Source organism: Typopeltis vanoorti, chromosome 24 (genome assembly GCF_054136105.1).
Source record: "Typopeltis vanoorti isolate ZY-2024b chromosome 24, IOZ_Tvanoo_1.0, whole genome shotgun sequence".
In the NCBI taxonomy this organism is placed as follows: Eukaryota; Metazoa; Arthropoda; class Arachnida; order Uropygi; family Thelyphonidae; genus Typopeltis; species Typopeltis vanoorti.
In genome coordinates this window covers 58582769-58807433 of record NC_143572.1, presented here as the reverse complement: position 1 = coordinate 58807433, position 224665 = coordinate 58582769, and the positions used below count along the sequence as shown (strand labels likewise).

General features: G+C 36.6%; 2 protein-coding genes across 2 annotated transcripts; one reads left to right on the top strand and one right to left on the bottom strand.

Moving 5' to 3' along the window:
- Positions 1-36026: 36026 nt before the first annotated feature.
- Positions 36027-50225, bottom strand: LOC150093261 (cathepsin L-like peptidase). Its single transcript, XM_090413900.1, has 9 exons — positions 49816-50225; positions 49572-49672; positions 43637-43789; positions 42895-43044; positions 41703-41826; positions 41440-41549; positions 37871-38022; positions 36408-36524; positions 36027-36138 (listed from the first exon to the last, which is right to left on the bottom strand). The coding sequence occupies exons 2-9, from the start codon at positions 49662-49664 to the stop codon at positions 36039-36041; spliced, it is 999 nt and encodes a 332-aa protein (XP_090270026.1). The 5' UTR covers positions 49665-49672; positions 49816-50225; the 3' UTR covers positions 36027-36038.
- An 11413-nt stretch (positions 50226-61638) lies between these two features.
- On the top strand, positions 61639-224210 carry LOC150093260 (glypican-6-like). The gene is made up of 9 exons (XM_090413449.1): positions 61639-62116; positions 165739-165897; positions 168684-168886; positions 169017-169205; positions 184714-184879; positions 185609-185739; positions 186041-186309; positions 207790-207962; positions 221671-224210. The coding sequence occupies exons 1-9, from the start codon at positions 61936-61938 to the stop codon at positions 221895-221897; spliced, it is 1698 nt and encodes a 565-aa protein (XP_090269575.1). The 5' UTR covers positions 61639-61935; the 3' UTR covers positions 221898-224210.
- The last annotated feature ends 455 nt before the right edge of the window (positions 224211-224665 follow it).

Below are 224665 nucleotides of genomic sequence, written 5' to 3'. Positions count from 1 at the left end.
TATAAATGAAAAATCTCCATCTACAGGAAACCAACCTATCGCAATCAAAGTTTGTGTGTGCGTACGTGTGAGAGTCATCTTTTAATCAAACAGAAATATTTTATCGGATATACAAAAATTCCAAGTCATTCCACATAAACTATTGACAAATGTCCTACTGTACCAAGCACGTAGCTACATATCTGAATTCTGTTAAATACATTTCTTGAAATTTGCAAACACCTTCCGTTCATAAGGTGTAATTAGATTTTTTTAGGGTTCGTAACTGGACTCGAACCAACTCTAGGTCTTTCTTAACCAAATTCTGTATTATTCTTCTAATGGTTCTTTATTAGTAGCACACTATGCCTGCCGAAGGTCTGTCTACTTCAGCATCATGTCTTTCAAATATTACAATATCAAGGCCACTCATAAAATATAAATATATATATTTTTTAATGTCATATGTTATCGTGCAAAACTTTACTGTATTGTCGATTTTGTTCTTGATAGCGTAATCAATTACGAACTATATTGGACTGCTAACAATGTAAAATATACAGCTTACTTCTGCCACCTGGTGGACAGAAGGAATAACTAAACCATTTTCAATTGTTGTTGTTCTTTCCCCCCCCCCGTCCAAATAATGACGATTTGAAAATACAATTTAATATTTGAATTACTTAAAATTAATGTAATATACTAATGCAAGCCAAACAAATAGCAAATTGAACAACGTAAGAAAAACAAGTTCTCCTGGAAAAAAAAATACATTTCAAGAAAAACACTTGAGATCAAGTCTGGATTTTATTTTTAACTCGATAAGCTTCCTTCGAAATTACAACCAATCAGCAGGCTTTAAGAATGTAATTATTTATGTAAAATCGCTACTTGGTCTGTAAGGGAAGAGAAAGAAGAAATTTGCATAAGTACAAAGACGAGAGGACTGAGTGAGAATTAAGTCAATATTAAATCAGCTCAGTTGCGTCTTGAACGGTTAGTTTTTCGTGTTTTAATTATTTTAATTTGAAATCAAACATCTCATTCTTTTTTAAATATAGTTTTTAGTTCATAAAAAAGGGTGGTTGTTAACCAGGCTTGCCTTTTTTTTTTTTTTTTCCGATTAGGAACTGATCTACCCAGATCAGGGTTAAAATCGAATAGCTTCAGGAAGTTTTCATTCCTGCAACAAAGATGACAACATGATACACAACATTTAATCCCCCCCCCCCCGTCGGGTGCTAATAAGTACGGGCGCCATCGCCTTTAAATGGGCAAAGGTGAAAGGTTGTCTCACATTCAATTTGTTTGGGATTAACCACCCACCTGGGGCCAATTGTGCTTACCAATGTTACCCAAAGCACAAATATGGAAAGTATAAAAACAGGTCAAGGGGTTCCCGGGAAACGTAATTACTTCCCCTAAAATTTCCCTGAACTTCTAAAATCCTGGTTAATTTAATATTTTTGCTATTGGTTTAATATAACTTCTCCCAAATGAAAGTTTCGTGCATTCTCGTCTAAATTGTTATTTATTACACATATATTATAAATGTGTTATTTATTAAGGAGATAAATGGCAGCGTTCTCTCACCAAAAAAAAAAAAAAAAAAAAAAAGCCACAGAAAAGGGAAAAGAATTTGCTTTCGTCCGCACTATTGTGAGGTTGTTCAATTGTGGTTCTATAAGTCACCACTCCAGCTCTGTGGCGCTGCTTGTACTCTACTCTTCGATTCTCTACATTTTTATGATATATACGATAGTATTGTATGTTGGTTTTAATATTAATACCATTATTACAGATTATATTTGAAGATATTTACAAATATTTTATTTCGTATTTTAGACATTAATATGGACTAGACCATGAGGTAGCAAAAGCACTCTCTCCCCCCTTATGCTTTTGAAATCACTAATAGCCATGAGCTCAGCTGTTAGTGATTAATAGAGATGCCTCTGATCATTTTTAACGCTAGTTATGACTGAAAATGCTCCCTCTAGTCCCGCTGGAAATAAAAGACGTTTCAGGATTTATTTTTAGTTTTATTTTTATACTTCCTGAAATGATTAACCAGCATACCGAATGATAAACCACTGATAAAAAATGCAGCGACAGCAGCTGCAGATAACAACACATAGGGATTAGGTACGGTAGAAATTCGAACTCAAGGAAATGAGAATGCAGAAAGAAAAAAAAATCATCGATTTGTTATGACAAAATATTAGTTTATGGGGACAAATATTACGATGTCAACAAGAAACAAAATAGTTAACGATCCTTTTATAAAACATAAATAAATAGCGTATTATTAAAGCAGTACGAAACATAACAGAATAAACTCTTCATAGACGATTTCTTTTTAAAAATATTTGCTAATCCCATCCAAACACGTACGGATAGGAGACAAGCTTACAAATAGTTGTCTAATGGCATTGTTGCGAAAAGTGACGTCACATGTGACGTCATTTGTGTTACAAATACATTATTTGTAACGTATTTATTTATTTTTCCTTGGTTACTTCTGGAAGTATGCAATTAATTTTCCATTGAATGAATAGCAGTAACCATAATTGCTGTTTTAAATTTGTTTTCATCGCCGTTAAAGGTTCTTATTCCCATCATTACGTTAGTTAGCCTTAGGCGTCGATTGTTCGTTGAAGAGTGAAATAGTGCAGTCAGCAGGTGATAATAACTAAAGTGGAACGAAAATAGTTGCACACATATAACCTGATTAGTTTCCAATCATAATTTGATACAAATAGGCTGCTACATTCCGAATTGTAAGTTTACTACAAAAAAACGAGCTAAGATAGGTTTTACAGCAAAGAGAAGAAAAAATACAAATTCAACTATTATTATAATTTACCTTACTCTTTCTTCTCTTTGCTGATTGGGATGTGCAAGGGCGACTTTTTTGGACTATTCTTGGCACAATTTCTTCAGACTTCAACTGAATTTACTGAAGGCAGTCGCTGCTTTTATACATTATTTCTCAAGGCTAAAGGAACACTTCTGTCACCTTCCCTTCAACTTAATGTCTAGTTTTCTCTCTCCAGGAGATCTTTTATTTCATCTTCGTCTGAACATCGTTCGAGTCTGCAATTATTCTAATTTACAAGCACCCATCACTCCAGGGGATCCTTTTCCTCCATTTGTGGCAGATTAAGTTTTACGCGAGAAACTTAATTGTATTAAGTTGATTTGTTATAAATCCTTGAATAATTATCAATAAATAATGGAATAAGCGTGTGTTAGGTAAGAATAGCATTTGTGATAAAAAGTTATTCTTGTAATCCGGGTCGTAACTAACTCACTGATCAACAGCAAGTGATTCAAGGCAAGCTGCGACATTCATATTAACTAATGCAAGCATCTAATGTTTAAGTGACAATGATTGACGATGCAGCTTGAAAACACGTGTGTTAATAATTACAGACGCGATGTGTGTCTGCAATCGCCATATTTCCAAGAAAAATGAAGTTCGTACAAATATGAAGCTATTGGCGACAACGTCGATGTTAAAAAAAAATCGTATTTTTTAAGATTTCTCTACACACTCACACACACCTAGGACAAGGTGAAAACACTTTCCAAGCCTTAAATCTTTTTTAAGATTTTACTATTTTTTTTTTACTTCCGTAATTCTTGAGTGCATTTCAATATTTTAGAAACACTTGCGTCGATTCATTATTAGCTACTTAACTTGGACGTCATTGCCTGAGTATATGCAGGCGTCCGAAAAAAATGCATTGGGGTGATGGGAATAACTTTGCTATCAAGAAAAATATTTAAAAAAGCAATAATGGAATATAACGCTTGTAATATTTTATTTTATTTTTTCTTTCTGGTATTTTCTAGAACAGAAAACCTCGCATAAGACGGGATTAATTAATTAATCCATGAATAAAATAAATCAATTACTTAAATTTTTATCCAATGTCTAAACATTTGATTGAGCAGACTTCGGAGCTTCGTTCATATCAGGATCAGCATCAAACAAAATTTCCTTAGCATACTCAATGTGATTGAAAACTAGCTCAAGTTCTTTGGCAGTTGGCTTCTTAGTCGTAACATTCTCTTCTTGTTAGCACTCCTTATCTTCTTCTTCTTCATATGCACGCTGTTCTTCTAGTTGAAGGAGATTATTCTCGTTTAAATATTTTGAATGGGAATCGAGCGAGTTTCTCACATCTTCATTATCCACTTCACTAAATCGAAGTTCTTTTCCAACAGCGCTGATTTCTTCAATAACGTTAGATTTTGCACACGATAAACTAACATAGGCTTGAGTTTAAAATCGCTTTCTGCATTGCCTCCTAATAAAAGCGTAAGACGATCTTTAGATACTTTGTATCCCGGTTGAGATGATTCAGTTTTAGCTAGGAAAGTTATTGTTGGCATACGCTTCCAAAAGAGACCAATTTCGTCGAAGTTCAATATTTGCCGATCGTCATAATCACCCTCCTGAATTATCCTTTGGAATTCTTCAGGAAACTTGGCCTAGAATCTTTATCAGCACTAGCAGATTCCCCAGTAATATTCAAGTTTTGCAGTTCAGCTCGATTTTTAAAACGGTCAAACCATCCTAAACTCGCAGTAAAGCTGTCACATTCCTCTTGAGATTTGGTCTCCTTCAACGAGGTAAAAATATTGAGAGCTTTTGACTGAATATTCCCTGTACTAAGAGGTATTCTTTTTTGGGTTACAGTCCTCAATTCAGAGTGACAAAAGACGCTACATCTTGATCATTAAATGGCTTGTATTTCGGGTGATCTGCATGTTTAAAGAAGCAGTAGCAACTTTTCCTTGTTCTCTGCATTATTTGCCCTTATTTATTAAGAGCAAAGAACTGGGATACTCGCTGTATCCCAGGTCTCGCACAGTCCTTGTATTGCTAGCACCATTTTCATGTCTCTTAATGACTGCCAGCTTTTCCTCTAACGTAATAATTTTTCTTCTCTTTTTATTACTGCCGCTTTCTTTATCAGTCTTTCTCTTTTCCATTTCAGGGGTTGAATATAATAAAGCCTTATAAGTATCTAAAGTATAATAAAGCCTTATAGGTATCACTCTAACTTAAAGCAAAATGAAGGAAAAGTATTGCCACTGCCCACTGGCTGCTATATTCATAAGTGCCGCTGCAGATTGGCGACAAAAATTTTCGCGTAACGTAAAAAAAATCATGTTAATTCATTAATCATCCTCTTAAATCAGGAAATGGTATCATTTGACTAAATCGCGCTCACTGAAATTATCGCGCATATCGAATTCGGGTTAAGCGAGGTTTCCTGTAAAACTAAAGTATAAATATCGTAAATACTATGTTGACACATTCTATTCATGTTTATGTCCCTTCCGATGCGCTGTGGTGGTCAACTCGCGGTACTCACAGCAACTGCAGTATTTGAGTAATCTTTCTTTCTTTCTTTCTCTCTCTCTGTAGCTCTTTCTTTTGGGCTCCCACCTATGAAATCTTGTAAACCTCTAGTACATAGTATGTGCTTGTTTGGGATAAGTATTTTTTCTATTTCTTTTTCTATTTTTTTATTCTTTGTTTTACTTCGGAAATCCCGTCTAGGATCAACCATGGAACTTTTTCAAGCCAATTCAGGCTTCAAATAAATGGGATGTTCCCCCACAAAAGCCTTCATAAGTACTTACCTTAGTTGGATAACAGCTTCGAGTGAATCAGATCAGAAACCCATTCGTTATCCATCTTCGAACATTGCCAAATAACCTTTCCGATTCAGAGCAAACGAAAAAGCAAAACTACTTTATTACAGTAGAACCACATCTTCATATTAAATGTTCAAGTATTGAACCCGATATCTCTGTAGTAGCGTCTAGTCACAAACACTTCAATTCTTCGTATTATATAATAATTTCCTTTGTATTAAAATTAAAGTCCCCCCTCAATAACGTATATTAAAATTTACACATTATTACAAAAAAAAAAAAAAATACAACCGATTGTCTGAAGATAAGAGTGTTTCATGGACGGCCCATTCTCGCTAAAACGAAGAGTAGTTCCTAGAATTGCCACGTCTTCTCATGTCGCTGCCGTCAATTGTTTATATTATCATACACAACCTTAGCATGAAACCTTCATACAATTTAATAATAATCCCGTGTAGAAAATTTCCTCAGACCCAGGTGTTTCTAATAAACACCTGGGTCTGATAAAGATTCTCCGTTATATCAACGCAGGACAAATAAAAAAAAAAAAAAATCGTAATCGAGTTTGATTACTTCGGGATTAATGTATCTTAAAATCGCATCTTGTATAAAGCTAGCGTGACATGACACCATTAATTTTCAGGTCATTAACGCCTTTCATAAATTTGTATGAAATTTTCACCAAATTAAATGAAGCAGATAAATTTACGAGCTCATTTTAGAAATAATTTCACTTCATCAAATTAACGAATGATTACTGCCCAAAAATTATTTGCCAAAAAAAACATGGAATAAATTTATGCATTTATTTTTAAAATAGAACAATTACTTTCATTAAGACTGGAGCTAAACAGCCACCTCTGTAAACAGAAATCGATCGAGTGTTCAATCAACTTACAAAAGAGCACATACGTTTATATTATAAAAAGTTATCTCTTCGAACTGCTAAAACCTAGATAACGTTTATACCCCTCAAGAGATGGCGCTAATAACACAACCTGTTCTGACTTTGTCGGGGAGGGGGAACAACTATAAACCTTTTTATTAGCTTATTACCATATTCATTTGTGCGTAATCTACATAATTGTTGACTGCGCACGTGAGTGAAATCAACAGTCATTTTGAAATTCGTGTAATCAACAATTAATTTAACTTAGCTGTTAACACTTCGAATAAAAATAAAAATAAAAAACTCCATGATAATAAATATAATTGTTATAAATGAAAAACAAGTTGAAATGTGTTGATTCTCAAATAGAAATAGCCAAGTTTGTATTTTTCACATAATAGCGATGTTAATTGCCAGAATGTGGAAATTGCTAAACAATTTTGTGTTTTTATTTTTATAAGTCGACGAAAAGAAATTAGGACAGTAATAACAACAGTGCGCTTCATACATTTTTAGGATATTTTACAGATAGATAGAGAGAGATAAAATTGAAGCAATTAATTTTTAATAAAATGCACAATAATAATAATAATAGTAATAATAATAATAATAATAATAATAATAATAATAATAATAATAATAATAATAATCAAAAAATGTACAAAACTCTTCGGAGAACGTGTCTTTTAAGTAACACATTTTTTTTTTTTTTTGTAATAATGTGTAAATTTTAATACACGTTATTGAGGGGGGGACTTTAATTTTAATACAAAGGAAATTATTATATAATACGAAGAATTGAAGTGTTTGTGACTAGACGCTACTACAGAGATATCGGGTTCAATACTTGAACATTTAATATGAAAATGTGGTTCTACTTTCATAAAGTAGTTTTGCTTTTTCGTTTGCTCTGAATCGGAAAGGTTATTTGGCAATGTTCGAAGATGGATAACGAATGGGTTTCTGATCTGATTCACTCGAAGCTGTTATCCAACTAAGGTAAGTACTTATGAAGGCTTTTGTGGGGAACATCCCATTTATTTGAAGCCTGATTTGGCTTGAAAAAGTTCCATGGTTGATCCTAGACGGGATTTCCGAAGTAAAACAAAGAATAAAAAAATAGAAAAAGAAATAGAAAAAATACTTAGCCCAAACAAGCACATACTATGTGCTAGAGGTTTACAAGATTTCATAGGTGGGAGCCCAAAAGAAACAGCGACAGAGAGAGAGAGAGAGAAAGAAAGAAAGAAAGAAAGATTACTCAAATACTGCAGTTGCTGTGAGTACCGCGAGTTGTCCACCACAGCGCATCGGAAGGGACATAAACATGAATAGAATGTGTCAACATAGTATTTACGATATTTATACTTTAGTTTTACAGGAAACCTCGCTTAACGCGAATTCGATATGCGCGATAATTTCAGTGAGCGCGATTTAGTCAAATGATACCATTTCCTGATTTAAGAGGATGATTAATGAATCAACATGATTTTTTTACGTTACGCGAAAATTTTTGTCGCCAATCTGCAGCGGCACTTATGAATATAGCAGCCAGTAGGCAGTGGCAATACTTTTCCTTCATTTTGCTTTAAGTTAGAGTGATAATACCTATAAGGCTTTATTATACTTTAGATACTTATAAGGCATTATTATAATCAACCCCTGAAATGGAAAAGAGAAAGACTGATAAAGAACGCGGCAGTAATAAAAAGAGAAGAAAAGTTATTACGTTAGAGGAAAAGCTGGCAGTCATTAAGAGACATGAAAATGGTGCTAGCAATACAAGGACTGTGCGAGACCTGGGATACAGCGAGTATCCCAGTTCTTTGCTCTTAATAAATAAGAGCAAATAATTCAGAAAACAAGGAAAAGTTGCTACAGCTTCTTTAAGCATGCAGATCACCCGAAATACAAGCCATTTAATGATCAAGATCATGTAGCGTCTTTTGTCACTCTGAATTGAGGACTGTAACCCAAAAAAGAATACCTCTTAGTACAGGGAATATTCAGTCAAAAGCTCTCAATATTTTTACCTCGTTGAAGGAGACCAAATCTCAAGAGGAATGTGACAGCTTTACTGCGAGTTTAGGATGGTTTGACCGTTTTAAAAATCGAGCTGAACTGCAAAACTTGAATATTACTGGGGAATCTGTTAGTGCTGATAAAGATTCTAGACCAAGTTTCCTGAAGAATTGCAAAGGATAATTCAGGAGGGTGATTATGACGATCGGCAAATATTGAACTTCGACGAAATTGGTCTCTTTTGGAAGCGTATGCCAACAATAACTTTCCTAGCTAAAACTGAATCATCTCAACCGGGATACAAAGTATCTAAAGATCGTCTTACGCTTTTATTAGGAGGCAATTGGGGGGGGGGGGGGTGGGGGGGGGGGGGGGTGGGGGGGGGGGGGGGTGGGGGGGGGGGGGGGTGGGGGGGGGGGGGGGTGGGGGGGGGGGGGGGTGGGGGGGGGGGGGGGTGGGGGGGGGGGGGGGTGGGGGGGGGGGGGGGTGGGGGGGGGGGGGGGTGGGGGGGGGGGGGGGTGGGGGGGGGGGGGGGTGGGGGGGGGGGGGGGTGGGGGGGGGGGGGGGTGGGGGGGGGGGGGGGTGGGGGGGGGGGGGGGTGGGGGGGGGGGGGGGTGGGGGGGGGGGGGGGTGGGGGGGGGGGGGGGTGGGGGGGGGGGGGGGTGGGGGGGGGGGGGGGTGGGGGGGGGGGGGGGTGGGGGGGGGGGGGGGTGGGGGGGGGGGGGGGTGGGGGGGGGGGGGGGTGGGGGGGGGGGGGGGTGGGGGGGGGGGGGGGTGGGGGGGGGGGGGGGTGGGGGGGGGGGGGGGTGGGGGGGGGGGGGGGTGGGGGGGGGGGGGGGTGGGGGAAAGTTGAAATCTGAATGGTATCCCCTTAGGTGCAATGAGCGCTTCTAAAGAAAGACGGTGGGAGGACGGAATAAAAAGAAGGTGGAACTCAAATGGCATAGAAAAGCTCAAGATGAGACTGAATGGAAAACATTCGAGTTCTTCGTCCAGCAATGGATAAAAATGACTGTGAAAGAACAGGAATATCAGCAAATCAACTGCACGAGTACGCTCAAATAAATACAATTTAAGATTAGTATGCCTTGCCACTCATCTATCAGTCGTTTTAATTGCACATAAACTTGGCGATGATCCAAGACAAGAACCAGCGGTCTACCGATTCGTGCAACGTTAGAAGGTGTCTTCTGTCTTCATAGAGCGGATGAAAAGGTATAAGACATAGATATAGCAATTAAGTCAGTTGATATCAATTAATTTACAGCATTTCAATAGCAAATGGAAATTTTAGAATTTTACTTCCAAAAATTCCCCAATTATGTCTAAATGTTTGAATTTATATTTTTGCAAAATTTATTGGTAATTACGAGAAGTATTTAATGATGACAATATTTCTGTATGTTCAGAGAAGGAATTTATACCCAAGCGGATATGTATCATGCAGTTCTCATTATTGGCTTTGGTAAAGAGAAAGAAAAAGAATACTGGCTCGTGAAGAACAGGTAAATGATCTAATAATAATATTAGATCATTTAATATTAAAATAATATAACATAATTATGTATAATGTAATCACTAAATAAATTAAGCCTCTCTGGAAATACTGTGATTCAACTTATTGATGAGTCTTTGCGAATAGATATCAGAAGTGTGAATTTACTGCTGTAGGCTGGTTAGATAGTGTACAAAATGTCAAATACTCCTGATAATAAAATTCCCTGTTGCTAAATGTCAGTCAACCTCACTTTTGCTGCCTTACGATCGTTTTTAAGAAATGTGCAAACTACTTATGAAATTTGTGTAATGTAGAAAATTCATTGATTTTCGATCTCTTCTCCAGGAGAAAGAAGATTCAGTTGATAAACCTTGGTAAGCTTGATACTTGAATGGAGTGGTTACTCCGTGAATACTCTATTTTTTCCACAACAAAACAGGGTTCCTACTTGTGTTCTTATGTACTTTTACACAGCAGCACATAAATGCTGCTGTATAAAGGTACATAAGAACGCAATCAGAAAGAAATATCATGTATGATAGCTATGTCACTGGCCTATCCCTTCGTAATATTAGTAAAATCCGCAAATACATTATCCAGAATCAACTGTGTAGAATATAATCTATATTTCAGTTCAGTGAAATGAGAAAATGTCATCTTAGTCAATAAACCCAAAGGAAGGTTGCGATGGAATTCTGGTAATTCTTCCATAGGCCCATTCCGAAATATGGAAATGCTCAATGGGGATCTCGGCTAAATGCAACACTTTAACAATCATGTGATGTAAGATGAGGAAGCTGTGGTTCTTCTTCTTGGTACTCTACGAGTAGGTTATATACTTACAAGATTGTTTGAAAATTTTTAAAAAGAAGTTCATTGTCTTAAGTCATCGAATTCCGTGACCCAATTCATATCAAGGCTAAACTTTAGTTCTTCATTGTGGTGAAACTCTTTTCACCGGCTTTGAGTAATTTAGACAACTGGTGAATTAGATTTACTGCTTACATATTTAGATTAAAAATATATCAAATTGGTTGAAAAAGAATAAGCAGAAAAATTAAATAATGGTAGAATAACCCAACAGATTATTTTACATACTTCTCCTGATTTAAACATAATGCAGGAATTTTTATATAAAGGATTGTTATTTTAATTTTTTTATTGTTCTGTTATTTTGCAGCATAACAATTAAACTATAGATTATGCTTTGACGCGTTTGTATATCCAATGCACATAATGGAATCCCAAATTGATTTTTTTCGAAAATAATTTGCATACAAATGTATCCCAAATTAATGTTCTCATTTATAGTATACTAAATATACTCGAATTACTAAGGCCTGTGGAATTGGTATTTACATCCATGGAAGAAAGACTGTTCCAAGATCCATTTCATTAACTGACTAGAGGAACTTTTTTAAAGCCTTCTTTGACCAATTCTTCAGTTAATCGATCTCTGACCTGGCAAGAGTTTTTGACTCTCCCAAACTCGTGTTTTTCATGTTGTAAACTGCCGAAATTTGACTGTAGAACTCACAGTTGTTCTGACAAATATATAACGTACTAGGATTAGTGACCATAAGATGGCGGCAGTTGTCTTCCCCCATTCTCCTCTCTGGGAGCCAATTAAAATCGCTGATAGTCTTCTCCCAGATATTCTCTGTTGACACAGAATATATGTGACAAAGGTAGAGCCTAGCTATTCACTTCAAAAAGTTAATTAAGGCTAAATGGCCATGCCTATTCCTGCTGGGAGATAAAAGGCGATAGTCGATTTATTTCTTTAATTTATATAGTCTGGAATAATTCAATAATAAAAAGTGAAACTAAAATGTTTTGAAATATGGTTTTAAAGTTTCTATCCTTAAAGTTCAGCAACATCAACATTTTTTAGTTTGCTTTTGTTAGTTTTTCATTGTAATTTTTCTGAGGTATTTGCCTTGCTTCTTGTAATAGCTCTAATGCTGGATCAGAAGAGAGATCTTTATGATAAATTCTAGTATCTAATATCGAAATGATTTTTGACTTTTTTTTTCGCAAATCTGATTAGCCAATATCGGGAAAAGCACATACGTTTTTAATCTGCAGTATAAGAAAATTATGTAATATGGTGGGATTATCACGTCTCAGCCACGTATAACATTTCAAGCTTATGGAAGTGTAATAAAGTTCGTATGTATATACTCTAAATTGAAATATCTTATTGCGAATTCTATAAAGACAGAGATTACTTAGATAAGAACGAAAGACACGATACACGAAAAATACTTCAGAAATTAGGCACGGGTACTTAACAATCACATGCGCTATCACTAGATGTCAAAGCATATCGTTGTTTTACAATTTCATTGCTCAAAATAAATAAATAAATCTGCTCTGCCTTTTATTCCCTGAAGTAAGTATGAAAGGTCGTTTTAACCGTATCTAACCCAAGACTTGCACTAATTTTAAATGGCATCCGGTAAAGTGAATATGGCAGCCAAGAGCCATCATCTCGTTCTCCCTAACCCTAATGCAATATACTATTGTCTGAAAGAGTTTAGGTGCTATGGTCGATTTTCTTTAGTTTCAGCTGACTAATAGTTTCCAATAATATTTTATGTTTTTATTTTCGTAATTTTATTTATATCTATATTTCATTTGACACACAAGAATAAATTATAATTCTTCATGAATTGCATTGACAGCTTTTAATCACATGTTATTCATATTGAAAATACTGAAAAAAATAAAATGCAAGGACACTGAATGTAAGCTAATAATTTAATAGCTCAAATTAATTATTTACAGCCGGGGTTTCGATAGTTTAAGCTAGCATTATCAAAGGCAATTTAACACTACACAATCAGCGAAGACAAACTAAAATGATCTAGATAACAAGGATAGCCATGTGTGTAGTGGGTGATAGTTGCGTTCTTCGCTGTGATTCCTGTTGGTAATGCTGATGGATAGATACGGACGTGTGCCAAAATCTGTAAAATCATACTGTCCATTCTGTTTCAGATAACTGAGGTTTTGTAGAACATAATATAAGTTTTAAAAGCACTATAGAATATCTTCCATTACAGTAGCACGATAGCTTGGTAGAGATGTGTCATTCCTTTTTACAAATGTTCCAATCGACGACTCACTAATTCTCCTATCCAAAATTTATTTCTCTTACATTTACCCACTCTTTAAACACTGTTTGAAATCAGGGTATTTTATCTGGATCAACTAGCTCTTTAAACAAATTGAAGGAGTAGCAACAGGCTCCCCATTTTACTCCTCCATTACAAATTTAAACATGGAAAATTTTGAATCTGTGGTACTTAATTCTTCCCCTTCAAGCTCAAAGTATAGTTATGGTATTCAGATGATTTCATTTGGCGGCAAGATTCTCAGGCTCTAACTTTGTACATTTTCTCAATAATATTCATACTTGTATTAGAGTCACTGCGGATGAAGAAAACGGAGCTCTTGCCTTCCTCAATACTTTAGTTACAAGTTAATCTAAGCCCCCCCCCCCCCCCCACAGGCAGATACCTAACTATCACTTCACACCATTATCCTGCCCAGAAACTTGGAATTTTCAAAATCTTGGCCTATACATCCGAGCGAACTTCATCCTCAGGACAAGCGCTGCACCTGAAACAGCAGGCTCTACTCACATCGTTCCAGTAAAATGGATACAACAAAACACCCCTGATCAAACTCGTTAAAAAGAGCATCAAATCACCACCCATTCCCAAACCAGACTACACATGCACCAGTATCTTTGCCCGGCACAACAATAAACTGGGTTCCCTCGTGAAACGACAGACAATCAAAACTGTATACAAACCTTTAAACAAAATATTTACCTGCCTAAGACAAATCAAGGATTAGATCCTCTCTCTCCTTCCCAGGAGAAAGACCACTTTGTAAGATGGAAGAAATCCACGCTAATTTACAAATCCCGGTTTAAATCGGACAGACTGTTCCTGGAAGCGGCACAGGTTCTACAAAACTCGGTGAACTGCAACAGAATGGACGGGATGGTTTTAAACAGCTTTGGTGCACTGGTCTATCTGTCCATGAGTGTTGCCCTCCATGCATGTGACTGTCCTTGTTATCCAGGTGTAGTGTTAAGTTGTCTCTGATAATGCTAGCTGAAGCTGGCGAAACGTCGGCTGAAAATTCATTAATTTGAGCTATTAAATTATTTCCTTATATTCAGCATCCTCGTAGTTTGTTTCAGAAACTTCGACATGAATAACAACAATAGCTACGGAAATTGAAACATGGAATTTAAATCAACTGATTTGATCTTTTTTTTTGCAGCTGGGGAGACGAATGGGGTGAATGTGGATATGTCAGGATCGCCAGAAACAAGAACAATCAATGTGAGATTGCATCAGATGCTTATTGTGTTGCCGCTATAAAAATAGAAACTGCAAATAAAAGATGAAGTTATGAATTATTTTTGTTTGTCGTCTCATTTGTTTGGCATCAACAACAGACATCACCACGAAGAGCGTCCCTGTAACCCTCCACGCACGTGACTGTCCACGCTATCCAGGTCATTTTAGTTCGTAACAGTACTTTGCTTATTGGAGACCTGAAGTGACTTGAATTTTAAAATACTTTTTCCAGCTAGAGTAGCATCGAACCGAGTGGAAGAAATGCTTTTAAACACTTCGTATCTCCTTAACAAAAATGTGAATATGTTATCATACCATTTAAAGTTTTATGTTATTATTCATTATAAAATACATTATTAATAAAAAAAATATTAATAAAAATAAAAGTTTATTAGTATTATTATCACGAGAATAATTACTCTTACTCTGCAGTCGTGCCAATATCTACTTTAGACACATAAGCTCGATTTTATGAGTAGTGCATTGGACGTAGAGATCAGGCAAGTTATTTTTGACCAGAAAACAATTTATTCATCACTAAGAAACAAATACACAAATTAATTTGACGTAAATCTAATACGCACTATCTAACAACAAAGTTAGATATGCAATCATTTTATATATACCATTTCTTGTTATGTTGTTGACCTTGATATTGTCATGAGTCAGAACTCCATGTGACCTCGTAACTTCACGCTGACCCATGAACGGAAACTGGACACCGAATCGACTCGAACTCCAAGAAAAAGATTAACGATTAACATTTCTTGCTCTAAGGGTGAAGCAAAGCGCTTTTCATGTTCCCCGCTATCTGGTATGGAAACAGTGAGTGGAAATGTTTGTGAGCTAATTGCTCGCCCTGAGCGGGCTTGGAGGTTAAATAATAGAGGCGGGGGGATTAGTATGGCTTTGGGTCTTTTGTATTTGAAACAATCTATGGCATCGTAATTCGTAGCTAGTTGAACTAGTTCATTGGGGTGTGCCGATGCTTTTTTCAAGAACTTTGTTGCTGTAGTTTGCAGATAAGTGTATATGTAGGGGACATCTGTGTCTCGATGGAGCTGCACAGTTCTAATGAACCGTGGGGCGGTTAGGATCATACGAAGGCATTTATTCTGTACTCGTTGCAATTTGGGAATGTTAGTATCAGCGGTATGACTCCAGGCTGGAGAAGCATAAGTGAGTATAGGGCGGATCATCAGTTTGTAGATAAGCATTTTGATTCTGGGGTTTAGTTTACTGGTCCTGTTGATCAGGGGATAGATTTGAGCAATGGCTTTTGATGCCTTTGCACAGAGAGCCTTGATATGAGAATTGAAAGTTAGCCTTTTGTCTAGTATTACGCCAAGGTATTTGAGTTCTGTTTTCCAGGGGATTTTTGTGTTGAAAAGGAGGTCGAACTTCTGACAGCGGTGGCATTGTCCTGATGATGCCCTTTTTCTTAAGGGCTCTGGGCTAATCTTGACGCCACAGACTAGGCCTGGTGAATTTCTACCAAGACCAGTGGCATTCGAGTTTTATCAGCTCTGACCATTCTGCTAACTTTAACAGGTGGCAAGTCTTGGGAGCTGAGATCTTCGGCTATTTCTTCCGTGGATGTGTCCTCGGAAATACCTCTAAGTACCACCTTCAGGTTTTGCTCCGAGCTCAGGGAGAAAGTATGGTATTTTACACCTTTTGAGTTCATTTCATTCGTTAGCCTTCTGTAGTCCATTACCGTGGTCGGGTGGATTTTGATGCCATCATCTGTGTTTTTGGCCATTTTGTAGGATATCTGTTGTTCCGACATGGTGGTCCTAATAATTGCCCACCTGTGCTTTTCACGAAGAATAATGGGTGGCATCTTCTCTTTGGTAGAGGCAGTGGAGTCTGAATCGCGACCGTCTTCTTCCATTTCGTTATGCTTGGGTGGGTCTGTGGTTGTTCTGCGCTTCTTTCGCGTGCGGACCTCTTCGAATTCCGAGGAAGTAAAGTTCGTCGGGTGCAACTGCTTCTCCATATTAGCGGTGTCATCATCTGTGACGACTGTGGGGGGAAACGTATCATAAAGTTTTATTTTCCCTGGCCAGTTGGTGCTGAGTACTTCACCTAGTCTGAGGAATTCGCGATAGACTTGCTCGAATATCGTCTCATCTATTTCATTTTCCATGTCTATATGTATATACTCCAAGAAAAAGGCCCCAGGAAACTATTTATATGGTTCTGATGACCTTTGTTTTTCTTACGTCATAGTCCCCTGGTTACCTTGATGTTCTGCACCTGTCACCCTCGTCGATCGGTCCATTTAGTTGGGAACCCCCTTGTAATGTCGACCTTCGTGTTTGCAGTAGTCTCAAGTCATGACTTAATCTGTCTGGAATTTTTGTTAACTAGAGGTTTATTTGGATACAATTTACCTTATATATAATTTCCTTTTTTCTTACACAAAACGTTTGATATTAGAATATTCAATAATTCAAAGAAAAAACATTATTTCCATTTCAATTGCACCAAGTTTTTCTATTAATTCACAAGTATTTTAGTGAGACTTATCATACTTGTAAAATCTGCATAAAAGGTATTTTATTACAAAAACTCCTTTTATTCAAGTTTTACAAGTTTCCTCTTCCAAAAAATTTTTTTTTCCTAAAAAAATTTTGACTTCATTCCTGCAGATTTTCTGGAGAGATTTTACCTACAACCTATTCTACTTGCTTCAATTAGATCCCTGTATCTTCCCTTTGATTATGATTCTCGATCTTCCCTGTTGTGCATGACTCCACTGCCTTCTGCTCCATGGTTTTCTTTCATTTCTATGAGGAGTGTGCCCAAACTTTGATTCATAATTATTATTCCTGTTGGAGAGTCTCTTGTTACTAAAACAATTACGGGCTAAGTATCCAATCTTGTTACAATTAAAACATCTAGGAGGCTCCCTTCTGTCTCCTTGCTCATTATTTCTCTCTGATTGAGGTAGAGACACTTCGGGTTTCCGTTCTGTCACAACTTTTGTATTACAGCATCAAGACTGTCCAACATTGGCTGTTGAAGTCTTTCAAATTCTTGTCTAATTAATTCATTAGTCCTCTCTGTTCGAGGGACAGTTGATTCTGAGGACCTCACGGTTACTGCCGCCAGCTGGTTCAGAACAGCATAAGATGGTCCATTACGGGCTGTTGAACTTCTTGTTTGACCACTGATCGTACTTCTTCCGTGTTAGTTAGCCTTACTTCCCTTGTGATGTTGGTCGTATTGTCAGTTATCCGATTGACGTTGACTGATCTTTCTCCCTCACTATCCTTTTGATCTTTAGTCTTCCTCTTAGATGAGCTTCTGTTTCACGGCGATGAAACATTCCTCAAGATTTGTGATTATTTTCTGATAAGTGGTCTCCTTCAACTCTTGCTTCACCCCTAACCTGAACTGCTGAAACACTGCCCAGTCGAAGTGAGGTTTATCCTCATGAGAGACGCTCAGACTGTTGGCAATGGTCAATAATCTATTGTAGTACTCAGTCATGTAATTTCTATATGTTAGGGACTAAACTTCTTACTTTAGAGAACTGAGAAATTAATATCTCTTTAAACTTGGAGTAGTCCAAAGTATCTTTCAAAATTGGGGAAGAATACAGAAAGTTTTTTGTTTTTCTGAAAAGCTTACTTCTTAACAAGATGAGAAGTTGAAAATCTGTCCATCTACCCACTTTCCTTAATTCCTCGACGAAGCTAAAAAAAATCTGTTTCCTCTGGAAAAACTTGCTGAGGATTTATAGTCCTGAAGAATTCAACGTCATCCATTCCTGTACTAGATGGCTGCTTCATACCCTTGTACATTAATTCACAAAATTTCAAAAATCTCAGAAAAAAAATCCCCCCCCTTTTTTTTTTTCTCTAATTGCCTGATTCTAATTCAAAACTTGCTCACTTTAATTCACTATATTGATCAATTAACTGTGTGAATTAAATCCTATCAACTGCGCCATTGTTAAAATCTCTAGTTTTATTGTTATAACTAATTCTACTTTAAATTAATTCTTGTTCGGTTGTGCCTTTGTCAAAATCTACGTTTTCTCGCTTGAAACTTAACTTTTACTATACTTCTGACTTCTCGTCAGTTACGATACCTCTATCTTGTGGCCGCAGGCAGTAAGGATCACGTGTGCAAGACGTCAAGAACAGAGCAAGTGCCTCGGGCTGGAGACAATCTCTTTGTCTGATTTACTGGTGTTTATTCTAATTTAAATTTTGGAAAATTTGTTTGTTAGTCAGCTGCGCCACCAAAATTCTAGGATAAGATGAGTATCTCTCTCCGAAGACTAGAACACCCAGTAGGACACACAGCTATTGATGTTGATCACAAGGGAAAATGTATTGCACTTTTGAGTTCATAATAAAAAAAATAAATCCTTAAAAAGATGCTAGTTTGTCGTAAAGAGGAATTATTTTGATTAAAATATCCTGATTAAACAGTCAAATTTACAAGCAACAATTAATCAAATTTCTTAAAGATGTAAAATTCTTGGATGATCAACTTTGACATTCGAGATTGATCGTGAAGCTTGTGTGTGACTTCTCAAACCAATATATTTGAGATTAGTTTTTATTTCAGGAATCATACTTCTTCTGTACGTTTTCAAACTGATAAATAAGGACATTCCTGATGAAGTAAGAAATTAGTGGAGTATATAATTTATATTTTAAAGTAATATTGTGATACCAGAGTATAAATTATGTTTGAAAAATACGAATTTCGTTTATATTTTCCCAAGAGAGAGATATACAATATTAATTGGAATTTAATTCAATGCCGCAAGCCAATCTTCATGAAGTAAATAATAAGATAGATTGAACATTATTACTATCGCTTTTCAAGATACCTATAAATTTCGTACCCTTTTGTACGAGAATTGATATACATATATGTGTAAAAACGTCATCCATAGGTCATTTGTGATGTCATCATACATAGCGATTCCACAGAAATTTCCTGGTGAATAATTATATCTAAATTATGCATTTAGCGCCATCTGTTTTCAATTATTGTCAACTTAATTTTATTATTAAATTCAAGTATTAGTAATTTATTTCTGTCATTACGTTAAACTATTTATTAATTTATTTATATTATTATGTTCCATCTACACAAAGTAATTGGTAATGTATTATTAAATGTTTTTAATTTTAATCGATATTGTTAAGAATTTATGCACTACATTTTTTATTTAATAAAATCGTAAATAGAATTTACTGTTTTACAAGTCAAAAGTCATCATCATCATCATGCGTAGCAATGATATAGGCCTAGTATGGCCTGTTCCGGTCTTAGAAGTGATCGTTGAATCTTTTAAGAGGACGTCCTGGTTTTCTTTTTCCTAATGGCTTGTAATTTAAGGCTTGTTTTGCTTATTTTTCTATTTTCATTCTTTGAACGTGTTCCATCCATTTATGTTTATATTTTTTAATTTTTTCTATTACTGGTTCTTGGTTTAATTCTTTAATAATTTCTTCATTTCTTTTGTGATCCAATAGGGTATACTTTGCAGTTTTTCTCATAAACTTCATTTCTGCTGTTGTTAATCTTGGTTTGTCTTTTTGTTTTATTGTCCAGTATTAATAAATTAATTTTTATTATTAAATTCAAGTTCATTCATAAAAACAAAATGCAGTTGAGGAGTGCTTCAACCAATCCCAAAAGTTCTTAAAGCGGATTAAAGTGACAATATTGTTTTATAGTATTGTCAGAAATTGCTTGCGAGTAGAATAAGATAGAACGAATGAATGCCATTACAGAGACAGGATGGATTTCGTCTGAGGGTTTGTCCTTAAATAACAAAGGGAACAAGAAATAGATTATTCTGAAAATTCTGAATAACACCATTCTAAAAAAATTGAAATCATGGTCTATTTATCGTACTGCTAAGGAAGGTAATTTGGATACTCCAAAAATGTTCATATACTGAATTTTAATAGCTATGTTGCAAATTTAAAGAAGGCCCCGAAAGGACACGGTGTCCAACACGATAGAATGAAAATGAACTTATAAACCAGCTGTGGTCAAAATACATAAAACACCTAAATATTACAGAATTGGGTTATGACAGACGTTATGATAACACAAATAAACAATGAAGACGTCATCTATGACGTCACAACACAATTTGCTTTATCTGTTTAACAATTTATGAAACTGGAATTTCATGCTGAATTAGCAGAGAATGTATAAAATTTTTCAGTCATCATACTGCTCAATAAACAAGAGTGATTTATTAGTATATTGACAGCATGCACGAAAATATGCATACAATTAATATTGGAATGATTAAAAATATTATTTTAATGCAACCATCCAAATCTTCAGAATGTAATCACGATATAAATGATGAAAATCAAAAATTAAAATCAATGCCTTTTTAACATTTTCATCCATGAATTCATTACAGAAACATCGTTCTAAACAAAAATCAATGGAAGACCATTTCTATGTAAATATGACATTGGACAAGGCATTGTGGATGAGTGCTGCCATCTAACGAGCAAAAGACAAAACAAGTTCTTTAGGTATAATATGGTGCAATACAAATAGTAGATGCGTAACGAATCTGTTGCTTTTCTTTTCTTTGGTTTTTCAGTATTTTCAAAAATTTTAATTTTTTCTGGGATTTTGCATGTTTTCTTCATATTCTTCAGAGATAAGGCCTATCTTTCGCCATTGGTGTTTTGTTATCTTTTTTTCTATTTATTGTGTCTGTTATGATTTCATTTAGTTGCTTGTTGAGTTTTTGCAGTATATCTGGGCCTGAATCTTTTCCATAAATTCTCTCACATCCATGTGAGTGGATGTGTGTCCAGATGGAGTACATCCACTGCGCTACAAGGACACATGCTAATCAATTCATTAGCTCCTGTTGTCAGAATTGATTAAACAGAATTGGGTAACATTTTACATTTTAAAAATTGTTTAATGAATATCTTAATAGTGGATATCCCCACAAATAACATTTGCTGTGGAAAAACACCAGAAAAAAATTAATTGTAACGATACTTTATTTTCCGTGTTTATTATTCATTCATTTTTCATCGATATCAAACTGTAAAGTGACAAACTATGTCTATTACCAAGCAGAAGTTATGAGCATGCGCATTACTCGTAAAACGTTCAACAGTATAACTGGCGAAATATTATAGGACATTAAAAGTCAGCATAATTTCCGTTATAATTACGAAGAAGATTGTTCTTTTTAACTAACAATCAGGAACTATCCATATCTACCATTCCTGCTCCTTCTAATGGAAAATAGGTGAGGGAAAGTTCTGTTACGTGAATAAAATGACACAAAATACTACAGCAGAATGCAATTTAATTTGCTAGAATTTGTTAGATTGTTCCTAATTATATTAAATAAATGTATACACAAAGATATCTTCAGTTCTAAACTCGGTATTTTTAATATTTACTTACTTTTTTTTGTAGCGGGTGTGTAAAAATTTGAAACTTGATGACAATAATAACATACAAAAAACAAATTTAATATGCAATATATTTTTTACATTTATTGTTCAACAAAGTTATTTTTAATTTATACACCGAAATTATTCTTGTATAAGTTACTCCTAAATAAAAAGTTTAATATAATCAACAAATTTGAATTGGGATTCGCATTTTCATTAAACTCTCGGAGGAGGGGATGTAGGTACTCAGTGAATTCGGAGATGCAATTTGATTGATTGATTGATATATAGAGGTAAGGCTTTGATTTAGTTGCAAATTAGGAATTGTAGTGATTTCTGAAAAAGAAAATACGTCATTGGATTTTAACGGTAGCTATCGCAGAAAGCGAACTTGTGGAAAACTTTTCCTGTTGCATGCGATACAAGGAGTGCATTTTGATTAAGATTCACTCAGCGAAAAGTAAGTTTTTGCTATTAATTCTCAGTTTTAGTAATTGACCAACCCCTGATCAAAACCTACTAGACGTAATTATGACTGACATACACACCGACGCCCTGATAGAAACACTAGACAAAGGTCTGGCTCTAAGCCTACTCAAAAAATTACTAAAAAAATTTGAAGTGGAATGGCCAGGCTATTTGAACCTGTACTCCACAACGAGGGATGATGATGAGGAAAGCGAGGATTCTGCTAATACAGAGGAAAAATTGGATTTGGTGGTTTCCAATCCCCACCCCCTGGATCAAGGAGAGTCCCACCCGCGGAAAAACGCAAAACACAGTCGACAGAACCACACACAGATGAAGGTATGGAGGAAGATGGACACAACTCTGACCCTCCTGCCTCCACTAAAGAGAAATTGCCTCCAATTATCTTAAGAGAAAAGAATAGGTGGACAGAACTACGGGCCACTATGACTAGTCTACAGATAGCATACACTACAGCAAAGAACTTAGACGATGGCATCAAAATCCAACCCGCCACTATAATGGACTACCGCAGATTCACAAAGGAGCTAGACAATAAAGGTATACAATACCACACCTTCACCCTCGACTCTGAGAGGAGCCTGAAGGAGACATAGCCGCCGATCTCTGCTTCGAAGACCTGCCACCCATCAAGGTCAGCAGAATGACCAGAGCAGACAAAAGTCCAATGCCACTCGTCTTAGTAGAGATCCGCCAGGCATATAAAAACATATATGCCCTAACTTCAATTTGTGGGCTAAAAATCAGCCCAGACCACTAAAAAAAGAGGACCTCCTCAGGACAGTGCCACAGGTGCCAAAAGTATGGTCATGTCCAGAGATTATGTAAAGCAGAATACAAGTGCTTAAAATTCGGGGAGAGCCACCACACATATACCTGCACCAAGCCAAAATCCACCCCGGCTAAATGTGCAAACTGCGGGGGCCCGCATCCAGCAAACTACAAAGGATGTATACAACACCCAAAAAATAAACTATCTGCTCCCTCTACTAATCTACAAAAACCAGCAGCAGTAACTCTAACTCCTCAACCCACCAGAGGTCGACAAAACACGATACAAAACCAACTGCCGCAACCAGAAGCCCCGATCGAAGCAAACCTCAAACGGCAGACGAAGTCCTATGCAGATGTAGTCCGCTCAACAAAGGCCACTCTGCAGCCATACAACCTAAATTTAGCAGCCGTCATCACAAACTCCCTTGCAAATATGCTGCAAGACTTCAGCAAATCTAACCCCACATCAGCCTCCAGAAAATTATTTCTACAAGAAACCCAATCCATCCTAGCAGCTCTCATAAATGCATAAAAATAAAAGCACTCCAGTTTCCATACAGATCATCGCTTGGAACGCAAACGGACTTAGAAACAAGATTCTGGAACTCCAAGAATTTGCAGTGAGATACAACCCTGACATAATCCTAATAAACGAATCCCACTTAATATCAGCAGACAACCCCAAAGTTAGAGGATACCTCCTCGACAGAATAAATTACAGAGGAGGTGGCACTGCCATTTTCATAAAAAACCACATCGATCACCACTCTGTAACCAGCCCCTCAACCAGAAATCTAGAACTCACAGGAACAGTAGTACCCACTACCTCAGCTGGGAAGCTAACACTTTATGCAGCTTATAACCCTCCATCAAAGAATCTACTACATTCAGATCTAGATGCCGTCCTGGGCAATAAAGATCAAGTTATCATTGCCGGTGACCTAAACGCGAAACACCCGGCATGGAACAGTAAAACCACAAACAGAAACGGCTGCATACTCTTCAGCTACTCCAGTTCAAATTATGCAGTGGTGGCAGGCCCTGCAGAACCAACACATCATAGTACGTATGACACAGCCGACGTACTCGACATTGCTATATTACAAAATATTAAGCTTCAGTACAGCCTTGACTCTTTAAACGAGCAGACATCTTATCACAATCCAATCCTGCTCCAGCTGGGAAAGAAAGAATAACTGCTGCCTCCTCCCCATTCCTTCATCTCATGGAAAAAACTAATAGAAGTACTATCGGAACACATTGGACCTGTCCCTCACATCAAATCCATAAAAGAGATTGAACGTGCTGACAGAAGCCTGACCCAGCGGATCAACACATCCATAAAGTTTGTCACCTCTACCAAAGCCAATCTTAAGCCAAACCGACTACCCGAAGACATCATGGATCTAATTAGGGACACAAACAAAGCAAGGAAAAGGTACCACAACACCCGTGCACCTCATGACAAAAGATAGATCCTCAACAAACTGAACAATGAAGTTAGAGAAGCACTTAAAGCTCACAGGAACGAAACATGGGAAGCCAAACTAGCGTCTGTATCAACCGGCCATCACTCCATCTGGAACATATTAAGAAGTCTCAGAAACAAAAACAAATCTCTTCCCCCACTCGAGTCAGACATTGCACTAGTACACACAGACGCAGAAAAAGCTGAAGAGATAGCAAAGAAACTAGAAAAACAGTGTAGCTCTACATACGACAACTTGGACATCAAGCATGTCTATAAAATCCACCTCCATGTCAGACATGCACTGAAAGTCATCGATACCTGCAACAACATACCTCCAATTTTTATTCTAAAAGAAGCTAAAGAATAAAAAAGCCCCTTGCCCGGATGGCATATCAAATAGAATAATTAAACTGCTTCCCTGAAGAGCTGTCGTGCATCTCAGAACCATAATCAACGCCATGTTCCGATTTAACTATTTCCCCAGCTATTGGAAAGTCGCAGATGTGGTCCCAGTGCATAAACCAGGTAAAGATCCACACCTGCCTGAAAGCTATCGATCCATCAGTCTAATCTCAAACTTAGGCAAAATTGGCGAAAAAATCATCCTCTCTAAACTCCAAGCCTCAGTAAATGAGTTAAATATCCTTCCTAAGGAACAATATGGCTTTAGACAACATCACAGTACTACTCAACAAATACATAGGATAATTGAGTATATCACCACCGGATACAATTGGCACCAGCACACTAGAGCAGTCTTCCTTGATATAGCGAAAGCTTTTGATAAGATATGGCACTTGGGATTATTACACAAACTCATTTCAGCAGGCATACCATCAAGAATTGTCCACCTAATTAAATCTTACCTCCAGGACAGACACATACAAGTCAAAATAAATGGTACAATCTCAAGTCAGCGACGGATCTCTGCGGGAGTTCCCCAAGGTTTCCTACTGTCACCGATCTTGTTCTCGATATATATGGCGGACATCCCACACAACCCAATGTCATCCATCTTAGCACTTTATGCAGATGACACACCAATACTTGCCAGATCTCTACGACCACATCTCGTCACTAAAAAACTGCAAGAAAACCTTCTAAAACTAGAACAATGGTTCTCCAAATGGAGATTACAAGTGAATCCCCAAAAGAGTATAGCGATACTTTTCACCAGAAGATTGGCAACTCCCAAGGGGGACCTTTATCTATTTTCAACACCAAAATCTTTAAATTAATTTGTGCTAATTTTCATTGACATATCCCATTCTGATCACGAAAAATTTATAATATTATTATAAGTACTTTTAAGACATACTACACTTATTCCGTTCTTTATTTAAATCTCCCCTTTTTAAATAAGCAGTCCTATTGGCCTCTCTATAGTTTAACCACGTGTAGGTTACTTAGTGTTTAGTGCTTTGTCCTTGTGTGGGACGTGACCATCATTCTAAGACAGTCCACCCGATAAGCATTGTCAAATTTATATTATAACTGCGCCAGCCAATACCGAGGATAGATAGGACTCTTACCCAGGATGGCTCGCTCAGAATGATACACAATAATTAAACTATAATAAAATTTTATCTCAGTTCACTAATTTCTTACATGCAGTCATGGCCTGCTTTGTTTAATGATACACGTGGGTTCTTCCCGCTATGTTCGTCAATATTTTTATGAGCGGCTGTTTGAATTCATATACTAATAACAGATCAGGCAGGTACTAAGAAACACGTTTAATAAATAGAGAAATCATACAAGTAAGCATTATTACTAATTAATCTGAATTATTCTCAAGTAACATCCTTGGTTCAATACTAATATACAAAACATATAAATAAACTTGCTTAGACCACCATCATAAGTAACTTAACATTGTCACCTTACCACCTATCACACTTTCTACATTCATGTGGTCAGTAGTTATATCATTTTACACATTACTATTAATTCATGCAGAATAACATGGCCTTGTTAGGCAGACAATTCTCACACAAATGGGCCTGTGCCAAGTTGTAGACAGTTCTTAAAGGTCCATAAAATTAGTCCACTTCACAAATGTTCTTAGGGAAACACACTCTTTCTTAACTGGAAATCACAATACAAAAGTCTACTTTACCATCTCTGTATTGAGACTATGTCTCAGTGGGAGCCAGGCCCAAGCTGAGATACCAGGCAGAAGCATTAGCAGGTCACCTCTACCTATAGGATTTGCCAAATGGTGTGCCACCCTTTTTTAATAAATTACTCTGGATTTAGACTTTCAACATCTTTCTCTAAATCCAGAGTAATTTATTAAAAAAGGGTGGCACACCATTTGGCAACTCCTAAGCATTAGCAGGTCATCTCCCATAGAGATGACCTGCTAATGCTTCTGCCTGGTATCTCAACTTGGACCTGGCTCCCAATGAAGAGACCTCAATAAAGGTCGAAACTAGTCTGTGTTGTGCCGCTTCCCTTAATGTATAACAGACATATCCGCAAGGAGATGTGTTTTGCATTATAGGAGATACTCTTTCAGGGGACCCTGAACCCCTAGAGAGCGCGTCCCATGGGTGGCGGATAGGGGAGCCCACCATGTGTGTGTGTGTACATGCGCGTGCGTGTGTGTGTATATATATATATGGTGGGGTGGTCCGAATATACTGAATACGGACTCGTGGACCAACAGGGCCATAAGGGGCAATCATCTTGATTGTAAGGGAAGCGGCACTCCCATGGACCCCTAGCTGGATCTATCCTCTCCTTCTTCTACTTTGAGGAAGACCCACTTACTCTAATCTTTCCTATAAGGCCTTATCAGCCAACTCTTCTTACTTTATGACCCTTGTGCTATTAGAGTATTCGAGAGCCATGGGGTCTTTTCATTTCTGGCCTTACAACTATGTCCTCTCTATAAACCTTACTATATTTCTTCTATAATCTACCCTTTCCCCTTCAATATACCCTATTCCTCCTATGGGTTTAAATTCGGAAGAAGGCGAGTTCAGAAGCCTTAAGGTAGAAGCCCTACCACTGAACTATTCCATCGTCAGGCTAGTCCCCTAACATGGAGAACATAACCATACTTGTAAGCTGACAGAAAAAGATAATCGTATTGAATCTATGGGAAACGACCCTGGAATGGAAAAGGGAAAACGAAAATGGAAACGACAAAATATAATACACATAGCAAACTGGAATGTAAGAGGAATAGCATATAAAGAAATAGAATTAGACCAGTTATTAAATGAAAGAAATATTAAAATAGCAGTAATCACTGAAACAAAAAAAGAAATTAAAAGGAACTATGAGAACTGAAAATTTTAATGTGATATACAGTGGAGTCGACAGAGACCAAAGAGCACAAGCAGGAGTCATGATTTGGATTCATAACTGCCTTTCAAAACAGTTAAAACATTATAAATTATGGAATGAAAGAATAATAGAAGCTAGAATAAAAATAGATAGAGGCTATTTAACAATAATTGGTTTATATGCCCCAAAGAAGGAAGAGAACAGGATAATATTGATTTTTATAATCAGCTACAAAACATATATAATAAAATAAATAAAAATGATTACATAATTTTAGCAGGAGACTTAAATGCAAGAATTGGAAACACGAAAATTAATAATAATATAGGAATACATGAAGAACACACTCTAAACAGAAATGGTAAAAAATTGATTGACTTTGTAGTTTATAATAACCTAAAAATAATGAATTCCTTCTATAAACATAAAGACATACATAAATATACTTGGGCAGCAAGAGGATGGAAATCAATATTAGATTACTTCATATTAAATGAAAAGACATCAAAATTTTCATTAGATGTTAGAGTTCACAGAGGATATGAAATAAGCAGTGACCACTTCCTTGTTAAAATAAAATTAAGATTACCACCTAAATGGCTACAAGTAACAAGAACAGAAAGAAAAATTTAAACATTTGTTTATAAAACTAGACTATTGAATGACACAAATGTACAATGGCTATATGAACAAAGAATTGACCAGTATCTAGATAAAATAAAACAAAATGAAGAAATAGAAATAGAATGGTTTAATATAAAAACGATACTAAATGCGGCAGCAAATGAAAGCTTAGGAAAGACCAAAAAATTCAATAAAAGAAAAAAACTGAAGATCTGGGATGATACAATCAAAGAAATAATCAAAAAGAAAAAAGAAGCCTATCACAAATGGTTAAGCAGTAAAAGATTAGAAGATGAAATAGAATATAAAAGAATAAGAGCCATAGCTAAAAGAGAAGTCAGAAAAAGACATAGAGAATCATGGAATAAATTTGTTTCTAATTTAGAACATGATTTATATAAAATAAGACCCAATGTATAAGATTTTGAAACACCTAAATGCAGATACCAAAGAAAATATAAAATTAAACACTGAATTAAAATTAGAAGAATTTCTAAATTACTACACAGAACTGTGGACAGACAAATATTTTAAAAAAGACAACTGGCAAACAATTAACGAAAATGAAAAGGAAATAACTGAAGAAATTAGAAATCAGCCTGAAAGAAACAAGAAATGGAAAATCACCTGGAGAAGATAAGCTAGGTTCAGAACTATATAAATACGCAGGAACAAGATTCAAAGGAAGACTCTTATTATTTTTAAATAAAATTTACTCAACTGGTATCCCCCCAATAGAATGGAAAAAAGCAATTGTGATTCCTATCTTTAAGAAAGGTAATAGAGATGACCCTAAAAACTCTAGAGGTATCAGTATACTAAATTCATGTTACAAAATATACAGCAGAATCTTAAATAACAAACTAATGAAATATTCCGAAAACTTTATTCTAGAGGTACAAAATGGATTTAGTAAAGGATGATCATGTATAGACCCAGCCTTCTGCCTAAAATTAATAATAGAGTAAAGAAGAGAATATAATTTAGAAACACATATTGCATTTATTGACTTTGAAATAGCATTTGACAAAGTTAAAAGAAACATATTATTTAACATATTAAAAGAAAGACAAATACCAAATAATATCCTAAAAGCTGTCACAAGTATATATGAAAATAATCAAATACAAATAAGATTAAATCATGAGCTATCATATACAAGAGAGATAAACCAAGGGGTCCGACAGGGATGTCCCCTCTCAGCAACACTTTTTAATATCTACTTAAATGAAATAATAATAAAATGGAGTAAAAATTTACATCAAGAAATTAAACTTTCACCTACAGTTAACTTAAACACTTTCCTCTTTGCAGACGACCAAATAATAATTACAAATTCTGAAGATAACTTGCAGAAAGCTATTTTAAATCTAAATGAGATATCCAAAGATTATGGTATGATAATATCAACGGAAAAATCAAAAACTATGGCCTTTAAAGGACAAGATCCAGCAAGAACTAAAACAGTATTAGATAACAAGATCTTAGAACAGGAGAATTTATTTAACTACCTAGGATGTATGATCACTTATGAAAATGAAAAAGATAAACATAAAAATTGCAAAATATTTAAAAATAACAGGCGTAATTAACTCTATATTTAAACCAAACCTAGTTCAAAAACAAACCAGGCTAAAAGTATACAATACATTAGCCCTACCGGTCTTAATGTATGGAAGCGAAATCTGGACAATAAAACAAAAAGACAAACAAAGATTAACAACAGCAGAAATGAAGTTTATGAGAAAAACTGCAAAGTATACCCTATTTGATCACAAAAGAAACGAAGATATTATGAAAGAATTAAACCAAGAACCAGTAATAGAAAAAATTAAAAAATATAAACATAGATGGATGGAACACGTTCAAAGAATGAAAACAGAAAGATTACCAAAACAAGCCTTAAAGTACAAGCCATTAGGAAAAAGAAAACCAGGACGTCCTCTTAAACGATTCAACGATGACTTCTAAGGCCGGAACAGGCCATACTAGGCCTAAATCCTTGATACGTATGATGATGATGATGACTAAAATTATTATACTTTAACCAAGTTAAAAAAAAATCAACTTTCAACATCTTTCTCTAAATCCAGAGTAATTTATTAAAAAAGGGTGGCACACCATTTGGCATCTCCTATAGGTAGAGATGACCTGCTAATGCTTCTGCCTGGTATCTCAACTTGGACCTGGCTCCCACTGAAGAGACCTCAATAAAGTCGAAACTAGTCTGGGTAGTGGCCCTCCCCTTAATGCATAACACTATACATATCCGCAAGGAGATATGTTTTGCATTATAGGAGATACTGAGACAGGAGTGTTGGTAACTTGCTCCACCTTTGCAACGAGTTGGCCTGGTGTTGTACCACCTTACCCCAGTCCTGAAGATACTTTCAGGCGCAAACTTTGTTTGCTCACACTTGGAAAAAGGATTAAACTAAATTTATTATACTCTAACCAAGTGAAAAATAAACTTTCATGAAATGGGGTACTTCATAATACATGAAATGGGGTTCTTAAACAGATTTTACAACCTTAATTAATTTCTTTATCTGACCCACATGCATTACCGGTTAAGGTCTTACAAATTTTCTTTCATTTTTATACAATTTCTTGCTCTTAATTTAGATTTATATACATAAATTTACCTTTCTAATCTATAGCCAACATGCCACATTCTCTGCCTATGTTTAAATAAAGTTGTGTCCTGAATATTTCAGGTTAAATGTTTATTCAGGACACAACACTATTTAATCCTGTTAAGTTTTTTTTAGTGCATTTTTTTAACTTTTTGCGACTTTTCTTTTAATGAGTGAAACTCAAACGACCATTTTAGAAGCACTTGGTGGATCGACATCTAATGCTAGTCAATGAGGCCTCTTTCTCTCCTCTATCACTATTTCACTCTATCTTTTTATCTTCCTCTCTCTCTCTCTCCTGAGTCTCAGCGCCTCCTTTATCTAAAAAGGCCAATGATGAGAGACTTGAACTCACACAATATATATACAGGGTGTCCCAAAATTCACGCAAGAAGTAATTTTGATAGAAAACGCAGGTTTTTAATTAAAAATTGTAATTTCTTATTGATTCATAAAGTATACAGTATAGGGTTATGCATGGAATAGCATATCGGGTAAATGGCCTCCACGGCTTTGCTGGCACATACGTACTCTTTTGTCGCAATTTTCCATGACCGTTTTGCATAAATGAGGCTGAATTTCGTTGATACAGCTCAATTTCCTCCTTCAAGGCGTGGGTGGTTGTGGGCTTGTTGGCATAAACCTTGTACTTCAAAAAACCCCAAAGGAAAAAAGTCCAATGGCGTTAAGTCACATGATCTGGGCGGCCAATTCTGATCACCAAAACGGGAAATTACATGACCAGGAAATGACTCATGCAGTAATTGAATTGTTTCTCGGGCTGTATGGCATGTGGCACCATCTAGTTAAAACTACATGTCGTCCACATCCATATCTTGCAATTTAGGCACAAAAAACTGTATTATCATGTCGCGATAGCGAGCACCATTAACTGTTATTGCCTTACCAGCCGCATTTTCGAAGAAGAAGAATGGACCGATGATGCCTCCAGCCCAAAATCCGTACCAAACAGTTACACGTTGTGGATGCATTTGTTTCTCAACAATCACTCGTGGATTTTCTGAACCCCAAATGCGACAATTTTGTCGATTAACGAAGCCATCAAGATGAAAATGCGCCTCATCGCTGAAGATGATTTTGTTCGAAAAATATGCATCCACTTGTTATTGTTCCCTAATCCATTCAACGAACTCTCTTCGCTGTGTGTGGTCAGTAGGCTTCAGTTCTCGAGTCAATTGAACTTTGTAAGCATAAAGATGCAAATCTTTCGTGAGAATACGCTGTAGAGAGCTTCTCGAAATGCCCAATCCAAGACCACGGTGCCGAATTGATGTTCCTGGACTCTCAGCAACACTCTCACGAACTGCTTCGGTGTTTTCTGTTGAACGACTTGTCGAAGGACGGCCAGAGTGTATAAGATCACTAATTGATCCAATTTCCTTTAATTTTTTAATTAATCTTTTCACAGTTGATGAAGTTAAATCACTATTCCGACCATATTTTGTACGAAAATTGCGAACTGTAGCTGCCAAACCTTCATTATTTTTAAAATATTGCTCAACAATGAATATGCGTTGTTCTTTCGTGTAGCGCTCCCTTTTTAATAACCCTGAACTGTCAGCTGTCACGCTGTCTTTTTTTCCTCGTTGGCAACACTTTACCTCACAAATGGCACTAAATTTAAATCTTGCGTGAATTTTGGGACACCCTTTATACATATATAATTTGTGAAATACGATGTAATATTATTTAAGAAATAAATTTTTAAGCATTTACAAATTTTCTTTGTTTTATTTGCGAAAACCACTGCAATATTATTATTTTTGTTGTTTTTTTCATATGAGTGCTGGATTCCTTTCCCCCATCACCCATATTTTATATTCTGTAACCAATATGTAGGAGGAGGGGAAGCTACGGGACATAATGTCCCATAGCAATACTTCTTTGTTTTAACTTCCCTCAGTTTTTCATTGCTTCACACGCTGAATATATAATAAATTCTATGTTCGTCATAACAAACAAGCTGTTTTCTTTCGCCTAGAAATATTTGCTTTAACTGCATACTAAATAATGGTTCGCCTACTTATCTGGTACACTGTTAATTGAACTATTGGTTGGTGTTGTTTTTTTTTTTTCATATAAATAAAACAAAACGTCCATATCCAAAGTAGAATGCACCATCAGTTTATAAATCTATCTTTCCTCAATTTTATCCGTGTGTAGTAAACTCCTTGCCCAATGTAACCAAAAAAAAAAACCTGTTAAATTCAGCTTTTTTTGGTTACTTTGGTTCTACTGGTCATTTCACCTATCCAGCGTAATCCCACAGATGAAATTAAACGCAGAAGCAGATCCTTTACAACATTAGACCTCACTTATAGTCCTTATAAGGACTGGCTTAAAGGGGCGACGCAAGAATGCTTTTCATCTTCCCCGTTATCTGTACAATATAGTGTAGAGATAAGGTGTTATTGAGCTATTAAAGCTCTGATCATGGCAGGAGGGTAACAGCAATAGCCGAGCCTCAGAACTTCATTGGCTGCAGCATTGCCATCGATTAGCCTCCCCATGTCTTATCTTAGACCTCACTTGACAATTGACATTTATTCTTTAAGGGTGAAGCAAAATGCTTTTCATATTCCCCGCTATCTGTCGTGGTTACAGGGAGGGTAAAATTTACGAGCAGTTTTCTCGCCCTGAATGGGCATGGAGATTATGTTTCGGTATAGGAGGCTAATATAGTTTTTGGTCTTCTATATTTAAATATGTCCGTTGGCTCGTATGCTGCAGCTTGTTGAACCAAATCGTTGGGATGTGTGGACGTCTTTAGAAAAAATTTGGAAGCTAAGGATTGTAGATAAGAGAGAATATAGGGAATATTTGTGTCTCTGTGGAGTTGACTGTTTCTAACATACCACGGGGCGTTCAAAATCATTCTCAAGCACTTGTTCTGCACTCGCTGTATCTTAATAATGTTAGCATTAGAGGTGTGGCTCCAGGCTGGAGAGGCATAGGTGATTATAGGACGAATCGTCATCTGGTATAGCTGCAATTTGATTCTGTTGCTGAGTTTGCTATTTCTATTAATTAGCGGGTAGATCTGAGCTATGGCTTTAGATGCTTTTGCACATGCAGACTTGATATGTTGGTTGAAAGATAGCTTTTTGTCGAGAATCACACCCAGGTAATTTGTTTCTTTCTGCCAGGGAATTTTAGTATTGAATAGTAACACCTCTCCTGCAGGAGACATTGGCCTTTTTGAGAAGAGAACCGCTGAGCTTTTCAGGGGGTTGACTTCCAATCTCCACTTGGAGAACCAACCCTCCAGCTTTAGAAGATTTTCTTGAAGCTTTCTGGTAACGAAGTGGGGTCTGAGAGATCTGGTTAGTATTGCCGTATCGTCCGCATACAGTGCTAAAATGGAAGTCATCGGATTGTGTGGGATGTCTGACATGTATACAGAAAACAGCAATGGAGCCAGTAGAGATCCCTGCGGCACCCCAGCAAAGATATGGCGCTGGGACGATGTAGAACCGTTAATTTTAACTTGCATTGATCTATTCTGAAGATATGAACGGATTAGATGAACCATTTTTAGTGAGATACCGGCTGAGATAAGTTTGTGCAGGAGTCCAAAATGCCAGATTTTGTCAAATGCTTTAGATAGGTCTAGGAATACCGCTCCTGTGCACTGGCGCCAGTTGTAGCTGGTGGTGATATATTCCACAATTCTGCGGATTTGCTGGGTAGTACTATGGTGTTGTCGAAATCCAAACTGTTCTTTAGGGAGGATGTTTAGGTCATTTACTGAGGTTTGGAGTCGTGAGAGGATGACCTTCTCTGCAACCTTACCCAGATTGGAGATGAGACTGATTGGATTAGACCTCACTTATAGTCCTTATAAGGACTGGCTTAAAGGGGCGAAGCAAGAATGCTTTTCATATTCCCCGTTATCTGTAGAGGACAGTGTAGGAATAAAGTGTTATTGAGCAATTAAAGCTCTGATCATGGCAGGAGGGTAACAACAATAGCCGATCCTCAGTTAGATCTTCATTGATTACAGCATTGCCATCCATTACCCTCCAAGGGTATTGGATTGAATGAATCAATCACCGACTATGTAAGTAAAGGTGAAATCTCAAAAATACGCACGATCTCTAGGCCACTCCATAGTGGGCGAAAGACCGTCCTAATCTCAGCGTTGGTTCCACTCAGTGACGGGCTCCCCGACCACTGAGCAGAACCACTCAAATTCCGAGGAAAATAATTCATAATTCACCGACAAAGCCCCTCAGCGGGCCGTGCCGGAGAACACATTCCCCGGAGACTCGAAGTGCTCCCTTAAGGCAATAACCTTAAGAGAGCGAACTCAAAAACTCATCGCCCAAGGGGGTAACAGCAACAGCCGAACCTCAGTTAAACTTCATTGGTACAGCATTGCATTGTTGCCATCCGTTACCCCCAAGGGCATTAATGAACCAATCGACCGCATCTCACGGTCGATTTGATTCATTCATTTCCTAGACCTCACTTTTCTTTCAATTATGTATTATATAACAATTTACTTTTAAATTAAAAAAGGTGTCTTGAAAAACACATTTTAATTTTATAAAATAAAGACATATTTTAAAAAGTATTATTAAAGTTTATAGAACTTTTAAAATTCACTTTTATTATAAAAGAATCTTTCTATTTTACCTTTCTGTGTATTAAACACAGTTCCGATATCCACATAATTATTACATAAATAGTTATGAATTGGCTGTTTGAGAAAAAGAAAATCCACTTACATTAATGCGAATATTTTTTTAATAATGACATTTTTCATACAGAAATGATGACATTGTTTGCACAAGATGGCAGAGCTTACAAGAGTACCGAATAACTTGAAGATCCCCCCCCCCCTAAATTGTTTACATTGTAGGATAGGTGGCAGACGTTGCAATACCACAATTATTGTTTTTATTTCTGGCCATCTTTACATATCCTTTTTCACCCCAGGACTCGCCCCAGCTAGAAAGATATAAAAACAGAAATAAAAAGAAATTAATTCAGACTTATTTACTGTAATAAGTTTCAATGAATGCACGTATTTACTTATTTACAATATTCTTCAGATTTCAATATTGATTTATGTTGCCCAACTGAAATCATATTTGTGCACAGTGGAATGCACGTTCTTACGATTCTGTTCAAATTATTTGCATAACATGTTTTAATATCGTAGTCGAAGCTTTCGCTTCTTTAATATCTAAATATAGAAATATACTTAAAATTATTACCTATTCTTTACCAGCCAGTAGTCCTCGCCATTTTCTGAACCATAACCCACGACAAGAACTCCATGGTTAAGGCTTTCGGGATTGTTGCTACAGTTACTTTGATACAAAATTCCATTTCTGTATATAAAAAAAAAATATGATTTAGTTATTAAATCATATTTTAAATAATAAATAATAAATTTAAATTATAAATAATTTTATAATTTAAATTTATTTAAATTATAAAATTATAAAAAATTAAATTTAAAATTTAAAATTTAATTTTTAAATTAAATTTTAAATAATAAATTAAATTTAAATAATAAATTTAATTAATAGCGCGTGCTAGGCCTTTTAAATAATAATTAAATAGCGCGTGCTAGGTGGCGAATATGTCTTTTTTTTTTAAATAATAAATAAATAGATGACAGTTTCGTATGCTAGGTGGCGTATGTGTTCTCAAAGTTATAAACCAGGGCTCGCAAACTGGCGGCCTGCGAACTTAATGATTTCTTTTCTAAAAATCAATGTGTTCTAACATCCTGCGTGGATTAAAACAGAAATAATTCAAACTTCTAAATGTTTTATGACAACTTTAAACAAAAATAAAACTTATTACTACAATTCTTTGTACCATGTTTCTATCATCAAATGTTGGCGACACTGAGTGGAAGTTACTTGTCACGCAGCCATTTTAAGCCACGTGATACAATGTCAATAAGTTACAGGTTACCATTGTAATATGATAGTGTGTTAATAAAAAGTTACCTCAATAACTTATATTTTTTTAGCCTATAACAATGTATGAATTTAAAGTTAAAAAAAGAAAATTAGATCAGAAGGCAGAACTTTTCAAGAAAAATGGGAGAAGGCATATTTCTTTGTGGAAGTAAAAAATATTCCAACATGTTTGATATGTAGACAAAGTGTCGCCGTGGTGAAAGAATATAACCTTAAACGCCATTATGAAACAAATCATAAATACCGTGATAAATATACAGAAAAGATGCGTGATGACAAACTTAAAGATTTAAGAAATGAACTTAAGCTTCAATAGAGGACATTTTCGAATGTTATCACAAGTGATGCTGCTGTTAAATATAGTTACGTCATAAGCGAAAAAATTGCTCGGGCTTCGAAACCTTTTACTGGTGGAGAATTTATTAAAAATTGTATTTTAGGTGCAGTCGCAATCATATGTCCGGAAAAAAAGAAAGCCTTTTAAATGGTTATTCATTTAAAATATAAATGATGGTGTAACTGTTTACGTAAGTCGTAAAGGCCCGGCAACTAAAGGGCCTTTGTTAGAACCTTTCTATTTTTATTTTTTGGTTCAGAGAATAATATTGAATACGGCCCGCGTCTGATATACACCTAATTGACTGGCCCTTTGCTGCGTTTGAGTTTGAGATCCCCCTGTTATAAACAATGCGGAAAATAGCTTCGGCGTTGATATGAAAGCAAAAGTATACCATTTTTCTTACTTGTATTGCTGAAAGGATTCCTGGCTAGCGTCAATCGCCACCGAGATTGGCCCCACAGTGGCTACTGCTTTCTGCAAGGCAATCTCGTCACCTTCCGGAAGGGAACAGTAACCGGTACAATTGGCCCCAATATTCTGAACGGTAAAGGCGCACTTTCCAACCTGAATAATAAAAAAAATAAATAAAAAATAAGAATAATGCATAATTATAAATTATACGATTCATCTATCGATCATGTTATTGTCTTTCAATATCCTTGACGTCTGGTATCACACGTTTGGACTGAAAAACTCTCCCTAAGAATTATATTTCGTGCTGTCCAGAGAAGGGTTATAAACTTGAACTCAAACTCCATCCAATCGGTTACTCATAAACGCTCATGAGTACTTTCAAAGCCACTTTTCCTCCGAATGGCCAACACCAGTTCCCCACCATCCAGCAGACAAGTGCGGTAGTATCATATTATGGGATGTTGTTGGCAAACATTAGGGTAGGGTTCTCCTGGTGCGTGTTGGCCAATGTACGATAAGTGTGGTATATTGGCAGCTTGGTAAACCCTACCTAGTCTTCTAGGTTGCACATACTTTCAGAGATTTACGATGTAAGGAATTGGTTGGATCAACACATAGTGGATTTCGGCCTTATTGAAAGGTATGTAAATGTACATGGTCTAAACTCATCAGTGGGATGATGAGTTTAGACCATGCTGTAAGACGTGCAGATGCTGAGTCCTAAATCTCAGACCTTGCAGTCATCGTAGCGGCATATCTACACTAGTATCAATAGATATCCAGTAGAACTAATGTCAATGTAAGCACAGGCCATTATTAGTACGTTGGCGTAAGGCAAATTTTTCTTTCATGAAATGCGCAGATGTAAAACTTACAAATATAGTAAAGGAAATTGCTGATGTTTACAACGACATCAATATAATGTCAAAAAAGTATAGCATTTCTTATCTATTTTAATTATGATATTTTTCATCTACATTTGTATTATTTCAAAGTGTATAAAATAGTGCAGTGATATTTACAACTGTTGCTCAAGTTCCCCCTATATAAAAATGTATTTTATATTACAAATTGATATCTGTGTATTATTTAGCCGAATTAAAAAAATGGATTTATTTATAAACTCAAAGTAGTGAAAAAAGAATAAATACATTATTAGAAAATACAGAGAAATTTTATCCAACTTCACACTCCTAGATGGCAGCACTTAAAAAGTTGAAATATTCCTTTGAAATGACTACTTACAACAACAACATTATTGTTGTAATAAGTAATCATTATGCTCGCACTTTGTGAACTATTGAATTAGCTCTGTTCTTGCCTTGGGTCTTTTATGTTTGTGATAGTCATGCTCACTATAACTGGAAGCTTGTCTGATTAGTGGGAAAATGACTACTTCCTTATAACACAAATCTTATATAAAATTTCGAACTAAAAGTCTAAAAGGTGTACTGTATAATTTAAAAATATTACTAAAGGTCTTTTGAATAAAAACAATAACTCTAAAATCAAAATTATAATATAAGTTACGTAATTATTTCATAAACAAATAAAATAAATTTACGATAATAAATCATATTAAAGACATTTTTAAGCATTTGAATGGAATTTTTTTTCGACATCTAAAAACTACAATCTATAATCACAAATGATCTAAGAATTTAAAAAAAAAAATACTTTTTTGAAAAAAAAATTAAATATTCATTATCGAAAAGAGAGGGAAAGAGTAAAATCGGTGAGAAATAAACCTTGCAGTTGAAAGAAGAAATTAAAGAAAATCCACTGGGGCGCAATGTTGTTATGACATTAAAACTACTACTCAACAAAAAAACAGGATTTAGTGTATTCCGATTTCAATTTGCCAATATTTGTGACTGCTCTTCATGGAAGGTTCAGGGAAATGCCATAAAAGGAAAAAGAGAGAGTTAAAAAAAAAAATCTGACCAGTTCTTGTGCAGTGTTCTCGGAAGAAGCTACTGGAATAGGCGCGAACAACCCTTTCTCATTCAACAATATGGAAGATACCGGGACCTACATCTTTCCCTCCTGTGCAGATTACAGAACAAGGCACCAAATGATAAGCTGCAATCATGAGCTTTGTAAACACACGATGAGTCGATTAACATTAACATTAACATTAACATTTCTGGCTAGATGGGTGAAGCAAAATTGCTTTTCATATTCCCCTTTGTCTTGTAATGGTAGGACTTTAAATGGAATGTTTGTGAGCTTTATGCTCGCCCATTGAGGGCAGTGAAGTTAGTTGTGTTCAGCTGAACTTAAGATAGACTTTGGTCTTTTATATTTGTTGATTTCTTCTTCATTATATTCCGAGGCTTCCTTGATTAAAGGGTTTGGGTGGTTACTTGTCTTGGTAAAGAACTTCTCAGCTAGATTTTTGAGAAGGGAAGAGATATAAGGGATATTAACTTCTCTATGGATCTGGGTGTTTCTTATGTACCAGGGGGCATCCAGAATCATCCTCAGGCTCTTATTCTCTAATCTCTGAATTACGATGAGTCGATGTGCAGGACGCAGGACTATAACACCCTTCTATTTAAAATAAGTTTTGGTGTTGAAGCAATATTTTACTTTAGTGGGGTGAACACACCATAATAATGATAATAATAATAATAGTAATAATAATAATAAATTAAGGGGATAAAAATCCCTTATTATTTCCCAGCCAGTATGCGAAACTCTGAGATCGAAAACTACGATCTAAGAGTTTCATGCCGAAGACCTATCGGCGAATCCAAGCGTAAGTGAACACCTGGTAGTACAACACCAAGGCAACTCGAAGCAAAGGTGGAGCAAGCTCCCTCACTATCTTTGATATTTTCTCATAATGTAAAACAGAACTCCTAGGACATGCAATACTGCTTTACATTATCAGGAGAGGTAACTACCCTTTTTATCTTAGTTATAATAATAATAATAATTTTGAATGAAGGACAATCGTTTATTCTAGACTGTAAGGTGATAAAAATCAGCCAACAACTATCATCCAATTATTCATCTTTCACTTCTTTGAAAAATCATAGAGGATCATCATCATCCATCTTCTTAACCTCCTAGAAGACCACCAGCTAATTAATGATCACCGATATGGATTCTTCCATTCTCGCTAGATCACCAATCTCCTAGCAATGATTCCTCTTTGAATCAGATCCATAGTTTGGAGAAACTCACGTCATCGCTTTCAACATTTTTAGGAAATTTGGAAATTTATAGTCTTTGACCAGTTAAAATATCTGAAAATATGGCTTCATTATTTGTAGATTCTTCTACATCAAGGTATGATTTCTGACATATTCCTGAAAAATCATTTCATCAAATTTTAAATACATTCCTTATACTATTTCAATCGAAATAACGCAAGTGTTATTTTTCAGTTCTGTGAATCTACACAGCCGACATCTGGTGTGGGTTATTAATATCTTAAAGCTATTTTAGGATTAATATCATTACTAGAGTATACACGATATAGTAAGTGAAAGTTATAGTTAAAAGCAACTTTGGTTACGTCATATTAAATGATGTAAAAACAGTAATCACAATACTTTCCTTGGCAGTATAGGGATATGATTTTTCAGTGTCAATGCCCCCGTTTTTTTTAACATAATTATAAGCCGCCTCCATTAAACCTCCATCACATCCATGGTTACCTGAATGGAAGAAAAAAACGGGTTTAGTCTTTCAATAAAGATTGGAAGGGCTTTCAAAAGACTTTACGTCTTAAGATTAATTAAAAATCAGATAATTTGAAACTTTCTCAAGCAATGCATAATAATTAGCAGTTAAAATTAAAATCATTTTACCTTCGCTAGCAGAACAATCCACCAAATTCTGTTCGCTAAGGGATACCAGATTTCCACTTTTCTGTTTATGTTGACCTTCTAGCGCTCCCACAGCAGAAAATGCCCAGCAGGATCCACATGCTCCCTAAATGAAGAATTACAAAAAGAAAACTGCACAGAACTGGATAGTTTATGAATTACACTGAAGAATAATGAATTTTTTACTTGAATAAAACAGATAGATTGAAATTTTTACTAACCCAGCATTTTATTTCACATTTCAAGGCCTTTTATGAACATTTAATAATATACAAATGAAAGATGTGCTTTAGGCGTAGTTCGTAATTTTTTCCCCAGGTGGAGCCACTGCGTCGAGTGTTACAGCATTGCAAGCTTGGAATCTCTCCCGTCCACATTCGAGGTAGAGAAAAACGTGATAACTAGTGATGAAAACTCATTGATAAATGTAATTTAGTATCGCATCTTGGAGTTTAATTGCGTACTATTGGTCCTCTACAAGGAACACACACACAATGATACCATATATGGAATGCCAAAATAACTCATACAATCACGCCACCTGGAAATGTAAAAATGTAGGCAAAGCATTTTCCATTTACTTTGACATCGAATTTCGAAATCCACTAAAACTTGCAAGCCCGCTTACGAGTAGTTTGTGTAACACAGTATAATTTTTAGCATTTCATGGGCATGTATTACTCCAGTTACTTAATATCGAAACACACACACACACACACACACACACACACACACACACACACACACACACACACACACACACACACACACACACACACACACACACACACACACACACACACACACACACACACACACACACACAACAGACTTCATTAACTGTGTGTGTGTGTGTGTTCTCTGGCAGATTTTTTGTTTGGCGGTAGGAATGAAACTTACAGTGGTATACAAAAAATTTCTGGTTAACCTGAATAAATATTATTTTGTGACTTATCATATCAATGATTCAAATTAATTCTTTGATTTGATAGAAATAAAATCTCTAGTGGATTTGCTAATTTACATTTTCTAATTATACCAGAATAAATCAAAAAGCAAAGTCGATTTATTTTTGTACAAACTCTTTATTTTTAACGTTGTCTAATTTCATGTTATCTTTCATTAACAATTTATTTTTACCCCACGAAATGAAATAAGAAATCACCGAGCTTACCTGGTTCTTAACAGGTGTGACCAAGCCTTTAGACCTCCAATCTACCTTAGCTGGAACTTCAAGATCGGAGGGAGCTGGACACAAAATCGGTTTAGAATATAATTTTGACTTTTTTCGAAACCCATTACGTTTGATGAACTCTTCATGGCTCTAATTCACAAAAAAGTCATAAATTTTAATAGTCAGTTATTTCTAATTACTTAAAGATAACAGATTAAATTTGAGATTAAGTGCATTAAAATGTAAGTGTTTTCCCCTTTCTTAAAAACCAGCGAAGTCTATTCAGTTAATTTCAGGTATTTTACATTTCAAACAATCTTTTTTTTTTTTTTTGACTTAATGCGTTTTTTGTAATCCTTTGAGAGAGCAAAAAGTTTCAATTGTTGTTGGCATTGAACAAACCACTGTTACTATGGGAACAGCGTCATTAACTGGTGTAATTATTTCTGTTTCTCAGATCGTGAGTTGTCATGACAACCGTCATTGTTTAAATCGTAGGAAATTGAAAGCTCTGTTTTTCCATTTAAGGCAGCATCCATCCGATCTGGCGGCTTTTTTTTTTTTTTTTTGAGACAACACAGTGCATTGTGTGATAAAGTGCAAAGTTGGAGTCGATTGTCGATTCAAAGAATCATGTATTTCTGATTTTTGAATTCAGATGTTGTGTGCGTGGGTGAGCGTGCTTAAAAAAAGCAAATTATTTGTACCCAAAACTAAAATAATCTTATCGGAATGCACTTACCAAATCAGTAAATTCATTTATTCCCAGCCTATAGGAGTGGATTTTCTTATCAGCCTCATCATTATGACGATTTATCTTTAAGACGTTTTGCTCCCAAATCAGCCGTCTAGCATGCTCTTCTCCATCATCTTTGTATTTCTTATTAAAATTTCTCTGGAAAATAAAAATTATATATATATATATATATATATATATATATATATATATATATATAATATATATATATATATTAATATATATATATTAATTAGTTTTACAGACAAAGGACTCTTTGCTATGAAAAACACAAACGGAGAATTCCCTTCAACTTTTTTACAAACTGTGGCCACGGCAGTATCCCCCCCCGCCAACACCAATGCTATCGGCTTCCTAGTCACCTAGCAGAATATCATTTACGGCTGAGGGAAGGGAGTTGAAAAGTTCTGATAAACAACTAGAACAAAAGCGATATTATAGGAACTCTTCTTATATATCCTAAAACAGTGTTTCTCAAACTTCAGATATCCGCGGACCCCTTCTTAAGTTTTCATTATTATTACCAAGTACCCCTTAATTAATTAATTAAAAAATAAATTAATTAATTAAAACGAATAAATTCATTAAAATGAATAAATTAATTTAAAATATTAAAAAATTAAATATCTATTTTATTTGAATTTATATGTTCATGTAAACAAAAACTATGATTTATTTTTAATAGAACAAACTTTATAAAGATACTATAAAGCTTTACTTACTTCAAATAATTTATCATCAATGAGAGGAGTGAAATTGCTTATGGTGAGATAAAATTTCAGCAAAATTTGGCTCTATAGTTGTTAATTTCAATCTCAGATGCGGTTCAACATCTATAATGCGATTCCTCTTCTTCGCCTTAATATCTACAAGGGCCGAAAATCCAACTTCGCACAGATATCAACTTGGAAATAGAAAAATGAACCTTAGAGCTTTATCTGTTAATTCAGGAAATTCATTCTGTATTTGTAGCCAAAATGATGATAACGTATTCTCACTGTATTTATTTTTTAAGAAACCATCAGAAGCTAGTTCTAAAAGCTGTTCATCTTCTATTGACGATAGACCCTTTGGCATAAATTTGTTTTTATTGAAAGGGTATCTTATCCACTCAATATTAATGTCCAATTCAGGGAAGTACTTTTCTAGATTCATTTGTAAGCTTTTTTAATGCTGCATGATGTAATTTTCACATCATCATCAATTTGTTCATTTGAACTTGCGAGCAATTCATGAAGCGATGGAAACGTGTCAAATTATCCATTACCTTTATCCATTACGTCAAATTCTCCATTCTCCATTATGTCTTTTGCCATAACTTCATTTTTGCCAACGTGGCGTTCACTTTATCTTGGACATGAAATATAGAAATTTCCTTGCCTTGTAAAGATAAATTAAGGCTATTTAATACAGTAAATATATCTGCCAGGTATGCTAATTGACTGAGCCATTTCCAATTATGTAAATGCTTTTTCAATTCAAACTTTTCATCAAGAAAAACTCGTTTATTTGAACTTCATTCCGAAGTTCAAATAAACGAGTAAGGACTTTTCCACGAGAAAGCCAACGAACATCGGTATGGAAAAGAAGTTGCGTATAGTTGCTTCCCATTTCTTTGCACAGTTGAGAAAAGTCTGGCGTTTAGAGGACGGACTTTAATATAATTTATGATTTTTACAGCTTCATCAAGAACTTTTCATAGGTCTGTAGACATCATGTGTAGCCAAAGCCTCCCTGTGTATGCAGCAGTGTGTCGACTTTGCATTTGGTGCAACAGATTGAATCCTTCAAACAAGCTCTTTTTTAGATCCGACCATGGATTTCGCTCCGTCCGTGCTTATTCCAACACAACTTTTCCAATCAAGCTTGTTTTGATGCATAAAGGTATTTATACTGTTGAATATTTCTTCTCCTGTTGTATGTTCTGGCAAGGGTTGGCAATATAAAAGGTCGTCATGAATTTTTTGATTTTTTTCGTACCTAACGAACACTAGAAGATTTGCAAAATTTGTAATGTCGGTGGATTCATCTACCTGCAACGCATAATAACGACTCTTACGTATATCGGATAACAATGTTTGTTTTATATTTTCAGCCATTTCAGTGATTCTTCGATGAACGGTACTATTTGAAAGATAAATCCTATCAAAAGATCTTTTTGCATTATCTCCGATCATAATTTCCGCTATTATTTTTGCTGCAGGCTTGACCAAAGTTTCACAAATTGTTCCACTGCACCAGTTTTTGCTGTTAATAGTGACACACGATATGAGCTTCTAAAGCCTTCATGTTTTCACCTCCTGACACGATCGACATCACTTTTTGAGATCGTTTTAAATGTTTTAGTTTATTTTGAAAAAATTCGACAGGTTTGTCCTTGCTTTCATTATGTTTCGATTCAAAATGGCGATTTAAATTACATGGTTTCATGCTTTCATTTTTAAAAGTTTCACCGCAAATTACACATAATGGAATAGGTTCCTCTTCATTTCCCGTCCATGAAAATCCACATTTCAAGTAATTTGTATCGTACTTACGAAGTTTTCTCATCTTCTTCCTAGTTGGTTCTTTAGAAATGTCAGACGACACACACTTATCAATTTCACTTGATCCAGATACGATATCAACATTTTCTTGTTGCTGACAGCTACTTGTATCTACTGTGTTCCTCTCTTTTGCGCATTTTAAAAATCTAGTCTTTAACCAGTGATCCATACTTAAGAATTTGAAAGCTAAAAAAAATTACCGTATTGAACGATAAGTAGAGATAAAGCCAGTAGAGATAAAGCAGCTATGAAGACGTTCATATGATTGGTGCGGTATTAACAAAAGATCGCGCTACTAATTGACAAAAGCAAGCCGACAGTTCAGTTGAAATGCTAATTTTCTTCAACCGAATTCCTTATATAATATCTGAAACACATTCACTATATATTTCTTAGTTTTAACACCTTCACTCAAACAAAACCATATGTTTCCGGTGCACCATATGGTTTTGATTGTCTACTACACAGCATTTTATGTGGGAGGGGTTATGCGATTCATTAATTGCACTGTTTGTTGAGAAACATATTACACAGCCTGCAGATGTCTCTGTACCTTATTCAGTGATAAAATAGGAACGTTTTACGATCTCAAACTTAAATTTTATTTCATGCGTTAATGATATAGCCGAAAATTGCAACGGACCCCCCCTGAAGACCTTTCGCGGACCCCTGGGGTCCACATACCACACTTTGAGAAACACTGTCCTAAAAGAAAAAGAACAAATTATTACAACTCAATGAAAAATGGGGGATAAAGGGTTTTAAGAAATATTCTTTCTTGTGGTTGTATCGGTTGCTTTAATATGAATTTTGTTTTCTAGTTGTTTATCAGAACTTTTCAGTCCACTCTCGTAGGTATACAAACTTGCATGGGTGAGATCTGTTTACCTCTATTTAATATAAAATAATAGCTAAACAATATGGCGTTCCTTCATTAACTTGTTTTGTTTGTTTGTTCTTAGAGAAGAAATTAAATCATGCGTGCTTTGTGCAATTCTTTTTCTAAAGATAAAGAATTAAGTCAGTGATCTGAGAGAACTCACTTAACATGTACGTTTGGCAACATCATTATGATATACAAGAATGCTGTGATGTCATTGGCTATTACAACGACTGAATCAAGCACCATTTATGCTTATGTTCTGCGCAGAGATTATTTATTATTATCTGTAAAACTTAATTATATATTTTTGGGAAAGATTTTGTCCCTTTGCTATTAAAAGTAGCCAGATAGAAGTGCTTATCAGATTACTTAGTATTTGCATTTGTTTTTATACAGTATATACACTTTTATATAATAATAGTATAAAAGATATTAGATGTTCTCATAGACGGATTTCGCCAAGGTGGGTTAGAGTGAGGAGGTGAAAAATCCTGGGAGGGTAATAGATGGCAATGCTGTAGCCAATGAAGTTCTAACTGAGGCTCGGCTATTGCTGTTACCCTCCTGCCATGATCAGAGCTTTAATAGCTCAATAACACCTTATTCCTGCACTGTCCTCTACAGATAACGGGAAAGATGAAAAGAATTCTTGCTTCTCCCCTTTAAGCCAGTTCTTATAAGGACTATGAGGGCGGTGATTAAGAAAAACCCAAGTTAATCGACCTTGGAGGGTAATGGATGGGAATGCTGTAGCCAATGAAGTTTTAACTGAGGCTTGGCTACTGCTGTTACCCTCCTGCCATGATCAGAGCTTTAATAGCTCAATAACACCTTATCCCTACACTGTCCTCTACAGATAACGGAGAAGATGAAAAGTATTATTGCTTCGTCCCTTTAAGCCAGTTCTTATAAGGACTTTATTTGCATTGGTGCTATTCTTAATCCAAGCATGTCGTAAGAGGCGACTAAATGGACGCAGAGTTTCGCGTTTTGCTCTCTCCGGTTTCTTTCGGAATTTCGCTCCCGGTGAGGGGAAGGGGCCTTAGATTTCGGGAGGTTTGCCTGTTAGTGCATATTGAGTCTTCTCCGGGAGAGTGTTCTCAGGCACAGCCTGCTGAGGAGCCTTGTCGGTGGCTGCCTTTCCCTGGAATATGAGCGGTTCTGCTCGGTGGCGGGGGAGCCCGTCACTGCGTGGAGCCAACGCTGAGTTGGACGGTCTTTCGGTTACTATGCAGTGGTCAAGGGATCGTCCTAACTAATTTTTTTAGTTGGCTTTACTTAATTATCGCCAATGTAGCTCATGCATGTCGTACGAGGCGACTAAAATGGGTACCCAGGAAGGGTAATGGATGGCAATGCTGCATCCACTAAAGTTTTAACTGAGGTTCAGCTATTGCTGTTACTCTCCTGCCATGACCAGAGCTTATAGCTCAATAACACCTTATCCATTTTTTTCTACAGATAACTGGGAAGATGAAAAGCATTCTTGCTTCAATCATCTCGTCAAAACAAACAAAAAAAAGACTTTAAAGTAAAAGCTCCAGGTCCAAATGGCATCACCTAGGAAAAGTCACAGAAAAAGTCATCCTCTCAAGATCACAAGATACAACAGACAAACTAGGAATCTTACCAAATGAACAATTCGGCTTCCGACGAGAGAACACCACAGCTTAGTAAATCCACCGATTAGTAGAAAACATCACAAGAGGATATACGGTAATTGGAATCTGCACACCGGCGCTGTATTCCTATACGTCGCTAAGGTCTTTGATAAGATTTGGCACCAAGGTCTTCTCCCCTCCCCCTCTTCCAACATTAAATCCTGAGTGCGCTATTGGATGATACTAATATACTCTAACAATAACATATAAGCAATCAGGCTTTCGTGGGTTGAGATTTACTTAAAGAACTGGATAAGAAGATATTTTAATTGATTTGAACAATGTAATAAGTCTTTGAATTAAAGTTCCTTTAGTTTGTTATTGTTTTGTTTTAAACCTCCCCGTTTCCTCTTACGATCATTGACAGTAATTTCAGGAAATGTAAAGGGATCACAGAGTAAAGTGGAAGAATCAGATGACGTGAAGAGTAAGCTTCTGTTGTCTAATTTTAATCATGAGTGCGTAAGATCTTACACCTTTATTTTTCAGCGTTTCTTTCCCTTTTTTTCATGTCCATGGTCCACTTTTAATTTCGATTATTTCATTAAAAAAAATTAAACGTGTGTGTTTTGATTTTTAAACATTTTAAATATTTTTAATTTGCATTTTTCTCCCCGTTTCCGTATCATTTTCAAACATGCCAATCTCGCCTTGTAATATTTTACGGCTATCGTTATAGCAAATTACCCCTTACATCGAAATTAATATCTCTTCAAGCACAATAAGTTCACGAACATGGGATGTGAATGTGATACGACATTACGAACTCTAATATTTATAGTTCATTTTAACGCTTTAAAGTTTTAACAACTGATATAACTTGTTTTTACCTTGAATTCTTCCCATTGTTTGTCCAAATCGGGATCGAATTGTTGTGACAGTGAATGTAAAACGAGCATTGCTATCACAATCACTTGCAACATTTTGATACCTAAATAAAGACAGAAATAAAATAGTCAAGTCTGTGTGTGAACAAACACACAATTTCTTGAGAAACTAAAAAGACATTTATATGGATGATATAAACAATCTTAGTAGTTAAATAATGTAAATCAAAATCATCAGTCTACTTACCTTTGAGACTGCTGTAACGGTTCGAATCAGATTAGTGTAATTCCACAAATAGTTCTACTATTTATACACTCGTGATACATCGGAAAGCAAGAAAATATGCTCTAATATAAGAGAGATAGATAAATACCGCAAATAGCACCTGTTTCAAGTCCGATAATACGACTCAATTATCTTTATTGCCTTTCATCCGTCTCCATTTCCACTGCTGATTTTAGGTCTAAAAAAATAGGCAACTTTAAACAGAACATCAAAACTGTTACCGGAAAACCCAGCAAAACAAAAAACACGTGAATTAGATGAATAATTTTCACATATATATTGTTGCCTGGTATTCAACAGTTGCTATGGTGTTTCCATAGTAACGTAGCGCCACGTTTTTTTATCTGTTTCAAAATCGTTTCTATAACAACTGCAATTTCAGTCTCGCGGTTAAAATAATTTTTATTTCCAGCTGCTCGTGATAATCTCTTTCATTTCCTTTAGTTTAACAGCAATGGATAACAGCTTCCATTTTGTGAAGTTCACAGATGCGTTTGGTCTGTTTAGCTCGTTTCTGTTTGCTGTACTATTTCAAAAGGCAAATAGAGTAAGTCCTTTCATGTCAAGTATAATTTACTGTTGATAGCGGTCTATTAATTACAGCAATGAACATTATATCCTGTACGCCTTTCCTCCATTTATGATAAACATCTTTTCATAGCTTAATTACCACTTTAGAGATACGTGAAATTGATTCTTTAATGTTTTACGACCACTTCCGCCCGCTACCCGGGATAGAAAGTCTCCCCGCTACCTTTCGAAATGGTTGAGGGATAAAACCCCTCCCTCCCCTGTTCTAAATCACGCTCCTCATACGCCTACAGAATATCTTTAAGAGAAAAATAAGATGAAATATCTGCGCATAGTTCTTGATAATTTTAGCATCTGCGAGCTTTCCCAGTATCATTTGGGCATCACGAAAAAAAAAAAAAAAAAAGCTCACCTATTCACTACTTTCATTCTCAAATTGTGCTGTCACTAGAAAAATGAGATATAATTATTTTTTTATTGATTTTTTTTTTCTTAAGGATATGAGCAAAGAGAGTCGCGTTTCTAAATTCTTCCGCTAGATGGCGTGGAAAACCATGCTTTTACACCAATGTAGTATTTATACTTACATAAATATTGTATTTCCTGTTCTTAGACTAAAAAATAAATCTTTTATAGGAATATATTTTGAAATAATGTGATCGATATCAATGTTCATAAAAAATCCTATAGGTGGCGCAACACAGCATTCATCCATATTTTATTATTTACTTCTAATTTAAATCATACATACACACATATATTCTTTATACACTTGGGCTTTTTTCTGTACATAGAGAAGTGATATAGCAATTTATTCCGATGGATGTTGGAGCAATCTGCCTACAATATATGTCGTAAACAACATATATTGTGTTTTTGGACTGGTGGATGGTGCCGTTGTCATCTTAAGAATCGAGGTGAAAGCAAAGCACGCACACATGAGAAATAAAAAAGAGACAGAGAAATTTGCCGTCATAGACTGTGCCCTGGTCAGATAGGAATCGCAAATATGTTCACTATATCAGAGGTTTATTTCACAGAAAGCACAGCGTACAGGTATTTCAAATAAATGTCAACTTTCACGTTTATCTACCATTGGTATTAGAATGCTTTCAACATTTCTCGGACTATAAAATACAGAGAAAACAAAGGAAGTGCTTACAAACACAGAGTTTGAGATATGTCGAGTTCTTCTTTTGCTTAGCAGAAATGGAAAAGGGAAAGAGACCAATGATGTGTACAAATAAGAGTGATGTAAAAAGAACAAGAATAATAAATATATTAGAAGTATATCTATAAATGAAACATCTCCATCTACAGGAAACCAACCTATCGAAATCAAAATCTGTGTGTGTGTGTGTGTGAGAGAGAGAGAGAGAGAGAGAGAGAGAGAGAGTCATATTTTAATCAAACAGAAATATTTTATAGGATATACGAAAATTTGTTCTTGATATCGTAATCAATTACGAACTATATTGGACTGCTAACAATGGAAACATATACAGCCTACTTCTGCCACCTGGTGGACAGAAGAAATAACTAAGCCATTTTCAATTGTTGTTGTTCCCCCCCCCCGTCCAAATAATGACGATTTTGGAAATACAATTTAATATTTGAATTACTTAAAATTAATGTAATATACTAATGCAAGCCAAACAAATAGCAAATTGAACAACGTAAGAAAAACAATTGGATAAATGAAACCAAATTATCCACTCAAAAAAACTAAGAAATTGAAACAACTTCTCATTCATTTAGATCAGGTGGTTACACGAGAAGTGCGGATTAACTGAGAAGTACTGCATTCCAAATTACCAGCTTATAAAGCAGAGAAGGTATAAAAAAAAATACATTTCAAGAAAAATACTTGATATCAAGTCTGGATTTTATTTTTAACTCGATAAGCTTCCTTCGAAATTACAACCAATCAGCAGGCTTTAAGAATGTAATTATTTATGTAAAATCGCTACTTGGTCTGTAAGGGAAGAGAAAGAAGAAATTTGCATAAATACAAAGACGAGAGGACTGAGTGAGAATGAAGTCAATATTAAATCAGCTCAGTTGCGTCTTGAACGGTTAGTTTTTCTTGTTTTAATTATTTTAATTTCTGGCATATATTATTGATATGTAATGGCTCTGTTGAAATCAAACATCGCATTCTTTTTAAATATAGTTTTTAGTTCCTAAAAAAAGGTGATTGTTAACCAGGCTTGCCTGTTTTTTTTTTTTTTTTTTTTTTTATGTGACAGTTCTTTCTACACGTGGGGAGTCATTAGCCTGCGATTGGGACCTGATCTAGCCAGATCAGGGTTAAAATCGAATAGCCTCGGGAAGTTTTCATTCCTGCCAAAAAGATGACAACATGATACACAACATTTAACCCCCCCGGCGGGTGCTAATAAGTTCGGGCGCCATCGCTTTAAATGGGCAAAGGTGAAAGGATGTCTCGTATTCAATTTGTTTGGGATTAACAATCCACCTGGGGCCAATGTAGTTACTTCCCCTAAAATTTCCCTGAACCTCTAAAATCTCTGTTACTTTAATATTTTTGCTAAATATATGAAAAGCCACTACCAAATAAATGGTAGTGTTCTCTCAAAAAAAAAAAAAAAAAGCCACAGAAAAGGGAAAAGAATTGACGCTATCTACTATTGTGCAGTTGTTCTTTGTTCAATTGTGGTTCTGTAAATCACCACTCTAGCTCTGTGGCGCTACTTGTACTGTACTCTTCGATTCGCTACGCTTTTATGATATATACGATAGTTCTGTATGTTGGTTTCACTATTAAGACCATCATTACAGATTATATTGGCCTGGTTGGCCAAGTTTTTAGCATATCCGCTCTCCAGCCAAAAGGATGCGATTTCGAATCCCTCCGTGGGCATGATTATAATATATGTGTAATGGATGTTTGTGATTGTCTGTGAAAATACTAGTGGTGGTGGTCGGAAGTAGATGATGTTGGTGTAGATGGTTCGTTGTAGTTGGATTGAGTGGTGGAGACAGAGAGTTGTGGAGCAGGTACCCTCCCTCGATGAGTCTTTGGATTTCCTGGAGGTGTCATGTAATAATAATAATATTTGAAGATATTTACAAATAATTTATTTCGTATTTTAAACATTAAAAGGGACTAGACCATGAGGTAGCAAAAGCTGTCTGCTATACTCTCTTCCCCCTTATTCTTATGAAATCGCTGATAGCCATGAGCTCAGCTGTTAGCGATCAATAGAGATGCCACTGATCATCTTTAACGATAGTTATGACTGAAAATGCTCCATCTAGTCCCGCTGGAAATATACGTTTCAGGATTTTTTTTTTTTTTTAGTTTAATTTTTATATCTCCCTGAAATGATAAACCAGCATACCAAATGATAAACCACTGCGTAGGAAAAAATTATACCGTTATTAACAGCATAAACACCATATGGATAATACATATGCAATAACAAATGCAGCGATAGCAGCTGCAGATAACAACACATAGGGATTAAGTACGGGAGAAATACGAACTCAAGGAAATGAGAATGCAGAAAGAAAAAAAATCATCGATTTGTTATGACAAAATATTAGTTTATGGGGACAAATATTACGTTCTCCACAAGAAGCAAAACAGTTAACGATCCTTTTATAAAACATAAATAAATAGCGTATTATTAAAGCAGTACGAAACATAACAGAATAAACTCTTCATAGACGATTTCTTTTTAAAAATATTTGCTAATCCCATCCAAACACGTACGGATAGGAGACAAGCTTACAAAAAGTTGTCTAACGGCATTGTTGTGATAAGTGACGTCATTTGTGTTACAAATGCATTATTTGTAACGTAGTTATTTATTTTTGCTTGGTTCCTTCTCGAAGTATGCAATTAGCGTACACACACACACACACACACACACACATTTCAAGATTCATAGTAGTATCTCTTATGTAAAAAGTACTGAGAAAGAAAAAAACTCGGCTGTAGTTCTGAACGGCTACTTGGCTAACATTATTGTTTTAATTACTGAAAAAATTATTCAGTGGAAAGAAAAAATACAAATTTAACTACTATTATAATTTACCTTACTTAAGTTAAGGGATATTACATCCCATATTGTTTCTTAGCCGAATAAGAAACTCAAAGAGTTTCATGCCGAATATAGAAACTATATAAAGTTCGGCGATTCCAAGCGTAAGCAAATACCTGGATACTGCAGCACCTGACCCTTGGAGGTAGTGTAAGCTGAGGCAACTCGTGTCTCAGGTGGAGCAAGCTCCGATCACTATTCTTGATATTTACCCATAATGTGAACTTAGCTCCTAAGAGCTGTATTACTGTTCTACATTATGAGAGAAGGTCACTACCCAGACTGGTTTCAACCTTATGTATAGGTGAAGCGGGCTCTAAAAATAAGACGATCCCGAAAGATCGCCCAACTCAGCGTTGTTCCACTCGATGACAGGCTCACCCCGTCACCGAGAACTTCTCTGCATTCTCTACCCAGTGATAGGCTCACCTCACCACCAAGTAGAGCCATAATCTCAGCGGTAGCCCCACTCAGAGAGAGGCAAAACCCTACCTCCAAGTGGAGCCTCTCAAGGCCAGATCCGCCCCGCACCGGTTTCCACCCACATTGCGGTCTCATCAGTGAGTAGGTAGACCTAGTTAATAATACCAAGTTTGTAGCGAACAGAACTTACTTCTCTTCTATGAGAATTGCCAAGAAGGTATTCTAATAAATTACTAATTATATGAAGAGCCAAAGGCTTCAATTCGGCGACATAGGGGTGTAAGTTCTGTTCGCTACAAACTTGGTATTAACCAGGTCTACCTACTCACTGATGAGACCTCAATAAAGGTTGAAACCGGTCTGGGTAGTGACCTTCTCTCATAATGTAGAACAGTAATACAGCTCCTAGGAGCTAAGTTCACATCAAGAATAGTGATCGGAGCTTGCTCCACCTTTGATATGAGTTGCCTCAGTTTGGACTACCAAATGGGTCAGGTGCTGCACTGTCCCGGTATTTGCTTACGCTTGGAATCGCCGAACTTTATATAGTTTCTATATTCGGCATGAAACTCTTTGAGTTTCTTTTTCGGCTAAGAAACAATATGGGATGTAATAACCCTTAACTTAAATAAGCTATATGTAGCCGAATTGAAGCCTTTGGCTCTTCATATAATTAGTAATTTACCTTTCTCTTTCTTCTCTTTGCTGATTGGGCGGCTTTTCTGGACTATTCTTGACACAGTTTCTTCAGACTTCAACTGAATTTACTGATGGCAGTCGCTGCTTTTATATTTTATTTCTCAAGGTTAAACGAACACTTCTGTCAACTTCCCTTCAACTTAATGTCTAGTTTTCTCTCTCCAGGAGATCTTTTTTATTTCATCTTCGTCTGAACATCGTTCGACTCTGCAATTATTCTAATTTACAAGCACCCATCACTCCAGGGGATCCTTTTCCTCCATTTGTGGCAGATGCGCGTGCAGTTTTACGCGAGAAACTATTGTATTTCCATATTTGAAAGTTATAAATCATTGAATAATTATCCCAAAAGAATGGAATAAGTGTGTGTTAGGTAAGAATAGCATTTGTGATAAAAAGTTATTCTTGTCATCTGGGTCGTAACTAACTCACTGATCAACAGCAAGTGATTCAAGGCAAGCTGCAACATTCACATTAACTAATGCAAGCATCTAATGTTTAAGTGACAATGATTGACGATGCAGCTTGAAAACACGTGTGTTAATAATTGCAGACACGATGTGTGTGTGTCTGTAATCGCCATATTTCCAAGAAAAATGAAGTCCGTGCAAATATCAAGCTATTGGCGACAACGTCGATGCAAAAAAAAATTCGTATTTTTTAAGATTTCTCTACACACTCACACACACCTAGGGCAGGGAAAAATAACTTTCCAAGCCTCAACTCTTTTTTAGGATTGGACTATTATTTTTCCTTCCCTAATTTTTGAGTGCATTTCAGTATTTTAGAAACACTTGCGTCGATTCATTATTAGCCACTTATCTTGGACTTCATTGCTTGAGTATATGCGTCCGAAAAAAATGCATTCGGATGGGGTGGGGGGGGGAATGACTTTGTTATCAAGAAAAATATTTTAAAAAGTAATAATGGAATATAACACTTGTAATATTTTATGGTTTTTTTTTTTATTTGCATCCCACGAATGTAACACAGATAGATAAAGATACACATATCTTATCGATACATGTTTTTTTTTTTTTTTTTTTCTGGTATTGCTTGTACGGGAACACCTCGCTTTAGACGCGATTAATTAATTAATCCATCAATTAATGCGTGCTAAGCGAATAAAATAAACAATAGGAATAATCATAATTCATCCATCAGTTAGCGTAAATTTGGAAAAAAAAATTAAAAGTATAAGCTATATTAGATGATAAAATAATCACAGTGAATAAAATAAATCAATTGCTTAAATTTTTATCCAATGTCTAAACATTTGATTGAGCAGACTTCGGAGCTTCGTTCATATCAGGATCAGCATCAAACAAAATTTCCTTAGCATACTCAATGTGATTGAAAACTAGCTCAAGTTCTTTTGCAGTTGGCTTCTTAGTCGTACCATTCTCTTCTTGTTAGCACTCCTTATCTTCTTCTTCTTCATATGCACGCTGTTCTTCTAGTTGAAGGAGATTATTCTCGTTTAAATGTTTTGAATGGGAATCGAGCGAGTTTCTCACATCTTCATTATCCACTTCACTAAATCCAAATTCTTTTCCAATTGTGCTGATTCCTTCAATAATCTTAGATCTTGAATTTTGCGCACCATAAACTAATAGGCTTGACTAATTATAAGAAGAGCCAAAGGCTTCATATTCGGCGACATAAACTTATTTATTTAAGTGTTAAGGGATATTACATCCCATATTGTTTCTTAGCCGAATAAGAAACTCAAAGAGTTTCATGCCAAATATAGAAACTACATAAATTTCGGCGATTCCAAGCGTAAGCAAATACCTGGATACTGCAGCACCTGACCCATTTGGTAGTGCAAACTGAGGCAACTCATAATAAGGGTGGTGCAAGCTCCGATCACTATTCTTGGTATTTACCCATAATGTGAAATTAGCTCCTAGGAGCTGTAGAGAGAAGTTCACTACCCAGACCGGTTTCAACCTTTATTGAGGTCTCATCAGTGAGTAGGTAGACCTAGTTAATACCAAGTTTGTAGCGAACAGAACTCACATCCCTTCTATGAGAATTGTCAAGAAGGTGTCCTAATAAATTACTAATTATATGAAGGGCCAAAGGCTTGAATTCGGAGCCGATTAAGAAACTCAAAGAGTTTCATGCCGAATATAGAAACTATATAACCGAATTGAATCCTCTGGCTCTTCATATAATTAGTAATTTATTAGGACACCTTCTTGGCAATACTCATAGAAGGTGTCCTAATAAATAGAAGAATACTTCCCATTGGATATCTACTGAGATATCCAATGGGAAGGTTCCCACTGGAGTTCGCCCATTAATTATTAGCCGTCTTCTTACAGCAAAATAAACCAAATCCTTCCCAGCCTCTAACTAATTGGAAATGTTGGTGTCACCTTAATCATGAGCATCCAATGTCTGCATAATAAAATAAAGAAAACAAAACGTTCTTTTGGGTCCCATAAATTGTCTTTACAGTGCTGGAATGCAAATTACAAACCTGGGGATTTATTCTGGCAATTAATGATCGGTTAGATGCCAAGGGAATTCAACAGGAGCAGAAAGTTCTTCAACTAAATCCACTTACCTCACGTTATTCATCCAGGCCTCATTTCCTTCTTGTTTCACTGTAATTGGATAACAATTCGTATTTGAAAAATCTACCGCAATATCTTTCTATCTTTATTTTTTATTAAGATTTTCTGCGCACTTCTAAATCAATTATTAGCATTACCTTGTCTCCTTTGCTAGCACCAAATCATTTTCTAATAATTCGTTAGCTATTTCCGGTTTGAAAATGCTGCATCCTCAAGATCTATGCGATGTTATATTCGACGAACGGCTCCGACTATACTCACGTGCCTAAACGTTATGACCGCTTATCTACCTTAGCAGTGCCTTGGGTCTTTTTTGGTGGACAGAACCGCTTGAATCCAGCCACGGAAGGTGTCGTGAACTATTCTGAACCAATAAGACAAAATAACTTCAAATCAGGGGCCAATTTAAGGCATTTGCGTCGACCGACATTCCCGCAAATATTCAAATTGGATTCAAATCAGGTGGATAGATGAAGTACAAGGAAGGCTTGGATATGCTCTTCATTGGCGCACCCTGGTGCCTTCCTCCCCCCCCCCCCAAAAAAAAGAAAAAAAAACCACTAGAGAATTTTCCAAAAATCTTTACCTAATTAAAATTTATTATTTTTTTATTTACGTTGTGTCGTGTCTTCTATTTCTATACTACTAATGAATTAGCAGGCACATAAGGTGGGAATACCCTGTTGCTTTCGGGAATCAAGGTCTCTGTGAACGCATGGCGAACGAGGTATTGCTCTAGCGGACCGAGCGCTACTTCGTTTGCTGAAGCCGGGCCAGAGGAGCTCATGGGTCTCATATATTGGCGATCACTGCAGATGCTCAGTCATAGGTCGTATGCAATGCGTACTGTCTATTCTCGAATCGTGTACTCAACTCGGGCCCCCCAAAGATTAAATCTTGAGTGTTTCCCCCACTAGATTAAACCCTGAGTGCGCCACTGATGCTCTTCAACCCATACTCGCACATGCGAGCTTGTGATTAGGGAGGGTGTCTTGCTGGAAGAGTCCACATCCATCGAGCAACATTGTTACCATGCAGGACAATATCTGGTTCGAAACAATTTCCCAGATAAGAATTAGCTGTCAAGGTGTATTCATTGGAGCTAAGAGGATTAATGTGTGAGAACAATCCCCTAGTCCAGTAGTTTAGCTAGAGCTTTTGCCGCCCGAGGCAATCCTTGAGTTTGTCGCCCTCTCAATACACACCGAAAATACTACAACAAGTCAAATATAGGCAAATAAATTAAAACACTATGTTCATTTTTGAAGTAAAACTTTAATTTCAACGTTCTAAAATGTTATTTTTCTTCCTTTTCTGTTAGCAAAATCGTCGATGATATTGGCGAAGTCTATATCATAGTAATGTAGGTAATTCTTACTATCGAAGTTTGAACTGACCCACAAACATTTCTCTTACAATATCAAAAAGAAGTATATTTATTGTGTTTTTATATTTCTAGTTGAATACATGCAATTCAAATTTATATTTTATATAATTAAATAAAATTACATTTAACTAAGAATATTTAAAATAGTAATTTTAAAATCGTTCTTTTTTTTTCGGAAACAACGAATAATATTAAAGGAATATCATACAGGAGAAAAAGGCTCTATTTTGTGTGCTCCCTATACAGATTAGTTGTTCGTGAGCATCTAGTGATATGTGCTGTCTCCGGTGTTGCATTATCAATACGCATTCCTACTGCGAAACACGGTAGCGATTCAACTGTTATCCATGACAATTGAGCAACTTGGCAATTGTTACTCCGGTTGCTAGGATACCCGCATTGTTGCTGTTGCTCTGTGATTTACCGCGCCTCCCGGAGCACGTATACCTTTAGCGGCATGAATAATGGACTCTAAAATTAGTGTTCCAAAGCAATTTTTCTATCTTCGCTCTCTGTATATATATCTTTCTCTCTCTCTCTCACTCTACTAGTCGTTCTTGAAGCTCGTAAATGGTGTTTCTTTTTTTTTTTTTTTTAAATCTTCATACTCCGTTACGATCCAGACAAAGGAAATAATTACCTTGTACAGAAAGATTTACAAAGAAAGAAAGCGGAAAGTGTGTTTCAGGCGAACGTTTCTTGAAATAAAGAGGATTCCACATTTAAACAATACGCGTGGAAAATGTAACCTAACAAGCGTTTAAGCGTCTACTTTTACTGACCCCTATGATAAATTATGTAGACAATTAAAAGAAAAATAAATGAAATGAAAATAATTTCTTTCGAAAAAGAAAAGAAAACGCACTTTAAACTACTTAAAATTTAGTTGTTGTTGTTTTTTTCAAATTGGTTTCGTCAAAATAAATTTAAATGTGAATCCAACTTATTATCCTGATTATCTCATATTTAATTACTAATTTATGCAATATTTGTTTGTCTTGGTTTGATCACGTGACACGCATATACAGTATTTGGAAACTTGTTAATTTCGCACACAAAATCAGTGATTCTCACCATGAATTATGTCATCTATTGCACGCTAGATGGCGCCATACATGTTCTCTAACAGAAGTAATATATAAAATAATTCTTAAAAATGGGAAGTTTTTGATAATAACTTAAACATAAATCCTGTATGATTTTTAAATACGTACTAAAAATTCTATAATGTTGTAAACAGAATAGACATTTTAATAAATATAATTTATTTAAAATGTTAAGGATATTAAATAAATTATAATTAGATGGCAGCAGAATTTAGTGAATCAAATTAAATAATAATAATAATAATAATAATTTAGCTGATATAAAATAAATAAAATTTAACTTAAAAATAGTAAAAGTAAATAATATATAAAAAATTTCAATTCGTTTTTGAATGTTATTTTTTAATCTCCTCTGCTGACATCTATACAAACTTTTAAAGAGAATTGTCAAGTTGGCTGCCATGCAGATAATTTTTTTTGTTATTAATTTTTTTAGTTACACCTTACTCTAAAATCGTTTTATTATTCGAAGAAAATGATATCTTATAAATCAACTGGTTTTATTAGGAATCACATCCATTATTAAGACGTAATAGATGTCGCGCTAGTTGTAGCTAATCGTATGAATCTATTTCTAAGATTATATTTCATAATTTCAAAAATTTGTGTACAATAAAAAAAATATCTGTTACTTGTTTACCTTCCAAAATAATAAACGGAATAATAGTCCGTTTATTATTTTTCCGGAACCATAAACATGAACTTAATCTCTTAAAACATTAATATTCGTATATAATCTATGGCTGTATTTAATTTCATAATAATATTATTAATAGGAAATTTACAATAACATATTTAAGCATCTTTTGTTGGCTCAGTAAAATTTGTCAAATTTTATAACCATTATTTCCCTTTGCGTTTCGTGATTGGCGCCACATGCGCCAATGGCAGCAAATAACGACGTCTTACGTCTTGGCCGCGTTTTAAGCTGTGTTGCCAGCTGAATGTTTTCTACGTTGATTCAGTTGTGCCGTAGCGTAGGATATGTGGTAGAGTAGTGTGTGCGTGCGAGTGTTGAGCCTGACTTGCTCGAGCTCTTTGAGAATATGTGTTGTGAGAACAAGTCACTGTATATCGTAAAAAGATAGCACGACGATCTATCTGTTGCTTCTTAGGAAGTGCATAATATTCATAGAAGAAATAATGCCAACATAGAAATCGGCTTTTACGATTTATTCAAGTGAAATTAGGCTTAGGGTAGCTACTTAGAGTGGCCATGCGTGTGTGATTCATTGTGCTTTGTGTGAAAAGCTGAGGTTGTTTGCTGTCATTGAAGAATTATGGCTAAGTACTTTTACGAAATGTTTTTAGAAGGTCTAAGACCTCGTCTGTTTGTGCTAATGCTTGTTATAAAAATAGTAGAATGTACGAATAATTTAAGTGACTTGCCTTGTTCTAGCGTTAAATACGCGTATTCTGCTAAAGGATTCGATGATGATGTTCCGTCGGAAGCAATACCTGGTGAGCAAAAACTTTTTTTTATACTCTTACCTGCTTGAATGGGCTTTTAGGATGAAGTGAGTTGAGATTATGATAATAATAGGAGTTTCATTTTTTTTTATTGGTGGTTGTATTATGTGTTTCTTTTAAACTTTTTTTTTTTTTTTCAATTGTGTTTTCGAAAAAATTCAGAAAAATAATTCTGTTTTTCCCAAATGTTCCATGTTGGTTTTTGAGGAATTACAATTTTTTAAAGTTATGATGTAAGCAGATTTTTTTAGTTTAGATTTTACTGACAAAAATAAACATGCCACAGTTATGTGAAACATCAAATATTTTTGCCCTGAAGTCTTTAAATAGCTGATTATTTTTCAGAGAAGTACTGATACCATTCTGTCGTATATTGGTTGAGATAGATGTTTTTTTTTTTTTTTTTTTAATCTACTGCTGAAATAAAATAATCCCTGTTATTCTATATAAAATAATTTATAGAGAACCGTTTTCTTACCCTTAGCTATTTCGGGATGGGGACACAATTTTTAAAGATATTTCTCTTATATAAATATTTTATGTGATTTACCAAAAACGGATATTTACGCCAAGTAACTAAGTGCATTAATTAACAGAAGGTAAAATATTTGCTGCCATTTTCTCAGTATATGTATTAAAGCAGTTTAATGGCTATAAAGGTATGTAATGCTGAATATAATCCGGAAGTAAAATAAAACAATCAAAGACAAAAACAGGCCTGGGACACGAGTCTCTTCTTGAATTATCCCCGATTATCGGGACTAATGGTCACCTTAAAATAGAAGCATTTGCGCTAATTTTATACTATTCTTTGTCAAATTGTTAATTGACTCAATTTTGAATAAAAATTAACATTTAATGTTAGTTGCTGAACTTATTTTATGCTCTGTTTTTATCCATTCTATGATAAATCAGAACTTACATTTACAATCAGAATTTACATTACATGGAAAAAGCCTTTGTTAGGGAGCGTTGTAATTTATTGAAGTCAAAAAAACAAGTTTCAACTTTGAAAGGCTTCTCATCCCGACCTTTTTGCATTAGTAGCATTTCATGCCTTTTGTACAATTTCATCTATTAGAATATAATAACCTATGTTTTTAACGGAAACGTTTTAGCAGCATCTTCAGAATTTGATTCTTGGCATTAGCCGGTGATTGGTTTGCTCACCGCCACCAGTTTTGTTACCGAGGCAGGTTTGTTTATTTTTGTGTGAATGTCGCCATGAAAGATTGTAAATCTGTCGTACATTTAGTACCATGAACGGGCTGATATGGTTTGGATATTCTAGCAACAGACACTTCAGATTAAACATGGTACTTAATTTTCAGATAATCGAAAAGACAGTGGTGTGTCACACCGGACGACGAAAATCATATAACAGTCCTATATAAACCAAATAGTACTTAACAGTACAAGAATAAAATTGTATTAAGACAGTAGGGGAAATATGGTGATATGCTTTGAGTAATGATCAGAGGTTATTTCTTTTCATTATGAAGAATTCTAACATTGTATTCTTTCTGGTAGAATAAGACCACGTTGAGTCTCGTTTCCATGGAAGGTTATTGATTGACAGTGTCATAATTTACTTAAACAGTAGTCCTTTTAGTAGGAACAACTGAAATTGTCGAATCGTAACAGTAAAAACTTAATCAAGCGAAATTCGTAACTGTGCTGTAATTTTTAATTGAGCAAAATTAGAATCAGTGACTCATATGTATCCCCACAATGAAAACCGTTGTTTTCAATTTGACAAATCGTGATCAAACGTTCAAAAGATATATATATATATATATATATATATATATATATATATATATATAATGAATTATTTGTTATCTGAACAGATTGAGGAATGTGAAACAGAGAATTTTGTGGATAGAGGAGCTGAATGTGATTGAGATGTAATTTTCTGAGAGGAATTTACTAAACTGATACTGAGATTATTCGCAGACTGGAATGAAAGAACACAAGGTCATTGCTGGATAGTGCATAAAGGTGCGGTGAACCAGTATTATTATTATTCTTCTTATTTTTTTTTTTTTGCCTTGGAGGGTAATGGTGAGTGGAATGTGTTGTGAGAGGGTGTGGTGCATGGAGAGAATAAATAAATTTAAGGTGCAGTATGATAGCTGTTCTGGCTGACTGAAGGTATTGGTCACAATGCAGTGAGATTTTTGATTCAGCAGAGGAATAAAAGATTAAATTGGTTGATTCTTTATCTCATTCGAAACAGAGCGTTAAATGTTTAAATAAAAAATCTCATCCATGTGCACATGTTCAGTTATAAATAGTGTCATTACCTTAGTGAAATGTTACCACAATATCAATTTTTTGATATTGTGACTGGTCAGAAAGTAAATTATTCTCAACAAGAAATTCTTTTACCTTTTCCCAAGTATGAGCAAGAATTCAGCCACTGTTGGCTGAGTGGTTAGCATATCCACTTGTCAACCAATGGATTAAGAGTTAATCCTGCCATAGGCATTTGTGAATGCCTCTATGCGGGAGATGAGTTTCATTGCCTGGTGTGAGGCCACTGTTCCACTTATTGCAGTCCTGAAAAAGTTAGATATTTGGTTTCTAAACTGTACAAAAGAAAATAAAAATTAAGAAAAAATAGGAAAGAAATTGTTAGCCTACTCATGGTATGAATATGCTATAGTTTATACACAAAGATCTTGATGCCTAAAATGCTTATAGATATAGACTGTTGATTTCATATCAAATTGCCTCAGTATCCCATTATGGAAAATACTAGATAATTCCATTATCCAAATACTTGATCTCTTCTTCAGCAGTTATCTGTATTCTATGGGCCATTTGTCCTTTAGGCATTTCATATCAGAGTAGTTTGACTTCTCCTGTGGAACAACATTTATACAATTTTTCAACCCATCTGTTGTATGCTTATCAAATAGGATGATCTTCATACTTAAATTTCTTGTTTGGATGGTTATATTTCTGATAAAATGTTTGCACTGAAACAATTCTTTTGCTATGAAAACATTTCTTTCCACTATAAATTCTCATCACTTATTTAGGATAATTCATTTAGTTATCATAGAATGATGCCAAATCTATTTCAAGAGAAGAATCGAGCATCTTGCTGTCTTTCATTGAAATCTTCTTCTTTTTTTTTTTTTGTACATATACTGATGCCCAAAAGTAAATGTTATAATTGCAAGTAATTTATCAACATATCAAACTGATTCTGGAAAGGCCAAAAACACGAAGCATGCATCTTTCCAGATGGCAGTCATGCATTCTGGTCCCTTGGCAAAGTTTTTCGTCATAAGTATCCCACTTTGGTAATACTATCCCACTCTTACAATATTCAATACCTCCAATGATTTTTTTTCAGAAAAGGGTCAGAACTTTGTCTGAGCTGGATATCAAAAGACATACTCTTCGTGGAATTTTCCTAAGTTGGAGCTTTAGTGTTGACTCCTGTTTTGTGGGATGTTTTTTTATATTTATAACTCTTTTATTCATTCTGAATCTTGGAAATGAGTCCATATTCGTGAGATTGGTCACATTCTTACGAATGTGACCAATCTTTACCAGACAAACATTTGCTTTCACTTGAATTGTTTCTGAAGTAATGGTGAAGGTCAGCTTCTGTGCTACCTCTCGAATGATAATGATCACTAATACAGATTCACCCAGTGTCACTCAATGGGGAATCTTTTTGCTTATGTCATTCAGTTTGATGACATAGCATGGAAAAGTTAAACTAATCTTGCTATTGAGGCCAAATTGTGATTATCTTGGTTATTGGAGACCTGAAATAGCTTGAAAAAAGTATCATGCTTGCTCTGAGTAGGATGGAGTATCTAATCCTTAGCCCATACTTGTACTCGTATGCTTTTTAAGGTTTACAGCAGTTTTATTAATGGGTGGGATTATCTTAAAAAAAATTCACTGCAGCAATGATTTGTAGACCACTTGCAGTATGCAAAACATTTTTTTGGAAATTACTACCAAGAATTTGTTCCCTATGCAAACATAATAATAGTTCAGAGATAACTAGAAGTTTTTATAAATTACTAATTGAATACAGAAACTCTGGTCTTATGAATTCAATACATTTTTTATTATGAAACTCCTAGATGTTTTCTACAAGAAAATCTTCGAACAGATGCAAATCCTCTTTTAAAAATATCCTATTGCTGTTATTACAAACCATTAGTATCTTCTTTCATTATCACTGCTACACAGCAGCAGCTTTTTTTCAAGTGGCATGTGTTGTACCAGTAATTGAACCTCATTTATATTGTGATGGCATTCATATTCCTAAATTATTATGAGATAATTATAACCGTTAACTTTATATAGCAGCTAACTACACTGAAGTGATTTAACTGGTATGAAGCTAATGTGATAACTTGATCCATTCTTCTGTCTTCAGTCAAAATTGGTATGCTTATCAGACCTATAGAGAAATACCATTTCTTTATAGGTCATCTTATTTTATGATTCCATGTGATTAAACATCAGATTCCTTAGATCAAATTGAAAACAAATTTAAACTCTAGAACATGGAATAAGCACATCAATTAAAATGTTTCACATGCAAATTTTGCATGTGAAACATTTTATATTTCATAAAATCATTATATGAATTATAAATTTATAAGTGCACAGCTAGCACGTCTTCAATTGAAAAGCCCATGATAGTCACATTCTTGATGAGATTTGTACTCAACCCTAAAGCATAGTCAAAACCAACTGATCTGCAGAATATATTTTTTTAATAAAAAAAAAAAATATATATATATATATATTTTTTTTTTTTTTTTTTAATTGTAACACCCCTTTATGTTACCTGTTTTGGTTTGTAAGATCCCTAAATGCAATATTTGTGTGTAATAAAATTTTTTGATATTTTATTACACACAAATTTTGTTATCTAACCATGCATTTATCAGAAAAGACTTTGTATCACATTCAGGGATGTTTGGTAGCTGTTTAACTTATAACAGCACTGATGTGATGCTAAATTCATCATTGCAACCTCAAATATCATTTTGTATTTCATAAGTTTTACTTTATATGTGTTATCATTATTACAGACACCTCCATGGTGTTCATAGGTGCATCATGTGAGGTCCACTAACATCCTAAAAACCAAATACTAACCATTTTTTATAAAAACTTTGCTTTGAACTTATTCACCAACATATAGCACTCACAACTGACTTTGGAACCCCATTTCACTCATTTACTGTATGCCCACAGATGCGAGACCCTTTGACACTTCTGCGCATATCAGAAGAAGGAGAATCCATTCTGATAATAGGATAATCAATCCATCTTGTGGATGAGTTGTTTATTATTATACATCGGAAAATTAACTTTTCTTTTATGAACATTGTAGTTTTTAAAGTGGTAACTATTTTGCTTGTATAACAGTTGGAAAATTTTATGTATAACGCACGTGATTTTGCATGTTGGTGACCAATTTGTACATCAGCTTATTTCTTTTTTCCCCTTCAACAAGAATTAACTCTTCTTGGCAGGTTGCCAGACTAGGGTCTCAGATCTGTGGTCGGACAGTACCACTCGACAAGCAAATAGTCAAGTCTTATGACCTTGCTAACTATATGCTTTCTTAATTTCCAGGGATGATTCCTATTCCACACTAGTCACGTACTGAAAAATATCCTCTGTCAATCTTATAACTTTTAAGGAGCAGACTGACTTTTCTCTCATATATTATTATTATTATTATTATTATTATTACATCTCCAGGGAGTCCAAAGACTCATCGAGGGAGGGCACCCACTTGACAACTCTCAGTCTCCACCAACTTCAACTACACCAACGCCATCTGCTGCTGACCACCACTAGTATTTCCACAGATAATCGCAAACATCCATGCCCACGGCAGGATTCGAACATACAGCCTTTTGGCTGGAGAGTGGATACGCTAACCACTTGGCCAACCAGGCTTGCAAAGATATAATATGTTAAACATGCAGAAATATATATCATCACCAGGAATAAAATTATATATGCAGCTCAAGCTGATAGTTTTATTGCTGTTAAGTTTATGGTTTTGTCAGAATAAGAAATGTACTGCTTCTCTACATATGTGCAAAGAAATGCAATTTCCTTAAAGTTTTTTGGGTGAGCATCAGTAATTTGCTCTTCAAAATAAAACTGCACAATGAGATTACTTTCAAGTTTACAATCACAAAAACATAGGATTGGCTTTTATCTATGTTTTTGCCTGAAGAACATCTTACTTTGTAGCAGAAAGATTTAGAAATAATAAAATAAAACAAGCATTAAAATTCTCTGAAAGTAATTTTTTAAATGCAGACCTCCCTCCCCATTTAATGTTATGAAAAGTAGAGTGCTAGTACAGATGTACAGTTTAGCAGTTGGGAAAAAGAAGTAACTTATTAAATCTTAATTTTTTATTTTCACCTTTTATATTTGTGAGGAACAAAAGAAACTTTTTTCTTTCCCCGAGCATATGAACGATTACTATTGCTTTGTTTTAAAAATAATGCCCGAAACAATCTGGATAAATTATAGCTAATTTATATAATCCTACAGTATGAGTTTTGGAGATCATCTTTGGGTTATTCACTATACATGTTTGCCAGCTGTGAAGCTGAAATGCATTTTCTTTAGAGAATAGAACTTTCATTATCAACATGAAAAACTGTCTGGGGAATGAAAAGCTTTTTACAAATTAAGTTGCAAGAGGTTAGTTTTTGTGTCTTGGCTTCTTATTGAGTAATGCATTATGTGCAGCATCTATGTGAGAAGCAGACTGAGACTTCTCTCAGAAATGGACTCTGATGCTAAATTTTCATTTTTCAGAACTATAATTCAATACCACTTTGTTTTTTTTTAATCTAATGTCACTTAATGTACTTTGCTTGAACTTCTAGTTTTAACTTTTCTAGATGCTGCTTTTATGAGATTGAAATTTATTTGGGTGAATTATCTTTGCATTAAAATGAAAGTATTTTCTCCCAAATATAAACAGGCAATTTACTAACGTTTTTTTCCCCCTTAATTCTCTGTGCCTGCTTTTTATTTTAACCCCCCCCCTCCCACACACATTCTCAGTTTCCTTCCATTTACATTATATTAGGAAACAATTGGACCTGACTGCAGTCTTTAAATAGAGTGGAGTTAGTCTAAATTGATTAATTAGAAAATTGACAGCGATTCTGATAGAAACTTGGTTTCCTCTTCAAGAGCCAAAACTGGATCTCCTTTCTTCACTTATGACACTTGCTTTTTTTTCCTCTTTTTGAAAATGTTTTTTTTTTTTTTTTTTTTTTTTTTAAATGTATTGATAATGTCTTGTTTCATAGACGCATAATGTGATTTTAAGTATCTGTTTTCAGCATCCAAGTAGAATTCACATAATGATATCAGTTGAAAGTTTGATATTTTGTGGTGACCTTTGCATCAGTTTCACACAATTCAAGGGTGGCATTGAATAAAATGTGTGATTTTGAATCCTAATCACAACCACTTTTTGGGTTTCCAGGTGAAATTGCATTATCATTTAATGATTTTGATGTACAATGGCACTCTATAAATAATGGTCAGAATGCACTTCCTGTAATAAGTATTAGAACTCTGGAGATGCCCAGTTATTAACAATCAGCTGTGAAAAATGTATTGCTTGTAAATTTGAATTTTTTTCATAAAATCATGGTTATGGTAGGTTAATTTATTTTCTGGTTCGCTTGAGAAATATGTAGCCTTTTTTAAATTAATAAAAAAAAACAAATTTAATAACCATATAAACAGCAATTATAATACTATGCATTGCTGAGGTGTGATAGATAATGACCATTATATCACTATAATAAACAACTGAAATTTATATATATGAAATACAGTATGAACTTATGTTCATATTGTATGATCCCTGTGTTTGTCCCTTTTCTGTTATAGAACATAATATATAGTGCATGTGACCCCCACTCCCAACAGGTACTGCATTTTTTAGGAACATGGATAATCTGTAAAGTGGTGTAGAGTATACTTTAATCTTAGGATCTTTTCAACTGATATGCATTTGAATTATGATACCTACATGAAGATCAGAGACTCATCATGGAAGACCACTGCATTCCACCATTCACCAACTGCACTAGCAATCCATCCACTAAATAATAGTTTTGTGTTAACTGTATGTTCTCAATCTGATTTGCCTTATGTGTGAGATGAAAAATGAATGTGGTGAAAAAAACCTTGCTAAGTAAGACTGACTAACCTATCTTTAAAAAATGAATTCAATTTGGACAAAGCATTTTTTTACCCTCTTCCTCCAGTACTCACTGATTCTTTTTTGGGGGTTTGAGTTGCTTCTGTTTTTGACAACGAAATTCAAGACGACTTAGTCTCTTTTGTAGAAAGATTATTCATAGTTTACTGTGCTATGTTTTAATATCTGAATGATGTTTGCTTTTACTGCTGGTTGACTGAATCATCTCTCTCCACAGATACTTTTTCTTTAATGTAGTAGGTTCAAAGCATTAAGGTTTCTGCTTTTTGACTTATAGGCTTGCCACTATTTAGTAACTTGACCCACATCAACCTAATTAATATCCTGAATAAGGTGGGTAATCTTGTCTACTATGTCTATCAAAGCATGTATTCTCTGCTTGATTTATCTATTTTGAAGGATGAAAAACTTTAGCTGTCAGAAGGAAAACTCCCATCTCTGTGTGTATGTAATGTATACCATTAGTTGTGAAGAATCCTTGCTTTTGACATTTTTAGGGTAGTTTAAGGTCTACAAAGAGGCTTTTCATCCAACTAGGATATACTCATTCACCAGGTGAGCAGATACGATAACCACTTGGCCAGCCAGGCTGGGATGGTCTATGGCAAGGTTTCCCAAACTTTTTTTTTGTGGCCCAGTTATTTTAATACTTCATCTTTGTGACCCACTAAAATTTTTATGGCCAATAGATAAAATAAAACAGCTGTTCTCAGAATTCGTGCCTGGCTGCACATCACTCGATTGTTCATTGCTAATTGAAGAATTTGTAACCGGCACATTGTTTGTTTGCTTGTTGTTTTATTACCCATTTATCCATCGTTAAATGGGTAATGGCAAGCGAGATGAAGAAAGAATGAAATAAATTATTTAGAAACAATTATAATAATTATGGTTGTTCAGCTGAACCCACTGGGCAAGGTACACATAATCAGTAAATACAAAGAAATATGCTCTCTCTCTCGATGCTTAACTCAAACTGAACAAACGGAGTGAGTACGTGGCAGGCGAGTAAAACAAACGCCAGACCACCAAGCGATTCGGCTGGTGGCACGGTTGCCACCATGCAGCCTTGCCATTAGTTGAGCTACTTTACCATGAACAAAGAGACTGTGAAATGTCGATGTGCACAGAGCGCATTTTTCATCTATTAATTAAATTATTTATTCATTAGTCCTGATTAAACCTTATTTACTTGTATTTTAGAGTTTCGTGAAAAAAAAAGAAAACCCAAAAACGAAACACCTGGATTTTCAAGAGTTTTTTTAAGGCGACCCATCATTTAGCTTTCGTCACCTGGTGCTGGGTCGTGACTCACCATTTCGGAAATGCTGGTCTATGGCAGGGTTTCTCAAACTGTGTTCTGCGAGAATTTCTGGAATTTGTCATTTTAGTTTTCCAAGCATTTTTCATGAATAAATATTTTATAGTGGAAATATTCTAAGGAGAATAATATTCGTGAATATGTCGAAAAGCTCAGACCCATAACGCCTAATAACATCTGTGTATCATTAATTTTCACACATCGAAACCTTTCAACATTTGGGAAAGGGAATATTGCTGTTTATGACCCGTCATAAAAATTGCCTGCAAGCGGATTATAACAATGGGTGGCATATCCTCTGTTCTCAAAACTGAGATTCTTGAGAATCTCAGTTTGAGAAGCAGGGTTTCTCAAACTGTGTTCTGCGAGAATTTCTGGAATTTGTCATTTTAGTTTTCCAAGCATTTTTCATGAATAAATATTTTATAGTGGAAATATTCTAAGGAGAATAATATTCGTGAATATGTCGAAAAGCTCAGACCCATAACGCCTAATAACATCTGTGTATCATTAATTTTCACACATCGAAACCTTTCAACATTTGGGAAAGGGAATATTGCTGTTTATGACCCGTCATAAAAATTGCCTGCAAGCGGATTATAACAATGGGTGGCATATCCTCTGTTCTCAAAACTGAAGGAAATGACATCTGTGTAGCAAATGTCAGTGACCAAGCCGCATATTTATAAACATGGAAATATTCATGAATTATCATTAATTTTCACACATCAAAATCTTTCAACAATCGGGAAAGAAAATACTGCCGTTGATGACCGATCATAAAAATTGCCTGCAAGCTGATTACAATAATGAGCACGTATCCTTCTTTCTTAAAACTGAAAGAAGTGACATCTGTGTTGCAAATGTTAGTGACCAATCAGCAAGGAAGTATAAAGAAAATTTTTCCACTAAAATTGAAGATCAAGGTAGTCTGTATCCGGTTCTCAAATCTATTAATACGGAATACTTTCTTCGCAAGTTCGTATTGCAGTGTGCAAGTGCTTGTTCTGAAACCGGAATGCCGTGATTTTTTTAAAAATAATTAGGAATACAGATTTAAATTCTCATGTGAATAAGAGACAAAGAACTTTGTTTAATTTTGGTATTAAGAAATCTGTTATTGAAGGTGTTTGTGACAGAACAGATAATTAGTCATCCACTACCAGCCTACAAAGTGATCTCCAGGATGTACAAAAAAAAGGGGGGGGGGGAACTACCACCACACAGGAGAAAAGTTTGCATTCATTCGTAAATACTTATAATATTATAAATTTTTGGTGATTAGAATGGGATATGTCAATGAAAATCAGCACAAATTAATTTAATGATGCTTAATTATCAGTTATTAATTAATAATAAAAATCAGCTAAATTATTAATTAATACATTACAAAATAACCAAGGTGTTCCATGAAAATGTCAGGATTTGTGAAGTGTTCCATCATAGAAAAAGTTTGAGAAACCCTGGTCTATGGAATAGCATCATCTTAGTTCACTGTGCAAGAAGAAATTCATATGACGGCCTTCTATATGAGCAAAGTCATGGTAGCTATGTTCTGCAATGAAGATGGGGTCTTGTATGTGGACTTGTGGAGAATGGCACCATGATTAATTCATGGTTCCAATTTCCAAAATGTATAAATTAAAGATACCAAGAAATTATATACTTGATCCTTTATCCAAGTGTAAGCAAACAAAGTTTGCACTGAAGTATTTTCAGGACTGAGGGCAACTCGTATATAGAAGCTAATGACTTCATCACTTGCCTTAGTATCCCATAATGTAAAGCACATGTCTTTTCTTTCATGCTTACACAATGATCAGAATAAATTATGGAAACAACTACTGTGTTAGAGTAAAACTGTAATATAAACCAAAAGAAACACTTGACATTTTGACTTTCACATTAAGGTCGTCATCTGGAGTATACGCATATATACAAAGAAACAAGCTGCACTACAATCTACTTTAGCATGCTAAAGTTAAACTGACCAACTGTTATTGGTCAGTAACTTGCGTGCCATGTAGATTGTAGTGCAGCTTGTTTCTTTGTTTATATGCGTATATTTCAGATGATGACCTTAATGTAAAAAGTCGAAATGTCGAGTGTTTCTTTTGGTTTATATTAAAGTTTTACTCTAACACGGTAGTTGTTTCCATAATTTTTATGATGTAAAGCACATATCTTTGTGCACACGTATAATGCTATGCATAATTATGTATTATGGGAAGAATCACTACCCACAGGTGATTTTGACAATTGACATTGACAATTGACATTTATGTCTTTAGGGGTGAAGCAAGATGCTTTTCATATTCCCCGCTATCTGTTGTGGTTGCAGTGAAGGTAAAATTTATGAGCAGAATGCTCGCCCTGATTGGGCATGGAGATTATGCATCACTAAAGGAGGCCAATATAGCTTTTGGTCTTCTGTATTTGAATATGTCCGTTGGATCGTATGCTGTAGCTTGTTGAACCAAATCGTTGGGATGTGTGGACGTCTTTAGGAAAAACTTGGTGGCTAAGGATCGTAGAAAAGAGAAGATATAGGGAATATTTGTGTCTCTGTGGAGTTGAATGTTTCTAACATACCACGGAGCATTCAAAATCATTCTCAGGCACTTGTTCTGCACTCGCTGTATTTTGATGATGTTAGCATTAGAGGTGTGGCTCCAGGCCGGAGAGGCATAGGTGATTATAGGACGAATCGTCAACTGGTATAGCTGCAATTTGATTCTGTTGCTGAGCTTGCTATTTCTATTAATTAGCGGATAGATCTGTGCTATGACTTTAGATGCCTTTGTGCATGCAGACTTGGTGTGTTGATTGAAAGATAGCTTTTTGTCGAGAATTACACCCAGGTAATTTGTTTCTGACTGCCAGGGAATTTTAATATTGAATAGTAACAAATCTCCTACAGGAGACATTGGCCTTTTTGAGAAAAGAACGGCTGAGCTTTTCTGGGGGTTGACTTCCAATCTCCATTTAGAGAACCAACCCTCCAGCTTTAGAATGTTTTCTTGAAGCTTTCTGGTAATGAAAAGGGGTCTGAGAGATCTGGTTAGTATTGCCGTATCGTCTGCATATAGGGCCAAAATGGAAGTCATCGGATTGTGTGGGATGTCTGACATGTATACAGAGAACAGCAATGGAGCCAGCAGAGATCCCTGCGGCACTCCAGCAAAGATGTGGCGCTGGGAGGATGTAGAACCGTTGATTTTTACTTGCATTGATCTATTTTGAAGATATGAGTGGATTAAATGAACCATTTTAGGTGAGATGCCGGCTGAGATAAGCTTGTGCAGGAGTCCAAAATGCCAGATTTTGTCAAATGCTTTGGATAAATCTAGGAAAACAGCACCTGTGCACTGGCGCCAGTTGTAGCTGGTTGTGATGTATTCAACAATTCTGTGGATTTGCTGGGTAGTACTATGGTGTTGCCTAAAACCAAACTGTTCTTTTGGAAGGATGTTTAGGTCATTTATTGAGGTTTGAAGTCGTGAGAGGATGACCTTCTCTGCAACCTTACCCAGATTTGAGATGAGACTGATTGGACGATAATTTTGGGGTAGGTGTGAGTCTTTGCCTGGCTTATGTATGGGAATTACGTCAGCCAGTTTCCAGGTGGAAGGAAAATAGTGAAATCTTAAAATTGCATTTATTATACTGGTCAGGTACACTACTGCCCTCCGGGGCAGAAGTTTAATCACACGATTAGTAATGCCGTCTGGTCCAGGAGCTTTTTTGTTCTTTAAATTTTTAATAATGTCATATATCTCAGCAGGTGATGTTGATGCAATATGGTCAGTGCTGGTGATAGGAAGTTTGAGTGAGTGTCTGACCTTGCTGTGAATCTTATGTATGTGGTCAAAGTCAAGGTTTCCATACGAAGGCCTGCATTGCTCTTCTAAGCTGTGCGCTATAACCTCTGCTTTGTCCACATCTGTGTGAGCAAGGCCCTGATCAGTTAATATTGGGGGAAGGGATCTGCCTTTGTTTTTGGTATTTTTCAGTAGTCCCCAGATGGAGTGATCACTAGGTGAAATGGAGGATAACTTTTCATCCCATACATAGTCTCTGTGAGCTTTCAGTGCATCTCTTACTGCCCCATTTAGTCTGTTTAGATTTGTTTTGTCTTGTGGTGCACACGTGTTACGGAATCTCTTTCGAGCTCTGTTTTTATCTCTGATTAAGTTCATGATGTCTTCAGGCAAACGATCTGGCTTGCGGGCAGTTTTGTAGGAGGAAGCTACCTTTATAGCAGAATTAATTTGTTGTGTGAGATTTGTAACTGCAGTTTCTACTTCTTCTTTTGTGCGTATGTGAGGAACAGGTCCAATATGATCCTTGAGTGCGGCTGACAGTCTTTCCCATACAATGTAGGAGTGAGAAGGAGGACACAGGAATTCCTGATTTCCCAGCTGCAGCAGTATTGGATTGTGATCGGATGATAGTTCATCCATAGAAATGATACTGTACTGAAGTTTAATATCCTGCAGGATAGCTATATCCAGGATATCAGCAGTGCCGAACGTACTGAGATGAGTTGGTTCGGTGGGGCCTGCCACAACAGCGTTGCTTGATCCTAAGTAATTGAAAAGGATGCAACCATTCTTGTTTGTGGTTGAACAATTCCAGGCAGGGTGCTTGGAATTCAGATCCCCGGCAATAATGGTGGGCCCTCTGATGCCTAAGATGGCATTTAGATCAGAGTGAAGAAGAGATTTTTGGGGAGGGTTGTAAGCTGAGTAGATTTTCAGTTTGCCAGTGGAGCTGGTGACTACTTCCACTCCTGTGATCTCAAGGTTAGTGGTTGAAGGAATGCTCACAGAGTGGTGCTTAATGTAGTTTTTAATGAAGATGGCAGTGCCACCACCTCTGTAGAGTAGTCTGTCATTTCTGTATAGGTGATAGCCACTTATTGTAGGGTTGTCTGAGGGTCTTAGATGAGTTTCGCTGATTAGAATAACATCTGGCTGATACCTAGATGTGAAGGCACGGAGTTCCAGGATTTTGTTTTTGAGGCCATTTGCGTTCCAAGCAACTATTTGAAGAGATGCTGGAATGAGTTTGTTACTATTCATTTATGAGAGCTGTGAGGATGACCTGTGTTTCACGAAGAAATCTTTTAGTGGAGGTTTCAGTAGGGTTTGATAGGCTAAAATTTTGTAGCATGTTTGCTAGTGAGGCCGTGATAATAGCTGTTAGGTTTTTAGGTGCTCTTGGTTGATTTTGGTCTGGAATTGGCCTAGTTGTACGGGTCACATCGGCATAACTTCTTGTTTGCTTTTGGTTGGAGGTCTCCGACTGTGGTCGATGAGTCTCCGGTTTTGGTGTCTGGGCCGCTGGTGTTCTTGTACTGTAGGAGGAGGGCTGATTGATTGCCTCCATCCGTCTGTTCTTTGGGTGTTGAGTACATCCTTTGTAGTTCGCCGGATGAGGGCCACTGCAGTTGGCACATTTGGCCGAGGTGGTCCTTGGCTTAGTGCAGGTATTGGTTGGGTGGCTGTCTCCACATTTTAAACATCTATATTCTGCTCGGCATAGATTCTGGGCATGGCCAAACTTTTGGCACCTGTGGCACTGCCCAGAAGATGATCTTTTACGGAGTGGTTCCGGTGTGACGATGAGACCACAGACTGTTTTTAAGTTGTAGATATCCTTATATATTTTGTGAATCTCAACAAGGACTAATGGCATGGGAGTTTTGTCTGCTTTGTACATTCTGCTCACTTTGACTGGTGGCAGATCCTGAGAATTTAGGTCAGCAGCGATTTCTGCTGTGTCAATGTCTTCACAGACACCACGAAGGACTACTTTTAAATTTTTTTCTGAACTGAGCGCAAAGGTATGATACTGGATGCCTCTGTTGTCCAGTTCCTTGGTCAACCTTCTGTAGTCTGTCACTGTTGCTGGCTGAATCTTTATGCCTTCATCCATGTTTTTGGCCTTAATGAAGCCAATATGCAGATTGGACATTGTGGATCGTAAAGCTGCCCACTTTTGTTTTTCTCTAAGGATGACCGGAGGCACCTTTTCTTTGGGAGAGGTATAGGCGTCCGAACCCTGAGAATCCTGTTCCATTACAGTATTGTCATTGTGCGGTTCTTCTGTTGTTCTTCGCTTTTTGCAAGCACGCACTTCTACAAAGTCTGAAGGTGTAGAAGGCATCGACTCTAAATGATCTTCAGCGACGACTTTGTGAGCACGCACTTCTGCAAAGTCTGAAGGAGTAGAAGGCATCGACTCTAAATGATCTTCAGCGACAGCGTCTGAGACACATTCAGGGGGAAACGTGTCATACAGTTTAACCTTTCCCGGCCAGTTATCACTCAGTAGCTTTCCCAGTCTGAGGAATTCCCTGTAGACTTCTTCGAATTGGGTCTCATTTAGAAGTTTTGTCATTTCAAGAAATAAAAATGTGTTGATACACAGATGGAGAAAGAGTAGAGGTCCCTCAGGTGCCCCGAGCAGGCAAAGACAATCCTGTGAACTTTTGAGGGTCCACTAGCAGATCCCGTAGACACTCTTAGGTGTCTACCAGCAATAAAATGTTACTCTATTATATATATATCCCGTAGATCAAATCGATCTACCAGCAACGGTAGCAAATATTTCACCTTAAAAAACCTTAGAAAATGAAGAACACTTACCTCTGTATATATCATTTATCATTCAAAACTATCGCCACTAATTAACAACACAATGACTCAGCTGACTCTTTAATTTCATCATCCCCACAGGTGATACTAAGGTAATGCAGAAGTCATATTTTCATATATAAGTAGCCAAAAGGTGTCGCATCTTATGATTAAAATACTCTGGATTAGAGATATTTGTTGGAAGTTTTTCACTTGGTTATACTATAAATTAAAGTTACATTTATCTAAGTATAGATACCAAAAAATTATATAATTTATAGTATAACCAAGTGGAAAAACTTCCAACAACTCTCTGGAAAGGTATGAAGAGATGTTGCAGAAATTTGAAAAAAAAAAAAAAAAAATTCATCTGTTGTATTCAAAAAGAAAACCCAAAAATGAAACACCTGGATTTTTAAGAGCTTTTTTTAGGCGACCCAGCATTTAGCTTTCGTGACCTGGTGCTGGGTCGTGACCCACCATTTGGGAAACGCTGGTCTATGGCAGGGTATTCAGCCTGTCTGAAATATGAATGTCCTTTTCCATGGCAATGCCCATCCTCATTTGAACAGGTTTGTGCAAAAGGGATGCAATTGCAACAGTTGGCTGGACTGATCTTTCCCATCCCATCCATAACCCAGATCTGGCACTCTTTATCATCTGTGTCTCTCTCTGAAGCCATAACTCAATTCAGTATTGGTTTCTTTTTGTTTGGAAAGAAAGAAGTTTAAATCTTGTCTTGTACAGAGGTGACAGAGTTTTTTCATCCTATAAAACAAACTGGCAAGAAAAACACTCGGCTTACAGACAGTAAATTTGTCTCATTGTCTTAGTTGCATGCACTCAGAGGATGCCATTTTTTGGACAATGAGAAGCTGAAAAATAAAATTTGAAGAGCATAGGTGCTGGAGTAACTTATTGGGCTGACAAAGCATCTCACTCAGCAATGATAAAGCTGAGTGAGATGCTTTATAGAAACTGTTGACAGATGTTTATGTTTATAGAAATTTTATAGATGCTTTATGGAAACTGTTGACAGAATGGTGCAAAAGATAAACAAATTCATATAAAAGCAATGTTGTTAAATTATATTTTCTGAGAGAAAAAATGGTCATTACTTCCATACTGCCCTTCATGAAAACCACATTTGGTCTTTAGAGTATCACAATTTGTAGTATATATTTTTGTTGTGCTAGTATACTATAGATTTTCAACAACCTATTGAGCAAGTAGAACTGTACACAAAAATTGTGTGGCTGTAATTTAACTGAGATATGCAAATATAATGTAATATATATATATATATATATATATATGTCAGATATTATTCTATTTTTAGGTCACACATGAAGTCACCTTCTTTAAGGCTACCTTCTGTTTAGAAAAAGAAATAAACTTCCAAATTATGCAGAATTAGGCTTGTTTATACAAAACAATGTGCCAACTGCAAATATCCTTCCATCCACCCCACCCCAAAAGTGAGAATTGATTCAGTGGCAAAAATGGCATCTGGCCCACATAATTAACCAAAAATTCAAGTCATGTATAACATTATTATTACAGTAACCTTTGTAGATTCATTGGATTTGTTGTAGGAGGTCCACTTAACAGACATGTAAGGTCATGTTAAGGTCCACTTAACAGACAACTGAACAAGGCAATATTGCAACTGGAATTGGTTATGGAGAGAAGTTAAGGGAGTGTAAATTGCAGAATTTGGAAAAGAGATGACAGACATTTAAGTCGGTGAGATTTTGATGACTAAATACAGATGAGTTTATAAAAAAATCAAGGAAGAATGAATAGATTTTTTTTTTTTTTTTATATAGTAGTGGGTAAGCAGAACACATTACTAGAATGGAAAGGAATATTAATGACTTTAAGGTTCAATATTGCTAGCAACATGTCCTTGCTAGCAATATTGAACTTTAAAGTCATTAATATTCCTTTCCATTCTAGTAATGTGTTCTGCTTACCCACTACTATATAAAAAAAAAAAAAAAATCTATTCATTCTTCCTTGATTTTTTTATAAACTCATCTGTATTTAGTCATCAAAATCTCACCGACTTAAATGTCTGTCATCTCTTTTCCAAATTCTGCAATTTACACTCCCTTAACTTCTCTCCATAACCAATTCCAGTTGCGATATTGCCTTGTTCAGTTGTCTTTGGATCTGATCCAATGTGTCCACATCAAATGAAATCTGGATGACAAAAGTTGAGCACAGTAGTCAGTGTGGTCTGACTGCTTCATATAGTAGCACAAACATCTTATCCCTACTTGTCAGTATATTTCTTATTCTGGGGCAGTGCAATGGTAGTCTTTGCAATGTGTCCTCTAAACTTCAGTCTATGGTCACCCATGAACCTGAGATCTGAAATCTTATCTGCTTCCTGAAACATAGTACTACTAAGTACACAATCTTGCATCTCTAACTGTTTTTAAGGAAATTATAATATAGAATAATATTATTCTACTTTGTAAAATAATATTAACTAAATAAATTTAATTCCAATATTTCAAAGTCAAATTGCTATAATTATTATTATTATTCAGGCCTCCATGGAGTCAAACGACTCATCATGGGAGGTCCTTCCTAAGAACATAAAGTCTGTCATGACTCATCGAGGGGAGGTCCCCCCTAAGAAACACAAAGTCTATCATACCACTCCTTAAACTCATTGACCGTTCTCACTCTCACCACTCCATCAGGCAATGCATTCCATGGTTCAACCACCCTCCATGCAAAGAAACCACTCCTCACCCTCTTGCTCACAGTTTCCTTTTTGTAACTTCCAGGGATGGCCGCTTGTCATCACTCCTTCCTGCTGTTCAACCAAGCGAAAGAACTCCCCAGTGTCAACCCTGTAACCACCTCTCAACAGTTTAAAAGTCTCAATCATATCACCTATCCTTCTTCTATCCACCATGTTGCAGTCCACATTCTCTCAGCTGATCCTCATAACCAAAATTGTACAGTCCTGAAACCATCTTTGTACTCTTTCCACAGTTAATTTATTCCCTTCAAATCCTGGGGACCAAATCTGAGAACAATAGTCTAAGTGTGGTCTGATCAGAGACTTATACAACGGAATGATAACCCTTTTATCTCTGCAGGTCAGCGTCCTTCTCATAATTGCAGCAATCCTCTGTGTTACCTTCACCACCTTTGCAATATGTCTCCTAAATCATGGAACAAAAATATAATAAGATGTGCACCCAGGCATTACACCTAAAGAATGAAGCATGTCAACAACTGAAAGTAAGCTTAAAGTTCTAAATTGTGCCCCCCTAGTGGGCTAAATTGATGTCCTTGGCTGTTTGGCTGAACTTCGGAGAATGAGAGCTTCTCAAATTTGGTAGTTTAAGGCAGAAGCAAATTCAAGGAAGTCTTTTGTAATTGCTGTAGTAGAATAGTGGCTTTCTTCCAGCGTATTCTATGGCAGGGTGTCCAAAGCATGTTGCTTTGGACACCCTGCCATAGTGTTGCATGAAACCGCCCCAAATTTGGGAAGCTCTCATCCTCTATACTTCAGCAAAGGATGCCCAATTTAGTCCTAGGAGGCACTGTTTAGGACTTATTCTACTCTCAGTTGAGATGCTTCATCTTCATTAGTGTAGTGCCTGCACACACATCTTATATTTTGTTCCTTAATGATTGCAATTTGACTTTGCCAAAATATTGGCAGCATTAATTAAATATGTCTTCTTGACAGTCTTGCATCTACACTCCAAAATGCAACCCCTTATGCTTAAACTTCATCCAAGAGCTTAAGTCTATTCAAAATCTTTCCTGAATGAATGAATAGCCATAATAGCATTCATAAGATGTTAATCTTATAAGAAGGGCAAATAATCTGTTCCTATATTCTATCTATACAAAATAATGAGATAATTACAAAAGACAGAAATTCTTTGGATTCTCCATAGGAAATAATCTAGTGATGACTGATTAGAACAAAGTTTGCAATTTAGTAAGGAAATTTTGCCAAACATTTCTTGAGGCAAAACTAATCTTTCCTTTGTATGTGATTTTTTTATTTTATTTATTTATTTTTTTTGTGAATTCCATCCATGTAAAGATGGAAACCTTTTGGTACATGCATAAGTGCTGTGGACAGATTAGGGGTTGGATGATTACAATTCCTATTCCAGAAACCAAAACTTTTTTTGGGCTACTTCAGGCCTGAAATAATGAGGTTGTTTTTTCATGCTACACAAAGAAATTCACGTACTGCATAAGGTGCTGCCACATATGATTTCCAAAAGATGAAGGCATTTTGTTGAAACCAGATATTTGCGAGCACAAACTAATATCCAGATTATTATTACAACTTAAATTATTAATTATATAATTAGTACTTAGAATTGATGGTATGACTGGAGAACAAGAATTCATTCCCAGATTGTAAAAATGCAATGGATTGAGTAGTGATTCCCCCTCCTCCCCACTACTATGAAGTATAAATTGGGTATAAAGTATATTTGCTAGTTGAGACCTCTTGCAATGAGTGACTCCTTGGAGGTTCATTAATTGTCAGTTTTCTGACATGTGCCCTCAAGGAGTATGGACTACCATGACAGTACTACGTGATTAAAGTTACATTTATAGTCAATCAACAATTTCCTTCAAATTTGTCAGCTCTCCATTATTGCTGTATCTAAGGCACTTTTGACTGAATCAATCTACCTAGATCATTGTATTCTTTTGGGTATTTTTCCTGCCATCTTAACACATGCTTTGCTAATCTTTCCAATCCCATTCTGTTCATACCACATTATATTAGCCTAACTTGCACATTTTTGAATACCCTCAATGTCAAGTTCCACTTGGGCTCGCCGATAGTTTTTTTTGGCATGAAACTCTATGATTTCGATCCGCGTTTCGTACCCGGCTATAGAATAATGCGGGATTACCATCTCCCTTAAACTTAACTTATGTCGCCGGTAAAATAGCCTTTTGGCTTGTTATTGTAATGTCAAGTTCCTTCATTATATCCTTATTTTTAATGATTCTGCCATCTTTATAGGTCCCTAATTTTTCTCAGAACTATCATATAATTTCTATAATATCATATTTATTTCTAATCCAAATCTCAGATCCATAACTTAAAACTGGTTTGAACTGTAAAGTAAAACTTTTGTACACTGCTAGTTTAGTGCTTTGACTTATTTCTCATATTCCATATAATTTTTTTTCCCGGTTGGCTTTTCATCTTTGCTTCTCTTTATTTTCAGATTTACTTGCCATCTTCACTAAAAACTGCCTAAATAGCTGAAATATTTTCCTTGTTCTTTAGGCTCTCCATTCAGAATGCAGCTGAAGTTTTCTTGTTTCCTACCTGTTTTCATAGTTGGTCTTTTTATTCCTGATTTTCACTGCAAATTTGTTACAGCAGTTTAGTTAGAGAATCTTGGAGACTTCTACTGGAAGTGTTTAGAACATCCAATGGAAATTGTATAATAGCTGTAACAAATTTGGCATGAAAATCGGCAATTAAAAAAAAAAGAACAAACTATGAAAATATGCAGTAACATAGAAAACTTCAGGTGTATTCTTATTCTCAATGGAGAACCTGTAGAATATAGAAGTAAAATATTCAACTATTTAGGTACAATTTTTAGAGAAGATGGCAAATTAAATTTGGAAATAGACAACAGCAAAGGTATGGTAGAAAGTCAACTGAATAAATTTATATGGAATAAGACAGAAATTAGCCCAAATACAAAATTTGCAGTATACAAGATTAGTCTTCAGACCAGCTTAAGTTATGGATCTGAGAATTGGATTAGAAATAAAGTGCTTGATCAAAGATTAGAGACCACTGAAAAAAAAAAAAAGAGTTCTGAGAAAACAGATGGGAAACATATTGGCAGAATCATATTACGAAGGAACTTTCTAATATGATAGGTAACATGGTGCATTAATTGGGGAACTTGAGAGTATTATGTTGTCACATTACAGTAACTCTTCTTAAAAAATGAACTCGATAAGTTTGATCATTTGATTCAATCTGGCACATAATGTACTTGGCCTAGTTAAATCAGCCAGGAACAAAAATGTTTCATTGTTAGCATTCAAGAATGTGTGAGCAGAGCTAATCTAAGATTGTGTGTGGCCACTTAAACAGAATGGGAGAGGAAAGGTTAGTAAAATGGGAGTTTCGATGGCATGAAACAGACCCAGAAGAAGACTAAGGTGTAGGTGGATTGATTCAGTCAGAAGTGACTTAGAATGAAATTATACATGTGACAACTTTGGAGAACTGACAAGTAATACTGATTTGGAGGAAACTGTTGATAGGAGATTAGTAATAATGTAAATGATAATCATGTGGTGGGGAAATGAAAAGTTTAAGATGATAAAGCACAGCTATATCAAATTTTAGTAGAAATCAGTGTCCTTAATGAAAGTGATGTTTACAAGTGAAATGAGGTTAATTATCTGTTTTTATACACACACACACACACACACACACACACACACACACACACACACACACACACATAAACTCTTGTAATTTGCTAGTTATGTGATTATTCAACATTTATTGAATAATGTTTGTGACATTAACATTAATTTTCAACATTTTATGATGTGTATAGGTAAAAATGTTAACATTTACTGGTATAATATATTGTTTAAGTTCTTTCCTTTTTTTTTTTTAATCTTGAAACATTCATCATTTGTTGAAATAGCTGCACGTTAATCACCTTGAAAAGATACTTTTGCAGCAGCACTAGTTCACAGTGAACATAAATCAGAAGCCATACATGCATATTTAATGGTAGTCTTTTCAATAGTAATCCTCCTAAATCCATGGTTTACATTCCTGTCAGAAAATTTAAAAAATTTTTGCATGCCATAATCTGTTTCATCAAATTATCATAATGCTTCAGAATATGTTAGTTTTCACACTTAAGATAATTTGAGTGCTTCTTTCAAAAAGTTAAGCCTGTGGTATTTGGCTAAGTTTTAATAGAAGTAAAAGCTCGCTTATAAAGGACATGTTGACACATGGTGCATTAATTGGGGAACTTGAGAGTATTATGTTGTCACATTACAGTAACTCTTTTTAAAAAATGAACTCGATAAGTTTGATCAATAGATTCAATCTGGCACTTAATGTACTTGGCCAATAATTTGCCTAGTTAAATCAGCTTGGAACAAAAATGCATAATTTATGCGAAGTTTAGTTTTTTTTGCTTTAACAACTGCAATTTTTGGTGTTCAAGTTGTCATTTCCTTCCAATTTTTTCCTTGTTCTTTAATAAACCAAATTTATTACAGAATTACTATATGGTGAACAAATAATCTTGGTGATTTAAACATTTTCTTTATAAAAAAAAAACTAGGCATGTAATCGCAACACATGATCCTTTTTACAGTATCGTTTAGTATACTAGCGGAATTTGATGTTAGTCATTATCTGAAAACTTAGTTTTCCAGCAGTGGGAATAGAATCATATCTTGTCTTGCTTGGTTTCCTTTTTGTTTTTCTTTCTTGTTTGTCACTAAAGCACATTTTGGGCAGATGGGTTTCATATGCACAAAAGATGCTCCATCACATACGAGTAAAATCAAGAGTTGATTTGACATAATCTGTATAGAAGTGAGGGAAACATGTTTACACAATAACAGTATCCAAAATTCTGACTATTAGTTATGATTCGTGTCTATCTAGTCACATTAATTACCAAGGGCTGCATAGAAAGACTCCTGTATAAATGTTGTTAGCTGTTTTTGTGCAGCTACATGGTTTTTACTTGAAGTTTGCTGGTGTCTGGAAATTCTCCATTACTACATTGACACTGAATAACCCTATTCAGGAAACTTGCAGGCATAGCAAAAAAAAAAAAAAAAAAAAAAAAAAAACACTTAGTGGATAGCGTTATGATTTTAATGCATAGTAATGTTGTTCATTTTCATTCTGACAGCATTTTATGAGTTTAGTGCTGTGCTACTATACATAATTTAAATAGTAGAAATTGTCCAGGTTACTAAAATTTTAATAGTCTAAATCAGGGGTCGGCAACATCTTCAGACTCACGGGCCACATTCGACTTTTATTTTTAATAATCGGGCCGCAAACATTTAATTAAGAGAAAATAGTGAGTGAAAAAATACTTAAGTTATCAATTTTTATTATATCAATCGCAACAAACACAGACTTATATAAACTACAGGATATGAAATAAGTATGAAAATGAAACTCATGAAAAATCATTATCATGTAAAACAATGTAATATAGTTTATGCATCATAATATGTGTGTCTCCCTACTTAGTGTGACTTTTGTGATTGTTTCCCTTAGCCAAATTATCTAGATCCACTTTATAACCTGAGGGTGCAAATTCAAATCGAAGCATGCAAATGTTCATCAGTCAGTTGAGAAGAAAATTTCAAATGATTTTTCTGAAACTCATGGCAGAAAATGCTTGTTCGCATACGTATATTTCTTCCAAATGTGACTATCGTCTTCTTTGCAAAACTGATGAATACATCACTGAATAATTCAACATACGGGCACATGCCATGTAAGTATGGTCAACCTTTTATGGGCCACCGGTTGCCGATCCCTGGTCTAAATACCTAATTTTAAAGTTCATTGGGAGCAACCTTGATTATATACAAATTGACATGTAATGCACTATTCTGAAATGTACCTAAAAATGCAAGGTTTTTCATGATGCAAAACCGGGAAACTAGACATGAACCCACAATTTACAGATATAGTGCACTGGCTATAAATCAAAATAGCTACAACTGACAGAGCTTGCTTTAACTTAACAATGTCCATTTCATTCTTATGCCACCATGTAAGTTGCATTATGATGAGATTTGTTATTGATTATTTCCTGTGATCTTTATTATCCACAGAAGACTTCCATGTAGTCAAGAGATTTATAATGGGATGTTTTTCTGATACATGCATATAGAAGCATTTTAAATTAAAAATCTGTTACATATTTTAAATTCATATTCTAGTGTCATGCTCACTGTTTCTTTTTTATTAATTATTAAATAGTTGAAGTCATTAATAAGTAACTTAGTTAATAATCAATGATTATTAGGAAAATTGAATAAATTTTTATAGTTTACTAAACAGTATTATAGAATATTTCACACAGTTAAAACAGCAATAAGACAATGGTCAGTTTCGACATCTAGCTATTGAAACTAGAACAGGGTTTTCAGATCTGGCCAACCTGTAGTACCAATATCCTAAAAGTTTCCAATCTTTCATGGGTGGATTCACATAAACTAAGTGTGGGAGTGGGACATCTTAGTGTGATAATTTCTGTACTAATTATGTATTAAAATAAATATGTAATTAACAAGGAAAAGTATCATGCATTTTATTGATTTCAGTTCGACATTTTTAAATATTTTATGTTCAAATTTTTTTTTTTTCAATTTTATGCAACATTACTCATGTTTCAAGGAAGAAAGATACATCTGTGGGGAAATAAACATATATTTAGTTATTAAATTATTAACTGATATTTCACCAGTGTTTCTTCATAGGTACGAGGAGGATATGCGTTGTGTATGTAGCCTTTCATTCAAGAGGCTATTTTACACCCAGACAACTCTTAACTATATACAAATCACAAATTTGCCCATTCTTAGAATGCTGCTCATATTTGGAGTGGTGCACCTAAAACTTCCCTTAAAATCCTTGATGCCATCTGAGGTAAGCAATTAGGCTTATAGATGATTCCCCCTTCTTAAAGATTCACTTTAACTTCTATCTCATTGTTTCTGCTTTGTCTGTTCTACAGATACTTCCATGACTGGTCACTGCTCCAGTGAATTCCACTTTATTAATACAAGAGCAGCAGCTGCCCAGCATCCTTTTGCTGTGAAACTACAAACACACCAAACCTTTCCTTTGATTTATTCTGTCTAACTGTAACAGGCTGCTTCCTTAAGAAGTATTCCCAAACAACTACAACGTGCAGCTCTTAACATTAATAAATTTCTGTCCTCATCTTCCCCTCCCCTACACACACACACACACATCATAGTACTGATGTGTTTATAGGTATTTTGTCCTCTTATGTATAGGATTAGTATTAAAATGAAAAAATCAGGAAGTTAAACACAAACAGAGTTGAAAATGGCATAACCCTACAGTTCTAACTGTAGTCATATTTATTTAGGTCAGTGACCATTCTGTTGCCACAAAAATCTAAACCTGAGTCTTTTTTGGAATCTGTTTCATTCAACCAAAAATCTGGCAGTTTGTCAGATGTTCAAGATTCCCTCACTATGTCCATAGAGGATATGAGTTAGAAACATAGTTATGCCATTTTGAACTTGCTTTCTGCCTTCTCACTATTTTGCCTGCATGCAAATGCATATTTCATCCTGTCATCCTTGAGGATGTTTTGGGGGACCAAGGTCAAATACCTGTTAATAATTTAATAAGTTGTCTAGTTCTTATGCTTTGAAGAATCCATACTAGGATTCTTTATAAATCATTGGACTTAAAAACAGGGCAGTGAAGAGGCAGGACAATTAAATCTCTTATTGTAATCTTTATTAGAACACAAATATTTCCAATTTTCTTTCTTTCCTATTTTGTGCAGTAAATAATCCATCCTTAGTTTGTACAACTCGTTCAAATAAGTCGCATCCTAAAAGTTCAAACAAACTCCTTGTCTCTTTATCGTGAGATTTTTAAAATTAATCCTCACAGAATGGGTAACATACATAAATTTCAAAGTACAGTAGTGGCTTTTGGATGGTTACTGCTAATAATAATAAAAACATCAGTAACCAGCCTAGTGGTTAGCACATCCACTCTCCAGCCAAGAGGCTGCGGGTTTGAATCCCGCTGTGGGCATGGATATTTGTGATTGTCCTACAAACTTTGTGTGGAAAGGGAATCTGTGACCCTACCACTTCTTCTAGCAGAAGACATCATTACCAAAACCATGTGAGGTACGGCGACTATGGACATCAAATGTGAAATAATAAAAAAAATTGAAATATTGGAAAGAGAACCAAAATTGTTTTGTATGTAGGCTCCAGGTACTTTTGCATGGCCTTGCTTTAAAACTGAAGATGTGGCAGTCACTTGCCTCTGGTAGGTGATGACGACTCAGTGCTGCAAAGTCACAAAATGGAAATTCACTTAAAAAGAAAGAAATATACCTGCATTTGGTATTGCAGAGAAAAGTAAAAGCATCTGAAGTGATATTCAGCCATTTATATTGAATATTACTTAATATGCTCTGTAGTCGAACAAAATGTGAGATTAGGTTTGCACGCAGATTTTTAAGATGAGGCATTTAGCTGAAAACTTGTTTCTGAAAGTTTAAATTTGGTATAACCTGAGGGCTTTGTTATGCTCTTTAGATGATCTGTATGATCAAGACCTGGCTATTGTATTAATGAATATTCTTTAGGTAAGCCATTTCAGTTTTTTTTTTTTTTTAAATATTAAATGGCCAGTTTCTTGTGTATCTGCAGTCATCTATGGAATCCACATCAGAGACTGTCTTGTGTCTATTTTAGGCTGTGTAAAGCAGGCAAGGAGATGTCAAGATGCAATGTATGCATTCGATGCAGTAATAGAATAACAGCAAAAACTGATTTTTGTGCAGAGCAGTCAGTACCAGATAATACACCAGTGCAGATATCGTCCATCTCCTGCCTTGTATACTAATGCATACAAGTGTTTAAAGAGTGCCAAGAATGGTCCAATATCCAGCCAGCAGCAGTTCTGTAGCTGAAAAAAGTTTGCTGATGTGAGAAGGCTACCGAGGGTTAGAAAGTAATTTATATTATTGTTTAGTCTTTTAAATGTTGAACAAAATTTGCACAACTAGACTACTTTTATACAGATAGAAGCTGTTGACTTCACATCAATTGCCTCTATTTGTAATCAAGTGAAATTAACTTTCACTGATTCTATATGGAAAATGACTTCTGAATTGTGATTAGGTTAGGCTTGCATTGTTTGCTAATTACATGTCAAATATGATTTGAATGATAATCTTGCATTAGGGGCCAGAATCAGTAATATGGCAATGCAATAAAGTACTGATTGGAAAAGGCATATATTAGAATGCACCATACATCACCATTTCAATGAGAGTGATGAATTTAACTTCTGTCATCTAAGAACAAGTAGCTAGGAAACACTGACTATATGATGAGTAGAAAAAAGTTACCTAGTATCGTTCCCAGTTTCAGACACTTCTAATGGTGTAGCAACAGCAGCATGAAGCATTGGAAGCATCATGCTGTGTGGCAATACTGCCACCAGAAGAACCATTGAATCAAGATTCAGTGAATGCAATAGTTTCCTTTCACAGTTAATTCACCTCATAATGGTTACATCCTATAAATTAAAGATGTCAAGAAATTATATTCTTGGTTTCATCGTTTATCCAAGTGTAAGCAAACAAAGGTTGCACATGGAAGTAACTTCATGACTGGGCCACCTGTATGTAGAGGCCAATGACTTTACATCAATTGCCTTAGTATCCCATAATGCAAAGCATGTTCTTACAAACATGTATAATGCTATGCATTCCATAAGAATATTCTTTGCATTATGGGATACTAAGGAAACTGATGTGAAATCATTAGCCTCTACATACAAGTAACCCAGTCATGAAGTTACTGCACACATGCAAACTTTTGTTTACACTTGGATAAAGGATGAAACCAAAAATATTATTTCTTGGCATCTTTAATTTATAGTATAACCAAGTGGAAAAAAAAAAAATTCAAAATGGTTACATCCACCAAGATAAGGCACCATGTCACAAGACAGATTAGTTGGGAAATTATTCTCGGGGTATAATGATGACCTACAATATATAATTTGTATGTTTGGTCACCAGATTAACTCCATTGAGCATTTATAGGAAGAGGTGGAATAAACTTTTAGCATCTGTGTAGAATGCCTGTGACACCACATGGACTCCATGCCTAATGAATTAAGGCTATTTAGAGAACTTGGTGGTGGTGGAAATAGCTAATAAACTGACAACTCAGCCTACGTTTGCACAGGCTGTAGGTTTGAATTCCAGTTTGGGTGTTTGAAAACGTCTGATAATAAATGATTATCATTACTCAGTATTATGAAATGAGACTGTTGCCTTCTATTTGAATGCTTGAAGTAGCATGGGAAAAAAAAGTGTTTGGTCTCTAGAGCATCTTTTGTGGAATTATATGAAATAATAATTGCACATGTTGAATTATGTGGAGATAGCACAGTTTTTTCTTCCAGAAACTTGGGGTTTTTCATCCTGCATACAGACAAAAAAATATTCTAGTGGTGTTGGGCAGTAGATGGCATTGTCTGTAGATGATGGTAATGGTATTCTGTGTAATTGGTGAACTTGGAGAGTTGTGGAGTTTTGCTCCCTTGAGGAGTTCTTGGAGGTATCATGTAATAATAATGGGCTTGAAAATATTATTCGATATGTAGACATAATACATCTGTGCTAAAACAATCCTTGAAGACCAAACATCGTCATTTGTTGTGAAGGGCACCCTTAATAAAAATGTCAGTTATTAATTTATGAATCAAGACCATGAATCAAAGGGCTCACATCGTCGCCGTATTTCACACAAAAACTTTTATTAAAACAGCTTGTGTACAAATGCCAATCAAAAAGTATGAGGGGACAGTCAACCTGTAAAGGCTATCATTTTTAAACAAATATTTCATGATCTAAACATGAAATATTTACACACAATCAACTGTGTTAATTTATCTTGCATAAGAAAAATATTATTTAACTATCAATATAATAAGAATAAAATCTTTCATAATTGCACATATGCAATAGTCTGCATTTTTTATAAACAAAATAAATTATTTTGTTTGCGATAGAAGTTGTTATGACAATCTATAAAGAATAAATAAATATTATCTAAACACAATAATATTGAAGTACGTTATATTTCTCTTTTGTTTTTATACTTCAAGTGATAATCAACGGTACCAATCAAGGGACATTATTTTATAGTCCTATTTATTTATATGCGATTACCAAAAGTGAATTCTTATTTGTAAAATAATAGTAACAGTAACAAGAGCGTGGTTGACAAGAGTGTTAGAGCTAGGTTTTTTACTTGGAGAGTGGTGAATGAGTGGAATAAGCTTCCAGAGTCTGTTGTGGGTGCTACGACCATGAATGAGTTCAAGGCAAGATATGATAGATACTGTGTGAATGTTGAATAGTTGTTCCAGACATGATGTTAGGGCCTCCCTCGATGAGTCTGTCGACTCCTTTTAGTTTCCCGGAACAACAATAATAATAATAATAATATTTTATTTAATAAAATCACTTTGTTAAGTTATTGTATGAGTTTGTCACTTAATATATTTCAAAAAAGTTGTTTACTTTATTTTTTCAAAAAAAGAAGAACAAGGGACTTGCAAATTTGAGAAAAATTTAACAAAGGGCTCAGGCGAGCCCCTTATAGCTCGCCACTGGTTAACCCCCCATTCATTAAAAAAAAAAAAAAATGAACTATGCCTTAATAAATTTGAAACTGTGTCCCTAAAAATGATCCATTTCGAACAAAATCCGAGATGGAGCAAATTTTTGTAACGATTCCAAACACCAGATTTCATTAAAATCCATTCAGCCAATCTAGGAATAAATGGCACACAGAAGGACCAAACAAATCTAAATAGGTGCTCGGGTATCATTTTGCAAAAATACACTCAGCATGTTTATTTCAATAGTGTATTTCAGAAAATGTAAAATTATTCAGCTAAATTATATCAAAGCAAATATATGTAGTATATAGCAGATAAATAATTTATCATTTTAATTCTCCAAGAAAGAGCAGTCAGTTCATCCCCCTCCCTTAAAAAAAAAAAAAAAAAAAAAAAAAAAAGCCTCTTTCTATCCTTAGCTACTAGTTACACTACAACAGACAACTTTAAATGATTATTTTGTGATAGTAAACCCTAACATTCATGTTAAATTCTAGGATGCTTCGTGAGATGCACAGTTACTCAAGTTTCTGCAATGAAAAACCTTATGCAGTGGATTCATAATTAATATGCTACAAACAATTATAGAAAGCTGAATTGCTGTGCAACCAATTTGTTGTTCAAGGAGATCTGTTGCAGCTGTACAATATTATCTAATAGTTAATAATTCTTCAAATTTTTCACACTTGCATTTGTTGTCTTACCTTAATATTGCACATTGAACAGAGCAAAACATGGTACTTGTAAATTATGATGTTTTGTTCTCTTCACATTAGCTTACATTTAGTTATAACAAGGGACCTTCAGAGAGTCGGAGCCTCACCGAGGGAGACTACACCATCTGTCATACTTTATCACGAATTCATTCAGACTACCTGCACTCACAACCTCTAAAGGCAGTTCATTCCAGTTGTACGCCGTTCTGTTGAGAGAAAAATCTAGGCTATTATCCCTTTCTTGACTGCATTCTCAACTTTCATGGATGTCCTTTCGTTCTCCTTCAATCCTCCATAAAACTAAAAATTCTATCTATTGGTATATTACATAACCCTCTCAGAAGTTTGTAGGTCTATCATAGCACTCCTCTTTGTACTCTTTACTAGTGTCTGCAGTCCAGTCTGCCCTCAATCTACATTCCACAGTGCTAATATCTTCTTTAATACCCTCCCGTGCACTCTCCACTGTATCTTCATCACCTAGGAAAATCAGGCGACCAAATCTGTGCACAGTAGTCCAGCCAAGGTTGTATCAAAGTCTCTAAAGAGAAAACTGACTTCCTTATCCTTATGTCAAGGTGCCTTCAGCATTGCAATCATCCTCTGAGTTTTATTTGCAGTTGTTGCTGTATGGGCCTAAAGTTCAACTTATCTACTAGAAGTCCAAGATCCTTATCCTGATTAGTTTCTTCCAGTGTTATGACAGTAGCTATCTCATTACTCCAACATTGAATAACTTTGCATTGAATTGACAGTAATTTCACCTGGCTTCTGATAGGTGATATCTTGCTTCATTATGAAATAGTTGTTATGCCTCCTGTCAAATCCATTCTGGTAAAGATTGAATAACAGTGGACCAGTAATGCAATAATTACTTTGTTGATTAGCAGAGAATGCCAGGTTTTCTGTGTTTTATTAATCCTTGGCATCGGAAGTTGATAACTTCTAGCTAATTTAATATTGTAGCCTAAGAGTTGCATAATCCAGGATCATTCTCCACAGACAAACACGAAACTTTCTGGAGCCACTTCAGTCTTCCATTAAGTGGAATAGTGGTCTCACATTCAGAAACAATTTGTCTCCCAAAAAGCATCATGCAACAGTGGAATTCAGATCCATAGCCTATTAATTACAGAGTGATGGAATGCTATCCACTCAGTTAATCAAGTTGCAGTTTGGCTTGTCTTATTTTGGACAGACCAGAAAATGAACAGTTGTCTACCCAGAGGTGGACAACTGTTGCTTTTCTGGTACTCTTCTTAAAGTATCAGAAATACATACATTATTTTGAGCAATCTAGTCTTTCAGAGCACATCATTTTTTCTGGTGTGTCCTTGTGAAAAAAACTAAAAATCTTTTAAAAAAATTCTCTCATGGAAAGACTACAAAGAAAACTGAAGACCCCCCACCACTAGATGTAATTTGAATAGAAATGATCTTGGTTGTCTTAATTAAGAAGTTGTATTATCAAACACTTCCACTACCATTAATAAATTTTTAAAAATAACTAAACAATGGAGCATTACTGTTTGTATTTTCAAGATTTTTACTTGTTAATCTGCAGTTTCATTCTCATTGATTACTTCATGTTCCAGTAGAGTAAATCATTTTTTCAAAATGTAGGCTGCGTATTATATACCGACCAACCCTCTGAAGAGCACTTAACTTGATACTTTTTGAAAATCCCACCCATGAAAGATAGATGATGATGGTAATGGTGTTCTGTGTAATTGGTGAACATGGAGAGTTGTGGAGTTTTGCTCCCTTGCGGAGTTCCTTGGAGGTATCATGTAATAATAATGGGCTTGAAAATATTATTTGATATGTAGACATAATACATCTGTGCTAAAACTGGTTGTTCAACTGAGAAACCAGTTTTTTTCCAAGACTGATCTTTTACAGGTTTCTAATAGCAAGGCAGCTAGTCATGCTAGTAGTTAGTGTTCTATCATCTAAACTTTCCCAAATATATGAAATATGATCTTTCTTGTATTGACCATACACAGAAGTTTGCAAAATTACTTGCACATCAGTGCTATGTGTGGTTAAGAAAGAACCTTTTAACAACTGGATGTTGTAGTCTGTAGGGGAATCTGTGTGGTGAAGACTGTTCCAGAAAACAGAAGCAAATGGCTCAAAAGAGGAATGATGTGAAGTAGTTAGGGTTGTCAAAGCGGAACAGTGAATGGATATCAATACATCAACTGCTCATATTTAAATGCTGAAGTGAAAAATGGTGATGTTAATAGCCAGTTTAGCAGAACTGTGTTAATGAAAATGCTTGGGCACTATTCCATTGAAAAGAGTAATCATTCCTCCACATAGAAGCATAAGACAGAAATAGAATGTCTATAACTAGAGGGGAGGGGGATTGCCCTCTTCTGGCTAGCCTCAAACTTTATGGGAGGTTTTTGGTGCACTACCCTATATTTGAGAATCTTGGTTGGGCAGATTTAGGATTTATACAGTATAAGAAGTTGTACTGGTGAAAAATTGTGAGTAGAAAAGGATACCTAGTGTTTTTTTTTTTTTTTGAGTTGGGGAGAGGGAAGTTATCGATATAACAAAACTCCATAGTGGCATCAAACTCATTGGCAATGAGTATACTTCATTTTCTTTCCCCTCTTTACATGACTTCTAGGAATGGCCTCCTCTTATTCTCTTCTCACCTTTTGCTCTATGATAATTTATTCTTTATTAATCCAGTAAAAATCTCCTTACGAAAGGAGCTTTTCTATTAAACTGCAATTTTTACATTCCTTCACCTCTCCTGATAACCAGCATTCCAGAGTCCTAATATTGCTTTAGTTACTCATCACTGGACCCTCTTTAGTTTGAAGATCAGAGTGTAAATTGTCATAAAATTTGAACACAATCACTAGCCAATCTGTGGTCTGACCACTGCTTTATATGATGTGTCTTAAGCTAAGAAAAGTTAGATAGTCTTAAGTAAGAAGGAGAGATCTGATTTTGCTTGGAAATTTTGGTATTATCAAAGTGGGAAGAGGTAAAATCTGATCTATCTTATGTGAAAAAGCCACCAAAACAGTAATGCATGTTTGGTGGATTTGAAGTTGATCATTGAATTGTGACAAAATTAATGTTTAAGGCACTGATTCTGGTGTCTACAGATACTTAAGCATTGCAAGGTACTATGAATACTGAACAAATCTTTTGTTTCATTAAATTGTTTTAATAGGCTTTCTACCACCTGTAAGTATATTTCATGCAATCTTTGGATTAAATTATTTCTTATATACTATATTCTCTTTTGATCGTATTTATATTGGTATATCATACCGTGTATTTAGTTTTTATTATTATTATTATTCATGACACTTCCAAGGAGTCAGGAGACTCATCGCGGGAGGACACCTACAACTGTCTCAACCTCTACTATGAATCGTGTCCATCAACGCCATTTACCGCCCACCACCACAACTGGTATTCTATGTCTGTAAATTATGTGTGTTCTGAAGGGCCGATTTGTCTGTATGTGGGAGAAAAAACCCTGCTACCTCTGTGTGCGATTGACTAACTCGCCTTCGATTGAAAATCGTCCTGATAAAGATTCCTCCCGTCACGACGAGAATAGAACTTAAGCCTATTCCAGTCAAAGGGTGCAATTACTGTCATTCTTCCAATTGTGCTACGGAGGCTAGTTATTAGTAATGTTGAAGAAAACTGCTTTTCAGAATGGAAATAATGTCGTGGCCACCTTTTGGTTTGAATGACAGCTGTGATTTTTTTAAGCTGTTGATGGAATTATGCACAATATTCAACTTGTCCCAGAAATAGTTCTGTGAATTTAGATTAAGACTAAATAATCAGACCAAATTCTCCTCAAAATAGGTGCTTAGTTGAAAGTTTGGTTTATTGGATATATTATCATGCTGGAGTGCATAATACCCAGCATCAAACACTACAGTTATCTGAAGCTCCATCTTGAGCATGTTGAGGTTTTTTTTTTAGCACTAAGACCAACCTAATCAAAACTTTTTGAGAAAAAAGGAGAGGGGATCAATACACTAGGAGAGCTTTTCTGAAATTCATTGTTGCAATAAACCCTACTCTAGCAAGTAGTGTGTTGCCTCATAGAACCTACATTGATTGTTCTTCCAGTCCTAGAACAAGGGATGGTATGCTACTTCAGACAACTCATGGCCAGTTTATTTTCAATTAAAAAGTATTATAAATATTCCACCTTTTCCTAGATAGTTTTTCTAAGCAGAAAAGCACCCAATGATCATTCTTCTGGTTTGCAATTTGGTAAACTTATGGTCTGTGTGGTTCTGTTACTTGTTCAGGTTATTGAAACAAGCCAAAAAAAATTGGTAATTTAGAAATGTAAAACCTGAGATAAAAGCACAAGCAGGAGTATGAAGCAGAAAATGTTTGCTATATGAAAAATCAATGAATAGGTAGAAGAATTAAAAAACAAAAGGGGGAGGGGCATACCATCTAAAAGAAAACTGCTAGTTAAGACCGTACAGTCTGTAATTATTATTCTACAGGCACCTCCATGGAGTCTGAAGACCATCACAGGTGACCCAATCTATCTCCTTGAACCCATTAACAGACAAAGCACTCAACTGTGAACCTTCTACTCATTCACAAAGGAAAAAATCTGGTCCTCACACCCCTACTAACCATACCTTTCATTCAACTTCCAGGAATGATCTCTTCTTCTGGACCATATAGCCAAGTGCTGAAACATTTCCCTTGCATCAATCTCACAAAACCCTTTAACTTAAATGTTTCTATCATATCCCTCTTTTTCTCTTATTAACCAACTTCTGCAATCCACACACCCTCGTAGGGAACATTCCACAGACAACTCACCATCTTGGTCACTTGCCTCTGAATCTTCTTGACTGATTCCTCTGGAGACCAGACTTGAGCACAGTAATGCAGATGGACCTATCAAGGCCTTATGAAGTGGAATAATAATATTGTTAGTGTGTTCTTCAGTAGTCAAGTAATCTTATGAGCTACTCTGTCAACCATAGCAATATATTTGTATACTCTAAACTTTAACTCTCTGTACACACCACCCCTAAATCTCTAGCTTCATCCTACAGTACAGTTCCAGTGTGGTATACACAACTTGTAATTATTTATTCCAAAATGCATAACTTTACATTTCTCCACATTAAACTGATATCCATAATCTTTTGTTCATATTGACAGCTTATTTAAACCATACTGCAAGCTCTCCACATTGCCTTCATTAACTCTTACTCTACCTGTGTTTTGCATTATGCGAGATACTGGGATAGGAGTGTTGGTAGCTTGCTCCACCTTTGCTACGAGTTGCCTGGTATTGTACTACTTACCCAGGTAAGATAGTACAACACTATATTCAGTCCTGAAGATATTTTCAGGTGCAAACTTTGTTTGCTGTCACTGGGATAAAGGATTAAATTAAATTTATCATATCTTACTCCACCTAATTTTGCATCATCAGCAAACACCTGAATATTTCCTTCCAGGTTCTTTCCTATATCATTTATGTACAAATGAAACAGTAGTGATCTCAGTACTGAGCTTTTTGGCACACCACTAGTCACATGTTTTTGTTTTGTGTCTGTCCCCCCTCCATATACCACTTTTTTTTTTTTTTTTTTCTCTCCATTGTTCTAATTTGCTTGACAGTTTTCCATGTGGTATTGTGTCATATGCCTTGGCAAAATCCAGCAGAATCATTGTGTAGCTATTTCCTTTATCCATCTCAGCTTTTATTGTATTATGAAATACATTATATAATATTATATAAGTAAATTATAATTAAATTATTAAATATCATTCTTATCCACCCATGCTTGAATTCCCAATTTTTCCAATATTTTTACCACCACAGCTGAGTAGCAAATTGGTCTATAATTTGTTACTATAGTCTTAGAATCTCCCTTATGCAAGGGAATTGTTTTACTCTCTTAACACTGCCTTGGAACTCTACCAGAGCTGAGACTTAAATTAAAAAGCCTGGTCAGAGACATTACCAGTTACATTGCACATGCTTGCAAAACTAAAGCTGATATCCATGTAATCCCACAGCTGTATTTACATTGAGATTCTGTAATATCCTAAGAACCTGCAATTCATCCACCTCTGTTTCCACATCAGCCTCTGTCACATATGTTACGGCAGTAACCTCACTTGGATGACATACCCTTGCAAAGTGGTAACTCAGCTATTTTATCTATCTCATTATGTCACCATCAGCACTCATTATGGTTAATCTTCCATAATCATTCTTCCTCTTACTTTTCATGTAAATGAAAGAAGTAAAATTTCCTGTGGCCTAATTCAAGGGAAAGACATTGGGATTATCAAATAAATTATTTATCATAGCCAGGAGCAGATAACTTCCCAAATTTGGGTCATTTTTGTTTAGGTTTATATGGGCTTCACATCTTTCTTTATACAATCATTCTAATAAAAATTGGCTTTTGTGTAAAAAATTTAGTCTATAATTTCGAAATCCTGTGTGTAATAATGGTGTGACTAGCAAGCCCTGACATGAGAATCATGGAGCTGGATGTAATATTGGCACTTCCAGACATTTGAGCAGCTCAACCTGGTTGCCCATGAGAGCAAGGAATTCTGTAAACTCATGATGGATACCAAAGAGGATATTTCTCTTAGTTTGCAAATTGGATGGAAGGAGACTTGAAGGTTAATCTGATGTAGAAGTCGAACAAATTTCTCAGAATACAGTGTACAGGGAAGTACATTGATGATGCTCATATTCCACCCTAGAAGTCAATTATCAAACTTATCATGCTCACACCATGTTTTGCTGACTTAGAACTGCCTTACATTAGAGCTGTCATCTCCAATGGAAACAACCACATCATCATCAAAATAATTGAAAATTTTGGCCTTCATTCTAGTTCTTGTTCAAAGGAAGTTCCTAGTCTCCATTCTGTATATCAGAGGTGTTCAAGAATATTGTCAGATTAAACCTTAAAATCAAAGTTGCAAACTAAATTTGTTCTTTCACCTTCAAAAGGATATTTTCCTGTTTCATCATCTGAACCTAAACAGAAATTACTCAAAAACAACTTCAATTTTTTTTGTCTCTAACTATACACTAAAAATGGTCTTTTGAAATGAGACTGAAAATTCTGCTCATATGGAATAATTTATTTCCTACATAGTGAATTCTGTACATTAATTGCTTTTAGTTAATTAAATTCACATAATTTCTCAACTATTTGTCTCAAAGTGAAAATATGATCTTAGCAACCTCTATCTGGCCTTAACCTAGATTGTTCAACTTTCTTTTCTACAAGTGGTCTTAGCCTCTTGAAGTATAATTGCATCATCTCATCAAAAACACTCAGTAATGAAATTACTCTGATTCTCATTGTGTTGTAATGCCATCTACATCCAGAATTTAGTCCTTTTACAGGAGGTATACTTTTGTATACCTCCATATTTTGAGGTATATATCTACTCTAGTTTTTCACATTTCAGGTGTGTTGATTTTTTTTTTTAAAGTATTGATATATATTCCTGTTTGCATACCTCTTGATTATTAACTGTTCTGTTCCAGCTTGTTTCATTTAACAATCTTTCAGAGTAATTACTTCAGACACCAAAATATCTTCAGTTTTTATATCATTTTTAAAATATGAGATTCCTTTAATTCTTCTCACCAATTAAGCTTTCTTTTATACCCAAGTATTCTCATGACTTTTTTAGCTTCTCTCTCTATTTAGCTCTCTTAGCACATACTGACTTATTTGCCAAGCTGTGTGTGCTTTGTTTTCAGAACTTTCTGTGAAGTCAAGAATTTTCTCTCGTTACAAATAACTTTACCACTTATCTCTGTCTGAAGCAATTTTCTTCAGAGTTTATTATTGAGATACCAAGGTTCAGATTTCAAATTCACTTTTTCTAATATTCCTATCCCCTGTATGCTCTTATTCCTGAACCAGCATGAAGATATTGCTATCACCAACAATTCTATACGACTTTCATCTTCACCATGTGAATTTGTGTGCATGTATGTTGGATTATGGTATTAGTAATGACTAGTCAGTCTTGAATATTAATACCTTTTGTTCTTTTTCTCCAAATTTTCTAAAAAAAAAAAAAAAAAAAACGTTTCTTTTGACTGATATTTGTTTCCTGCTCTGCTGTTTAGATATCCAACAAGGACGAGCTTTTGTCAGCTCCCTTTTCTAATGACTCAAAAAAAAAAAAAAAAAAAAAAAACATCCTGTATTTTCTCCTTAGTGGCACTTTCTTTGGGATCAGACAAATATAAGTGTATAGTTTCTCATTTTGACATATGTCCCTATTACTAATTGAAATTATTTTCCAAAATGTTTTTCTGTATTTGGTGTTGAATGCTATAACTACACCTTCCTTTCCCTGATCCCTATTATCTCAATATAATCTTATATTATTTAGCAGAATCTCACCCTTAGTCTTCTTTTTCTTGGTAATGCCAGTTATGTTAACATGACACTACTCGAGTCCTGCGAGTTCAACTCCTTTTTCATATATGGTGAAAATCTTCAATTCTGCTGACCATTGAGTTGAAGTAGCTGACCTTTCACTATTTGGCTAGGTTTTGACAAATATAGCAAAAAAAAATGTCCATCTTCATTCATTATCCATGTGGATACCCACTAATGGGTTGCAGTACATGAAGGTGAGGATTGGACAAATAAGATAAGAATCCCTGGTCATCTCTCCCCATTCCTTAAAAGCTATATGAAGGTTTCAAACCTTCCAGTTATTTTTAGCTTTGATCCTTAAGTAACCTCCTACTGATAATCAGTGGATTCAAATTCTTCAGAGGCATGGATGCTCTGAAATGGGGTTGAGCTTATCGATAATTTCATTGCCTGGTATGAAAACACGACTTGATTTCCATCTGCATGAAAGATATTTAACTGTTAAATATGCTGTAGTTTTTCTAATCTTTCATTAACAGGATTATCATTAAAAAATAATAATTTTGGCATTCAAATCACTCACATCCTAGAAATTTCTGAGATGCCATCCTTTTTAGTCCCTTTTCGTAAGTTTATTTTGGTTCCTCTTAATTCCTAGAACCCTCACCAGTTGACTTAGTTTGTCCAAATGGATAGCATCTCCACTGTCCATCTTACAGGGCTTGGGTTGGAATTCAAATGTGATGTGAATGCTTTTAGGTGATTTTTATTGCTTTGCACAACACCACTTATCTTCCCCATACCAATAGAGAATCATAAAGGGACTAAAAGTTCCTCTGGTCTCTCAGAAGAAGGTTTTCCAATTTGTAAAAGAGATTTAAAAAAAAGAAAAACATTGCAGAAGCATTTAAGTGATAACCAAAACTGCTCCACTCCCCCTTATCAGCTAGCAGAAATAGTTTTCCTTTCATTAGCAAACTATTAGAAGAATGAATAAAATATTTCCATACTTGGTATTTTAAAAAAGTATCTGGAGATAGAATGTATTCTTGCTCATTATGACAGTGTAAGTTTATGTTGATTCCATCATAGAGAAGTTGGTTAACTTACTCATCGTAAATGAGCCAGTTACACAAGCTTCAGTGTAGAGTACTGATTACTATACACTTAGTAATCTTATGTAAATCATTCGTCATAGCTACCACCAAATTCTTGGTAATGTACAGAATATGATAGTTTATATATTAAAACATTACACTACTAAATTTCTTATTGACAATTTTCCTCAATCTTATCAGTACTCCATTAATTATCAGATTTTATAATTCTGTCTAAGGCATTTTTTTTACTGTATCAATCCACTCCATCCTGGTTTTTCTCTAGATCTTTTTCCTGCTATCCTGGCAAAAAATGTTTGTTTTACTAACCTTTCCCATTCTATTTGTGATTATACGAGCTGAGATTAGCTCAGCTAACACTTCCTGAATGCTAACAGTATCAGTTTCTTAATGTGACATTGATACCATCTGTTCATTCCCCTAATCTTTCTTAGAATCAATCTGCTGTCTTTGATCAAGTGTTTTATTTCAAACCCAGCTCTCAGATCCATAAGTTAAAATTGGTTTGAATAGTGTCATGTGTAGAGCTAGTTAGTGTTTTGACTAATTTCTTTCTTATTCCGTATACAGTAATTTATTCAGTTGACTTCCTACCACACCAGCTTTGCTATTTTTGTTCTCTATTTCCATATTTAATATGCCACCTTCACTAAAAATTGTGTCTAAATAGGTGAAATGTTTCACTTGTTCTGTAGGTTCTCCATTCAAGATGCAGTTGATGTTTTGGTATTTTCATTCTTTGTCTTTTTATTGCTGTTCATACCAGATTTATTACTAGTTATTCAATTCAGTTAGGGAATTCTGCAGATTTGTACTGGAAATCTTAATTCTCACATTGTTTTATTTCCTTTATGATTACATGATACATCCAGGGAGACCAAGGACTCATCAAGGGACGGCATTCTACTTCACTAAATACATCTCAGTGGCGCACGCAGGGAGGGGCCCGTTGGTCCCCTCCCTGCGTGCGCCACTGCTCTAGACATCCAGAATATCTTCAGTTTTATCATCTGATTCCTTTTACAGTGTTCCTTCCTCCAGCTTTTCAATACCTTACAGAACATTTTGTCATTTCCCTTATCGTGAAGTCTTCCCATGATTTTTGTTTAGTTTCACACACTGCTTTCTTACATATTTCTCTATTCTTTTACAGCATTTTCCAGGAATTTTCATAAGTTTCCATAGAGCAGTAATTTGGATGAAATTTCGATGTAAACTTGCAGAGGTGCTAGTGAACCTCTGCAGAAAAGTATGGCGATTCTGATTTTATCAGTTAGTAATCCCAATAAAAAAATGTGCTATGGATGAGCATAAAGAAATGATAATTGGGGAATAAAGTCAATGTGATTAAAATGTTGACTGTTCGTGTGATATGAGATTGCAATTTTCATTCTTTCCCATGACTTAAGATTCAGCACTATTAAAATTCTCTCACAGCAGTAGGCTAGTTTATTCAACAGAGTATGGCCAACTTAGTCTAGTAGTGATTCATTCTATAGATCTTGACCCTTTGGACAAGTAAAAGCAGGATTACCATACTCATGCTATGTTGTAGCAGCGTGAAGCATTTTTTAAAATACTAATAGGACTGTTCTGTAAATGAATCATCAATTCTGATTATACAAATTATGTAGGATGTGATGACAGATTTTAGCATTCATGATTGCATGCCACAACTAATGAAGCTAAGCCAAACTATGAAAATGGCCTATCGATGTTACGTCTATCATGGGCGCAAAATAGTAATGTATTCCTGGAAGTTTTGTTCATGCGCTATACCCATGTACACATTGTAGTGGGGCACCCTATGAAGGTATGCGGCATGTGTCCATGAGTTAAAGATCTAGATTAATATCTCTCATATAGGAACCTCTATAAAGTATTTTCAGTTAAAGTGAGATAGCCCGTCTCTTGTGAAAATGACAGGATATTTTCCTCCTCTCAGAAACTTGAATTTTTTCATTCTGCAAAAGCAAACAAAAACGATAAAACTTTCTATTAATAACGTGCTTTGCAATGCATAATGGGAAGGGCCACTACCCAGATCGGTTTCGACCTTTATTGAGGTCTCATCAGTGGGAGCCAGACTTGCTTGGGCATTGGGTGCTTGGTAGCATTATTTTCACTTATAATACATAAATCCATTGCACTTAATTTTCAACTGTGGCTTACTCTTCCTTATTCTTATGCAGAGCCTAATATATATATATATATATATATAGTTTCTCATATAATTAGTCATATTATATATGACTGTACAGTCATATATAATATGACAATGTACAGTACTTACAGAAAACTATGTGGAGAAACATGTCCACCCCTAACTAGGGTGACCACCCAGCAAAAATATATTTTGTACCAACTTATGCAGGAAAAAGTTACTAGATCTGAAAAAAAAAAAGTACTAAATTTTTATTTGCTTTCGTTTCACCCTATTTAGGGCATTTTACGATATTACCACCTTATTATCATAGATAAACTCAACGTAAAACCGCTAAATGAACACATGTACGACAAATATGAAAACAGATTTTGCTAAATTAACTCTTCAGAAATAGTAAAATTTGTAGCTGATGAATATTTCAATTTTTCTTTTGTCAAAAGGAGAACATTCATCAAAGGAATTTTTTTTTTATTGAGATTTCATTGCGTGAATCTACAGCCAAAGCATTTTTTATAAGATAGTTACATTTAGTGCGTCCACACTGTATTTTCTTAGCAATTTCACTATCAGGAGCAATTGTTTTCAATAGAGTTGGAAGAGTATCCATAATCCAAAAGCAGATTGTGTTCGGCATCCAGGGCCGTTCCATGGGTTTGCGCCGTCTGAGTGCAAAATGTTTGTGTTCCCCCTTCCATTAAAAATTAAAGGATCCCGATTTAAATATTCCTCTTAATAAAGAAAAAATACAAATAGTAAAAAAAAAAACTTTCTTTTTATATAATAAACAAACATACTCCTATAATGTAATATGGAACTTACAAGAAAAGAAGAGACCCTCAGAATAACTCAGCGTGCAATAGAACGTAGAATTTGTAACATCAGCAAAATGAAACTTGTTAGAAACACGGAACTAAGAAAAATATCAGCCATAAAAGATGTGGTAACTGCAGGATGAGATGGGCAGGTCACATAGCCAGACTCAGGGATAACAGATGGACATATAGAATATTGAATTGGCAACAAGAATAAAGTGAAAACCAGGAAGACCACCTACAAGCTGAGAAGATCCACTAGCGAAATCTATGGTATAACATGGAAGAGAGGGGATCGAGATCTTTGGAGGCATCTTTGTGACCTGCACTCATGGAGAAATCCTGAGTGAAACACCGGTCCATCAAAGAGAAAACTCGAAAAACTCCTAGAATGTTTGTTCAGTGTGCTGAGAGCAATGATTAAAGCAAGTTGTGTTGAAGCTCGCACCATTTATTTAACTACTCAGCCCTCACTGAAATCTCTCACATTCGAAGGTGACAAATATGCACAAACAGTTCACCGTATTATTTATTCCCTATTTTTTTTATCAGGCCGATTTTCTGGTACGGAAGGGGCCTATTAATTAAGATCATATGCACATAATCTTAATTCTGCCTCTTTAATTTGTTTTTCCGACTGGTATTTGGAACTAGAAACAAGGACATTATATCTAGTGTGCTTCTTTTAGATTCTACATTCTGCTAGTGTTTTGGAGTTTTTGCATAACGAATCAATAGATATTTGCTACCATCAGTGCGTATATCACAAAATTACAATAAGTATTTTGTCCTTTACTTTTACCTCAACTGATCCAGGATTTAAGAATCGGATCACCATTCTTCTTCTTTGAATTTTTGCTTATGATTTTTTCATCTTTTTAGATGAACCTTGTAAATCTGAATTTGAATCATAACTATTATCATTCTTTGATCTGAATTACCTGTGTCAGAAGTGGTTTCTTGTGAGTGGGATAGGTTGGCATTGAGATCTTCATTTTCAATGGCTCGTTTATGTACTTTACTGACTGATGCACTACACATTTCCCCCTGAGATTTAGAATCAAATTTAAATTTAGAAAGTTTTCTTGTCACTTCCCCATGTTTAAAAGGAAAATCTAAATAATAATATTTTCGATGAACTAAACAAGTTTTTGTTAAGAAACTTAAAAACACTGGAATTTTTTTTTTTTTTAAATAAAAACACTAGACTTCTTATAACGCGCGAGAAGTGTTTGAACAGTGAAGAATATATTTTAATTGGCTAATGCCAGTCGGATTACGGGATCGGGTGGGGGGGAGAAGACTAGCGAACAGCGGGAGGGGTAGGAAAAAAGAGAAATCATATTCTTGTAGAAATTTATAGAAAGTACTAGTGGTGGTCACCCTGCCCCTAACTGCGATACACAATTTCGTACCATGCTTAGCACCAAGTGATTCAGGAATTCTGCGGACAAACTGGCCCACTTCTCCTTCAGAACTTACGAGAAAACGTAGTGCGTCGATTGGGTTTTCTCTTATAAAAAAAAACCCATCTTCATGCTGAGTGGTAGAGCGAGGGCGAACGCTGAAACACATTCGATTGGTTTGAAATGCTGTGTGAGATTGCAAACTGGGAATATCAGTAATTCTGCTTCCTTCAAGCTTTTCCAATAATTTTTCCTCTCATGAAATCATTTAGATGATATCTTCGAGACATGCAAGTTTGCCACTTTATTCCTTCAAACAATTCGCTTAGTCTAGTCTTTTATCCTGTTGAGTGCTACCTCGTGACCGCGATTCGAATGTCTACTCGAAATCGTCAGCAACGCAGATTACCTCAAACTGATTCGTCTGAATTTGCGGTTTATCTTCAGAAATAGTGTTCGTTCTTAGGTTTTGGACACCAGCGTGTAAAACAACAATAAGGTCATCATCACAACACTGTGTCGGTGTTTACAAATTTAACTATGAACCGCATGCAGTACTAATTACGTCAGATCTACAATTTGTTCTGGAGGTGTTGCGTAGTAGTAATCTTCAGTATCCCCAATGTTTCGTCCAGCTAATCACAAAGAAAAAATATAAGGGAACACTAGCAATATATCAAGAAAAATCCTACTAATGAAATATCGCTACAAAAAACTCTTGAAATCGTCGTCGCAATCTTGTTTTTAAAGAAAATGAAGGCAAATTACGTTTGCTCAGAAACCCCAACTTTAAGAACTGGCCAGTATGCGATATAAACAGCCAATAACATTGTCTGATTTCATCTACATGGCAATTAAATCAGATTAATTATCCTCCATTCTCAAGCCAGCCAAATTCTAGTCACGTAAGCCTCACACACACAACTTCGTAACTTGTTTTCACCTTCGACAATCTGATAACAAATGTTATCGATATGGCCAGCACACCGTCATTAACGCTGCCAGTTTGTCATGTAGTATAAACACGTTTTTTTTTTATTTTATTTTACTGTATTCTTGCTATTTCATATCTCCATGTACATCTGTTGGTTTTTCACTTTCTGCACTATTTTCCCGTCTTACTTAAAAGTTTAATAAATAAATGTGAAAGTTCTAGAAACATCTTTTCCTTCAAGAATATGCAGTTTTTATTTTGCTGGGTATTCTTTCTAAAACCAGGCATTTTAAACGTTTGATATATTATCCATACGGATTGCTTCATATGAAGATAGTTCCAATTCAACTAACCTTTTGCTGTTAATATTTTTCTATAAAAAAATCAGTTTTTTTTATTTTTTATATAGAAGTCATACATTTAAGTATCTCAATTAATTTAATTCATTTGTGTAATGAAAATGTTTAATATCAAACTAATTAATTAAAAATTATTAATATACTTTGATGTAGCAACATTCCTTTCTGATATCATTGGGTTTTTGTTTTTGGAAAATTTGGAATTAAAGAGACATAGCTCTTTGTCGTGAAGGGATATACACTTCCTGTTATTTGTAGTCTAGACTCTTTCCTTTTGTAGAATGCGAAACACACGAATACAGTAATCAACATTAATTCCAGTGACATTTGCGTAATAAATACATTTGTTTTTGTTATGTTTTGTGCAATATGCCCTTCCATTATGCCACTGGTATAGCATAGTTTCAATTAATAGATAAGTATGCTTTTGTGTCCTTGGCTCACTTAATCGGGTCCTTTAAATCAGTCAAGATGACAAGCATGGATATAAGTGTTCCATGTGTTCAGGCCTCATTCTTCAATCTTACCCTCTTTTTAGCTCTCTTCAGTCTTCCCATATTTTTTATTTATAGTTTAACATTTGTTTATACAGGTTCTTATAAATACGAAATTTCATTCAGCCAGAGCGCAGTTGCCTTATGCACATACAGGGAATTATGCACCCAATAAAATTGAAGACCGGTGGAACTAACGTTATTGAAACGTCAACCAATCACATATTCACAGCTCATAAAATCAAATAAGCCTAGCGGTAATTGTTGGAACAGCCTTAGAAGACTTCAGTTGGGCGACTAAAGCTGTTGAATGAAAGGATATTAAACAATCATTCGCTTACATAGTCAATGCTTTAGTTTCGAAATTGAGAAAGTTTACGAGAATACAGTCTTCAACTTCGAGAAATGTGGAAACTTTTTTTTTTATATTCTTTTATTCATTAAGACTAATAATATTATAGAGCGGTTGGTAAGAGACCTGTATATGTATTTTAAATTCTGAATAAACTTAAGAAAAATAATACTTCGGATCGTATAATGTTGAATTATTGAAGTCATTTTTATTCTGACTTATGCGACGCTTGTGCACAAATTAATTGGATTCAGGCCGCGTGAAAGTTGTCGCTTTTTTTAAAAAAAACTCGAGTTTTCCCTTTCCTCCACACTGGGCATTTCAAATAATGCATGGTACGTTTTTCGATATGCTTATAATCTTCTGAGATTTGTGTATCCAATAGCACACGCATGGGGGATTTTTTACTAAGTTAAGCAGTAGACAAGCGTAATGGAAAATATCGGGGAATTTCCAGAACTGCATCGATTCTCACGTCCTTTAGGAATATAGATTGAACCTTTTTGGAATTTTTATCATTTACATAATAGAAAACAAACAGTACAAAGGACATGCAAGCAACATTCGATAGAATGCATTCAGAATTTATGTAAAATTTTGTCGAAGAAAGAACAACCAGCAAAGAAAGACTTCAAACTTGTCAGATGCAAGTCTTGTATTCCAACATGACCGAAATTCACATTTATCCACAAAGTGCAATGAATTTGATATCTTTTTGCTACTATCTATCTCTGTCCTTTGAAAATGTTGATTACAGTATAAAAATATTACTCAATCCAGAATGGTGGAACATTGGGATTAGCGTTTTAAAACACTCGAATTATAAATAGTGAAAATTTTACGTGGTTCTAACCATTCAGTTTATTTTATGAATTCTTGACAAAACATTTCTGCGGCACCCATTGAAAGTAAAATCATCATATAAAATGAAATGGCCTTTCAATTTTTTTTAGCATACAGATATAAAATTTATTCCAGGCTGAGGGGAAATAGAACGCCATCTATTGGCGAAGTAACGAACTATACAGATGCGACGTAACATCTTAAATAAAAAAAAATAAAATAAAAAAAAAACTTTGTCATACTGCCCACTGACATTATTTTTTGTTATTAGCCCTGGTTGCTTTAACGTAATTCCAAACAGCCACAATTGGCCTCTGGTTATTGCCAGGTAATCGAAGACAATCTAGGTTCACTAATGCATTAACAGATATGCACCCCAAGATTCACCATTCCCAGGTATAGGTTATTTTTTTCCAAAACTTTTTCTTGTGTATTGGTGCTATTACTTGGGAGATGGGTGAGAAATTTGACTGACAGATGACAGCAAGATTTAGATTGGAGTCTCCGAAGAGCTGGATGGTTATGAGAGGAGTATCTCCAGATTCCTTGAGTAAGGATTTTGCTGATGTCTTCAAAAAGTATTTTAGGCTCGGATATTAAGAGTAAAACGGCTCTTTGCCAATGATGTGAAGCTCGATAGTGGTCAATTGTATGTACCTCAGTTCTTCACCAGATCTTTGAAGTGTTGACAGAGGAAGTGGGTATACTGTTTTTGGACAGAAGCATAAGAATTCGGTAAGAAGCTCAGGTCTCGTCGCCTGGATTCCTTGGAGATCAAGTGGTTGACAAGCTTCAGAGGGAGTGATAATCTCCCGCGATGAGTCTACTGATTCCATGGAGTGCTCGTATAATAATAATAGTATATATGGATGGGCTTTATTAGAGAATTTCGGTTCACGAATCATACTGTTAAGCCAACTAGTAAAACTAGAAGAAGATGTAGTTAATAAAAAGAAATTTCCTTCGCAGGAGAAAGGAAGTTATAACTTTTTTGGTCTCTGACTAGGCCCACACAGTACTAGATTATGGCTCACAGTTTTCCTCACTCGGAATTTAATACACAACAAGATAATGGAAGATATCCATAGAAAGATGCAGAGAAGATACAATTCTTCGGTGCACATAATTATAGTTACGAGAATTGATTCGTTAGCTGTAATTTGCCGATTGCATTTAAACATTAGATGGAGAGGGGATTGAATTGCAGATTTGATTTATGTTCTTGGAATATATAAGATAGACAGCAGGAGTTGAATCAGGCATTACGAGATGGAATAACGAAGTTAGCGAAGATTGATGGAATTGAATAAAATTTTGTATTGGGTGGATAGTCACCTTCCATTTAATCAGATAACATAGTGATGAGAAGAGATTGGAAGATGCGATCTGTAGTTTCTGTGGCATTTTACTTTGTCCCCGATATGTAAACTCTCGCTTCTTTTTTAGTCCGACTGAGCTCAGATTCTCCAAGGATCTTAAGCAGTGTGAGAAAACTGATAATATGGTCGAAATCGATTGAATATTGAGACTTGTAGAGGTGTCTACTGAAGAGAAGAAACAGATGACATTTTTGGCCCTTTACCTCTTCAAAAAGTACTCTGGTTCTTTCGTTAATTGAATTGGACACTTGGAAGAATTTTGTAAGGTATTTGTTGACTTCACTACCTCTATCGACAATAACAATGGACTAGACTTACAACAGATCGCATTTCTATCGTAATGGTTCTTGTAATAAGAGCATATGTCAATGACCACGGTTCAAAATTTACTGCAGTCTTAATAAATTCAAGATGTATCTTGGTTTTGTCCAGTTCATTCCGAAGGCAGAGGCGTAGCTGGGGGGTCCTCCCCAGGCGGCACTTTGAACCTTTTTGAACTTTTTCAGTTAATTCTAAAATACAGTCTCGAGAACTCAGTTCCAAATATTGTAATACTACAGCGAATTTTCCTCACAATTGCTGTGAGTGTTGCTAGTTGTGAGAAGAGTTTTTTTAAAATAAAATCGATTAAGATTTACCTACATTACTATGAAATAGACTTCGCCAATGTCATCGACGATTTTGCTAACAGAAAAGCAAGAAAAATAACATTTTAGAATGTTGAAATTAAAGTTTTACTTCAAAAATAAACAGTGTTTTAATTTATTTCCCTATATTTGACTTTTGTAGTATTTTTGGTGTGTATTGAGAGGGGCGGCAAAAGCTCAAATTACAGCACTGTCCGAGAGTAATAGTTAATAATCGCTCGCACATTTGCAGAAATACGCCAAAATTCAATTACGTGATAGCATAAAGCCGAAAAAAATAAAATAAAATACGTAAACGAAAACATGTGTCGGTACTGTGGAAAGTATTTTCACTTGTTGATATAAAGTCAGTAGCCTCTAAGTTCAAGTAGCCAGTCGTGAAGATACTCATGCACAGAACAGACTGCTTACGCTTGAGTGAAGGATTGTAACAGGAATATAATTTCTTGTCTGGTATAATGTATTGTCAGTACAACCGCTACTTTCGTTAGCTAATTTTACTAATACGCAGTGAAATATTTCGAAAATTAATAAAAGAACAATTCCATAAATTATATATTTTCGTGGGTAAATAATTATGCATAAATCTGTTGCTTCATATAGATAAAAGATGAATAGCATGGAACCTTGTGATATCACTGCTGTTGTTATTGAAAGCTTGAAATGGTGTAAAAAAAAGTTCAATCTTTTGTTTCTAGAACAGGTTTTCTGCATCGTCTAACTTACCCTACCCACAATATAATTAGGGAGCGGTTTTTATAATCTTTTGTGCAGAGACAAAAAAAAATGTAGTTATTTTATGCATGGATTGCAGCGACTTGATGTCTCTGTCGGTATAGCGACTGTTCCTGTAGTTAATTTAACTAAATACACCAGCTGGTTAATCTCCCCGGTTAACCGTACAACAGGGGGTTAGGGTTAATTTAGCATTGGAGTGTAGTATCTCTTCTAAACAATAAACCATTAGTCTTTACATTGCAATCAATGTCTTTTTACTATTACCGATCCGGTTGAATTCATCTACCACCTAAAGACTTACAAACACGCCTTCTATAGGATTCGAATCTACAGCTTGTTGATTAGAGAGCGTGGCTATCCACTCGGCTCAAGTCTGCATATCGGATTATTACTAAAAACACCAGCATCTATGCATCACTGACGTTGAAACCCTTAGCTTGTTGATAGCAAAACGGAGATAGTATGCGCTCTGTAACCCACCCAGTCCATTATTATAGGCTTCATTATGTGCCAGCTATGAACATGGTTATTTGTTGAAATTTGTATTTGGGAGGATTTGGATCACATCACGTGTGCTTTAGAGTGCGCTGTAGGAGTCAGGTTTTGTTTTCTGCTTCATTGGACAAGCAGGCGCCCATGACAAGCACGATAACATGTTCGTGCATTGACATCTGGGCTTGTTAGAGTTGTTGCCCAGCACAAGGACACCCTACCTACCTACCTGACTTCTCCTAGTTCTGTCGTTCGGCGTTCTCGGATTTATGCTTGTTTACGCAGCGGATACACACATACTGACTTTTATGCTTCGTTGATTTTTCTTTCTTCAAGGCTAGTATTTATTTTTGGTCGACTTCTTCGTCAAGTATGAGTATTTTATAGTTTCTTTCAAAGACTACAAAATGATCACATGAATTTTTGTTCCTTTTTAGTGTCTTGATTTCAAAACTTCGCTTTAATTTGACACAGGCAGAATTTTCCCAAAGAGGATGGGCTAACTTTTGCGATCATCACTTGCTTGTATTCTATCAACAAATAAATTTAATATAAACGAATTTTGCAAAGATCGTTGTGACAAATTTTGTAGTGATCTTGGAATCTGCCTATTTCGAAAGCTGGTAGGGATATTTTCTCGTTATCAAGACAGTCATACTAAGAAAACTTTGATTAATTAGTCCCAGCCAAATGTTACATGAAATTCTGTCATTAAACAAGCCATACTTGTGCACGTTTTTTAAAAACGAAGTCGGGTTCAACTCGCTTTTCTCCACATCTAGCATTTTTTTTTTTTTTTAAATGAGTCAGGAGAGAAAGCACAATAAAACATTCGTTGGTAAGATGTATTCTTAAGGCCGCAAAGTTTTTGTTGAAATGGGTGAAGTCACAAAGAAATATTCCTTTCTTGCTAGTTCGATGCGTAAGCAAATTGACAAAGAGCGTCCATATGGTGAGATGGCTTTGGATGTTTACATTGCATTTGGTAGTCACACTTTCCATTTGTATTGGAGATTTATCCTACCAGAGGTTGATAACCTTCCCTTCCCTGGGGAATTTATCTCGCCACGTAATCGGGAATTGTTTCTGGCTTGTAGACGAAGCACTCGCCACTTTGAGAAAGCACCATCTCGCTGCGAGCGATGCGAAATGGGTGAGGTCATCTTCGTCGATGTTCGCAGTCGTTTAGATGAGCCATTTGGACTTGCCCGCACGTGGAGCTTAAGGGCAAGACTAGCATCTCCCCTCGAAATACGTTCAGTATATATCACGAAGCAATGCTTGTATCGTGTGGGGAAACTGCTACTGTCCAGTTGGCTTGGCGCGTATTGATCTTCATTGAATACAGGCTTGTTTCGTCCTTTACAATGTGGGAAGTGCCACCTGTTTCTTTCTACATTAGCAGTCCAGGAACTGTCGGTAGAGTTTACATGCGTTAGAGAAAGATTTCCTTAGTAAACAGTTTTTTTTCATGGCCGTTCTTGATGCATTAAGTCTTAGTTTACCTATAAGATAACATCTACATATATTTGTGGATCTTTAACGTATCTATGGAATTGAATTTTCGCCGACGATAGTACGAAAAAAACTAAACAAATTTCAGACGCATTTAAAGTATCGTTTGATGCTGCTGTGTCATGCACGTGTCCGATTACTTGGGGGGGGGGGTGAAAGAAGAAGAAAAAGAGGACATAAAAGATTCATTCGCAAGGCCGCGCTACTATTCAGCTCTTTATTTATTGTTCCGAACTGACAAGCTTTATATAGTGGAATTATTGATGTCAGTTTGAATGAGTAATGCTTGTGGAAGGTTTCATGTAACCGAAACCGAGTTCCTTTTATATAAATGCGAAGACAAATTCACTGGTTTTGAATTAATATCAGTGAAGCAGTAATTTGAATTGGAAAGAATATTTTTTTTTTTTTTCGACGCCTCTCCTTTAGGGCAATAAATAGAATATTGTACTGGCGGATCCTTGTTATTTATTCCTCGTGTGTTGCTGCACTCATGATACTTCGGCACCGATCTCCTGTAGAAGAAATAATTCCCTTGTCTGTAGAAATCGATGGTTTGAAGCGCTTTGTAAGAATGGGATTATCAGACCAAATTTTCTTGATGGCAGGATGACTAAAGAAACGATATCTGCGGATCCCTTAAACGACTGTATTTGTTTATCGAGGATTACGAGTAAATTTGGAGGTTTATTTAACCAAGACGATATATATATACTCCCAAAGAACATTCGCTGTGTGGGAGTATGTTTAACAGCCCACATATGGTGCTTAGACGACTTGCGGATGAGAAAAAAAAACCTAAGAAAAGCCTGGCAGTCTTTGTACATAACCTGTCAGTTTGTTGTGCCGCTATCGGATAATTTGCATATCACACATCACTCTGGATATAAAAGCCCCTCATAGTGAGGCAATCCATCAATGTACCACGAACAGCTTGAGAGGAACAGATGATATTTAGTGACTTTCGGCAAGGCCCCATCTGTGCATGCAGCGAATCTCTCAAGTCAATAGCAGCATTAGCGGTGAAGAAAGTAGATAAGGTGGTCTAACTCGTTATTGACTGTTCTCTTTTTTTTTTTTTTTCGGATGGGGGGGGAGGGGAGGAAGCCAGTCGATAAAAGGCTAAACCGTACTCATCGGCAGTTACTGGTTGCAGGTGTGTAAAATGTTCCTATTTAAATAACAAGAAAGATGGAGGGGGAAATCTACTGTTACTCTCCCACTAGAAATATTTTTATTTGTATTGCTTTACGTAGCTTTTTCATCATGTTGTGTGATAATTTTTCATTGTTTATTTTGACAGTTACGATTTAATTTAATATATTCAGTATGTTAAGAAATCTGTGATTTTTCTAATGGAAAATCCAGTCCTCGCAAATATAGATTCAGAGCAATTTTTTTAACAATAAAAATTCAATTTTGTATGAGTTAAACTGTTACAACCACTTCTGATGAATTTTTCGTCTTCTATAATTTCGTTTACTGCTTCTAATTCGGGTTACTCCTTTTCATCATCCACGCACGGTTTGCAAAATGTAGTTATTTAACACTAAATAAGCAAACGAATTCGCCAGTGTTTATCTATGTACCATTCTCAACGAGTGTTTTAAAATATTCAAAATGTTGTTTACGTTTGTTCTCAGTGTTGTCATGGTAATCTCATTATTACTGTCACTGCGCTTTTGCTCGCTAGGTTGTGCCACGTGTTTGCAGATATTCGAACTTTAAAAAAAAACAAACAGTAATTTACATGCAACTATACAAATGCAGATAACACACACACTTTAATTTATGAACATGTATCTTTCTCCCTGAGCGAGATCTTAATTAAATTTCTCTTTTAAATTGCTGACATGTTGTAAGTTCGTTCGCTAAATGTTTCATGCACCATTTCTAGACAGTCGAAGTGAGGGACAACCGGCATCGATGGAAATTATTGCCGCAGCCAGTGTCCCCCAAGTGTATGTGATGACTCTCGTGTGGCATATTTGATTAGCCTGGGTTCCCTAAGGTGATCCACTGCCTCTTCTATAATCATCTCACCAGCTGTATTTAAATTAGTGATCTGTAAACAAAGGATTGTCATTTTCACGAAATTCAATCAGATCCGTCAGATGTAACTACTCGTAGATCGACGCCATTCGAAGAGTAATGGAATGGTGCATTTGCATAGTGTTTGAGAGAAATTTATTGTAAAGAGAAAATCAACATTTGCAATATTGTCGCTGATTTGACAACTCAATGCAATTTTCATTAAGTATGCAATAAGAATCGAGTTTTATTATTAATAAATATTGCTTTTCATGTTTTTGGCTGAATGTATTGTTGCTCGTCTTCTATATCAGCGCTTCCCAAACTGGGGGGGCCGTAAGTTTTGTTGAGGGGGGGGATGAAATAATGAAAACGTTTTAATGTTTTAAGACTAAGTAGATTTTTTGAATCTTAAAAGAAACGTATTTAATTTTTATGATTTATTATTTCTTTTCTGTTATTTTTTATATTTTAATGAAAAAAATCACACATTGGTGTTGGTTCCGAAATTTTGCTTCCTGCGTATTTCGGCGCTTAATGAATATTAGTAAATATAGGCTTATTCATATAAGTTTCATTTCAAAGGTATTGATAAGAAGCACACAAAAAAAAAGCTTACAAACGCAAAATCTTGAATATAGATACAATAAATATAGGTGTGTGTGTGTCTGTATTACGACACACACCTATTATTACATCATGTAATATTAAACACTTTATAGGAAATACTTTTAATAAACAGTTGTGTAGTGATATGGGGAAAAAAACATATAGGTTTTTCTTTAATGTCGTAATAAACATGTTTTTCAATGAAATCCTCTCTCAATTCAGATATTTATTGAAATATTTTATTAATATTCGAAAAATGTTATTTGCTTTGCTCACTTTTATTTTTCAATTCCACCATTCCACGCTCTACTTGTAAAATTGCCGAAGTATAAAACGAGTCTTAGAATTGCTTCTCAATAATTCTGTCAAGCTAGATCGGAAATAGCTGTTCGCTTCACCCCGAGGGCAGTCGAAAGTGTTTTGCTTGTCAAGTCTACTAAGAATGTCATCTATCAAATGGGAGAATTCACAACTGTGTTGGTCTTAACTTTCGACGGATACGGAAGCGAGAACAAATCTCTTTAAATCAATGAATGTGCGATTACTGATAGAATTACAAATTCCTATTTGCTAGGCCTGATTACCGTATAGGTAGCAGTTTAGAACGGCACACTTAATGCCATTGAGGGAGGGGGATGGATAAATCGATGGGGAGTGGGTGGAAATTGATACTAAATAAATGAAACATGCGGCACATTCTTGTACCCCCCACCCCCTTTGCGTATAAATGGACTCAAGGTTTTTCGAACAGGATTTTTCACTTTTCCTTTTATATGGGCATCCGAAATCGCCGCGCGCGTGGGATTCAAGGACTCATACGCGATCAGAAAAGGAATTCACTTAGTAATCGTGCCAACAGTAGTTTCTTAAACTGTTTCCGTCATGAATTAAAAAAAAAAAAAAAAATCATCATTTTGAAGTGTGTGTTTACGTGTTTGTAAAGTGCAGCCCAACAGGGATTTCAATGTGGTTTGTATCATGCAGAATAACTTTTTTTTTTTTTTTAAAGGCCAAGAATATAAGGAAATGATTACACTCCGAGATGGGGCGAGTGGGTAGGAAGTTCGTAGTGCAAAGTACGGCGAATGCTGGGATTAATCACCCCTTAGTTGCTCCTCGGAGCAAGGGACGCCACGTGAGCACGTGCTCTGCAGGTTTTTAAGCCTTGTCTTTCCTCACTCCTTATAGCGTGTAGGCTGACGCATTAGTTGGTGTCTGTGTAGTACAGCAATAACTCGCCGAAACACTTGGCCTCCTCCATATGACTGTCAGTCCCCCTTCCAAAAATATCTACATCAGACACGAAGCTCCGCCCAAGCAGCGCGAAGTGTTGTCATAGTGAATCACCAGTGTCGTCGCCCTTAATCACTGCTTTCGGATTAATCCACCGAAAAATGTCGTTTTATTATGAGCGAATCAAGGGCAATGAATCGACTACTAAAGAAGGCGTCTTCCCCTAGCACTTAAATGATTATTGTGTTAATATTTTACGCCTTTACAATTTCTTCCTTCTCGAATCCCTCGAAAAAAAAAAAAGTATCGTGTCTCGTAGGAGTTTCGTAGCCACCCGTAACAATGGCGAAACCGTTGGTGCCTCGTAAATCTCCTCAGGGCCACCCAAGACATACGGTAAAGCAAACGCTAGGTTTTAAATCATTTTACTGTAAATATGGCGAAATGGTTGATATAAAATTAACTTAAGACTTTTATACTGCCATCGAGAATTATAATGCGTTTAGTATGATGAATGAAAGTGTCGGCGAATTTGCATTATTATTCGCTTTTATCTCGCTTACATGAATGTTCTGGGAGTTACTGGGCTTAATAATTAATTATCTTCTTTGAGCTAGCTGACATTTAAAAGGAAAGTATTTTAACTCTCTCGATATCTTTAGGGTAACTTTTTCTTTCACATTTTAGCTGTTAAGCTCTTTCCTATTCCTCCCATTTCTTTCCCCTCTGTCAAAACAAATGAGGCAATCGATTTTACGCATTTCCGTCGCTTCTGTTTCATTTTTGTTCCCTACAATACAGCTGCATTATGTATTGCGTAGGTTGTCTGTATCGGTTTCTCTTTACCGGTTGTTGCAAAATTGAGTCGCGTGTAATTTACCAAACGATAAAGCTTTTTATTACGTCGCGTACTGCGATTTAATCTGTGAAAAACTTGGGTTTTATGGACGCAGTTCATGGTATGGGAAGCAGAATTACGTTTATGGACCAGGAAACAATGGACAGTTTAACCTCCGTGCTTTTCTGAAGTGGTTTCAAAGAGTAGTTCGTTACGCTACACTGGATGCCACGTAAAGGAGTTTATATCTTAAAATTAAAAAAAAATAATAATAAAATAATTAAATAAAATGTATTCAGCAAAATCGTATGAAAATAAACCCTGGTGACATTTTCTATTGTACGTAAGAGATGCTAACGGAACGTCTATTTCGATGTCTGTCAATAAATGACTTGTCTATAAAATCAATGCGAAAAATTCGTCTAGAACATTCTTTATGGAGTCGCTGTTGAAATTTTTGCATCGAATAAAACCCTCTGTAATCAGCATAATTAGTTTTTGCTGGCGTTTTGTGAGAATGCATCCGTCTGGAAAATCGATAAGGTTACTGGCTTTTAACGACCTAGAATTAAATTGGTCGTGGCTGTTGCTTTCCGAATCGTCTGTGTAATTCGTTAGCGATTTCTGTTTCCGCGCCCCGCGCGAGATTTTTATTAGTTCTGCGTTTTTGACATCGTTCCAGTTGATAAAAATGTAGATATCGTGTGCTAGTACTGTAGTTGCATTTACGTTATCTCATATTTTATGGTGGGGTATCAACGTCCAGTTTAACCGTGACTCTTTTCTGACAGATATACGGCTGTCCTTTTGACAACACTAGAAATCCCATCGTCTTCTGAAGCCGTTTTTGGTATCGCATGAACCAAGTTTGTCGAATTGAAATAACTGCGTTACCACTTGCTAAAGGGAAAAAAGTGCAACAGACGTATTATATTATATAATGAGTTCGGTTTAGTGGTCCCAATGTCTTCCGTTGGAGGGTGTTGCTTTACAAACAACATCCTCCAACGGAAGGGATACGAAATATGATTCACGCGCACGTGATTGAGCTGCTATTGTTACAGACAAGCGGAAAAAGTGGCTGGCATTAGTCTTATTGGACAGCGGCTTCATATTTCATTTTCCAGCGAATGAAGCAATCGATTCATGCAGTTAACCCTTTCCCCTCTTCATTGTTTCAATGCTTTTGTAGGGTGTAATCCGATCCGGTAGGAGTGCTGTCATGATATCGGATGATTTGAGTCCAGCTAGGACAGAAATCTATGATTTCAGTAGTAGTAACAATGAATGTGTTTGAAACTGTATGGTGTAAAGTCCAACCTGATTCATATATATGCTGGGATGTTGTCTCAGATAATTGATTATTAATTAAACATCATTAAATTAATTTGTGCTGATTTTCATTGCCATATCCCATTCTGATCACCAAAAATTTATAATATAAGTACTTACGAGTGAATGCAGACTTTTTCTCCTGTGTGTTGGTAGTTTTTCCCTCCTTCTGTACATCCTGGAGATCGCTATGTAGGCTGGAGGTGGATGACTCACTATCTGTTGCGTCACAAACACTTTCAGTAAGAGATTTCTTAACACCAAATTAAACAAAGTCCCTTATCTCTTATTCATATTAAAATTTAAATCTGCAGGCCTATTACTTTTAAACACTCCCCCCCCCCCCCCTACAATACGAACTTGTGAAGAAAGTATGCAGTATTACTAGATTTGGGAACCCGATACAGGCTACCTTGATCTTCAATTTCAGTGGAAAAATTTTCTTTATACTTCCTTGCTGATTGGTCATTGACATTTGCAACACAGATGTTATTTCGTTCAGTTTTGAGAACAGAGGATTCGCTGCCCATTGTTGTAATCGGCTTGCACGCAATTTTTATGATCGGTCATAAACAGCGGTATTCTCTTTCCCGATTGTTGAAAGATTTCGATGCGTGAAAATTAATGATACGCAGATGTTATTAGGCGTTCTGGGTCTGAACTTTTCGACATATTCACGAATATTATTATTCTCTTCCTTTTTAATCCTTTATCCAAGTGTAAGCGAACAGTTTGCGCCTGAACTATTTTCAGCACTGGGGAAACTCGTATAAAAAAAACTCATCACTTCACATCACTTGCCTTTATATCCCATAATGCAAAACACATCTCCTTAAGACATATACATTGCTATGCATTATGGGAAGGGTAACTACTCCGATTGGTTTCGACCTTTAATTGAGGTCTCATCAGTGGGAACCAGAGGTGATACTAAGGTTGAAGTAATGCCAACGTCATATTTTCATATGCGAATAGCTGTGAAAGCATTGGCTTCTATATACGAGTTGATCCAGTCCCGAAAATACTTCAGGGGCAAACTTTATTTGCTTACACTTGGATAAAGGATTAAACTAAGTATATAATTTCTTGGCATCTTTAATTTATAGTATAACCAAGTGAAAAACTTCCAATAAATATCTCTAATCCAGAGGATTTTAATAATAAGGTGTGACACCTTTTGGTTACTTGTATATGAAAATATGACTTCTGCATTACTTCAACTATAGCATCACGATGGGAATGGGAGATGCGGTGATTGATTCATTCAATCAAATACCCTTGGAGGGTAATGGATGGCAATGCTGTAGCCAGTGAAGTTCTAACTGAGGCTCGGCTATTGCTGTTACTCTCCTGCCATGATCAGAGCTTTAATTTAATTGCTCAATAACACCTTATCCCTACACTGTCCTCTACAGATAACGGGGAATATGAAAAGCATTCTTGCTTCGCCCCTTTAAGCCAGTCCTTATAAGGACTATATATATAGCATCACGATCACGAGGCAGGATTGTGGAGCGAAGGAATCAATCGACCGTGAGATGCGGTGATTGATTCATTCAATCCAATACCCTTGGAGGGTAATGGATGGCAATGCTGTAGCTAATCAAGTTCTGAGGCTCGGCTATTGCTGTTACCCTTCTGCCATGATCAGCGCTTTAATTGCTCAATAACACCTAATCCCTACACTGTCCTCTACAGATAACAGGGAAGATGAAAAGCATTCTTGCTTCGCCCCTTTAAGCCAGTCCTTATAAGGACATAGTATCACGAGAGAGGGCGCTGGTGCGTGATGGCGGTTGCCAAGTGTTTATATTTATATATATGATCAGTGATTTTGATAGTTGGTATGAATAATACAGAGTGTTGATTCAGAGCTTTGATATAAGCGAAAGTAAACAAGTAACTGATGATTGTGTTGTTAATTAGTGATTGCGGTCTCGCGATAGTCCTTTAGTGTATTGTATTTTGTGTTTATACGCTATACGGAAGTCCTTGAGATCCAGCTCAAGTAAGCATATATTTGAACAGTTTAAGTCCCGATGACTTTATCCAATCGTTGGATAAGAAGCTGGTGCTCGACCTCCTCAAAAAACTTGAAGAAATTTGAGGTAGAGTGGCCAGGGTTTCTAAACCTATATTCAGCGACAGACGACTCCACAGAAGGGGACAACTCAACACCAGGGGAAGAAGGGAAGATGAACCTGATAATCTCTGCTCCCATTCCAAAACATGATACAGAAATCCATGCTCGGAAAAAACGTAAAACAGCGGAGACTGAGATAAACGAGGGGATGGAAGAATATACCCCCCCAACACTGACCTCCCCACACCTAACAACGAAAAAGTTTCTCCAATTGTTCTACGGGAGAAAGAACGTTGGACGGCCCTTAGGCCTATTATGCAAAACTACCAAATTGCCTATTCATGGGCAGAAAACGTAGACGACGGAGTTAAAATCCAGCCTGCCACAGTAGGCGACTACAGACTCCTCACAAAAACCATGGATGAGTCAAATATTAAATATCATATTTACTGAAGTCGGAGAAAAACCTAAAAGTTGTACTCAGGGGAGTAACAGAAAACACCTGCACAGATGACATTACTGAAGACATCTGCCTCCACAATCTCCTACCTGTCAAGGTTAGCAGAATGCTACGGACTGACCAGAGTCCAATGCCCCTGGTACTCGTTGAGATACCCAACACACACAAGAACATATACAACTTAACAATGATCTGTGGTCTGAAAATCACAACAGAACCACTAAGAAAAAGAGCCTCGTCAGGTCAGTGCTACAGATGTCAGAAGTACGAACACGCACAGAAACTCTGCAGAGCAGACTACAAATGCCTCAGATGTGGGCAAAACCACCCCACAGCAACCTTCTCAAAACCCAGGACCTCACCAACTAAATGCGCGAACTGCGGGGGCCCCCACCCAGCAAACTACAGAGGCTGCAGTCACTACCCTAAGAATAAAACAGACAACAAAAGGAAACAGATCTCTCAACCCTGCCCACAGGCACCAGAGTTGACGGCTCCCCAGTTGCCTGATACCCAACAAAAGACAACAAAATACCAGCTCTCACATGGAAAATACAAACAGTCTGGAAAGCCACCGTCGAAGCAGGACACACGCCGAAGTAGCCCGCTCATCCAAAGATATCCAGCAGGACCAAATTCTTCCAAACATAAGTCATCACAGCCTCATTGGCAAACATGCTTCAAGACTTCAGTAAGTCAAACCCTTCACCAAACTTCACAAAAAGATTTCTAAAAGAAACTCAAACCTCTGTCTTGTTTTTTAGGGCCATTGGAACGCCAATGGCCTAAAAACAAGACACTGGAGCTTCAAGAATTCTTTCACAGATACAACCCTGACGTTGACGTCATCCTAATTAATGGAACTCATCTAAGACCTGCAGACAATCCAAAACTGAGAGCTACACACTGTATAGAAATGACCGACTGGACTACAGAGGTGGTGGTACAGCCATATTTACCAGGAACTGCATCAGGCACAATGGAATACTCACTCCAACCTAGAACTCACCGGTGTCGAAGTCCACACAAATTCAACTGGAAGACTTAAAATCTACGCGGCCTACAACTCCCCCGCTAAGACCCTGCTATTTTCTGACTTGGATGCTGTACTAGGCACAAATGAATCCATCATCGTCGCTGGGGACCTAAACTCCAAACATCCCTCCTGGAACAGCAGAACCACAAATAAAAATGGCCGTATCCTCTTCAGCTACACAGGATTACACAACGCTGTCGTAACAGGACCCACTGAACCAACCCACCACAGCCGACATCCTAGACATCGCCATTCTACACAACATCAAATATCAGCACAGCATTCAAGCACTGAACGAATTATCATCAGACCACAACCCAATCCTACTTCACTTAGGGAACAAAGACCAGTCACTTCCTCCCCAAACCTCCATCGTCTGGGAGAAACTTAGGAAAGTGCTACCAGAATACATCGGTCCAGTTCCCCATATAAAAGCCAAGGAAGAAATAGACACGGCAATAAAGAACTTCACCAATCAAATCAATAAAGCCATAACAGCAGCCACAGTATCCACGATTACCCACAAACAAAATCGTCTCCTGGAAGAAATCATGGGCTTAATAAGGGAAAAAAACAGACAAAGAAAAAGATATCACAACACTCGTGCTCCCCAGGACAAAACAGCCATCAACAGGTTAAACAAATCTCTCCGAGAAGCTCTCCAGAACCACAGGAACCAACAGAGAGCAACAAGCTCACCTCCATCTCCACAGCAGATCATTCTATATGGAAATTCCTACACAACCTCAAGAACAAGCGCAAATCCCCCCCCCCTCTGCAAGCAGAACAGCACCTTGCATACGCAGATGCTGACAAAGCCGAAGCCATAGCAAGAAACCTAGAGAAACAATGCAGTCCTGCATATGAGAACCTAAACATTAGCCATGTATACAAGATCCATCGTAAAGTCACGTTCACAGTAAATCGTCCCGATGTCAATCCAAGTCCTATAATGCCTACCTCACCTATCGAAATAATCGGCATCATCAACCATCTCAAGATCAAAAAAGCCCCAGGTCCTGACGCCATCACTAACCAAGTCATCAAGACACTACCACACAAAGCCATAGTACAGCTGGCAAACATCATAAACTCCATCCTCAAATGGCAGCACTTCCCTCAGTCATGGGAAAATAGCTGACATCATCCCAATTCACAAACCAGGCAAAGACCCACACCTACCTGAAAATTACTGTCCCATCAGCCTGCTATCCAATTTAGGGAAAATAGCTGGGAAAATCGTCCTCATCAGACTCCGTGATCATGTCAACCAACTAAATATCATTCCACAAGAACAATTTGGCTTCCGTCAAAATCACAGCACCACATCAAATCTATAGACTAGTAGAATACATCACCACAGGATTTAATTGGAATCAACACACTGGAGCCGTCTTCCTAGACATCTCAAAGGACTTCGATAAGATCTGGCATCAAGGCCTCCGCTACAAACTTATCATCGCTAACCTTCCACTAAACATGATACACCTGATCAAATCATACCTCTCCAACAGGAGGATGCAAGTCAAAATCAATGAAACAGTCTCAACCCAACGGAAAATCCTCGCTGGAGTTCCTCAAGGATCACTGCTAGCCCTGATCCTGTTCAACATCTATATGGCAGACATCCCTCAAAATCCTCTCGCATCCACCATCGCCCTTTATGCAGATGACACGGCTATTCTAGCCAGATCTCGCCAACCACATCTCGTTACCAAAAAACTAGAAGACATCATCCTGAATCTAGAAAAATGGTTTAAAGACTGGCGACTACAATTAAACCCCCAGAAAAGCAAAACGATACTCTTCACAAGAAGACGAGCATCCCCCAAAGGAGACATCACCCTGTTCAACTCTAAAATTCCCTGGAAAACTGAAGCAAAATACCTCGGAATACTTCTCGATAAGCGATTATGCTTCAACAGCAACATCAAGAGCACATGCACCAAAGCTTCAAAAGTTATCGCCCAGCTATACCCCTTGATCAACAGACACAGCAAACTAAGCTCAAGAAACAAAATTCTACTGTACAAGACAGTGATCTGTCCCACAGTTATATACGCCTCCCCAGCCTGGAGCCATACCTCCAAGACAAACATCCTCAAGCTACAAAGACTACAGAACAAGTGTCTGCGGATGATACTGGACGCCCCGTGGTTCATCAGGAACGCCCAGATCCACCGGGACATAAATATCCCTTACATCTCTCCACTACTACGCTCCCTGGCAGAAAAATTCTTTGAAGACATCTACTCATCCAAACCAACTAATACAACAAGCCGGAAACTATGACGGTAATGACCACTGGAAACATAAAAGACCGAAAGCCATCCTAACACTCGACGACGAATAACCACTTCTGCCCACTCAGGGCGAGCTAAAATAGCTCACAAATCTCTCCCATCACTGCTCCCGAAACAGACAACAGGGAATATGAAAAGCGTCAAGCTTCACCCTCTGCGCATATATGTCCTGCATAGTATCACGAAAGTATCACCTTTTGGGTAATGGCCCTTCCCATAATGCATAGTATCATACATGTCTGTAAGGATATGTGCGTAGCATTATGGGATGCTAAGGCAAGTGATGTGAAGTCATTAGTTTCTATATACGAATTGCCTCAGTCCTGATTATATTTCAGGCGCAGACATTGTTTGCTTACACTTGGGTAAAGGATTAAGCCAACTATATATATATATATATATATATATATATATATATATATATATATATACACACACACACACACACACACACTTGGTGTCCTAATGGCAGGTCCTGTTTGTGAGTATCTTGCTCACATTTTATGATGTTACTGTTGAGATAGACAAGGGTAATGTATACAGCATGATACTTTTGTGGACTTCAAGACTTTTACAGTAGGGTTGCATAAGTTTGAAGGATTGGATTAGGAACTGTTTGGATAAGAAGGTGGCTGACTGAAAATATCAAAGTTGAAAGGGTGTAAGAGCATGAAAGATATCGGCGTACATTATAAGGACAAATTGAGAATTTGTAGACTGCAGATACTAGCAAGCAGGAGAAGGTGAGGCGATGTACTGACCTGTGAACTTCGGAAAGGGTCATATAATACCGGTAGATGGAATTCTTCATTTTATGGAGAATAGGGAAAGGACGAGAGGACTCAATAGAAGGGTGAGAATGAATCGCTAAGAAAGGGGCGAGGTCTAATTTATCTCTCATAGAGCGGTGGGTGATTGGAATGGATTGCCATTGGATGTTTGTGAGTGCGAGCAGTGTGAATGAATTCAAGAATAAGTATGATAGCTGGTGCCTGTAGTATGTGGCCGCCCTCGATGAGTCCCTGACTCGTTGGGGATCTCTGGCGAATAATATCCGCAGTATAGAAAGCCTTCGGATGTGATTTTGGTCATCGATTTTTTTTCAGCAGGTTTTAGTTGAACGATGCTACAGTAGAATTTCAATGCAGAAAGATTAGAAACATTTTCTTTTTTAATCCAATAACTGAACGAAATGGACCGCGCAACTCGCTGAGTTCGCATAATAATATCAGTTGGAGTTGGAATACGAGATGATGGCAGCTGTCTTCAGTATTTTATGCGGTTTTGTTTGTGTACGCCGGCTGGAGAACGTGCTAATCTTCCAGCAGTCATATAAGTTGAGACAGAAATATTTTTATGCTAATTTCACTAACTTACTATAAAAACTGTATGATATTCTTAATCAAGCCTTTGTCCACAGTTAATTTAGAATAAGAGGATCTGATGAAAGTGGAATCTAAATAATACAGAACAAAAGGAAGGCATGGGCTAAAATTGATAACCAGTAATGTCACTTGTATGGGATAATTTTAATCCACTTAGTTTGTCGTAGCTGTTAGACTTCCTTGTTTATTGGCATTTTCCTGTCGCGCTGTCATGAGTATGAAAAATTGCGATGCTGTTTTGCTGGCAATACTTTGTAGGCGGAAATTATCAACAGTCTCTCATGAGTTTCTTTTTGAGTGAAATTTTGTATTCGTTACAAATAGTTGGTTGCATAGCACGTAATTTTTTTTTTTAAATGAATATCTGATATTTGCTATAATAATATTGAAAAGCTGAATTTTGTGGAGAGAAATTTTATTCGTTTTTTTTTATATCTTTAATTAATTTATTTATTTTTAAAATCTACAAGAAATTTAATCTAGCGAGCACACCTCTAAATGGCTTTTGCTGATTTAGGGCACATTAAGTTACTGTTATGGTCTCCACACTAGTGCACGAGCAACCGTTTGCGTAAGGTCGTGTGAGGTACATTGATGTCAGAGTTCCGTGCAGTTGTCACCATGTATTTTCAGTTTCATTACCCTCTCTTGATGACTTCCTACTGGGCGTCCGGCTAATGCATGCATAATTTCCACTCGTAATGAATTGATATTAACTGTTTTGTTTGTTGTTGTTGTGGGCCTGCCCCAAAGGGCGTGCATATGCGCTTTTCGGGGTCATGTATCATACTTGCATTCACGGGATCATTGCGTTCACGTGGCTCGTTTTAAACGAGTGCGGGCGGTGAGTATTGTTGGTCTTGAACCGGCCACTTTTACGCTTAATCAGGATCACGTAATAGTTGAACTTCCTAATGTACGGGAGCCCCCCCCCCCCCACCCTTAGCTTTCCTCCCACTGAAAGTTGGATAGAGGAAACGAGGCCATTGGACAGCAATTAATACTCGAGTGATGGATGATCGGGGATAACCTTTTGTTATCCAGAAGGTTAACTTATTAGGTGAGGACAAGGAGCGTAGACTGTGGGAGAAGTAGCTGCAAAAATCGTGGGAAGGATTCTTTTCAGATGCTGCCGTATATCTGTGTGACAGGGAGCTATTAGAATGATGAATGAACGGAAAACACTGTTATTGATTGTAAGCTGGTGTTAGCGATAAAAGATGAATGTTTTTGTACCAACACTCACTACAGGGATTCCATAACTGGGCACATATTGGAATTAATCGTTCATCTGCTTGGAATGGACAGCATGCCGAACGCTAATCCTAAATCGTATCCCATCGCTCTTGTTTTGAGAGCACAACTGTCTAAATTTAAGAGCTTGCCAAGTGGTGTATGTTGTTTACGTGAATCGTTGCGAATTCGGGATTTATTTCCTTTAAAAAATTCTTTCGTTCGCACAGGAGATTTATTTGAATCGATTTCGGGATGCAGGGTAAGCTTCAGGATGATTTGATTTGAAAAAGTTGTCCTTGTTGGCTGATTAACGAGTTTCTATACTGTTCCCAGTGATGGCGTAGCATATTTTAAAGGGTATCATTTCGGTGTCAGTACGTGGTTGGTATTAGTGCAGCCTCAGATCGTACACTTTCGCTTTAATGCATGTGTCACGTTGAGTAATATACAGATTTTAAATGTAATAAGGTTTGATCCTAATATCGATTAGCTTCAACTAGTAGGAACTACGCCTGTCACGCACGCACACAAGTTTTGGTCTACACCTGCTCTGATCTCTCTATGTATACGTTGGGTAAATACCAGATGGCTGGCTGTTGCCCTTTCGTTCAGCATCCACATGGACACCTCGGGAAAGTGAAGAATGAACATTGGGTCAGAGGCCCGAGTCGGTTCTTCGCATTCCTTACAGGCTAAGCAGAGGTCTCCTCCCAGTTATATTGCTTTGACTATTAAACGGCACCTAGAATTTTTTCTGCTTACAAATGCAACATCTTCATGAAAGCAATAGTATACTTTTTGGATTCTTCCTGGGTAGAATATAAATTCGGAACATATAAAGAAGATGGTCGCCATCGTGAAAAACATTACTTTGTCTGGAAATGCAAATAAGAATGTACACATCTTGAGCATGAAAATAAAATGGCAGTAAAAGAAATCAAAATTTTAAAACCTCAATGAAATTTGCGAAAATCCTGTGTATCTGTGGAATAAAAATGGACGCTGCTCCCAGATTTCACTTGTTAATGATCCAAATCCCAAAAATTAAATCGAGATACGAAATCTAGTACACACATCCGAACTTCGAGTTAAAGAGCGTGCATATGTCTAGACACCAACACGTAAAGTAGGCGTAGTACATCTGTTTATAAAGTGGATTGGGGACGAATAGACTTCACGATGAAGATGCTATTTCTGACAAGGATCGAATTTCGCAAGTAGCGGAAAAAAGACTGAAATTTGAAGCATCTGTAAATGTAAAGAGTATTCAAGGTGGCACTTTCGGACGACCTGTCATGGTTCGTCAGTAATATGCAGTCGCACGTGTTAATCATGAGTCTCTTTCTCTCTTTCATACAGCAGAAAGCATTGAGCCTTATTTCTAGCCTCCCGTCGACAACACAAGATGTAGATAGCCTTGGCGCCTGTGCTAATTGATCGGCACACACCCTGCTAGTGTAAATCGCCGAGATTCATAGTTGATCCCTTGATGCCGCTTATCGTTAGACAGCTTCGCCGGTAATTACAACGCCTGCAGTTGACATGTGTTTACATTTCAATTCATAGGTGGCGCCCAGGTTCATGTAGTTCCTATTCAGTGTTTGCAAGACTGATAACGTGAGCATCCCCAGCACTGTAAAATCATGCACACTTGAAATTTTTTCATTCTTTTCTTCTAGGTTTTATATCGCTAAGAATTTATTCACCTTGCCCGGACTTATTTGGTCAGGTCTCATTAAAATCCCATTAATTAGATTGTCAAAGGGCTGAGGAACTTCATCTATCAAGGAAAAACCACCGTTGTTAGGTGGATTTATTCCCTGGAGTACTCATTAAATTCACATTATGGAAGCTGCTTGTCCCCATTTTTTCTCCTAGTCGAGCATTTTAACTGCTCTCTGTTTGCTTACCCCTGAACACAATTCCAAACCTATTAGAACCAAGTGGTTTGTCCACAAATTTCTGTTGAACGCAACCACCACGAGCCATCTTTATTTACAATTAAGGTGGGACTCGATAAGACGTGTGGGCGAGAATGAACGTACGTCGTGTCTGTTTTAAGAACATTTATCTACTGCTGGAATCGTATTGTTCTTCGGACCAGTTTCACAACTGGCTTCTACAATAAGCGTTCGACTATTCTGCGATTATTATTTTAAGAATCTGAAAAGACTTAAAGGGGACGAGTTAAATTCATTAAGTCAATAAATCAAAATTAAATCTATCAGAAAGTGTTTTTATAAAGTCAACTGTGTTGGTGTACACGTCAGGCAAACCGCACCCACTGTTTGTCCAAGGACATCGTTTCAACTGGGATTCATTATTTTTTTTTTTCCCTGCTAAACGAAGGATATTATTTCTTTAATTTTCTTTAGCAGACTAAAGCTTGACTGACGAAGGATCAGTTGACGTACATTCTCTTGACCTCCTAACCTCAAACCATCATCCGCTGCGCAACTCTTAAGATTCGGCACGTGCGTGTCGAGTTAGAGAAAAAGCAAACCGCGTCGATTGTCACTATCACTCAATGAAACGTCCGTTTTCTCTTTGTGAGCCTTGCGTGACTCATTTTTCTCATTAAGGAAGTGGTTATATCTTCTTTTTTTTTTAATTATTTTTTCTTAAATGCTCACGCATTTAGAGTAAATGAACACTTCACCTGGAATTAATGTTAGCCTTTTTTTTTTTTTTTGCTTTATTTCGGTAAATGTTGGATCAAATTTCGTTTTTTTTTTTCTTTAAAAAAAAACGGAAAAAGTGAATTAGTCCTAATATGTTCATAGTTTAGTTTGGTTTTATTTTGCTTATACCGTTGTATTATTATTGTATTAACTCGGATAACGACATGGTGTCCTTAGTGATAATAGAAAATTGGTAAGGAAGATTTAGTACTTACCAGTCTTATTGGTGAGTATTAAATCTTTAAAAAAAAAAAAAAATCAGCTAACGCCTTTTTATTCCCGTATACGGGAGTAGGCGAGGCCATTTAGCCCTATCTAACTTTTGGAGGCTGAGTGGGCAGTTCAATCTCCACTGGTACCCAATCAGAGACAGATGGCCCAAGGCTATCACTAATTAAGCGGTACGCAGTGAAGAGAGACGGCTCAAATGTGCCGCCATCTCGTGGTCCCTAACCCTAACACTATATATTTAATGTCTGAAATAATGTTGGTTCTACGGTCGATTTTCTTGAGTTTACAGGACGAAAAACCTGCTTGCCCCTGCCAGAGATCGACTAACTCGGGAACCGGTCGAAAAAAGGCTTAGAAAAATTTCCTCTAGTCGCCGACTAGACTCGAAACCAAGTCTTCCTTCGTGCGGCCAAGCGCGGTGGTGTGTAAACGCCACATCCACTGAGCTACACAGGCTCTTTCCTACCGATAATGCATTATCACCCAGAACACCATTCGTTGCACAATGGTTTCCAGCCCATACATACTGAGTCACGCCTTAGCCTAACTAGACTCATCTCCAGTTTGGCTACAGCGAATTCTCTGCCTGGAATCCCTCCACCCAGGGTGCTCAGTTGGGAAGTATGGTCAACTCACTTTCATTCTCTTGGAATCATACTTGATTGACGCGTACTTTATGTCATGACATATGATTCTACTGGCTGCAGCAGTGTTCGACTAGACGATGGTATTCAGACTTCTTTCCCCTCGATATCAGAGACCTAACGTGTGCCCAGAAAACACTCTTATGCGACAACACCAGTCTTCATTGCTCCACCTGGCTTAGTGGGGTCGGTCTATTGATTCATGCTGTTGTCGTCGAATACTGATCTGCCTAAAGCGCAGAACCACTGAGATTCTCAGACGAAGCGACCGTTTCCATTTCTCAAATGTCCAGTGTCACTTTTCACGCCCACTGGACTCGTAGACGATTGCTTTTGTTAACAGGAGTAGAAGGGTGACGCCATCTGCTGCTCTAAATCCTCCCTGTTAGAGGGTCTGACATTGTGCAGTGCAGTATGCTGTTGTATTGCTTCGTCGTTTGACCGATTTTGTCTCATTTGTTAGACGACCAAGTACAGAGATTTGTTCTGTGCTTCTGTAAACCCGTCATCGGCTTATCACATGAACTATGAGATCTATTTGCTGAATGATTTTTCTAATTCTCGAGGCATTGTCAGGAACCTTCTATTGCAAACTTTGCTCAGATATCGACGATGACAAATAGTAATAAAATTTTCGGTCTCATAACTCAGATTATTATAATACAAACGCCATCACCTTGGACTGTATTTACGCGAATATTTAGTGGGTCGTCCTTTTCACAAATGTACAGAATACGCATTTCACATGTAGCAACATCTATGTTCGTTTATGTTTTAAATACTTTTCGCTAAATGCATAAGCACCTATACGCAGTGTATTTCAAGGCTGGCTGGATTTTTTTTTTTCAAATTTGATATTTGAATTTATTACGAAATTGTCCGGCTGTACCACTTTTTTATTTTGTAGTAGGGAACAAAGGGTAAAAACGTGTCGAAATTATATCTTGCAACAAATTTGCTTTTTGGCTGGATGTCATTTAATAAAATTACGATTTTGATTGCCACACGATGTCCATGTGGCTCAATTGGCACACATTGATGGCTAAAATACGACCAAGTCCGCTTTTCTGTGGTATTTGACGCCATGATTGAAGATGACATCCGTACAGTTTTGTATTCCTGTGAGATAGAGCCTTAGCTCTCTTGGTATTGGCGATGTCCTTTGACTAGAAAGACTTGGGTTCTAATCCCTTCTAGCACATGAAGAGCCTTTCCGGACTTTTGCCTGTATGCGAATTAGCCAGTCTCATCTCGCAAAACGGCTAGAAGAATATTAACACATTAATTACTAAAATAAAGAGCCAAAAGGCTTAAGTTCGGCGATGCAAACTTACATAAAAGCAAAGTGACTATTAGATCCAGCATTATTTCAAAGCCGAATGTAGAACCTATGAAAGTTTCATAAGTTGACCAGAGAGCTTGCGGTTATACATTTTTCGGCATCCTATTAACGGACATACTACATAAGCTTCGTAGCCTTATTCGCTTCAATCATAACTCCCATTCCATTAAGTTTCCGATCTCTTCGACAGCAGCGTAACTACAGTACACCCCTGTGCTATACACTTTTGATGAGTCCCTCTACATTTGAAAATGTTTGTTTGGCTCATTTAAATAGTTCTGAATGGGGACTTAATACGCTGCATTAAGACGAAAAAAAAAAAAAGTGGTCTGTAAGCTCTGATAAACTTCTGTTTCTCGCGAGCATCGCATGCATGGTTCGAATAGCTGTTTGTGTTTCGTGAGGGTATGGAAACATGTGAAGAAAGTCCCAAATTCCTGATGATGGTGCCTTTTTTTTTTTTTTTTTTTTTTTTTTTTTTTTTTGTTACACATTGAGCTACCAGAATCCCCATTTTGACTTACTAGGCATAGTAGGTTTAGTGCTCCAAGGATCCCCTGTCTCCAAGGTTTTATAAGAAGTTCATTTGTCCAGAGAGGCTATTTCTGTGTTGCAGTGGAATTTTTAGTTGCGTTGCCACATCCTTCGTCTTATATTTGTCGGATGGTTAATGACCGACTTGGCAGCAGTACTTTTTTTTTTTTTTTTTTACCTCCTTCCCACTCCACTGCCGAAGTGTTAACTTAATCACAAGACTCTTCCCTCACCCCTTCATTTTTTTTTTTTATATGTATATGAGTGATATGCTTTGAAAACGCTTCATTTAGGAGGTGAACTCGGCTACCGAATCGGATCTTGGCAGAATTTTTTTCCTCCTTCAGATTAATTTGCATAGCTAGACTTTTCAGTGGGTATCGCAGTCTATTATTGATTTCGTAGTCGAAGAGTATCATTCTCTTATCGGCAATGCAGCTACCAGGTCACGTTGAAGCACTAACACATCGTCAACGTATCTCTAAAATATTCAGACTTCTCTTGAGTATTCCTTGTATAAGAAGTTCGGCACATGTTTTCAACCGTATCGGTTTGATGGAAATTTGTTTTAATCATAGCGTAACAACAAAAATTTCTTGGATGGTTTTGCACTGCCGTAGTTTTATTTCGTATTTCTTTTTTGGTTCTAATTACAAATTTTTAGTTTCCTACAATTACTGTCCAACCTTGCTGCATGTATCCCTTGTTTTTATATATATATATTAAGGATATGCCTTATCCCAATCATAAGGAATTCTGTGCTTGACAATTACTGAGTTTGGTGTGGATCATATTTGACTACAGTACACGGTTGCTGTGCAATTTTTGTAGGTTAATCACGTGCGCGGTTTTGTATCCTGTTGCCATCTTAATCACACCATCATCACTAAAATAACTTTAGTAGTTCTTTTCTATATTCCGAAGACCAAATAACGTCCTGCGCCGTGAGGATTTCATCCCACGTTCCGTAATAATTGCACGAAAAATGTGGGCACGTTCAGTAGACAAGACCTGGCAGGGTTCCTAATTACAAGTAGTTGTTCTGTACTTCAGACGATGACCCATTTTTCGATCGGATTTGAAGACTTTCTTCACTCGTAAAATTGTCTTCTTAAGGATGAACAAACAAAGCTTTTACAAAGCTTATAGCCTTTTTTTTATTATTATTTTTTTTTAAGCTGAGAAATTCTGAGGGAACTGATGAATTAAAAGCGGGTTCCCTTTCGATACGCGAATCTTAAAACTAACAAAAACATTATTAAAGTTTTAGCTTTCGTAGGAATCGCAAAAAAAAAAAAAAAAAAAAAAAAAAACGTACAAATCTTTTTACAATTGTACCGTAGTTTCAGAAACATTAACTATTGCACTGTTGTATCAGATGCTGTAATTCACGGCTGTCCAAAGCACTGCCCGCGGGCCGCCTGTGGGTTTTGATTTTCACGAGCGACAAAATAAAATAATTTGAATCGAATGCGTATTAGATATTTTAATTTAATCACTAATCGATAATCTCGATGTTAATAATTTTATTTGGTGCTTTTACATCACTATATACCCGCGTGTTTTTCAAATATTAGATGTGTCAAAGAAGCGTTCTTACACTGTTTTGTTCCAACGCCGGGCGCTCATGGGGAACGTGAGCGCGCGATTAATGCACAATTAGTGTTGTTCGTTTAAGTAATTTTGAATTATACTAAACTGTATAATTTTATCGATAATAAACAATATTTTTAACTGTTTAATGTTTTTTTTTTTAATTTTTTTACCATAATTTTGGTATTTTATACAAACACGTGTAGATCATATATATATTTCGAAAGTTGCAGTACCCCTACGATTTCAAGCCACGAGCCGCCACTGTTCGTTTGTTCAGCTTTTGAGGTTGTATCGCTGCTGCTCACCAAATTACTAGATACGCATTGTGATGCGACCCTCGGATAATTTTTTTTTTAATGCGGCCCTCTGATTACCTAAGTTTGGATAGCCCTGCTGTAATTGATATCACTTACACATTCCTTTGCATGTGTCCATTTCGGATTTTATGATCCAGTGCAGTTTGGATGGCCTTCGGGTTCTTGCGTCATCATCATCAGTTTGCTCCGACAGATAGGGAGAAGTCTTCTCAGCCTTATCGTTGTCATATTGCATACTATGCATTGAACAAATTCAAATGAAATAAAGGTAATCGTTAGCAAAGGATTATGCAATCCTTAGCTAATTCATAATATTTTCTTTCGTGGATGGGATGCAAGAATTTAAAAAAAAAACTGCACTTCCGGTTATCAGAATAAGAAAAGTGCCCTGTAGAGGAATAGTTTGAGAGTAATCTGCTTGACAAACGAACCCGTTAAAAGAAAATGGTGGCAAGAAAAATGCTTCCAGGTCAACATATGTTTAGTAAATGGGTTCTGCTTGTTAAATTAATCTTTTGCTCGCTCAAGTGCGTGTTACCATACAGTAATTTGCCATTTCTGATAGGCTGCACGCATGTGTTTGTTTTAAATGCGACTCTTTAATTCAGTAAGTGGCGGATATCAAGTGCTTCTTGAAGTTCTTAATTACTCAGGCTAGGGTTGCTAATCAGCGACAAAGAGGCTAGCTATGGCAACCCAAGGATGCGATCTAAAGATGCTGATTTCATACTTCGTATAAGATGCGTGTCTTCCGGACGACGTATCCGCATGGGCAGTCAGCTGTAAGGATTAATTCGTTGGGCTTTCGGATATCTTCAAGTAATTGAAGAATATTCGTTGCTAACACGAAAATATCAGGAACAAACATACGAGCTGGCCCGGTGCTACTTAATCACGAAGACATCTGTCTGCTTGCTCCGACACTGTGGCGCGGCGATTGACGCTTAGCGTTTCCTGGGAGCGTCCGTCGTACGGCTGTAATTTAATCTAGCCATCGTAATGATGGAAACATGCGGCAGAAAGGCTCTATAGTCGGGGGTCTCCCCCCATTTTTTTTTATTTATCAGTTTCGCCAGTCTTTAAGTTAGAATTTGGATAGATGTATTTTATCTGAATCCTTAATCCTAATAGGATAAGTTATGTGAGGGCAATTCCAATGACGTTGTCAAGTTAAAGCTCATGCCAGAGTCTTCATGCTATATTCGGTCGATAATTTGACTAATGATAGATGACCAGATGAAGTATTTTGCTTCGATCACACTTTGTTATTCCAAATATCTCCTTCCACTCAGTCGCTGTGTAATTTAAAACGAGTTTGTTGACGAAGCAAAAACCGGAGACCATTGAAATAAAATCCCGATATCTCATCTTTGCTATTAAAATGAACAAATCTCAGATATAGAATCAGTGCAGAAGTTTGTCAATTCAAAACTGGAAGGATGAATAGATTCTTTTCAAACGTATGAAGACCAGATTGTGTTTGTTCGTGTGCAACAAGCATTGCTAATGAGCAAATAAATTTCCAACTGGTAGTCGTAATTGGTTTTCGTCCACTATTTTCCCTTGATTACCGTCTCTTGAGCCCTATACAAGCGCCTGGCACCGTGCTGTCGCTTGCCACAATCCACTGGAAGGCTAGCATTTATTGCCAATCGGTTCAGTGTACGTGTCTGTGTGTAAATAGCAATTTGCCTTGTCAGTAGGAAGACATTTTGTATGGCTTTAATAATAGACTCGAAATGCCGTAATTAAGATGTTTTTGTTGGTTTACCTCATGAATGTATTCGCTGTAGAAGGAGTCGGAGGTCTGATTTGTTTTTCATTTCTTTCTATCCGTCGAAGATTTTTCAGCTTGCTCCCTTGGGTACTTCTAATTCTGCCTCGCTTTGATAAAGACATGCCGCGAAATATCTTACATTTTTTCTTTAGAATCCACAGACTACTGCACTGCGGAAGTCGTTGAATACTTAATGAGAAAATTACACAAAGTTGAGGCAGTGGAAGCTGGAAAGAAATAGGGTTTATTAAACATCAGCTTAGGTACTTGTGTATCTATTAGCAGCGAAAATAGAGACGGGATAAAGTTCATTTAACGTAGTTGGATGTTTAGCGAATGCGCTTTTGCTGTCGTTTCTGTGCTGAATATCATTAAACCAATAAACGTGCACTTCGAATTAGAATATATTCGAAATATAACTTGTTTTTAGAAGTTGTTTTAATAGTGTATCTTAAGCTTTGAAAAACGAAGTAAATGCATATGAAAAATACATGATAAGACAGGGCAGGTATGTACACAAATTACTTAAATCACCTTTCAGACTCAATTACTGTGAAGCCTAACTTTTACGCTTAGTATATAGACGAGTGTCGAATCATCAGACTAACATGATTTCTTACGAGGGTGGTCTGAAAAGTTCTCGGCCTAACAATGAGAAAACGAATTTATAATTTCAAGATTATTTTTATTTTTCATCATAATCTCCCTTAACACTAATACATTTATTCCAGCGATGCTCCAGCGCCATTATCCCGTCCCTGTAGTGTGGTTCTCAGTAAGATCTGCAAAATACCCCTCTACAGCTGCAATCGCCGAAGAAAAACACTGACCAGCGGGGAAGAGTTTTAGTTTTGGGAAAAGATAGAAGTCAGAGGGAGCCAAATCTGGGGAACAGGGTGCAGATCCCTTGATTTTCCAATTGCCAAAACACCTTTGTGGGCTGGTGCATTGTCCTGATGAAAGATGATTTTTTTCTTCTGCAAACCGGTTTTTTCTCACGAATTTTTTCGTCTAGTCTGGTTAAAAGATCGGAATAATAATCCCCGGTTATTGTTTTACCCTTTTCAAGATAATTAATAAACAAAATGCGTTTAGCATTCCCAAACACCGATGCCATGACCTTTCCTGCGGATGGAACCGACTTTGTCTTCTTCGGCTCCAAACAATCGGCTTCTGTCTACTGTTTTGACTGGTGTTTGGATTCTGGTGTGTAATGGTGAATCCAAGTCTCATCCGTAGTAATAAATCGACGCACAAAATGTTAAAACGCTTCCAAGCACTGTTTTAGAGATTTTCATGGAAGTGCGTTTTTGATCTGCTGTGAACAAGCGCGGCACCCATCTTGCTCCACGCTTTTTCATTTGCAGTTCTTCATGCAAAATATATCCTACACGTTCTTTTGAAATGCCTATAGTCTCAGCAATTTCACGCACTTTGACTCGCCGGTCATCCAATACCATATCGTGCACTTGATCAATGATTTCTGGTGGTGTTACACTTTTTGGACGTCCTTCACCTGGATCATCTTCAAGACTGGTACGGCCACGTTTAAACTCGGCAGCCCATTTCTTAATTGTGGAAAACGAAGGAGAAGAGTGTCCATAAACTTTTATGAACTTCGATTAAATCTCTTTTGGCGTTAAACTTTCTTTTACAAAGAATTTTATAACCGCACGATACTCAATCTTATCCATTTCAAGGGACAACACTTTTGCTTCAGACAGCCGTATAAAACGAACTACTTGATAGAATGACTCGCTATTTCACATGGATGTTTATGACAGATGTACCAACTTAGGACAAAAGAATCTTGCCGATAGTGTTGCCATCTGTTGTCGAGGCCGAGAACTTTTCAGACCACCATCGCACGTTCAGTTTTTTATTTGATTACCCATTACATTCGGTAGGCACATGCAGTTTCTCTTGTGTAAGAATGAATCGAGAAATATTATGCAATATGGAGAATAATGGCCCAGTTCTCGGCAGGGAATATATTAAGTCTAAAGAAGTAGGATTTTACGAGTAATTATGAGGAAATAGTGGAGGATGTAAATAAAAGCTTACTCCGTAAATCTAACGTCTCTCCTCAGGACTAAATTTTGACTATGCATGCTGCTCTCAACTAAATTGTACTCCCACATAATCTAGTAATCATTTTCTGTTATATAGAAATGCATGTTCCCACTCAATGTTTTTTTTTTTTTTTAACCGAGTGAGTGCACGTCTAGTGTTCATTATCTGGAGAAATAAGCACGATATCGTTGGGGTGGGGGGCTTTTTTGTTTTGTTAATTGGATTCATATGTTTTGTTTCTTTACACTCCGATGGGCGGTTGTAGTTACCATTTTGTTAAGTAATGTCTTCATAAACTCGGTTTAATCATCTTCATAATTGCATTTATATTCGCTTTCTTGCTTGGACACGTCATGTCAAAAAGCAATCTTGTTTTCATGTAGGCATTTAATTGCATTATTCTTTCATAATTCTCGGCGTATCTTTTTCAAGTAGCTCATTAAATAAACCCTCCCATTAATGGTGGTAAGCATTCACTTTCCCCCCCCCCCCCAACCTCGTTGGCGCTCAAGTAACAATAAGGTTTAATGGTCTGCTAGATTGCTGCTTTTGTTAGCGTAATGTGGACTCTTGCGGGTGTAAAAGTGTTATTTATTTTGCCTTTCGTGTGGTGGCATTTACGCAAAGACCAAATCCATAATTTATAATCCTGCCAAGTGCATAATAAGAATTGTGTCGATGCAGCAAAGCGAAATAACCGGCGATTAATCGTTATGATCGGTGGATAGCTGATCAATATTTGTCTTCACGAGCGTGGGTTTTCGAGGCATTTATCCAAGCATGTCTAATCGACAGCATGGGGGGGATGCTTTGGGCGCGCGCGCACGTGGCTCAAGGTCATTTTCCTATTGGTTGACGAAAATGCTTCCAACTTTGGAAAGGTCTGTACAGTGAGTGCACTGTATGCATCCAATGGCTCAGTAACGTTGTCCTGGCAACGTGCCTTTCTTAAACATTGGAATCGCTTACTTTTAACTCCGGTGATTTGGCTTTTATCCCTCAGCTAACCCACCCATTAAAATCCTCTCCCAAAACAGAACCCCAGCGTACCTTTTGATGAGAAGCGGAAGTAGCAACCACACATCTTTGGTCCTAACGGTCATCTGCTCGCTTCCTTTCCCCTGTGGAATGTCGCTCCTTAATTTCTGGCAGGCCTCCCTTCACGGAGGGAACTCGAACACTTGGTAGGAGTGGGTCCGAAGTGGCTCGACTTCTTACAGCTGTGCTAGTTAATGACCGTAATGCGGATCTTTCAACATTTCCCAAGAAACCACCGCACTCCATTCAGCCTTGCATAAAGGCCATTCCGTAATTGACTCCAGCCACGAAAGATAACTTTCATCACTATTACCAACCCCTCCCCTCCTCCCGACACACTTCTTTATGCGGAAACTTTAAAAATGTGGGCGCGTTTAAATGCGTTGAGTGGATTTTTAAATAAATAAATAAATCAGTTTTAATCTGTTTAACAGTGCTTTTTTTTGATTAGGCAGTAAATTAATTTAGCTAAATCCACTATTTATCTTCTGCTAAAATGTCCCCCCCCCCACACACACACTTCTCGTTTTTAATTAATCGACAAATGTTGTCGTTGGTCACTTGCGTTTTTGGTTATAACTCGGAAAAAAATGGCATTTTTAATTTGTTTCTCGGTTTTAAAATTTCATTTGCTTGAAGTGTAGAGCAACGAACTCAAAATTTCAAAAAAAAATTCATTTTGAATTTTTAAATAAATAAATCAGTTTAATCTGTTTAACAGTGCTTTGCATTGTATCGCCTGCTACACAACCATACAATGTTTTATATATAGTGAAATATTGAAAATCGAATATTGTGTATGTGAATATAGTAAATTGTCTCAAAGTAAGCGGATGCGGAGAAACTGAATTTCGAGGATAAGTTGGTGCTAGTTGTGGCATCACAAAATCCTGCGAGGTTTCGTAGCCTAGTAGGTATCGACAAATATCCTTTGGTTGGAAAGACCTTGATAAGAAGGCAACATAGTTTCCCCTCCTCGAAGTCTGGGTGTTGCTTCGGCCGTAGTTCCAAAACGGCCACGAAATCTGCAGTGATGGGCAGAATATCGGATGAGGACCGACGAAAGTTAATGTATTAGAAGTAAGGGGCGGATGTAAAGGAATATCCTTGAAAATTAGTCTCATTTCCGGATTTAATAAGTCGCTAACTTTTGAAAATCGGTGGACAGTCGGTCTCTATTTTTAGAGCCAAAGTTTTATGCATGTGCTGTAGTATTTGGGCATAATCTGGGCAACTCTTACAAGTGTACATTTTTGGATCAATCTTTTACAGCGACACCGCCGTTTGTAATATGTACGTATGGTTTTTAGTGTTTTGGCTCTCTTGAGCAGCGGTATTTCCACCCAGTCAATGAAAAGAATCAAAATTTGTGTCTAAGATTTGGATACCCAGCAACATCTGGTATTCTCCTCGTCCTTGGCCTCTGAGGATTTTTTATGTAGTTCAGAGCACCTCGTCACCTTGAACTTGCACACACGCTTTTGTTTGTGTGTGCACTCGCAAATGCTAGTTTGTCGAGATATTTCGACAGTGTACAAAGTAATCATTTACTGATCCCGAGTAGGTAATATGCCACTGGCTGCGTACGAGTTCTCTTTCGGAAATAATACATGAACTAACCAGTGTTCATAGTATATTAAGCGCTATCGAGTCTATTTGTTTATTCCCGGCCTTTTTTTTATGTTCCGCAGACATAACGGGTATCCCCCCCCCCCGGACTAGGTTGAATCGCTAACAAGCTTGTAATGTCCAACTCCTTTCATTCATCGTCGTGTACATGGCATACGTATTTACGGGGATATAATCTCGGCATGATATCGTGACGAGTGGTCGTGCCGTTAATGCTTCCAAATTAAAGAGTAGGCCGTACCTGCTGCGTTATGGAATGCCGCCCAAAAGACAGGGCGTCGACAGTCGACTTTAATTTGCTTTATTTGCCGTGGACTTCAGTCGGTGTTCACAATGCGCCGTTCGATTTTTTTTTTTCTTCTTTATTCTTTCGTTCAGTCTGGTATTTAACAATTTCCGTTACCCTTGCGAATCTTCAGAGCGAGAGAATCCCCCCCCCCCCCCACGTCCTGGAACACATCGGGGGGTTAATGTGTACATACAGACGGATGTAGGCGATTAATATGTTCAGTTTAGGTGTCAGGATTATGACATTCCATTTGTTATCGTAGTGTCATTTTATTGGTCGGTATTTTCCCTTTATCATTATGGCTTGAAAACCCAATTAAACAGTTGTTATGATTACTTATCAGATATATTTCAAACTAGAAACATTCTCAGTCGTTTTAACACAATTAAATGTCTCCACAACACTTCAGAGTGAACGGGGGGTGGGGGGGGTGGCGTATCTGCATGATCTCACTTGTCACTGTCTCGGCCCAGGGCAGATGGCATTCTGGTTGTCAACAGTAGTTGCGTTGTTAGCGCGCGGCTAGTATAGTGTGTAACGTAGTGAGTGACAGATGTCATTTTTCAAACTATTTTCTGTACTGTCTTCTCTCACACGCGGAGCGAGATAGCGCTCGTGACATGGTCGCGTTCTGCCTGCTAAGGGAGGTCTCACGATTATGCAGGTACATTCCACTTGAATAATCGATCATGTTCTATCGCCCTCTGAGCCAAATACGTTGGCGAACCACTCTCACCCACGGGGGCAGGAACGGGTTTAGAGAGGCCTTCTTAAACACAAGTTTCCCCACCCTTCCCCAAAGGCCGCGGTATTTTGTAATTAGAAGAGGCAGGCAAGACGTTATACTAACGTTGTGTGGCATTATCTGTTAAGCAAATTTCGGTCCACATTTCAGTTCCTTTTTAAACGCAATAGGTGGCGTGTTATTCGCTACGTATTAAACAGTTACTTGAGGTTCAAAAACGGGAAAGGATTCTCTGCTAAATAAAAGTATACTCAAATATTTGAAAGAAACCAAAGGTGGTGTCAGGTCGAACACTAAATGTTGTGTACGAGAAACAAAACTCCCTCCAGACCAAAATCACAGCGCCATCTATGGATCAAGTAGAAGAGTATCCATGAATTTTCTGTTTGTCTGCTTAAGTTGGACGTTAACATTGCTAAAATAAATCCGCTTTTTATAGAGAGTAGGCGAGACTATTTTAGTCCCATTGGTTCTGTAATCAAATATGAAATTCCCAAATTAAACTAGAGATAGAACATAATTTTATCCCATGCAATAATACAAACTCATGGTCAGAAATTCAGCATACCCATTAGAAATACAGACAGTGTAAAGTATGAAGCTATAAATTCGTACAAGAATCGATTTGCACGCATCAAATGAAGCAATCGGAAACTGGGCCCATTGAAGCCAGTTATTCCGGAAACTGTAGCTGGATGGATTTTGCTCCAATTTGGTATTGAAGCAACCTTTGAATATAATATATACATGTGTGTGCCGCATCAAATTTGGGTTCAAACAACGAATTTTTATTGGCGAAATGATACGAACATTAAATAACTCTACACTTGGCTAGACAGTTTAATAAAATAAAAACTCCAGCTCATGAGACAGACAAAATTTTAACAGTATTTTGTTGTTAACGTTTGTTGAATCGTTTCAATTTTGATTTTAATCGGACAACAAGGACAAAGCTGTTTCCAGGCTAATAATTTTGGTGCACTGCAAAACACAAGACAATGCTAAATTAGTCCTCGGTTAAGTTAACACCGCTTCATAAGTTTTCTTTCTCCTTTTTTTTTTTTTTTTTTAAATTCATATTTGGAATTTTCCCAAAGGATGTGAAACGATAATAATAAGTCTTCAGTGGAGGAAACTCCGTTGTTGAAGTAGACGTGGGTTCCAAACTGAACAATGAATTTTTTTTTTTAAATCGTTATAATTATATTTTTATTGGCAGAACGGTTATAAATTATAATAAGAATTCCTTAGCTTGATGAAATTTGGTGTTTAGGATTTACTATTAATTTGTCGGGTCTTTTAAGACCACTTTAATGGCAAAATTAAGAAAACATTATCTTAATAGTAAGTTGGTTAGAACGATAACTAAAATTTGATATTACGTGGTTATTGCAGGAGAGTTACCTGGACACTGAAGCAATTGGATGTTGTGATTTTTGAGGAACACTTTTTTTTTTTTTTTTTTAAGTGTGGCATGAAGCGAGATCCTGTTGGAGGATGAGTTCTTTGTCTTTCTGGATCTGTGAGACCACTCTTTTCTCCAATATTTTTATGTATTGGTCACTTTGCATCATGGCGTCAACAGACACAAATAAACGTGGACCTTCATTTGTAAACTAACTCCAGAACATCTTTTTAGCTGGGTGTTTAGGAGCTTGTTGAAGGTGGGCGGGAGAAGTCTTCTCAGCCGTTGACTTGTAAACATGGGGTACTCTCTGTCCTTGGACATAGAAATGGCTCTCATCTGAGAATATGACCTTCCACTTCTCAACAGTCCAATCTTCGTGCACTTTTTTCCACTAGAGGCTCATTTTCTGCACAGTCTTCATCAGCAGTTGTTTCTTTTTTAGTCTGTGGGCAGTCTTCCCTGCTTCCAGCAATCTTCGATGGACTGTCATGTCAGAAACATTAATCCCACTAGCTGCCAAGTCTGTGTTTAAGGCTACAGTAGACAAACTTGGATTCGTTGTGCTTTTCCTAACTAGTAAACGATCTTAAGTGTACTTTTCTTTTCTGTCAGGAGAAAAGGTGCCTTTCTCCCTGAACCTTTTTAAAATCGCATTAACATTTCCCAAACCAACATCACACTCATTGACAACTTGTCTTTGAGTCGTGGATGTGTGCTGAGAAAGAATACATATTTTCGAATGCTTTCTTGGAGATGTATCCATTTTAAAGCTACACAAAATGAATAAAATACTACGAATGTGAATTGGTTTACACTAATAAAAATGCATACTATTAATAAACATCGTAGAAACGGTTAAAACAGGCAGCACTCAACCAAAATAGCGAACTGAAACAAACAACCCCCCCTCCCCAAACTTATGAAAATTTGATTTGTTCGGATTAATTTGTTCGCTACTGTAGAAGCTTATTTGAAAATTATAGAGATATTTAGCTTATTAAATACAGCATATAAATTACATAGTAAGATTTTAATAACACTTGTCAGTATTGCTAACAGTTTATTGGTAGAGAAACGAGCTGGATTTAGGAAAGGTCGAAGTTGCTTTGATGTATTTACGTTAAAACAATTTAGAGACCAGCTTATCGTTGACAGATTACGAAAAAGCATTTGACTTGTTAATAGACAAACTATGGAATATAATAGACTGAAGATACCTAAAACAGTAATCACAAATATTAATGAATGTATAACAGCAGAAATAGAAACAAACTATCAAGGAGATCACCAAGGGCATTGTGTGTGTGAGAGAGAAAGAATTTAAAAAAAAAAAATGTAAATAGCTCCAGATGAAATAAAATGTCATATGTAAGGCGTCGAATTGTCATTTCTTATTAAGTTCGTAAAAAAAAAATTAAAAACGATCCATTGAGTGTGTGTGGGGGGGTTGCCTCAAATTTGTTGATCAGGAGACCTACCTCCAAGTGATAAAGTAACCCATCGTTGAAAGAACTGATCCAGAAGTCAGTTGAATGAAATTTATGGGACTTCTGACATAAGAATAGAGAGAGCAGGTCTGTTATCTTTTTAGTGCAAACTGTGGAAATCAAATACCCATAGGCACAGTCGTTTATTTGACTTCAAACAGTAGGTTAGCCCCCCCCCCAACCCCACCCCCTGCTTCCTCCTCTGGCTACAATTCGTAATCATATTGAGTGCCCCTTAGTTGACAGCTGCTAACCAGGTTCTGTTTCCTCAAGGTGACAGCGTAACATTTGCTATCTTTTTTTTTATATATCTTAACGCAGCCCTCCGTCTTTTTAATGCCCTTAGGCCTCTTACTACCATCTTTAGTGGGATGGTATGTTTATTTCATTCTCGCTTGCTTGAATAAACAGGATTTAGCCGTTGCCATTGCCGATTTTTGTTGTATGGAGAGTTGAAATGACCTTGACTTTGAACCCTAGCTAAGTACAGATGAGCGTCGGTGATTTTGGGAGGTGGAGGCATCGCCCACATAAATTCGTGAATGAAGTTCATTCATGTCTTTTCGAGGTGAACACCCCAGTCTATATTCATCTAATAGTCCTATTTATAAAGACGTGCGTTCATTTCAGGCTAGAGATGTATAATCTTTATGATAAACTTCTTAAGATAAACCAGAGGAATGGCAACTGTCAGGATTTAGATTTTTTTTTTTTTTTCAAGATTTGTTACTTCCTAGGATTCTGTACAAGAACATGTTCCCATTGTGATCAAGTTCCTTATATGTAAAATATACTCAATCAGTATTATGCTTTAAAATGAAAGCACTTTTGTTGTATTTGGATTTTGCGCATGCTCAATTCACCTGATTGGTAGGTTATCGTACAAAAACTGAGTGATTGTTGTCACTTGCCAACAATGAAAGATTACTACTTGTTAGTTAAATGCACCATTTTTATAATACTGAAAAGAAAAGTCGGTATTTATAAAATTCGTTTTTTTTTTTCTTTCTTTCTGAACGTTGTTTTAGGTAGTCGTGTAGAGGGCATCACTAATGTCTTTCTTATCTTTTACGAGCGACAAAAAAATGCTCTCGGGTACTGCTGTCGAGATTATTCCCCCCCCCTCACCGCACCATTTTCTTGATCACTTTTGTTGTTGCCTTTTGGCGCAATTAGTACAAAAAAAGGAAATAAAAAGAAAGGTCCAATGAAGTGATTTGCTTAAAGGAAAAAAAAAACTGTTTCATTAACGTTATTACATCATAAAATTAATACCAAAAGCACCAGGCTTTGCTTATTTTACTATTTAGAAAAATAAGAAGCAAAATTCTTTGCTTTAAGAACGCGTGTGTGATGTGGGAAGTAATTCTATGGATATCGATCTTTCGTAAGTTTGCCTCTGGAAATACCGAAAATTAGATTTCCAGACGGAAGGCTCGAGTGGAGTAAATCCCTGACACGTGTTGTTACCCAGGCTTATATTATTCCTTACGAATTGCCTCGCTCGTCATCACGCTCACCGACTTTTAAATTAATAGTGTTTACTAATCTTCCAGACGCGAGCGAAATAGTTGATATTTTCATTCGAAAATGCTCTGCTCTTCGGCATATATCAAAGGCTGCAAATAGAGGCGGACTGAGCGTGTTCGCGAATTGTAGGATGTTTGGGAGTGTGTGGGGGTGGGGTGGGGGGGCTGATAAAATATTAAAATGAGTTCCATTGGATTAGCTGAGTCCCCGTCTGCTTTTTAGCTCGAATTTAATTGATTGGTTGGTTTTATGTAAACCCAACGACACGCAGTGGTTGGGAATTGGAAAAACAAAAATAGTTGCTCGAAGGCGTTTGCCTTTGACAGAAAAGTTTTCCGAAGAAAATTGAGAAACTTAACTCAGCACTCCCCTAAAAAAAAAAAGACTTTTACTTTCTGATTAAGTTCTTTAGCTAAGTTTTTTAATACTTTCCACCAGTCTTTTTCATTTCGATGTGCGTACTTCTTTGAACTTCCATTGTCCCGAAGAAATGATTCCAAATAGATAATTGCATTTCTCGCATCCACCAAAATAGATTTTTGTGCCCTGTTGCAAGGACATTGAAGACAACCTTTTGATCTTTCAAGTGAAACTACAAATTCAGAAAGAAATTTTTCTGTAGGTAGTTCCAGTTGACGTTTTGTTATTTAATATAAGTTCCCAGTTTATGTGGACACAATTTGTATCAGTTACATTCTCTGTGAAGGATCCTTGAATATCGATATGGATCATTCCACTGACTCTTTACATCCATTTTCAGTTTTGACATTCCTTATGCCATTTAAATTGATTTTGTAATTTTATTTACGTACGTTAATCACAAAGCTCAGTCGGTATAGACGAAGCCCTTTGGGGTCGTAAAGACCTGGATTCGATTCCCATCCATGACGTGAGGAACCTTTATCTGGTCTCTTTCGACTAAAGGTGAGTTAGCTGTCTCATACGGAGGTAGAGGGTTTTTTCACCCGAAAACTCGGGTTTTTTCTTCCCTCAGAAAAGACAAACCGGCCCGTGAACACAAGGATCTACAGTCATAAAATACATACTTAATTCCCTCACTAGGAGGACTCAACCTGTGCTTAGAGGAGGTCGGGGAACGGGGGAACCCCGCACGAATAATTAAATCCCAAAGGAAATATATTAGAGACAGTAAAACATATTGTAAGAATGGAAGTAGCCAGAGCAGTTAGGATGGCCCGAAAACCTTGATGCCTGCATGACATTTCTTTAATATGTTGGCACTTTTGGAACCTGCCAAATTTTTTCACTAAATTCTGTACGCCTAAATATTTAATACCATTATAATTAGAGTGAGTTAAAGGAATTAGTGAATGTAGTAGTACCTAATTATAGCTCATGTATGCGATATTATATACCTAGCTATGTTTCTGGTTTTAAATTCTAAAATAATATATTATTGGTAACTGTGGATTGACAAGAACTATTGTTTAAAAAGACAATAATAGAAATAATTAGAAAACAACGACTGAGATGGTTTGGTCACACTGTACGCATGGATGCAGACAGACTTCCTAACGTCCTAATCAATACTTTTCCAACTGAAAAAAGAAGACCTGGAAGACTAAGAATTACCTGGCTGAAATTAATAAAGAACATCTCAGGATGCAGAACATATAAGGAACTTTTTCGAACAGCAAGGAATAGAGAAGACTGGAAGATCCTGCTCAAGAGAAGACTCAACCCGTCTTAGACGGAAGAGAAGAAGAAGAAGAAGAGAACTGTGGATTGTAGTGACGGATTGTATAATTTGTCATTCCATCTGTTCTACGAAATGTAGACAACACATCAGTGTACTAAGTTGTCACAGTTCACATAACTTTTCCAATTCACGTAACATCTGTTATTTAAATGTGGATTAGGAGTGATGGCAACTTGTTAGTGTCGTAAAAGTAAGAAAATTTGATTTTGAAGTGCGTGCTTTCATTAATGGCGCTGTCTTTTCTCCCAAAACGTAATAAATACTACTTCTTTGCCTATTGTTCTCGATGGCCTAATGTACTTCTATTCTCGAAATTAAAAGAAGGAAACCATTTCACTTAATAGTACCACGAACATCTTTTGTGTTTCAGTTCCATTCAAGAAGATAGCGTCTGCCATGCGCTTCGGTAAAAAAAAAAAAAAAAAAAGCGCGTGTTCCTATCCAAATAATAAATGAACGTGAAGAATGGATCCTTTTCTTTTTCAGCTATGGTGGTATGTCTGTTGCCTCGCATTTTAAAACTCAGTTTAATTAAAAGTGTCAGTAACAATTAAAGCAACAATCGACAAGTTACTAACTAGTGGGAGGGCTCGACAATAAAAAATGCGGTATTTGGACTTCTCCATTCTGTTGTGGGTAAGCCAGGTAGTAAATTTACTTCGTTTTTTTATTTTGTTTTTCATATTCACATTGAGTTTTATTTAGTTATACGATATAATGCTGCAGGTAATACTGATATTAATTGTAGCACTGTTTCCGTTTTTTTTTGTTAAAAAAAACAAAACATAGACTTCATTTGGTTCAAAAGGTCTTCCTGTTTGTAGTTCTAACTACACTGGGACCTCAAAAGTTTGATTTCAATTGCTTGAAATATAAATAAGATCGTTTTCTATTGAGGGTGTAATAAGTTGCGATGCATTGGGCTTAAAATATAACAACACAGTAACGAGGTTAAGGGAGGGTTGCGCTTTTAAGGTATAGCCGAGTTACTGTTGTGGCCTTCAGTTGAACAAGAATTGTCAAGCGGGAGTCCTTTGGCATTTTCAGACTCCCACTTGACCTCCACGTAGTCATCCGTCAACCACTGGAGGAGTTATTCGGCACGTTTGATGTATACGGTGATAAATGTTTGGCGTCTACCCTCTCTCTCATCGTTGGCGTCTGACTTTAGGCGAATATTGTAAACGGAGATAAAACAACCTACCGCAACACTCGATCTTTACCTTTTCGGCCTCCACTGATCAAAAAGGAGAAACGTTGCGGTTTGTGTTTGGGGGGGGGGGTCAGTAAATAAGTTTGTATCTGTATCCAGTTCTTATCTTCGTTTGGTGCATTTTCCTTAAACTTAAGCATTCAGATGTTAATGCTACTAAGATCCCAGTTAGGTAACAATGGCATTCCTGTAATCTTACGTATGCGGGGGGGGGATTAAAGAGCTGTTAAGTAAGGGATACCCCCTCGGTAATTTTTCACTTTTTTGCGTTGCCAAGTCAAAGTTTCTTGTGTTTTTCGTGAGTTCTGACTCTTAGCAATCACTGAACCAGATGAGTCGAATATTGACCTCCCGTAACGCGTCCCCATTCGAAAATTGCCGAACGATTTCTTATTCCGGTCCACGAGAAACGATTAGTGTCTAGTGCTTCGAGGTTACCTTTGACCTTGAAGCTAGCGATGTGTGAGGTATGCCATCACCGCGTACACTGCCTGGACTTTAATGCCACCGATGCATCGATCGCATCTACAGTTGAGATGCTTTTCACGTTTTATTCTGGCTTCGCCGTTTTGCTGCGTTTTACGTTGATGTTCCGATCTTGTTTATAGTTATCTACGTTGTATAAACGTTCTTTCTAAAAAAAAAGACCCCCCCCATTCTAACTGCAAGTGTTTACAATATCTTTAAGCGCCATTGTAGTTCGATCGAATACACGATTTTGGCATTTCGGCTGGACTCAGGTTTGCCGTCATGGCATTCACCTTAATTTCAAATGCAGACCAACTGTAGGATGTTGACTATAAACTTGAACTGAGCCATCCTTGCCACGAATTGCACTAACTGAAAAACCCTTTTCACATTGAAAACGTAGTTATCCTTTTCATTATTCCATTGAACAGCCTGGAGTTCCATAAGGGGAATGCATGGTTGGTCTGCGGTCATCAAGTAGGTACAGGAAAATCGCGTAGGTCTTCTTCAGTAAATAACCCTCCCACCCGATAGTAATTTTTATTTGAAGTGTTTATTTTTCTATTAACAAAATGAATGCTATTTGAATATTTAAGTAGTGTAAGCGGCCGTTTCTAAATATAGACTTTTTTTTTTTTTCAAAGGAGATGGGAGAGCTGACAGAAAAGCATCCGTGTTCTCTTGCTCGGCGGAATCCGAGAAATAAAAATGTGAATTTTGACTTAAAATAGTTTTTGTTCTTTACCTTAAAGATAGGGTCTTCTTGACTATTGTTAATAGAAAAGACATATTTTCTAATAACAAGGCGGTTTGACCCTTCCTAATAAGGGATTAAGTATATGTATCTTATGACTCAGTCCGTGTGTGTGTGTGTTCACGAGGTCGGTTTGCCTGTTCTGAAGGACGAAAACCCCGAGTTTCCGGGTGAAAAAAAAAAAAAAAAAAAACCCTCTACCTCCGTATGAGAGCGGCTAACTCACCTTTAGTCGAAAAAGACCAGATAAAGGTTTATCACGTCATGGACGGGAATCGAATCCAAGTCTTTCCGACCAAAGGGCTTAGTCTATATCGACTGAGCTACGGAGTTTCTCTAGCCATATTGATCTTAATAGTCGTCAAATGCAGGAATTTGATTCTGCCATCCTCGGCGTTTTTATATTTAATTATTGTTGACTGCAGCTAACCTCAGCTTCAAATCCTGCCCATAACGGGAAAGATTTTGTCGGTGATTTTCAGTTAGAACTAAGTGGAGTTCTGCCAGTACTAGACGGAGATGGTGTTTCCTTGACGTCGTGTTTTTCGCGAAAGAAGACGAATCGGTGAACACGCTTTTCCCGTTGAGATAAAGTCGGTGTCCTCCAGACACTGCTTATCGGTACTTATTAGAGCAGAATAAAAATTCCATTTCTATAATATAAACAAATGTATTGTTTATATTATAAAAAATTGAACAAACTTTTTGAATTGAAAGTTGGGCTATTATTCGACCCTTAATTTCTCGCGAAAGATGCTTATGCAATGACTCGTGTATTTTCATTTTATTTCTTTATTCTGGTTGTAGGACAGAATTTGATTTTCCAGCCTATCTGGTCGAATGGACCAACCTTGGGATTGAAATTTCGGCCTGGTCATAGATGCTGGTGAATATCTTTAAGTGGGAGTTGAATTTCATTATTCGGCGTGAGACCACCTGTCCCTGCTATATTGGAAGCATGAAGTGGCTTGAAAAAGTTTCATGTTTGATCTCCAAAGGGTGGTTTGCAGATTATGTTAAAAACACCTTAGCCAACCCGTCACTAAATATAGTATAGGTTTGACAACCTCGTGGGTGCGAGTCATATATACTGTGTCGTTTCGATAAAGACCTATAGCTTGGGGATACAGTGCAGGTTGGTATTTAACTTGATGTGTAGTTTAAGTTCGAATTTTCAGTTTTGGACTGTCTCTCAGAAGTATTATATACGGAATTCAACAAATTTAACAGTATAGTACAGTGCATGAACGTTTTCTTCCTTGCCAAGCTGTCTTTTTTAGTATACTTAATTTCTATACGCAACACTCTTCTGTAGCGTAGCCTCAATGGCCGTATGCGATTCGGTATGAAATTTGACTTATTTGAATGTAAGAAAGAAAATTGTCGCAACCAGAGGGAAGACCCTTTTGAGTATTGAAACACTATTGCCGGTGAGCTCTTCCTCGTAGTCTCGCAAAGTGCTGTAATCAATTTAACGAATATATTTTTATAAAAAATTAAAATTATGAAATGGCAAGCAACGATAATCCCGAGACTCATTACCTAGCAGGCGGATAGGAGGACGACATACAAACGAGGATGAACTGCATGCGAGGCGTTCCAGGTCCGTTGGTGATATAATTACTTTTGTGGTCTCTTTTCGTCTTATCCCAACTTGACAGCAAGCTTCACTTCATTACCGTTTGCTTCATACAGCAAATTAGTGAAGCGGCTGATAGAAGGTGGCACAGTGGACTCCACCCCCACCCCTTTTCCCTCCAAGAGAAAGAGATAGAGCGAAAAAAAAAAAGGAAAAAAACGGACATTACAAAGCTGTCGGAGGAGTTGGAAGTGATTCAGTAGTATGTCAACTTGCCGTAATGGATTGCCGAGGATCGAGCTGTTCTCCCCGCCACTACACGCTGGGAACAATCCTCGGGGACTCCATCTGTCTGCATCATTTAGCGAAGCTGTTCCGTATGAGGTTTGGGGTTTTGAAAGCCTCGCTTTGGAGTATCTCACGAGTGTATCTATCCTGGGAAAACAAAGATTGTCTGGAGCTGCGGATATGGAAACTTGACATTTATGTAACGCTGCAAAGATGGTTTTCCTTCGTTAATGCAACTTTTATCATAAAGTTCGCCCAGAATGGCAACTTGGGCATTTTTCTCTCTGCTCGAAGCCAAACAGTTTAACTGGCCATATCGGAAACACACAAAGTGAAATATTATGCCACTGGAGATTGTTGCAAAGGATAGCGCTAGGGAATCAATAGTACGGAAGTTCTTCGCATAGCTCATATTCTTAAAGGAATATTCGTTCTCCTGAAAGTAGTAATAAAGTTGAGAAAAACGTCATCCCATTCTTTACTTAGTCTTAGAGTGAATTCCGTAGTGTGTGATGAACTGTTACAGATATTCGCCATCCTTGGAAGGCAATAAAAACGTGCCGTTTTCGACTACCGCTTTCTTTCTCTTTTTCTCACCCTTTCGAATATTTTCTGATGTAACTAAAATGTTAACTATACTCTTAAAACCGCGATTCAATTGCCAGTTATGCGAAGTAATGTCGGAGGTGAAATTGATTTTCTTTTAAAAATTTTTTCGCCCGAGTAGCAAATGTTATGCAAATATGGCTTCTCCACAAAGGCCACTTCCCTTACAACATTATCAAAAGCAACTTCAGTAACGGCTGTAGGTGTCTTAATTTTTTTTTCTCTCTCTAACTCAGAGATGTCTGTAGATAAAATCCCCCCCCCGTTCTTTTGTGCTAACAGAGTAGACATTGTAAACAAGTTAATGAAAAGTGAAATCCGAAAAAAGTCGGCACACAATAAGAAACTTATATCAAGGGGGGGGGGGGAGTCACTCCACTCCTTAATTTTGTTTCGTGTTTTGGAAGAAGACAAAGATGAAAGCTTAGCACGAAATCCAATAAAATCTTGAAAAAAAAAAATATGCGAAACTGAGCTTTTTTTTTTTTGTTCATGTTTGCAAAAGCGTATGTATTCGCACTGTACAAGAATGGTATTAAGAAATCTCGGCAGTTGAAGTCAGTTCTGTATTTTGTACAAAGTTTTGTTGAGCTCAATTTTTCCACTTCAATCAGTCGTGTGGAGATGTGACTTGAGACTTGATGGACTGTACAAGTTTTACTGAACTCGTATTGCTTCTTATATTACTTTGTATTATTTCCAAAAGTTTTGTTTAACATATTTTTGCATCGAATGTATTTATTGGAGCTGTATCACAATTGTAAATAATAAAGTTAATATATGCAAATTTAAGACTTTAAACTTCCCCCCCTTAAGTTCTCGGTGCGAATGAGATAACCCAATGTTGAAGCAAGCGGTGGTTTTTGACTCGCCTTCCCCATCCTATTAACATCTATAAGTATTTGTTTCCATACATATGAGCCAATTCTTTTTGACGCTTGTCGTACGCGAACTGCTGGAAAAATGCCAAACCACCCACACGTTCTTAAAAAAAAAAAAAAAAATTGCTGGTCACCCCACCCAATCCGGTGCTCTTCCCCCGCAGTGTCCTATTTATGTCCTAGGCAGACAGCGCGCACACTGCATTTGTTAGGAGGGACGGAGGAGTGGTGGCAAGCCACAAAGGAAAGTTTTGACACGACCTTCATAGGCGATGTGAAGTTTCCGTACGAAATTTATCGGTTTGCTGCCCATTTGCGCTCGCTTCTTTTAAGTCATTTCGATGAGGCGGAAGACAGCTGTGCTCATAATAAATATTCCAGCTTATTAAAATTGTCTGCTCGCTCTAGTTTCCTGGCTAATTTTGAACGATTGCTCACATTTATATCATCGGCGTCTCGGAAGCCGTTTTTAATGGGCATTGGTGGTGGTTATAGTGAGAAGACAGTGCGGCAGTCAGTTGATATGCAAGACCCTTGTGGCTATTTTATATGCCTGCGCGAATGTTTTACGTTGGCATATCAGTTCGTGCAAGCTAGCTTCTCTTTCGGCTTAGAAATCTGGAAGCAGAACAAATTTGTTTTTCCACGTCACCCTCCACCATCCCATTCATTGTTACGTGTTACATTAAGCGATAGATACTCATTGGTTGTTTCACTTTTTCTGTTTTTGAATTTGTGTGTTTTGTAAATAAAACTCGTTTGCGCATTCTATTTTAATGTGCACTTGTTTAACAAATTCGTATCACACGAAATGCTGCAGCAGCATCTTTCATAGCCCGCATTTCTATCTTTACATGTCATCATTTTACAAAGGATTTACTCGAAGTATCTTTAGGAGACAAATTAAAACCCCGTGCATTCCATTCCTCAAGTTTCGGACAAAAAATTGTGATCATAAATTGAATCTAGAAAAGAATTCGGAATAATTTTGCTTTTGTTCTAGCAGTTATATGGTGAGAAGCAATAGAATTGTAGCAGTTGTAGGTTCGGCTTGTGGTCACGTAATAAATGCCTCTTGTTTTTTAGGTTGAAGCAGACAAATAACTTATTCCAATAAGTTGTTACAGACCATCTGAATCAAATACCCAAGCTATTAATGTCTGACATTGCGCGTCGTAGACGCAATAGTTTTGGTGCTGGAGGAGAACGAAAAGCAAGCAAATAAATGAATAGAAAGGATCGAGAATGGCAAATATCCGGAAAATCCAGCATTTTACGTATTCTCTGTACCATCTGCAGTTTCCGAGTTGTCTTCTGTCCTCTCGGCACTGCACGGCCGAGGTAATCTTACGGGTCGCTGGCAAATGCAAGCGATACTTTACGCTTGTGTGGAATCAGGAGTGGAACTGTAATAGAACCTCTTTTTCCTTTCTCTCGTTTTTATTGGCAAGAATGAAGAGTAGAGATAAAATTTCTTTTTTTTTTTTCTTCTTTTTTTCCCTCGTTGCTTCGCCTGCATGGAAGGGTCTTAGTGTTGCACGTGTTCAAATATTCGAAGGATTTTGTTTCCGAGTAAAATTGAAGTTCCGGCTTTAAAATAAACGTTTGTTTTTGTGCGTATCGAAACGATCACTTTAAAAGGAGGTTTATAAAAGAGTCTTGCAGACACTGGATATCAGCATACCGTCTCCAATGAAGTCGTCAGTAAACCCCTAAATAATTGTAATTGACGATCAGGGCGAAACAGAGTATGTGTGTGTGGGGGGGGTAGATGGGTGGGTGAAAGTTCCCTTTGAGAGAAAGAAAGCTTTTGTTGTTTGTAAGCCCAGAGGCGACTTGGCCACCCGTGTTTCGCCAAATACCTTAATCCTTTTCTCCACCCCCGTCTCTCCTCCCTGACACGGTACTATTTAAACCCCCCCACCACCACCGTTCCTTCGTCTGTGCAAGAGAATATCGAGCCACTTGGCGAATTGTTGCATTGGGTGTGTGTGAGTGAGGAGCTCTCCACTGCCCATCCTACCTTCGCTGTGATTGATGAGGTCATGTGTTGGTCGCCATAGCGCCAGCAGGGCGGTGTCTTTGTGCTTCTTTCCGCCTGTTTATTAAAGGTTAGACTAGCAGCAGCAGTCGACCTCCCCCTTGGGGTTGGTCTCCGAGGGAGTATTGGGAGATGACTGCCTTCCCACGATTTTCCACATCCTCCCTTTGCAACACATTCCTGGACCTGTTTAGATAGGTTTCTCGTTTCTGGCTCAACTATTCGGACTAGATTTGTCCTCCTTCCTACCAGTTTTTTTTTTCTTCTTTTCATGATGATGGGGGAGATGTGTGCATGCGTCAGGGGGAGCGGGAATTATCCGAGGAAATCGGATACCGCGATTGTAGCTTATGCATTGCTAAGTCAAACAGAGGAAAGTCTGTATCTCTTTTTTACTTGTATAAAAGCATGGCCAGATTTATATTTTAAAAAAAAATCAAGGAAGTGACATAAAAAATTGATTTCAGCTACATTGAACGTTAAGGAAGGTTGACTTTTGTAAAATCAAAACATAATGGATGCGACTGTAAGTGAAAAAATCTGATTTTCGGTACAACATACGTGGCCATGACTGCTTTTGTAAGCTAAATGGTTCGCATCCAACTTCCTCACCTTTCATACATTATTACCATCTTGCAAAGTAGCCAGGGGTGTTCATTAGATTTTAACCATCGATGGGCGGAGTTTTTCTCCCTTCTCACTAATCTCCTAATGGATCTTTGTTCCTGTCTGCCACCTACGGTCATCATTAGAGCGATGTCTTTGCAAGATGGTGTTTCCCTAGTAACGATTCTTCTCCATGAGTCACATTCCGCGCATGCCCTTTCTGCACGTGTCATTGTTTAGCACATTGTAGATGAAGAGCTAATCACCTCCTCTCCCCCCCCCCCCCCCCGTGGCCCTTCCATTGATGGCTTTGCCAATTATAGTGTGGAATCCGCTAGTATGCGGCCCTTTAACCTGACGGTGTTGTTTAAATTAGCGATACAAAGAAAACGGACTTCGAATGTGCTGTTCCGGACGCCTTCAACTGCGCCAAAGTAGTTATAAATTACTGATAATATGAAAGGATCCCTTCTCTTGCGGCATTATCGGAAGGAATTCGGCTACGTCGAAATCCGGTATGTAAATAAATAACACATTCGCAGGCGATCGTCTAGTCATTTTCTCCGCAAATGGACCAGAGCCAATTGATAATTGTAACATACCATTGCCACAGCAGCCATATATCGTTTGTTTTAAAACAAGACTGCGAAATTTATGCTCTGACATTTTTGTTTTTCTTCTTAGTTGAGTTGTCGAAGTTAGTTTCCTTACTTTTGTGAAAAGTAACAATGGAAGAATTTAATTTACGCGGCACGTGTCTGTTTCACTTTGATTCACGTGCAGCAGAATCAAAATGCTGTTTGGCAACGAGCCAATTTTTTTTTCTTTTTTTCTTGGTCGTTTCGACGGTTTCCTTATTATCATCAGTGATTACATTGGAAGTAATCGAATGAACCTTCGCGCCGCGATGAGATTTTGAATTTTTTTAAAAGCGATATTGTGTTTTTACTCTCTAAAGTTACTGAAGACACGGATAGATAGTCAACTGTTAAGTATCAACATTTTGGTACACATGGCAATTTCTCTAGAGAATGCAGAGGCGATGGAGGTTAGCGAGAGGTTATAGCTTTAGGATATAGTGATAGCTAGTGAAGGATTCCATCTTAATCTCAGCAGACTATTTTATTACAAGAGGAAATTTGTTCAGGTAGTTTTGTGTGCTTCAAGATGTCTTCGGGCGGGATTAATAACGGTAAAAAAATGTATGAAGTGTAAACAGAGTATGGGGGCCGAGTTCTGGTTCATTAAACCACGCTTTTCGGTGGCAGTGGGTTTAGTGACCTCTCTGCGAAGATTACTGTTTAGTTGCTTCGTATTTAGTCTTTTTTTTTTTTGATAGCGAAAATTCAGTATATTACTCAGAGATGTAAAGAGTACAGGTAACCCTCGTATAACGAGGTACTTATACAACGCAGTCTACAAATTGTAGTAGCCCTTGTTGAACGCGGTTTCGATATAAGACGGTCTACAAACTGTAGTAACCCTTTATCTTTTCATATATTTTTCAACGCGTGACTTAAAAAATCAAATTTTATCTTCGTTAAATTTGCGTCTGCCAGTATCGCGCATGTAGTTATAAGTAGCGAATTTATATTAGGAAAAATTGTCTTCGTTTTCTGCCAGGAAAGCGCATTAAAAATCATAAGTGGTGTGTTAATCTCACGCTGAGCACTTTATTTTTTTGTGAGTTACATACAATATGTAATGCTTCTTTTTATGTAAAAAAAATATTTTTATAGTAATGGCCACTTAGAGCGCTTTTGCCATGTACTCGTTTGTTAATAGGGATAAACCCGCCCACTGTAAGCTGCCAAGGTAAAAATACGCACTTTATTTTATTTTGCCTAAAACATTTTTATGCATCATGTGCAATGAAGTTTACGTGCAATTTATGATTTTTTATAATTTTATACTATGTATTTGTTTCGTAGTTTGCTTTCTTAACTTACATGAATTAAATAAAAATATATTTTTGTTGGATCTGTCATTGTTTATATAATCTTAAAAAAATAAATAAAAGATTTAGATCTTAACCCTACTTTTCCTATGTGATCTGAGTCTCGCATAACGCGATTTATATAACTCGGCGTTTTTGTGGGACCTAATATCCGCGTTATACGAGGGTTACCTGTACATCCAAACAGAGCCAAATTGTTAGGCTCTGTCTGGATGTACTCCTCCAATAATAATAATCATTCTTCAGGGTAATTATAATTCTTTTCTCATTTATCTATCTGCATTTCTTATTGGGTGAATAATTGTGTTGTTGCTTACAGAAACCGGTATTTGCTATATCCATGAACCGTAATGCATTGACATCAAGTTTGACTTCCTGTTAGCTTTAAGCAAACAATTGTTACGTCATCTCTCGTATTATTATTGTGGCTTGACATGTTGCAGTGGGGGTCATGCGTGTTCACTGACATACAAGGTTACTCCAAGTAAAAATTTGCGTATATCGCTTTATACAAATACGAATTTTCTGTTCACCAGACAGGTAATTTAACATACAGCTGCTTTTTTCCGAACTTCGGTGTCTAAAAAAATAAATCGCCACATTCTTGCCGCTTTTTGCTTGCCACACGCGTTTATAAATAATGAATGAAGCTGCAAGAATAAGAACACTTATACATAACAGGTAATAACAAAGTAATCATGCATAGAACGTCCCCATGTTTCCCCTCCGTGTGTTGAAGGCTTCTTTTTTTTTTTTTTTTTTTCCAGTGCACAGCGGCGCCATCTATAGGAATGTACTGCGTTGGTTTCTAGTCTGTCCTTCAAATTTCGATAAATGGTCGCTGGGATGTGGATCCACTGTAAAATTAATTGCATCTCGGTTTCTCTTGGAATATTGCCAGCAGTGAATCGAAGTAGAAAACTCGTTTAGAAAAAATGCTTCTGTTGGATTTTGAGTGAAATTGAAAGGACAATAAAAACATTTCATCCTAATTTAAAATATTCTGGTGTGTGTGGGGAGGCTGCTGCTAAATATCTTCTTCTACGCGTTATTCCCGCTTCCTATGCAGGGTCCGCGTGTTACTTAGATGCGACTTCTTGTTAGTACTACTCCCAACCGACCCGTCGCCTGGTCTGCCGCTGGGGGGGGGGGGGGATATATTTTTGACTGTAGAGGCGTATGTTCACGGGGCCGGTTTGCCTGCTTGCGGGATGAAAAACGCCAGATAAATTGGCGGAAAAAACCCTACTCACCGCGCCCAAGACCGGCTAACTTGGCTATGCCTGAGGAAGATCCTCAAATTCCTCACGTCTACAACGGGAATCGAACCTGCGACACTCCTTCCCCAGGCATATGGTTGCGAAGCACAAAGCCACTAGGCTAACCGCGCGGTAGGCTGCTAAATATACTTACACATTTTCTGTCTACGATATGAAAAATGTAGGAAGATAGGCAAGCATTCAGAGGCTATCATTTCGCACTTATTAACTTGTACTCGACTTCCGTAGCAGTAACTACCCCATATCACGTGGTAGTGGGGAGGAACCGAACGTAATTGCAAAAAGGGAAACAAACTTAGTCGCCTTTTGTGACATTTCAATTAAAAATAATAATAATAAAAAAAAACATTTACCTTTTTGAGGGGGGATGATGGAGGATGGGAACATCGTAGAATTGTAACCGATTGGTCCAAACAATATTGGAGAACTCCGTTGAGAAATCTCAAGGAAGTTATGCAGCATAAATTACCTTCGTTAGAGTCGGATTTCCACCTGCGACGAGCAAAATAAAGAATGCGATGTTGTCGGAATAAGTTTTTTTTTTTACTGTTCCGGCGATGCCGATAACGGGCTAGGCGACCATACCACAATTACCTGGTAATTTACGACCCCCGTTTTACTGCTCACCTTGATGTTTTATTCGCCGTGGATGAAGTTTTACTGGCAGCTCGCGCCGTCGTTAAAAAGAGATCAATATTGTGTGTGTGACATGTCGTAAAAGTTGGAATCACGGTTCTGAGCACGTTGTTAGGTAGACCCACTGGGTCTCCTGCCCGACTCGTGCACGTTCCCGCAAGTCTCCACATCATTGTGTGGTTTATTGCCCGACAAGGTGAGTAGTTTCAGCTCTGGACGACTGACTTCGACCTTCGGATTACTGTATTTGCCGTTAGTCGAACCACAGTATGGACTTCAGGAGTGATATCTTTGTAACAGAGTTGTGGTCACTTTTTTTTTTTTTTTATGTCGGAAGGAAATCCAACGCTTGTTGAAATTGGGTCCCGGAAAACATTAGGCAGGATAATTGAGGGAGTATCTGCAAATCGTTGCCGTAAATCCACCCACGTGATATTCAGTCTTCTGTCCGTAATGTTTTTATTGTTTTTCTTTCAGACAAGAAATAATACCAACTTAAAAAAAAAAAATCTATTAGATAGCACGAACTACCTCGTTAAAGTGATGCTATTCCATTGTTTTCTTAGTAAGATTTAATTACGCAGGACCTTTTTGGTGGGTAAAACGGGGGGTGGGTGAATTCGACCGATAACTCACTTGAAAGTGAGTTAGCTAGTCTCGTACAGGGACAGGAGTTTTCCTCGCGTAAAATGGGTTTCCATCCATCGTAGAGAGAGAGACTTTTAGTATCTTTGTATAATAAAAAAATTCAGTCAGAAAGCCTCATTGCCAACCATCTTTAAAATTTTTTGCTTAAATTAATTACTAATTTAATTGTTTACACGTCTACGTTTCGCCAACTCAAGCTAGCATTATCAAAGGCACTTTTTGAAGACGCCACACACGGTCAAGAATGCATGATGAAATAGTTCGAGAACAAGATCAGTCACTTGTATGATACAGATTTGCTAACTAAATATATTACCCAGGACTCGCCAACTCAAGCTGGCATTTTCACACCCCATATACGTGACTGTCCTTGGTCATTTCATTCTCAGTACTCGCCGAGTGTGCGTCTTCAAAATGCCTTTGATAATACTAGATTGAGCTGGCGAAACGTCATGTAAGTTATTTACTTAAGTCATTCTAACTCCACGTAGTTTTTATTCCGTGACCCTTTTTAACGTTAAATACCCTGTTACACCCCACCTTGAACAACTACAAACTGTTCTTTTTGCTATCTCTTTATATATATTTACAAAAATAAGGTGGGATGTCAACTTCAAGATTACCTGCGAATACGTGATGTTATGGGGTAACTGTTTTTTTTTTTCGTTTGAGCAAAAATTTCGAAATATGACTTCTCCACCCTGATCCAGTTCTGGCCTCTGATTATTAAGAACTTCGTATCTGATGTACTTTATTTATGAGATGGTAAATCAGCTTAAGACATAACTTTCAGATTAGAGGAGTGTCTGAGATTGCTTTTAAAAAATTACTGAGTTGAATTATGATAATCTTTCCTCCACAACCAGCAATGCTGAAAGCCGTTCTCTGTTTTATATTTGAACAAAAATAAATGCCACTATTCATTGAATGACACAAACAAGAAAAACCATCAGTTTCGTGAGTGGGATCATTTGTCTCTCGGTCCGCATAGTTCTACTCTAACATTGACACCACCTGCTAAGTAGTGGTTTTAGAAAATGACTATGCAGAAGTATTTCTGTTGGTCGCCTAGGGAACCGGTGTATTACAGGTTTTCAACTTTTTCGTGGGTGGAATTTATGTGGGCGCCAACAATGAAACCAGTCATGTGATCTTATCCGCACTCTCCGAGCTATCTTATAGTTTCAATGAAATCGCATTCGTTTGATATTTCCGTCCACATAGAATTAGTTAAAGGTCTTTGTAGTGTCCAGTGAATTTCCTTGACCACCTGCAACAGCCATCACTCGGAGCTACCTGTGATTTATAGACGGCCATTCCGGTCTTATGGACGGAATGCGTTCCTGCAAGTGTACCCCCCTCCCCCAAGGACTTCAGAGGGGGAAGAGACGCTCCTCAGTCATGCTCCGACGCCCCTCGGGAGTGATCTTTATCAACATACCTGCACGTGCTTTTTTCTTTCCACTTTGTCGCTGACTGTAATGTTAAGAACCGCTCCTCGACCCCCGTATCCTGCTGGCTACTTCCCGCTTCGGCGTCGACTCCCGCGTTCCATGTTCAAAAGGCAAAGGCGAATTCGTTTCTCATTGTAGTTCACTACGTTTTGCTTCTCTCCCCCACCCTCCGATTTGAAGGGGGCAGTGAGGGGAAAAAACGAAGGTTTTTTTTTTTGAAAGGAAGACTGCTGAGAAATATTTCGTCCTTTACACTAGCAGTAGTTTGAGCCCCCAACTGTTTGTATTTGATGCCGTCACACGTTAATAAATAAAAAAAAGGTATCTCCATGCTTCACGCCATCCCATTATTCTCGTAAAAATGGCTTTCCCAATACATTCGAAGCTCAACAATTTCGATTGACTTAAAATAGTTTCATGTTTGATAGTATGGGTATATTGCACTGAAATTTGTAAATATTTCTATTCGTTTAAATTGTAGAGAATTAATGAGGAATTTTTTTTATTTTTATTTTGTAGGTGAACATCTGCGGATTTGTGAGCGTGGCCTTACGTGTTGTACCAAAGAAATGGAACATAAATTGAGCACCCATAGCAGGGCGGAGTTCGATCGTCTCTTACAGAATACCATTGCCGATGTCAAGAACATGTTTGATACTCAGTCGCAAAGATTCGACGGTAGGTGGCGCTCGCTTTTCAGTTTATGACTGTGGTAAAACATTTATTCAACTGCTGTGAATTCTCTCTCTCGCGCACACACACACACACACACAACTAAAAATATTTCTCATATGGCGGCTTGAGTTCCATAACTTTCTGTATCAGTCCTCTCTCCCATTGAAATGTCAGCTGTCGAAGAAGTGTCGCACTTCTTTGACCTCCGGTGATTGACATTTCCTGTACTCTGCTCTATTAGTATTTAGCAGCCCCGTCAGCAAATACGGGAGCAAGATTGAATGGTTTCTGATGTGATAAAACTCGCTTTCCCGCTTTGGTGTTAAAACTACTTGAACTTGGAGATCAAAGGTAAAGTGATGGGAAAACTGAATTTGTCGCTAGTCCTAGCCGAATGGAGGGGGGGAGGCGCTTGCCTCATTGGTCCTGTCGTGGAATGGCCTTCCCCAAGTGGATGCCTCGATTATTTGAGATATAAGAAGCAAATGTTAATTATATCAGCTCTGGTGCGTATGTGTGTTAATACTTGGAGATCTCGTTGTGATGAGCTCTGTTGATGATGGCACCTCCCCCCTTCATTCTAGAAGGCCACTGCCTACAGCTCCTTTTTAAACAGCACCTCTGTCGTCTTTCTCCCGAGCAATATTTGTCTGGAAAGAGATCCAGATTCACGCCGAGTCTAATGGAAGAAAACCTTTAAGACTTTTATTCGGCATGGCTACGTTCGACAAAAGTCTTTTCTGAGGGACAAAAAGGACCATTTCAATCCGTCATAAATAAGGCACTGCCCGATCAAACTGACAGTTTCAATTTAGCCTTTGCAAGAACTCAATTTAACGCATTTCGAAATTTTTGTTGCATATATTTGTGGATCAGTGTAGCAAGTCATATGCAGACTTGAACATTCCCAACGTTATTCTCTGTAGCCAGCTGAATCAGCCATTGATAGAACAAGGCGACATTACCACCTCACTACCGGTTTGGGTAACTGAGTGCCCCATTTACGGTGTGTAGAGTGGTTGCATATTCTGTTTCCCAATTAGTAGAGTGTTGATAACCGACTTCACTCGCTTCTTTGTGCGTCACGTCAATCTACCACTTTCTCCATGTCTTCGTTTAATTAATCAGAAAATAAATCCATGTTACTCGTCCACGACTAGTGGGTGTTGAATATAATACGAAGAAGTTACCGAAGATCTGTCGACCGATATTTATCTCTCCACTCCTTTTTTTTTATTTATTTGCGGTGTCTCTCGTGCATGTTGCGTGAATGTTTTGACGTAACCCAACACCGTGTCTTCTGCCGAAGGTAACCCCCCTCGCACAAGAGAGATTAATCAACACAAAGCCACCAGAGAGCGCTTTAAATTCATCAAAGGTTAAGAAGTTTTCCGATAGCGTTCGTTGTTTGAAATAAGAGACAAAGCGTTGAGCTTTGACAAATTATCGAGGAGAAAGATATCGGTCTGTAATTTCTGTCAAGGAGCTGTGGATGGTTGTGATGAAGATAGATGGTCGGGAGGGGATGGAGTTGCGTTTCGACCCATGAATGGGAAAACAGGGGGCGGATTTTTTATTTATTTTTTTTTTTTTTATTTTTATTTTATCAGTCCGCTGTTTTTATATGCGTCAACGGAGACGTCTTATTTGGTTTTTCTATATCCCATATTTTCATTATTACTATTATTATTAATAATAATTCGATCTTGCCGAAGTTTTCCGTTCCAAGAAAGAATGGATCGAGTAAGGTTTCGTCTCTTGGGTATAATAAATCTTTCTAAAATATTCCTCGCGTGGAAGGGAGGGAAAAAAAAAAAAACTGTTGCTTATAAAGCATCACAAATTTATCTCCAGGAGAGCTCTCGCTGAAATATGTACTAGAGTTTCGGTCTTACCGCATCTACAATATTTATAGGAGGCTGCCAACAGGGTCAGGGCAATGCAATAGTTCTTCCGAAAATTTATTTCAGATAAGTCTTTGAAGGTTTTTTTGACAGGACTTGGATAACGTAACGGGTTTTTTGTTTTGAATTTTATTTCCAGGAAAAAATCAGTAGGCGGTGGTGTAATTCAATACGTTTTTTTTTTTTACACGGAATAATTTTTGAATCAATGTTGTTTTATCGACCTTTAAAAATCTGGCTTTTCTGCAGAATATAATTATTACTTTTTATTTTAGAAAATATTATAAAATTTTCTGAAAAAAACAAAAACAAATCAAGAATGATTAATTCCTAGAAATAACATGTAGGTTCGACAATCTCATACGATGTCTACCATTGTTTAACAGGCCATCTTGGTTTAAACAAGGCCAGTGCCATAGGCGGAGCCTCCATAGCTCAGCCAGTATAGACGAAGCCCTTTGGTCGGAAAGACGTGGGTTCGATTCCCGTCAGTGACGTGAGGAACCTTTATCTGGTCTCTTTCGACTAAAGGTGAGTTAGCCGGTCATACGGAGATAGGGGTGTTTTCCACCCAGAAACTTGGGTTTTTTGTCCTCCAGAACAGGCAAACCGACCCTGTGATTACACATGGATTACAGTCATGAATACGTCCCAGCCATATGCCGGTCTCGTGTCCGGATAAAATTGGGTGGTTGGGGAAAGCAATGATGAACTACCCTGTAAAAAATCTCAGTAGGAATATTTTGTGGGCAATGCCTACAAAGTCCCCCTATGGTCTGAAACGACTGAAAGGGAAAATCAGTGCCATTGGCAGCTGCCAAAAGTTATTGTTGTTTATCATATATAATGTTGACTGTGTTATTCATTATCTTTTTTTCCCAACAGAATTCTTTCGTGAGCTAATGGAAATATCAAAGAAGAGCTTCCACGAGATGTTTGTTCGTACTTACGGTACCCTATACGAAACCAACTCTTATATATTTAGCGCCATGTTTGACGATTTGGAAAAGTATTACCGCACTGGAGGAGTGGATTTGGCGGACGCCTTAGATAGCTTCTTCCTTAGTCTTTACAGGAAGATGTTCCAGGTAAGTTATTCATATTCATAGCCCTCAAGGGCATTGCCACTTCGAGGTCTGTGGAATTTAACATATTTCTTATACAAAGTAATTGAAGAACGTCTGGGCTTGAACAATCTCAATGTTTTTATTTGATCAGGTGCTCAATGGACAGTACACTTTCAACGAAAAATATCTTTCTTGCATCAGTGATTACATGGATGAGATGAAGCCCTTTGGAGATGTCCCGCAAAAGCTGATTCTTGAGGTGAAAAGGTCGTTTATAGCCACCAGGACTTTCGTTCAAGCATTAGCCGTGGGCCACGACGTCGTCAGGAATGCCATGGAGGTAAAAAGAGTTTTGTATGTCTAGACTACGCTATCGTTTTACTTGTTGACGGCGTGTTGGTGCTTCGCGATGAGTTGAATAACAAATAATCAATATAAAATTGATTATATAAATACAAAGCATTGAAATGATTTGCATTTTTGTTAAATGATAATATAATTAAATATCAACAGCGAACGAAGACTAATTTGGACTTGGATAGACATAAAGGAAGTTAGTAAAGGCAATTTGAAGAACTAATAAAAGGATTGCACGCGAGTTGTTAATTTTCAGAATTCTCAATACACCGCCGTATCTCTGATACATCTTATTATTCGTAATGCTGGGAAAAGTCTTATAGATACCCGATTTCTATAAAAATTCCAGGAACTTGCACCACCGGAGCGCCCCCCCCCCCCCACATCTCATCGTGTGCTTCACAGCGAACATTCCGATCCCAACCAACTGCTGCACGGAAAGTCACTAACCTTCTGACCCCTTTTCCTCCTCGTGTCTTAAAATATCGCAGTGGGCGTCGTTGTACCCTCATAGATAGACACTGTGGCACCTCCGAAATACCGCTAGTTTAAAACGGACATGGTGACACTTTTAGAATCCTCGTCGAAGAGAGTGAATTTGCGAGTTTTTATTATATATCACTTATTTTACTTTTTGACTGACAGGTGGCACCACAGTCTGTATAAGGATTAGCGAATTCTTATTTGAAAAGGAAATTTCGGTGATATTCAGTTATTAAACCAAGGACAATAAAATCGGCTTTTAAACCCAAGTTTTTCCTTTTGGACAAACGTTCCTAAAAGATCGGTTGGGATCTGTTCACTAAGATCTACTGTCGTTCTGGCATTGTTGACCATATTCCCGATTTTTGAATTGATGTTTGTGAGAGATGGAGATATTTTTCTAAATATCGGCTTATATTTGGGAAACCCAGATATTGCGGGAGATCCCCCCCCCCCCAGCAATAAAGGATCTCTCTTCTCAATACATATTCATAAATGGAGATGTCGTTGGTAAATTGCATTTCCTCTGTTCATATATTTCATGAGTTTCCCTAGGTTCGATTCTCTGTACTCCATCGAATGCTGTTGTGTTATCTCTGCCATGTCTCGATTTCCTATTCACTCCTTCCGATAAGGAAACATATTGTACAGATTGCCCGGACGCGCGCGCGCGCGCACACACACTCCGTGTCGTCTGTTCTAGCACTCGACAAGATTCAATCGGATTTTAATCTGAAGTGCCAATCAGGAACTGTTTCCTCTCCATTTGCTCTTTCCTGCGCCTTTTCCCCCGGCTGTCGCTTGTCACAATGTCCTCTGTCGGCAAGGGTCATTACTGTAGGTTGTCACAGTCAGATTGTCGCGTTGATTAGAACTTGTTGACGAGGGGGGGGGGGGGGGAGAAGAAAAAAAAGTGTAAGACAGTGCATTCATCTTCTGCACAAGATAGTTTCTATAACATTTCGGAGTAATTTATTGACGTTTATTGAGTTGGGAATACGACATCATATTCCCCAATGTCGTTTTTCTTCCGGCTAGGAATTTTAGCCTTTTTTTTTTTTTTTTTGCGAACTTATAGTTCAAGAAAATCCTTTTGGGCAGCTACCGAACGTCGTTCAAGTTTGAGATGTTAAAAATACGGTTTAAAATTTAATTTTAAGTAATTAAAGTCTGTCCGGAAAGAATATACATAGCAAAATTCTGTCGATAGCATAATTGTACTTCCCTCGTAATCATTATTGTACAACAATCAAAAGAAAATGACATTATCGTTTGGCAGTTTACTTCATGGCAACATGCAGAATTTATTTCGAATGAAACTTCCGTCTGCTAGTATAGTCGAACTCACAGTACTGATGCTCGCCTGTTACGACTTCATCAAAGTGTCAGACGAAGTGCCAGGAATGATTTCGTGCTCGGTATAAATGAATAATCGCTATTAAATATGCACTTACAAGGGCAATAATTGCCCATAATTCGCCCTTCAGTCCTTGACAACTGGGCGAAAAGAGAGAAAGCATTAAAGCTGGTAATGCTTTATAAATTGGCACAGAACTCGATCGACTTTGCACTGTTTCGCGTAACCTGTTTAGCCAACTCGTGTTCATTAATAATATACGAACGTCTAATCATGCTAATTCGTTGTGTGTTAACGCCTCGAACTTCGGCCTAATAAGACTTTCATCGCGTCTTTTGGAACGAACTTTTCATTAAGGAAATTAATATCGTAGCTGTTTAGATAGACTTCACAAGTGAACGTTGAATCACGACAATCAATTTTGGAAATTAAAGTCTTATTAAATGATTAAATGTGTGATTTAATCTTGATGGTCGACAGGATACGAAGATATTAAAAATGAGAATAATTTGCTGGTAGCTTTCCTATTTCCAGTACAAAATGCTGTTAATTAGCAAACGAACCAAATTATTTTTAAAAAAAAAAGGGTCATATTCACATTGATCTTGGCTGGTTGTTTGCAACAATGAAATATTCAGCACGCCATTGATTTCTCGTGAATTAACCAAGCGACAGTGGAAGCAAGAATTGAAATATCCAACAATGAAGCTTACTCTGAAGTGACAAGCTAAACAAAGGCTACATAGTCATTCGAGGCTGCACTGCTTGCCTAATTGCACGTGTTTGCACCCGAAGAGTCGCAAACAAACGCGACTGCTTCCGAAAACGAATCGACTACATGCATATACTACTAAGTACCACCCGACTCCTGTCGGTGTAAGTCAATGAGGTGGAGTGAAGCGAGAATCATTAGAATCGCACACCACCACCAAATTGTCTATCGCTGTGGATCAGCCTGTTTATGCAAATTGCGAGGAATTTGATAGAAAAAAAAAATGTAGAGTCAGAGGAGCGTAACTCTTTACCAATAACGTCATAGACGTTAGTTCTGCAGTCGTTTAGGTGTATATTACAGTCCTCAGGCGTATTTGATGGTCAATTTTCCACGAAATACTTGCGTACATCCCTTCGTTTTGATAACTGGAAACCGTTTTCACCTTCAACCCCAATTGACTAACCGACTTAATCTTTTAATGTGGATTATATACTTAAGAATAATCGACTATCGCAGTTTGGACACATGGTTAGTATCTTGCGCGATTTTCCCGTCAGCTATCGATGCTAATAGACGTTAATAACGTTAATACTGCTTAAACCAGAGCCATTGTTTTGCCACAAGCACTTTAGTGACGGCGTTATCAATGGTTTTGTAGTCATCATACTTACTCACCTTTTATCAATTGACAGTGACGGTAAAATAAATAAAATTGTTTAATACTGGTCGCAGATAACGCTTGACTTTGGTACATTTTTTCAAAATTAAAAAAAAAAAAGAAAACGAATAAAGCTATTTTTCATCGCAGCGATCTGTTTTATGCGTGGATTTATATTTTGTATCTTGAATATTGCTGGTGAAATGTAATGATATCAAACAAGCTAATTTAGCATGCATAATAAAATAGGCTTCTCTAGACGGGTGTGACGTAAATGTTTCCATGACAATGGATTCTGCGTAAATTAGATGAGCAGATCAGTGTTGAGATGCCCATTGTTGTCTGCCTATTTCTGCAATAGGAATTCAACTGTTGCTTGCTTTGAAGTTAGCATTCAAAGAGTGTAAGCCATTTGACTGTCAGTGTTAATTAAGTGCGATGTAGCGACGCTGTTTTATTGCCGATAACGGTTTGTCACTGTCGACGCTCAATCGGGTTGTTCTGGAACTTTATTCTTTTAAATTCTCCTAAATCCATTCACATTAATAGGCATTCAACGCAGCCTTTAAGGAGTGACGCCTGATTTGGCCTACTTTAAAAAGCCTTTCGACCCATCTTCCGTTGCCCTCTGACCTCATACTTGACGGTTTTAAGTGTCCTATTAAGATATCACGGTCACGTTTAAGCAGTCGTTTCGACCAGGGTTCTGTTTGTTTGAAACTTTACTCCCTGGCCACGATCTCGCCGCTTGGAATGAAGATAGCTTATCATTTTTGCTTCGGTAATTTCTGGTCACGTTGATGGTTTGAATCGACATCACGACGCCCTTTTACCTCTGGCACGTTACCTCTTCTGTCCTTGTGTGCGAGTCGAAAATTGGCCTCACCTGTCGACAGTCATCCAGTGAGCGCTCGCTGTCGGCCATTTCTCTTGTCGGCAAAACGTAATTAATGATCTGCAATGTTAATCGAACTGTGCTCCGTCGTGAAGAGCAGCAGAGGCCGACGAAAAGGAGCAGAATGACAATAAATATTAAGCGGAAATAGGCGGATTCGTTTTTAACTGCACTGTGGATATTACCAACACTTTTGCCCATTTCCGGTCGTCTGCTAATACATCATATTTAATTGTTTGGAGCAAACTTTGTTCGTTGCATTGTTGGCTCTTGTTGCTAAGTTACGAAATACGTAATCCCACATTTTGACCAATAATGTGTTACAAGTAAATATGTATATAAAATAAATATATACAGCTATTTTTTTCCATTTTTTTTTAAATATTAAAACAGCGTTGTAATAAATGGCAGGCGCTCTTCAGTAGTTCGAAGTCGACATTAACAGTGACGTTAAAGAATCAGGAAGTAGTCGGCACGCCGTAAAGTGGTCAGCCTAAGAGGATATTGAGCCTTATTTGGGTCGCCGCTGTCCTGTTAGCAGTTCACGGTACCATTAAGGCGAAGAGATCTTGGACTGACTGAAGTGCGGGATAACAGAGTTACCTTGTTAAGAAGCTGGCTTTGCCGTCATTAACGAAGTAGGCTGCAGTCTGCTAGATTAGTTCTGATTACAGCGATACGAAAACGCACTCGTCGGCAGTGCAGGGCCCTAAACTGGATTAACCCGGGAGATTGATTTTTGGCCCATTTCCTTTTACTGCGTGCAGCCAGTTTCCGGTACTGTTCCCCCCGAGGAAGTTCATAAATCATCCGAAAGCGTAGATTTAGTGGACCAAGTTTTACCTCTTTTTTTTTTTTTTTTTTTTGGTTGCATTTGCGTGACGTCATGCGGTGATTGTTTATTGAGTTCATGATTACGGTAACTGACAGTCCGTGATTGATAACGTATTAAATATAGAAGCGTAATTCCCATCTGCGTATCAATATTTCAGGTCGGTGGGTACGTAAAAATGAGCTAGAAAGGGCGCGCGACTCGAAATGCTCATCCACCTGCGTCTTTGAGTGCCTTCGCGAGAAGGCGAAGGTGGGTCTTAATTCGGAGCGTGTGCGTGCGTATCATAAATTTCTAGTTTAAACGTGGTTTTTGTACCTTTTTTTTATTCCGACATTACGCAGTAAGGTGAAGCTCATTGTGACCGCTAATTACTTTCCTTTTCCCCAGCACAATAACATAACGTGTTACCAGCAATAACCAGGTTTCTAAGAGTGCTCCGGTTACTATGGCAACTCGTATCCCCCCCCCTCCCATCCCCGGCTTTATTACAGCGCGAGTGCACACGTTTCCAACCGTAGCGCCAATTCGATTCATGACGGAATTTCTCGGCGAACTTTTGAGCCATTCGTGCCCAAGGAATTCTCGGAGAATGGTTCCGTTTGTGCGGGATGGCCAGCGAGGAATTTATCTTCGTAAATTTGACCTTACGTTCAGAATTAAAACCTTCATATATATTCGATGTAATTAAGGAGATAAATAGCGTGTTTGGGAAACGGTGCTACGAGGCTAATGCCAATTTGATTTCCTCAATTTTTAGCTTTTCGACGATTTCGTCCGTTTCTAAAAGCTCTCCGGTGATTTGCGAACTTCTTCACTTTTGTCATCCACTTAAATGTTACCGAGTTTGGATAACGTTACGTCGTCTTTTCTCGTCCATTCAATACTTCGGTGTCTCCCTACGCGTCTGTTATAGCAACTACTGTCGTTTACTAGCAGTGCGAGAACATACGGCGTTTTCCGGTCTGTTCCCCAACTAATGTGTTGTCTAACGAACGGTTTAAAGACGTTGAACAATTGTCGTGCTTATCCAACAGGTCAGCCGGACTCGTGTGCAAATTACCCCTTGAAAGGTGGCAATTTACGGAAAACAAGTGCGTTAGGAATTTTGGAGGTTCCTTTTTTTTTAAAAAAAAAAAAAACTAAACTAGGTTTTCAATCGTTTTGATAAAATATTTACTCGTTTGTGACGTCACATGTTTCGCTGTAGCCATAAAGTCGCTTTGTGTAATATCAAATATAAAAACATACTGTTTGTGCATTTATCACCTCTGAACCCAAGATACGGAATCAGTTTAGGTTGTATTTATGACTGACTGATTTTTTTTTTCTAAAAGGATTTTGTTTTCCATCATAAACAGTTTCAGTTATCAACGCCAGCTAATTGTAAACTTTCATCGATTCCGCTCTGTAAACTGTAACCTCTGGTCGTAACCCTCCCTCCCCTACTCAGTCATTGGTGTTCTTTTTAAAAGCTGATTCATGAATTTATTTAGTTAATTCACAGATTGCCAGCGTAACGTAAACTTTAAAGTCGAGGCCGGAACTCCCCCGAACACAACTTTGAACTAGGGGAGTGGTTTAAAGTGATATCCAACTAACCAAAATCACCTTTGCAGTGCACTGCTGTGGACATGGTAACTATTATTCACAGTTACTATATTAATATGCTGATACACGACCTCGCGCGGATAAAATTAGTAGATATTAGTAGTATAATTAGTAGGTTAGACTAATAAATTTAGTTTAATCCTTTATCCAAGCGAGCAAACAAAGTTTGCTCCTGAAAGTATCTTCAAGTGAAGATACTTTCAGGTGCAAACGTTGTTTGCTCACACTTGGATAAAGGACTAAACTAAATTTATTATTATAAGATAACGTGATTTGATTTTTTAGCAGTGCTTGTATAATCCCAAATGTGATAGCTTTTTAAATGTGTAAAAGACAAAAATGTCATTAATCTTAGTTATATTAATTGAAATACATGATGCATTAATAATATAAATGTTCCGTTTTAGATGGTAAATAGATTCGCACCGGCCGGTGAAAATCGTCTCGATTATTGGCGGCCTGAAGTGGCTTAAAAAGGTTCCGTGTTTGGTCTCTAGAGCAGGGAGCAGAGTTTCGGGGCTGTACCAAAAAAAAAAAAAAAAAATGTATAAAATTAATAAAAAATAGGGAAAAAAATCTAATGTACTATATAGACTTACAGCGTTTGGTGACTGGGAGTCACATTAAAGAAATTTCTATATTAATGTTTATAATCTGGTCAAGTGTGTGATCTATAATTACTCATTGCCTGGATATTTCTCTCCATGCACCGAATAATAATGAACTACACTGTTGTTAAGAATACAAAATGTCTTCCTTAAAAACTAATCTCTCAGACCAATCTTAGCATTTCCTTCCTGATATTAGCTTAAACATGATACAGTAAATGGTGGAGCAAAGCACCCTTGGAATTATCGGCAGCGCTCCAACTTCCAGAATCTCGAAAACCGGCCCATAGGCAGTGTTGAGGGGGAGAAAGGACGGAAAGCATGCAGATTTCCTGGAAACTGGGACCCAGCGAATGTGATCGGGAGGAGCAGGGAAAATTAAAAAAGCGTATGACCTCGATAAACGGGGGAAAGGTCGTGGTGGACGAGTCTGACGGGGAGACAAAACCGGGCGCAGTTGGATATTACACGACTTTGGTTTGCAAAAGATAAGACAAGGAAATTTCCGATTAAGTTGACGTGAAAAGTTAATTTCGGGAGATAGTACAAAGGTCAAAGTGCATGAGAATGATCCCTTAATAACTTTGGAATTGCCAGTGATCGATGTCGCGGTTTGCTGTGGAGGGGGAGTTGGAGTAGTTGGAAAATGTTAACGTTTTTGTGAAGTTCATTAATATCACGTCATAAGATCTCGAGGGGGGGGGGGTAATTCAGATTAGAAACAACGCCTTAGATTTTAAAAATACCAAAAATTTATAAACACACCGCTTGATTTGGAAAATTTATTCAAACCTTATTCTATTTCTGGTCACTTCAACAAAATAGCGCACTTACATGTTACCGCTGAGGCTTGTGTATGAGATTCGAAGTTTTTCTGCCAAAATAGATGGAGATAATCTTCCACAAACTCGATCTTTTCTCCTTCCACAAGTGGGAGAGAAACCCTTAGAAACACACTGTGGCTTCCTGTAAAATCCACAACCCTCTCTGGATAGGTCGAAAGCTCCAGAAATATTGTGTTGCGAATTTCTTATTCAAAATTTGCGTGTCACAAGCAAACATAACGCGAGAAATTTTCTCGATTTTATTTTTAACACGAAGCGTCTGCTGTTTATTATCAGATTTCATATCTTGATTGTCTTAGCATTTTGTATAAATGAAGAAGAAACAAATACAATGGAAAAATTATAGAAATCTCCTTCACTAACTCAAACAAACGAAACCAGCATGCGCCTCTGTTTTTCTCGGTGAAATTCATTTCCAAACAGCGATTCTGACACTGCTGCCATCTGGAGACGAACAGGAAAACAACTCTTCTGAATATTTAACTGTTCTGTTTAAAATGAAATTTTAGTTGCCAATAAAAATAGAGGACGAATGGTTTAAAGATACTCGTTTCGTACATGGCCTGGTCTTTGGTTTTCCAAGGGAAAATGGGATTTTAAATTTTAACCACCGTTAATGGAAGCAGTAGGAATATGTTGGATTTTGAGACATGACTTATTCACGACACTTCTCAATAGTGACCTGGTAGGTACAAACGCGCGGGGAAAGCAGCTCGAGGCTATTAGCAGTCCTTGTTTGTACGGTTGAAGTCGCCTCTCGTTTGCTCTGCGCCAGATAGATGTTTCCAATTGTTTGTGTTCGCAGGCTGTTTCCGGCTCCTGTTTACATTTTCTTACGTCTTTCACGTGCAGCGCGGCCCACCGTCTGTCTGCACATACCGAAACACGTGTGCCCCTTCACTTTGCAAGGTAAACACAGCACTCGTGGCTTTCACTCAGTTGCCGAGGTCCGTATCGTTGCGTAAAAAAAAAAAAAAAAAAGGTCGGGAAAAATTCCGTGCGTCGAGAGAAGCCGTCTTTGTTAACCTGTTCCTGCATTAGGGGGCGGAGACGCGTGGAAAATAATGGTTATCTGGCGGAACAGGTGCTGGGGTACGCAGCCGATAGTTTATCACGGCCTTGTGTGGGTTGCCGAGGGGAGGTTACAGGACTGATTTAGTATCGCTTCTTCAATCCCAAGGTGTGGGCCGGGAAGACACTAGAACGGAAAGCTGAGAGACTGACGCAAGTTGCTTTCCCCGCCTATTTTTAAGTGATTTCGTTCTGTTCTGTCATCGTGGGGATGAATTTCCCATGTTTCGTAAGGCATAACTTGCTGTGGGCGTATTTTGCAACTTATGTATTTGTTTTAACAAATTAGGTTCGTTTTCGATACTTCAGTCTTTTCTACTGCTTTTCCGTTTCTGGGGAGAAGGGAATAAATATTTCAAACCTTTTAAGGAGCGTTGTAACAATTATTTCCCATCCTCCACTTCTTTACCATTCCTATTCATGTAGTAGTTTGCTTTACAACATTGTGAAGTTTGCATTAAAAACAACGACAACTAGAAACTATTATTAATTTTTTTTTTTTTTCGCAAGCAAAATCCTGCAATGGGGAAAGGGGGTGTGTTCTTAGCTGTCAGAAAACGAATTCAATACGGAGCCTGTAATTATTCTCATGACAACTTCACTCTGATCCGAACGTTTAGTCTCTATGCATGTTTTTACCCTTTTGTACCTTTTGGCGGTTTGGATAATCGCTGTTTGTGTGGGGTTGTAATCACCGTATCGGCGTCTTTAGCTCGACGACGTTTTTTTTTTTTTTTTCTTTCTTTCTTTATATAAAGAAGCAGCGCTATGTTTAGTAGGGAACTATTCATGGAGGGGGGGATAAAGACATAAAAAGGACCGATAGGTGTATCTCGACCACATCCTTAGCATGCGGCATCTTCTATGCTACTTCAGACCGGACGCACATTTAGTCACGACTTTGCGCGCTTATATTTTTGCCGTCACTTTTTTTTTCCCCTCACTTTTTTTTTTTTTTTTTTTTTTTTTTAAGCGTCAGCGATGGGACGCTTATCAGTGGGCGGCTTTGTAAGTGCTAAGTGCGATCGTTACACAGATTGACACCCGGTACTTAGTGAACCCCATAAAGATTAAAAAGATACCGAAAGTATGTGGTTGATAGCTCGGATTGCTGACTGTGTATGCTTACCCCCACGGGCATTCCTCCATAAATGGCAGTGGATCTCTAATTTAACGTGTCATCACGCCCAAATTGTTTATTAGTGCCTTCTTCATAAGGAGTTGGTATCTTAAACAGGTGCGGTGTTCCCCCCCCCCGCCCCACTTCCCCGCCGAAATCTGTGAATGCGGTAAAAAATTATAGCATTTGCGAAGGTCATGTTGTGCGTCCACATCCTGTTACCGCCTGCTGTTGACAGTTTTTGAGCAAATTAATGCCAGAATTGGTACTTTTCTTACACGGTAAACAAGTATTACTCCTATAGACTTTAGATAAATCTCGTTGTTGGTGGTCTGAAGTTGCATACCAATATAACTTCGATGTATTTGACATCGGCGCATAAAAGTGTCACCTGCCATGATCCGATAGTCGTACACGTAGTACTAATAGAAAATTAAATAGTATTTCTGATTTATTTTATTATATGTAATGAAACCATAATTTAACAACTTTATCCTGAAACACATGTTTTATCATTTATATTTACATTTCTTAAACATTGACATGTTTACGAAATCATTGACATTTCTTTGTCAGTCGGGTTAGCTAAGTGGATAACTTCTGCTACGAAAAAATAGCTTATTTGTTTGAAACCATATGAAAAATTCATATTGTTTCAGGCCTCCAATAAAATCATTGGTACCAGAAAGTGAAATCGGCAACATTTTCCCAGCATTCCATTTTGCATCAAAATTTGAACCCATATTTTGTTCATAACAAAGTAGGGATGCTCCATAGGCCAAAAATTTCAATAAAAAAATTATGAAATTTAAAAAATTGTTTACTTTGACTTAAAAAAAATAATAATGTTTAAAGATGCCAAAATAAAATATAGCAGATAAGAAAATAAGCCAAAATGGGGGGGGGGGGGAATCTTGAATAAGTTTATGTGGATTAAGAGAAATGCTAAACTGTTCATGTATAAAACTCTTCAAACCAGCTTTAACTTACAGATCTCCAAGTTGTAGTAGAAATGAACACAGTTGATTAAATACTAGATGCCACAAATAGGAGAATTTCAATAAAAATTAGGAAAGTGAACATAATGGATGCTTAAGTGGCTTGGGAAAAAAGTTTCATGTTTTGTTCTTCAGAGCAGGATTTCCAGACTACATATTAAATAAAACTGCAAAAAATATATAATGTTAATAGAAAAATAGACATAATTGGCAGAATCATATTAAAAATGAAGTAATATCATCATCAGCATTCATTGTGATCAAAATTAATCTTAGGCCAGACAGAAATGTAAGATCTGAATTTAGAAATCTGATAAATGATTAATTTGAAAGTAAACGTTTTGTAGAAAGTTATGATAATGTACTGTAAAATTTCTTGTGGTGAAAAATAGAAATATTTTTCACCTATATCGATTTTACATGGGCCATAAAATACACATAATTAGAAATGTATTGTAGAATGATATGTAGAACCACAAGCAATTGTAACTTAAAAGATCAGACAGGATTAGGATAGTAAACTTGAAGGTCAAAAACAGAAGGTCAAAAACTCAAAGGATTATGAGTTTGGGAAGTTTTGGAAGGAAGGCCAAGGGACAGCAAATGATATAAAAGGCAGAGATTGAGGGGTGAAAGGTTCTCTCATTTTTTTTGTTTCTATGGCAAGCTTTTTGAGGAGGGGAAGAGTTGGGGTCCCGCGAGCAGTAGTTCTGGAGATCATGGGGATTCACTGGTAGAAAAGGCCGTATTTCAAGATATCCTTCTGAAAAATTCTTCGATGAATGTACCGATCTAAGTGCGTGCTGATTTGCCACACGAACCAGTTCTTGACATTGCTAAACAAATGCAGTACTGTTACAAGGGAGGAAATCGCCAGGCGACTACTGTCGGACAGTGCCCGATCGCAAGTTTAAGAAAAGAACTTGTGCAATTCACCTTTAACCCTGTGGAATCAGGACTGTATAATGATATAGTGAGCTTGTAAGTAGATTGCTGTGTGTTAATAACCTAGATTGTGTGTATACAGATGATAGAGTTGATTCTGTTTAACTAATGGCATAATGTGTTGAAGAGGTCAGAAAGCCAAACGCAAGTTTGAATGTGCATAAAAGACTATTGTAATTTTTAATAGTGCTTGTGTTACATAATGCTTAGAATGTGTATAGTATAATTTTGTTTTATATTATTTGTAATGAGAGTAGGGTTGTGTGTGCTAAAATCCATCCACGTGTCTAATAAGTTGAGTGTAAATAATTTCTTTGTCTAATGCTTTAACCGAATTGTTTTAATGAATGCATGGAGAATCAGGCACGTGATATGTCCTATTTCCTTTGTATATTAATTGTCTTAGAATAAAAATGTTTCGTTTTGTTAATAGCTTGCCTGATATTTGTTAGCCAATGCACTGTCTCATAAAAACAAATTGCACCTGTGTGACCTAAGTAAAGTAACAGCCATGACTGAGTAATTCGGAGTTGCTTGACATAAAATTGATTTAAAGGTTATTATACACATGCTTAGCTAAATTATTCTCTTGTATGTAATGGAAAGATAAAAAAATTCTTTTGACACAATCCTTAATGGTGCAGTCGTTAACAAAAATAAATTTTTAAGGATTAATACATTTGAATATAGCAACATAGATTAAGGATTTGATCCCAGCCAGAGACTTTTTCATCAGTCTACAGTACTAGCAGGAGTGAGAGTATACTTAACAGCATTGAAAGGGGTGGGGGAGTAAAGCTAAGTAGATTACTAAAGGATTAAAGTTGAATTAATAGTAATATATGCGAGTTCAAAATCAAAGCATATAGGCATTTTGTACAAGCTCAAGCAATCATGAAAATAACGAAGTAAGAGAGGAAATTCATAGAATAAAGAAGTAACGTCATAAACAATATAATAAAACAATAAATCACAAATACTAAATATTTACAGTACTTTATACATCACAGTTTTCATGTACATCTCTTGAGGGTACGTATCCTGGTGATTTTCCATGGAGCCTGTGTAGTTCAGCCAGTAGCAAACGGTGCCTGTTGGTTTTAAAGATTTGCATTCTATTTCTGTTGCATTTTGAGAATATAAATACTCTTCAACTAAAGTTGCTGGCTGGTGTCATTAAATGACACCAGCCACCAACAACATGTCTGCTGAATGAAAAAATTTCCCCAAACCATCAACCAAAAATTTTACTCTGTATAATTGAAGAACACCCACCCCAAAAATATAGTTGGTCTGAAGTTAATATCAAAATAGAGTTATTACTCATCACGTATTCTATACTTCGGGCTTTTGTGAAACTCTGTGTTAAATTGCTGAATGTCCTCTCATTAATGCTGGTTACAAACCAAATAAACTAAAAACTATTATTCAAAACAATAGTTACTAATATAACATATACTAATATTATAAACTCCTTTTCCATAATAAATGCTGCTATGAATGATCAGAAGCACAACAAATTTCTTATCCCTGAGCCAATAAGGCACATGTTTTCCGTACCAGCCCTCTCATTTTAATGGTGCACTTGGACAAAAGAACACTGGAACCAGTGGTGCACTCAGGATTTAATCTGGGGGGGGGGAAGTTGAGTAGACAATTTGAGAATACACACTATGCATTGCATATGACCTATGACTTTGTATCTGCAATGATTGCTAATACATGATACCTGTGATCTCCTCTGGCTCAGGCAAACGAAGTAGTGCTTGGTCTGCCCGAGCACTACTTCATTCATCTTGATTCCCAGAGCTATAGGATATTCCTATAGCGCTGGGAAAAAATTAGCAGTCACACCTTGTGTGACCGCTAATTCATAAGTAGTATACAAATAAAAGACACGACACAACATAAATAAAAAAATGAATTTTAATTAGGGAAAGATTTTTGGAAAATTTTGTAGGTTTTTTTTTCTTTTTTTTTTTTCCTTCTCTTTGGGAGTGCAAGGCCCCTTGGCTTCCCCTGTGGGTGTGCCACTGACTGGAACAGCTTTAGATCTTTTGACAGGTTTCAATCTTCTATCTTGCCTCCATGATGTTTATCTCTGAAGTGAAGAATATTTATTCAAGATAAAATAACCTTTTGCCAGAAAATGGGGTTTCCTTCCTATAAATGGATATTCTGCCTCAGAATGCATGGACAGATTAGTCCTATCAACAAGTACAAAGGGGCATGTCTAACATAGCCTTAGTACATGTAATAGTTTGAGAAGTTAAGGTCTGACATAATACAGAAGTGTTACACATAAAGTTAGAACTGATGAAGGACTAATTCAACATGAATCTGAAGTAAGATAGTGCCTGAACTACTGAAATTTGATCTGGGAACAACCTAAAGAGTATATATATTAAAATAGGATAACCCCTTCCTCTCATAAAATATGACTCCTAATCTTTTTCCAGTCTCATCAATGATGGAACTGCAGAATTGTAAGCCACAGAGCACCCACTTCATAATTAAGTCTTTATCTTAAGTTTAATATTTATGTCGCATTAAAAACCATAGAAAACAATGCTGAAGTAGACTATTTGGCATAGGGTTTTCTTAACCATAGCAGTTTTCTCAGATTAAATTGATCCTTTGTACTTTATTTGATTAATAGCATTTGTTGTACATCCAGGACTATACTGTATAAAAGCCCCTTGGGTAACTGTTACTGCATATACAGGGAGATATATATATTTTATGCATCATGTAAGTTTTATATCTGCATTCATATTTGTAGCATATTTGGACTACACATGTTCTACCCTGCAGTCATTTTCTGTGTGCCCCATTTGGAGGTCATTTTAATTATTGGTTAGTTATTTTTATTTCTCATTGTATCAGTTAGTGCATTTTATCAAGTTGTTCAGGTGTAACATTGGAAAGACCTGCGTTTGATTCCTGTCTAGAACACAAGGGCCCCTTATAAGGACTTCAGGTGGTGGTGTGTGTGTGTGTGGGGGGGGGGGGGGAATTAGCTGGTCTCATCATGGAGATTTTATCAAATCTCCATTAATCAATGAATACCTATAAATCAAATATTTTATTCTTAGATCAGAATTTAATTTGCTTATTATGGATAGCACTGTTTATAAAGATTTATATGTACTTGGTTCAAGAGCTTCTGGATGCCAACTTTTGTTAATTTATCAGTAAAGCTCTAGATTAAGTAATGTAATTTTCTAACTTCTGATTACTTTTATAATTGACAGAAAGAAGTCAATTCATTCTTAAGTTTCCTTGATAGTATAGTTTATAAACATCATCCTTTATTTTACCTATATATAATGATATGGGTTTAATTATTTCAGGTTGGGCCAACTCCTGAATGTAGTAGAGCGCTTATGAAGATGACCTATTGTCCTCACTGCCATGGGCTTCCTGATCTTAAGCCTTGTACCAACTATTGTTTGCATGTAATGACAGGATGCCTAGCTTATCATGCTGACTTAGATCAAGAGTGGAACAGTTACATAGGTAAATATTTGTACATTTCTGGAGTAATTTATTATTATTATTATTTTATTTTATTTTTTTGAGCTTCGCCATTTTGTATGGCGAGAAAATCTATCAAACTTTCATTTTCAGTTAAGATAAATTGTGTGTTGGTTTTGGTGATTACTGGGTGTTTAATTTATGGAATGTATAAATTTCGGAGCTTCCAGAACCAAGATTATGCTGTTTATAGCTTTGGCTATTAAAATCTGCCAGTAATCAACTATCTTATAATAGAAGATAATCCCTTCAGTGCGACCTGGGCAAAAAATTAATGCAAATAATTTTTTTTTTTTTTTTTCATCAGCTTTTAAATGAAAATGGACTGGTCTCTGGGCATTAAACATCCTATAAACATTAAAGTTAAGAAAATAAACCTGTAGAGTTAATACATGGTGAAATATCTGACATTATCAATGTCAAAAAAGTGGTAAATTTAAAATAACCCACTGCAACAAAATAGCTAGGATACTGTCATCAATAATGAATGACTGTGTGTAAGGATTAATCTATCTAAAATCCTGAGCTGAAAGTGAATAATGATCAAGAATATGTGGAGAGGCTGTAGTTCTTGCTGTGGTGTCACAGTGATTGATGATGGGAAGTCTACATTTTTTCCTTTCTTTCTTTACCTGAACATTATCAATCACTTATGGGATTTTTTATGCATATATTTTTTATATCCTTTTTTTTTCCTTTCTTTTTGTGTAGATTCCCTGATTATGCTTGCAACTAGGTTGGAAAGCTCATTCAACATAGAATCAGTACTTGAACCAATAAATATAAAGATTTCTGATGCAATTATGAATTTTCAGGAAAACGGAAATGCTGTGTCTGAAAGGGTAGGTAACTTAGATTTTCTAGAAATGTATATTGCATTAGTTTATAGATCAAATGAAAATTGTTGATTTTACTATTACTAAGTATTCCAGACAAATTTTCATGATAATATAGATATATAGTAAATATGAATGTAATTTATTGTGGTGGTGTATTTATAGTGAAATTTATCTTAAATTATTAGATTAACTTTTCTGATAAATAAGAACATTTCCAGTTCAGTTTCCAATTTTTAAAAACAGTAATTTTTCTTAATTTTAAATGTTTAAATTTATGAGACTTAAGTCTTGCAAATGTTTTCAGCTTTTTGAAAAATGTGGAAAGCCTAGACTTGGCAAAAGGAATGTTAAACATGAGCTGAAACAGGAAACCCTGAAATTTACATATCAGCATATGGTGCGTCCAACTACAGCTGCTGGAACTAGTGTTGACCGCCTCGTACAAAACATTAAGAAGAAAATGAGGAAAGCCAAGAAATTTTGGACACAACTACCCAGACAAATTTGCAGTCACCCACAGATTGCTGATGAACCAAGGAAAGAAGACTGTTGGAATGGTGCAGGAAAAACAAGGTGGGTGTGTTCTTATTTTATAATACATAAAACTTTGAAACATTTCAAACTGAGAAGTATAAATTGCTGTAGAGTCATGTGATTCCAGTTAAGGATATGTTGACACATTGTTGCCAAGTGGCTAGCATATTCTGCTCTCCAACTAACAAACTGTAGAATTTGAATTCTATCATAAGCAATGGATGTTTTTGGGGGAGTGTTTAAGTGGTAGATATTTATCTCCTGGTGTGAACTTCATCTACCAGAAGTTATATCTCCCTAAAACCTTTGGTGGGACTTCTCTGGAAAACAGTATTGTCCGGTAAGGTTTATTAAGGTGAACTGAATTAGCCATTAGTCAGTTATACCTGAAATAAAAACATGCAGAGATAATTCAAGAAGTTGTAAAACTACAGCAGTATCACTATATCTGAAAGAAAAGTAAAGACCATCTCCCTGCTTTACTGGAGGTCTAAAATGCTTAAAGTCAATGTTTAGTCTCTTGAGCAGAGTTTCCAAGTTATCTATTAGCCCAGCCATGGTACTAAGCCTAATGTGCTATATGCTAACAGTTCATAGGTGGGATGCACTAAAAATTCTGTAGTGATCATTCATGGTTATCTGAGAGATTAAAAATGAGAATTAGTAACCTAAAGTGTGTTATATCACAGTAATCTACCATGAACAACACCTATGAAAATAACCTGTACAAGAAACAGAAACACCATGTCTATGAGATAGCAGCTAGAGTGAGTTAGTAAGAGAGGGGTCACCATTTAGCAAAATTGTCCTGTTCTGGATGACATTAGGGACATTTTCTAGATAGGTCTCTAATTTCATCAGCTTTTACTTTGCTGTCTTCTAAACTTCCATCCCAAACTGCATCAAGCCATCTATCTCTCCACTCTACTCTGTTTTTTTTTTTCACTGACATCTTTGTGTTGAACACCTGTTTTATGCATTCTTGGATATTAATGATGTCACATGTCATTTTTAATATCGATCTATCATCAGTGCCCCCTTTTCACTCCTTTAATTTTAATTCAGGACTCATATCTGTGGACTCTGCTCATTGAACAACTATTATTTCAGATACAAAAGTTAAAATGCAGTTTGAACTGTATGCTTTCAAGTGGGTTGCTGTTTTGACTAATTTCTCTTTTGCTCTATATAAACTCATTCCAAAGTTTATAGAAGAAACCTAATAGTGACTAATTAAACCGATTGTAAAAAATAAACCAAAATAATTCAGACGCAATGCTTGAATATGGAGAAATAAAAAGAAGTGTGTGTGTGTGTGTGTGTGTGTGTGTGTGTGTGGACTAACAATAGAAATGTATAAAGGCTTCTTATGAAAAGAAGTCTAGAGATGCCATGCAAATTCATTGCATGCAGACACACCACACAGCCCACCCATCTACATTATTTATTCCTACTGGTATCACTATCCAGCATCTACACATTACACCACCATCTGTACATTGTGCTATCTCCCTTCTACTAATAGGATTATTGTCTTAATTGTATTGTTCTCTGGCCAATTTGCCTTTGTGTAGGATGAAAATTCAGAGTTTCTGGTAGAATGCTGCTGTCTCTACATGTCATCAACTAACTCATCTCTGAGTGAAAAAATCCTATATTAAGATTCCCTATCATGATGAGAATTGAACTCGTATCTTTTCAGTCAAAGAGCACAGTATTCCATTGCTCTTCCATTCCATTGCACTACAGAGATAAATTTTGGGGGAAAAAAATCTTGAAGTAAAAGGAAGAGCCAGGGGAGGGGGGGGCACTTCTAAAAGGAGTATTCTTTTCCATCTTCAGTAAGAGCAAAATTGTATATGTGGAAGTTTTTTAATGATAATCAATGGTTCAGAAGATGGAGGGGAGGGATCTGATTCTAAAGCTGCCCTGTTTTGAAGGTTCCTGATGTTCTTGGGGAAAGGAATTAATTTATATATTACTTTCTACTTTAAAAGCCTTAGTAAAATCAGTTGTTTGGTAACAACAATAATAGCTTCATAAAATTTAGAACAGTGATTTTCATTAATAGAATGTTCAGCTATTTCAGAATTTTTGCTGTTCTATTTAGCACATTCAAGTACATTTCGCTGTTTTGAAAGAACAACAAATTGATCCCCAATCAATTCTCCCATCTTGATGGGAGACCAAATAAACAAAATCGTTAATGTACATGTTTGACGGATGTGAAAGACTGTTTTTTAATCTTACACACAAAAAAGGTTAAATGCATCATATTTCAGTCCTGAGCAACTGCACTTCATTGATTCAATAGTCATCTGTCTGAATAAGCCTTCTGAACTATGCAGTGTAGCTGTTAAAATTTTTATATCTCCATATTTAAATATTTCAGGTTAAATACAGTCCTCTCCATCTGCCTTTCCACACTTCTAGTTTCTGATGGCATCTTCTATTTAGTGCTGTAAATATTTTAACTGCATTTCTATTGGATATTGTGTATCATAATTCTTTTGCTTCAGAAGTTTTTCTTTATTTAATAATGCTTCAAAGTACTTATTTCATGCATTAATATATCTATCCTCAGTTACATATCACTGTCGTATTTGATTCTTTTTGCATCTTTTGCTCCATTTCTAAGCTTTATTAATAACCTTCAGAACGTTTTGCCACTGGTATATCTTCTATATTCCTTGTAAAATTTTCCACTTTTATGCATAACTTAGAGAATATACAGAAAAATGCATATGCTCTTAACCTATATACTTTAACTTCCATTTTCCACCACGGAGTTCTGTTATTTTTTAAACTTGCAAACAACTTTGTGCTATATGCTTTCCACACTGAGTCAATGTTTTCTTCAACTTTCTTTTGCTACACTTCTGCTAAGTTTGATTTAACCTCAGCATACTTGACTGAAGAAACTCCAGTAAAGTTCAGAACCAGCCTGGGTAGTGACCTTTTCCATAATGCATAGCAATCTACACACGCTATTGGTGTGTATTGATAGGGAATTTTGCATTATTGGATGCTAAGGCAATTGATGTGGAATCGGCAGCCTCTATACACAAGTAGCTAGTCTTGAAGATGCTTTACATGAAACTGTTTGGTTATGCATGGATATAGAATTAGAACAAGAATGTAATTTCTTATAGATATTATTTCTGAAAAAATTTCCATGTTATAAATAAATTTTCACTCTAAATAAATATTAATTTTTATGGCTATTTTTGCCTAGTTTTGTTTAGTAATACCCCTTTTTATAATGTCATTGACTTTTTGCTCAATTTTTAGGGCATTACTGATGTTTTAAAGACAGATGCATGAAAAATATATGGGAAAAATAATTTGGTACGTGCCTTTTGTAAGATGTTCCTGGTTGTCTTCTTATTGAGTGGCGTATGGCGATATACATTTGCATTACTGCTGAAGTATGACTGAAAGGGGTGGGAAGATGTGGGAAAATTGTGGGCGAGGCAAGAAGTATGTGAATTTTAAAACCAGGGTTTTAAGAGTTGGCTGTGAATTCTTTGGGAAGAAGGTGAAAGATAGAAATTTTTTGGGAAGGGATAAGGACAGAATATGATGGAATCTTGTTCCATCATATTCTATGTACATCTGAAAGTTACTGAACTTACTCATCAGAACTCCATGTTTCTTTCTATTTCAGATCCTCTTGTATGCTATGTAGCCAATTAGTTCATGTCATTGAGCAGAAATTTAGCAAGTACTTCTTTATTATTAGTCCTGCCCCTTTTCTAGTTTTTCCTAAAACATTTCTGATTTCTGGGATTCATTCCCTACTCTATTGTTTTTAAGTACTATTTATGTTCCGTGAAGATAGAAGATGTGAAATTCTCCTAAAATGATTTATTCAGTAATAGGAAAGGAAGGAGTAGTTACAGTATTCATCTTCAAAATTAGAAACCTTTTGAGTGACAGCTAATAAGCTGTCACTCAAAAGGTTTATGATAAATTTTGAGATAAATTTATCATAAATTTTGATAAGTTGCAGATAAATTTTGAGGGCATTATTGAGTGACAGCTAATAAGCTGTCACTCAATAATGCCCTCAAAATTTATCTGCATTATCCTACTTGAAAATTTCCTAATTTTCAAGTAGGATAATGCAGATAAATTTTGAAATAGACATGAGTATCTCATGGGCATATTTCCTCATGGTTTTCCCACTGAAAGTTCTAGTAGAGAAAATGTAAAGTTCAGGATCAAAGTAGATACCTGTAACAGAGCATACCAGGAAGTTAAGAACTGGACATTGGTTTAGAAGCCCCCACTTGATTCTTGCCATTTCATTCTAAGAAGTATGAAGGTAGTCTCTTACAGTATTATAGCTTCAGTCCTTAAGTAAATACTCTCTACATGAATGTCGAGAGTATTTACTACATTCATTATAATAGTGGATGTGTTCATCAAAAAATTTCCAGCAAAGAATTCTATCCTTAGTGTTTAGCAGTTTTATTCTAACCTTCAGAATCTTGTGAATTAATCATGAGCAGATGAGTATAAATAGACAGATTGCATGTTGTTCATGGAACTATAAATGCCAGAAATATTGTAATGTCTTAGACCTGGTTGCCAAAATGGGTGGTCTCTCTATTACATAATGGTCTGTGGGTTTGAATTCCAATGTGGTCGAACGTTCAAATGTCTTCAGGTGGTACATGATTTTCATCACCTGGTATAAGACCTGGCATACCCTGCATACTTGTAAACCTGAAATAGCCTCCAAAAAATATCATATTACTCAGAGTAAAGTTTCTGTTATCTAATTATTAGTCCATTTGTGGTAATAATTTTGTCTATCTTTATGAGTAAGATTGCTGTTAAAGACAGGAACAGGTGCTCATTATCTGCCATATTAAGTAACTTTGCTGGCCAATATAATCACCTGAATCACTGAAAAAAAAGATTATTCAAATTAAGTGGATATAGAATCCAACATTATTTCAAAGCCGAAAAATCAGAAATCCAAAAATGGTATCCATAAGAAAGCATACATGTACAGCATGGTGAGCTTCACTTGAAGATCAAATTTTCTCAGCAGATGCATTGCAAGAATTTTATGTATGCATAAAAAAAATGTGGACTGTTAAGATGAATGAAAAGTAGGAAAGGGTGTTAATGTATGTAAGAAGTGTAATGATAGATTAGAGCATTTAAAATGGGAGCTAGCATTACTGGTAGTAATCAGAAATCAGCCAAATTCTGTAGATACAATCATCTTCCAGATGATTGTATCTACAGAATTATATCTATATTTGTGGGCACAACTAACTTGGTGAAAAAAAAAAAATGTGGCTAGGAACTTGAACTTGTGGAAGATGAAGGATAATAATGTTTGGTGAGAAAGTAGTTAGCATGTTGCCCAGATATGATAATAGTAAGGAGAAGCAGAGATAACAAATAGCAAGATGACTGAGTTGTGCGAGGCAGAGTATGTTCAATTTGTGAATCTATGGAGTGAATTTGAAGGGAAGTTTAGGTTGATGGTTGGTTTTTGAATGGATATGGTATCGGGCATTTAGATAAACTATTATTTGCTGAGAAGGCACAGAATCAAGAAGTTAGTATAGCTAATGATCAAAGAGAGATTGTGAAGCAGGTTGTAGAAGAACAGGATGAAGATGGATACAAGTTAGAAGATGTGATTATGACAGAATGTAGTGATTGAATGCATAAAGGTGGGGAGGAGATGGGTATGAATGGCAGTCAGTCTGGATCAGAGAAACTGGTGTGGTAAGCTAGCTAGAGTAGCGAATGATGGTTGGTGGGATGGCCTCAAAGATAAGACGATTGTTATGTTTGTATACTAATGTAAGGAGTATTAAAATTACAGGAGCTGAGTTTGTTGCATCGATTAAGTATGTCCAAAAATAATTGGTATGGGTGAAACTTAGTTTTATGAGGATAATATATTTTGGGAATAGAAATGGAATGATATGCAATTTTGCAGAAGAATGGGAAGTGAATTCTTCCCATTCTTGTGTGTGTGCTGTTAATGATGGCAGGGAAAGTGTGTCTACAAAGAGTGGAAGTTGAAAATGGTAGTACATTTGGAGATTTTGAATCTGTGTGGTGTGAAGTTGAAATTAACAAAATAGTATATCTAATAGAATGTTGCTGTTGGCCAGGAAATATAAAGCATAATACTAATTATGAACTGTTTATGTAGATTGGTTAGGCATGTAAAAAGGTGATCCTAATGGGAGATTTTAATTATAAGAATTTAGATTAAAGGAGGGGATAGTGTATGGCAACAGGGAGAGTGAATTTGTTGAATTTCTTAGGGCTAACTGTCTTGAGCAACATTCATGTAGTGTTTCAAAAGATGTTATGGAGGAGGTACAAGACAGTTGTGGTGATCAGATGCATGAGAAGTATAAAGTGCACACTAGAAAGCTAAACAACCATAGTAAAGAAAGGAAAGGCATAGTATGAGAGGAGATTGGCTAGTCAGGCCAATGATTATTGGGAAATTCTTCCATTATATGGCAAGCAAGAGGAAGAATAAGCATGGCAGATTGACACTGGTGGATAGTTATGAGGGTAGCAGAGTGACCATTGCAGAGGATATAGTTGAATTATTTAATGACCACTTTGTCTGTGTATATCATACTGATGTAAATGATGGTGTGCAACATGTTGAAGGGAAGCAAGTATTAGGAGAATTAGAGGTGAAAGAATCAGGTGTATGAGATGTTGAGTGGGTTAATGTTAATAAGGCTGGAATGGATGATGTATCACATTTTTAAGGAATGCATAAAACATTTGGCTATTCCCTTGACCTGGTTATTTAATGAAAGTCTTGTAAATGGGTAGGTTAGGTTACTAAGGAGTGGAAAGAAAGCAAGATAATACTGTTTATGCAGATCCACTATAAGTATGGTTCTAGACAGAAGTTTCCAATTATAGACAAGTCTGTATATCTGCAATTGTAGTCATATTTGTGAGATTGGTAAGGCAGTAGAATACAGGATTAGGTTGGACATATGATTCTTTATGATTGTAAGCATTGGCTTGTAAAGGGATAGGTCTTGTTTTAGTAACTTGCATTTTATGATAAAGTAATGAGTGTGTTAGACAAGGGAGTATACACAGACAAGCTACATTACAACTCAAACAGTAAGCCAGAGTAACACTAATTTGATTGACCATTATTCTACTGACCTAATCTCTAGTGTGGGGAAAAAAAAAAAAAAAAAAAAAAAACTTATATCAAATCTATATCCTCATTTACATGGCCAGAGAACAAATTCATATTAACCTTTAATATAGCAATAGTGGTGGCCTAATCAATAAAATATTATTAAATAGGCAGAATCATTGAAAATGTCAACTGTGTTGTGAATGGAGAACCTGTGGAACAAGTAAAACGGTTCAGCTACTTAGGCACAATTTTTACGGAAGATGGTAAACTAAATGTAGAAATAGACAACAGAATCAGCAAAGCTGGTATCGTGGGAAGTCAATTGAATAAATTCATATGGAATAAGAAAGAAATTAGTCGGAACACTAAATTAGCTGTATACAAGACTGTGTTCAAACCAATTTTAACTTATGGATCTGAGAGCTGGGTCAGAAGTAAAACACTTGACCAAAGACTAGAGATCGCAGATATGAGAGTCCTGAGAAAGATTAGAGGTGTGAACAGATGGCATCAATGGCAATATCATATTAAAAATGAGGATATTAGGAAAGAACTTGACATTGTCAGCATCCAGGAATGCGTTAGCAGAGCTAATCTCAGATGGTATGGTCACTTAAATAGAATGGGAGAGGAAAGATTAGCAAAACAAGTGTTCTCTGCCAGGTTGGCAGGAAAACGACCCATAGGAAGACCAAGATATAGGTGGATTGATACGGTACAAAGTGCCTTAGACGATAGAAATATAAGATCTGATAATGTTGGAGTCTTGACAAGTAACAGACTGATTTGGAGGAAAATTGTATATAGGAAGTTAGTAATGATGTAATTTTTTCATGTAGTACTGTCATATCCTGTACACCCCTTGAGGGTACATGGCAGGAATTTGATGATGATGAATAACTGTTGACTACAATCCTATGTGCCATCCATATTCTTGAGATCTTTAAACCATCATTATTTTTGAGATTAGGGTAATTGATAAGAATTTCACTGGTGGTATGTGCTTATACCAGATTTTGGTGTGATGTAATGAATAGGATCTTTTTGTCATGTCTGTGTAGAGTAACCAAGGCATGATCAGAAAGGCCAGATTTATCATAGATTAAATTTAATGTCTCATTTATGTTCCTTTTTCCAGATAAGAAATGCACGTTTTGTTTCCCCTATGGATACAAATGTGTGGTGTATCCTGAAATTAAAGAACTTATTCAACTCCTCCAAGGATCCACTTCTACCATTGGCCCACCCTAGGAGTATACCTGGAATTTGCCTTATATAGGTGAAACTGCATGCACCATTCCTATCAGAAAAAGGGAACATAAATTACATGTTAAAATTAATAACTGTGGTAAATCTGGCCTTTCTGATCATGCCCTGAATACTCAACACAGAATTGACTAGAAGGGCACCTGTTCAATACAGCACACCAGAACCTGGCATGAGTGCAAATTTAAAGAAGCCTCTGAAATTCTTATCAACCACTGTAATCTCAACAACAATAATGATGGTCAAAAAATCTCAAGAATGTGGCTAGCACATATTCAACTCACTTAATGTTCAATTTCTTACAGGTCATTTATAATTAGTACTCCAGGATCTTAGCCTTAATATATTATCAGTAAGTGTTGTGGTTGTTAATAATAATTCAATTATCATTATACTATTATTATCCTATATTGAACACTTATTTTAAATAGTGATTAGGCCATCACTATTGCTGTATTAAAGGTTAATGAGTTTGTTCTCTAGTCACGTAAAACAGGGTGCAGGGTTTTTTTTTTTTTTTTTTTGCACACTAGAAGTCCAGTCAGTAGAAAGACTTTACCAAATTAGTTAGCATTGTCATACTATTTTCAGTTGCAATGTAGCTTGTCTGTGTATGTGTATTGTCAGATGATGACCTTAATACGAAGATAAGAACATAGGGAAATTTATTATTCTTAACACAGTAGCAGTTCCCATGATTTTATCAAAATGATAATAAATAAATAAATACAACTCAGAGACTAATAGTGATGCTAAAATGAACATTGATTTATAAGGATAAGGAAGTCACTTTTTCTCTTTATATTCCCTTAGTATGACTGTACTTGGACTACTATGCACGGATTTTGTCTCCTTGTGTTCTGAGGGAATGAAGAAGCTGTGGAAAGGGTACAGAGGAAAGTTACATTGGTGATATTGGGATAATGGAATGTAGATTGAGGACACATTGAGAGTAATGTGGCCTGTGGACACTGTTAAATAAGAGAAAGAGTTGTGATATGATATGCTTAAACTTCTGAAAAGGTGTTTAAAGTTTATAGGATATTAGTTGAAATTTTTTGTTACATGGAAGATGGGAAGAGCATAAGGGGACACCATGGAAATCATGGGTGTTTCGACATTATGCTGATAGAGGCGCTCAGATTGAACAAATGTTGAATTTTTTATTAATTTGCATATCGCCCGATTAACTTCTTATTTGCACAGTTTGTTAGTTAGTACTGCCGTATAGCTACAGAAAAATCATCATAGCGATATAAGCAATTCTTAGTGAATGCCATTACGTTTGCATTGTCTACAGCATTTGGGAAAATCAAGGTTCTTTGAACAGAAAACACAAAAAAATGCAATTTTTAGCAATGTGCACATTAAAGTGGGTGAAAGCTAGAGTTTTCTCTTTTCAGAGCAAGTGCAACAGGTAAGCTGTTGCATTTGCTCTGCAAAAGTGTGAATGACATGGATGATGTATGGCCTTCTTTGAGCCCTTGATAATAATAGAGCCCAGGTTTCTAATAATAATAATGTTCTATTAACTATAGCAATAATTCTGTAACATTTCATTTTTATATTTAAGGGATTGCTTGAATGTTTACATTTATACTATTCAGTTAGAAAACTCCACAATATTTATGAAGGTTCCCTCTTAGCCAATAAAACAACAGTAGAAATATGTGCATTTTATCTTATAACAAAACTCATTTGAACTTTTCTCCATTATAAGTTATTTTGATACAAAAAACTTTAAAAAAAAGATTGGACTGCATTAGACAATAGAAGCCAAATTTTAAATTTGTTTGCTGAGAGTACTGCAGTTAAAGAACAGCCGTAAAGTTCATCTTCATACAGTGCCATGCAGTTATGGTTGTCATTTTACACATTTTTGTGTAAAATGACGTTCCCCACAACATTCCTCCCCCTTTCCCAAAATACATTCTACAACTGTGTAGCAGTGGGCATTTTTGAGAGGAAGGTGGAAGTTGCATAAGTTTAATTGAAAATAAGCATTAATTAGATAAAGAAATAATTTGAGATACTTTAATAAGAGTCTTTATGGCCATTACCTATATATGAATTTGTTGCACAGCATGTGGTAATAGAATTTTTTTATATTTTAATAATAGTTGACAAGGATGGTCAACTATTATAAAAAATTATTTTTAAATGTATGTTGATGTAGGCATATATTCCTAAAAGGCTTTTCCTTCAAGATCATTACTGTTTTCTTTTTTTTTCCTCTCTAATTGCCCTCCCAATTTTGTAAAACTACGTGAAATCTGGGAATCATTTTTGAAATTCCATTTTAAACTTAAGGCACTTTAATCGTTCAGCTTTTGAAGTTCAAAATTTATCAAGTTGCTATATACATTGGCCTTATTTTGTGTAATATTTCTATACGTAGTCAATCTGATTCGACTTCTCAACTTTATTTTGACACCACAACAACTACAAAGCATTGGCTGTTACAGTGGATTTTATGATATTTCTGCAGCAGCATGCATAAATTAGTAAGATTAATTCATTCTCCATAAGTGCTGTTATCAGAAAAGACTAAAAAAGATTGTTTTAACAAGCCACAAAGCAATTTCTGAATAAAATGCACTGAACTGAACACTTCGTAATACATTTGTTTGATTGTAATACGATCCCTTTCAGATTTTGATGGACAATATTATTTTACAATCTGCTTATACATTTTTTGTTTCAAAATTAACCAGTTTTCATACCATAGTACAAAATCTGAAACATTCATCTTGGAATGTTTTCTTATACCTTAAATGTAGTTTTTAAGGTAAAATTGGATATGTTTGTATATTTTTCCTACAGCATTATAAAATATCACAGCACTTTGATGTTTGAGTGATTGTATTTTGTTTTTAAAATTATACATCTTCCCTCACAAAAAAATGCAGACAACAAAACCAGTTTTTAATAATTTTTTTACTTTCACACCTTGAAAGCTAGTAGCTAGCTAATAAATTATATGTATTTTTTTAACATTAGTAATTTTATAAACCTTAGAATTACAACTTTAGTATTTACAGAGAATGATTTTATATTTAAGTTGGATTCATCTACTGTGACATTTAATATACAACCGCAATCTAACTATTTACCAATGGCCATTATAAAAGTATATTATGATGCTCAGTGGTGAAATGTGATTATAAGGTTATATTTTGCCAGCTGTAGTTTTGATTTGCATTTCCTCGTGTCCAGGTAAAGTAAGAAAAACCCCTGAACCTCCTTGGTTGAGTGCTTCATCAGATGATCCATCAGTGTAGATAGACAATGACATGGTTGAGATTATTTAAGTGATGTATAGTGTCAAGTCCTTTCCTTTTATTTTCTTCCTGTGAATCCTTTTTTGAACAAGATTCTAGGAGATTTAAGTTTATCATTGTGCTTTTTGGTAGAAAAGTGGAAAGGAATGGCTCTTTGCTTATTTCAATGGACAGATGTTCTAAGTCGTTCTGTTTACTAATTTCATGATCATATTGTAAAGTGGATGATCTCTTTAGTCTAGATTTTCTTATCCAGGCATGAAAGTCCTGAGTGAGATGTGATCCTGTTGTTGGCTCCTGATCCTGAATTTAACTATGGAGAGTTTTCTTCTGTCTTCTAATATGTGAAATCCACATTCTTGTTGAGCTTTTAAGTTATTTGTAGATGAGACTGCACCTATAATAATTTTTGATGCTCTTGATTGTACTCTATCAAGTTTTACTTTTGAGCTAGTAGAAGCTGGAGCCCAGATTGATGAGTCATATTCCATAGTTGGTCGTATGAGTGCAGTATATGAATTTAACTATGGAGAGTTTTCTTCTGTCTTCTAATATGTGAAATCCACATTCTTGTTGAGCTTTTAAGTTATTTGTAGATGAGACTGCACCTATAATAATTTTTGATGCTCTTGATTGTACTCTATCAAGTTTTACTTTTGAGCTAGTAGAAGCTGGAGCCCAGATTGATGAGTCATATTCCATAGTTGGTCGTATGAGTGCAGTATATGTAGTTTTGAGTGTCTTTGGTTTTGCATCCCACTTTGTTCCACAAAACCTTTTGATGATATTAAGCTTTTTAAAAGCTTTATTGGATATATTTGTAATGTGAGTTGTAAATCTCAGTTCAGCCTAAGTATTTTGGAGACTGTTTTTTCTATTTTGGTATTATATATTTTGATTTGGGGATTGAAATTGTGTCTATTTTTCTATCAGTGGAGAAGATGCTCAGTTTTGTTTTTTCTGGGTTTATCTGTAATTTAAGTTCTCTTGCCCATCTTTCTAAGCTTTTTATTGAATTATTTAGGACTTTTTCAGATTGTTGAGGATTACTACTTGTGTGCCAGATTGCTATATTGTCTGCGTAGCATGCTATTTTTGTGTCATTTGTTATGTGAGGATGAATATTGTTCATATAGATGAGAAATAGGAGTGGGCTTAAGACAGAACCTTGTGGTACTTTAGTCCAAGTTTGATGCATGTTGGAATAAATTACATTTACTTTTACTTTCATTTTTCTTCCTTTCATGAAATCAGAAATCCAAATTAATGCATTCCTCCTTATTCCAGTATCGTATGCAATTTTTATTAATTTTCGTCTCCAAACACGATTGAAGGCAGCTGTGTGAGATCCAAGAATATTGCTGATTTTATTTTAACGGTATAGATGCAAACACAGATTGATAAGAAAATAACTATTTGTTGACTTAATTGCCTCAGGGCTCACTTTAGTGAGTACAGACGCGGCAAACCCGAGGTACCTGATGCTGGACCATGCCTTACTTCATGTAATATACAGGTAACCCTCGTATAATGCTATGTTAGGTTCCACAGAAATGCCGCATTATATAAATCGCGTTATGTGAGACTCAGATCACATAGAAAAAGTAGGATTATGTTCCGAAATCGGTTTTTTTTTTTTTTTTTTTATATAAACAACAATGACATATCCAACAGAAAATATTTTTATTTAATTCAGGTAATTCATGTAAGTTAAGAAAACATATAAACTATGAAACAAAATACATTGTATAAACTTATAAAAATTGCAAATTGTACGCAAACTTCATTGCCCATAATGCATAAAAATGTTTTAGGCAAAATAAAATAAAGTGCATATTTTAATCATCATCACTCTCTTCAAAACTAATATTTCGTAGATGTTCTTTATTTACGAGTGGCCAGACGTCGTCATCACTTGAAATCTCTTGGGCATCATTTGTATAATTCTCATTGCATACTTCAGCTGGTTTAGTTATCAAAAAGTCAGTAATAGGACCTTGCTTACCACTATGCTGAAAATGTTTATTAAGTTCATAATATGGAGCTAAACAAATATTCAATTGTGTTGTGAATTTTCCGGAGCCCTCCATTAAGAAATTATTATCTGTAAAATAACTTCCTAACTTTCTTGCCAAGTCAAATCCTTCTGCTAATTTCTTTAAACTGAATTCTTGAACAGATTCATCACAATCGGAATCTTCGGCAGAACTTTCCCCACCATTTGGTTCGACGTCATCTATTAATTGTACCAGTTCCTCCTCATTTAAATCTATTTCCCCATCAATCAATTCACTAATTTTGTTTTCAACCATATTGCAAAAGCCCTCTAAGTGGCCATTACTATAAAAATAATTTTTTTACATAAAAGTCATTACATATTGTATGTAACTCACTAGAAAATAAAATTTTCAGCTTGAGATTAACACACTTATAATTTTTAATGTGCTTTCCTGGCAGAAAACAAAGACAATTTTCAACAATAAGACTTTATACGGTAAGCAATTGATGAACATGCGTGCTAAAGGGTATTTCCCCTAATATAAATTTGCTACTTATAACTACATGCGCGATATGGGCAGATCCCAATTTAATGAAGATAAAATTTGATTTTTAAATCGCACGGTGAAAAATATATGAAAAAATAAAGGGTTACTAAAATTTGTAGACCGTATTTTGATCGAAACTGCATTGTATAAGTATTGCATTATACGAGGGTTATCTGTTATATTATCTGTAGACTGGTCCCTCCTCTTCCTTCCATGTTTCTTTCTTTCTTCTCTTGTTGTTACTTCCTCCGAATGCTATTAGAGTATTCTAGGGCACTAGAGGTGAATCTTTCCTATTTTGCTGTGTCATTTCATCTTATGCAAACATGGTAGTGCTAACAGGGCATTACCAAACACTAATTTGGCCAGGTCATTACACAATGGTCATACCACATTGTCCGTCATGCGGGTTACCAAGGGACGCGTTTGGGTTTTAGGCAGAGGGATCCGTTCACAAAATATGTTACAGTCTCCCTTAGACACCACTCCTCAGCAATCTGCTAGAGGAAATTCCATCAGTGGGCTCGATACCTGTTTGCAAAAGGACGGAAATGGCAATGACAACGGCACCAGAATATGGCTTTAGGCAACTGGAATATCGTCTCTTTGACAGGGAAGGAGAAGGAACTGGTTGAGGAAGCCAAGTACTACCAACTAGATTTAGTCTGCTCAGGTGGGTGTGTGGGGATACTCGCAAGTCCCTGGCTGTCAGACTGTGTTGCTGAGTGGATCCCATTGGGGGAACGGGTATGTGTATTAAGGCTCCAGATGAAAAACCATGACTTGGCTGTGATGCAAGCCTGTGTACCTAATCTGTAGTCAGAATACTCTGCCTTCCTAGAGGAAGTGGATGCTGCTTTTGACAGGGTGGCAGACATGGAATCAGTCCTGCCAATAGGTGACTTCAATGCACATGTTGGAACAGATGACCAGATGTGGAGAGGTGTGGTTGGGAGGAACGGAGACCCTGACCTTAACGTGAATGGGTTGAAATTATTGGACTTCTGCTGTACTAACAGCTTGTCCATAATGAATACCTTCTTTCAGCACCGAGGAGTCCATAAGTACACCTGGTACAGGGATACACTTGGACAAAGATCTCTGATTGACTTCTTTATAGTCTCAGCAGACCTGTTTTCCTCAGTCCTGGACATTTGTGTGAGGAGAGGGGCAGAACTGTCAACTGACCACCACCTTGTCTGTACTCCACAGTTTCAGAAACCAGATGCTATTGTCAACGCTGTTAGGCCCAAGCAGCTATACCATGTGAAATGGGAAATATTGGAAAATGAGGCTGTGAGGAAGAATTTTGCAGATATTTCCTCCAGGTTCAAAGAGATTCCTAAGCATACTGCAGATGTTGAGGTGGAATGGGAGCTGTTCAGAACTGCTGCCTCTGCACTCATGCTGTGGCAGAAAGAGGCTCAGCGTGGCGACGGGAAGTGAGAAAAGGACCTCTTGGGGGAACCAAGAGGTCTAAAAAGCTGTCCGGGCAAAAAAGGAGGCCTACCTAACATGGCTTAGGGTCAGGCCACCTAAGATGTGTTTCTGGTACACTGAAGCACGAAAAGCTGCTGCTGAGGCAGTAAAGAAAGCAAAGCAGAGAAGGCTTGGGAATCCCTTGGAGAAAGATTAGACTCATCCTATGCAAATGCAAACAAAGTATTCTGTCAGACCAACCACTGCCTTTGAGGGAGGAAATCGTGCACAGGAAGGGCAATTAAGGCCTCTGATGGTGCACTTTTAACAACCGAGAAGGATATCCTCCACAGATGGAGGGAATACTTTGAGAGCCTTCTTAACCCAGGTGGCCCATCAGTTGTGGACATCCAAGAGGTGCAGATCAGGGTGATGACTGGTCTAACAGTTGAAGAGGTCCATTGAGCAATAGAATCGCTAAAATCAGGCAAGGGCTGCTGGTGATGATGAAATTCGCCCCCAAATGCTAAAAGCCTTAAATCGAGATGGGGTTCTCTGACTCAAGTGTGTCAGGCTGTTTAGATATCTGGGTGAGCACCAAAGCAGGCATAATAATACCAGTCTTCAAGAAGGGAAACCAGAGAGATTGCAGCAACTATCGTGGCATCTCTCTGCTCAGCCTGCCTGGGAAAGTATATGCTGTGTGCTTGGAAAGAAAGTGTAGGAGCATAGTTGAGTCAAAGTTCCAGGAAGAACAATGTGGCTTTCGTTCTTGTAGAAGCACAGCTGACCAAATCTTCACTTTAAGGCAAGTCTTTGAGAAATCTTCGGAATATGCCAAGACTGTCTACACATGTTTTGTGGACTTGGAGAAGGTATATGACTGGGTTGCTCGGGATAAGCTTTGGCAAGTAGTACAGGAGTATTTAGTGGATGGCCAACTACTAGCTGCCGTCAAGTCCCTGTACGAATGCCCTGAGTTTTGTGTCAGGGTAAACAGCACAAAGTCTGAACCTTTCACAGTCTCCATTGGCCTCTGCCAAGGGTGTGTTCTGTTGCCCCTCCTTTTCGTAATGTTTATGGACTGGATTGATTGGCACAGCCAAGGCATTGAGCGTGTCAGAATTGGAAGATGTAGCATTGGACGTCTGCTTTTTGCAGATGACCTCCAGCAGATTCTGCTAGATTCTGCTTAGCTCTTCCACAGATGACCTCCAGCAGACCCTGGATAGGTTTGTAGCTGTTTGTGCAGAAGCCGGAATGAAGATCAGTGTGGCCAAAACGGAACCATTTGTGGTATCAAGATAACATCCCAGTGCACTCTACATGTGAGTGGAGTCCCACTGAGGCAGGTGGATAAGTATAAGTAACTTGGGTCCATAATTACGAGTGATGGAAATTTGGATGAAGAGATACTCGGATTGGCTCAGCAAGCACAATATTGTGGGAGCTTGGGTGTTCCTTAGTATTGAAGTGGGAGGTAAGCCAGAAGGCAAAGCTGGCTGTCTTCAATACAGTCTATGTCTCCATCCTCACCTATGGTCATGAGAGTTGGGTAATGACCGAAAGATTGCAGACATGAATTCAAGCGGCTGAAATGAAGTTCCTTCGAGGGGTTGTGGGACTGACAAGATTTGACAGAGTCAGAAGCTCTGTAATTCGGGAAACCCTCAATATCCAACCGTTGCTTCTCAGTGTTGAGAGATCACAGTTACGTTGGTATGGGCATCTGGTGAGGATGCCACAAGTGAGGCTCCCCCAGCAGGCCCTCCTTGGCCTTCCACCCTCTGGCTTGGCAAAGATGGATAGATTTTATCCAAAACCTTAGGTGGACACGTTTAGGAGTCCCACCAGAACACTTGAGCTTGGTGGCGGAGGATCGTGACCTTTGGAAGTTCCTCTTGCAGCTGTCCTCACAACCCCGTTAGGAAAGGTGAGCCTTGAAGATTAATAAATGAATTGCTAATATTTTGCTGGTATTCTATCCAGCATCTTCAGAGCACACAAACAAAGTTTGTTACAGTAGCGAGACAACTGCAATCCGGCTTCTGTGCATGTTTTTTTCCCAATTGATTCTGTGTACGGGATTTTACGCCCTATTGTAGATAGTATAAACAGTCCTACATATAAACTTGCTAAACATTTAACCAAACCACTAGCTACTTTCACAAACAATTCTCCCTCTCGTTAAAAATTTTACCCACCTAAAAAGTATTTTAGAAAACCACACCTTAAAAAGTTCAGACTTATGCAAGTTTTGATATCACCTCACTATTTACGAATCTACCATTAACTGAAACCCTTAATTTACTAACTTCACTATTTTCAGACATTAAAAATATTGTGTTAGGGTTAGGCACCACAAGATGGCGGCACTTGCTAGCCGCCTTCTTCACTGCGTACCGATTAATTAGTAATAGCCTTATTATATAAGGCTATCACTATTATAGTATTGTTATATTATTATAGTTGTATAGACCAGGCCTTTTGCCTAAAATTAATAATGGAGAAAAGATGATAATACAATTTAGAAACACATATTGCATTTATTGACTTTGAAAAAGCATTTAACAAAGTTAAAAAAAACATTATTTAACATATTAAAAGAAAGACAAATACCAAATAATATCCTAAAAGCTATCACAAGTATATATGAAAATAATCAAATACAAATAAGATTAAATCACGAGCTATCATATACGAGAGAGATAAACCGAGGGGTCTGACAGGGATGTCCCCTCTCAGCAACTCTTTTTAATATCTAATTAAATGGAATAAAAATTTACATCATGGAATTAAATTTTCTCCTACAGTAAACTTAAACACTCTCCTCTTTGCCAACGACCAAATAATAATTACAAATTCTGAAGATAAACTACAGAAAGCTATTTTAGATCTAAATGAGATATCCAAAGATTATGGTATGATAATATCAACAGAAAAATCAAAAACTATGGCCTTTAAAGGACAAGATCCAGCAAGAACTAAAATAGTAATAGATAACAAGATCTTGGAACAGGTGAATTCATTTAACTACCTAGGATGTACGATTACATATGAAAAAGATATAAACGTAAAAATTGCAAAATATTTAAAAATAACAGCTGTAATTAACTCTATATTTAAACCAAACCTAGTTCAAAAACAAACCAGACTAAAAGTATACAATACATTAGCCCTTAGCCCTACCAGTCTTAATGTATGGAAGTGAAACGTGGACAATAAAACAAAAAGGCAAACAAAGATTAACAACAGCAGAAATGAAGTTTATGAGAAAAACTGCAAAGTATACCCTATTTGATCACAAAAGAAATGAAGAAATTATGAAAGAATTAAATCAAGAACCAGTAATAGAAAAAATTAAAAAATATAAACATAAATGGATGGAACATGTTCAAAGAATGAAAACAAAGATTACCAAAACAAGCCTTAAAATGCAAGCCATTAGGAAAAAGAAAACCAGGACATCCTCTTAAACGATTCAACGATGACTTCTAAGCCAGAACAGGCCGTGCTAGGCCTAAATCCTTGATATGCATGATGATGACGATATTATTATAGTCTCGATGAGTCTTTGGACTCCTTGGAGGTGTCTCATAATAATAGCATTGATATTATGATCATTCCAAAATGGAACCAGTTGTTTTTTCTGAGTCCTCTGGGAATGGAATTTTTTGCAGCTCTCTGTATGTTGTTAGTTAATTCTAGTAGTTGCTGATCGAGATCTTTACTAGTGGGTGTACCAGTGCAATATGTTTCTAGTAGTTGTACGTATTTAGGCCAATTTGCTTTTCTGAAGTTCCAAGATCTCTTTGTCTGTGGTTTTTGGTCTAACTGTAAATTAATGATAATAGGTCTATGATCACTGATGGCATTCTTTAGTATTTGCCACTGGGTACGACTCGCAATTTGTTGTTTTTGACAGGATATGTATTTTGCATGTTGTTTATGATCTCAAGGTTTGGATTATCAGTTATGTCTTCTATTTGTGCTCCTTTCCGATCTAGTTGTGGGGAGCCCCAGGTTGGGCTTTTGGCATTTAGATCTAAAAGGGGATCTTTGTATCCGACATTGTTTGACTTAATTAGTTCTGTATTGAAATCTGGGTGATATGCATTGACTATTGTAATAATGCATTTTGGTAGAAATATCTTGACTGCTTTGAGCCTCTTTGCAGCACTTTTTTTTTTTTTTTCCCAATTGATAATGTGTGTGCGGAATTTTACGCCCTATTGTAGATAGTATAAACAGTCCTATATTACTATTACTATTTATTACAATATAAATAGTAATATATATTACTATTTATATTGCCGTTTTGTAGTTGATATGATTTGTTTATATTTAACGTGTTTGGTCCGTAAGAGCATAGCTAGACCTCCGCCAGAACGGTCTGGTCTGTCTTTCTTTAATTTTGAATAGCCTTTGATATGAAGCTTCAGATTTTGATTTAGTTTCATTTTTTGTAAGCATGCAATGTGGATGTTATTTTTGTATAAAATGTTCTTAAGCTCTTCCATCTTTTTTTTTTTTGAGTATTATTGATGTTTTGCTGAAGTATGTTGAGAGGCCTCATAGCATATTTATATTTCTCATCGAGATTCCAAACTACAGTTCTCGACACGTTAGTTACCCCAGACGCAGTAGTATGTTTCTGACCAGAACAGACACTTTTCATGGAATTGGGTGTGCAAGAGCCCCATTAGCCAGCAATTTTCAAGGGTTCGATGTAACAATCCAAGTGAAAAAAAAAAAGATGATAACAGGATTAGACAAAAGAAAACTTTGGTAAGAGGCCAGACTGGAAAGTAGGAGGAGGGAAAAAAAGCAGGATTCGGCAGGAAGAAAGCTTTTCATGCTACCATTTTGGAGCTTCACCCTACAAAGCAATCCTGTACTTCTTGCCACTTCTGCCTTGCAAGTGGAATTGGGTGTGCCAGAGCCCCGTTAGCCAGCAATTTTCAAGGGTTCGATGTAACAATCCAAGTGAGAGAGAAAAAAAAAAAAGGTGGTAGCAGGATTAAACAAAAGAAAACTTTGATAAGATACAGTACCGTCGACAGGGTTGTAGCATAGAGGCTGCTTGCCTCACGGTGTGGCTTAATAAGGGCTCTCATTCAGCCATATTGGAGTAGGTGGCATCGCTACACTAACAGGAATTGTTAGCTTAGTTTTAAGCTTGGAAAGAAGTTTTTCCACACTTAAACTGATTAAAAATTATTTGTGAATAGCAACGACCCAAGAAAGATTGGTTGATCTAGCAACTATATTGATAGAAGCGGACATATCTTAGGAGGGGAGAAAAAAGCAGGAAGAAAGTTTTTCATGCTACCATTTTGGAGCTTCACCCTACAAAGCAATCCCCTACTTCTTGCCACTTCTGTCTTGCACATGGTCAAACATGAAAGATATGCTTTCATGTTTTCTCATTCACTTCCAGTATCATAATATATCAAATTCTATTTTTATTTTTACTAATTTCAATAACATATATTACATTTGATTTAAATAGTTCACTAAAAATGCCAAAACTTCTTTTGACAAGAGAACCATTGCAAGATAAAGCGATAAGAAATATAGATATCAGTAGCTTAATAAGTAAAATTAAACACAAAAAAAATTATCGAATTTTCCACTTTATTTGGATAAGTAATTAGTTTCATTGCTTGGTTTAGTTTTTAAGAAATATATGATAATAAAGCTGTGGTTTTTTATTTTTCTGCTTTATACTTTTCTATCTGCATTTAAGGATGTGAATTTTTAACCACATCAATTGAGCTATAATGTAACATTGCTAGCCAAAATGTGTAGGTGTGCAAGTTATTTTTCCTATCTCTTGCAGGATTTCTACAAATTCAACTGCTGACCCTGTGAACATTCCAGATGATTTGCCTAAATTTGTGTCAGAAAATAGGCATAATTCAATTATAAATCAACAGAATTTAACTCTAAAGCTAATCACTTCCAAGTTATCAAGTGCTTACAATGGACAAGATGTGGAATGGATAGATTCCTGTAAGTTAACTTCATATTTAATGAATGTATCATTAAATACTTGCACATTAATTAATCAATTTTTTATTTCACTGCCCATTTCTTTCTATTATATAAGAAAGTTGTCAGATTAAGTGTCTTGTTTTGGTTCTCATAAGATCTGCAAAATTCTCGTCTACATCTGCAATCACCTCTTCATTCGAAGAAAAATGCTGACCAGCAAGGAAGATTTTTAGTTTTGGGAAGAGATAGAAATCAGAGGGAGCCAAATCTGGGAGAATAGGGTAGATGTTCCAACAATTCATAGTGCAGATCCCTTAATATTCCCGTTGCCAAAACACCTTTGTGGGAAGGTGCATCGTCCTAATGAAAGATGCTTTTTTTCTTCTGCAAACTGGATCTTTTCTCGTGAATTTTTTCGTCATCCAATGCCATGACCTGGTCTTCTTTGGCGCTGAACAACCGGTTTCTGTCCATTGTTTTGACTGCTGTTTGGATTCTGGTATGTACTGGTGAATCCAAGTCTCATCCATAGATGCACAAAATTAGTTTTATTCTTGTTAAAATGCTCCAAGGACTGTTCAGAGATTTTCATGTGAATGCTTTTTGATCTGCACGGCAATCATCTTGTGCAAAGCTTTTTCATTTGCAATTCTTTATGCAAAATGTATCTTGCATGTTCTTTTGAAATGCCTATAGTCTCAGCAATTTCACGCACTTTGACTCACCGGTCATCCAATACCATATCGTACACTGATCAATGATTTCTGATCACTGATCAGTGTATGATATGGTATTGATGTACAATATGATTTCAGATGTCCAAAAGGTGTAACCACACCTTTTGGACATCTTTCACGTGGATCATCTTCAAGGCTGGTACAGCTGCGTTTAAACTCGGCAGTCCATTTCGAAATTGTCCATTTTGAAAACGAAGGAGAAGAGTGCCCATAAACTTTTATGAACTTTGAATGAATTTCTTTTGGCATTAAATCTTCTTTTACAAAGAATTTTATAACCGCATGATACTCAGTTTTATCCATTCTAAAGGGATACACTTTGGCTTCCAACAGCTGTATAAAAAAAAACTATTCGATAGAATGACTTTCAATTTCACGTGGATGCTTATGACAGATGTACAAACTTGGAAAAAAATTTTCTTGCTGATAGTGTTACCATTTATGGTTGAGGCCTAGAACTTTTAAGACTGCACATGTATAAGAGGGAGGTGATGAAAATCAATCTCAATTATGTGAATTTAAATGTACAAGGGTGGTTCCATAAGTTTCTGGCTTGATTAACTTTTAGATGTGATAGAAAGAAAACCTCCAACTTCAATGCATTTTTCACATCTTCGAATTAACATTTCCATGGCCTAAAACTGCATCTTTCACCTCATTGTCATTTGCAAATTTTGTTCCTTGAAGGTCGTTCTTCAGTTTTGAGAAGTAGTAGTAGTTACTGAGTGTTAGATATGGGCTGAGGGGTAGGTGTTCAATAGTAGTATGGACCAGAGCATTGTCGTGAAGCAGGCAAAAATCATAGCTCGACATTCCTCAAATCTTCTCCTTTATGGCATTGTGTAGTTTGCAGGCGTGAAGCATACTATTTTGCATTCATGGTGGTATTCTTTCCTTGAAGTCAATTAAGAGAATTCTCCAGCAATCCCAAAAGATTGTTGCAATGATCTTCTTGGTGGGCTTGAGTGACCTTGGCTTCTCTCAGCCGTGCTTCATCTGGTTTGCGTCACCCTCATGGATTTCCTTTTTGGAAAAAGGATCATAATAAAGGACCATGGTTTCATCTCTGCTGGCAATGGATTTCAGCACGTTTCTTGGCAAAGCTCTAAAAACTTGCAGGAACAGGTCACACGATGTTCCTTCTGAAGTGAAGAGAGAAGTTGGGACACCTACCTTGCACTGACCTTCGGCATGGGAAGCTTCTCATGAATGATGCAAGAGACTGTTATAGAAAGTCACAACCTTGCTGAGATTTCTTTGAGCTTCAGCCAACTGTCATTGAGCAGTTCCTCCTCAAGTGAGACATTTTCCTTAGTTATCATTTCCACAGGCTGACCATCACGAGGATCATCTTCGATTCTCTCTCTTTGTAGACGAAACTGTTTAGTTTATTCGTTCACCATGGAATATGAAGGAGAAGCTTCCCTATAAACCCCATCCAATCGCTGTTTGATAGCATTTGGATAAAGTGATTTTTTGGTGAAAAACTTGATCACAGTACTCAATTTTTAACATTACAGCCACTTGTTAGCCAAACGAGTGCCTTCAACTGAATGAAGCACGTAGACAGTTGAGTCTGGTACACTAACCTCCCTGTAGATGGTGCTATCTGTTATGCATGACGTTTTTAAAATTGTCACAAATTTTGTATGTCAGGCTGGAAACTATTGGAACCTACCTCGTAGAATTTCAGCAGTTGAAATGAAGCATAAATAAAACTTTGACTGGAAAACAAGGAACATGATAAATCAAATGGACTATAGATTTTGAAAAAATAAGAATTAAAAATATGAAAACAAAAAATTTAGAGTTCAAAGAGGAACAAAGACTAGTAAAGTATATATGTGACCATCAACATGATGATTATGCTGGCTGTTTCATAGGAATGGTCGTAAAACGATAAACAACACAAAAATGACCATGAGCCACTGCATGGTTTAAGAATAATAATGAGAGTTTGGGTGGTTTGATTAATAGAGTAGTGTATTTTGTTTAATTTACAAGAGGGTAAGATTAGATAGGATCATTTTTGTGTTTATAGCATCCTGATTGCTCAAAATCTCTAGTGATAAGAACCTATGTAATTTGATTTCATTATCTTGGAAATCAATTATGGTAACATTTTGAATTTCAGGAGTGTTTTGATTGTATTGCATACAATACAGTGAAAATAGTGGGATTTTTGTTGATATTATTGGTTTCCATTTTTTGTTTCCATTTCATTTCATTGATGGAATGTAAGTATCCTCGTATGAGGATGTTCAATCCTGGTAATGTTCTCATAAATGAGAATTTAAAGAATGAATAGTTGATCCACCGTAGCAGGCAGTTTCATTTTTGACTGTCAAATATAATTACGCTTCATTTTCGACATCTCTCTCTTACTGTATATTTTTGGCTCCAATATTTGGTCATCCTTCTAAAATATATATAACTGTCTTTTTTATTACTCTTAATATAAATTAAAATTTTATCTTAGTTATTTAATGTCAGTCTGTGGTTGGATGAGTGTAATAACTCCATATTTCCTGGTTGCATATCTTAAGTATACTGAGATGTAGAACACACCCATGGCTAATGTACTGTATGTTTACAAATGGTGGGAGTAAAAAAAAAAAAATAAAATAAAAAGCTCACTTCACTAGCAGTGCAAATCTCTGATCTGTGGGGCTTGAAAGTAAAAATCAAAAGGTATATGTTGATGCAACATGCCTTTTGATTGGAAAGATCTATGTTCATATCCCATGTTGGAAAGTGGGATAGCTGACAATGTTTAAAAATTGCAGAGATTCCCATCTAAGATTGCCAGCCTGGTTGGCCAAGTGGTTAGTGTATCTGCTCTCCAGTCAAAAGGCTGCTGGTTCGAATCCTGCTGTAAGCATGGACATTTGTGATTATCTGTGAAAATACTAGTGGTGGTGGCGATGGGCAGAAGAGGGCACTACTGTAGATGATGGGAGTTGCAGTTTGCAGTAGTTGATGAATTGAGTGGTGGAGATATGGATAGTAGTAGAGTAGGAGCCTTCTCTCAATGAGTCTTTGGGCTCCTTGGAGGTGTCACGTATTAATAATAATAAAAGATACTTTAATTTTTACTTTGCAAACTAGTTGGAGAATACATGCAGTAAACAAGTATAACATTTTTTCTTTGAATCCCTTCCATAAAAACTTCTAAACCTATAGTACATTAGTACTGTGGTTGAGCTAAGGCTTGAAAATCTAGAATACCTGTCCTAGAGACCAAACATTGTATACCTTATCAAGTCATTTCCGATGTCCATTGATAAATGGTGGTGGTTTTATTCCAGCCATTGAAATTAATTAACCATCTAATATACTAGCCTTGCAAGCTTAGTCCTGTCATTCCTAATTCTAGGCAATCCCAAGTACCATCCTTACCTTACAAATCTCAACTGCAATAAAAAATAAAATTATAATTATCATATTGAATATTGTTCATCAGCAGTTCTCACATCCTTCATTCTCTTTTTTTGTGGATAAGAGGGTAAGAACAAAAGAAACATCTGAGGTTTTGTTCACCCTTATGAGTTTGTCATTTATATGTAAACAAACTGGAAATCTCATTTTAATTTTTTTATATTTCTTTAATACATTAGTTGCTAGCCTATTGTATACAACAGTGTTTCTCGAAGCATGTTACGCAGACCCCTAGGGGTCCGCGAAAGGTCTTCAGGGAGTCCGTGGCAATTTTTGGCTATGCATCATTAACGCATGGAATAAAATTTAAGTTTGAGATCATAAAACGTTCCTATTGTATCACTGAATAAGGTACAGAGACATCTGCAGGCTATGTAATATGTTTCTCAACAAACAGTGCAATAGACACAACTGGGTAAAAACATAGCACTAACTAATGAATCGCATGACCCCCTCCCACATAAAATGCTGTATAGTAGCCAATCAAAACCATAGGGTGCACCGGCAACATATGGTTTTGTTTGAGTGAACGTGTTAAAACTAAGAAATATATAGTGATCGTGTTTCAGATATTATATAAGGAATTTGGTTGAAGAGAATTAGCATTTCAACTGAACTGTTGGCTCCTTTGTCAACCAGTAGCACGATCTTTTGTTAATACCGTACCAATCATATGAACGTCTTCATAGCTGCTTCATCTCTACTGGCCTACCATTGCTGTCTGTTTCGAGTACTGCTTTCACTAGCCATTTGTTGACGGACTGTTCATTAAATACGGTAATTTTTTTTAGCTTTGAAATTCTTAAGTATGGATCACTGGTTAAAGACTTGATTTTTAAAATGTGCAAAAGAGAGGAACATAGTAGATATAAGAACATAGTAGATATAAAGTTGGACTGGTGTCGAGGCTAGCTGGTGAACGGTTGTGCTATCGGAGAGCTCCTGAGAGATTTGTGTTTTTTGCTGATTTATTGGTGTTTTGGATTCAATTCAATGGACTTAAGTGTTTAATTTTGGTATATTATTAGAGCTTTATTAACGTGGTTAGTGTACTAAAGTGTTTTATAACATAATCTATGTCGGAAGTCGCCGCTAGATGAATTCGTAATGAGTAGTGTTCGTGCAAGCTCCAGATAAGATAAGTATCATTTTCAGTTATCGATACAAATTACTTAATATTGTGTAGTTTTGTTTTATTTGCCTTGCGTATTTTAGTGCGTCTATTTTTGGTGTGTTATAACGTTTAATTTGACAAAATACGTTACGGATAAATATGGCGCCTGTGCGTAGGAAAATGGCGGCCAGTAATGAAGGTTCGCCATTGTTATCAAAGAACGGTAGCATAAAAGAAATGAGTCAGTGTACTAGCGGTGAAATGTACGCTTTGCGGAGTGCGGTCGGAGTGTGGTTAGATGATGATAAAGGATTGAATGTGTGTAGAAAATGTAGGGAGAATGCGGAATTGAAGCGTATTTCGGATCGTGAGTGTGATATTTTTGTCAACCTTCAAAATGAAGTAAATAGGGATATGACAAGAAACGGCAAAGTTGTACATGAAAATTGTGAGAGTGTGAATGTAGAAAGTGTGAATGATAGTATAAATGGTTTCTCAGAGAACAAAAAAGATGCGATAGATACATTGAGTGAGATCGCGTTGTTGAATAGTGCGATAGAAAGAGCAAAACAGCAAAACAGCAGCTAGAGTGCATGAACAAAAGTAGACTGAATGAACCAACCAATAATAAAAGGTATGACAGGAAAAATAGACGTATGAATGTGAACATGAACAAAATGAAGGATAGAGTGCTGTATGGAGACTCGTTAGTACGAGGTGTGTTAGTAAAGGATTTGACAAAATCGTACCAACCTGGTGCGACCATAAAGGACGTAACTGCGTCTATTAGAGAGCAAAAGGAAAGGGTAAAAGAAATGATTGTTGTGGCAGGTACGAATGATTTGAAAGGAGATAAAATGGAAATGATAGAAGACCTGAATGAATTGTTTGAGGTAGCAAAAGAAAAGAGTGAGAGAGTTAGAATGATTAGTCTTTTGCCAAGGTATGACAGTGAAATGTTTAAAAGGAGGGCTATAATTGCAAATGACTTTATGCGTGGGTTATGTATGACGAGTGGTGTGGAATTTGTGGATGTGTGGAGTGAGTTTGATGGGCGAAAGGATCTATATAAGACGGATGGCTTGCATTTGAATGGTTACGGTGTAAGAAGACTTGAGAAAGTGTTGCTGAATGTAGTGGATGTGCAAATTCAGGGAAACTAGATTTGTTAGGGGGGGTGGGTAGAGATACAGTCCTTATGGAGGCAGTTGAATGTAAGAATGAATATAATATGCCAGAGCAAATAAGGACAACAAATCAGAGTGGGATAGTTAACATAAGGCATCAAGGTAGGGTTGGGGCTAATGGGGGTCTTAAATTCATGTACACTAATACTAGGAGTATTAGGAACAAGAAGGAAGAGTTTTTGGCCATGGTTGGCACTTCCAGACCACAGGTTATAGGTATTAGTGAAACATGGCTGACTGTAGATGATATAACTAGTGGGATTGAATGTGATGGGTATAGTGTGTTCAGGAATGACAGAGAGAATAAAATGGGGGGAGGAGTATTGTTGATGATAGCTGATGAGCTCCAGCCAAGAGAATAGAAGTTGAATTGCAGGATAGAGAAAAGAGCACATTTGAGGCCATTTGGTGTGAGATTGTGGCTAGCAGAACTAAATATACAATTGGGTGCTGCTATAGACCAGGTGATGGAAAAGATGGTGGTGACAGTATGCACAAGCAAATAGAAGAAATGGGTGGAAGGAGGGTGATTATTATGGGAGATTTCAACTATGGTCGCATTGATTGGAGTGAGGAGAGGACACATGGGAGGAAGGAACTGGATTTTATGCAGTTATTAAGGGATAACTATCTGCGACAGCATGTAATGGAAAATACTAGGGGTCAGAGAGTGCTTGACCTAGTAATTACATCTGAGGATTTGGCTGTAACAAATATGACCACATTACCACCAATCGGTGAGAGTGATCATAGGGTCTTAACTTGGGAGGTGGCTAAAGGTGTAGAATTTTCAATTAAGACAGGGTACATGTGGAATTATCGGGCGGGAAAGTATGACAAGCTTAGGAGTTTGATTGGTTCAGTGCCATGGCATGTACAACTGCAAGGACTAGAAGTTGATAGTGCATGGGAGGTAGTTAAGAAGTGCTTGCATGAAGCAATGGCTGACTGTATACCTAGAGTCCGAATAATAAATCAAGTAGGGGTTAAATGGATGAATAACACCATTAAGCTTGAGTTGCAAAAAAAGAAACAACTATGGAGGGAATTTAAGGAGAAGGGTGACCGGCAGGCACATGAACGGTATAAAGTGCAGGCCAGAAGGGTGACGAGTGTGGTAAGAAAAGCAAAAAAGGATTATGAAAGAACATTGGCCATGCAGGCTAAAGAGAATCCTAAACAGTTTTTTAGATATGTAGCAAGTAAAAGGAAAAATGTACATGGCAGATTGATTTTAAAGAATGCCGATGGTAGGGAGGTAACTGAATCAGTTGAGATAGTTGAGTTACTGAGTGAGCACTTTGCAAAAGTATATCATCAAGGTGGTGACATTGCAGAAACGAATAAACCAGTAGATTATACGGGAATTGTGGTTAATGAAGTGGAGGTGAGTAGTCTACTGCATAACCTCAATGTCAATACATCTGTGGGATTGGATGGTATACCAGCTCGTGTTGTACGAGAAGCAGCTAAAGAATTGTCAGTACCCTTGACCATTTTGTTTAATTTGAGTCTCGGGTCTGGGTTAGTCCCGAGCAGGTGGAAAGAGGGGAAAATAGTTCCACTGCATAAAGGTGGTTCCAAGACTGCTGTTGTAAATTACCGACCGATTAGCATATCAGGAATCATTGTAAAGGTCTTAGAGAAAATAGTCAAAAGGAAAATACAAGATTGGATTGAAGAAAATGGGATACTGTATCAGGGACAGCATGGTTTTGTGAAGGGTAGGTCATGCCTCAGTAACTTGCTCACGTATTATAACACAGTGACGGCTGAACTGGATAAGGGTAATGGGTTTACGGTGATTCTACTGGACCTTGCCAAGGCCTTTGACAGGATTCCACATGGAATTCTAATCAGTAAATTGCAGCATATGGGAATGGACATAGGGTTGGTGGATAGGAGGGTGGTTGACGGAGAGATATCAGAGAGTGGTTTACTCGAGAGTAGAGTCCACAAGACGGCCTGTGACTAGTGGTGTGCCACAAGGATCTGTTCTTGGACCAATGCTGTTTAATTTGTTCATAAATGATATAGGAAATGATCTGAGAGGAACAGTTCATTTGTTTGCGGATGATGCGAAGTTGGGTAGGGCAATAGTGAATGCAGATGACGTCAAAATTTTGCAGGATGATTTGGATAGATTGGAGGTCTGGGCTAAGGAGAATGGATGTCAGTTTAATGTGGCAAAATGTAAGGTTATGCATTTTGGGGTGAAAAGATTGGAGGCAGTTTACTGCATTGGTGGAACCCTGCTCCAGGAAATTGATGAGGCACGAGATTTAGGAGTGTTGGTGGATAGGGAATTGAAATTTAGGGGACACATTGCAAAAGTGACCAAAACAGCTCATCAAATCACTTGGTTGCTGAAGAATACGTTGACAAGCAGAGACAAGCAGGTTATTGTTCCTCTCTATCGAGCCTTGATAAGACCCCATCTAGACTACTGTGCTCAGATTTGGTCACCTAGGTTTCTTCTTGATGGGGAGGATGTGGAGAGGATCCAGAGGCGAGTGACCAAGATGATAGCAGGTCTGTGGAATGAACCGTATGAGAACAGGTTGAGGATTTGTGGGTTGCAAAAATTGGTTGATAGGCGGAGGAGGGGAGATATGATTGAGACATTCAAATTACTGAAGGGTTTCTATAAAATTAATTCAGAAGATATTTTTGAGAACAGGGCTGGTTGTGGGAGGACTAGGGGACATCGATGGAAACTGGGCAAAAGTGTGGTTAGTAAAGGTGTTAGAGCTGGGTTCTTTACTTTTAGAGTAGTGAATGAGTGGAATGCGCTCCCTGAGTCTGTAGTGGATGCTGTGACAGTGAATGAGTTTAAGGCGAGGTATGATAGATACTGTATGAATGTCAGATAGTTGTGATGATTATGATTTGGGGCCTCCCTCGATGAGTCTAATGACTCCCTGGAGTTACCTGTAATAATAGTAATAATAATAATAGTAATAAGTAGCTGTCAGCAACAAGAAAATGTTGATATTGTATCCGGATAAAGTGAAATTGATAAGTGTGTGTCGTCTGACATCTCTAAAGAACCAACTAAGAAGATGATGAGAAAACTTCTTAAGTACGATATAAATTACTTGAAATGTGGATTTTCATGGACGGGAAATCAAGAGGAACCTATTCCGTTATGTGTAATTTGCGGTGAAACTTTAAAACACGAAAGCATGAAACCATGTAATTTAAATCGCCAATTTGAATCGAAACATAATGAATGCAAGGACAAGCCTGTCGAATTTTTTCAAAATTAACTAAAAAATGTAAAAGAATCTCAAAGTGATGTTGATCGTGTTAGGAGGTGAAAACATGAATGCTTTAGAAGCTTCATATCGTGTGTCGCTATTAATAGCAAAAAGTGGTGCAGCGGAAACAATTGGTGAAACTTTGGTCTAGCCTGCAGCAAAAATAATAGCGGAAATTATTATCGGAGATAATGCAAAAACATCTTTTGATCGGATTTGCCTTTCAAATAGTACTGTTCATCGAAGAATCACTGAAATGTCTGAAAATATAAACAAATATTGTTATCCGGTATACATAAGAGTCGTTATTATGCGTTGCAAGTAGATGAATCCACCGACATTACAAATTTTGCGAATCTGCTAGTGTTCTTACAAAAAAAAATCAAAAAATTCATGACGACCTTTTATATTGCCAACCCTTGCCAGAACATACAACAGGAGAAGAAATATTCAACAGTATAAATACCTTTATGCATCAAAACAAGCTTGATTGGAAAAGTTGGGTTGGAATTAGCACGGACAGAGCAAAATCAGTGGTCAGATCTAAAAAAGGGCTTGTTTCAAGGATTCAAGCTTATAATAAAATTAGTTTAATCCTTTATCCAAGTGTGAGCAAACAAAGTTTGTGCCTGAAAGTATCTTCAGGACTGGGGTAAGGTGGTACAACACCAAGGCAACTCGTTGCAAAGGTGGAGCAAGATACCATCACTCCTATCTCAGTATCTCCTATATAATGCAAAACACATCTTCTTGCGGATATGTCTAATGTTATGCATTAAGGGAAGGGCCATTACCCAGACTAGTTTCGACCTTTATCGAGGTCTCTTCAGTGGGAGCCAGGCCCAAGTGGAGATACTAGGCAGAAGCATTAGCAGGTCATCTCTACCTATAGGAGTTGCCAAATGGTGTGCCACCCTTTTTTAATAAATTACTCTGGATTTAGAGAAAGATGTTGAAAGTTTATTTTTCACTTGGTTAGAGTATAATAAAATTAGTTTAATCCTTTATCCAAGTGTGAGCAAACAAAGTTTGCGCCTGAAAGTATCATTTATAGGAGATACTGGGATAGGAGTGTTGGTAGCTTGTTCCACCTTTGCAACAAGTTGCCTTGGTGTTGTACCACCTTACCCCAGTCCTGAAGATATTTTCAGGCGCAAACTTTGTTTGCTCACACTTGGATAAAGGATTCAACTAATTTTATTATACTCTAACCAAGTGAAAAATAAACTTTCAACAAAAAAAAAAGGATTCAAGCTATTGCACCAAATGCAAAGTCGACACACTGTTGCATACACATGGAGGCTTTGGCTACACACATGATGTCTACAGACCTAAGAAAAGTTCTTGATGAAGCTGTAAAAATCATAAATTATATTAAAGGCCGTCCTCTCAACTTTGCAGAGAAATGGGAAGCAACTATACACAACTTCTTTTCCATACCTATGTTCGTTGGCTTTCTCGTGGAAAAGTCCTTACTCATTTATTTGAACTTCAGAATGAACTACAAGTTTTTCTTGATGAAAAGTTTGAATTGAAAAAGCATTTACATAATTGGAAATGGCTCAGTCAATTAGCATACCTGGCAGATATATTTACTGTATTAAATAGTCTTAATTTATCTTTACAAGACAAGGAAATTTCTATATTTCATGTCCAAAATAAAGTGAACGCCACTTCGGCAAAAATGAAGTTATGGCAAACGTGGGTTGGTAATGGAGAATTTGATGCGTTTCCATCGCTTCATGAATTGCTCGCAAGTTCAAATGAACAAATTGATGATGTGAAAATTATTATCATGCAGCATTTAAAAAGCTTATCAATGAATCTAGAAAAGTATTTCCCTGAATTGGACATTAATATTGAGTGGATAAGATACCATTTCAATAAAAACAAATATTTATGCCAAAGGGTCTATCGTCGATAGAAGAACAACAACTTTTAGAACTAGCTTCTGATGGTTTCCTAAAAAAAATAAATACAGCGAGAATACGTTATCATCATTTTGGCTACAAATACAGAATGAATTTCCTGAATTAACAGATAAAGCTCTAAGGTTCATTTTTCTATTTCCAAGTTCATATCTGTGCGAAGTTGGATTTTCGGCCCTTGTAGATCTTAAGACAAAGAAGAGGAATCGCATTATAGATATCGAACCGCATCTGAGATTGAAATTAACAACTATAGAGCCAAATTTTGCTGAAATTTTATCTCGGCATAAGCAATTTCACCCCTCTCATTGACGATAAATTATTTGAAGTAAGTAAAACTTTATAGTATCTTTATAAAGTTTGTTCTATTAAAAATAAATCGTATTTTTTGTTTACATGAACATATAAATTCAAATAAAATAGATATTTAATTTTTTAATATTTTAAATTATTTATTTTTAATTAATTAATTTATTTTAATTAAATTAATTTTGATTTAATTAATTTTAATTAAAGGGGTACTTGGTAATAATGAAAATTTAAGAATTGGGTCTGCGGTTATCTGAAGTTTGAGAAACACTGGTATACAACAACCTTGGCTTTTCTGTCTATCCCTAAGAATGGGTTGAGTCCTCTAATGAGGGGCATACAACAAATTAATGCAAATTAAACTCTTCACTCCTCCGCTGCATCCCCTAAGGGTAACTGTTCATGACTGTAGAATTGTGTATGTTCATTTGACCAATTTGCCTGTTCTGGGGGACAAAAAAAAAAAAAAAGAATTTCTGTGTGAAATAATCCCCTACATCCATATGAGACCATCTAACTCACCTTTAGTCAAAGGAGACCAGATAGAGGTTCCTCACATCATGGAGAAGAATTGAACCCAGGTCTTTCTGCCCAAAGTGCTTCATCTATACTCACTGAGCTATGGAGGCTCCTTTGACTTTTATAAATCTAAAGTTTGTTAGGATAAGCTAGTACTCCTGTCTACACAGTCTCATTTCCATATTTACTCTGTCTACTTCATCTGTTTTATGAGGAAAGAGAAAGAAGGGGCTGGGTGGAAACCTGCTGCCACCACTACCATATAACTGGCTAACTTAAAATCTGATTAAATGGCCTTGAAAGTAGTCACTAAAATAAGATTAGGGAGTTTTTCAGATGAAGAGTATGATATACATACTCTTCATCTGAAATATATCATACAATGTTATTTGTTATTTAATATTATAGAATCAACTTCTTCTCCCCCCCACACACACACAGGGGATAGAACTCCTTTGAGGATGGGCTAAATGGGTAGGGTGGGAGGAGGAACAAAGGATGAAGTCAGAATATTGAGACTGTTGCTGAAAAATATAATATACATTATCAAAATTACATCTGTAATTAATGTAATACATTAATTTTGTTAATGCATTATATTAACAAAAAAAAGTTAATGTAAATTTATAAATCAGCTACATATCTGTATTTCTGCTGTACACATGTAGCTGAATAAAAACAACTAATTAAAAAATTAAGTATTATATAATTTAAATTTGGCACTAAAACAGTAGCATTACTGATCATCATTAAATTTTTATTTTGTGTTTGTTTACAAAAATTTCATTTCATATTTAAAAGGTATGCTTTTCAATTGAACATTATTTTTTTATGTAAAGCACTTGCTTCTTTTATTAAAAGCATTAGCATTTTTATAACAAATATTACTATACTAAGCTACAAGTGTTTCTTTTGCCAGACTTAAAGTATTTCATATGACAGATAAAATCTCTCAGTATTGGATAAATACTGAGTGATTTTTGTCTCTAAGTATTAGATAAATTCCAAATAATAAACTAACTGTTCCTTACATAAATGTATTATTGAGTCAAACAGTTCTAATTGCAAAATGGCATTCTACCTTGCATGTATAATCGTGATTCTTTCTTTCAGCTATTTTAATGATGGTTCTGGCTAGGTATATATGGTTATGTGTTAGTGTTAATAATCATAAGCATTGTATATAACATACAGAATAATTTCTTTCTCTATACTGACTTACTATTTCTTTCAGCTGACCTAGCTAGTGGCAGTGGAAGTGGAAGTGGCTATGGAGGCTATGGAATAGACACTGTGCCTGATGGATACGGCGATATTTACTTCAGTGTGCCATCTTCTACACAGAAAGCACCTTCTCCTCCTATGAACCCAGCCAAAACAGATTCTGCATGTATTTATGTGCCCTCAAGGTTTATTTCTTTCATTGCGGTGCTTTTGAGTATAGGAAATTTTTATTGGTGACTGGCTTAAAAAATTACAAACAAAAAAAAATTTAACCCAATTGCCGTCAGGCTGGAGAGTTTGCCCCATTGTTCTTAGGGGCCGTGCTACTGACTGATATTTTGAGTGTGTGAGAATTATTTCTTCCTCGGAAAGCTGCATGTTGTGAGGGATTTTTTGTACTGAGACTAGTTGGTCGTCACAGAGTGCAGGCGTATTTGAAATGAGATTGAAAAGTTAACTGTGGATGGTTTGCGAGATGTTTTATTTTTGTATTGCTACAAAGAGATTTAAAAAAAAAAATTAATGGGGCCATTAGAATGATGTGAAGTCTGGTAATCAAGTGCCCAAAGCAGAAAATTTTAGCCTACTACTTATACTGTGGATGTGCATCATGTTATGTTCATTTGTGATTCGTGAGGCCTTTGAATGGCCATCAAAGACCAAATAATTTTGATAGTTCTGTTTTTTATGAAACAGAATGGAATTTAGATTAAATAGATTTCCCTCCCCTTTACTTCATTCTAGGGAAAGAAGAGAAGGAAAGATTGAAAAGCTTTTCACTTCCACTTTATGTACAATGCTGTACTTTTATTTATAAAATTTCTTTAGTTTAATTCCTTTAAGTTGGTAGCTGATTCATTTTGAATATTGTAATTATTTCATTTATTCTATAGAAAATTGTAGAAATGCTTTTATAAGAATTTTTGATAAAATTTGATTTCAAATGGAAGCTACAGTATATTGTTTCTGGAGAACAAGGATTGATTTGATTTTTTTTTTCTATTTATTATTTTTCTTGGGATCTAGAAAAGGTTCTTTTTAAAGGTAGCGTTTTGTGCAGTTGGTATAGTTTTTTATATATGTATATTTTTTTTTGGTGGCATTTAGTTTTGATATTAAAACCAATTTTCTTATTTAGTCACTTAAAAAAAAATTGTGAATTTTTAGAATTTTGTAAATTGTCTTTCTACCACTGCCTACTGTTGAATTTAATTATTGGAGATGCATTCAAAAGATGTTTAGTGCCACATTTCTCTCACATCTTGGTTGATGAGTATTTTTAAAGTTTTCATTTCATTAAAATTGTTTAAGCCAAATTGTATAAATGATTGTTGCAAAAATAATTATCCTAAGAAGACTTGTGAAGTGATCTCAAACTTTTTATTTTATTTTTTATTATTATTTTTTTACATGTATCCAGTAGTGATCATGCAGACGTACATGTGCATAACTCTAATTTTTGCAGAAATAGACTGCTGATAACCTTCCAAAGAAGGAAACAAAAAAAAAAAATTCCTTCAAAGAAAAATTAAAAAAAAAAAAAAAAAAGAAAGAAATTGTATCAAAGTGTCATGTTACAATTCTAGTGGATAGTGGTTTGGACACTTACAGCAGAAATGACAAATGCTTAAGTAAGACATTGAAATAGTTGCTCAAATGTTAACAGTGTTAACTAGAAGTTGGAAGATGTTAATTCCAACATGTTCTGAGTTTTTTTTCCCTTAGAGATTTGATATATCATAACAGAAGTTCAAAAATATTTCATTATTACTTTGTTAAGTAAACAGCACTGATTTTTCTTTTAAGTCATTTTTTATGCATTTTTATTTCCTATTTTTAATATTTTTTATTAAGTCATTTCACTACATGACTGCATTTTTTTTAACACGTTTTCATTTTTAACGTATTGAAAATGTATTTTTAAGGAGAAAAAAAAAGGCTCTTTGGGTGCATTCATCAATTATTTCTTCCATTAGTATTAGACCCTACTAAATATTTTTAATGTCATACATTATATGTGTATTTATATGAAAATACTCCCTTTTTCCAGAAAGGAGAAGACTCCTTAACAGAAGTGCATTGCCAAAATAAAGTGTCTTTGTAAAAATACATTATATGTAAAAAAAAAAATATTTTGTTTAAATTTAAGAACAGTGAACTTACTTTGAAATGTTTACACTTAACACAAGTGTGTTTTGCATTTGTTACAAAGAAAGTATTATTCAATTTTTTTTTTTTCCCCAAAAAAATCTTCATCTAATTTTTGTGTAGAAGTAATTATTGTGTATTTATTTTGATCTTTGAGAAGTGCCATTAGGTGTTTTCCTGCCACTGTATCCATGAATGTATTTAATTTTTTTCCTCTTTTTTTTTTTTTGCTTCTTCACTGATATGTGTTCAGGTAACATGATGGTGTACAGTTTCAGACTTAATTTTCATGTGCCCATTTAACTTTGTTTCAAATTGTGTAGTTGTGCGTAATAAATAAATCCTAGATTTGGAACTCAGGATAGGAATTTTTCACTATATAAAACCGTAAGTTGTTGTGAAGAGTATTAAACTGTTTGTATATATATATTTGCTGTGTACTGTTTTTCTATTTATTACGTGGAATTTTAATACTTGCACAAGAACACACACAGCAATGGGTAACAAGTTTCAATTATTTTCTGCTGCTTTTTAGAACTAGAATGATGACGAAAGTAAAATACTTTTTGTTTTCGTGCCATTCATATGTGGAAAATGCAATTACCATATTTTTCTGTGTATATAAGACGATACTTTCTTCTAAAATTTATAGACCAAAAAAAAGGTGGGGGGGTTACCGGTTACCATCCGTCTTATACACGGGTGGTAACCGGTTGAGAGACCTTCAGTTGCCGTGGCAAAACTGCCAGTACCTTGTCTCCACGAACAGGCTTCAGCCAATCACTAGCCTTTGTTAACTCTGATTGATGTCATTAACAGCTGATTCTGAATAAACCAATCAGAACTCTAAAAGCATT

What these genes read in the sequence shown, in the direction of transcription:
- LOC150093261 (XM_090413900.1), bottom strand. Translation starts at nt 49,664, where the DNA reads ATGTTGCAAGTGATTGTGATAGCAATGCTCGTTTTACATTCACTGTCA. An exon ending in AACAATGGGAAGAATTCAAG is followed by an intron (nt 43,790 to 49,571) that starts GTAAAAACAAGT and finishes TTTATTTTCCAG; the next exon opens with AGAAATTTTAATAAGAAATA. An exon ending in ATACTGCCAAGGAAAGTATT is followed by an intron (nt 38,023 to 41,439) that starts GTGATTACTGTT and finishes CAGGTTGGAAAG; the next exon opens with TGCGCCTTTACCGTTCAGAA.
- LOC150093260 (XM_090413449.1), top strand. Translation starts at nt 61,936, where the DNA reads ATGGCTAAGTACTTTTACGAAATGTTTTTAGAAGGTCTAAGACCTCGT. An exon ending in TCAGTCGCAAAGATTCGACG is followed by an intron (nt 165,898 to 168,683) that starts GTAGGTGGCGCT and finishes TTTTCCCAACAG; the next exon opens with AATTCTTTCGTGAGCTAATG. An exon ending in TCGTCAGGAATGCCATGGAG is followed by an intron (nt 169,206 to 184,713) that starts GTAAAAAGAGTT and finishes TAATTATTTCAG; the next exon opens with GTTGGGCCAACTCCTGAATG.